Here is a 288,358-nt window from a genome sequence, read left to right as displayed (position 1 = left end):
TTCCTCCAAAATCTAGTGGAGCAATTCAGAATCTGGTATGAGCTCCATCGAGATTTAATAGATGTTTTTTTTGGAATCTAGTGAGCAATCTCTCAGAAGTCAATAGGTGTTCTTCAGGAATCAGAGGTGTTCCTTCGGAATGTAGTAGCGTCTTTGGGAATCCAGTAGACGTTCTTCGGGGATCTATACAATCCTTGGAATCAGGTGGCGTTCTTTCAGGGAATCTAGTAGGGTTCCCTCGGAATCCAGTAGGTTACTCTGGAATCTAGTGAGCGTCTTTCAGAATCAAGTGGGCGTTCCTCCGGAAGTCCAGTAAGTTAATAATTTATTGGTGTTTCTTCGAATGGTAGACGTTCTTCAGGAATCGGTAGGCGTTCTTCTTCCGAATCTTGATCAACCTCCATGAGTCAGATTTTGAAGAGACCATCGACTTGGAATATCGGATATGGAATAGCAAATAGAATAGATCAGAATAAATATTTTTTAACATGGCTAATTTCCTTCCGATGTCGACTAATGCAGTAACATCATGTAAGCGTTCACATTTGGGTGTTTTTTCCTGATCTTTAAAGTGTCTTCGGAATCTAGTGGGTTCCTCCAGACTCCAGTGATATTCCCTGAGAATTCAGTGGCGTTTACTGGAATCTATATAAAATCTTTGAGATTCAGTAGGCGTTCCATCCTGATCAGTTGGTTCCTTCCGGGAATCCACTCCAAATTCTCAAATCAATCCTCAAGAATCTTAAAAAATTCGCAATCCCAAGAGAATCTCTATTCCTCAAGAATCTCCATTCAAAAAATCCTTAAAGAGATACACGCATATTTCTTTTAAGAAACCCCAGAGAATTCTCCCTGGATTCTTCTCAAGGAACTTCCTCTCAGTGTACTTCTTTTGATGTTCTCTACAATCCTCCCAAAATTTCTCTCAAATCCTTCCAGGATTCCTCATGCGAATCTTCTCAAGACTTCATCGCAACATCTCCAGGATCCTCAAAGATCCTCTCAGATTCTTCAAGAAATTCTCTGCAGGTTCTCCAAGGAATCCTCCAGGATTCTCTGGAATCCACAGGATGCCCCTAACGGAAAATCCATTAATTACGTAACGCTAAAATGGCCATTTCAACCCCCTCCCCTATGTCACACTTTTGTATGAAGTTGACAATTTATATGTTGTCACACTTCAGGATAACCCTCCCCTCTAAGCGTACGTAATTTATTGATTTGTGATTTCTGGATCTCTTCAAGGATCCTGTCAAGATGCCCTAAGAACGCCTACTGGGATTCCCATGGAATCTCCTGGATTCTTCCAAGAATCCTCTTAGAACTTATCATAAGACGAGTTCACTTAACTCGTTTAATTCCACCACTTGAGTTGTAACTCCGAGCAGATATCGTCTTGCGACCCTCAACAGTAGTGCCAAATGCATGTCATCTTCAAGTCTCGTACTTCTATCTGACTTAGTCGAAAAAACAATTTTAATATTGCTAGCATTCATACAAATCCACCCAGGAGTTGCAATTTCCTAAAAAGTCATCTCAGGACTCCCCTGAGGAATCTTTTCAGATACTCAAGAATCCTTTCGGATGCCCCAGAATTCTTCAGGTTCCGATAAGAATCCTCCAGGGTTGCAGAGGACCCAACCAGGATTCTGAAACCTCCAGGATTGGTCAAGGAACGTCAAGGAATTTCTTGTTCACCAAGGAACTTCCTCAGGATCTCCTAGAAATCTTCTCCGAATTCCTCAAGGAAACTTCTCAGGGTTCCAAAAGGAATCTTGTCAGTATTCTCGAGTAATCCTCTCAGGCCGCTGATTCCTCCCTCGTATCTAAGAAGTCCTTTCGAAATTTCTTCTGATACTTTCGGAATTTAAAAAATCATCCTTCAGTTTGACCTATTCCTTAGGACTCTCGGACAACTCATAAAAAATTTCGAAAAAAATCCTTCCAAAATTAATAAAACATTTTTGAGAATTCAAACAAGAAATACAAGAAATTATTCCCTGGGAATCTTGAGTAGGCAGGTTCCTGAAACCGATGAACAAGAGGCTATGCACGGGTCTAGTTACCATATCTACCAGGATAAAGTGGGCGCAATCAATAATATTTTTGAAACCTGTTCCTGGACACGGCTATTCAACTGCTAAGATTCGTTTTGTTGAATCAATTATCTTGATATCATTTAGGTGCAGAAATCTCAGCTATGACCTGGGAAAAGGATAGCGAATCAGCGAAATTCAGCGTACGTTTAAGCCGTATCAGTGTAACCGTGGCGAAAAAAATCCACCGTCACGCAAAGATGGAATAAAACGTCCAAAACTCAACGGAAAAATCTGGAAACGCGCCCACGATCGTGGCATGCTACGCACAAGAACGGCTTCAAATGTATCCATCCAATTCTACTCCACATTATGTGACAAGCCAATACTTTCGTGGATAACGGCGACTCTGAGTCAGGACCACTAGGAGTTGGCCACCATGTTTTTCCTATCTGTCTCGATATTGGCAATAACTATTGATAAATACGTACGTAACATAACGAGTCAATGCTTTGGCATTGTGCTTTTGACTCCAGCAGAAAGCTATTTGAATATCTGATGAAGTGATGTCGTCGAACAGATAGGTAGTGTAGAGGTGTAAACATCAAGGAGATGTTTAGCGCACTTTTGGAACACACGGTCGGACGATCCACTAAATGTAACAGTTGAAAGAGCCTTCTACAGGATGTGGGAAAACTGGAAGCAATCCTGACATCGACTTGCATAGCACAGGTGCAGTTGCTCGTAAAGTACCTTACCTCGGGCCAAGATCTAACAACGATGGGACAAGGTTATGACCAATTACAAGATTCGTGGTTGAACATCAAAATGCAGGTGAGATAGATTTGATTTTTACTATATATTGATGCAAATGGAAATCAATACAGGATAATGTCTTATACCTGCTAAGCTTCTTCCCTTTCCCTCATTCAGGTTAGTAAATATGAGAATCTGTTTCAAGAATGTGTAGATGATACGAAGGCACGACCATCCGGCGGAACGAGTCAACACAGGTGAAGATCCTGGCAAAGGAAATTTATCATGGGCTACTATAACAGTGTATTACCCACACAAATACCGAAAAAGGTCGCGCGTCGTCATTTGCGTTTTGATTGTCTACTATTTGATTTGGAATCTTTTCAGATTTCATTTGAAAAACTTGGATTCTCATTGGGAATCCGGGAATGAAATCACGGAAGGTTCTGGATAAAATACCTATATGATTCAAACAATAGAATTCCAATTATTCTTATTTTAATGCTGGATCGATTTAAAATGTAATAATGTAATTATTCTGAATGGATTGAAGGATTCCAACTACAATGAATTTCGAATGGAATACTCAAATAATTTCGATTTCAATTCGTAAAGTATTACATGATAATCTGCAAGGATTCGAATCCAATTCTAAGGATTAAGTATGTAATCCCGCAAGAGATTCGAATAAATTACTAAAGAATACCCAATGGAATACGAAAGATTCGGAATGGAATTCGAATGAATTCCACAGGTAATTAGCCGAAAAAGTTTATTAGTGAATTACGAAAGATTCATATAATTTCAGAGTTAAATGTGAGATCTATTTCATATTCCATTCCAGATCTTTTAGTGATTTCATTGGTCTTTAGAATTCTAATCGTAATCCTTTTTAGAATATTCATTCGATATTATTTGAGATTTCATTCGAATGATTTAGGGGATTTTCGTTTGAAACCTTTTTGGAACTCAATTTGCATCTCTACTTATTCTATCGGAATCACCGAAATTCCATTGAGAATCCTTCCGGGATTTCATCTGAAATTCGCAAGATTTCATTCGAATACTTTTGGAAATTCCAAAAGTGTACTTGCTCTTAGTGTCGGAATCCTGCAATCCGCCAAGAAATGCCGTAAAGTTTGGAACAATCAGAGATGATTCTAAAGAAATCTGCAGTGAGATTCCTGAACGGAACGCGGTTTAAAATGGAACCCGAGAAGAACTTTCGGTATATGCTTGTGATCCCATTCGCTATCCTCTAGAAATGAATTGAGAGAATTAATTCAATTCGGTACCCTTTCGAGATTGCACAAAAGACTTGAACTGACTTTATATTCTCTTCCAGAGTTCCTTTCAATATTCTTTTGATGAATCCATATAATCCTATTGGGATTTCATTCTGAATAATTTCTGAGTTCCATTCGGAACCTTGAAAATTCTATTTAGCCTTAACTCATGCCAGGGCGAAGGGTCCTTGTATAATTAATTTTAAAGGCTTTCTAATTTCTCGAATATAACATAATGATAACCATTTTGTTAATAATGCAATAAACCTATGCAAACATATCAATAAAATATTTAAAATGATTATATAATTTTATTGTAAACAAACCGAAACATAAGAAACAAGAGAGAAGAATCGAAGGTACCCATATCTAAATCATATCTAATAAAAAATCGTAGAGCTGTGTGACTAATGTTGTAGAGATACTCTCGTTATCTAAGAGAACCGTTACTGTCAAATCTTTTTCCGGTTCAAACGTCTACTAATCTAAAATTTGAGTGTAACACATTGGTTTAAATGGTTATTGCATTTAGAGGCGGTTTGAGGTCTGACGGGTTCCTAGACGTCGGAAAAATATCAGGAGATCATCTTTTTCTCAGAGATATCGGAAGAATCAGAAGATCTTTCCGATGCGGAACGTTTTAAACCAAGGTTACTTCAGAATTTAGACGAGTAGACCGAGTTTGACAGGTGTTCCTAGATATTACCTCGATACTCTAGACACGATTACCATGGGTCTCTAGATTTCTCCCTGACGAGTGCCACATTGGCTTCTTTTCCTTTCTTTTGTTATTCTCTACAAATCAATGAAACGCACCCGTGTTTTACCAGGAAAAGCAGAAAAAATTTTAATTTGTTCTTTATTAGCTTAATTAGGAAACAAGTAATATTTTGGAATATCCAACCAGCTGGTACATAAAAAGAAGTTAATCGGCTTGGGAAAAAGCTGGACATATGCATCGTTCCATGGAATGTTCCTTGATTTGCCATGCACTGCAGTCAGTTCATAGGTTCCGTTCGTTATTTTCTTTTCCCAACGGCGGGTGTTTCCAGCTGGTATCCGCCTGATGTCAGAGAGAGAGGTAGTGCCTCGCATTGACCAGAATGGTATGAGGATGCGGGTTGCTGATCTTCATCGATGGGGTTGGCTGGAGGTATCTTCCCATCCTGATGTTTTGAAACTGATGTGATTATCTCATTTGCATGATCGCTTGGGTCACGATCGAGTGTTCGCATCGTTTTGATAGACTGCATGGTATTTTCTCCGGAGTTCACCATAATATGCTGACGTAGTGTGTCCCAAAGGAAATTTCTAGTATTGCCCCCGGTCTTCACTACCCTGCAGTGAACTGGAGGATGGGGCGATTATCTTCAGCGATAATCTGCTGGAGTTTCTTGTCTGCGAGTTAAGAGAAATAAAGAAGATTATGAGAGAGGTTCACCATTGACGATAGATAATTTTAGCAGTGGAACTGGCGGGTCCATTTTAAAGCTTTCTAAATGCGTACCTTAAAGTATCGTCCCAAGGGTTTGTTTTGCCGCCTTTAATCCATGGCAGAAGACTCAACATCTGAGATGAAGAAGAAAATTATTTAATTCGAGGTTCAGTACGAGACCTTGACTTTACTGTTGAGCGAATATACGTATCTGTCAAACAAAAACAAAATTGACTTCCAAAATGTTCGAAGATTGTACGGTGCGCGTGCGAACGAATGATAAAAGTGAAAAACATGGCGCGTGGCATGAACCGCTTGACGGAGTGACCAGTAGATACACACAATGTAACTAGCCAGATGAACCAATTATACGGGCCTGAGTTAAATGAATCTTGACTAAGGAATGGTTTGCGCTCTTCGAGGTAGACCCTGTTCGCTTTTGACATCCTTCCATCGGGTGGTATTGGATGGGGCGAAATATTGGCGATTATAGAGCGCCAATTTTCTATGATTTTATGTGACGATTTCAATGTGAATATTTTGAATACTGGTGAAATTATCTCGAATAGGACAAAATGGGCACAAAGCCATATTGATCTGACCTTTTTTTCAAATTACTATCATTAGATTCTATATGAAGGTGAAACTCAAATCCCAGGTATTACCACATGTGTACAACTGTATCAGCAATTTTTTATATAAACATAATGAAACAAATAATTAATATGTAACAAATAACAATTAAAATAATGCCGTTCCTCCAGGTGCCCTGGAAGAGACGGCTGGTGGTGCTCTTAGGGAAATGTCGAGGTTTCATTGGATTTTCGGTCCGTCAGTCGAATCTCACATATATTTTTATTGCGTATTGCGCTTTTTGTTACGCAATTAGTTTGCTGATTCATAGCTAGGTGATTATTATTATTTGGCACCCTCGAATCAATTAATGCCATTTAATAAACGATTGATGTTTGTATCTGGAATCAAATTTAGGACAAATCCACAACTAAATATTTTATTGCCTACTTCATTTTCTCTTCAGTCCAGACACTGAACCAATAAATGTATACAATACAAATAGCACAATGATTACACTGATCGAATATTTACGTATTCGACAACATAAAACTCAACCGACAGCGACTTATTCAACAAACTAAATTTTTCTGAATCGGAGAGCCGATTCATGAAAAATTCTTAAATCAGACATGGACGAAAATCTTACTAGAGGGACTAACAACTGGAAACTAACCGAAGCCACCAACTTAAAAAACTTCAAATCTATTCTATACAGTCCATCGTACCATAGAATGTCTATTCAAACCTGAAACCAGCTGTCTGATCAATTCTTTCGATTGATTGACGTGCTATATCAAGGCCATGGGAAAATTAGTTGAGAAAGTGATTCTTTTCTGAGAGTCGATCATGGGTCGAAGAAAACATTTGCTCTCAACATACTCAGTCTTGATTTCGAAATGGAAAGGAACAAACGATTGTCTCTTCATTGCCTCTTCAGATTTATAGCTGACTTATGCGACTTAAGGAGCAACTGGTTCAGTTTTCCTGGATATTAGGGGCTTTGATTCAGTTTCCATAGTTGATTCTATTGAGTAATTGGAGCAATGGCCAAAGGCTACGTCTTTACTTTTGAAGTGTAATTCAGGAATATTTTGTTTCTACAAATCATAATAAAAGTGATTAACAGTGTAACAGGTTTGCCTACTATGATCAATGAGTGCTTTGTACTTCAACACTCCTCTCAACCATGATCCGCCAGAGGATCCCAGTTCGAGACAGACAACACGGCGGACGTGTTTTTGTCTCCTTTATTTTTTTCGAAGTGTTTTCGTTCTTTCGCTGTTTCGACGTATTTCGCCTGTCGCGTTGGCGTTATTTTCTCCGGACCGCTGTCGGGAGACTCGGTGGCCGATTCGGTCGCTGGAAAAGTGCCTAAGCACTGCTCTTGGAGGCGCGGGTAACCCTCCAAGCAGCTTTTGCACCGGAAAGCGTTCTCGCCGTTGCCGCTTGATGACGCCAGCAATCCGCCGAAAAGAGGAAGAAGCAGCAATCAGCCTGCCGCAGGTGACAACCAGCGGAAGGGAAGTGCCCGCCCTTGTTTGTGAAGGCGATCCGCCGATTTACGCCCAAAATTCGCCAGCTGATCGCTCAAGGGCTGAAATGTACTTTTCGGCTCTGCAGCGAGGGCGTGAAAGTGATGCCGGCAACAGGACCATCATCAATCCGTCGTGAGTTCCTCGAGGTCCACAAGTATGAGTACTACACTCGACACTGGCACGAAGCCGCTCAAGGCTTTGCTGCGGACTTCACGACATGAAGGAGGAAGAGCTCCAAGCAGAGCTTGAAGTTGCGGACGAAGCCAGTAGCGTCCACAAGATCGCTCGTCACGACAAGGCGAGGAATATCGCGACCAGCTTTACCTGATCCATCTGGAGCACGGACTCCACTACCGGACCAAGTGTTGGTGATATTCGGCCAGCACCGCGATGTCACGCAATGCACCAACTGCTTCAATTTCGGGCACGGCACCAGGAACTGCCGCAGAAGCCGCGCTGCAACAAGTGTGGCGAACCCCATCCGACGGACGAGGTGACAAAATGGAGGTGGCGATCCCAAGTGCGCAACTGTGGCGACAAACATCGGCTACCACAAAGGCTGCCCAAAGCGAGCCGAGTTCCTGAAATCCGAAGAAGGCTTCACCAGGACCATCTGAAGAAGAACCGTGTTCCTGTAATCAACGAGGTGAACTTTCCAGCCATCCCGCTCCCCGTCGGATTCCAATACTCCCCACGCACAGCCGCACAAGCGACTGGCAGCGGCAGCTGCATCGGTCCAAGCTCCAGCATCGTCGGCACCATCCACCAGCGAATGGCCCCGCTTCCTCCTCCTGGGTTCCGTCGGCAGTCGGAGAACGCAAGCGTCCCACCGGAAGAATCCGTGCCCTGTACACTCCGGAGCAATGATGCCGATCTTCGCAGCTCGCACCGACTGCGCGGCTGCAAAACCGATCTGACCAGGTCTTCACACTTGGCCATCATCATTGGAAATGGCTGCTAGGGTGGGCCTGGTCAACTGGAACGCTTGCTCGCTAAAGAGCAAATCATAATCGAGCCTGAAGGATTTCTGAGGAGAAGGAAATAGACGTGGCGTTCATCACCGAAACGCACCTAAAACCGAGGTTAACGTCAACATCCCGGACTTCGCATCGTGCACCTCGACCGGCGACCAGGGAGATGGTACCATCGCTCTTCGCTACAACATCAACTGTCGCGTCGCTTCCAAGCTTCCAGCTCAGTGTCATCGAGGCCATCGGTCGAAATCATCACTTCGGTCGGACAATCGCGCTCATCGCGGCGTATCCAACGCAGGCCAAAGCCGGCGATGGATCATCGGCTGCCCTTCGGAGGGACATCGTCAAGTGACGCGGAGGCAAGGAGTATATCTGCCGGCGACTTGAATGCCAAACATCAAACCTGGGGCAACAGTCGCGGCAATCGAAACGGCACCATCTGGAGCAACGATGAGGAAGGCACTACACGATCCTGAGCCGATTCCCCTACTGGCTGAGTCGGTCCGGTGCCCACGCAACGCTCGACCTCTACGTAACAAACCATGACCACGTCTCGCAGCCGGTCCGTCCACCAGGAGCTCAGTTCGGATCACTATCCGGTGGTGGCGGAACTGGCCTCGGTCAATCGGCACCAGCAGTTACGGCGGAACTACCACCGAGTGAACTGGCAGCGTTCCAGCAGTGCGTCGATAACACCTGTCGACTACGAGGTGCGTCCGGAGACGCGGAAAGATCGACCGCCATGTGCGCTATCGAGGAGGCGATCACGGCGGCCTGAGCAACACGTACCGACGTCCGGCAGGTAAGCAACCTCAAACATCGATACACTCACTAAAGATTTGATTCGATTGCGGAATGTCACTCGCAGGCAGTTTCAGCGTACTGACCGCCTGAGCTTAAGCACGCTGCAATCGAATCACAAAATTATCAAGGCCAGAATGGGGACCTCAGAAATAACGACTTTCGAATAAGATCCGCACTCTCCCAGATTATGCTGCCGTTCTGAAAATGACCAAAATTCTAAAACCAAGCTCGGCATTCCACCTTTGATCCCACTAGACAATAATGGCTCTAAGGATCGCTTGAAACTCCTGCAGAGAAGGTCGCTGAAATAGGTCGTCACTTCGTCAGCTCACATAATCTTGGGCAGAACATCGTCAGTCCACACGAAGCAGCCGTCAACGAGCATGCATAACATCCATTTGATTCCCAACGACTTCGGAGGAGTTGAGATCCAGCTGACGAATGACGGCCTATATCAAATCGTCAAGAACATGAAGGCCCCAGGTTACAGCATCCTGAATCTGAGCTCAAACACATGAGGCTGCCGTTCTTTGAGCACCTCTCGCTGATCTTTAATCAGTGTCTCCGGTAGCTTACCCCATCGTCCTGAAGTCAGCGAAAGTCATCCCCATCGGAAGCCTGGGAAGGATCCTTCTCCCCAAAGTTATCGACCCATCAGCCTCTCAGGTTATCCGCTATTGAAAAGCTATCATCATCGGTTACTTGAGTCTGCCGAAAATCTCAACATCTTGCTCGAGGAACAGTTTGGTTTCCGACGCGGTCGGTCAACTGTACACCAACGACCTGAGTTACAACGTCCTCAGACGGAACAAGTTTGTCTCTGAAAACATCCGCCATGGCCTTACTCATCGTCGAGAAGGCATTTGACAATGTATGGCATGATGGCCTGGTGTACAAACTACAACGCCACAATCTTCCCAGCCACCTGGTGAAAATCATCACATCACCTGTCGGGCGACATTCCGGTCTCAATCAGCGGAGCGAGTTCCAATGCGCACAACATCGTCGCAGGCGTCCCCAGGGCAGTATCCTCGGCCCCTGCTTTTCAATCTGTTCACCCGACATGCCAGAACCTCCAGAAGGCGGCATTCTGTCTCTGTTCGATGATGACATCCATCGTCTACAACGGTAGAGGATCAGAGCGCTAGTGGCAACTCCAACGAGGCCTGGATGCCCTGACAGAGTACCTCACCAGCTGGAAGATCTGTATCAACGCGGCGAGACCCAGGTCATTTTCCCCACTCCAAACTCTAAACTTGTTCCGCCATGGACGTAAAATCATCCTCAATGGCACGACTGTGGAATGGGCCTGATTGACCTCGACAGCAAGCTTATTTTCAGGCAACAGGTTGACAAAACGGTGACAAAGTGTAACGTCTGTTGAAACTACTGTACCTTTGATCAACCGCCGGTCGTCATTGTCCCTGAAAAATAAGTCTGGTTCATACAAGCAAATCCATCCTCCCTGTGACTGAATATGGCATGCCGGTCTGGAGAGCTGCGCTAAAACCCACCACCTCAAACTTCAACGGGTCCAAAACAAATTCCTGAGGATGATCTCAACACCCTCCCAGGACAAGAACATCCGAGGTCCATCGTCTGGCGGAATAAAAACCTTCATGAACGCTTGGTGAGGTAAAGAAAAGTTTAGGGTCCGTTGCTTGCATTCGATCAGGCTCCAATTAGGGCGCTAGTTCCAATCTAGCTCAAATTTTATTGTAAATATTAGTGTACAGTAGTAAGGTTATCAAATTTTAAAACACACCAGCGCCTCCTAAAGGCCGTCGTATATCATATTAACACTAAATAACAATATAAACATGAAAATTTAAAATTGAAGTTGAGGCCAAGCCAGCTGAGCACTGTACACATGAAAAATAATTTAGAACAGAAATGATGAAATAAAGAAGAATTTTATACTTTTACTACTACTACGCATGATCTCGACTCAGACATAGTTCTCAGTTTTTCCAAAACAAACTGCTCCAAGAGGTTTCCAAGAGAAGATTCTTCAATCATTTCTTCGGTACAGCATAGATAAAACTGACTTCTGTTTCATTTTCATATCCCTTGCGTAATGATACCGGTATCAAATGTGTTTTTCCTGTTACTGAAATTTTTCATTTTCAAGCATTTTCAGGGCACTTTGATTATCTTCATAAATCACAGGGATAGCTGGATGTTCGCAAGATCGTGCAGTAACTGTTTCAACCACATTGTTTCTTGAACAGATTCTGATAGCGCTACGAACTCTGCTTCAGCCGTTGAGACGACACACACGTTTGCTTGCGTCATGCCCAAGTAATTGTTCCTCCGTTATATTTCATCAGGAAACCGCTATTGGATTTTCTATCATCTCGGCATTCGGCCCAATCAGCATCGCAATATCCCAGCAACTCTTCATTCTTCTTCATTGCCTAGTCGTAGCCCATATGTTTGGTTGTCATCAGGCAACGATCAACCCTAAGTTCTACCCATCATCTTTATTCGACAACGATTTTTCTGTTAAAATGGCACAGCTGCAGAGCATATCTGGTCTGGTATTAACTGATACATACAGTAATCGGCCCATAAGTTTTGATATTCTTGTTATCTGGAAGACAATCATTTGATTCATGCTTGTAGTATCCTGGCGTCTAAGGGTATTTTTGATGGTTTAGCTCTATTAATCCGGATGAGTTTGCAATCTGCTCGATGTAGCGTTCTTGGCATATGAAGAATCTCCATCCTTATTTTGCTTGACTTCATTCCCAAATACCATGGTGATTGCTCCCAGTGATGTAAGCGCAAATCTGTTTTGTAAAGCTTTTTCGGCGTACAGACATCCCTCTTTGCGCATCCAATAAAGTACGAAAAGTTGTTTGACGTCAACCGGACAAATATTTCGTCATAATCAACGCCATATTGTTGGCTAAATCCTTTGCTACCAGTCTTGCTTAAATCTGAAATCTCTCCATTAGAATTTTTTTATTTTGTAGACCCATTGACGCCAATCGCTTTTCTTTTTACACGTGTAGATCAACTAACTTCCATGTGTTTTCTTTCAATTGAATTAATTTCTTCCATCATTGCCATTCTCCATTCCTCTTTATGGTTACTTGACAAGCTTCTGCAAAACTCAATGGCTCCTCCTGACATTCTGTAATGATCAAATTCGCTCGAACCACTTAGGGGGACTCCTTTGTTCACCTCAAGATCGTCTAGAAATTCATGATCATTTGATTCTTCTTTCAGATTTACTTGGTGTGCGCTCGTCCACATCTGATTCGATCGTGGTATAACCCCTGCAAGTTCCGGCTCGTTCTGTTCAGGCTCATCATTTGTCACTTGAGGCACAGAAGTTCCATTATCCAGGCTTATTATTATGTCATCGTTATTCTGCTCTTCCATTTCAAATTGATACAAATTTTCATCAAATTTGATCCCTACTGATAGTGATGTACAATCCATTCGTTCATGAAACAACATGCCTTTGCTTCCATCTGCGTAACCAACAGTTAACTCTTTCTGCTTTTGTCAAGCTCTTCACGCTTCTGTTTTGGAATATGCACGAACGCCGTTGATCCAAATATTCGCATATGTGTATATGACAACCCCCACAAGATGACAGAAAGCCTTAGTTTCGCGTACCACTAGGAAAATAGAGATGGCGCCACAACATAAACAACGGGCCATCCTGCATCGCCACACGGTTTTGTAATGGAATATTTTTCGTCTTTTGTTGATGCCAAACCACGGGCAAGAGTTGCAGTACAAAAGGCGTAGAGATAATTGGAACTATTAATTGAACTAAATTTAAAAACATAATTTGATTTCATAAATTTTTCTTGTATTGAGTTTTCAAGCGCAGAGTATAATCTATTCTATATTAAAAATGAAATGGTCTGTGTTCGTATCCGCATAACTCGAAAGCGGCTGGTTGGATTTTCTTCATTCCGTGTAGCAAAATGTTCGTTATCGTTGACGGTTTATATGATGTTTTCTTATGAAAAATCACGAGTAAAGCAAACGCAATAGACCAGTGCATGATGACGTAGGTTGACAGTTCAAGAGCTTTTTCACTGGGACTTAGCCTCTGGCGAGCTTCCGATAAAATTTTCGTCATTTTATTCGCATGTAGATGTCCTTTAGATTGATTTCATGCTGAATGCAAAGAATATCATTGAAATATTCGGATCGCAGCAATTTTAAAACTAAAAATATGAATTTTAATTTTCTCCTCATCGATTTTTCTTCTACAACTTGGAAAACAAGCTCTGTAACTGTCAAATAAGTGAGGTTAGATCAAGATTCGTTATTATATGGATCAGAGATGAAAACGGAAAATTTGAAAATATATGGGCTAACTGTCAATTCTTCCGTTTCTCTCGCCGTTCCGTTGTATTGCGTTTGGGCTTAAAGGTTGAGTAAATCAAAAAAACTCAAAATTAGGATTCGTATAGAAATTTCAGGGATTTTAGCCTACTACGCAGGACACCGGTCGACTAGTCTTCTTCTATATAATAAAATGAAAAGGTCTGTGTTCGTATCCGCATAACTCGAAAACGGCTGGATGGATTATATTCATTCCTTCAGCAGTTATATTCGTTACAGTTTCCACGGTTTATATGATATTTACTTAGTCAAAAATCATTAGTTAAGTTGAGTAGATTACGAAAAACTAAAATAAAGATTCGTATGGAATTCTGATGAGCAGTCTAACGCGCATTTTCGCTCACTATGGTGACACGTCTGCCGGTCGACTAGTATAAAATAAAAGTGGTGGTAATCAGTTCCGAAAAAATACTACTCGACTACGATAGAAAATAAAAACGATGCCGATGTCGGTTGTTGAAAGCTTAGTCCGCCACTGTGTTTGATGACTTTCGCTTCAATCATTGATTTATCTAGCAATCCACGTTCAAACAGTTATTGAAAATAAAGGAGCATTGTAAACATGAGCTTGTTCAGACTTCATAACATATTGAGGCCAACAAAGATGATCTTTAATTTGTAAAATCTCGGAGGCGGAGTTAAAATACTTATTGACGATTAACCGAAACCCGAACTTCAACGTCGGGAAACATTATGGCAGCTTGGATATCGCATCGTTATGAACATCTACACACCCACCAACATTTTTTTAACAAGTTTACTGAACACATTTTAGCCCTTCATCCTCCTCGACCTCACGTGATAGCTATTCTAGATGGTCATCCTGCGGCCGTATATTCATTGATGGGAAACAGTGATTCTATGTCAAATGAATTGATATATACTGAAACATCTGATACTGAGATGACTCAAAGTGAATGGCAGATATTGTCTGAAAAATCACATTAATTGCTCTAAACCACATTAGTTGAAATTACAATTTTAACAAGATTTTTTGAAAGTTCAGTCTTGCCTTCCAGAGAATCCACATATAGTCGATCGTTTGAATAGTGTCCCCATCAACATGTTCTCGTAGAACAGTATAGCTTTAAATATTTCTGAAGCAAGAGAAAGAATTCTGTACACAAATGTTCATGCGAACACCTGCAAAGTTGAAAAGTAGTAGGGGGAATGATCTTGCAGGTTTTGTTCTATTATTGGCAGGGTTTTTTATGTCTGACTATGCTCAAATTCGCCTAAACATTCTTTGCATATCAAAGAACATGTGGCCAAATTTCAAAATTTGGTCGACAAAACCCTTGCCCCTATATAATATTCGGAAAGAAATATTTGATTGAAATATCTTAGATTAAAATATGAAAACGTTTTCAAACCTACGATTTCAGCAACATATTGAAGCTTCATGTTTATCAACGAAAATGTATAAAGCACAGACTACTGAGATCCTCATAACGAAACATTTATAAAGTTATATTGTGAGATCCATCTGTTCAAGAATTTATAGTGACACAGGATAGTCAAAGGGTGATTCAAGATTTATGCACCATCGCGTAAAAAGCTGGATATGCCCTATGATAGGATGTGACAATTGAATTTGACGCCTTGTTGTTTTAAGTCGATTGCTTGAAGAGGTGCGTCAGCTCCGAATATTTTTTATGCAAAATCGCGAAAAATATATGGTAAAATTATGTTTTCTCGTTCATTTTTTTCTATAATTCGTAGAAAGATGTTACGTACTATCAGCAAAAGATTTTACATGGAATTAGATGAGTTTTTTCATGAAATGGGTAAACAGTTGGTTAATAATGCTCAAATCGAGTGTTTCAAAGAGCATAACCCTTGAGAATCATGCATACATAATTTACAGCCTAGCATGAACTCATTTTGCCCAAAAAATCGAAAAAGAAAACTTTGAATTTTGTAATAAATTACAATTTAATTACTAGCAACACGGCCAAGGTAACAACAAGCTGCCTTTAAAATGTGATACACGCGATCGAAGTAATCGATTGTCATTTTCACCAATCAGCAACCGTAGATTTGACAGAAAATCGGTACGATTTTTAATAACTAACTGGCACATTCATCCCAGGATATGCCTAAAATTTCAAGGCATAAAAAATTCATCCGTAATAAAACTCATAAAACTGATTCTTTTCCGCGCCGAATAAAGCCCCAAACACAATGTTAGGAACGGCAATGGAAAGGGCAAATTGACAGAAAATATATGGGCTAACTGTTGTCACACGTTGTCCCATTTTAATAAAATAAATGACTTAAATGAGAAAAATATAACCATTTCACTAGTGTCAACATTTGCATTTAAAGTAAAGAACTGAATTCATTTCGAAATTCACAAAAATAAAATAAAATTTGCTATTGCTTTTATCACACCCATCTGAAATCAAACGAACAAAACTATCTCAACAACAACACAGTAACCATCGAACTGTCAAATTGTAACTTAAAGGTTAGAAGAATCGGTGGAATGGTTCTACAGCCTAAGTAATTCTATAATTGTCATTATTCCAGCGCTAAACCAGTTGCTGATTATCTCATATAATTCATCACCCAGCCAGGAACTAACAACGGGACCCGACACTCGGAATTTTTCGGTGTTGGCTTAATTCTAAATCGGTGTAGAGTCTAGGTATAAACGAAAAGACACAAAGACGCTGTCAGTTATCGTTTTCCCATATGTTTTTTCTCACCGTGCATTATTTACTGACAGCATGATGTTTTTGTTTTCGCTTGTCATTCTCGTTTTCATAATAATATCATCTGCTGCATACCGATCAGTCGAGGCGGAAAGTGTCGTTGAGGAACTGACGAGTTACAGCTGGACCGCGAACAGCCCAATTCGTCGAAGCCAATGAAATTTCGCTGAAACCTGAGTACATCAAAATATGGCTGCCCCCGAAGAACACGCAGGTCCCACGGTCGCGTCGACGTCGTTGTAGGGATTGAGATCGGAGGAGACGGCCTGAATACGATCAGTCGTCATCCCGAGTCGGAAACGGACGATGAAAACCCACAGCGGAACGAAATATTGATCAAGAAATTTGTCGCGGTGAGATCAGCTATGGAATATCGCCCGTATGCAGCAGGGCGAGAAATGGACTTGAAGAAGAAAACAAGACACGGCAAGTTGGCCAAGAAGTCTTCCTGATCTGAAAAGATTTTAAAGCGGATTGATGCGTTGAGGGAAATTTGCAAGGTGAAGGCTTGACGGCAAACTCCGATGAAACGACACTGAAGGTTTTACACCGGCTTTGTAAGGATCGATGGGATGCTTTACTTGTTACCCTGTGACACGCTGAGGTGGTAAAAGTTATGTTTGAGATGTGACAAATGCCGTTAGTGCACGAGCCGTTCGTCACGTTAGCTTAATATATGAAACGAAAGATCCGAAAAATTTCCGTCTGTTGAATTGCTGTTGAATTGCGTCTGTTGAAGCAGATACTTTACGGGTTGAGGCTGTGGCGCAGCTGATACTTTTACGCCAAGATGTCTTTTCTCGCTAGGGATGTCCGCTTTGCCGCCTGGAAGGTGATGCCTTTTGAGCGATGGATACTTTTCTGCAGGTGGTGGAGACGGGGTTCGATTACGTAGCTGACTTTTGCCCCTTTGGTTAGTGTTGGTCAGACACCACCCGAACTCACACTGATGATTAACACCTCTCTTGCTCGCCGACTTACATTCCATCAGTTTTGAACTCCATGCATCTTCAAATTCGCATCCGTAACACCAACAACAAAACAAGCGCATAGACATCATTTATGAAAATATGATGAGGAGATTATACAAGAAAAAAAATTGAAATTTTCTAAAATTGTCTCATAAAATTTGAAATTATTTCAGTCGATTTCCAAAAAAATACCTTCAGGATTCTTGAGAAAATCCTCCAGATCTCACACAGCAAAAATAGTTGTTGAATATTACATCGAAATCGCTTCAACCCGTAGAATCCATTATGTTGAATATTACACTGCGCGATGTAATAGAGTGCTTGCTGTGTAATGAAAGGAGGATGTAATTTCGATCGATAAAAAATAAAACTACGTAATCGAAGCGATAAATCAATACGATGTAAAAGCGTCCGATATAGGTTTCAATACTGGTATTTTCGGCTTATTAATCACTTATTACTTTATTATTATTGTTATTGACACAATATTTATTTGGATCATTTTTTTCTCTGTTATATTGAAAGTATATAGAATATTTATTGTATGCCCACAGATCGGGTTATTACCACACAGGTGTTGTAATAGTGCCATTCGGCAGATTCTTAGAATAAATTTCACTCACTGATGGTTGGCAGTTACAGACTGGTGGCATTGTTCGTCAACTGGAAGGCTAGCAGGGTTTATAGGGAGTAGCCACAGTCGGTCCTGTAGGATTCATTGCCCATTTATCTTTTCTGGAACAACCAGCTGTAATGACGGGGACGAAGTTAACGTGAACACGAACTCCTGTTCGGTGAAAGGCATGTCGAAAGGTGAGCAGCTTCTACTATTAGAACACCAGATTAATTTAGATGAGTTGCCACCGTAGAAACAACTTACTAAGTGGAGGTCGGTGGTCTATTAGATTCTGAAATACAAAAAAAGTCTAGTTGAGCTGGTAAGAAAGATTTTTAAGATGATTCATTGAAATACGTATTGTTCCAAGATGATCCAAGAGAATATCTAGAACAAAAGAGGATTTCCCATAATCCACAAGATTTAGGAGATGCCATGAACTCTTAAAAGATTTTGCGGAGAAAGAAGAATTTCTTAAGGATTTTTTTTCAAGAAATTCTTTCAAAATACTGGAATACAAACACTTTACAAAACAGTATAATAATGGTCACCTAGAAGGATTCCATTCGAGATTCCGAAAAGAATGCTTCTATAAAATATTTTCTGATTATTTAAATGCACTAAGGAAGATATTGAAGGAAATCTATGATATTTAGGGAAATCTACTTGACTCTGAAAGAGTTTCTATAAAATTCCGAATGGTATCCAATGAATTCTGAAGGATTCGCTCTGATAATTGAAAATCTTCTAGGTTTCTAATGTGAATTTCTCAGAATTCTGATAGAAATTTTCCTGAGTTTAGGTTGAATCTTGGGATTCCAGCTGTAAGAATTTCGTTAAGAATACAAAAGAAATCACTTTAAGGCTTTCAAATTTTTTTTCTGGAATTTAGGAACGCACATTGTTAAGATCCTGAAAGTAAAGCTTGAGATTCCAAAAGCCATCTTTCTGAAAAAAAGGAATTTCCCATGGATTCTGACGCGTAGGAGTCATTCTAAAATTCGAGAACCGTTTTCGTCTGGAATTCTCAAAAACTTCTTGGATCTTAAATGAAACTGAGTTTCAATGCATTTTACTTACGGGTATCTCGCAGAACATCGTTCGTCGATTGAAGGAAATTCTAGGGATTTCAGAGAATCTTTTAGGCGTTCCGAAGGAATCTTTTGTGGTCTCTTAAGAACCCCGGCACTTTGAAGAAATTGTTCTGAATTTCACATGGAGTCCAAGAGGTCCTAAGGAAATTTTTAAATTATGGAATCATTCTAGGATACATGGAGATGCTATGAGATCCACTGAAAGATCCTTCAACGATTCTCTCAAGGTAGCCTCACACCTCGGGATTTTTTTCCGCTCATTTGGCCCCAAATGTAAAAATGTTTAGTAAAATGTCCCAAATGTAAGGAAATTTAAGAGGAATTCAAAGGAACATTCTGAGAGTTAGTTATAGGTAAGGCATCAAGAATTTCCAGGAAATCTAGGATGTCAAAGGAACCGTCTAGGGTTTGATGCCGTTTGGGATTAAGAGTGGTTAGAGTAATTCCAAGGCGTTTGTTTGATATGAGAGAAAACCTTGGAAACGCTAGGGATCCAAGAGAAATCCTTTTGGGATCCAAAGATAACCACGAGTTCCGAGAGGAGATTTTTCCGATTTTCGAAGGAAAATCTTTACACCTCCGACGGAATACTTGGATTCCAACGAGAATTCTTCCGAATTCGACGAAAATGCTTTTGCGAATACAATAGAGAAAGCTTTTGGGACTTCTATGGAATCTCCTCGAAATCCTCCGATATTCCGAAAGGGATTTCGAAGATTTCACAAAGTCGTTTAAAAATCTCAGGAAACTCTTCCGGAAAAATTAAATCAACGTTAAAGGTGAACGACGTAACATGTGTTGAGGATACGTCTGTTCTCTGTTCTAGTCCAGGATATCGGAAGTTTCTTCCGAGAGGTCGAGAGAATTTTAAGAGACCGAAGAGAATTCTTTCGGAAGATTGAACAGAACTTTCGGGAAATCGAGGAAATCTTCCAGGACTTTAGCGGAGCTGATGGGAATACTTTCGAGACTCCGATGGAAACTCTCCAAGATTCGCAATGCAAATCCTTCCAGGATTCCCGCGAAATTCTTCCGAGATTCGACAAGAACTTTCAGGATTCATAATAAAATCATTCTGGGTTCCATAGAAATTTACGTGATTTCGAAGAAATCCTTCGAGAACTTGAAAAGTCCGAGTTACTAGAGGAATCCTACAGGATTTTCAGAATCCAGCCAAGATTCAGAAAGAAATCCTGTGCAGTTTCTAAAGAGAACTCAAAGGAATCCTGCTGAGATTTGAAGGTAATCCTGTGTGATACTGTGATTCCAAATATAATACTCCCGTGAATCCCTAAACAGTAAACACTTCCCGTTGAATCCCCAAACGATTCCCGTTGGCATCCCTAAAGGATTCCGATGGTACTAAAGGATTCTTGTTGGTATCACTAAAGTATTCCCATTGAATCCTAAAGGATTCCCTTTGAACTTCTTAACATTCTCGTTGAAATCCTTAACGATTCCCGTTGAACTCCTAAAGGATCCCTGTTGAATCCCAAGAATTTCCTTGAAATCACTAAACGATTCCTGTGAGTCCCTAGAGTATACCTGTATAAATATCTGAAAGAACTTCGTTGCAATCCTCAAGGATCCGTTGAACTCAAACGATTCCCGTTGAACTTTACAGAATTCCTGTTGAAATCACTAAACGAATCCGTTGAACTAAAGCATACCCTAGGATACCTGTTACAATCCCTGAAGGAACCTGCTGCAATCCCTAAAGGGATGCAATTCAACGGGATGTTGAACTCAAACGATTCCTCTGCTGAAATCTTAAACTATTCCTGTGGAATCTTAAGGATCACCTGTTGAGTCCTTAACGGATTCCCGTTGGTTTTACTAAAGTATTCCTGTTGAAAACCCTAAAGGATTCCTGTTCCAATCCCCACAGAATTCCGTTGAATCCTTTTATACCTGTTGAATCTAAAGGATTCCCGTTGTAATACTAAAGGATTTCCGTTGGGAACCCTAAACGATTCCCGTTGAACTCCTAAAGGATTTGCTGGTTTTACTAAAACCCACAGAATTCGTACTAAAGGTTGACCGTTGAACCCCTAAACGATTCACATTGGAACCTCTTAAACAATTTCAGTTGAATCCCAAACGATTCCCTTTGAATCCCTAAAAGATTTCCTGTAATCCCCAAAGAATTCCTATTGAATCCTAAAGGATCCCGTTGGAACCCTAAAATTCCCGTTCAATCCCTTTAAAGCAAAAACATCAACCGAGGATTCTTGATATTTGGAGAAATTGAGACTCATCTTCGGGTAGCTCGGTAATTTCCATTACCGCAGATGTTCGTCCGTTTGGTTCCGCTCTTATCCACAACTCGGTGGGCCCAAATCGGCACGAGCCTTATACCAGATTTTATTTAATTATGAGCTGATATGGTATGCATTTGATTCGATTGTTTTTTATTTTCACTCCAAACGTTAAGAATCTCAAAGTCGCATTTAAATTTTCCAACTATTCGAAATATCCAATCAGAACTATAGTTACGGAAAACAACTTCCAAAACTCGGTTTCTGGACTTCTACCAGAATTTGAGATATATTTAGTGACATTGATGCATTACAACAGCAATGGTAACCGTTCACCAAAATATCCGCATCACTTTCCCAAATCCGCGCAAGGATTACAACTCGTTCAGCAAACCATTCCAACCGACGACGCCACCTAACTATTCCACCCATTCGTTTACATTGCGATCGGTCAACACAAAATAAAAACAAAAATCAGAAAGTTATCCGACGCCCAAAAAGTTGCTTGACCGCCCAAAATGAAACCCTTTCGTTGAAGCAGCAAAAAGTGATTGTAAACATGCTCAAAGGTATCGATTGTTTTCGGTTTTGATCTGATTTGGCAAAATCAATTACCCACAAAGCTTAACCTTGATGACGCGAAGGCTAAGGTTCAGTCCGGCTCTCAATAAAAACAAAATGAAAAACTGCTGCACTCCGCGGATCGCGTTGGTTGTTTGGGTTTGACGTCAGCCTGCGAATGGCGCGTCGTTTCAAATTTCCAACGGCAATTGAATAAAAAGGAATGGATACTTACGATCGAGGTCACCGATGTACTTCATGGTGATTTCGCAGTGCCCCAGACGGCGGACACGATCGGGTAGAGCTTGTACCTTGAGCCCCCGGAATGCCACCATATGACCGTCGACGATGAAACTGAGCGTTCCTCGTCCATGTCTAACGCTACCAGGAATTTGTCCGGCACCAGGAAGGTCGTCGTCTGGCTTATGCATCGCGGGTACGTGACACCGGGGCAGGTTTCGAATTGTGGTACAGCATATTGCGTTCCAAGTCTTCAACTCTGGTCGTTCGAACCGACCAGACTTTGATAACCTACGGAGTCCCTCGGAGGGGTAACACCGATCACAGCAATTTTGCTGCGCGTCGACCAGAACACTTCCACACGTGCAGATCCTGGTGAAGCCCACCTTGCCCCTGTATGCAGTCTGTGTTTGTGCCACCGGGTGCCGGTGGAATGTCATCTTGTCGTCCTCCTTCACACACATTGAGCGAGCGGTCCTCCGAGTTCCAGGAATATTTGATCTGCGTTTCGCGAGCGGCCGTGGCATATCGAGCAGAGATCAAGTCGGGCCGACGCTGGAAGGCGCCGCCAGTTCCACGGGATCTTTGGGATAAAGGGCGATGGTTGGTCGCGCTGCTGACCGCTTTGACACTCCACTGATCTTTTGGCCAATGTTCATGCCAGGGTGAGCCCCGCATTAGTACGACCGCTGCGGGTGCTTCGATGGCAACCTTGTACGAAACTCGAATGCGCTCAAACTCACGGGGATCGATGCGGTTCAGACCACGCGGGCAGTAACGTTGAGGTGGGACAAATACTCTGTGGACGGCGGCGATCGTACCTACCACTGGACCCCGGCTACTTTTGTATCTGCAAGGAGAACAAAACGGAAATGCTGTTAGTGATTTTGTTAGCGTGAAAGTAATAAATAATGACAAAAACTTTAAGGAATTTTAGCGATCTAATTTAAATATTGCCATCCTATCGCAGATCGTCGACAAATTAACACACAGGTTAAGAAAGGTTGATATATCGCTTGAGATGGCCGTATGGATTGCAGTTTTACTTTGGACAGAAAACGCAGAAAACGTAAATAAAACGTGACGTGAGAATCTGTCAAACCTCGCAAAACACTTTCAAATAAATTTACCATAATGTGAGTAAATACACTAGCGCTCTGGCGGTGCTGGTCTCGTCAGCTCATCTGGGTTGTATGAATTTTAATCGGTTCTTCGGGACCTGATGTCCCGGTTATTAGTTCCTGACCCAGCTCCGTAGAGCTATGTATATACGAGCCTATAAGAAAATAACTAATGAGCAATGTAATTGTGTAAATGATTAAAAAATATATATAATTAAAATTTGGGTTTATTTTAACTTTACGCCATATTCAGGAAATGCTCACGAAATAATTGAGTTTGACAGAACCACCTGAACCAATTTTTCGGGTACATGACAGTGTACTGGAGCTGCATGTTGCTCACGGGTTGGTATATGATGGCTTCTTCCGTAGTACACCTCATAGGGGTTTTGTTTGACGATGATATTGGTAAACGGTTTTGAATTTAATTTGCGGTTGCTAGGGCTTCTCCCCAGAACCTTTCTTCCAGTTTTGATTCTGCTAACATACATCTCATCATTTCGACCAGGTATCGATTCTTTCTTTCTGCTACACCATTTCGCTGAGGGCTATAGGGAGCGGTTTGCTGCATCCGGATTCCATAATTACTAAAATTGTTTCAATTTCACGTTGGTGAATTCTCCTCCACCGTCTGCCCGCATGATTCTTGTTTCTTCCAAATTGATTTTCCATTAAATCAAATACTCTTGGATCTTGATAAAAGTTTCAGATTTGCATCTCATCAAGTATACTTCAGTATAACGGGAGAAATCATCAATGATCACCAGACAAAATCGGTTTCGCTCGGTGTACACTCTTCGAATGGTCACACAAGCTCATATGAATCAAGTCACCCACGGCAACCGTTCTGCTTTCCGATTTATCGGGAATGAAATACGGCTTTGTTTTCCTTCACAGCACGTGCCACAGATGGTTTGAACTACAGTTATGCATCATCAAACGGTTCCATTTCGTCGCGCACAATTCGCATAATCGCATCCGCGTTCCGGTGTCCTAACCGGCGATGCCACAAATGAATACATTGTTGGAATGGTCGGCCACAGTAACCAATACTCTTCGGTCCAGCCTTCAAATGATATAAACCGCCTCGGCGCTCTCCTATCAGGTAAACCACATCATTCTTCACTATCTTGTACATTGTTTGTGAATATAACTCGAATCCTTCATCGGTTATTTTGCTAACACTTAATAAACTTCCAGCACGCATGATATACATCAGATAGTTGAACCTTAACTGCCGCCTTCATCATTAACGCCTCGAATACCTGTACCAACGCCAGTTCCTTGAACTTTATTTCTCCGCGAAGCATCCAATCTATCCAGCAAACGTACATCATTCGTCATATGAGAAATGCGCCAGAGTCCAATAACCACATGCGTCACCAGTGTGCTCACCAGCCGCCAAACACATTTCGATTTCATCATTCATCATAGCTTTACCTTTTGATCTCTGGGCTTCTGCTGCTTTCTTGTCATTAGAACTTTCTACAATCCGACGAAAATGACCTTCTACCACAATAATGGCAGGTTACCTTCGTTTCATGGATAGTTTGTTTGTCTCATCTCCACCAGTTCGTAACACCTTTCCATCGATTGGTTTTCTTCACGTAGCTTCCATTCATCAAGGTGTACCTTTCACATACCCAAGGTTAGATCCGCTTCTGGTCGACTCTCCAACGCCGTAATGAGATTCCATATGATTCCGGTAAGCTTGATAAATCATGGCCACTATCCAGTGCTCCTTCAGCTCTTTCCCAGCAATCAGCCGGTTGGTTAGGCAGGTTATCTCGTTCAAATGTTCAGACATGCTTCCTCCTTCCAACAGCCTCCATAGGAACATGACCGTTCGCGGTAAGTTCGTAATGCGTCCCACACTTACTCGACGATGCTCGAATAACATGCGAAAGTTGCCCATCTTCAACTGAGAGCCCAATGAGTGCACGTGCCTTCGCATCTTTCGTGATCCAATCTGCCGGCGGATTTTGAGGCTTCTGTTCATTGACGACGCTCAACAGGTCCTCTTGAATCAGTACAAGCTCCATTCGAAACCATACCGCATAGTTGGAATCACCAAGCTTCTTGAAAGACGTCTTGAGAACACTCATCCTACTCGAATCTCGGAATAGCTGGTAACGATTTCACAGTTTGGATTGAGTTATCCTCTTCAATGAGTTCTTCTCATAACCTATTGGTAATTGAGCAGACAAATGACCAAACACGTCTTTACTGTTTGAAGTGTAATTCAGGAATGATTTATTTTCTCAAATTATACGAATGTCAATGAACAGTGTAACAGGTTGCCTACTATGATCAATGAGTTGCTTTGTACTTCAACAGATTCAACAGTATAGAGTAAAATCAGCAGTGATTCAAATCGTTCGGGGTTGTCAGTTTGAATATGAATCTGAAACATTGAATTTCCCAGCAGCTGTTCTAGATTCAGTTTTTATACCAGTGAACTGTCAAAAAATAAAACTGGTATAACGCTCCGTTCTATTTTCTGCAGATTTGAACCACGATTGAATCACGAGATTCAAATATTTTTCAATTGTTTTGTGTGGATGCGTCATTTTATCTACGGATCAATCCACTTTGCAATTCCGGCGCCTTACTTGGCAGTAACATAATGATTTCAATTAATTGAAAATTTGAAAACATGAATAGAACACTGCTGGGGAAACCAGCGAGTTTGTTCTATTTTGCTCCAGATGCAAACTAGAATAGTGGTCGAAAATTTAGAATCAAACTGAATCACTCCTGATTTCACCCTAAGATTGCTAATGTCGTTCCTGTTCGCGTGACATCTTGGTTACTTCGACCTGGCAGCCAAAGTACCGGTACTACAAGTGTCAAATCGATGTTGGTGATCGAACCAAACATGCATTACAACATGATGCATAAATTATGGCTTGCTGAAGCATAACTTGGCAAAATAATGTAAATGAACAGGCCACTAGCGTTCTTAGTACTTATGCTTCTACTGTTTCATAGAAGTACCATAGATATATATACTGTCAGATAATCTGCACAGTAGTGGATTACCCGTTATTTAGATTAATTTCTTGTACAATTTGCAGCCAGAAAACAAAATGAATTTCACACTGGCACTCTGACAACTTCCAGAAATAGTTACATGGGTCTTCCCAAGGTTCTGACTTGAGCCAGATATTTGGGATCGAGTTTTCACCGCAAAAAACTCAGTTGGTTGTAGCTAAGAAGCGGCATACCACACATTTGTTTCGACCGCGGTCACTGCACTGGTTCTATTGTTCTATACTTTTAGCCGAACCACCGCACAAAAGTAGAGCGCAAAACCAACCACACTGGAAGACGGTCGAAAGAGACTCTTAGAAGCTGATGGAGCGCTTATTCAACTAAAATAGTCTTCCAGCTAAAATAATAGATTATTCAGCTTGAATTGTTTGTTGGGACACTTGTTCTAGATAACGCGATCAATACTTGAACTGACTTGTCGTTCAAGATTTCTGAGAGTTTATCTCAACTATGTACATATCATCAGATCTTTGTCTTCCGTGTTATAACCTACCCATTCCCTTCACCAATGACAGTTCCTCAATTGAATACGATCTGTCCAGAAACATGCTATTCATGGATGCTATATCCCTCGCTTTTTTCTGAAAATATGAACATGTCAATTGCAACAACAGATATTTCTCTGATGGTTTCAACATTGATTCACTGGCGTCGGTGTTTTCAATGTAACTTCAACCACCTTCCGAAACTTCAGGAACCGTGTTCGGTTTATGTTGCTGAGCTGGCAATTAACTTCACTTTGGGGACAATTTCAAATCAGCCCGTAGACCATTATTTCATCTTCTCGGATAGTCTTAGTTTTAGTTCTATAGTTCTACTGAGGCACCTGGTCGATGAAACCTGTTAAGCACGCATCCTACTTTCTTTCAAACATAAGAGAGCAGATGCGTGTTTTGGTCGAAAGATTACCTTTGTTTGGGTCCTTCTCACTGCTTAATCTACGGCAATGAGATGGCGGACTCGGCAAAGGTGGGCGCACAGGAAGGTGAGGTTTATGATAGACAATTCTCGAGCAACGAGTTTTTCGATTAGTCCGCCAGATTACTCTTTCAAGTTGGCAAACGAATTGCACGCAACGAACTTGGTGGCTATTTTCCATAATTCCTAAAATTTCTGAGCGAGCGTGGTTCAGAGGTGGGGACTTCAGTCGAGGTCGAGTGATGTCGAGGCTATATAGTCCTATTCAATAAACGCACATCATCGTACAGAATAAACCTTGTCGATAGTAACTAATGTAGGTGAGGAGTGGTTACGATGACATCGATCACGTAGTTTGTGGGCCGATGGACCGGTTCATTTCACCGAAGAAAATTGTGATGTTCAGGAGAAAAAGTTTATATTATAACTAATCCGGCTGCTGCTCCGAGCAGCTGGAATAACCTAAACCCATATTCCTACCCCCCGTCCTGAATTAAGCTAATTTTAACCTTGAGTACCACGAGTATTACGGTCTACGTCCCTTTTCCCTACTAACTGTTAATGATAAGATGATACTGATTGTAAAAATATCATACTTAAGAATAGCGGTCCTCAAAGTGTCACACACGACTGAGCCTACCAAATAAATGAAATGATAAAAAAATCCAATCCGGCTGATGTCATTATTTTTGGCTTGGGCCAAGGATTTGAAACTGCGCCTGTTTTCATTTATGTTGGTTTAAAATCAATACCGAAGTATCGGTATTTTAAAGGATCAAGTGCTTCCTCGAAGGCCAAATTTTCGATGATCATAACGTTGTCCACGGCATGATGGAGCGCCATGTCACACGTCCAATCGAACCAACAATGGCAGAAGAACAAAATGAAATTTTGTGGATAGATTTGTGCCCCTAGTAGCCCGTATCTTAATCCGTTGGGTAATACGATTGGGGCATATGTAGAAGCGAGCCTGCAAATCATCGACCTTGTGGAAGACCCTAACGTCAACCCTAACATGCACATGGCAACTGATGTCGGAGGACTAGGTTCGAAAGATGTGTTTTAGCTCCGGTGTCGCTTGAAGATATTTTTAATAAAAATTGAGCACACATTCAGTAAATTTGTTTGCAAGGCCTTATAATGATAACTGCAACCGAAAATGTTGATATTTTTGCTTGGAGCAGTTCAAATGGGATTTGAAAGAAATGGAACCAATTTCGCATTATTTTCTGCCGCACCCTGTACATATCAAAAGAACCGTGGCTCCGTACAGTGTTATACATGCCTGAGCTTCAATAAACGAACTTGAAAAAAAGCATCTTATCTAAGTCTGTTAGAAATACTGGAAAGCTCGAAAGTTAGAATTTAGGAATATATTTTTTCAACAAAAAAATCACAGACGACATCGCCAATCTTCCTCTATAGTTTATTACCTCTATTGTTCAGACTAGCTTCGAGCCATTGACGTCGCGATGAGAGGCCCCAACTATCCCCAATCCATAATCGTTTCGTTGCATGATGTGAAAAGTGTGCGTTATTATCGCTGCTTTTATTAATCACACCTTCATTGATATTTGGTTGAATTTCTTCTACTAGTAACTTTGGACGAAGACTCAAACAGCAAGGCTGGTATACGTGTCCAAAAGATATTTTAGATACTAGATAAAGATTGTCGCGTCGTCGCTGTCCGGAACATCTTTTGCTGGCGAGGATAGGGAGCTAAATGTCAAAGAAGGAAAATCCATACGATTTGACAGGTAGTAATTACATGTTTCGGACAGCAGAACAAAGGGAACCGAAGCGACAATATTTATCTAGTAACTAAATTATCTTTACGTGTCCTTAGGGGCCATCCAGAAACCACGTGGTCATATTTTGAAGATTTTCAACCCCCTCCCCATGTGGCTTATCGTGGTCATTTGGCAGACCCCTCCCCTATGACCACGTGGTTTTTTTCAAGTACAAAATTAAAAAAACCTTGTGTATTTTGAAGATGGACAATTTCAATTGATTCAAAATTAAACTAAACCAGCATGGAAATTATAAATTTTCGAAGTCGAAAATTTGATTATGTTATCATGTTGTAATGTGTATCAGGTAATAGGAATCTAGAACTCACACACCTTCAATGCTTCAGGAGGATACAAAAAATGTGGGCTCGCGAATATCTTATAAAAATTTCGAGAAAAGTGTTTTTTAAAAACTATAAAGTTCATCACTGAATATCCCTATAGATTCCTTAGAGTATTTGGGACCTTCCATAGCTCTGGAGCTACTGAAAATTCTTAAGATATTAACCTCAGGAAGCATCTGAACTGGTCTATACAATGAAAGGTTTATCAGAGAATCACAAAGTTAATATGTAATATTAGAGATGCAAATGAAACCTCCTACTGTTGTTTCTTTTTGAGTAGAATTCCTGTAGAAATTTCATTATTGTTTTCAGAATCATCAATGTCAGAAATAAATATTAATAAATTTTTTTTTTGTGATATTGCTAATATTGATTTATTCATGAAAATTTTGTATTTCCATTGAACATTTTCATTTATTTATGGAAAGTTCTTATTTTAAAATTGCAGTTTTGCTTTTACAAGTGCTAATTTATTATTGATGTGTATTATTGTTCTTTATTGCCAATTTCCTATTTTATTATGGAAAATTTCTATTTTTTCTCTACTAAAGAGATTTTAAATCCAGAGTGGTCTCTCAAAATTTCTAATTCTTCATTGAAATTTTATTTTGATATCGACTCGTGGAATCAAATGATGCCATACCAAAAATATTTTCTCGGTCACTCTGATGGTTCTTTGAATAATTTTCAAGGAACTTCTATTCCACATCTCGAATATGCTTCAGTCAATGGTCCTTTCATAAGCGACTCATAGAGAAATGGAATTATAGACAATTATTATTTTGGAGTTCGGATATCTTGATTTATCCAATTAACCAACTTATGAATGATGTATGATATAAATCCCAGTAGGTCCATTTGGTTAATAGACTTCATATTATTTATACAAGCTACTACAGACTTTTAGTTTATACAAAACGTCCTGGAACATTGATCATTCAAGTCCGTGAACCCAGTGCTTCTAAGGCCTACAAAACAGTTTGCGAACCTCATAGTCATTGCGCAACTTGCTGTTGACTCAAGATAATTTTGAGTACCTTGTCTCTTGGATCTCATGTTAATGTAAATTAGGTCATAGTTTATTTCATCGGTATATACCCATACCGATGATGATAACATTGCAAATGTCTTAATTGATCTGGTAGATTCGTGGGTGAACTTGAGAGAATTTTGAAGACCTTGAGCATCTCGTGTTCCTGAATATTAATCACTGGCTTAACCTTCAGAATGACCCATCTTATCTGACCACCCATCTGTTTAGAATGATTCAAACATTTAAACTTTATTTACACGCTTAGAATCGAAATCTTCCCAAGGTTTTGGATATCTGAGTTTTCATGGTCAGTCAAATTTGAGCTCCCATATTTTTCTGTAAAGCCAATATCTAGATGAACAATTTTACTGAAGAAAATGGTGGCCTAGCTTTTGTGATTTTATAGACACCAAAATGCATATATGACCCTTCATTCCTGAAAGGGTTGAGATTTGTTTAGAATTCAATTTCAATCGTTATTTTAAACTATTTTTAGCTTAGATTATTTTAGGAATTGAGAGTTTTTTCTGGAACACTGCCACTTTTTTCATATCGCAGGAATCTCCTTAGATTTTAAAAGCGTTTTATTTAGAATTTCATGTTGATTTTTTAAATGCAAGCTTCTCTATGTCATAAACTTTTCATGCACTACTTGAATTTCGTGCATTTAGAACATTTAGGTGCATTATTAATTTTTCGATCAATTATGATAATTATTTAATATCATAAAAGCTAGGCTCTTAATAAGAAAATTATTTGAGCTTTTAGTGAATGTTTTTCTTCAATAGAGAGTTTATAATCCATTGAATTCCATTACTTAATTAGTCTGAGATACGGTTTTGACTCAGAAGCTGCCCTTCAGTGGAGTCGAGTCAAGTACGAGACACTGAAGACGCTTTAATTGTTGAGGTTGAAATGCGTATCTGTAAAGATACAATTAGATGGAATCTAATGGATTGTATAAACTCGTCTATGACAGGTAGGCTTTCCTAAATTATTGTCTACTTTATTGCTTGGATTAATTTTAAATTCCAAGATCTTCTTAATTTTCAAGAATAATTATTCTGAGTTGCAAGGAAAACCCTTCGGAATATTGATAAGAAATTTTTCGAGTCTCCTGGAAAATCTTTTGAATTTCAAAAACATTTTTCCGAAATTCTGTGGAAGAGTTCGAAATGGTCGGTAGAAATTTTTAGAACTAAAAGAATCCGTAGAAGGATCCGAAATGCATATTTACGATGAAAATTCCAATACACCAAATTCCGAAGAATTTCAAGTATAAAATACAGCTTACTTTTTTTTCAAAATCTCTAAAGATTTTTTTTCCAAAATCCTGGGCAACTTTAATGAATCTTCAAGGAAATTCTCCTAAATTTCCAATGGATTTTTTTCGTTTCCAAAAGAAATTCTTAGAAATTTTCAGTAGTTTTTTAATTTCCAAAAGAAATTTGATGTATATTCCTAAGATTTTCCAGTAGAAAATCGAAAAAGTTCATCTGAATCATAAATAATGAATTTCCTGAGGAAATTCCGATGTTTTACAAGTGGAAATAACGAAAAAATGTACTTTGTAGTACTTTGAAGGTTGTACTTTTGAAGCATTTCCAGTAGAAATTCCTTAAAAAATTAAATCAAAATTTTAAAGAATTTCTGATGAAACTCTAAACTTTCTAAATCATTTCATGCATCTTGCATGGTAAAGATTTAAAGCAATGTTTAGCTGAACCTACAAAGAAATCAAAATGACATCCGAAGAAGAATGAATTCTGATGAAATTTTTAAATGATTTCTGTTCAAATTCAAAACCATGAACCTTGAGAATTTAAGATTTATTGTTTGAAAATCAAAGAATTTTTAAAGGTAATCCATAGACTCTTCCGTGGAAATTCTAAAAATGTCTCGAATAAAAAATACGGAAAATTTAAAAAATGTGATAGAACTCACAAAGAGCGTAAAATGGTTCCGAAAATTTTCATTTCAAAATTCCAAAATAGAAAAAAAATCAACGGAAATATCAAAGTGTTTCATGTGATATTGGCTCCATATTCCAACTGGAAGTTGGTCTGTTTTCAACTTAGTATATTCTATTAGCATTTCCTCAGTTATAAATTGAAAGCTATAAACCAGCCATTGCACGATTATATATCTTGTGTAGCAAGTACGATGGATACACTATACCTAGGGTGTCGAGAATGTTTCCAGCCGAAAACATCCTAGACAGGAACGAGAATCGAACTCGTCATCTCCGGGTTGGCAATCCTACACCTTTGCTATAAGGCTAATCGGAGACTGAACATTTTGAAGTGCACTCTTTAAAATGTTCAAAAAACTTTTGTAAATGAAGAAGAATTTGCAAGACTAAGAACTTGTCGAAGAAATTCATTAGAATGTTTTCCACCGAAAATTATATAGGAAAGACGGCTTTGGCAGTTTTGTTCTATTATTGGCAGGGGGTTTTGTCGACCAATTTTATGAAATTTGGCCACAATATTCTTTGATGTGCAAAGAATGTTCAGGCCAAATTTGAGCCAGTCATATAAAACCCCTGCCATAATAGAACAAAACCTGCCAAAGCCGTTATTCCTATTTCCTACAGGATTGTTTTTAATTTTCAGACAGAATTACATGGAATTTTTTCGGAGTTTCAGAATTTTTTCGGAATTAACACTGGAGATGTTTTATTTTTGTTTCATTACTAATTTGTAGCAAAATTTCCAAGCAAAATTTTCAGAAAGAATTGTTCAAAAAATTCTGAATGCCAGAACTTTATCAGGATTGTATGAAGTAATGCCAAAGTTTTTACAGGAAATTTCTTTACTTGATTTTTCCTGAAAATCCCAAAAAATTTTTTGAATTTTCTTCTTAAGATTTTTTCTGGATTATTGTAAAAACATAACATTTTTCAAAATTGTAGCTGCAGTCCGCTGATGAAAAGTGTCGGCGGCGTGATGCCAAAAACCATCTGCGCGGAATTTTTTAAAAATATTTTTCCATTTTTCCCATCCAATTTTTTTTGTAAATTGAGACTGAATCGCAACCTGTTTTTCGTTTATTTATGCATGGATATAGGACTTAGGTTAGATGGTCAAATAATACAGATATGCATCGGCGTTTGACCGACGCTGCGTTATCGATTTTTCACGATGCGCACCTACGTCTTTTAAGGCTGAGTTGAAAGAGACTCGGGCATCAGCCCTTAGATGCACTTTGCGTTTAATATTTAATCATTATAATTGATTTGTATTTTTACACCGCTATTGTATTCACCAAAAGTTTTCGTGTAAAAAACCACGTGGTTCGAGACAACACCCCCTCACCCCATGTGGCTTATCGTGGTCACAAACCCCTCCCCATATATGACCACGTGGTTTCTGGACGGCCCCTATAGTAACTCGCTTTTTATTCATGCTAAGCGAATCTTCCACGCAAAGTGGTGCCTCGTGCAAACAACGCAAAGCAGCAGGTGGCAGTGATGCTGGAACAAAAAGTGTAATGAGCCTTGCGTTCATACAGCAATGTTTTATCTAAATAACATTTTCACGAGCGTCGGATAATTTTCCTATGATGTAGTAGGATCGATTTATCGTTAGAGAATAATGGGACACTTTATTCGGGATTTTTTCTTTGTAAAGGTAAATTGCCCCAAAGTAAACTTATGCAAAATTAAAATTGTCAGCGCTAAATTATAGTTCCATGATTGAATAGGACCCAACCGATCAATAATGCATAACAATAATTTGTTATAAATTTTGCTGTTTAGTTGTTAAAATAACAAAAAATATATCGAAAATAATCTAGCCGTAACACAATTAAAACAGAGGTTGATACCTTCATATCAACATTATAACAAACGTTGATATATTTTTCTGTACAAAATCTACTTTAGGTAATTGCCTACATCACGGATAGAAATCTGGTACGTACCACGACGAATTCCATCCATAATGTAGGCAATTAACTTTTATTCCAACTTTGGTTCCAGCTATGTATTAATATAGAGCGGGTTCAAGTTATACTGAAGGTGATTACCTTTAATTTTTTCCAATGTCTACAAAAAATGGCAATTATTTTGTGAAAATATACAAAACTAATGTTGTTATAATTTTGATATGAAATAAAACTAGCCGAAGACACATTTTTATCGAATTAACAAATTATAACACATTGTTTTAAGTAACAACAATTGATAGAATTGAGTTATAATTTTGTTATGCATTCCTGATCAGGAAGACTCCCAGGAGGCTTGCAAAAGCCATGCTGAAAGTGAAAATATCTGTCCCACTCTTGTCTCCCATACAAATAAAACACACATTTCTGCATAACTCGAGAACCAATCAAGCAAATGCCCAATTGGCATGTGGAAAGGAAAGAAGTTTCGTTTGCCCTGCCAGCTGAAATCGAATTGAATACTGAAAAAATTTGAACGAGTCGAAATTGATGAAAACTTTCTAACCCGCGAGATTTTTAAAATATTTTTGAATCTTAGTACCTACATATGTATTATGAATGGCCTGCGGCCATTACAATTTCAATCACTCACGGTATACATGTCACTGCTGATCTGCTGATGAAGTATGTAGATGTAGAAGCATAAGTAGTTTCTTCCAACTGCTGATAATACGTAGTAGGCTGATCAAACGGACCAGCATCAAAATGAGCCTTTCATCTTGTTCCGTCAAATCGTCAAATTTGAATACCTACATACCATTCAGAAAACACTTCGGTTGAATTTCACTCCCTTGTAGGTACCCACCACGTCACATATCACTTCTCTTCCGATAGGACCATGTTTTAATTCTGCTGAGGGAGATTTTGTATTTCTCTTCTACTGGTTCAACTTGCTTCCTCCGCGGTTCCAAATAGGTGAGATATGTTGGTCTATGATTGTGATAAAGAGACCGCCGCCGTCTACATTGTCAGGAGAACATGTGCGACCGCTTGTGTATACGCTATTCCTGCATTCGTTTCCATCTATATTTGGGTAGATAGCAGGAGAGCCGACGAATTCATTTCATCCACAGCTCTTGAGAGAAGAAGTTTCGCCCAAGCTCCGATTATTCTGACGCATGATTATTTGATACACAGTGCAGTGAAGTTGGTGTGAAATTTGTGTAGTGGAACTGAAAATCTATCAAATTAAGGATTAAATTGTGCTGATTGGTTCCAATTCAACCACTTCAGGATGTGGCTGAAAACGTTGAGTGCTACTGCGTGCGACTTGAGGCTCAAAAGCACAGCTCGTTGCAGAAATGTAAGTTTTATCTAATTCAGGTCATACAGACATCGGGCAAATATGGATCATTAGTATTACGTTCGTGTACTCCACAGTATGCAGAACATTCTCGACCCAGCTGAGTGAACCAAGTGGACCATCTGTCAAAACTGCCATCCCTGGGCCGAAATCGAAGGATCTGTTGAAGCAACTGAATTCCCTGCAGGTATGAGAAATAATTTTATGCCAGTTCAGAAAACCATCATTACATCGTTCACTTACCGAATGACAAATGGCCAAATACAAAAATCAAATCATTCAGTTTGTAGAATGTATGTAGATTTTACTCTTATTATAATCAATTTGCCAAACGCTTTATACATCCAGCTCATCAGGATTTTTACTGTTTGAGATTTTTCAAATTATTTCTTCCATATTTTAACACAAATGTGGTCTGTGGCAAATATTTCTTGGTGTTATTATTATTAGTTTATTATCGTTTAGTCATCCTTATTTTAGTTTAACTTAAAGGTTCGATACATTCTACCATATTTATGGAAGAGCATTTTTCGTTTGTCGTCCTCAGAAAAGTGAAATTTTTGAAGTCTCCATCAGTTCAAAGCACTGTGAATTCAGTCGCGTATCGTTACGAAAAGTCGTGTGCGAGCATAAATGAGTTCTGATTGTTTGTTACGTGGTATCAATTTACAACAATTGGTTTAAATTGATTGCAATGGTTTGTAGCGAACACCCTGCTGTCGTCAGCAGAAGAGGCCGTCCATCGCGCGCAGCTACGCCATAGAATTAGGAGAATTTTATTTCGCATCTTGATTTTTCTACAAAGCTAAACAATTTATTAAATTAGACATCGTATGAATTAGAAATGGTAGTTCTTTAAAAAATAGTCAATACAAAAGTTTATTGAAAAGCAGAATAGCAGAATTTATGAAATAATTTTCATAAGTAAAGAGTGAAATGAATGTTTTGCGACTTATGGCACAAGCAATAGTTCTTCGAAAGACGCTAAACTTCTGTAAATATTTAACTTTCAATTCTATGACTAATTTATAGAATTAAAATAAAATAAATAGGTATCTGTTCTATTTATTTATTATCGAACTAAGGCCGGAGTGGCCGCGTACATAAAAACTTCTCCATTCAGCTCGGTCCATGGCTGCACTTCGCCAACCACGCAGTCCGCGGAGGGTCCGCAAATCGTCCTCCACCTGATCGATCCACCTTGCCCGCTGTGCACCTCGCCTTCTTGTTCCCGTCGGATCATTGTCGAGAACCATTTCCACCGGATTACTGTCCGACATTCTTGCTACGTGCCCGGCCCACCGCAGTTTTCCGATTTTCGCGGTGTGAACGATGGATGGTTCTCCCAACAGCTGATGCAACTCGTGGTTCATTCGCCTCCTCCACGTACCGTCCGCCATCTGCACCCCACCATAGATGGTACGGAACACTTTCCTTTCGAAAACTCCCAGTGCGCGTTGGTCCTCCACGAGCATCGTCCAGGTCTCGTGTCCGTAGAGAACTACCGGTCTTATAAGCGTTTTGTAGATAGTCAGTTTGGTACGGCGGCGAACTCTATTCGATCGGAGCGTCTTACGGAGTCCAAAGTACGTTCGATTTCCAGCCACTATGCGCCTCCGAATTTCTCTGCTGGTATCGTTATCGGCGGTCATCAGTGAGCCCAAGTACACGAATTCTTCAACCACCTCGATTTCGTCACCACCGATACAAACTCGTGGTGGGTGGCTTACATTGACCTCTCTTGAGCCTCTTCCTACCATGTACTTCGACGTGTTGATGACTAGTCCAATCCGTTTTGCTTCGCTTTTCAGTCTGATGTAGGTTTCCTCCATCCTCTCAAAGTTACGTGCCAATGTGCCATGATATCAATGTCGTCGGCGAAACCAAATAACTGGACGGACTTCGCAAAAATCATACCACTCGTGTCAATCCCTGCCCTTCCTTTTGGAGGACGTCAAGGTGCTGGACAAGCTCGTTGCAATTTCGACAGCAAAATCCGGTCAGGTACTTCGGGCAACGAAGAGTGGTAAAATGAAATTAAAATCGGTCATTGGATTAAATAAAATGACACCGATTACGGAAAAGCGATGTTTTTGAAAAATTTAAAGAATATAAAGTCTTGGTAGAAGGACACTTCAGTCGAATTATCTCCAAGATCAGGTGTGACAATGGCGGTGAATACATTGGAAATGAATTCCAAGGTTTTTGTAGAGCTAACGGAATTCAAATGTTATTTACAATACCTTACACTCCTCAACAAAACGGAGTAAGCGAGAGATTAAACCGGACTTTGATGGAAAAAGTTCGTGCGATGATACACGAAAGCGGAATGCTAAAGGAAATGTGGGGGGAAGCTCTACATTGTGCTGTTTATGTCACAAACAGATGTCCAACGAATGGACTTGTGGAAAACAAGACTCCATATGAAATGTTTTTCAATAAGCGACCAGATGCGAGCAATCTGAGAGTTTTTGGGAGCACAGCTTATGCCCAAATTCCTAAGGAAAAACGGCTGAAATTAGATTCCAAGACTAAATGTCTTACTTTTGTGGGTTACGCAAATAATGGATACAGGCTTTGGAATAATAAATCTCGAATAATTGAATCATCACGAAGTGTAATATTTGATGAAGAGAAACTATTTAAAAATCATTCAGGCCATCTTGAAGATGAGAATGATGAAAGTTCCCCTGAAGAAACTATCACAATCGAGTATATTCCTATTTCACATGCAGAAGAAATTAAACAACCTGAGGCAAATAGAGAAAGAGAAGAAAACATCTCTTGACAGACGAGTGCTAGTGATGAAACTACACTAACAGAAATATCACTAGAAAGTGACTATGAAAGTACTTCCGAAGATCAGTATTCAGAAGATGAATCTGATACGCAAGGAGTACGAAGAAGTAATCGAGAAAGAAAATTACCGGTTAGGTACACTGATTATAAAATGGCCAAAATTGCAACTTCGCTTTCGGAGGTTAATCCGATTCTTCAAAACATTGAAGAATTGAAAAAACGAGACGATTGGGAACAGTGGAAAGCTGCAATCGACAGTGAAATGCAATATTTGGAAGTTAATCAAACTTGGAGAATGGCAGAGACAAACATCACCAAGAAGCCAATTCAGTCGAAATGGGTTTTTAATATTAAGGAGGACGGGCGATATAAGGCACGGCTAGTGGCCAAAGGCTGTTCGCAACGTCCCGGGTTCGATTATGGCGAAACATTTTCTCCAGTCGCAAAGATGGAGAGTGTTCGAACAATTTTATCCATAGCTAATGAGATGAAATTGCAAATCCATCAAATGGGTGTTAAGACGGCGTTTCTTAACGGAAACTTGGAAGAGGTTAACTACATGCAGTTAAGTGCACAACACGAAGGACGATGTCGGTGAAAATCAAACTGTTCTTTTGCAGAAAAGTCTGTATGGATTAAAACAGGCTAGCAGAAGTTGGAACCAACGGTTTGATACAGCAATCAAAAATCTGGGATTTGAACAATTAAAAAGTGATTCTTGTGTCTATAAAAATCAACAAAAAAAGGATTGATCCTTATTTTGTATGTAGATGATCTTTTAATTGTGGGAGCAAATCTTGACAGAATAAATTGGATTAAATCTGAGCTTGGAAAGTTATTCCACATGAAGGATTTATCCGAAGTAAAACATTTCCTGGGAATGGAAATAATAAGAGATTGAAATAATCAAACATTAAAAATCTCTCAAACTGGCTACACTGAAAAGGTCTTGAAGCGATTTAGGATGTTTGATTGTAAACCAGTAGGAACACCACTAGATGCGAATGTCAAATGGACAAAGAGTGATGGAAATGAGACGCGACACTCATACAAGGAACTATTGGGTTGTTTACAATATTTAGCAATAACAACCAGGCCTGATATTTGTGCTGCGGTAAGCGCATTGAGTAAATATCAGAGCCATCCGTCAGATACCCACTGGACCGGACTAAAACGAATACTACGGTATTTGCGTGGAACAATGGACACATGCATAGTGTATCAACAACATAGGGTCCAAAGTGTGTTGATAGGATATGCAGATTTTGCAAACGATGAGGATAATCGCAAATCTGTATCCGGATATGCTTTCCAGGTTTATGGAAATCTCGTAGCATGGGCTACGAAGAAGCAACAAACAGTCAGTTTGTCTTCTGCAGAATTAATTGCATTATCATATGCTGTTAAAGAAGGTTTGTGGTTAACAATTGGAAGAATTGGATGTGGCCAACATTCCATTAATTATCATGGAAGATAACATCCCTTGCATCAAGTATGCGGAGCAACCCAGGAGCCACCAAAGGATGAAACACTTGGACGTCAAGTATATGTTCATCCGCGATTTGATCAAGAAAGGTCAGTTAAAACTAAAGTTCCTTCATTCTGAAGAACAACCTGCAGATGCCTTCACTAAAGGACTACCCAGGACACAACACAGATATTTATTTGAACGGCTGAACGTTCGAATTGAGGGGAAGTGTTGAAATACCAATCGAGTAGAAGAACACTTCATAAACAATAACAACTCTCGCGAGGCCATCACGATTGTTTTGTAAACAATTCTCTTTTCACCCGTTCCCTTAAGGAACATACATGTAATAGTCAACTGTGGTAGGATGTGTTCACATGACATTTGTAGAGTTTCAATTTCAAATTATCCAAATGGCTGCACGGGCAGTGCAGCCAGTTTATCTGAAAAACAACTTGTTTAATAAATAATATTTTATGTTTCACAACCATAACATGTAAGATATTAGTCAGTACGGACGATGAAATTCAATATAGTTATCAGTTCTCAAAACCTATTCCGTGTGTTTAAATCACAACGAAGGGAAACTTCAACAGAAACTTGGATTCCGTCAGGAGTGACCTTAAAGAGATTTATAATTCCCAATATTAAAGTAACCGAAAAGCTCTAATAACCGGACACTGCCCGAGGTGATATCACTTGAAAAATATTGGCCAGATTCAGAATGATATCTGTCGTTTCTGTAACATGGAACGTGAAACCTCGGAACATCTCCTTTGCAGTTGTGATGCATTGTACAAGGGTAGATCTAAATTTCTAAATAGTGGCTTTATGCAACCAGGAGATATTTGGACTGCAAATCCTGGAAAGGTAGTGGGTTTTATTAACTTAATTATACCGGACCGGACGGGGAAAATACGCGTCTTAGGTTGTTTACTTGACAAATGGTGATCAACCTACAAGATGCGAATACATAGTTACATAGTTAAAAGTAATCAGGGATATAACAAAAGTTCAACTCAATGGACAAAAACAAGATTAACCGAAAAATTAAGGAATTCCAACCGCCTAAATAAAACCCTGGGTGTGTATATCACCATATTGAATCAAAAACAAGATGACAAAAACAGGCAACAATTTTACGTTGAATCTTTTTTTTTTCTCGGACACAACCCATGTAAAATTAAACGTTTCCACACAATCGAAAAAAAACGCGTCATCTGCGCAGCTTCCACCCACTGTACATCGTTCAGGAAGAATTATAAATTTCCTCAAATCTTTTTCAAGGTTAGCCGCGAATGTGAACAGCTTACAGCTGAACAGCTGATAAATGGTTACATTCACAACTGAACACAAAATAATCATCTTCCATAAATAGTTTTGTCAGTTAATCGTATACCAATTTGTATTTTATTTTTTAATTCGCTACTCTTTATCGTTTCTCAAAATAATCAAACCAGTAGGTATTACAACATCGAAATAATACATTTGGAGGTAAAATGTGGACAATTATAAAAAGCTGAAATTATTTTTTGCCTCCTCATGTCGCTCCCTCATCCATTGTGCAAAGGAACCACGTGAACTGTCTGTGGTGCCATGGCATCAACCGGAGACGCAATATAAATTGGATTATTTATAACTTTGAACCCAGAATATGCGAGTTCAAATGAACGCGTTTGGCGGGTTGTTTTCGGGTATGGTTTTTGGTATTTGCATCCACCTACACTTGTAAGAGGATTGTCGTAGACAATGTTTTAAAGTGATTTGAATGTTTTTACTACGTTTAGGTCAATGCACATGTAGTAATGACTTTACTGCACTTTCCGAAGTTTTTTGTATTGAAAAGTTGATTCAGCGTTCAAAATCGATTATTATAATAGTAGAAGAAAATGTCACGAGTCGATTGCTGAACATATGAATACGGTCGGGGTTCTGTGAAATCGGTAAAATCGCCTCAAATACCTTGTTATATTTTGTTCGTAGAAAAAAAAGCAAAGGGACATTATTTTGAATCAGTTAATGCGTACAATGTACGCCGTACTTCCTCATGTGTGAACCATATTATCACGCTCCTTATCATTCTGGAGCAGGTCAACGAATTTCAGTCCCTTTACTTGGAATCATTGACTACGAAAATGCTTTCGACCGTCTCAATCACGAGAACATGTGGGGCGCCCTGAGACGCAAGGGGTCCCTGAGAAAATGATCGGTCTCATCTAGGCACAGTACGAAGCCTTCTCGTGCAGAGTGCTGCTATCCGGGTCGTACCTGGTGAGAGGCAAGGATGTATTCTATCACCACTACTGTTCCTCATCGTAATCGTAGAGATTCTGGTAGGTGCGATTGACCGTGAACTAAGCCACGGACTGCTATGGCAGCCTATAACCATGGAGCACCTACAAGACTTTGAATTGGTTGATGGCGTTGCACTCCTCACTCAACAGCGCTCTGAAATGCAGAGTAAGTTCAACGCCCTTGTCGAGTGCTCCTCTTCGGGAGGTCATCAACGTAAACAAAATCAAATCGTTTCATGTAAACACGGCGACTTCTTCCAGTTTCACAGCGAGCAAGCAAAGGATTGCCAATCGGAGGCGTATGATTGCCAATCCGGTGATGGCGAGTTCGATTCTCGGTCCGGTCTAGGATGTTTTCGTGTTGGAAACTTTCTCGGCACCCTGGGCATAGTGTATCCATTGTACTTGCCACATAAGATACATACTCATGCAATGGCGGGTTTAGAAAAAAGCTTTCAGTTAATAACTGAAGAAATGCTAATAAATTACTAAGTTGAAAAGCCGGCCAAGTTCCAGTTGTAATATCTTGTGGTTGCGTCTATTCTTTTTATGCAAGTTTTGAGTTTGTTATAAGAATATCCAAATCTTTATGGGTATACAATTTTTATGTCATTCGACCTTGCATTAGACGATGTAAAAAAATAACAAAGAGTCAACCATTACTAAGTGTTGACTATGAAGGTTGATAAGATAAAAAATATATGATAGCTCGAAAGCTTTTCATTTTCTTAAGCCTCCTGATTTTGTTTGACCGAGCGTAGATACTAGCTCTATTGTTGCCCGATATGTCCTAAATAGCACACTGATTATGCTTTCTTGGGGAGATCCATAGAATACGTTACGCAAAAATTGGCCATTTCCCACCCCCATTCGTCAAACTTTTTGTAATAAACCTCTAGATTTTTTTGTTTATAAGTAGTCATCACGCTGCTCTCAATCCTTCTCCATCTTAAAGCGTGACGTATCCCTCTGTCATTTTTTTGTTCTCGCCTGTTTTTTGGTTATTTTGAATTCTTACTAAATTGTTGTTTTTCAAATTTCCAGTGGAAATTCTTTAGGGATACCTCTTTTTCCATGCGTATTTTTTGTACAGTTTGTATCTGCTTCAGCGGATTTAAATTTCAGGTAAATAGCTGTCGTGAATGAAAACTGGAAGTTTCGATGCATTTTTGTTGGTTTCCGCAGAAACCTAATAAAATGTAGTTCGTGTTCTAATTATTGGTGTATAATGCGATAACTAAGACAATACAAAAAATTCAAAACGACTTAGGGAAAGAAGGGACAATATACCCTACCTAAGCAAAGACAACCTCATAGAACAGTTAAACAATATAGCTAGCCGATGTAATACTCAAATTTAGGAAAATCCTAATCAAATTAATCATATTCATAAAAAGTGGTAATATTTCGCTGCCGGAGTGAAACTCACGAGGCAAAACGCCTCTTAGCTGACAGCTCTTCTACTCGAATCTACATTCTGGTACGTACCGTGCGTGGAGACGCGTGGTACATTGTAGTTTAGTCCCTCTAGGGTGTTTTGCCTCTCTGAATTGTTAGATGTTTCATCAAAATGTGGACAATTTCGATTTTTCCTACCACTACCACTTTTGACACTTTTTTCCCCTAACCTACATAATTCATGTCTAATTTTGTTACGGGCATCTCAAACACGGAAAATATGAGGAAATACCCAAAAGACGTTTTGCTTCGACTGGAGGTGTTTTTGGGGCTTCTCTAAATATTCAAAAGTCAATTTAACATATCTGATAGCACTCCCACGCAAACCGACAATGAAATACGAACTGCAAAAGAGATATTACTCTGATATGTGAAATCTTTCACTGGAATGTAAAATCTTTGAGACAATCATGCTAAGAATAGTACATACCCCCCGTTAATTATCTGTGAGCAAATGTTATCAAATTTACCCACGTTCGTGCGCAATGACGACGACCTTGGCAGTGAAATTTGATGATTTTGTTTTGACTCCTACCTACTCGTTATCGTCGTCGTTGCATTTGAATGAACGTCTGTGCTTTTCTTTTTCTTTTCATATTTTCTTCGCACGATTGGCGATGCTGACGTGTCGCCCAACAGCAAGGCGGGTCGGTTCAGCTGTTTGCCGATTACGAGCGATCCGTTGGTAACTACTTGCAGGATGTCGACGGCAACGTGCTGTTGGATATTTATACGCAGATCTCGTCCGTCCCGCTGGGTTACAACCATCCGGAGCTGCTGAATGTGTTCAAAAATGATCACAATCTGAAAAGTAAGTGTGTACATGCGGATGCATGGCGTTGTTTCTTTTTTTATAGGCAAAATGTTTATTTTTAATACTTATACATCTAAAAATGTAATGCATTTTTCACGTACGTCTTCAGATATAAACAAATTCCGAAATATAATTAATGATTATTTTTGTATCAGGTTGCCATTCAGGAATTAATTCTAACAAAACAACAGTTTAGTGTCTTGGGGTCTCTGATTTTCAAAACATTTTAGAAAACTTCGATTCCGCTATAATTATGATGATTTCTGTATCAGTTGTAAACAATCAGAATATTATGTGGTCTAAGGGCCAATTTCTTCGCATCCGCTTAATTTCTAAGCGGTGCGTAACCATACGTTTAAAAATGGTTTAAGGCCTAAGCGGAGGTAAAGAAATTGACCCTATAAGACAAAAGCATGTAGCGGGTAATCCTCATCGATATTGTTCTACCGCTAGACCTTAATGATTCTCCAGCAGCTAAGGCAAATGTGGGACCTGGAGGACGTGAGTATAACTTAGGTAGTCGTCTCAGCAACCAGAATCGTCCAAAAATCTGTTGATCCTTATCTGAGATCCTTAGGAGAGCTGGAACTTTCTCATAATTTCCATAGCATCCAAAAGACAATGGTTATTGGAAATTGCAGCATTTTAAGAAGGTTCCTGAACCACCATAATTGACACATCCGATGCAAACGCTATTATAGGATTTTAAATCAACCGGCGAATGAGAATCACAAAGCCTTATCCCCTTTGGCATTCAGATTTTCCGATTGCCTTTCTAAAGGAATTTTCGAACGTACTTTGAAGTACGTGAAGATTTCCAAAGAAATCTCTGAAGGATTTTCTGAAGAAATTTTCGATGGAAATTCTGCAGGAGCTACCTACCTATTTCAAACGAAATTTTCGGAGCAATTCCTTAAGAAGTTTTCTAAAGTTTTCCCAAAGAAGAAATTTCCGATGGAAGGAATTTTCAGAAGAAATTCCGAAGAATTTGAAAATAATTTCAGAACAAGTTCCGAAGAAGTCCTCAAAGAAATTTCAGAAGACATTCTTGAAACAGCTTACAAAGGGATTTCTAAAATCATTTTCCAAGAATTTCGTAAAGTAATTTCTGAAGGAATTTACGGACCAATTCATTAAGTGGTTTCCTATAGTTTTCGAAGGAATTCTTCAATAAACCTACAAAGAAATTCCTAAAGGAACTTTCGAAGAAATGTCGAAAAAAAAAATTATAGGAATTTAGTAGGATTTTTCGAAGGCACTTTCAAAGGAATTTCTAAAGAAATTTTCGAGAAAATTCTTGAAGGAATGTTGAAAAAAGTAATTTCTAGAGGAATTTATATAAGAATTCGCTATGGGGCTGTCCACAAACCACGTAGACCGAAATTTCACTTTTCCAAACCCCCCCGTCCCCCCTAGTAGACTTTCGTAGACTTTTCCAAATTTTACAAAACCTCATATGTGATTGGGAAAATATGGAAATCAACCACGTTTCAATCAATTTAGCTATTCAATTCTATTTCCATGTAAACATTACAACAAAGTTCATATTTCAAACATAATAAAACCAAACTGAACAAAATCCAACAAAACGAAAATCAAATTGAAACGAAATCAAATTTAATCCTCTGTCCATAACTTCTGAAATCAAATCTCAAAGCCAATTAATTTAATTACTGTTGAATTCAATTCCTCCTAGAGGTGTGCGCCACCACCGACATTTTTGCATCGGTGCGCCACTGATGAATCTGTCACACATCTGACCTATCATTCTCAACGCCGGTTCAAAATTAGGAAAACCGAAGAATTTTCAGAATTTGGAAAAATTTCTAGTCGAAATTCCGACAATGTCAATTCTACATTCCAATAAGTTTTGCGTGGAAATTTCGTAAAATTCCCCAATTGATAACCTTGAAATACTCCAAAGAACTCTCCGTGATAATTCCGATGCTTTACTTGAAAAATTCATTGAATATCCCCCTGAATAATCATCTGTTGAAATCCCAAGATTTTTCTTCTAAATTCCAAAAGATTCTCCGTTAAAAAAACCCCTAGTAATTTTTCGTGAAAATTAAGAATTATTTCCCGAGGTAATTTTAAGTTTAAACGAACATTCCGAAATATTTCCCGTGGAAATTTAGAATTGTTTCCTACGATATTTTTTAATTTCTCTTGCAAATTTGGAGCAATTTCTTTAGGAAATTTAAATAAATCTTATGGGCATTCCAAAGAATTTTCTGAATAATTTTCGGCGGAAATTCTGGAGAATTTTCAGTTGAAATTTTTGTGAACTTCTCGTAAAAAATTCGAAGAAATTTTCATGAAAACTAGAAAGGCTTTTTTACAAAAACTGCAAATTTTTTTTTGTGGAAACTCAAATTGTTTTTGGTGGGAAATTAAAATAATTTCTCGTGAAAGTTTTCAAAAATTTATTTAGAAATTTCTAAAATTTTCCATCGATAATTCCAAAGAATTTGCATTATAACTGCCGAAGAAATTTACGAAGAATTTTCTTGGGCATTCATGGGCATTTCGAAGAATTTTACTTATATGTCCAAAGAATTCCTCGCGAAAATTCCGAAAAATTCCGAAATTAAGAAAAAAAAATCTAGGACTTCCCAGAAAATCTCCAGTGAATATTCTGAAGGGTTACTAGCGGAAATTTCGGAGAATTCCCTTTACAAGCTCCAAAGAATATCTTTTGGGCATTCTAAAGACTTTTTCTGGGATATTCTAAAATGCTTCCTTTGTAAATTCAAAAGAAATCCGTGGGTGTACGACATAATTTCCACAGTATGCAAAGAAGTTTCGAAAATCAAAAGAAATTCTAGCAGAATCTGCTTTGAGGTGAACCAGTCTAGGACCGAAAACCTCATTAATAAAGACAATAAAAATAGTAGAATCTGCAGTAAAATCCAAGTGAGGATGTCGAAAAAATTTCGAAAATTTTTATAGAATACTTAGGAGCTTTTTTCTGTAAAATTCTTGATAGTTTTAAGCCGTAATTCAGACTTTTACTTTAGTGAAATTCATATTATTTTAATGGAGAAACGCGAGAGATTATTTCGGTCAAGTCATGCAAAAAAACGGAAAATCCTAAAAAAAATCAAACTTGTGAACTCCGCTCAAAGCTGCTGTATATCGTTTTCGAAAAAAATAAATAAACAAGGTCTTCGTAGACTTTTGGTATACCCCCCCGTCCCCCTTCGTAGACTATCGTAGACTTTTTCGAAACCCCTCCCTCCCCCTCAAGAGTCTACGTGGTTTATGGACAGCCCCTATGCAATTTCATGCAGGAGTTTTCGTAGGAACTTCTGAAGGAATTTCCTAAGAATTTAACAAAGAAGTTTTTCAAATAATTTTTTAAACAGTCATCTATCCAGTATTTTGCGCTCGATAATGGCGGCCTAGTGAGTTCTTTTTTGACATTCAAAAGGCAATAAATATTTACAAATTTTGATCAATGTAGGCCTCGATTTATTGAAAAACATTGGCACTCATTCGGCTATTCTAAACAAACGTCAAACTTTTTCCAAAGTGGCTATTTTTCGCGTTTAGAATCATAAGGGATTTACTGCATTGATCGATCGCTTCTAATCGATCTTATATTTATTTCTTTATAGTGCTAGATTCAATCATCCTTTATCACATAAAACTATTAAATCCATCCAAACCAAACCATTAATTAAACTACCGAAATTCGCTACATTGATCAAAATAAAACATCAACGAAGAGAAATCGATCAATACAGTTACGCCCCTTCGATTCTAAACGCGAAATTTTATAGTTTTCTTTAATACATTTTTTAAAGCGTATTGCATGACGAAATGTAATGAAATGGATATATTAGTATCTGTTAATCGAGACCACAAAAGATATTTCTTGCACTAAGAATCATAGGGCCGTAACTGCGTTGATTGATGTCTCTTCGTCGATGTTTTCTTTTTATTATTGTGGCGAATTGGGGCAGTTTTCCGAAGATTTTATTGTTTTGTGTGATAAAAGTTGATTTCATCTTGCATCAGAATCAACAGTCACGGTTGTAGCTTTTGAAACATTTGAGTTATTAACAAAATATAAAATCGATTAAGAGAAATCGATCAATACAGCTACGCCCCTTATGATTCTAAGCGTGAGATATTCATCGCAACTGAAGCCGGAAAAAACGTTAAAAAATACTTCTTTGTACTAAGTCAGTCAATTTTATTAGAAATAAATAAGAACGTTATAATGCGTCGCGTGTGTCTAGCCCGTTTCACACTTGACTAGTGCGTACCAGGTCCTACCACCACGTTGCACAGAAATGTTCTTATTAATTATTAACAATTTGCTGAGATCAATCAAATATACTCTATTACCAATAGGTATAGTCCACTCTGGCTGATTTCGAAAGACAACACAGTAGCGCCGCGGTGTCACAAAAGGCAAGCAATGTAGTGAGAAGACATAACGAGGGGTGTTCAATCGTATGATGCAATATGCAGTATGATATTACTATATATAATAGCCCTGTTTGTCTGTCCGGTGACCAGTGTTGTCCTACACTCAGTGCGAAAAATTCTGCTCTTTGATTTTACTCCATCTAAACGATTTTATAATCTTAGCTAAGTAAGTGTAACTAATAGAGGGATATTTGAATTTTCTAAACGTCATGTCAAACTGTCAAAACAATGCACGTCAGAGCCACAGGAGCGCGCGCGCTGAAAATACACTTCAGTGAAAACACTCCAGTGCATTTTCAGCGCGCGCGCTCCTGTGGCACTGGTGTGCATTTTTTCAATAGTTTGACATGACATTTAGAAAATTCAAATATCCCTCTATTAGTTACACTTATTTAGCTAAGATTATAAAATCGTTTAGATGGAGTAAAATCAAAGAGCAGAATTTTTTGCACAGAGTGTACACGGACAGATAAATCAACCCAAACTTTGAGTTCAATATACGCACTGATGAGAATATCGCAGAAAAAATTTACCCAAAATTGGGTAGTTTTCCCTTTCTTTCCCATGATTGCTATCAAAACTAGAGCAAGATGCAAACACCTCACCGAGGTTGCTCAGCCCAATAACCCAAATTTGAGTAAATTCAATATTCTCTATTTTGGGTTGATTAAGGTCCGCTTTGGATGAATTAAACTCAGCTTTGGGTAAATTATTTACATGGGATTAAAGGCAAACTACCTAGTGCCAGAAAAGTCATTTTACTCAAATTTGGGTTATTGGCCCAAACCACGGTTTTGAGTGCAAACAACCCACTTTTGGGTAGTTTTGGTTTTCAGTGTAGGACAACACTGCCGGTGACTAGCCAACCAGATGCAGCACTCGGGGAAATTCTCACAAAAAATTAAATATTTGACACTTCGATTCTTTTTTCTATCAGATGCAGAAAACAAAACCAGTGACCAACCTTAGACAACCAGACACAACATTTGATGAAAAAAATCACAGACAACAGACGTTGAAAATTTTGATTTTTTTTAATGCATGAATTAATGAACCGTTTATATATAAAAAAAAAACACTTGCCACGGGCGCTACAGCGTCCACAAATAAACTAGTTCTAAATAATGTGTTAAGATGGTGTGATTGTGCTGTACGTTGCCTAAAGTATGGGAATTCTCGAAGTGGACTATATTGTTAATCTACTATATTTGGATCAATGTGTTTCAAAATGTCAATGCACTAAGTATCCTGTCACTACAAAATTCCTGAATTGTCGAACTGTATTTTGGGAGATTAATTTGTCATGTTACATTTCCCTCCAAATAGTTTTGTTTATACATAATGGATTTGGATTTTGAGACGCGTATTTAATTTTGTGCACTCGGATCCCTCGTGTAAAAAAGGCCTCAAATTTAAAAAAAAAGTTCTTTTTTCGCGGTTTCACGATTTTTTTGAGATGTAGACATCTTTCTATATGACACACTGGCGCTCGTATCCCTCAGTGAAAACCTATTCCAGGGTAATACTGAACACAGCATTTTTGACTAGAAGTCAATGTGGTCCTCTTCGAAAAACGTTGATCGCGTTCATTTCGCTTTCATAACGGACTGGCTGTTGATGTTCGCATTCCTATAACATCAAATTGTGAAATAATAAAAAAACCTGAAGCTGAATTATTCTTAAGAAAATATTTGACTATGAGTGTTTTTGTTTTTCAATGAGTCGAGGTCTACGTTGATTAAAACATGAAAATATGTTTTACCTCTTCAATGTCATAAGGGAACTCACAAGGCCGCCATTATCGAGCGACGGATATTGGATAGTTTTCGTGGAGCAATTTCCGAATGAATTCCTGAAAAAAATCTAAAGGAATTAGAAGATATTTTTAAATAAATTTGCAAAGAAATTCCTCAAAGGATTTTCAAAGTAATTTCAGAAACGTTTCTGAAGGAATTGCTGAAAGAATCTCTAAAGGAATTTCCAATGGAACTCCTAAAGAGACTCCTAAAGAGTTTCTAATATTTCTTCCGAGAGAATTAGAAACATAGTTTTTAAGGAATTTCCAGAGGAGTCCCTTAAGGATTTTCGTAATGAGTTTTCGGAAAAATTTCAAATGATTTTCTGAAGAAAATCCTAAAAGAATTTCCAAAGGACTTTTCAAAGGTATTTCCGAAGGAATTGTTTTGTGAGTTTACAAAATATTTCATAAAGGAATTTCCAAAGAAATTTTAAAAAGTATTTCTGAAGAAATTACTAAAAGAGTTTCCAAAGGAATTTCTTAAGAAATTTCCAGAACAATTCTTCAAAGAGTATTCTAAAGTTATAAGAAATTCCTGAGGGAAATCCCAAAATAATTCTAAAAATTCCTTCTTTGAAGGAGTTTCTGGATGCATTTGCGAAATAATTTCCAGAGGATTTTTTGGAGTATTGTTCGAAATTCCATCAGATATTCAAAAATTTCATGTTTGAAGGAATGTAGCTTCCGATGAAACTACTGAAGGAATTTTGGAAGTAATTTCGAAGAAATTTAGAGAAAAGAGAAAAGAGACGTCTGAGCCTCTTGAAAGGAGGCATCCGAGCCGCTTGAACCAAGGCTTCCGAACCTCTTGAACAAAGACTTCCAAGTCTATTGAGAAGCAGTCTTCTGAGCCTCTTGAAAGCGAGGCTTTCGAGCCTCTTGAAAGTGAGGCTTCCGAGCTTCTTGAAAGCGAGGTTTCCGAGTGTCTTCAACAAAGGCCTCTTGAAAAAAGGCTTCCGAGCCGCTTGAAAGGAGGTCTCCGAGTATATTGACAAGAGACTTCCGAGCCTGTGGATAGGACAATTCTGAGCCTTTTGAATGGAGACCTCCAAGCTTCTTGAACGGAGGCTTCCGACCCTCTTGTAGGGAGGCTTCCGAGCCGCTTGAAAGGAGGCTTCAGAACTTCTTGAAAGGAGGCTTACGACCTGCTTAGAAGGAGGCTCTTGTAAAGAAGCTACTGAGCTTTTCAGAAATAGTCCTTCATGACTCTTGAATGGATTCTTTCGAACCTTTAGATTCTAGAAACATATTCATAACATATTATCGCTGGATATATTATCGTTTGTCTCAATCAGGTATGAATGGATTACATTACATTGAAGATTTTTAAAATTTGTCTATTCGACGTTTTGTTCTTTTGATCTTTTGTCCCACAACCCTTCATACACTGTGCTGGTTGGGGTAAACAGGGCACAAAAGTCTTTAATTTACTTATCGCCATGCATATTATGCACAATGCACAGTTTTAGAATCAAAATATATTAGAACTTTATCAATAAGTTTTTATTGAAATTGTTAACATCCGCTGGACTTTCGTGCCTGTTGGTCAACATTGCGCTAGAAGGTGTCATGCGGAGAGCCGGGTGTAACAGCCGGGGTACGATTTTCAATAGATCCAGTCAATTTATTTGCTTCGCGGATGACATGGACATTGTCGGCCGAACATTTGCAAAGGTGGCAAAACTGTACACCCACCTGAAACGTGAAGCAACAAAAGTTGGACTGGTGGTGAATGCGTCAAAGACAAAGTACATGCTTGTGGGCGGAATCGAGCGCGACAGGGCCCGCCTGGGAAGCAGTGTTACGATAGACGGGGATACCTTCGAAGTGGTCGAGGAATTCGTCTACCTCGGATCCTTGCTAACGGCTGACAACAACGTTAGTCGAGAAATACGAAGGCGCATCATCTGTGGAAGTCGGGCCTACTACGGGCTCCAGAAGAAACTGCGGTCGAAAAAGATTCGCCACCGCACCAAATGTGTCATGTACAAGACGCTTATAAGACCGGTTGTCCTCTACGGACATGAAACATGGACAATGCTCGAGGAGGACTTGCAAGCACTCGGAGTATTCGAGAGGCGGGTGCTTAGGACCATCTTTGGCGATGTGCAAGAAGACGGTGTGTGGCGGCGAAGAATGAACCACGAGCTCGCCCAACTCTACGGCGAACCCAGTATCCAGAAGGTAGCTAAGGCCGGAAGGGTACGATGGGCAGGACATGTTGTAAGAATGCCGGACAGCAACCCTGCAAAGATGGTGTTCGCTTCCGATCCGGCAGGTACGAGACGGCGTGGAGCGCAGCGAGCGAGATGGGCAGACCAGGTGCAAAACGACTTGGCGAGCGTGGGGCGTATCCGAGGATGGAGAGATGCGGCCTCGAACCGTGCATTGTGGCGTCAAATTGTTGATTCAGTGTTATCTGTTTAGATGTTAACTAAATAAATGAAATGAATAACATCCGCATTTTTTGTCGAGGTTTTTATCCCGAAATACACCGAAGTCCCTGCGAAGCTACCCCCAGGGGTAGAGTAAAGTGGGGCAAGTGTATGCACTTAGTTTCCAATCGATCATGTGGCCCTTATGAAGCAAGCTTCTGCATATCAAATCAATGTCAACAATTCGTATACTCTTCCTATTGTTATCCAGCGAAAAAAATATTGGAATTCGTTTTAGTAGAACCTTTATTGCAAGACACGTGAAAACCCCACTCTTACCCCACCGGTGGGGTAAGAGTGCGCAGTTTTCCAATCATGTGTTTTAAATATTAACACAAATAAGAATTAATAACATTTCATTGGTGTTTATTAAAAGTATATTATGGTATGTTTAAAGATTACGTAACTCTGAAAGGTAGAGGGGGTCCTAGAAATGTGAACTTTCATAGAAAAAACAGTTTTTTTATATATATATATATAAAACTACAGAGGTAAAAATATACCACACAGATAGAAAAAGTTGTTGAAATTTACACGAAAGTAATGCACATAAAGGGAATGCCAAAAAGAGCGTTAATTCAAACGATATTACCACCTGAATGTATGCAATTTGTATTTCATTATGTCACTTTTCATACGAATAAGTGTCATAATGCTATGTAAATTGCATACATTTAGGGCAAACTTGTTGAAAAAAATCCATGTACGCTTAGAATAGTGTAATTTTCCACGTCTTTATTATTTACGCGCTGATCACTTCTCATTATTTTTTTCTGTGCATGTTTCGCGTGGCTTAAACAAAGGAATTTTTTTGGCAATTTCATCACCTCTCCCTCTAACTTAATTTTTTGTATGAATCCTCTAAAAAATGTATGGATCGTCATACATCTCGCAACATCTCCTAGCTAAAGGTAGCCTCACACCTCGGGAATTTGAACCGCGGATTTTTTCCCCATGCATTTTTGCGTATGCGACGTTTTCGGGATTTGGACACGGAAAATCAAAATCCCGGCCCCCTTTGAAATACACGGGGACCAAATTCCGGCGGAAAATTTTTCCCGAGGTGTAAGGCAGCCTTAAGCGTTGTGTAATTTATGAATGTTTTTTTTTTATTAAATTAAATTATCATTTAGATCAAATTGTGTTTGCTTCAGTGTTTTGTTCGCTAAGTACTTTCTATCACCAAATTACTTCAGCTCATCCTTTTGACATCAGAGCTTGAAGGTTTACATACGTACACTTGCCCCACTCGCTCCTGCGTACTTTTACCCCACAGTTCCAAAATTTATTAAGTTAACAACCGTTATCTCTCCACCAGAAGTTTTATGCTTTAGAAGTGAATTCTAGTTAGATGAGATTTGGATCAGAATCAACGAATCACGACTGTAAAGGATGATAGACCTCATTGGCCACTCTCAAAATTTAAAAAGGTGCCCAAGGGGAACCTTTGGGAGGGAACATAACCGTTTTAGACCAAAGGATGACATGTGACAGCTCTTTCTTTATGGTTTCTCACCAATAATATTATGTCTGAGACTTGCTATGGCACGGAGGACATCCGTTGTCCTCCGCAGCTTAACGAATACTGATTAAACCAGATTCCCAGCACCAGGCATCTGGCACATATCCGAATTTTCGCAATCTATTTAACTAACTCTCTCTCCCATGTATTGTTTGTTCAATGCCAACCAAGTAGGATGAGTATTTAGTATTGTCTGGTTCCTACACAGTTGCTACATCAGCGCTCGATGAAGTACCTAGGGTTGTGTGAGGTTACGTCAGTTGGTCATCAAATCTCAACTCGACCATATAAGCGAAGAGAGATCGCCACTCGAGTTCACAGTTACCCGAAATATAGGCAATTAACTTTGAAATAACTGAACTCAAGTGACGATCTCTTTTCGCTTATGTGGTCGGATTGGGATCTGACGTCCAGCTTGGCTACTCATTGGCCACTGCCATACCCAAATAGAGTGCCCAGGAGAAATCTATTGTATATGACATTTCCGTTTTTCGTCTAAAAAGTATCATGCTATAGCTCCTTTTTCATGGTTTCGCATGAACAAATTTAGTATGAGTCGTTCCAATGCAATGGGCCTTAGCTGACACACCCGGAACCTTACGGGATGGCCTGTAGAATCTGAATGAGGGTACATTTGCGTTTTTCGACAAAAGCGTATCATGCGACAATTTTTTTCCGTCTTTCTGATGAGTTTATAAAGGACGCTAGCTCTCATTGGCCACTCTAGAAATCTTACAGGGATTTTTATTTGTGGACCAAAATTTGTGGTTTCTCGTAAATAGTTTTCTGATGAGCCTGTAAAGGACGACAGTCCTCAATGACCACTCCCGAAGCCCCACGGGATGCTCCTGAAATTTTGCAAGAATGCACATTACCGTTTAGAACCAAAGATGTTTGCAACTCTTTCTATAATTTTTCACAAATAAACGTATATTTATTAGATCTACCGTTTCGTTCTGAGTGATTGAATCTTTAATATTTGGAACAAATCAAAATCCATATTTTACTACTATTCCAGGTCTCATCAACCGTCCTGCGTTGGGTGTTTTTCCGGGTGAGGATTGGCCGGGCAAACTTCAAAATGTCCTAATGTCTGTCGCTCCAAAGGGTCTTGATTACTTGACAACGATGATGTGTGGCTCATGCTCAAATGAAAATGCATTCAAGAATATTTTTATTTGGTAAATTGTTCTAATGCATGTATCATGGTATGAAACTATTGAACTTTTTTTTGTAGGTACCAGAGCGTACAGCGCGGCGAAAATGTTCAATTCACCCAGGAAGAAATCAACTCATGTATGGTCAACCAGACTCCGGGTGCACCGAAGTTGAGTATCTTGAGCTTCCATGGAGCATTCCACGGTCGCACAATGGGAACCCTTTCTACCACTCACTCCAAATACATCCATAAGATCGATATACCGTCGTTCGATTGGCCTATTGCGCCGTTCCCGAAGTACAAGTACCCGCTCGAAGAACATGTTCGTGAGAATGCCCAAGAAGACGCTCGATGTCTAGCGGAAGTGCAAGACCTGTTCGAGAAGTATGCCAAGAAGGGTATTCCAGTTGCGGGGGTCATCATCGAACCGATTCAGAGCGAGGGTGGCGATAACGAGGCGTCTCCTGAGTTCTTCCAACAGCTGCAGAGAATAACCAAGAAGAACGGAGCTGCCCTGCTGATCGATGAAGTACAAACGGGAGGAGGGCCAACAGGAAAGATCTGGTGCCACGAGCACTTCAATTTGGACAGTCCTCCGGATGTAGTTACCTTTAGTAAGAAAATGCAACTGGGAGGATACTTCCACAGCTTGAACCTAACTCCACAGCTGCCCTACCGAGTGTTCAACACATGGATGGGTGATCCAGGAAAAGTCCTACTATTGGAATCGATCTTGAACGTTATCAAGTCGGAAGCATTGCTGCAGAACGTGGAGAAAACAGGTGCTAAACTGAAGCAGGGATTACTCCAGGCACAGAAGGACTTCCCACATTTGCTCAACTCTGTTAGAGGTCGCGGAACATTTTTGGCAGTTAACTGCGCCAATGCAAAGATGCGTGATGATGCCGTTTCAGCCTTGAAGCAGAAGGGTTAGTATTTTTTTTTGTTGACGCTGAAACTGATAATCACTTTTGTCCTATATCCTGTTGTAGGTGTGCTATCGGGTGGCTGCGGAGATTTGAGCATTCGCTTCCGACCGGCACTAATATTCCAGGAAAAGCACGTTGATATTTTCTTGGATAAATTCAACCAGGTTCTCAAGGAGATCAAATAAACTAAACTGAATTGATTAGCCGAGTAGTTCGTTGGGTACAATGATAGGAAAGGCTTCTAATCTCTTTGTCAGAGAATTGCATTTACGTTACCGTTCGAATATAGGTATATCTGCACAAAATGACTAACCTAGCATTGCGCCAAGGATGCATTAAGATTTGCCATTGGAGACACAAATAATAGATATATTGATAACATGTTGAGACAAAGAATAGTATTAAAGCAGAAACACATACAACTAATATTCCAAACATTGCCATTGCATCGAAAGTGCGAACATTTGTCTTCCAGAGAATTGTGATTTCCAAGAAAATCGATGTATGTAATATGTGTGGAAATATAGATAAATGTTGTCGCAAATCAGTTTTGTTTAATTAATGTTCGAAATATCAGTCCTTGAATATCTACCATAGTCCAGCAGGGTAAATTGGCACAACTTGCCAATGAGGCACGCCGCATGAAGCTTGAGATCCTGGGATTGAGTGAAGTCCGTTGGTTAAACTTTGGAGAACACAGAACGCCGTCGAGACAAGTTCTGCCATACTCTGGTTTACGAGGTGAACACGCTCCCCGGCATCGCGGAGTTGGTTTCCTACTAAGCGCTCAGGCACACTCTGCGCTTATGAAGTGGGAACCTATAAGTGAAAGGATAATCGTTGCCAGATTTAGAACACGGGTCCGAAACCTTACTATAATCCAATGTTATGCGCCAACCGATGCTGCCGATCTGCAAGACAAAGAGAACTTCTACAGTCAACAAATACTATCATCAATAAGAAATCTATAAATGCCCTACATTTGCTTGAGTTAATAAGGGCTTGATAGTTAGAAACAAAGCAATTCTAATTATATATTATTATATATTTTTTAACTAATAATTATTTCCAGAAGTTTTGAATAAACAAATTGCTAATTGCTAATAAACACAGCATGGAAGTTGTCGTTTTCCAATACCACTACTTATAATCGTACTCCGTTGATCCAAAAGCAAGAAGTTAAATGTAAATACGTTTCGTTTATACAAGTCCTACGTTTGAAAACATTACCCATTGCTCGTTTTTCAAATAATTAAGTGCGCGATCGGACGTGTTTGTTTAAAACATCGGATCACGGATTTTTTTGTTCTACTTGGTAAGTAATTGAACTAATAAGCGCGCGATAGTCAAACTACATGTTATACATAGCATGCCGTTTACCAAAACGAACTCCGCTACATGCCCTACCCCAAATATCCAATATCCCAGTGATTTCTCGTGGAAGTGCAGATGTCTCGTCGGCTTCCATCAAAGCGAGTATCACGTCAACATTTTCCTACCCATTAATTGACCTGCATTCGGACACGGCCGGCGATGGTATTGCTTCATATTGAGTCACCAGTTTTTGCCTTTCTCGTATACTAAGTATACGGTAAAGGCTATATGATCGCTCCAAATCAAACTTTTTATAGAAGGCCCGGAGACCCATAGTGTTATATACCAATCGACTCAGTTCGACGAATTGAGGTGATGTCTGTGCGTGTGTGTATGTGTGTGTATGTGCGCAAAACTACTCAAAAAATGTCACTAATTTTTCGGGCACTTATCCTCAACCGATTTGCTCGCAACAAGTTGCATTCGACGCAGAATCCTTTTCCATTGTTTTCTATTTGAAATTGGCCAGATCGGACTATGGGATCGAAAGTTATGGCCAAAATACAAATTCATACGAAAAAATCGCGTAAAAAATGTCACTCATTTTCGGGCACTTATCCTCAACCGATTTGCTCGCAACAAGTTGCATTCGACGTAGAATCCTGTCCCATTGTTTCCTATTTGAAATTGGCCAGATCGGACTATGGGATCGAAAATTATACCATTTTTTATGGGAAAATCGCTTTTCAGGCACTTTTCCTCAACCGATTTGCTCGCATTAAATTGCATTCGACGCAGAATGTCTCATTGTTTCTTATTGAAAATTGGCCAGATCGGACTATGGGCTTAGAAGTTATGGTAAAATTACTATTTATTGTGAAAAAGAGTTCAAAAAAGTCTAGCTCACTTTTTAGCACTTAGACTTCATCTATTCCCCAAGCAACACAAGTTGAACAAATCTGGTTGCAGTAACCATATTGTGACTGAATCTGGTCATATATAAGTTACTGTGATAGATGTGTAATATGTGTGCTTCTCATGTCGCTCGCAACAGATTGCAGTCGACGCAGAATCTTGTCCCATTGTTTCCTATAGAAATTTGGCAGGATCGTACGAAATGGCGAAAATACTAATTTTAAAACTACAAAATAAAATGCCATTTTTTGCTCTTATGCTCATCCGATTTGTTTGCAACAAATTGCGTTTGGCGAGAATTTTTTTTATGCATATAAACAAATATGGAAAATGGGGTCTGGGTCATTTGGCATAAAGGCCATTTGGCATAATGGTCATTTGGCATAACGGACATTTGGCATAATTTTAAACTGCAAGAAAAGAGTGGGTCATTTGGCATAACGGACATTTGGCATAATTTCGAGCTGTGGAAGCGAAAGGGATATTTCATGTAATTCTTAGCGTAGATAAAGTAGGTCGAGGCTAAGGTGTTTTCTGATAAATCTAGACTGATGGTAGACATTTTCCGGAAGAACGAAATAACAAAACGGTAGAATTACTTCCGAGAGAGGGATCACATCCACCATTGACTTATTTCGGCCACATGCCTACTTTTAAAGTAGGGATTACATCCACCATTGCTTCAATCCGGGTATGCGCCTTAAGACCGGATTAAATCCACCATTGCCTTAATCCGGGCAAGCGCCTAACTTTAAAAACTCAAGCAACACACTTGTCGTAGACGAGTTACTAAAACCAATCAAGTCACATATGAGTTATTGCAACCAAATCAATCTGAACTGTGCTTTTCGGGGAAGAGATCACATCTACCATTGATTTATTCCCGACAAGCGCCTACTTATAAAGAAGGAGTCACATCTACCATTGCCATAATCCGGGCAGGGCCTACTTTTAAAGAAGGGATCACATCCATGCTGAGGGTGTCTGGGTTCGATTCCCAGTGCCGGTCTAGGTAATTTTCGAATAGGAAATTGTCTCGACTTCCCTGGGCATAAAGTATCATCGCGTTAGCCTCATGATATACGAATGCAAAAATGGTAATTTGGCTTAGAAACCTCGCAGTTAATAACTGTGGAAGTGCAAAATGAACACTAAGCTGCGAGGCGGCTCTGTCCCAGTGTGGGGATGTAATGCCAGTAAGAAGAAGAAGAAGAATCTACTTTTAAAGAAGGGATTACATTCACCATTGCTTCAATCCAGACAAGCGCCTACTTTCAAAGAACAAATCAAATCCTTATTGCCATAATCCGTGAAAGCGCCTTTTTCTAATGAAGGGATCACATCCACCATTGCCTCCATCCGGGCAGCGCCTTCTTTTAAAGATGAAATCACTTCCACAATTGCCTCAATCCGGGCAAGCGCCTCCTTTTAAAGAAGGAATCACATCCTCCATTGCCATAATCCGGGCAAGCACCTACTTTTAAAAAAAGGATCACATCCTTCATTGCCCTAATACGGCCACACGCCTACTTTTAAAGAGGGGATTACATCCACCACTGCTCTAATCCGGGCATGCACCTACTTTTGCATTGCATTGCAAATGCATTCTTTCCACGAGAGGATAATGTCTTTTTAATATTGTTATCGACGGGTGTTATATTTACTATTCCGGGATGTTTCCCGCACCACTTAGTCACCATTTAGCGAACGCAAAGAAAAATTATGCCAAATGTCCGTTATGCCAAAAGACCCTCACTTTTGACGTTGGTTACAATTATGCCAAATGGCCTTTATGCCAAATGGCGTTATGCCAAATGGCCCGCTCCCTGAAAAATGAGACCAATCCACATATTAGTGTTATTTTAGATTTTTCCAAACCTTTTGAACGAACGAGAAAGGCACCATCACCGCTAGGTGGATTAATCTGGGGTTTTACACATTGAGGATGAGGTTAGTCCCAAACATCATCTGTTGGTTCTCTGTGTAATTACAGCTGACTTGGTAATAACGGAGTAGCAACCGTGGGCGGTCAATCATGCTCATGCTCACTAAATGATATTTACCGAGGCTTTCATAAAACTAAATGATAATTCGAGAAGATTCACAGTAATTATAATCGATGGGATATAAAACAATTTTCGGATTGGAAATTTTCTCGACTTCCCTGGGCATAAAAGTATCATCGTGCTAGCCTCATGATATACGAATGCAAAAATGGTAACCTGGCTTAGAAACCTCGCAGTTAATAACTGTGGAAGTGCTTAATGAACACTAAGCTGAGCGATTCCAAGCAACAGCATCAAAATTTAAGAAAATTTTTAATTCATGATTTTCTATTGAGTTGAAACTTTGCACAGTTTTTCAATTTCATCTAAATCGTCATTTTTCGATATCAAATCTTCATATTGAGTCACGACTAACTTTTCAAAAGGGTGTATGTGAAAATGGTTCAAAAATATTTAAAAAGCTGCACAGCAAAAACGGAATGTTCGATTGTTATGATTTTTTCAGCAAAGTTAGACAACTAAATGGTGATTCTTAAGAAAATGTGCACAGTAAAAAAAAATTTTTTTTGCCTTTAAAAATATCATTTTTGTCACAAAAACTCAAATATCTCAAAACCCTATCTTTTTTCGAACGTAATTTTTTTAGGTCCATTATATTAGCTATCTACCATAAAAATTTGGTGATGGTAAACTAATAAACAAAAAAGTTATGACATTTCAAACATTTCACAATTTTCACATATAGTAAACAAAAAAAAATTTCCGTGTATTTTTTTTTTCAAGAATCGCAGTTTGATGCTGATTTTATTGTTAAGGGCCTTGCGTGAGTTAAACAAGTTGTTTGTATGATATTCCATATTTATGTATTCATCGATATTATGTATATTATATGTATAAATATTATATGTATAAATAAATAAAAAGAATTAAAATTATCCTAAGTATTAAATTAAATGTGGCAGTTACACAATGTTGTTATAGAAACTCTAAGAGTTTTGGGTTTGAATTTTGGTATGGGTTATGATATCATGAAAACAGTTTATTAAATCTTATTTTTTATTTATTTTTATTCAAATTTTTTAAAATATCGAACACTTTTGAATTATTATCAGCACAGTTTGAGTATAGTTTTGCTTTAATTTTATTTTCCGACAATGGAATGAAACAGTGAAATTTTTGGGTTCCTTGGATCGTTTTCGCGTTATTAAATTGCTCGCTGAGCTCTGAAGCCTTTATTTCGTACTCTTCAGTAGTAGTAAAACAAAATGATAATTTGGTTAAATCTTTTCTTTTCTACGATTTGCCCAATCAAAAGTTCTTTCGCAGTTTTAATTGGATGCTCACGTTCTTTGGCTAAACTTGCTCTTGTGGCCATGCGCTTTATTGTTCCTCAATAGCATCACAAGGACCTTTGCCATGTGATGTAGCAAAAATGCCATTCTGCATCAATTCCGTACATTGATTTAAATTGACATAGGCTCGAAAAATTCTTACGATTTTTGTACTGCGACGCTGCTCCATCAGACATGAAATATATCTTTTGACTTCTTTATGCTTATCAACGCGTAAAAAGTTAATCATTTTTTCAATGAACAAGTTTACGGATACTGAATCGTGTCTTAAATCTTCGGAAATTATAATAAAACTTAAGTGTTCAATTTGCGTACTTCCATTAAAATAAATAACGAATGGATGAATTGTAGCTTGTTGTACGTTCCAGTGATGGGACTGCACTTCATCTTGCAATACAAAGCTGTAATTTTCAGAAAAATCACAAATGACTAAAAATTCACCATTTTGTAATGTATTTTTCGTATTTTTTAAAAAGCTGGATTGTTCTGTTTTAATGAAATCGTGAGGATTAAACTTTCTAATTTCAAGCAAAAATATGACACAAACTCATCTACAGGTTTTACAATAGTTTCTATGTCACACCTATCCGTGGTCACCCATTGCTCAAATGATAACTGATCAATATATTTTTCTTCAAACTCAGCGAATAAAGTATTTTCCAATGATGAAGAATCTGGACAATCCGAACAAGATCGTAGATAGCAGTTTGATGTTGTATTTTCACACAAAAGACTACCAGTTAACATTTTAATATCCTTTGTTAAATTGATTCTTTTCAAACTATGTAAAATAAGATTAATATTCTCATGGGTTGTGCACACACACATTATGTGTTCCTGAATTGGAAAGAAGCTTACATTGCCTTGGCCGAAGGCTTGCAAATGAGGAAAAACCTATTTTAATATTATCGTGAATTTCCTTGAAGCGTGTGTACGCTTCTTTCAAAGTCGTCATCATTAATCGTTTTTGGATTGCTTGACGCTTTCCATCTTTTTACTGATACATAATCTTTTGACCAGGCATAGCTCGACTTACTTCATCATCTTCAAAATATTGAACTACTATTTCTTTTGTCTCATCTGTTAATGCAGTACTAGACCTAGTATTTTTGGTTGAAAGACAGTTATTCTTCAATTGTTTTGCCTCTTTTACTGTATTTCTATTGGTTTTGAACTCATCAATGGCATCCTGAATAGACCACGAACTTGGCAGCATCGACAAAATCAATAATTTTTCTTTCCTTGTCGTGGCTGCATTCGAGAACCTTTCCTTCATATTTATAATTACCTCATCGTAGTCTGTATTTTCCACATCATCAGGTCCCTAATTTGAAGAGGTTTCTTCGTACAGCTTCGTTTATTTCACGGTATTTTTCTCCGGGTAATAAACGTAGTCCATCTTACTCCATTTAATCGGAGTCACTTTTATCCCAGCTATGCCCTCGTTAAAGCGTTCGATGTTGACCTTTTGGATACACTCATCTTCCGATTGATTTGTTGAAACAGATTTCGCTGATGGTACGGTGGCAAGGCTCTCAGCACTTAATACTTCTGGTAATTCCTCAGTTGTTGTCGATACATCTGGCAATTCCTCAGTTGCTGTCGTTTTCGAACTTCCTGCGCTCTGCTCAACCGATGATATACAGATTGCTCTTTTGTCAACGTTTAGACGGCAGGACGTGCAAATGCGTAAATTTGTATTCAATGTGGACATTGGAGCATAACCAGTCGCTTTCAGTTTATCTATGGTGCTTTCGGTGAGATTTCGTAACTCTTTTGAACACTTTTTCCATCAAACGGCCTACAACAGTTGAGAAAGCGGCTACTCATGTTGTTCGTAATATTTCAATAAACAAAATCACTTTTAAGTTTTTACTGACTAGTTTGGTGTCATTTGCTTGACTGAAGAAAAAAATTACTATAAGATCTTTAACAGCCTTAGTAGTAGTAATTTTTTGCTTTTTCGTGAGCATTGTCATGGTATGTACCTATCATGCATTTGTTGTTGTTGAAGATACCCGTTTCCTCCCGATCATAAAGTCTATTCTCTAAGAGGTATATTTTTTGCAGGTAAACTATAGACGTACACGTGTATATAAATCTTTGATTTTGCAGCTTTTGTCTTAAAAATAACATTTCTGATATGTTTCTATCAACGTTATTATCAACAGGTTTCAACACTATTAAAAGAATTTTTCGCCAGTCACGTGCAATGAAAATTATGACACTACCAATACTTTTGATCACAACACTGGATCGTGTCTAAGTTTCTTATAGATGCTATGAATAATTAAATCAAAATATCATGAAAACAACTTAACAATAAAATCTGCATCAAACTGCAATTCTCGAAATAATTTACACAGAAAAAAATTTTTTTTTACTAAATGTGAAAATTGTGAAATGTTTGAAATGTCATAACTTTTTTGTTTATTAGTTTACCATCACCAAATTGGTATGGTAGATAGCTAATATATTGTACCGTTTGCCCTTAAAAAATTACGTTCAAAAAAGATAGGGTTTTGAGATATTTGAGTTTTTGTGACAAAAATGATATTTTTAAAGGCAAAAAAAAATGTTTTTTTACTGTGCACATTTTCTTAAGAATCACCATTTAGTTGTCTAACTTTGCTGAAAAAATCATAACAATCGAACATTCCGTTTTTGCTGTGCAGCTTTTTAAATATTTTTGAACCATTTTCACATACACCCTTTTGAAAAGTTAGTCGTGACTCAATATGAAGATTTGATATCGAAAAATGACGATTTAGATGAAATTGAAAAACTGTGCAGAGTTTCAAATATTTTCGAAATGGTCGCTCAGGATCGACTGACATGCCCCCGTGGAATGCCTCAGCTGCGAGGCGGCTCTGTCCCAGTGTGAGGATGTAATGCCAATAAGAAGAAGAAGAATCTTTATGCAAATTCAGATATTGTAGTAAAGCATCAGGCCAAAAATCAACATGGAATACGACATTTTTAAGTAAACATAATTTGTACACAATCCCGAGGTGCAAGAAATGTGTAACCCTTTCGTGTGTGTGTGTCATCCTTTATCCCTCACCCAGCTGGGGGTGTTGATCAATTTTTCTGATGGACCGCCTTCTTATTCGGTTCTATTTGATGCCCTGATGCTCTGGACAAAGTTTGGGCGGTGCTAAACTCGTTGGATGTTTATATGGAAAAATGTATGCAGAAACATCCAAAAACAGTGATTTGCAGTTGGACGGCACAATTTACGATCAAGAACCATGATACTCATTCAGTTGTTGTAGAAATAAATACAGAATGTTATGCTGAAAATTGCGAGAAGATTGTAGTTTATTAGGCAGAGATATAGCATTTTACTGGAGTGTTGTAGGGGTGAGTTTATTTCTTTTCAAAGGTAAAAGAAACGAAATTTGCTCAAACCCCACTTCAGACAAATGCTAATAACTTAGCCGAGCAAACTCTAATCTTCTCGCGGTTTTCTGCATAACATTCTGTATTAAATTCATCAAGATCTGAATGAGTATCATAGTTCTTCATCGTAAGTTGTGCCGTCCAAATGCAATTAACTGCTTTTGGATGTTTTCGCATACATTTTTGCATATAAACTTCCAACGAGTTTAGGACCGCCCAAACGTTGACCGATTGGCTGAAATTTTGTCCAGAGCATCAGGGCATCAAATAGAATCGAATAAGAAGGCGGCCTATCAGAAAAAATTGGAAAAAGTTTTTCTCATACTAATTTGAGCCACCCTAATGTACTCTTATCGTCGAAATCTCATTAGCCATTGCGCAAACGTCTGTAGTGAAAGTCGGCTTGAGTATGAGGTACCGTACCCATTCAGTAAAAGATTTTTGAGGAAAGATGATCAATTGAGAACCAAAGATTAGATCAAGGATACGACAGTTGAAAGGCACAGTTAAAAAAGATAACAACAGAGAATTTGAAATAATATTGGGTTGATCTCACCAAATGCAAATCGAGTTCCGATTATTTTATACATCCTTCGGGAAAAATTACTGATCAACTAAATCCATAGCTCCAGCAACCCTGCTGGAAACCGAGTTAATATTGCTGAAGAAGATGCGCCATCGTTTGGTTCAAAGGCAGCAGTTTTGATGAGTACGATTCAATTTCTTTAGCACTTCATTAGATTCGTGCTGAATTGGGATGGCAGCACCTTTCTTAATGTCCGGTTTCGATAGTAGAGATCCGACAGTAGGCAGACGGCAAACAAATACGTACACGCTGGCCTTTTGGATGCGGTGAGCTTGAGGGCCACATCTTCGCGATGTATTGAATTGTGACGTTATATTCTGCAGTTTTATTTCATGATTTCACATTTCTCAAACACGAAAAACATTTAAATTTAAATTTAGGTAATTAGTCAGAAATTTCTTTTAAAAAATGACGGATATACACTGTAGACTGGCCCAGGAAACAAAAGGTTGTTGAATGCTACGGTGCACCCCCCAGGATTGGGCCTTTGGGTAAGAAAATCAATCTCTGAAAATTTCAGCTCAATCGCTTGTTGCATAAGCTGGCGCATTTCATTTGAAGTTTGTATGGTGGTTTCAGCCAAAATGCATAGGAAAATACACCTCCGTCACTCTTTCGTTCAGGAAATTGGTTCGGTATGCCCGATTGAGCTCAGAATTGCAACAAAGGCAGTTGATATGTTAAAGATCAATTCCACAGAACATTATACGATAATTAAATGAACTTTTCTATAGTTTTTGGCTGATCTATTGGGGGTTAGGTTGTACACTTTGGAATTCATTGATTGTCATGAAAAACATACGTATGCCATCAAAGATGCCTGAAATGTGAGGTTTCGCCCACGCTCAAACATATGCAGAGGAACGCGCGCCACAGCACATATCTCAGCCACCTTTGATAACATGCGCACGTTTTTCATGACAATCACTGAATTCCAAAGTGCAAAGCCCAACTCTTAAAAAATCATCCGAAACTTTATAAAAAGTAATTTAATCATCGTATAATGTTCTGTGGAACTGACTGCCTTTGTTGCAATTCTGAGCTCAATCGGGCATACCGAACAAATTTCCTGAATGAAAGAGTGACGGAGGTATATTTTTCTATGCAATTTGGCTAAAACACCCATACAAACTTCAAATGAAATGCGCCAGCTTATGCAACAAGCGATTGAGCTGAAATTTTCAGAGATTGATTTTCTTACCCGAAGGCATAATCCTGGGGGTGCCCCGTAAAATTCGACAACTTTTTTTTCTCCCCATACAAGGCTGGGCCACACTAATATACAGGCATACCTCGATAGTACGTACACCTCCGTAATTTTAGTGTACGTACTATTGAAGCGTACGTACTATCGAAGCAAAAAAAATACCGAAAAAATTTTTTTTTTTGCTTTTCTATTTATTTGGGAGTGGTGTAATGTTTTAAAAACTGATCGGAAGCCAAAATTTCGATAGAAGGCTCTGTATTCTAAGCAAATTTATATTTGATATAGTAAACAACGGACCAGCATGACTCAGATTATTCTTGAAATGGTAAGAACATTATTTTGAGCTTTTTAGTGGAATGTCTTCACTTGTCATAAGACGAGTTAATACAATCCCATTGAATTCCATTCTGTTTCTGTTGAGGTCGAAATACGTATCTGTCAAGATACAATTAAGTGGTGGAATTCAATGGGATTGTATTAACTCGTCTTATGACAAGCTTGAAATGGTGCCTACATATAGCATTGCGCAAACTTATCATCCTTGTAAATGTGAGGCTATTGTGTTTATGAAATCAAGACAAAATTTTCAAAACGACTTATCTGCTTTTGTAAACAAAGATTCAAAGGACGATTAGACGAATCTGATAGCTCTCCCACGCAAACCAACACCATTAACAGGTAGCGGAAACCTTCACCTACCTATTGATGGTGTTGGTTTGCGTGGGAGAGCTATCAGATTCGTCAAATCGTCGTTTGAATCTTTGTTTACAAAAGCAGATAAGTCGTTTTGAAAATTTTGTCTTGAAATATTGTATGTTAATGCTTCGGAACATCCATAAATTACGTGATATTCGTGAAGTTTTAAATATATGTTACACATCATGCATAATTATGCATGTTACTACAAAAAGTAGTTGATCACAACATTTTTACTTGACGTATCTTATGGATTCCACCTATAGATTTTATGTAAATGAAAAGCTTTAAGGTTGTCCTGCGCTGTCACTGTCACTGTTGCGATTTTATTGGCTCTATTGACGCTTCCTTACCAAAGCGACTAACTGTCAGCTATAGCAACAAACGCATCGCGTTGATTTGAAGGAACCTTCATTATGATTCGAAATTATATACATAAGTACTAGGGTGGTTCAAAAAATCGATTTTGCTCCAGAGTGCTCATCTAATTCTTTACCATGTTCTGGGTGTCCTCTGAAAATTTGAGCTCATTTGGATTAAAACTGATTTAGCACAAGCCGTTTCAAGTTTGCATGCAAATTAGTATGGGGAAATTTATTTTTTCATTATACTGTTAAAGACGTTCCCCCATTACGCGCAGGTTAAAAGAAAACCTACATATAGACTTTTTTGAGGGCATCACTGAAATGTGCAGTAAAACATAGTAGCCTGAATTTGTGTGTGCTATCTTTCGCGCCACGAGCAGCAATGTTGCCTGTTGATGAGTTATGCAATTAGCTCCAGAAAACTACGGTATAGATTAAATTCGATTACAAATTATTGGGGCGATTAATCAACATGCGATTTTCGTTGGGTGAAAGCTGTTGAGTATTCCTTTTAGCTGTGTAGGTTTTCTTTTAACCTGCGCTTAATGGGGGAACGTCATTAACAGTATAATGAAAAAATAAATTTATCCATACTAATTTGCATGTAAATTAAAACGGCTTGTGTTAAATCAGTTTTAATCCAAATAAGCTCAAATTTTCAGAGGACACTCAGAACATGGCAAAGAATCAGATGAGTACTGTGGAGCAAAATCGATTTTTTGAACCACCCTAATAAGTACATTACACTAAGATGAGTATACAGATAACAACAAAAAGTGCGACGTGGGATAATTTTTGGCAACATGGCCACTATTCAATACATTTTCGGGCAAACATAAAGATACTTTTTTCTGAAAATGTGTGTTTGTTCTTCAGGAAACTAAGGAATCTCTGAAATTCTACTAATTTTTTTTTTCGTTTTTTAGTTAGAAATTATTTCAAAACCTTATTTGAAATTTGTTTTGACATTCATACATATTATCCTCTGAAAATTCCTTAGGAAATTCATTCAAAAACTTCTTATTTTCAAATTTCTCCTAGATTTGTTTCTGATATTCTTCTAGGTTTTTTTTCGAGAATATTCTGAAAAAGGAACTTCCCGGAGCAGTTATTGAAGGAATTTTCTGCAGAATAATTTGAGAAAATTCTGTGGTAATTCCGAAACGAATTCCCGGATAATTTTTGAAGAACTTTTCGGGGGAACTTTAAAATAGATTTCTGAAGAAGTTCTTGAAGTAATTTCCGGGGAAATTATTGGCGGATTTTTTGGGCGAATGCATTGAGGAATTTCTGGTATAAAAAGTGGGAGAGTTTCTCGAAGAATTTTTGGGGTTATTGTTTTAAGATATTGCTGCAAATTTCTGGAAAAAAATCTCGGAAAATACTGAAGGACATTTTGGATGATTTTTTAATAGAAATTTTAAGCGAAGTACCGTAGAAATTTCGAGAATGACTGCAGGATCTTCCGGGAGAATCCCTTAAATAATTTCCAGAATTTTTGTAGGTACAACAACAACAAAAAACTGTTTTTGAACAAATTGGCACCAACTCTTTCGATTTCTTCGATACAGAACAATAGTTTTTGGCAAAACTCAACACTGTGGGACACTTCCAGTGCGAAAACTATAAGCAGTACTCCATTTGTTTTGCCAACATCGGAACATAATTCTCATGGATGTTCGAGCAAGAACACATTTGTTCATTGTTAATGTGTTAATGTTAAGTGAAATTTATCCATTTTGTTTGAAGTAACCACAAATACTCGCGATCGTGATTTTTACTAGCGAAAAAATACTGCCCTGCTTTTTGTTTTTGCTCTGCCCGTACTCGCGAACAAAGCAAGCAATGCAGGAAGGAATTCCTGTAGGAACTTTCAGAGAAATATCGGGAAAAACTCCCGTAGAAATTCCCGGATAAACTTCCGGAGGAATTCCTGGAGGAACATCCAGATAAATTCCGGAAAACTTGTAATACACGAAATTGATTCACACTGACTCAAGCCGCCGCCAATCACCACCACGCCACTGGCACTGGCTGAAAATGATCTATCACGCCTCGCGGTCGATAAAATTTCAATCGGCGCACAGGTCTAGGTAGAATATCAAGTTAAATCATGTATGGAATTTTCAGCCAAACTACCAAGGTATCCCAGGGAGAACCCTAGGGAGAAACTACTGTTCCATTATAAACTTCTTCGGAATTCTAAGTAAGACGTCTTAGAGGAAATTTTCCACCAACAATTTTCCTCATTTTAGTAACGCTGCTAATTTGTTTCTCAAGAAAATAAAAATTGTTACCGACAAGTGGAACTAAACTTAATGTAAACTTAAGGACATAGTTGGAAGAGTACCACGATGGCAGTCAAGATGGCACCGGACCTTCCACGGGTCAACCCCACACCTCCCGCACCCCTCTCCCACCAGCATTCGAATGCTTCGAACGGCAGCGAACAAAAGTTTAATATTCGAATTACTAACCTGTTCACAGCATATTTATTCACTTCCCGTGATAATGAACATGTTTATCCAAAGAGTCCTATGTATTTCGGCTCGAAAAATATCATATATCAGCAGTTTCGTGCCAATTTATTAGCCTTTCGCGATTTGGTGGATTTATCACTGCACTTCACTTCTTCTCAAAGGGCACTGAAAATATCAAGTTTTTACTCACTTCTCCGCACATGAACACCCCGAAATGTTGATGGAATGTAAATTAAACATCAATTTTCGGAATCAGTCACTTGTTTAAACCGAAAATTGAATATAAACTGCTATTTTTGCCCGCAAAAAACGATTAAAAACTGATCGCGGAGCGAATGTAAACAACGGCACCGGCAGCAGCAAACTAATAAACAGGGTGGTTCAAAAAATAATTTTGCTCCGCCACGCTCAGTCGATTATGATTAATAATTTGGGTGTTATCCGATGGTTTGGGCTGGTTTGATTAGAGGCTTACCGTGCACAGGTCGTTTCAGGTTTGTATGACAGTTGATATGGCGAGGTTGAATTTAACATTATTCTGATTCTCGCACTCCGTCATTGGGCGATGGCGAGGGGGGAGACCATATGACTGGATAAAATATTCAAGAGCTTCAACTCCATAGACAATGCATATTGAATGGTCGTTCCAATAGTTGGGAGTCGATTTTAAGCGAGGTTGCGAATCTTTAGCATGATCATTAGGCTTCTCAGACGGCATCGGTGAAACGTGCAATTCTACAAAATACCCAGAATTTGTCTGTGATATCTATCGCACCAGGGCAGATACTTCTAGTCTAGTCTAGTCTACACAATCGCACAAGGGGCAAATGCTTCATACAAAAAGTGTGACGTGGGGGTGAGTGGGGTATAAAATGCTATTTTTGCGTTACGTAATCAATTGATCTTTCCTGCGGTGCGGTTTTCGTTCAGTGAAGTTTCAGGAATGTTGCTTTCAGCCAGTGGCGTAGCCACGGGGGTGGTTTTGGGTATAAAACCCCCCCCAAAGACAAAAATTTTGGAAGAAAATTTTTTTTTCGAAAAAAAAATTGTTCAGAAAACCCCCCCCAAACCAATTTTTTGGCTACGCCACTGTTTCAGCTATGTGGGTTCTGTTTTCGCCAGCGTTTGGAGGGGAGGCACTGTAGCCAGTGTAAAAAAAGGTTTAGGGTTCCATACTAGTTTTCAAACAAACTTGAACCGGCTTGCGCTCAAACAGTTTTAGTTCAAACCAGTTTTTGGAGGACACTCGGAGCATGGGACGGAATCGAGTGAGCGTGGAAAAGATATTTTAGTTACTAGATAAAGATTGTCGCTGTCGTCGCTGTCCGGAACATCTTTTGCTGGCGAGGATAGGGGAGCTAAATGTCAAAGAAGGAAAATCCATACGATTTGACAGGTATGTGCCACACATGTTTCGGACAGCAGAACAAAGGGAACCGAAGCGACAATCTTTATCTAGTAACTAAAATATCTTTTGAGCGTGGTGGTGCTGGGTCATTTTGAACCACCTACTAATATTCTTTGTTTTTTATAAATACGACACCAATACTACTACAGTATATGACAGTTTTATTGTACCAATACTTTTAAAGCCTTGTTTTGGTACTCAACCCACCTTCACCTTAATGAAACAGTAAAATATCTTGCCGAAAATTCTATTTTATAAATCACCATTCCATGATGAAATTAATTTACTCTTCGGGGAAATATTTTCTGGTCTATCAGGTGAACTAATGCATGGGGAAGGGTTCTAGAACTGAAACTAATTTCCTTGATAGATAAAATAATTCATAAACATAATAATTGTTCAATTAAGTGGATAACTAATCTGCTTTCTAAGACAATCATACCCATAAAATTTCATTTATTGCTGCTAACACTCTTATGCTGATGACATACTTACACGAGTGCGTGTGCGAACGCGTCCAAGACAAAAGAATTCCTCTTGCTGATATTCTGCTTTATGAGGGCTTGGACGCGTTCCGAATCGCTCAACTGTTTCAGATGTTTCTTCAATTGTTTAAAATGATAGTATGATATGTGTTACGTAAGACTGGCAAACATTTATGACACGCTGCTTTTTTAAAGTTTTGCTACTAAATTCCTTACAAGCTTACGATGGTGTTTAAATCAGTTGTGAAATTATTACATAACATATGAAGGACCCCGGCATGTGCTATGATCAAAGCATATTCAAATTTTTACTAAAATCGTAATCGAGGTAAAATGTACGTACAATCGAGGGTACGCACTATCGAGGGTACGTACTATCGAGGTATGCCTGTATTTTTTTTTGCATCCTTTCCACTCTACACCTATTTAGATCTCATCCTGCAAGAAATGTGTAACCCTTTCCTAAATAAATTCAGAACATTTTTGATATAATTTTTGGTCTTTGCTCGTTTGCCCCAAGTAAATATAGGCATCATAAAACACCTTTTTAAAACAAAGCAGTTTAAAATATATTGAAACTTTATGATTCAGTGTTAATGATACGTCAAAGACAAGGCATCATGAAGGTGTTTCATGGATCACCATAATTCGAAAGTGTTTCACTGTTTTACAATGTTTCCCCGAAACAACAGGATATGTACCTACAATTTTGTAGGATTGAGATGAAAATATCAAACTTTGAAAAGGTGAATCTGAATACTCAATTGATAAGGTGTTGTAGAGTTTTAGAAAGAGGTTTTAAAATAAGCAGGGTCTGCTATTAGCCTTGTGAATATATTTAGATTTTCAATCCCCTGTGCCCATCCTGCTTGCATCACTATATACACAATTGCATCACTGTGACACTAAACCCCTTCAATTAATCGCTGTTAAAAATCTAATAACAACACCGAGATTCAGAGTGAATTTGAAGTCACTAAGAATTTGCGAACAGCTTTCGGGCCAAAAATTACTAAGTGGACATATTTTTCTAAATCCGTCATTTTATGTCCGTCATGAATAAAGCCTCTTCCGATGGATAAAGCTTCAAATTTTTTCATTCCGCGACCATGCTCTGATAACGAAACCTAGTCAATAGTTTCAAAATAGTTGAAAATAGTGACTTCTTCCGAGAAAAAGTGAATTTAGTGACTTGAAGTCGAATAAAGAGACTTTTTAGTGACTGACCCGAAAAAAGTGACCAAGTCACTTAAAAGTGACCCGCTACCAGGCCTGGACCTCCTACTTATAAGGCGACGAACTTCGTTTCGCTTAAAATTGATTTATTTTCTGATTAGTTCTTAATTTATGCAGAAGTTTATGTTTCATTTGTATGGGGCCACCACAGGGGGGTTTCGAACCACCTTTCTTTCCATAACCTCCACATGCCAGATTTGATTCAACTCGCTTGATTAATTATCGGCCCTAAAATCCTCTGAATACAAATTTTTACGCCGATCGGTTCGGTAATTCCAAGTCTATAAGGGTCAGACAGACAGATATTTATTTTAATTTTTACGACAACCATTCCCCTACTTTACATTGATCAAATGGGTCTGGAAGTGTGCACATTACATTCTTTCCGTTCATTAATTTGATTCAAGGCTAGGTCAAACAAACATGTAGTTGAATAATTCATGGTTTATTGCCCTATAGCGTTGTTTGATTCTAAAAAAGCGGCCGCTTGAAACTTTGCAAATATGCGTATGCAGCCATTAAGCTTCCTTACTTTCGATCCTTGTAAAGCGGTAGTCCTTCACCGTTTCCGTATTACATGTGAGCACCATCGTCTGTTCCGCCATCATGACACTGTGGTGAGGTAAAAAGCATCCTTCCGCACATTTTTCATTGTCGAAAACAGGAAATCACTTTTTCTGCTACGACTTTGGCGTGGTGGGACCCTCCTTGACTTGGTCGTAGTTCTTCCCGGTCGGTGGAGCAGTTGTAGGCGCCATCATCTACATGCAGGCGTTTAATGTATGCAAAGCGACGAGCCGTATGTTCACTGTTCTGTTCACCATTGCGGCAGTGAGTTGCAAGTGTAGGAATGCGATACCCGCCTCTCTATTGGTATGTGAAAGCGTGGAAACGGACATATTTGCGGTCTACCTTGATGCGGGTATCATGCTGGAAACAAACCGCGGCACCAGCCTTCGCAATTTGCACTTAACACAAGAACGGACATGGAAACGAACCAACCTCGGGTGTCAGAAGATAATTGCCGTAGAGGACTTCCAACACATGGAGCACAAAAAAGAGGCCGAATTTATTCGGCTTTACTTCCCATTCCTGTCCACACTACCCCCAGCTCCAACATTCCTCCATTCGCGTAAGCGTCCATCTCAATAAAGCTGTTAACTGTCCGGGACACCGATGTTTTACGGTAGAGACCCGTTGCTGAAACGGATGTACTCTACGCTGCATACAAATGTGGGTCTCACCGCAGTTCCCATCATGTCGTACGCGATGAAAAAAAATAAACGTAAACTGTACACTCATATGGGCCGACTCTATCTCGGGGAAAGATTTATGGACCAATAGCACAGAACCATCGCCAACGGATAGGCAGGTAGGACACTGTATACCTAACCTGCAGCCCCTCTATTGAAAAAGAGGAGACGACTTGTAATGTCGTCGTTCTTCTCCTGTATTGTGCGGAAATACCAATGGCAATCACGTGTAGCCGGCGGGTATACAACATCCACAATGGTAAGCAAAGGTGCGGAAAAGTATTTCAATTTAAAGTTTTAATTAATTTAGGAAAATTGTAAATGGGGTTTTGTCTCTGATGGGAGATGGTTTCGAGAAGAGTGGGGAGAAAATTATCATTACAGCAAGGGATAATAGGTTAAACGGATCGCCGTCGCTAGAGGAATTTTAATAATTACAGGAATTCAATTTGAACACTAGGCGAAAAAGGGTCCTTCGCTTATGGTTATGATTGATATTTGTAATTATAGCTTCTCGAAAGCGGTTCGTAAGTCGAGACCTAATAAAATATATTCTGTTAGTACAGTCACAGATAACAGATATTTAAGCTAGAACAAATTTTATTGAAAATCATGTGTAAACTTTTGAAATGATATACGTTGACTCGCTACTGCCATCTACTCAACTGATTGCGGAAGTACATATGGACGCAACTGTTAAGTAACCGTCGATCCCAGCCGAAAAAGGGTTGAGAACCGCTGGTTTAGATAGTAGATAGGTTATCACATTTTACAAACAAATCGATGCCTTCTTAAGGTTAAAATGTAGAAATAGAAGTTAAATTTGATTATAAAAACAACATTAAAAAAAACCAAAAGAAATACTTATAACCTAAGATGAAGTGCCAGGACGTATTAAACTTGAAATGTAAAAATACTGTGTAAAACAAAAATTTAAAATAAATGAATTTAAGGTGACTCGGGGAAGCACTACACACCGTGTTATTTTTCCTATCTTTTGTTTCTTTCCAGCATTCTCACCTCGTAACTTTAGAGCGGCGTATTTCAGTTTTCAGCTGTTTGATGTAGGGGTGACGGCTCAAACCTTGGCTCATTATGCTACGGTTGAGCACATATAGGGTTTCTTACCCCATTCCCGGCCTAACATGCGTACGACTGCATTATTCAATTGATATTTATGACAGGAAGCAACTTTTCCTGAATTTTGTGGGCTGTATAATACTGCATTGGGGTTCACTTCTGCTTAAAAAATAGCTATTCGTGCTAAATATCGTTCAAGAAAGCTTTTATTTGATTTAAATTAACGAGGTGCAGCACTCATTTCAGTCATAGCGATTTCCATTCGGCATATCACAAAAACCAGTTCCCGGCCTAAGCAAAATTTCACTCAATCTCTCAACATTTCTCTCATTCTCTCTCAGGACGGTAGAAAATGCGACGTAAACAAAAATATGCACGTTCCACGACAACAAGATGCCAGATGGTATCATTCATAATCATTTTTATTTGGTTGAGAAGATATATTTACTCATCCAATTTTTTCCAAATACTTAAAAACAATATTTTTCACCTTTTGAAATCGAGAAAATTATAAATAACATGATAGCGTCAATATATTAAACAGTTTTCCTATCAACGATGAAGGATCATTTTCATTCTCCTGGCCTTTTGGCAGCACGGTGCGGCTAGAAGTTTTGGGCCGAGGTGATTTTTGTTCGATTTGAGAATACATTTTTAAATGTATTCTAATTATGTTTAAATAAGTTCTAGTGATTAGATTGAAGTGCGTGTGTGGAGCATTATGGTGTGGTGATTGAAAGCTTAAAGCAATGATTGTAACGAGCACTAGGACGATTTTCAGGTAGGTGTTTATTTGATGATACCGTTTTGTAAAAGTGGAAAGAATCACTCCGGCTCAGTGGTGTGGCATCGGAGAGTGAGATTTTGAAATCAACATTTTTATTTTCAACAATTGGATCAATTAGGAGTTAAACAAGTGATTGAAAGATATTGAATATTGTGAAAAATAAATGGGAGACTTTTTAAAAATTATCAATCATAAACCTACGGCTTCCAAACAGTATAAATCATTAGTTTTCTGTGTAGTGAGCCGGGAACCGGGTCCATAGGCCCAAGTAGTGATTTACCCTATCGTTATAAATCTTCATATGTTGCATTTCCAACCAGAATTATTCCACCATGCTTACATTTGGTTTTGACGCCAAATAGCAATAAACGACGATGAATGTCCGCAATATCTCATAAAAACCAGCGAAAGTCTCGAGAAGATGGACAAAATGTCGGCATCCTTGTCCCTATCAGGTGGATAATTTTTTAGCCCACTTGGGACGAGTGATTGTCGATTTCGAACATACGAAAGATAAAGATGGGTTGCTGTTTATAGTATCAGTCATTTTGCTTGCGTTGAATAAAGACAGCATGCAAACAAATAGAGAAAATCAAATTAGGCTAGGTGTACCAGTTGTCGCACTAGTGCTTTATATGCCAAATGACCAATCAAATCACCGCAAACCAAGTTCATATCGATAAAGCATATTCATATGACACGATAACACCTTTGATTTCCTCCAAACCAAGCAAAGCATAATTTTAAAAATTGAGTTGTGGCACTAGTGGCTAATTTGGCCAGTCCCATAAGAAAACAATGGGATTTGCCAAATAAGGAACCAAAATTAAGAATAGTGCCACAACTGGTGCATGCGTTCCTATTATGCAACGTACACACCAGTCAAGCAGTTCGACGAACATTGACTCCTCCCCCAAGAAAACGCTTCGGTTGCTGCTTTGTTTGAACGTGTGTGAAGTTGTTCGAACAACAATTTGACAGTTGGCGGCTCGGTTGGAAAAATTAAAACGGTTTGATTTTGGTTTGAGTTGTCGGGGGTGGAGTCAAGGTTCGCCGAACATGTTTGAGCATTTGTAGTGAAGTTGCACAAACCGCCATATATTTTTGATGGTTGGTGCTCAAGTTGGCGCTTCGGTCGTTCGTGTGTGATATTGTTGGTCGAATAAATTGATTGTTCGTGTCGCTGTTGATAAAACTTGATGGATGTTTGAATAAACGAGAGGTGGAGTCAATGTTGGTCAAACTGCTTGACCGTGTGTACGTTCCATTATGGATTAATCAATTTTGAAGATAATAACAAATTTTATTGTGGTTTTAACAGCTGTTCTAAGGAACAGGAAGTAAAACCTTTCGTTTGATATATAAAGTCCACCCACATGCCTTTTACTTATTATTTAAAAAATAGTTGTTCTTATGTATGGCGACAATTGGTACACCGACCCTATCTTTTTGAGCGTGAATTCTAATTGGTTGCATGTAAAATACTACCACACTGATTGTGATATTGCGTTTTAGATTTCCCCAATAGCACGCTTACCAAGGACATGCTATCGAAAATTCTATTATATGAATCATTTGTTTCCCAAATATTTACCATATTTGCAAATGAAGAAATTTAGAAAATGAAATCTGTATTAAAAACTCCAATTGCAAAAAGGCTACATGTTCTAGCCCTCATGTTGTGCCTTCAAACAAATTGCATACGTCAATTATTGGCTGCCGCATAATTTTGAGATTTACTGCTAGTTGAAACCATGGCAGTTGTGTTGCTCTCGCTCGCGATACTCTCAAAGAAACTTTTTGACGTAGAAGTCTCAAAGAAACTTTTTGACGTAGAACTACGTCTGTCTTTTCTATATTGGGGTACACTTTACGATTGCAAAAAATCGAAAAACGTGATAATATGATAAATATGATAGACTTTGATCGTTAATATCTCAGCCGTTTCTCGATGGATTTTCAATTTTCTTGGACCATCCGATCAAGGAAGAGTCAACGCTTCATTCCCGATGTACACTGTCGTTTTTTACGCGTTTTGTTTTTACACGAATCGCTTTTTATGCAATTTTTTTTCACTAAAATTTCGGGATTATCATGATTCATTTAGATATATTTTGGAATTTATGCGGTTTTTTACATTGTTTTAATTTACGCGGCCCATATCCTCCGCGTAAAAGCTGACTCCAGTGTGTTACAATATTTATGAATGATTATTCACTACTGTACACTTGCTAACAGTTTAGCAATCGGTTTTGGTGAATCAGTCAAACTAGTAAGTGCATCGCAAGCTTCTTCTACCATAGCACTACATTCCAACTGGAACTTGGCCTACTTTTCAACTTAGTAATCTATTAGAATAAGGAAAATAAGTTCAAAGTAGCATTTATCAATGCTTCGAATCGAGATACAATTATCGAACGACTTTTACTTTAATGCTCACTCAATCTCAACAGACAATCACAAAACCTACCAGTACGGCCACGTAGTTCAACGTCACCTTTGCGTACAACCCGATTGGCTGCACCTTTGAGTTTTTTCAAAACGTACACAATGCTTTAGGTGGGGATGATACATAACGCACTACTGAAGAAAGCCAATTGTAAAACTTATTCTAGGAAATTCCTTGCTTTGTACTATGCATAAACTGTTCCAACTACCTGATATTATTACAGAATTATTCATAAATACAATTATTGGATGCTTGTTTTTAACTCTGCCTGCATTGAAGTTTCATGATTGGTACGTGCGTTTGATTCCACTCCTCTCTATATCGATCAGCTGTTGCGAATCCTCTCAAAACTCTCACGTGTTTCAACTTCCCGAGTTAAAAGAATACTTTTTCGGTATCATTTTACAGATCAAAATACTTTTTGCAATCAATAATAGATCTAAATTATGATGAAGGTATTTGTCAAGTAATTTGACTTGAAATTACCTATTCACATGAAATGACGTTGAAAGTTTATCTAATGAAACATACGATCCATTTATCTTTCGAATATTAAATGAGAATGTTTATAGGATTCGAGCGAAATATGATAAAACTGAATCATTTTATTTGCAAAATTATGAAGAAAATGGTGTATCGAACCACGAAATGTTGATGCTTGAATCGTGTTTGGGGGCCGTAAGGTAGGCAATTATTTTTGGTATGTTCTGCAAATGAAAGCGATTAGGGGTGATCGGGGCAATATGGGCCACCTAAGGAAATCGTTCCAAAAAGCGCTGAAAAGCTAAAAAAAACCGCCATTCAAATGTAGTTGACCTCTGCTAGGGAGTGTTACCTTTCATATTACGTCGATGAATGATGAAAAATGCGTTTGGAAATTGTTGGAATACAATTTTGAAAATGTATTGATTTCAATATGTGTTCCCCACTATACGGGGCTATATGAGCCACCATGTGGGCAGTATGGGCCACCCATCCAAAACGTTTTTTTTTTGGAGAGAAAAGTGTCGTAATATGGAAGAATATGATATGCCTACAACAGTTTAGAGTATTCCATACCAAATAAAATTAATAAACCGCACAACAGCGGACCGAACCGATTAGCCACTCTTCACCGTTTGCAAAGACACATTTCAATTGGTCAATAGTTTTTTTTTCTGTTCTTATCGCAGTAATGCAGTGTTGTAATTTATCCATAATGAATTTAACATAGATGATAATATTCTTGTATTCGGCAACTGAAATTTGAACTTATTCGCATATTAAGGCCTAATATCTTGCTTTGTTCAGGTATGCCCATATTGCCCCATAGATAGTGGTTTTGGGAAACAAAAGTTTTATAATAAATTCATATTTGTATCAAAACAAACATGTGTGTACAATATTCAATTATAATATATATTTTGATTGTGCTGCATTTTTGACCTATATTTTAATTAGCTTTGTGGCAAAACCTTATTTATAAACTTCAAATCTTATAATAATTTTGCCTTTGCAGCCAAAATTTACATTTTCAAGTGTATTTTCATGTTCGAATTGAATTTTAATGCGGTTTTCACGTTGAGGCATATGTGGAGCATTCTCTTAAAGATCATATAACTTTTACATGATAAAACTTGTCAATAAGCTCAAAATGAGTGTTGCGTCGAGCGATAGACCCTTTGTATTATTAAGGCAGCTCACGTGTCATATCAAGCTGACATACGGGAGATGTCAAAAAGGAGTAGATTGGCAAACGTTTTCATGAGTGGTGATTAGTGCGAATTATTAGGAATTTATTGGAAGAAGTTAACAATTGAATTATACTGTTTCTCTTTATACTTATGTTTTTCTATTTGAACTGGTAAACCTAATATTTGCTTAATGAATTTACTTATAAATAAGACTTAACTATTATCTAAACAGGAACATACAAGAGAGCATAGACATAACGTTGGACAAACTATATGTGACTAAAATACATATTCATATTGAACGTAGAGCTGTAAGTTAGGACCAGACACACCTTAAAAGAAGTTGAAATAATCTTAAAATTAATTACAGTTATCCTACAACAAGCTATAAAATCTATCTAAGTGCGCTGCTATCGAGTCAATTGAAGACCAATTTGTAAGGTTATGTTTACTTAAATGTTATTATTTGATTTCATGGATAAATATATTTCAGTCGAGTTGCTTGGTAAATCCCAACTACGAGAAGTTTTTAACAAACTCGAAAATTGTGGCGCATAAGATGAGCGGGAAAGATACCAAGACATCCGTATCGGGATCCCCACAGGGCTGTAAAGGATGCGATCGTCCCATTCATGTGGATAATATGGTGGCATGCGATCAGTGTAACAACTGGTGGCACTTCAACTGTGCTGGTGTGAAAGCCTCAATAAGTGAGAGATCATGGATCTGCCTTAACTGCACCGAATGCCGGAAATCACTGAGGTCATTCAAATCGACAAGCTCTAACGCTCGTCTTCGTCTACGGCAGCTTGCCGAAGCAAAAGCACTTGAGGATCATATCCAAATAAAAAATGCAGAAAGAGAACGCGCTTACCTTATCCAAAAGCATCAGCTCGAGATTGAAATCGAGGAGAAACAGCTGATACAGTCAGCAGTAAATATTCGGACGTCTCCGACAGCCGTCGCAAATCATTGCATGAATGGGTAGCAGATCAAAACCAGTCGTTAGAGGAAGCCGTAGGCGGCCTATCGTTAACTGAAACATTGTCCAAACCAGTAATCACCCCGCGAACTGGAGCTATTCCTAAAACAGTTCCGCATACTCTTCAATCCACTCCAATATTCACGTCGACCGCAGAACTACCTATATTTCACCGGAGATCCGAGGGACTCGCCACACAAGATAATGGACTTGACGATCGCGCGCGCGAAAAGCAACTACCACAGGATTCTGTACGAAGGTCGATACACGAGCACTCGGTAAATAGACAACATACATCATCGAATCATTCTATCCGAAATATGCAGTATCGGTTTCCAACACATTCGTCCGTTAGTCAAACATTCCCGTTGGTACTACCGACAACGATCGGCATACTAGAACCCGCGGCATCTAACGACCAACATATGCACATGGAACCACATACTAATGCGTCTCGGAGGTTATCTGAATCGAGTCGATCTATTCGTATGGAACGTCAACAAGAACCGGTGTCACCCGTAATAACACCACGTCACTGCTACGAACAAGGCGAGATGCAGAACCATCGTAGTATTCCCCAACCTGCGCCCAGACGACAACGTGCTACTAATTGTGAGCATTATTCCCCACAACGAAATGCAAACTCTCTTCCAGTACATACACATTTTACGTCGAGAGAGTGCAATGGACATATGAGTGACCACCGATCACTTGCACCATCACGACATTCAAATCATACCAATCATCAAGACATATGTTGTGGTCAACGATTTGCCGACCATACTAATGGAGAGGTGAACCAATACCAGCAGGAAAGGGATCGGTCGAGTTTGTTACAACGAATGGAATCACAACATGTTGGTCAACAAAATCCGTCAGTACAAATAGCTTCACCATTGGAAACGGTAGCTACAATCAGTCCTCAGCAGCTTGCTGCTTTTCTGGTGACCCCTTGGAATGGCCAATGTTTCTGCAAGCTTTCGAGACGACAACTCAATTATGCGGCATACAGCCTGATGAGAATTTGGCTAGGCTTCAGAAAGCCCTCATTAGAAGCGCTCGAGAAAAAGTACAAAGCATCCTTACGTTGCCGGCTGCCGTACCAAATATAATTGGGACCTTAAGAGACGAATGCGGCCGGCCAGATCAGCTGGTACACCGTTTATTGACGAAAGTAAGAAGTGCGCCCCATCCCAACATCAATAAACTGGACACACTCATCACCTTCGGACGCGAGGTCAGTAATCTTGTTACATACATCGAAGCGGCTGGCTTACAGGCACATCTATCAAACCCGATGTTGCTTTCGGAGTTAGTATACAAACTTCCACCTAATTTGAGACTGGATTGGGGATTGCATTCTCGATCAAGTGGAGATATTTCGCTAAAGGCATTTAGCAACTTTGTATCTACGATGAGATCAGCCGCGTGTCAAGTATCGCTGCCGACGGAAATGCACCAGGTAGAAGAAATGCAGCCAAGGAGAAAAGACAGGCCAAGTTTCATCAACGCTCATAATTCGGAAGAACCTTCAGTATTGGATACAACGCATCCTCCAAGTGTAGACGCCAAACCATGTGCAATGTGCGATCGGATGGGGCACAAGCTACGTGATTGTCATCGGTTCAAGTGTTCATCAGTCTCAGAAAGATGTGCTCTTGTGGATGAACGAAAACTGTGTAGACGGTGTTTGGTCGGTCATGGGAAATGGCCTTGCCGAACAAAGCAGCCTTGCGGATTGGACGGATGTACTGAGATGCATCATAGGATGTTACATGCAGACAACATAAAATGTGCAACGGAACCGTCAGCTCTGGTTTCCACTCATCATTCATCTCTTGGATCAACGTTGTTTAAAATACTCCCAGCAACACTGTATGGGGCTGGGAAAACGATTAAAACCTACGTATTTTTAGATGACGGATCGAGCCATACGTTGTTGGAAGAAGATTTGGCTGACGAACTAGGCCTCGTTGGTGATAATATTCCTTTATGTCTACAATGGACCGGGAATGTGACCAGGAAAGAAGCTTCTTCGCAGCGGGTCAGCTTGAGTATTTCGAGTATGACAGGAGGACCTCAGTACAATATGTTCGACGTACGCACCGTGAAAAAATTGGACCTTCCTCGTCAGAGTGTGGATTTCAAGCAACTGTCCAGCCAATTCCCATATCTACAAGGCTTACCAATCCGAAGTTACCGCGATGCCGTTCCACGAATTCTCATTGGGGCGAATAACGCCAATTTGATTCTGACGCTGGCCCGTCGAGAGAGGCGAACAGGAGAACCTGTGGCCACCAAGACGCGACTCGGGTGGACCATATTTGGCGGTGCTCAAAGCATCAATAAACCCGTCAATCTCATGATTCATTCATGTGGCTGCTCGCAAGACGATAATCTACACGAACTAGTTAAAAGATACTTCACGATGGACAATCTAGGGGTGAATGGACCAGTATTAGAGTCAGCGGAGGATACGCGTGCCAGACGAATTTTGCAGGAGACAACCCGACGCACACCATCAGGCAAATTTGAAACTGGCTTACTTTGGAGCAGTGACGACATCGAAATGCCGGACAACTATCATATGGCCAAAAAGCGTCTGCTATGCCTAGAAAGGAAGCTGCAGAAGGAACCAGAGTTGAAGAAGCAAGTTGATGATCTAATTGCTGAATATTTGTAGCTAGGTTATGCGCATATAGCGACGGAAAGGGAGCTTGAGAAGACACATTCAAAGCGTACCTGGTACTTACCATTAGGCGTAGTTCGAAATCCTCGTAAACCTAACAAAATTCGCGTGGTATGGGATGCGGCCGCTGCAGTGAACGGAATTTCCTTGAATTCGCTCCTGTTACCCGGGCCTGATTTACTGACACCTCTTTTAGCCGTTCTATGTCAGTTCCGTCAACGGCAGTATGCTGTGTCCGCCGATATTCGTCAGATGTTCCATCAGCTCATCATCAAGCAAGACGATCGACAAGTTCAACGGTTTTTGTATCGCCAAAATCCTCTTCAACCAGCGACAGTATATGTACTAGATGTAGCAACATTTGGGGCGTGCTGTTCACCATGTTCGGCACAATATGTGAAAAATTTAAACGCATCTGAGCACAGAAACAGCTGTCCTGAAGCAGCGGATGCTATAGTTAATAATACGTATGTTGATGACTTCTTAAACAGCCGTGATACTATCGACGAGGCCGTTCAATTGTCACTGAATGTTCGGGCGATGAACCTTAAAGCTGGATTTGAACTCAGGAATTGGCAGTCAAATTCCCTGGAAATTTTGCAGCGAATTGGGGAGAAAACACATCCGCAAATGGTCAGAAATTTTTCTGCAGAGAAATCCACACCTATGGAACGGGTTCTGGGAATGTCTTGGACGACCGAAAGTGACACATTTGTGTTTTCAGCTCAGTTCCGAGAAGACCTTATTCCTCTTCTATCCGGTCAAATCGTACCCACCAAACGACAGGTCCTAAGGGTAGTTATGAGCTTTTTTGACCCACTCGGAATTATTTCAAACTACACTGTCCATGGGCGAGTGCTCCTTCAAGATATTTGGCGTTCAAATGTGAAATGGGATGAGCCTATCACCAATAAGGATTATTTGAACTGGCAACGATGGGTTTCATTAACACCACAACTAAAAAACGTAACAATTCCTCGTTGTTATTTTCCAAATTATATTCCATCCAGCTATGATTCGTTGCAACTTCATGTATTTGTGGACGCAGGTGATCAGGCATATGGAGCTGTTGCCTATTTCCGCATCGTTGATCAAGGAATCCCGAGATGCGCTATAGTAGCAGCGAAGACAAAAGTAACACCCTTAAAACCACTGTCTGTACCACGATGTGAATTAAATGCTGGTGTGGTCGGTGTTCGACTCATGAAGACAATTGAACAAAACCACTCGCTGCAAATCACGAAACGCTTCCTTTGGACCGATTCAACGACCGTTTTATCTTGGCTACGGGCCGATCCGCGGAAGTATCGGCAATATGTGGCGCTGCGGGTCTCTGAAATACTCACAGAAAGCGAATTAAATGAATGGTACTGGATTGCTACAAAAAGGAATATTGCCGACAAGACAACAAAATGGAGCAATGGACCTGACTTCGATTCGGACAGTGAGTGGTACTGTGGACCCGAATTTCTTCTGCAACCAGAAACCGAATGGGCCATCAAACAACCAAGCATGATAGATCCACCTGAGGAGCTTAAGGCAGTCAACATGCATCATGAGATACCCCTGGATGTAATACTGGATTTTTCAGCGTTCTCTCAATTGAAAGTGTTGCAGAAGAGATTAGCATATCTTCATCATTTTCGGCGATGTTGTGCACTCAAATCAAGAACACCAACAACTGAAGGCAAGGTATTATTGACTCAAGATGACTATCAAGCGGCTGAAAACAGTATGTGGAAAATGGTTCAGGCGCAAGAATTTTCGGATGAGATTGCCACTTTGAAGAGGAATGCAACTTTATCAGTGAATAAGCGAGTTCATTTAGGAAAATCCAGCTCTTTATCTAAACTGTCCCTTTTCATCGACAACGATGGAATACTCCGAATGAGCAGCCGTATCGATCCTGAAGCGGCATACTATGCTTTCAACTTTCGGAATCCTATTGTTTTGCCAAAGCAGAGCCACGTAACAGATTTGCTAGTGTTGCACTATCACCAACGATTCGGACATGCCAATGTAGAGATCGTAGTAAACGAGTTACGGCAGAGATATTATATACCAAAGCTGCGAGCTGTCGTCAGGAAGGTGGTTAAACGATGCATATGGTGTCGTGTGTACCATGCGGCCCCACGTAATCCGAAAATGGCAGCGTTGCCTCAACCACGAGTGCAACCTTATGTACGCCCGTTTTCTTTCGTCGGATTGGACTACTTTGGGCCAATGATTGTCAAGAGGGGACACACAAACGTCAAAAGGTGGATGGCACTTTTCACGTGCCTCACGATAAGGGCAGTTCATCTGGAGGTGGTGCATTCCTTGTCGACAGAGTCCTGTAAGATGGCTATTCGGCGCTTCATAGCGCGACGAGGCTCACCGCGAGAAATCTTTAGCGACAACGGCACAAATTTCAGAGGCGCTGCAAGAGAATTGGCGGAAGAGATTAAAACTATCAACAGAGCGGTTAGTTCCACATTCACAAATGCCGATACAAAGTGAAATTTTACCCCTCCTTCAGCTCCCCACATGGGGGGAGTGTGGGAGCGAAAGGTTCGCTCCGTAAAAGAGGCTTTCAAATCGTTATGTCATCAAGATAAATTCGACGACGAAGAATTTACTACCTTTCTCATGGAAGCGGAAATGATTGTGAATTCACACCCATTGACATTTGTTCCACTTGATGATCCTAACCAGGAAGTGTTGACACCAAACAGTTTCTTATTAATGGACTCAAGCGGAGCCAATAATGCTCCCCAAATACCTACAGAGAATCCCGTTTCGGTGAAGTTGAATTGGAAACTCCTTAACAATCTCTTGGATCAGTTTTGGAAGACGTGGATTAAAGCGTACCTGCCGACCATCGCTCGAAGAACGAAATGGTTTACTCAGGTGCGTCCTCTAAAAGTTGGCGACTTGGTCATCATTGTGGACGAAAATGTTCGAAATGCATGGCTACGTGGACGAGTTGTAAAAGCATATGCTGCGACTGACGGTCAAGTTAGGAAAGTAGATGTTAAGACAGATACAGGTGTGCTTCAAAGGGCTTCAACAAAAGTAGCATTACTCGACATACAAGAGGAAAGTAACACTAATTGAATATTAGGTATTACGGGGTGGGGTGTTGCGTCGAGCCATAGACCCTTTGTATTATTAAGGCAGCTCAAGTGTCATATCAAGCTGACATACAGGAGATGTCAAAAAGGAGTAGATTGGCAAACGTTTTCATGAGTGGTGATTAGTGCGAATTATTAGGAATTTATTGGAAGAAGTTAACAATTGAATTATACTGTTTCTCTTATACTTATGTTTTTCTATTTGAACTGGTAAACCTAATATTTGCTTAATGAATTTACTTATAAATAAGACTTAACTATTATCTAAACAGGAACATACAAGAGAGCATAGACATAACGTTGGACAAACTATATGTGACTAAAATACATATTCATATTGAACGTAGAGCTGTAAGTTAGGACCAGACACACCTTAAAAGAAGTTGAAATAATCTTAAAATTAATTACAGTTATCCTACAACAAGCTATAAAATCTATCTAAGTGCGCTGCTATCGAGTCAATTGAAGACCAATTTGTAAGGTTATGTTTACTTAAATGTTATTATTTGATTTCATGGATAATGGCTCATATTGCCCCTACTGCCCCTATATCGTGATTCGAGAATAGCATCATGAGGGCCCGTTCACGAACTACATGACGTTTTAGGTTGTGAGAGGGTACTTGTCTGAGCGTTAAGGACTTTATAAATTTCAGAACCCTACCATACATGAAGCATTACTAGAGGCCTGGTGTGGGTTGAGTTTACTTACTTGATACTTGATGGGCTACAGCTCTTCGATAAACCTACGCCGAATGGAGTATCCTTCTCCACTGGACTCGATCCTGGGCCAATCGCTTCCAGTCGCCCTGAACATTGAGCGCCCTCAGGTCCTCTTCAACTGCAAAAAGCCATCGTGTACGCGGCCTTCCACGAAGCCTGTGGCCTCTTCCGGGTTCTCTACTAAATATTATCTTCGCTTGTCGTTCTTCCGGCATACGAACAACGTGACCAGCCCACCGTAGTCTGCCGTGTTGTATAAGCTTAATAATATCCAGCCCTTTATACACCTGGTACAATTCGTGATTCATGCGACGCCGCCAGATACCGTTCTCCTGTTTACCGCCGAGTATTCTCGCAGCACCTTACGCTCAAACACCTCGAGAGCTCTCCGATCAGGCTCCTTTAACGTCCATGTCTCATGGCCGTATAAAGCCACCGGAAGAATCAGGGTAGTATACAGCGCGAGTTTTGATTTCGTTTGCGACTACGGGACTTCAGCTGGCTACGAAGTCCGTAATAATCCCTATTTGCAGCTGCAATACGCCTTCTCACCTCGCGGGTAACATCATTATCGCACGTCACTAATGATCCAAGATACACAAATTCTTCTACCACTTCAAATTTTCACCATCCAGCACTATTTCGCTACCACCACCACTAATGAACCCCCGTTGATTGCCAGCGACCAGGTACTTCGTTTTGCTGGTATTGATCGTGAGTCCACTCCTCGCTGTCTCCCTCTTAAAAGGCGCAAAAGCCTCTTCCACGGCACGGCAATCAATTCCGATAATATCGATATCGTCCGCAAATCCCAGGAGCATATGCGATTTTGTGATAATGGTACCGCTTCTTTGCACACCAGCTCTCCTAATCGCTCCCTCGAGCGCTATATTGAACAGTAGGTTCGAGAGTGCATCACCCTGCTTTAATCCATCTAAGGTAACAAATGACGTCGATATTTCATCCGCAACCCTCACACTTGATTTCGATCCGTCCAACGTTATACGAATCAGCCGTATCAGTTTCGCCGGAAAACCATGTTCAAGCATAATTTGCCATAATTCATTCCGTTTCACTGAATCGTACGCCGCCTTGAAATCAATAAACAGATGATGTGTCTGCAAGTTGTACTCCCGGAATTTATCAAGGATTTGTCTCAGGGTAAACATTTGATCCGTCGTTGATCGGCCCTCACGAAAACCTGCTTGGTATTCGCCGACGAAGGACTCTTCAAGCGGTCTCAATCTGTTGAACAGAATACGGGACATAATTTTGTACGCCGCATTAAGGAGGGTTATTCCTCGGTAATTGGCGCACTCCAGTCTGTGCCCTTTCTTAAAGAGAGGGCAAATGAGGCCGTCCAACCAGCTAGCAGGCATTTCCTCGTCTTCCCATATTTTCGACATAATATGGTGCAGAACTTCATAAAGCTGCTCACTGCCATGTTTGAGAAGTTCAGCCGGGAGCTGATCCTTCCCCGCAGCCTTATTGTTTTTCAGCTCTTTGACATTAACCTCATCTAGTGTAGGTGACTCCACAGCTTGTCCATCGTCGCTAATATTTATTCTGTTCACCGATGCACCGTCACTTCCTCCATTCAACAAAGTCTCGAAGTGTTGCTTCCACCTGGCAGCCACTTCAGTTTTATCTGTCAGCAAATTCCCTTGTTGGTCGTTGCACATGACGGGAGATGGCGCTGTCTTTCTCCGCACGCCATTGACAGACTCATAAAACCTCCGCATATCGTTCTGCTCCATTTTTCCTGCGCCTCACTAATCACTTGTTCTTCGTACTCTTTTTTCTTCCTGCGGTGGGTTCGTTTTTCGGCTGCTCTTGCTTCCATGTACCGATCTCTATTCGATCGGGTACCTGACACCAACATCCGGCTTCTGGCAACGTTCTTCTCGTCTGTCACTCTCTGGCACTCCACATCGAACCATTGTTGAGTTTAGCGTTATGTAATTTGTGAATGAAACTTAACCGCTGAGTGGATTAACCTGTTTTTACAAAAATTCTCAGCAACCTAATCGCAAGCGGATATTCTATCTGCAGCTTTCGGTTATTTTCTCCAGTACGGGTTATTGGTGAGAATGTTTTGATTTTAGAGTTTCACCTATTCTAACGTAGTGCTACAAATCGAAAGCGCATGCCACCATTTGGCTACGGGTGCCCCCAGTATTGTCCAAAAAAGTTTTGGTTAATTATGTCGCTATACTAATGGAAATTGTGAAATAAAAATGATAGCTGACATAGTGTGGTTGTTATCCATTCATCTGATGTGCGAAAGCAGGTATGTTCATTCAGAAAACTCTTTTATTGGGCAAATAAAAAACTCTAGCACAGCCAGCCTGCATAAGTCAACGAAACATGGCTGCTAAAAACCGAGTCAAAATGATTTTCACGCAAGATAATTGCTTTTAATAGTTTAAGAAGTGTATGAATTTAGAGTTATGAAGCAGATATGTGTTTGATACACTTTTCTGAAGAAGCAGTGGTTAATATCTCCCTACAAATCGACGTATTATCGCTGAAATATTGATTAATTTGCGTGATGAGCCAATGTTACATCCAGGGCCAACATTACCGCCGGTTACCCTAAATGTAAATGAATCAGCATGACGATTGCGAGTAAGCACGCTCCGCTGATACTTTTTCAAAACCATATTTATTGTAGAAAAAAAATAAGGATTCAATGATGAAAATGATTTGTTCGTGCTTCCCGTATCCCCTTAAAGTTAAAAAAATGAAGACGGGGCCAATGGGCTTACTTTGTTGGATACATAAAAGCTGTTTTCCTGCGCCTGCAAGCGCCATTTTGTTTGACATTCTGCAGTGAGCGGTCGTATCGGCATTATAATCTCTCTATATAGAGAACGGCTGAGAACTCATTCCGAAGTATGGCCGTTGTCAGCAGCAAGTGAACCTTTCTCGTAGGGGAGAACGGTCCAAAATGCACCCCTGGGGCAAAATGGCCTCACTCATAAAATCAATCATATAATCTGTTGTAGTACATTATCGAACGAATATTACCATTACAATTCATAATTAGTTATCCATCATTGAGCTCCAATGGAAAAAATAACAAAATCTCTTCATATTCACTCAAATTTAACGATTTGCTATTCTTCCACCACATCCGTACACACTTAACTCATTTCACCGTAATCGGTAAATTTTACCGAAATCTCAACAGCAGAACTGTTAGGTAATTTATTTTACAGATTTTTTTGTAATCTTTTCCATTGCTCAACTGTCAAAATCACCGAAAATCAGTTAAATTATTTACCGAACAGTACTGCTGTTGAGATTTCGGTAAAATTTTGCCGAATTCGGCTACTTATTTTAAGTGTGTAAGATTGTAGTTCAATCCATTAAGAAAAAACAAACAACCATGCGTTCACCATCATTTTACATGCAATTGAGTCATTTTAGACCACTATTCGGGCGTTTTGCCCCAGGCTAATTTTTAAAATATTTTCAAAATGCATTAGAAAGTCATGAAAATCTTATTGTTTTGAATGGGAGATCATTGTGAAATGTAGCTGGGTTTGTAAATTTTGTACCTATACGTTGAAATGGTTGGAAAAACATCGAAAAAGCTTAAGGGGTGCATTTTGGACCGTTCTCCCCTACCATGATTTGGCTACTGATAGGAGTTGTCTTGTAAATGCACATTTAAAGTAAATCGGTTCAGGACATCCATTTTAAACCGAAGAGTGTGTGAATAATTTTCTTCAAAATGACAGAAAATGTAAACGCTATGATGGCGTCAGTAGAGGTGTAGGTTGCTGCTGAAAATGGGTTCCCCGCGGTAGCTTCTAAGGTGCATCAGAGATATAAAGCTAAATTAGTGCTGTCGAATGAGCAGCTCGTAGTAGCTCGAAGTTGTTCCCGTTCTGCTCGTTCTTTTTTGTCAACAAATGGGCATGAGCAGGACAGGGAAAAACTCCGAGCTACTTCGAGCTGCTCATTCGACAGCACTATTGTCTCGCAAGATTCTGATCTTTTATTGTTGCTATTGTTGAATGGAAATGTTCATATTTGGGTTCTTTTCAGAGACACAATTCAAACAAGATACATTTTGGCGTTGGCGTTATTTTCTCCCGGACCCGGCAGACTCGGATGGGAGACTCGGTGGCCGATGCGGTCGCTGGAAAAGTGCCTAAGCGCACTGCTATTGGAGGCGCGGGTAACCCCTCCAAGCAGCTTTTGCAGAGCAACGTGTTCTCGCCGTTGCCGCTTGATGACGCCGGAAATCCGCCGAAGAAAAGGAAGAAGCAACAATCGCAGCTGCCGCAGGTGCAACCAAGAGCGGAAGGAGAAGTGCCCACCGGTGTTTGTGAAGGGCGATCCGCCGGATTTGCGCTCGAAAATTCGCCAACTGATCGTTAAGGAGCTGGAATGTACTTTTTGGCTCTGCCGCAGCGAGGACGTGAAAGTGATGCCGGCAGACAAGGACCGTCGAATTTCTCGAGGTCCACAAGTATGAGTACCCCATTCATGACCAAACCGGCACGAAACCGATCAAGGGTTTGCTGTGAGGACTCCACGACATGAAGAAGGAAGAGCTCCAAGCAGAGCTTGAAAGTTGCGGACTGAAGCCAGTAGCCGTGCACAAGATCGCTCGTCACGACAAGGCGAGGAGATATCGCGACCAGCTTTACCTGATCCATCTGGAGCACGGCTCCACTACCTGGAAGGACCTAAAGCTGGTTGGCGTTATAAATTACACCGTCGTTGACTGGGAGCGATATCGGCCAGTGCACCGCGATGTCACGCAATGCACCAACTGCTTCAATTTCGGGAACGTAACCAGGAACTGCCGCATGAACCCGCGCTTGAACAAGTGTGGTGAACCCCATCCGACTGACGAGTGCGACAAAATGGAAGTGGCCGATCCCAAGTGCGCCAACTGTGGCGACAAACATCGGGCCACCACAAAAGGCTGCCCAAAACGAGCCGAGTTCCTGGAAATCCGGAAAAAGGCTTCTACCAGGACCATTCCGAAGAAGAACCGTGTTCCTGTAATCAACGAGGTGAACTTTCCAGCCATCCCAGCTCCCAGCACAAGCGACTGGCAGTGGCAGCTGCATCGGTCCAAGCTACAGCATCGTCCGCACCATCCACAAGCGAATGGCCCCCGCTCCCTCCTCCTGGGTGTCGTCGGCAGTCGGAGAACGTAGCCGTCCCACCGGAAGAATCTGCCCCGCTGTACACTCCGGAGCAACTGATGCCGATCTTCGCGCAGCTCGCCACTCGGCTGCGCGGCTGCAAAACCCGCTTCGACCAGGTCTTCACTCTTGGCATGTTCATCATTGAAAATGGCTGCTAGGGTGGGCCTGGTCAACTGGAACGCTTGCTCGCTAAAGAGCAAAATAATTGAGCTGAAGGATTTCCTTGAGGAGAAGGAAATAGACGTGGCGTTCATCACCGAAACGCACTTAAAACCGGAGGTGAACGTCAACATCCCGGACTTCCGCATCGTGCGACTCGACCGGCCGACCAGGGGAGGCGGTGTGGCCATCGCTCTTCGCTACAACATCAACTGTCGTCTGCTTCCAAGCTTCCAGCTCAGTGTCATCGAGGCCATCGGTGTCGAAATCACCACTTCGGTCGGCACAATTGAGCTCATCGCGGCGTATTGTCCAACGCAAGCCAAAGCCGGCGATGGATCATCGGCTGCCCTTCGGAGGGACATCGTCAAGCTGACGCGGAGGCAAGGCCAGTATATCATTGCCGGCGACTTGAAGGCCAAACATCAAGGCTGGGGCAACAGTCGCGGCAATTGAAACGGCACCATCTGGAGCAACGATATGGAGGAAGGCCACTACACGATCTTGAGCCCGGATTCCCCCACTCAGCTGAGTCGGTCCGGTATCCACGCAACCCTCGACCTATACATAACGAACATGAATGATCACGTCTCGCAGCTGGTCGTCCACCAGGAGCTCAGCTCGGATCGCTATCCGGTGGTGGCGGCAGTGGGCCCCTCGGTCACTCAGCACCAGCTGCTACGGCGAAACTACTATCGAGTGAACTGGCAGCGGTTCCAGCAGTGCGTCAACAACTCCGTCGATTTCGAGGTGCGTCCGGAGACGCCGGAAAGCATCGACCGCCAGCTGTGCGCCATCGAAGAGGCAATCTCGGTAGCCAGAGAGCAGCATGTCCCGACGGCTCGGCAGGTAAGCAACTCCTTAAACATCGATACACTCACCAAAGATTTGATTCGATTGCGGAATGTCACTCGCAGGCAGTTTCAGCGTACTGGACTGCCTGAGATTAGGCACGCTGCAATCGAATCACAAAAATTATCAAGGCCAGAATGGTGCACCTCAAAAATAATGACTTCTCGAATAAGATCCGCACTCTCCCAGATTATGCTAAGCCGTTCTTGAAAATGACCAAAATACTAAAATCCAAGCCTCGGCCCATTCCACCTTTGATCCCACTAGACAATAATGGCTCTAAGGATCGCTTGATAACTCCTGCAGAGAAGGTCGCTGGAATAGGTCGTCACTTCGTCAGCTCACACAATCTTGGGCAGAGCATCGTCAGTCCACACGAGGCAGCCGTCAACGAGCATGTTAACAACGTCCATTTGATTCCCAACGACTTCTAGGAGGAGTTGGAGATCTCAGCTGGCGAATTGACGGCCTATATCAAATCATCGAAGAACATGAAGGCCCCAGGCTTCGACAACATCCTGAATCTCGAGCTCAAACACATGACTGCTCCGTTATTTAAGCACCTCTCGCTGATCTTTAATCAGTATCTCCGGCTCAGCTACTTCCCATCGTTCTGGAAGTCAGCGAAAGTCATCCCCATCCAGAAGCCTGGGAAGGATCCTTTCTCCCCCAACAGTTATCGTCCCATCAGCCTTCTCTCAGGATTATCCAACCTATTCGAAAAAGCTATTCATCACCAGTTACTTGAGTCTGCCGAAAATCTCAACATCTTGCTCGAGGAACAGTTTGGTTTCCGACGCGGTCGGTCAACTGTACACCAACTGACTCGAGTTACCAACGTCCTCAGACGGAACAAGTTTGTCGCAAAAACATCCGCCATGGCCTTACTCGATGTCGAGAAGGCATTTGACAATGTATGGCATGATGGCCTGGTGTACAAACTACAACGCTACAATCTTTCCAGCTACCTGGTGAAAATAATCAACAATTACCTGTCGGCAAGGGCATTCCGGGTCTCAATCAGCGGAGCGAGTTCCAATGCGCAAGACATCGTTACAGACGTCCCCCAGGGCAGTATCCTCGGCCCCTGCTTTTCAATATGTTCACCTCCAACATGCCAGAACCAGAAGGGGGCATTTTGTCTCTGTTCGCAGATGACACCTCCATCGTCTACAACGGTAGAGTGATCGGAGCGCTAGTGGCAAAACTCCAACGAGGCCTTGATGTCCTGACAGAGTACCTCACCAGCAGGAAGATTAGTATCAACGCGGCGAAGACTCAGGTCATCATTTTCTTCCACTCTAAATCCCATAAACATGTTCCACCTGAGGACTGTAAAATCATCCTCAATGGCAGGACTGTGGAATGGGCCAATGAGGCCGACTACCTTGGCTTGATTCTCGACAGCAAGCCGGCAACAGGTTGACAAGACAGTGACGAAGGGTAGTAACGTTTTGTTGAAACTACTGTACCCTTTGATCAACCGACGGTCGTCATTGTCCTTAGAAAAAGCTTGCTGTCTTCAAGCAAATCATTCTCCCTGTGATCGAATACGGCATACCGGTTTGGGAGAGCAGCGCTAAAACCATCACCCCAAACTCCAACGGGTCCAAAACAAATTCCTGAGGATGATCCTTAACATGAAAACGGGACTAATGGGTTTACTTTGTTGGATACATATACATTTTATTCGACATTCTGCAGAGAGCGGTGTCAGTATCGGCGTCGGTGGAGGTGGTCGGCGTACTGAGAACTCATTACGAAGGATGGCCGTTGTCAGCAGCAAGTGAACCTTTCTCGTACCATGGTTTGGCTGCTGATAGGAGATGTCTTGCAAGAGCGCATTTATAGAGTAAATCGGTTCTCTTTCAGGACCTCAATTTTAAACAAGTGGGCTTGGTAGTTATATGGCTACTGCTTCTGCCTCATACGCAGGAGGTCGTGGGTTCAATCCCAGGTCCGTTCCATTCTCCTACTTTGTATCTTCCTCTATATTTCTCATGTTCTAGCAATCGCTAGAATTGGAAATGGACTTACATACCGTTTCCATCATCCAATTAGAAATTCCATCAGTTGCTTTCTCCTATCTATCACATTTGGCAGCTCGTTAACCAAGACGGACCTCTGCCTCTCGAACCTAATCCAAAAATTCCAACAAATTCCGCATGAACTCGTGGCAAGTGCAGAGGTATATTCGGCTTGCAGTGGGCGAGTGATTGCATCATCATTTCCTCCACCTTCCATACATTGACTTGCATTCTGGCGTGGCAGGCGCCAGTATGACCTAACAAATGAGATCATCAGTACTTGTACATTGAAGATGTGAGATAGTCCCAAGCAAACATCTGTTGGTTCCCTGTGCAAGAAAAGCTGATCTGGTCATAATGGATTAGCAACTACGAGCAGTCAATCAAGCGCTCAAGCTCTCTTTCAGGACCTCTATTTTAAACGTAAGAGTGTGTATTAGTGAATAATTTTCTTCAAAATGACAGAAAATGTAAAGGCTATGATGGCATCAGTAGCGGTGTGGGTTGCTGCTGAAAATGTGTTCCCCGCGGTAGCTTCTAAGGCGAATTAGAGATATAAACCTAAATTTAGTGCTGTCGAATGAGCAGCTCGAAGTAGCTCGAAGTTGTTCCCGTCCTGCTCGTTCTTTTTTGTCAACAAATGGGCATGAGCAGGACAGGGAGAATCTTCGAGCTACTTTAAGCTCTCAATTGACAGCAATATTATCTCGCAAGATTCTGATCTTTTATTGTTGCTATTATTGAATGGAAATGCGCATTTTTGGGTTCTTTTCAGAGACACAATTTCATACAAGATACATTTTTTTTTTCAATGTAAAAAACGTAATCGCTTGGCGACGGCAGAAAGTTGAGGAATCACAAGCGTCTGGCATTTAATTTATTCGCTTCTTCTTCTTATTGGCATTACATCCCCCACTGGGACAGAGCCGCCTCGCAGCTTAGTGTTCACTTCCACCAAAAGCACTTCCACAGTTATTAACTGCGAGGTTTCTTAGCCAGGCGACCATTTTTGCATTCATATATCATGAGGCTAATTCGATGATACTTTTATGCCCAGGGAAGTCGAGACAATTTCCAAACCGAAAATTGTCTAGACCGGCACCGGGAATCGAACCCAGCCACCCTCAGCATGGTCTTGTTTGCAGTTTTTTTTTATCAATTATCGATAATAAATAGATGAAAAATAGTATTTTTAGAAGATTACAAAGAAGCGTTAACTTTTCCTTAATCGAATGGTAAATATATATATGGAAATCCATCGAGAAACGGCTGAGATATTACCGTTCAAAGTCAAAATAAATCAAGGGGTGCCCACAACCGAACCTTTTCCCCTAACAAATATATAACTTTGATCAAATTTATCACCACCTACATGGCGCGAATCTTTTGGTAGTCCTACTTACGACAAGTACGATATCACCAACATTAGGTCGGTGGTTCTTCCCTTCAATACAGGACAGACAGTGCAAAACTTTGCCCTATACATAATTGAATCATATATCCGCCACCAGGAGCATATTAATATTGTATGTTTGTGCACTTTCGCCACCAACATTAATTACTAAAATAAACAAAAACAAACTGCATTTAAAAACTCTCATCAGCAATGCGGTTTGGTCGCACAACGAACACACCCTCTTCTGTGCCTATCTGGGAAAATGGGGAAAACTGAGTGATCTCTAATACTAACGATGAGATTGGTGATAAATAAGAAAAGAAATACCTCTGTATGGAATATCCACTGTGTATACTTTTAGTAAAGTTTGATTCTAGAGAATGACCTCAAAAATGTCCGGACACAACCAATTAAATTGACCTTTCCTGTCAAAATTTTTTATATGCTTAATCGATTCTTAATTTTATTTAAGGCCGACTTTCCCAAAGAACCCATATTTTTTAACGCCTCTAAGTATTTTTAAAATTTAAAACATAAAATCGAAAAAGTACTGTTTTTCAAGATTGGCCTAAGATTTGCCAGCTTTTGAACAAAATGATCGCCCGATGCCAGAAATTTTGTAATCGTTATTTCATATGGAACCGCTCATTTACAAATCAAGTTTTTAGCCATATTGAATGAATTAAATTTATGTAGAACAAATTGATAACAATTCTTTTGTACATTGCGATTCGGAAAACCCCGATGTTCGCTTTACTTTTGCCGCAAAGCCCTGGTAGACGAGTCCATCGTTTGGAGGGTTGAAAATTATATCGTGGAACATCTACGGGCTGCAATATGCTACTGGACCGCGGATTATGTGTCGCCTTTCATGAAGTGACTTGGCTTCAGATGAAAAAAAAAAGTTCCACTATTAGTAATTCAGTAGTGGAGGATTGAGACGACAGTTTCGACGACGACTACGACTATGATGTCAAATGCAAACACTTTAAACGGACTTATCCTCCCTATGCGCGCTTTGTCTGTCGTGACTTGACTACGGGTAGGGTTTAATCCGAAAAATTAAAAAAATTCCCTTAGGTATTTTCATCTTGTTGATTAGCAAAGTTCACCTGTTTAAATTTGAAAAAATGAGCAAAGTACGTTTACGTTTATCGACATCAGGAGAATCAAGCAAAATTTTGCTACAATGACAAATGAAGAATCCAATACCCATTTTTGATCAGAATCTCTAATCTAGATGGGTATTGGATGTCACGAGTTTGAACATTTTCTGTGCCCTCTTTGACAATAACCTAATTTAACGGGTGACAAGCGTGATAGCGAGTATGAAGTACACGGCCAGTGCACACCGACAACATACGTGAAAACTATAAAGTTGTAAAATGCCGAGCACGTTCTGTCTTCGTCATCATCATCATCGCACGGAGGAGGACCAGTCCATAAAAGTTTCCTTCGAGGGGATGCTCTCTGGTAGTGGGATGGCAAATAACAAGAGGTCGTTCCGTTTCTGCTAGCATACGACGGTTAGCACTTGGGGTGCGATTCCAAACTCTGACTAACGATAGCAGTTACTGTGTTTTATATAGCTAGCCGTTACGAAACCATAACACCAGGAATGACTACCGCATGAGAAGAAACGATCAACATTAAAAAGTTTTTCTTTCGACTCATACAATCGTTTTCACAACGGAGATCGATATCATCGTCGAATCTGTGGCTAACAGCATTTTAAACATTGGAATGGTATTTAGAAGATTAGTTTGTACTTTTGCGTGCCAGGGAATTGTTCACATGAGCATCGACACAAAATGCCTTTAAGCATGAACTTACTATTTTATGTTCGGATTAGAAGTTGTAAAAATATAAGAAAAAGAAAAGTCATCAAAACATGCTTATAAACGGTAGCGTGTTTATTATATCACTCATAACCCGGAATGTAAATATAGTTGGTATATTTGCCCACAGGGTAACCATATAAAAATATAAAAGAGAACATGCAGTCTTTTCTTAATAAAAATTGAATGCCTTCCTGAGAATACATTTAAAAATGATTGCACTTCCGACACGAGAATTAACGATGTTGGAGGAGCCTTCACTGCGAAAGACAAACAACTACAGTGGACCGGGCACATAGCCAGAGAATGTCGAACGAAATCCGGTGATAATGTTCCTTGATTGTGATCCTCTGGAGACCAGGCGGAGAGGAATGAAGTGAGCAAAAGAAGGTGAGTAAACATGTGCAGACTCTCTGTAGGCTTAAAGTGAAGTATTGCTATTGGCCAAGCGAAATGAACTGCTACGTTCTTCATAGGGTTTTCATTTTTCCCAGGAATCAACTTCCCGGGTAACGGAAAATGAAATATTAACTATAGTAATATTAACGCTAGGAGCTAAAATGAACATTTTCCCACATTAATTTACATATAAAATTCAAACGTGTTGCGGAAATCGAGGACGCAACCAATCGACCCCATTTTCTGCACAGTTTATTGGGGTCCCAAAGCGATTCAGAAACACCTTGATTTTACTTGATTGGATCAAGTTTGCGTTTTTTCATACAACTGCACCCTACTTTAGTATATATACATACACGCGACTTTTGGGATGCATGCTACTTTGTGCTCAAATGAATAAAGAGTTGCTGAAAAGCCAGATCGCCATGTTATAAGTATCAGCAGCGCCTTCGGCTTAATAGTAAGATCTACAATGTCCTGATGAGCTCCCGCTACTTTTGCATAACATCCGCTTTTCAGATCTTTATTAAGGTTTGTCCATATATTCGGCTTTGAGAGGGTCTCTTCTATTATTACCGAAAGGTTCATATCAACAACTATTCTTAAACTCAGCGACATTGTTTAACCCTTTCAGGCCCACGGGGTCATATATGATTCCAACAGAAAAATGGATGTATAAAATCGCACGATGGATAAAAGTAAACACTATTTTTAGCAAAATGGCTTGAAATTAACTCTCCTATCATGGTCCCTGTGCCCTGTGGAAAAAATCGGCGGATCAAATACCCGAGGTGTGAAGCTACCTTAAAGGACTTTATGCATACGTATATAAAGAAATCAAGTCATTATTTGAATTTTATGAAAAAGAAAGTACATACCGCGTTATTTTTCTTATTATTTCACACATAAACGAAACGAATATTTAGATACATGTGATAGACGTGTACAACAAAATATGAGATAAAGTAGGAAATCAAATATAGTATTTCTTTTTATAAGTCACAATTTTTTTTTTAACAAGTGTTGATGAGTTCATTCGGGCATATAGTCTATTCGGGCGAATGATCCATTCGGGCGAATGGTCTTTTCGGGCGAATGGTCTTTTCGGGCGTCTGGTCTATTTGGGCGTTTGTCATTCGGGCGAATGTCATTCGGGCGTTTGTGATAGAACCCTTATTGAGCTTGTTCAATTAGTTACTGGAGTGCAACATTGTTCCGGATGATTGGAGGGAAGTGAGGGTGATTTAGCATTGTTACGGTGTATTTCGTAGATTGGACACTAGTGATACTCATGTTTTACTTTTGAGATCCTTATCTAGAATGCTATCAGAAATCAAGAAGGGGAGTGGTCCTTGATTCCAGTCTTAAACAAAAATAACAAAAACATGAGGATTACTACTCCTGGCCACGCCCATCTTCACCGTAACTAGGGAACAAAGGAAGTGTTGATGTGGTACTTACTTAACGAGAGGCCATCGACTTAGCGACACCCTCATAAATACCACAGAGTTGGATAATAAGGAAGGTATTCGTTGGGTCTGGCTTTGCCTGTAGCTGGCAATATAACCGTTAGACCTCTTCATGTTTTCAAAAAGTATCAAAAATTCAACCGGTCAGCCAAGAATCACAATTCTTATGCTAAAATAAGCCTCCTGTCAAATTTTTAGCTAATTCGGATAAAATTTCGAGGTGGCTCATGCCGATTTAGTGTTTTTGGGCTATTTTCAATTTTTAAAAAAATCTAACAAGAGATATAAACGCCGGAAACAATAACAACAACCTCTATACGGAAGATTTTGGTGTGCTCTACAAGTCTTGTAAACATTGAGATTCGTTCCGTTCACGTTTTGAATGCACTGCATTTAAAGTGCATAAAAACACTGTTTTCCCTAAAAGTCGTTGTTCTACAAATTTCTTGAATTTATGACAAACCATTGCTAATTTTTTATATTATTATTCCTCTGTTTTCCCTGGACATTTAAGTAATATAATTGCCAATGTGCGATTTAACGTTAAATTCTTAAAAATCAGAAGCTGAACATTGAATTAGTTTTTTATATCACTTCAGATTTTTTTTTCAAAATTGAAAATAGCCCAAAAATACTAAATCGACTTGAGCCACCTCAAAATTTTATCCGAATTAGCTGAAAATTTGACAGGAGGCTTATTCTAGCATAAGAATTGTGATTCTTGGCAGACTGGATGAATTTAGGATACTTTTTGAAAACATGAAGAGGTCTAATAACCGTGATAGATCTTACCCCGTAACACGACTGTCTTGCTTTGCTTTCTTCAGAAATTCAATTAACATTTGCTAAAAAAGAGCAAATGGACTCAGAGTTTGTCCAAAAAAAAGGGAGCTTTTGATTCGATTTGCGTCGATGTCTTATCTGACAAACTCCACTCGTGTTAGCTACATTCACAGACGGGTCAAAAATGGATCACTCCACTGGTTTCGGTGTTTTCAACGTTTTTCATAGTGCCTACTTTAAGCTCAAAGAGCCTAGTTCCGTGTATACTGTTGAGCTAGCAGCTATACACTAGAGTTTCCATCCCGGGACATCCCGGGATTTAGGAAAATTCGGGATTTCCCGATTCCCGGGATATTATTTTTTGAAATCCCGAAAATCTTTTTTTTACTTCAGGCTTACTAATAGTGTGTATGCTCTCAATTATTATTTGCATTTGCTTTAACCTATGGAGGTCTACTGACTGATACTTCTGCCAGAAACTCCAGCTCTCTTATATTTAAACAGCAAGTATCTACAATATATAGCTAACAATATTCCTTGATATTACAAAAGAGCAGATACATCTAACTGGTGTATAGTTCCTGCATATCTTCCGTCTACAACGATGAGTCGCACACTATATACATATTTCAGCATTTCTCTACACAGCCTGGAACATTTTGTAAATTTGCATTCATTTTGATGCACATTATGTGAAGCATAAAAAAGGACGCAAAAAAAGTTTTAATTTTAAATCTAAATTGATTTAATTTATTGATTGTTGTGAAAATAGTTTTCATAAATCAAATAAAGTTTATAAAGACTTTTATATTTTATTTTATTTTGCGATTCTTTTTTACGCGTAATTATCATTTGTGCACGCCTCGTTAATCTTCGCGGTCCTCTTAACACCGAGCTAGCTCTTCGTCCCCTATGTTTATGTGTTTTCTTTGTGACTCGTGAGCTTATGGTCCCTGTACGATTCCGCGCGTCTTCCGTCTACAGCGAGGTGTCTGACACTACCTAGTATTGCCACAGAAAATACGCTGCTTGAATGAAAACTTAGAAATGGTCTGAATCCAATATATAATACAAACAGGGTTCGTAATGCTCACTCAATCTCAGGAGCACATGAATTTCCCTCACGAAAGTTTTCGGGGAGAAATCGCTTTTCGGGAAAGAAAAACAGCTTGGAGAGTGAAAACAATTTTTCGCTCACTTCGATTGCCGCCAAACGTTGGTTTGCTCTTTTTCTTTCATATTCGAGTCTTTTCGTGGCATCATCAATGCAAATGGTAGTAGCTTATGTGGAACAAATAACTTAACGCTTTCATACAGATAGCGTGGTTGTGTGACTAAAGTAAGCGCATCCCCACAGCTATTATTGCTACTATTCTGGGTTCGAATCCCGGCACGGCCATACAATTTTGTAATTGTTCTGCGATAATTCTCGCGAAAAGTGAGTGAGAGGTAAAAGTAATGAAACGAAAAAGGATTTTCATCTAAAAGGCAAGATTTTCGTTTATCTTCCAATGCTAATATTAGAGAAAAGATTGATGGGTGAAAGATGATCCTCAACATAAACAACGAAACAAGATTTTCCTTTGGCCAGAAAAACGCTTGCTTTGGTCTCATTGAAATGAAAAGTCGAAACCCTGAATACAAACAATCAAACCTACTTCGACGGACAGCGAACGCATCTATTCGAACTCGGCGAACATTATTTGTTCCAGAAACCCTACTTTCCGATACAAATGCAAATACTATTTGCAAGGATGTTAACGATCATTCAGTAATTTGCGTTCGATCATTTAGTAGTTTGTCAATAACACATTCCAGAAGCTAAATTTCAAAATATGTTGTATGGTGGACTTCTAGTGCGAAAGTTTTTCTACAACTCTGCCTAATGGTTCGTTGTTTGAACTCCACTAGTAACGGAGTTATAGCTATAGTTTCAATAACTTAGACTAAAAGATAACAAAATTCCAATCATTTAGTTTAAGTTACTGCAACTAGCGCTCTAACTCCGTTTTAGTTGAATTCTAATAACGAACCATTGGGCAAAGTTGTAGAAAAACCTTCGCACCAGAAGTCCACCATACAACATATTTTGAAATTCAGCTTCTGGAATGTGTTATTGACAAACTACTAAATGATCGAACGCAAATTATTGAATGATCGTTACAATCCTTGACTATTTGCCCTACTTTCTGATACAAACGCAAGTTTTTAAAAACATCAAAAATTCCTGAGATCCCGGGATTTCCCGGGATATACAAGAATTTTCATCCCGAATCCCGGGACAGCAAAAATGGCCGGGAAATGGAAACTTTACTATACACTATTCACTCGAGAAAATCGCATCCCTACCTCCTGGGTCACTTTTTCATCTTCACCGACATTCTAAGTTCCTTGGAGGCTATTCGCCAATGAAACCGGTTAAGCACTCAGCGTATCTTCTGAATGGGATACAGAAAGCTTTGAGTGCCTTATCACAACGGTCTTATACAATCACCATGGCTTGGGTCCCTGCTCATTGCTCGATCCCGGGAAATGAGAAAGCGGACTCTTTGGCTAAGGTGGGCGCTATGGAAGGTGATATTTACGATCGGAAAATCACCTTCGATGAATTTTTCGCACTAGTTCGCCAGGAAACCTTGAACAGCTGGCAACAAAAATAAATTCGCTCGCAGGTGTCGAAGCGTCCATGGTTAAAAAATTTCATGATTTCATGGGCAGTACACATTAAATGCACATCTTTTCAGAGTGTGGCTTTCAGAAGAGAATCTCTGTGTTTGCGGCGAGGATTACCAGGACATTGATCATGTCGTGTGGGCGTGCGAGGAGCATCGTGGCCCCAGATCTGCGCTAACTGAACATCTCCGGGTCCGAGGAAACCAACCAAAGCCTATTAGGGAAGTGTTGTCGGGCCTTGATCTCGAGTACATGTCCCTGGTCTACCAATTTTTGTAAGTTGCTGATGTAAGACTGTAATCATTGTCTGCCCATTTCCTTGTCTGTCGTACCCCATTAAGAATGTCTTCCTCTTGTTGTACATTTCAGTGTCTGTCATTAATCGTTAATTTATGCTCTGTTTCTACAACGTCAACTCGACATTTTCGTCAAATGGTGCAAGATCAATTGCATGGTCCTCAACGCCAATAAATGCTCTGTAATTTCATTTTCCCGCAAGCGCTCTACTATTGACTTTTGTTACAAAATCGGATCTACAGCTATTAGACGAGAATCTGTTGTTAAGGATCTAGGCGTTTTATTAGACTCTAAGCTGACTTTCAAAGACCACATCGCCTTTATCACATCGAAAGCGTCGAAAACACTTGGATTTATTTTCGGCATTGCGAAGCACTTCGATAACATTCAATGTCTAAAATCGCTCTACTACGCGTTAGTGAGGTCATTACTAGAATACTCATTAGTTGTATGGGCTCCTTTCTACCAAAACAGCACAATACGAATCGAAGCAATTCAGCGAAAATTCGTTCGTTTTGCTCTACGCCGTCTTCCTTGGAATGATCCAAATAACTTACCAAGTTATGAAGCACGCTGCCAACTTATTGGTTTAGATCTGTTAAGTGAGCGTCGTGACGTTTCCAAGGCGCTTTTCATTGCAGATCTCCTGCAATCTAGAATTGATTGCCCGGCCTTGCTCTCTCAATTGAACTTTAACATCCCCTTTCGTCCACTTCGGTCAACACCTTTCATCTTCTTGAGAGGTGCTCGCACAAACTATGCGCAAAATGAGCCATTCACTAGTATGTGTCGCATCTTCAATCGCTGCTCCACCGCATTTGATTTTCACCTTTCACGGGGTGTTCTTCGGAAACGGGTTTCTACACTCCTCTCAGCTTCCAACAGTATCACACATTAGCATAGGCCATTAGGATATATTATATAATATTAAGTAATTTAAGTCAAACATTGTATCATTTGGGATTATTGTATTTCTGTTGATATGAAAAGATGAGGAGGTTTTGCGCCCATTTGAGAAAGATTCCATGGTTCTACTCAAATGGGCTTTTCCCTGCTCCCTGCTAAACAAATAAACAAATCCCTTCCGTATCCCAAGTAACAATTTCCATGCTTGTTGGATTTATTTAATTCTTATAACGGATTTATGACAGCACAGTTTTATTTGGTAGTCTTATTACTATTAGTAAACCTCTGATAAATCTGCTGAAAAAGCCTCAAACGTCAAATTCCAATTGATTTTATGAGCTGCTCTACGGTTGTGATGAAGAGCGCAATAAGCCATATTTTCAAAGCTCGATAAAAGCCAAAAATTTTGGTCGTAATGTAGTCAAATGAATAACCGCAATAAGAATATTTGCATTGCAAAGAGTTTATAAGGGTGTGAAATAAGAGCAACATTTTTCTGATCGGAATTGATGATGGCCATATTGGAAAAGAAGAAGCATTTTCAAATCAGTCAAATTTATCGCTGAAATCCATAATTAGATAATATTTTCGTCGCGTAGAACACTTCTCCTGGTAAATAATTAGAATTGGAAACATATCAGGGTGGAAATCTACAGATTAAGTGGATATTTGCGATGTTGATATTTTAATTGATTTCAATTTATTGCGCTGAACTACATTATTTTGCCGGCGCGTAGTATAGAATCTTATTATTTACCTCGCTTTCACCATAAAATCGAAAGCGCAACTTATTTCAATGATAGAATGTTTCAAAACAAACCTGAATAAATATTATTGTGTTGACATCCTTATCATAATTTTCATCATCAGTCCATTTTGTTATTATTTCTCCGTAATTTTGTTTCCCTTTTTTTCAAACCAACATTTTTGACAGCTGCCGCAGCCAAATTCCCTTTTTTGTGGGTGGTTTAACCCTTAAATGCGCAATGTTGTTTTAAAACAACAAACCGAAAATACGTTTAATGTTAATGATTTCAATGGTTATTTACGTTAAAAATAATTTCGACTATTTCTAAAAAAATCGTCTTGCGCCTTTAAGGGTTAAAAAGGGTTTTCAAATACGCTTATAATTGGTTTATAGTGGTCATCTAGAGAGGGCCACTTAGCCATATCTTACTCTTATAGTGGTCATCAGATGGTTGTCGTATAAAAATGAGTTTTATTGTGAGTTTTTATAATTTGATCGTGAAAACCATTCCAAGAGTGGAATAAAACTTGAAATGTTACTTGGGTATGTCTTCCTCTCGTCGTTGTCTCCCAAAAAAGTTTGCTTGTCCCGTTACAGATGTGAAACATCGCGAGGAATGTAAACTTTGTAAACATCAGCATCGTTATTACTTAAGTACCCTAAAATCCTTTCCATCCCTACTGTATTATTGTATTCCCTAACCTCGACCAAACCGCGAGTCTTCAGGTTCCCCAAAACTAACACTATCTATAAGAATCAAGAAATATATTATTAAAGTTGATTTCGGCTCCGTAACGCCTCACGGCAAATGAGCCTTCCAAATAAACGAAAGATTTAAAAAAATCAGTTCAAAACTTTCATATATCAAAACTTTCTATAGATCGGGCAAGATTAACATCTATCCATTTCAACATGGCTTACTTTGTAAATTTTGAAGACCATGGTAATACATGATAATATGATATTGATGTTTTTACATGCTTACATCAAGCTATCTTATCTAAATACTCACCTCAGAGAAGATCATTTGAATGTTCACTTTTGACAGTTTTTAGTGAAGGTTCCATGTATGTCAATGTTAATTTATTAGATACCAAAAATAACAAATCTGTGGGTGATTATTTATATAAACTAGGATTATCACTATGGGTATTTATAGGCAATTAAAACGAAAAGAACTTTTGTTCGTGTTATGTTTGCTCAAAATAGGAGAGATGTTCTGGGAGTGTAGTTAGTTTACTTGAATAATATCATTTCATTTTATGTTTCGGAATAACCGTCCCCCTCAATCCAGCTTCCAGCCATACGGAGCAGGAGTACCAGCAGCAGTCTGACGGCGGTATTGTGTCTCCGAAGAGCTTCCTCTATAGGTTGGTTGGGCATTGGCCGAATAGGCCGAAGTGCGCTGATCGACTGTTACCGGGTAAGGCCCTGTAGCGGAGCTGCCCGTTCCGGACGATTGACCTGACGAACCAGATGGCTTCCGCTCGCTAAATAGGCCACCAAAGTTCTTCGAATCGATAAACCGATTTGCGTCGAAAAGTCCGCCAGCACCTCCAGTTGCCGGTCCGATTCCCAGCCGCTGATTGATATAGGTTCCAACCTGTTGCTTTACCGCATTGGACACAGCGTTCTGGATACCGCCCAGGATACCACTAAAGAATCCTCCGGATGGAGCCGGTTTCTGCGTTGGGACGACAATGTTACCACCGGCGCCGTCGAACTGTCCGGGACGACGGTTTCCGCCGTTACCACCAGAACCACCACCGTAGTAATTGTTGCCACCTGATGGAGAAGCGGGAGCCGGTGCCGGAGGGTGATAGGGTGCAGGAGCAGGTGCCGGTGGACGATAGGGTGCGGGTGCAGGATTGACCGGCAGAGCCGGGTAGGGATTGGCATAGGGATCTTGATTTGGACGGGAAGCTGGGCGATTGCGGTTGTCTGGTGCGTCGGGGTTCAGTCCCAAGCTGGTGAGAACATCGTCGCTGTCACCACTTGACGGGGCGGATGCTTTCGGGGGTGTCGGATTGTTACTGTACAGATCTTGAGCGTTGTCTAGTAGTGCACGTGGAGTAAAGTGGGACGGGGGAATGTCGGGTAAGAAAGGGAGAAAACAACAGAAAAGGGGAAGCAGTCAAATTAGTAACACAAAAACCAATGAATTTAGGTAATTAATAAAATCTGCCTAAAGATGTTCAAAATTCATCTAAAAAAGGATTAAATGAAGTTTGAACATCACTAGAACAATTGAAACTCAACTGAAGGACGGAAAACTAAAGCCCTAATGATTGCCGTGGCGTTCTTTGAACGATAACGTTTTCCTAAAAATTACAATGCCATCACCAAACGTAACTTTACATTATTCTATATTACAAGTTGTTAATCGCGGGAGGCTGCGATCGATTGAATGACAGTCCCCTCTTAAGGTGGCCATGGTGATCGGAGGCCACTTGTCTGATGTAGTGGGGAGAATGTCAATCAAAGCGATCGAGCGATCCCACCAAAAAGGGAAGGACCATAACGAGCCAGTACAAAAGTTAGTTTACTAGAAGTATGTTAGTGTCTGTATGTTGTTCTTCTCCTCGTGATTTTTATCATCATAATCTTCTTTTATGTTTGCGTACGAGCGTATATCGACTAAAATGTCACCTAATAACTTTATTTACATGATCGTTGTTGTTGCTTGATTTCGCGCCACTAATGGAAGCCTTCCTGATGTGCCGCCCAAGTCCAGAAGGGTTGCTTTCACTTCCTTTGTTGTCTTTAGTCTATTCGTTACCTTTTTCTTTACGTTTCTGCTAAACTCATTGCTGCTTGTTGATTAGCCACTAGCGAGTGGCGATTAAATTGGAAATTTTATACAACTGTTTCGGGCGCTGCAATATGTGACGTTTACTGCGGTCTTTGTTTCAGGGGGTATAAGGACAAGTCTCCAGGCATCCAAAGCTAAATTCACTCGTGTTTTCAGTACGAAAGCAACGCACAACTATCATTTTTATTATTTCACACATGCTGCGACGCAGCAAAGCTAAAATAAAAGGATGACAGCTTTGCGTTGCTTCCGTATTGAGTGGCGTGCCCTTGAAAACGCGAGTAGATTGAAACGCAAACCAAGTAAACATTTACTGCAGGAAATGTCACATTTGTTTGGCCGTTAGCATTGGAATATAGATGATTTTTTTTTGGTGTAAGATCTAAGGATTTTAACTGTGGGTGTAAAACCTGTAATATCGATCTGCTTTCTCAATAATTCTCTCCTGTTTTCGCTCATTTAAAAGGATTTAAAATGGCTATTTTCTTCCGACAGTTTTCGTTTGTTTTGCTAATCAGGTATAAGGCTGTTGCGTTTTAATTTAATATATTTCTGTATGTGTAGTTATTCCTGTTTTCGTCCATTGTTTTGTGTTCCTTTTTTAATGGGTTTAGTTTGTATCACTAACACAACTACTGTGATTTCCGTTAATGCTGATGGCCCCATCCCATTGCAAGAGATAAGACAGAGCAGACAATGCTTATTTTTGGTTTGACCCTACTTCGTCTGATGTTGTAATAGTTGAATATGTTCCATATTTGAACTCATTATTTCGAAAGATTTTCATGCCTACATTATCCGAAGTATTTTTTTTATTTCGCTTGAGGAAAGTATTTTCACAAGTGATTTTTTGTCTTCTACGATCATTCCACCCCAATCTGATTGAGTTTCATGAGTTTGGCGTTTAACTGATTGGAAGATAATGAATTGTGTCAATTTGAACCTAACTCACACTGCACATGTTTGCGTATCGATGATTCTCTAGTGGCAGTAGATGTATTCGGAGGCCATTTGATGTCAATTAGGGTTATTTAAACTGGAATTTGGATAACTTATCGATTCGAAAGTGGAAAATATTGCTGTATGGCTTTGATGTTGAAATGCTATTCAAATGTTTTAATTGATCATAGGAAATTGAAAACAGCGGTTCTCAAACTGGGGTACATGTACCCCAGGGGGTACCTTCGCTGGCCCCAGGGTTACCTCGTTACAAGAATGTGTAATGGCGGATGTATTACAATTTCGATCAAAACTTATGATCAACTTTTGATGATTGTGTATTTTTTTTATTTCAAAACTTTGTTTTTTTTTTTTATTTCAAAACTTTGCTTTTTTTATTTCAAAACTTTGTACATAATATGCATGGCGATTGAAACCAGCACAATTTATGAAGGTTCTAACACGATGAATGAACAAATTAAAAAAATCTTCAATGCAATCTACCTATTCGAAACAAAATATTGAATAATATATTTACAACATGCTTCTGAGCTAAAATCTAAAGGCTGAAGATACGGAAGCTTCCATATGAGAGGCTTTTTTCCGGAAAGCTCAGTTGCTTCGTTGCAAGAGAATTGGAAGCAACCTTCTACGCTTCTCGGAGGCCTCCATCTAAACAGCTCGAAGCATTCTTTATTGTGGTTCGGAAGCCTCTTTTCAAGAGGTTCGGAAGCATCCTTTGTAGAGGTTCGGAACCTTTCTTCAAGATGCTCGAAAAACTCCATTCAAGAGTTTCGAAAGCCTCATTTTAAGAGGGTTGTAAGCTTCCTTTAAAGAGGCTGAGAAGCCTCCTTTTAAGTGACTTGGAAGCTTCCCTTCGAGTAGCTCGGGAGTCTCGACGCGCCTACGTTTAAGAGGCTCAGAAGCCTTCTTGCAAGAGGTTAAGAGGCTCAGAAGCCTCTTTTTGAGTGGCTCGAAAGCCGCATTCCACGAGGCTCGGAAGCCTCCTTCAAGTGGCTTGGATGCCTTTTCAAAAGCCGCGGTAGCCTACTTTCTAGAGACTCGGAGTTCTTCTTTCAGGAGGCTTAGAAGCTTTCGAAGGTTTGTAAGTGGCTCGAGAGCTGCCTTTCAAAAGGTTCTGCAGTCTCCCTACAAAATGCTCGGAAGGCTTCCTTCGAGAGGCTCGAAAGCTGCTATTCAAGAGACGTGGAAGCCAAATTTCCCGAAGCTTCGAAGGCTTTTCAAAACGCGTGGATGCCTACGTTCAAGAGGCTCGGAAGCTTCCCTTCAAGATCGCTGAATTCTTCTTTCAAAAGGCTTGGAAGCATACTTTCAAGAGGCTCAGAAGTCTCTTTTTAAGTTAATCGAAAGCCGCCTTTCAGAAGGGTCTGAAGCCTCCCTTCGAGATGCTCGGAAGCCTCAATTCGAGAGGGTCTTCCTTCGAGAGGCTTGGAAAAATCCCTTGGTAAGGCACGAAAGCCTCCTGTCAAAAGCCTCGAAAACCTCCTGTCAAAAAGCTCGATAGTCTTCTTTCAAGAGGCTTGGAAGCTTGTTTTCGAAAAGCACGAAATTCTTCTTCTGAAAGCGTACTTCCAAGATACCCAGAAGTCCCCTTTTGAGTAGCACGAAAGCCGCTTTGAAGAGGCTCTGAAGCCTCCCTTCAAAATGCTCGGAAGCCTTTCTTCAAGAGGCTTCCGAGCCTCTATCAAGAGGCTTCCGAGCCTCTATCAAGAGGCTCTGAAGCCCTCTTTCAATGGCAGGGTTGCTGATTCTCAAAACATATTTGTTGTTGAAAAAATACAAACAAATTTCTAGAGGATTTCTTAGATGAATCATCGAAGGTAAGGGCTCGAAATCCACCTTTCAAGAGCGACGGAAGTCTCTTTTCAAGAGACCAACCAAATACTTCTTCCAAGAGGCTTGGAAGCGTACTTTTAAGGTGCTCAGAAGCCTTTATTTAATAGGTTCGAAAGCCGCTTTCAAGGGGCTTTGAAGCCTCCATTCAAGAAGCTTCCCTTCAAGAGGATTGGAATCTTCCTATCAAGAGGCTCTGGAGCCCCCTTTCATGGTCTCGAAAACGTCCTTTCAAGAGGCCCGGAAACCTACCTTGAAGAGGCTCGGAAGGCACTATAGGGTAAAACTATAAAGCCTTTCAAAAATGTCCTTTTTTGGAAGACGAAAACTGACACGACACGACACGACAGTGAAACATCCCATTAATACTACTGATGATAAATATATCCATATTGTCTTCGGGAGGAGTTTTCAATCCAAATTAGGAAGATGTTATGCTCATTTGGGTGGTGCCGAAAATACTCAACAACTCTGGGAATCGAAATATCGCATTGTTGCTGATTATCGATTAAGACACGTGCGGATCCATATTCTATCCCTGAACATTGGCCATTGCAAGTACGAATTTGTATGTATGCCTTTCGGGCTGAAATTTGCCCCATCGACGTTTCAACATCTCATGGATTCAATGTAGAGAAAGCACTAAGAAATTAGATGTCTCGTCCACATAGAAGGTATCATTAAATATAGTATCAATTAGCTAACTTATTATAAGGGCGTAAAAAAAGGTTCTCCAAACTTTGAGAGATGCGAATCTCACAGTGCAATGTGACAAATCGGAATTTACTCGAAAGGAAGTTGAATTCCTTGGGCATGTTGTCACAACCGAAAGGGTAAACCCAATGAAAATAAGATCGCGGCTATTCAATCTTGGCCTGTTTCAAAAACCCTAAAATAGTTTAAATTATTTCTGGGAACTATAGGAACATAGCGAAACGATAGTCAATCCGTAAATCGAAAATAATAGATATCGATCATAAATACGAGAAAGTTTTGCAGTACTAAGCAAATCATGACCATTGAAACTCTTTTGATAATACTCTGATTTCGATGAGCTATTCACATTGACAATGGATGCTCGAAATTTGCAAGTGGAGCAGTCTTAACCCTGTTACAGGATAGAAGGGAACATTCCTCTTCCAGATACTGAACAATGCCGAGAAAAAAGAATTCAATCACCGTTAAAGAGCTGCTGCTGCAATCTGTTTTACAGCGAAAACTTTCCAACCAGGTCTCTTCATAGGATCATTAGATCTCCCCAGCGCTTACGTTGTGTCTTTGAGAAAATTAGTTGCCTCTATCCCCAGGATCAAGGACATAGAATACAATTTGTAATTTTTTGTTTATAGAGGAGTTGTTGAAAAAGTTTCAAAATGAGTAACGAGAATGTTAAAATGTTGAAAAACGTCATCCAAATTCGATTCACTAGGGAAATTTCTAAACAACATCCAAACTCAAAAGCATTTTGGTATGTCATCTGAGAAAGATGACTAAGGATGTTCCGAAGAAACTATTGTAAAATGTTGCAAACATCTTTTAAGAACCCTTCACAGAAGATCTAGATGATTTTGTTATGAGAAATCACTATTGTGGGGTTTGAGTAAGTTACAATCAGCGTGTGAGTATATATTAACACCTCAGCGTGTCAATGGGTGAGCAGCAAGCCATGACTTGGCCGCTCGCGCTCCTATAGTAAGATCTCCAGGGTACATCACGCACCCACGGAGAGCTGCTGTCATCGCATTTGGCTTGGTCATTTGGGGTCACACATTTTGGCGATCCTGCCAGGTTATTTTTTTGGATCCATGCGCTGATTTCAAAAGGTGCGTTGAATTCAAGTGGTTAATGTGCAAAAAATAAAATGTTTGATGGTTTAAAAAATTCACAAGTCAAGGTGTTTTGATTGCTACAAAACGCGTCTAAAATAGATTGTGATTTGGAAAATCACAAAGCTCGTCTGGACGACCATTGGAAAATGTATTGTGATTTGGAAAATTGAAGTTTATTTTGGAATTCGCTGACTTAGAAGTCATAGCGGAATTACCCGTTGAATCACAATATCCAAAACGTTGCTATTTTCACGAAGCTGCTAGTTTGGATTTAGTGGCTAAAAGTACTAGTTAACATAAGCCTAAAATTTAGGTATGATATCTCATTAAAGTAAGATATTTCTGCGTAATTTTAGATACAAACTATCGGCTCATTATTTCCATTGACATGTCAAAGGAACAATCAAGTGATGGAATTCAATGGAATTGTACGAACTCGTCTTCTGACAAGTAAAGACATTCCACCAAAAGCTCAAAATAATTTGCTTATTTCCATATCGTTGTTCTGCTACTGAAAACCACGATGTTAAGACAAGTTTATTTCGGAGTTCAGTTTGCAAAGCAGTTCATCGGTTTCTCAAATGCAACATGTTCAATGTTCATCTTCGTCTCGCGCAAATAACTTAAGGATAAAAATCATTGCGTCCAATGCTAGAAGATTTTTTGCCTTTTTATGAGAGATGGTTTTTGATTTTGATTTTGGTTTGAGTAAGTTACCATCAGCGTCCAAAACCTGTCCACGTCAAATTTTGGACACCTATCTTCCAATGCGATTTTTTAACATTTCCACAAAGCACGGAGGCGATCAAATTACATGACAGCTGAATCTCTCCGCTTTATGTGCTGCTTTCAGCATGTTTTCATTCTCGTCCAAATTGATAAAATGGCTACAAATAAATTGGACATTATTTCAGCGTCCGAAATTTAACGTGGACAGGCCTCATTAACACATCAGTGTGTCAATCAAATCTCCATGGCGTGTACACGCACCCACGGAGAGTTGCTGTCATCGTATTTCGCTTCGGCCATTTCGGGTCACACATCTATCGAAACACTATAAACGTGTAATCAAGTAGAATTCAATAATCATTTCAATGGTATTTTTCCGCCAAATGGTGTTCCGCGATATGATTTTCGGTGAAATGGTGCATTCCGCAAAATATCTTTCGTACAAACGATACATTTCGCTGGATGTCATACCAGGAAAATTAATTCCTCTATTTTGTCCGATGAAATGGTATACAACTCCAGTGATCTATTTCAGACTGTCTGATATTTCACGGCCAGTCCGAGACCACTTTTGCTTACAATAAACCCAGCCTGTTCATGTTAATATTATCAATTGGGCAGACAATGGATCCATAAACAAATTTTCGCATTCCAACATCCAGTAAGTATTTAGTTGATGAAATTGAATAATGGTACAAATAAATTAGAACCAATTCACTAAATTGATCGATTGACGCAAATTTTCCTGATACAATTACGTACTCTGTTATTAATTGATCTCAGTCTCTGGGTTGATCAAAACGGCTATATTTTAAATTGCCCGACGTTTCGACAGGATGTATTCTGCCTTTTCCAAGGGTAAATTATAAGTCAACCGTTTTTCATTTTGCCAAAAATGTCTTTTTCACGGTTTTTGGGCTTTTTGTATACAACACAATTTTGAACATTGAAAACTTTATATTTAGGTGACGACACGGAAAAACACTGCACACTATACAATTATTGTATAGTGTGCAGTGTTTTTCCGTTTCATTACCTAAATGAATAGTTTTCAAGTTTTCAAATTTTAGGAAAAAAACAAAAAATTAACATCAATGTCTAAAATAATCTTAAATCGGATTAATCATGCTTAGATAGATAATAGATAAAATTCTATTATTATTATTATAATCTTTATTAAAGAGGTTTTTAGCCCAAGGTTAGTTCACCTCCGATAAATTTCTAGATAAAAATCTAGTTAAATAGAAATTAAAAACTTGTTACTCTAAAACATATTTTATAACCTTCACCGGACTCGTTGATCTAACACGGCCAACATTTTTGGTCTTCATTTAGGTCATTTAGTCAGCGTGGAAGGAAGTTTCTTTCTATTTATTTCAAGCTACGCGTGTGTCACTATTCACCCTTATTTCAGCCAGATTGTATCCATTCTTGGGCAATTAGCTTATTTCAACAAACCATTAAACTATCAAAATTAATGGCCTTAATGACAAATTTAACCATTCCCTGTTTGAAAAGGTCATAATCACTGATTTCTAGCTTTGAAACGGTCATCGCCCTTGTTTTAGCTATCATAAAATTCTAAATCGCATTTCTCTCTCCACCATCGCAGCTTAATTTTCCACCGCCGAACGAAAAGTGCTAACATGGGAAGCTTTGCTTACGGCAATTGGACAAACTACCACCCTCCGCTCTATTCAGTGTTTCCAGTTGTACTATGTACCTATTTCTCCTCTCTTTCTCCCTTCTACATAAAAGCAAGCTTCCGCACTCTCTATTGTGCTTAGCCTGCCATTGTTTGTGCCTTTTTTTCTTCTTCCCTTTCTTGTTCTACCGTCTCCGTTTAGGGTGGTATTATTTTTAATTAAGTCTCTAATTGGAGTTTCAAGTTCATCATCATTTCCTGTTTGTTTGTATTTTCTCCGTCTCCTGTGCCGCTACAATTCTGTTAATTAACTCTAGATACAGCGACCGGTCGCACTCGTTCACACAAAAATATACATATCCCTTCTACGATGGGCGCGCTTTTGTTTTCCTCGTGAGCTTTTCTCTTTCTGCCATAGTCGGACCGTTTCGACCTCTCGATTATACGGGGAGGATGCCATTAGAGTAAACTGTGCTGCTGATAGTTTGTGTGGGGTAGGGTTGCCTAAATTCAGGCGAAGATTACACATCGTGAAGAATGGCCGTTTCTGTACAAATGTTTTTAGATGCATTACCATTAGCAGGGTTGCCAGTTTTCATGATATGATATCTTCGTTTTTTTGGGGATGTCCTTCCACCGACCAATTTCGACTCGGTGGGCGGCCGTTATCATGAGAAACATAAAATGGGAAACCAATATGATTAACACCGAATGGAAGTTTAATGGTGCTGATGGTGAAGTAATTGGGGGTGTGGTGTGAGTAAACTGATTGTGCCAACGTGGTCTTATAGCCAGATGGTGGAGGAGGAGAGGAAGGATGGTGTCATTCGCCTCAAGATTCCGATCACCAGTGGGCAAGCAGTGAGCATTAGGATCAAGTGGTGGCTGGATGCGGTTAGTCGAGGGGCAGCATTTCGCGGTCGTTTGTCTGGTTGTTTGTTGTAGAGGAACTGGTTCCAGAGGCTGGGCTCTGTGGAAGTGGCAGGGTTCTGGGGTCTTGGGTAGTAGGGATTCTGTGGGGAAGCGCCGAAGGCAATGGGAAGTTGTGCCCCTGGTGGAGGTTGGTTCAGGGGAGGATACATGGGCTGGAAGACGGCAGGGCTTCCGGCTCCCGGCTGAGGATAGTTGCTGAAGTACGGGGATTTGGTAGTTTGAACACTGCCGAAGATGTAGTTGGGATCGATCGGCATGTTCGGGTAGACTCCGTCTTTGGTTTTAGTGTTTTCCGGTGCCGGGTTAAGACTCAGGACACCTGCAATTATGATATGAACAACGACCAAAACGGTTAGAGGTGGCTATTGTGGTGAAACAGACGTAACGCGAAATATTGCATGCAGAGCACAATGCACAAACAGAACAAAACGAACGGTGCAGTGTGTGTATGTGGCGGCCCACTGGTGGGTTGAGTAGTTTCCGACGTGAGTTGAGTTATGTTCTTCTTTGTATACACATCTATGGGGCAGAAAAATGGCTTCCTGGTACTAGTAAAAATAATCATAATAAGCCCTGCTAGAAAACTATAAAACGGAAATGAACTATCCTTAGATTTCCTCTACTAGACGAGGTACAGACAATTTACAAATAGTGCGGTTTTCAAATGGTTTCAATGTTTTAAAGTTCAGCATCATGGGATTCAACCGATTCAACAGGAAAAACAGCAGAAAGAAAATTATGAAAGAAAGAAAACATCACACACGCATGTACACCTACAAGAAAAGCCTATAGAATAATAATTGAGGAAATGCTAATTGAATACTAAATTGAAAAGCCGGCCAAGTTACAGTAGGAATGTAGAGCCATAGAAGAAGAAGAAAAAGATGTACACCTATAAAGTACGTAGCCAAATGCGACAATGATTGAAAAAAATGGTACTTAGGTCCTTTTGAAAAGTTAAGCGAGATTTGATATATGATTTTTTTTCACGAACTCATTTGGATGGGATTTGGGTTGGATTTCGAATTGGATTTGGATTGGATTCGGATTGAATTTGAATTGGATTTCGATTAAATTTGGATTTGGTTTGAATTGAATTTTTTTTAATTGGATTTGTATTGGATTTGGATTGAATTTGGATTGGATTTGAAATGGATTTGGATTGAATTTGGAATGGATTTGCATTGGATTTGGAAAAACTTTGGACTAGACTTTGATTTGGATTGAATTTGATTTAGATTAGAATTGATTTGAATAGGTTTTTTAATGAGATTGGAGGTTTTGAATAAGATTTGGATTATTTGGATTTAATGTGAATTAAATGTGGATTGGATTTAGAATGGATGTAGATTGGAATTGGATTTGGATTGGATTTGGATTGGATTTTGATTGGATTTGGATTGGATTAGGATTGGATTTGAATTGAATTTGGATTGGATTTGGATTGGATTTAGATTTGAATTGGATTTGGATTGGATTTGATTTGGATTGGATATGGATTGGATTTGGATTGGATTTAGATTTGGATTGGATTTGATTTGGATTGGATTTGGATTGGATTTGGATTGGATTTGGATTGGATTTGGATTGGATTTGGATTTGGATTTGGATTGGATTTGGATTGGATTTGGATTAGATTTGGATTGGATTTGGATTGGATTGGATTTGGATTGGATTTGGATTAGATTTGGATTGCATTTGGATTGGATTTGGATTGGATTTGGATTGGATTGGATTGGTTTGGATTGGTTGGATTGGTTGATTGGTTGGTTTGGATTGGTTTGGTTTGGATTTGGTTGGTTTGGATTGGGTGGTTTGGTTTGGATTGGTTTGGATTGGTTTGGATTGGGATGTGATTGGTTTGGATTGGTTTGGATTGGTTTGGATTGGTTTGGATTGGTTTGGATTGGTTTGGATTGGTTTGGTTTGGATTGGTTTGGATTGGTTTGGTTGGTTTGATTGGTTGGTTTGATTGGATTGGTTTGGATTGGTTTGGATTGGTTTAGATTGGTTTGGATTGGTTTGGATTGGTTTGGATTGGATTTGGTTGGTTTGGATTGGTTTGGTTGGATTGGATTTGGGTTGGATTGGATTGGATTGGTTTGGATTGGTTTGGATTGGTTTGGTTGGTTTGGTTGGATGTGGATTGGTTTGGATTGGTTTGGGTTAGTGGATTGGTTTGGGAATGGATGTGGTTGGAATTGGTTTGTGTTTGGATTGGTTTGGATTGGATTTTGATTGGTTTGGATTGGATTGGGATTGGTTGAATTGGTTTGGATTGGTTTGGATTGGTTTAGATTTGGTTGGTTTGGATTGGATTTGGTTTGGATTGGATATGGATTGATTTGGTTTGAATTGGTTTGGATTGGTTTGGATTGGTTTGGATTGGTTGGATTAGATTTGGATTGGTTTGGATTGGATTGGTTTGGTTGGATTTGGATTAGGTTTGGATTGCATTTGGTTGGTTTGGATTGGTTTGGTTGGTTTGGATTGGATTTGGATTGGTTTGGATTGGTTTGATTGATTTGGTTGGTTTGGATTGGTTTGGATTGGATTTGGTTGGTTTGGATTGGATTTGGATTGGTTTGGTTGGTTTGGATTGGTTGGATATGGTTGGGTTTGGATTGGTTTGGATTGGTTTGGATTGGTTTGGATTGGTTTGGATTGGATTTGGATTGGTTTGGTTTGGATTGGTTTGGATTGGTTTGATTGGTTTGGTTGGTTTTGATTGGATTGGTTTGGGTTGGTTTGGATTGGTTTGGATTGGTTTGGATTGGTTTGGATTGGATTTGGATTGGATGTGGATTGGTTTGGATTGGATGTGGATTGGTTTGGATTTGGTTGGATTTGGATTGGTTTGGATTGGTTTGATTTGGTTGGATGTGGATTGGTTTGGATTGGTTGGTTTGGATTGGTTTGGATTTGGTTTGGATTGGTTTGGATTGGATTTGGTTGGATTGGTTTGGATTGGATTTGGATTGGATTTGGATTGGTTTGGATTGGTTTGGTTGGGATTTGGTTTGGTTGGTTTGGATTGGTTTGGATTGGATTTGGATTGGTTGGATTGGATTTGGATTGGTTTGGATTGGATTTGGTTGGTTTGGATTGGTTGGATTGGTTTGGATTGGTTTGGATTGGATTTGGATTGGTTGGATTGGTTTGGATTGGTTTGGATTGGTTTGGTTGGTTTGGATTGGTTTGGATTGGTTGGTTTGGTTGGTTTGGATTGGATTTGATTGGATTTGGATTGGTTTGGATTGGTTTGGATTGGTTTGGATTGGTTTGGATTGGTTTGGATTGGTTTGGATTGGTTTGGATTGGATTTGGATTGGTTTGGATTGGTTTGGATTGGTTTGGATTGGTTTGGATTGGTTTGGATTGGTTGGTTGGATTGGTTTGGATTGGTTTGGATTGGTTTGGATTGGTTTGATTGGTTTGGATTGGATTTGGATTGGTTTGGATTGGTTTGGATTGGTTTGGATTGGTTTGGATTGGTTTGGATTGGTTTGGATTGGTTTGGTTGGTTTGGATTGGATTTGGATTGGTTTGATTGGTTTGGATTTGGATTGGTTTGGATTGGTTTGGTTGGTTTGGTTGGTTTGGTTGGATTGGTTTGGATTGGTTTGGATTGGTTTGGATTGGTTTGGATTGGTTTGGATTGGTTTGGATTGGTTTGGATTGGTTTGGATTGGTTTGGATTGGTTTGGATTGGTTTGGATTGGTTTGGATTGGTTTGGTTGGTTTGGTTGGTTTGGATTGGTTGGATTGGTTTGGATTGGATTGGTTGGTTTGGATTGGTTTGGATTGGTTTGGATTGGTTTGGATTGGATGTGGTTTGGATTGGTTGGTTTGGATTGGATTGGTTTGGTTTGGATTGGATTGGATTGGTTTGGATTGGTTTGGATTGGATGTGGATTGGTTTGGATTGGTTTGGATTGGTTGGATTGGTTTGGATTGGATTGGATTGGTTTGGATTGGTTTGGATTGGTTTGGTTGGTTTGGATTGGTTTGATTGGTTTGGATTGGTTTGGATTGGTTGGATTTGGTTGGTTTGGATTGGATTTGATTGGTTTGGATTGGTTTGGATTGGGTTTGGATTGGTTTGGATTGGTTTGGATTGGTTGGTTTGGATTGGTTTGGATTGGATTTGGATTGGTTTGGTTGGTTTGGTTTGATTGGATTGGTTTGGATTGGATTGGTTGGTTTGGATTGGTTTGGATTGGTTTTGATTGGTTTGGTTGGATTGGATTGGTTGGATTTGGATTGGTTTGGTTGGATGTGGATTGGTTTGGATTGGTTTGGATTAAATGTGGATTGGTTTAGGATTGGATATGGACTGGATTGGTGTTGTATTTGGATTGGATTTGGATTGGTTTTGGATTGGTTTGGATTGGTTGGATTGGTTTGGGTTGGTTTGGTTGGTTTGGTTTGGTTGGTTTGGTTGGTTTGATTGGTTTGGATTGGATTGGGTTTGGTTGGTTGGATTTGGATTGGATTTGGTTTGGATTGGTTTGGTTTGGTTTGGTTTGGTTTGGTTTGGATTGGATTTGGATTGGTTTGATTGGTTTGGATTGGTTTGGATTGGATTTGGATTTGGATTGGTTTGGATTGGATTTGGTTGGATTTGGATTGGTTTGGATTGGTTTGGTTGGATTGGATTGGTTTGATTGGATTTGATTTGGATTGGTTTGGATTGGTTTGGTTTGGATTTGGGTGGTTTGGATTGGTTTGGATTTGGATTGGTTTGGATGGGATTTGATTGGTTTGATTTTGGATTGGTTTGGATTGGTTTGGATTGGATTTGGATTGGTTTGGTTGGTTTGGATTGGTTTGGATTGGTTTGATTGGTTTGGATTTGGATTTGATTGGTTTGGATTGGTTTGGATTGGTTTGGTTGGTTGGATTGGTTTGGATTGGTTTGGATTGGTTTGGATTGGTTGGATTGGATGTGGATTGGTTGGATTGATTGGATTTGGATTGGTTTGGATTGGTTTGGATTTGGTTTGGTTTGGATTGGTTTGGTTGGATTTGGATTGGATTTGGATTGGTTTGGATTGGATTTGGATTGGTTTGGATTGGTTTGGTTTGGTTGGATTTGGTTGGTTTGGATTGGTTTGGATTGGTTGATTGGTTGGATTGGTTGGTGGATTTGGTTTGGATTGGATTGGTTTGGTTGGATTGGTTTGGATTGGTTTGGATTGGTTTGGATTGGTTGGTTTGGTTGGATTTGGTTGGTTTGGATTGGTTTGGATTGGTTTGGATTGGTTTGGTTGGTTGGATTGGATTTGGATTGGTTTGGATTGGTTTGGATTGGTTTGGATTGGTTTGGATTGGTTTGGATTGGATTTGGATTGGTTTGGATTGGATTTGGATTGGTTTGGATTGGTTTGGTTGGTTTGGATTGGATTTGGATTGGTTTGGATTGGTTTGGATTGGTTTGGATTGGTTTGGTTGGTTTGGATTGGATTGGTTTGGATTGGTTTGGATTGGTTTGGATTGGTTTGGTTGGTTTGGATTGGTTTGGATTGGTTTGGATTGGATTTGGTTGGTTTGGATTGGTTTGGATTGGTTTGGATTGGTTTGGATTGGTTTGGATTGGTTTGGATTGGTTTGGATTGGTTTGGATTGGTTTGGATTGGTTTGGATTGGTTTGGTTGGTTTGGATTGGTTTGGATTGGTTTGGATTGGTTTGGATTGGTTTGGTTGGTTTGGATTGGTTTGGATTGGTTTGGATTGGTTTGGATTGGTTTGGTTGGTTTGGATTGGTTTGGATTGGTTTGGATTGGTTTGGATTGGTTTGGTTGGTTTGGATTGGTTTGGATTGGTTTGGATTGGTTTGGATTGGATTGGGATTGGATTGGTTTGGATTGGTTTGGATTGGTTTGGATTGGTTTGGATTGGTTTGGATTGGTTTGGATTGGTTTGGATTGGATTTGGATTGGATTGGTTTGGATTGGTTTGGATTGGTTTGGATTGGTTTGGATTGGTTTGGATTGGTTTGGATTGGTTTGGATTGGATGTGGATTGGATGTGGATTGGTTTGGATTGGATTGGATTGGTTTGGATGGGATTGGATTGGTTTGGATTGGTTTGGATTGGATGTGGATTGGTTTGGATTGGATGTGGATTGGATTGGATTGGTTTGGATGGGATTGGATTGGTTTGGATTGGATTTGGATTGGTTTGGATTGGTTTGGATTGGATTTGGATTGGTTTGGATTGGTTTGGATTGGTTTGGATTGGTTTGGATTGGTTTGGATTGGTTTGGTTGGTTTGGATTGGTTTGGATTGGTTTGATTGGTTTGGATTGGGTTGGTTGGATTTGGTTGGTTTGGATTGGATTTGGATTGGATGTGGATTGGTTTGGATTGGTTTGGTTGTGTTTGGTTGGTTTGGATTGAACGTGGATTGAACGTGGATTGTGTTTGGATTGGTTTGGATTGGATGTGGATTGGTTTGGATTGGTTTGGATTGGTTTGGATTGGATTGGATTGGTTTGGATTGGTTTGGATTGGTTTGGATTGGTTTGGATTGGATTTGGATTGGTTTGGATTGGTTTGGATTGTTGGATTTGGTTGGATTTGGATTGGGTTGGTTGGATTTGGATTGGTTTGGATTGGTTTGGATTGGTTTGGATTGGTTTGGTTGGTTTGGATTGGATTTGGATTGGATTTGGATTGGATTTGGATTGGATTTGGATTGGATTTGGATTGGATTTGGATTGGATTTGGATTGGATTTGGATTGGTTTTGGATTGGATGTGGATTGGATTTGGATTGGATTTGGATTGGATATGAATTGGATTTAGATTTAATTTGGAATAAATTTGCATTGGATTTAGATTTAATTTGGAATAGATTTGCATTGGATTGAGAAAGGGTGTGGATTTAATTGCATAAGATTTGGATTGAAATTGATTTAGATTGCAAAAGTTTGAAATGAGATTGAATTTAAATTGGATGGATTTGAATTAGATTTGGATTAAATTTGGATTGGAATTGATTTTTATAAGATTTGTATTGGATTAAGATTAAATTCGGATTGGATTTTGATAGCATCTGGATTGATTTTGAATTAGATTTGGAATATTTGAATTGGATGTGGATTAAATTTGGATAAGTTTGGATTAGATTTGGATTGGATTTTGATTGGATAGGAATTGGTTTTGGGTTTGATTGGATAAATAACAGTTTTCACTTAGAGTTATTTAAGTTGACACAAATTTGTATGTTGCTAATCTAACAGGATTTTTTGTTTGTTGGCCGTTTTTATTCTCTCCGCATGTTTCTGTATGTACAACGTCTCTGGGTACATTAAATTTATTCGTATGATGAAGAAATTCGTTTCTATTTTCCAATCCGGAACTATTTGGTGGAAATCCTTTAGGATTAAATTTTGTCGTGATCTCTATGTTATTTTGTGGAACATCTATTCAAGATAACCGCACTATTGGGGAAATTTCTGTACCAGTCATAGTTGGGTGTATTTTCCTGCCGTGTCTGGTCTGTCTGATGTATGTACGTTGACCATAATAGGTAGGGACGCGTGTAATATGTTGTGGTGCTACGCTACAATAATTACCACTAGGACCTGCGGCTAGTCCGGCGTCGGTCTTCTTCTTGCAGGTGGGATAGCGTCCACATTCGTTTCCTTCACGTTGGCCCAGGGAACAGGAGTCGTACGACATTACGCACACCTGGCTTGAGAGGCACCCGATGTCACTGCACTGGCGGCCATACTCTGGGAAGAAAATATGGGAAAATATGAGGTTAGTGAACTCAACGACCGGGCTGCATATGCTAATGGAGATTAAATATGGTTGTAACGAGGCTAATAATGTATATCATTATCCAAAGTTCAAGTAGTAATAATGACATGAACAATTGCATGTCTAGTAGATGGATGGTAATTCGACGAAATAAGTGACTAAAATCTGGCTCTTCAACGGTCATCAGCAGGGAGAAATGCCTTTTTGGTATTCTCTTTATTCGTCGTACTTCCCGTAAATGTAACAATACCTAAATTAACGGGCGAAATTAAGTTAAAAAAAACAGTCAAGCAAATCTGTGATTTTTAGCATTTGGATACAATTTTTAACGGATTATTGAGGCAAAATGCATCTGCAACACTAATTGAACGTAAGGAGCGGTACTGCTAAAAAATTGCAGATGAAAAGTGTTTTGCCTTCATGATTATACGGCTTTGTTTTAATGTGAATGTTATCAATATGAGCTCGCTATATCTATAGGTTTTCATCACCATTCAACAGTAAATCACATCCGGTACTAAATATAGTTTAATGTGGCATCAATTGTGCTAAGGTCAAATGAATACAAAATGCATCCAGTTTGTGCAGAGAAGGACAGAGCTGTCAGCCACTACACTCTCATGCATTATTCGTCGTCACACGCCTGATGAACATGACCCGATTATCACACGTCCATCATTACTTATCCCGTTCCGAAAAGCAGTGTTCCTCGAATTTTTCAACGTCGTCGTCACTCGTCGCACTACGGTCGTTTTGGCACAAGACTTACGGAAACATTGTCCGGTCTTATCTCGGTCAGTAGTGCTATGGATCGGTTTAACCCACTGAGCGCCACACGTATGCATGCACGTGGCCCAAACGAAACCCCCTAACCTGTAAAATGCAAATATAGGCACCCATTGTCCTTCGTCACATGCCGTAGCCTCAGTGCTGGGTCTGCTGCTTTACAACATTGCACCGCATAAATAGTCCACCGACTGAACGGGTAGGCCTCTTGCCTTTGTTTGCCTTGGTGACCGCAAAAATTAACAACTTTAACATTTTTTTTCTGTGTCCTGTTCAATTTTCTGCTTGGCCGTGCTACGTGGGAATCCTTATCTCAGGATTACATAAATGAACGATGTTCTGTGTTAGGGCCGCAGCCGTTCTGTTGGTTGAATCACTTTTTCACGTACTTTTGCTGCACTACCCCTGCCGCAATCTGATGGTGTCCTTCCCACAGATCCCCTAAAAACCCTCCCGGAGCAGAACCCAGGCACGTCCGGCGGAGAGTTATTCCGTTCTGTAGGCGCAGGCAGCCGAATTGCCTTTGTATGTACCACCACGACCGTTCCGTGTTCGACCGGGGACCAGGACCAACAACAACGTATCGTTCATTGTCGGTTCTTTGTTCTTGGATCAGGCCAGTCCACAATTGTGGCAGCACTAGCAGTTCGTCGACGTAAAAAGCAACATAAGGAACACAGTGTATGCTGGTTTTGTTGTGCACCAGGCCCGAGCAGCCAGGCAGGCCAGGAACCGGCAGCGCACCAATCACAAATCCTTTCTTTCCTACATAAAGCATACAATTTTGCAGATTCCTGCTTTTTATGGTGCTTATAAACTCTGCGCTATGCACGGAATGCTTTCTGTTTGAATTCAAATGATCATCGGTACGTGTTTCGAGTAACTAATCATCAAACACAGTGCTCCCGATAAAATTCGATCGGAAGCGGAATCCAGCGAACGGGTTGTCAGGAGGGCTGACGCGGAGATGTATTGGGCTGATTGTTTGGTTCGACTCGTCTCGTACCACAAATTTATGGAATTTTTGGGTAGTGTTTCTCAATCCTTGCGAACAAGTCGATTGATTGAATTCTGTAGTAGATGTCTGCGTATCTCAAAGGGATCTGAAGTAGACTGATTTTGCTTTGCTAATAAACCACTTGAAAATGTTTTAAAATATCGTTGTTTTAATAGTTTTTGCCAAATTGTGTTAAGCCCTCAGTACACTGTTTGTCATAATGACAAATATTTGTCAAGTCAGCCTGAAATCCATGTCGATTTCTAATCAGTCTGATAGATGTCCGGAAAAACTTGACAAATATTTGTCAATATAACAAACAGTGGACTGCGGGCTTTAGATGTATCGACGTAATTTCATAAATATTTGACCCAACATCTTATGATTCTACTGTATTTCCACGTAATATTTTTATATTGACTTCACAAAAATATCTTCTGATTTGGGAAAGTTATCCTGAATTTTCCTGAGAATTTTATATCAACTCTACAATTACTCGTGAACTTTATGACGATTTTGCCGCGGAAAGTCAGGAAAGATTTTCACATTTTTTGACGTTTTGACGTTGAACAACGTCTTACCCGAAGGTACAAATCAGAATCTAAAATTGGGGACCATCACGAAATTATTTTAGATTTTGAACGTTGATAGCGCCTTTATCTATCGATGGAGCAACGACAGCAAGTCCAGAAGATCAAGAACATCGTTAAGCCCGACAACAGCCGAAATAGAAACCACAGACCAGTGCTGTCAAAAGTCATCGTCGCAGCCCGAAATACCACACTAGTGACGGGTTGTAGTATCGTCACTAGGGTAAAAGCACCTTTTGTGTTGTTATATTTACGGTAGTGTAGTTTTTAGAGCAAGCGAAGACAGCTTGGGAATATCGTTGAAAACGTAAATTATCCTCAAATAGCTTGTTTGTTTTTGGCCTTTGCACCAATAGTTGTGAGTCACGAGAGAAAATAAAAAGATTCGCAACTATAGGAAAACGAATTAAAAAATTCCGCAACTACCGCAAGAACCTACTGCTATTCCGCAAGAACCGAAATCCGTACAGCACCGAAATTCATCCACTTAATTATATATCAATAAATTAAAGGAGATTTAAGGTTATCAATTTATTAATAATTTTGCTGATGGAATCCATATACTTGAGAGAAGACTTTTAGGCCCTAGAGAAGAAAAGTAGGCTTTGAAAATAAGGACAATCCTCACGGAATCCAAATTTTAAAGTACTCGTGTTCTGAAGGGTACAAGGGTACAGCAACGCACAATTTTAATTTTTTATTGCTGCGACGCAGCAAAGCTGAAATATTAAAAAAAGACAGATGTGCGTTACTTCCGTATTGAGTGGGGTGCCCTTGAAAAAGCTAGTACTTTCAAATTTGGATTCCGTGAGGATTGTCCTTAAAACAACACAAATCAAAAACAAATCGCCACTCACCAAACGTGGAGTTTCTAGCGCGTGTAGAGCATAATTGCACCAAAAGTAACTGTGTTTTAATTGCGATTATTAAAATAAGATGGGATCGCTTCTCAAGGTGCGCATTGAACTATTTACAGTGCTAGTTTAGTCTATCAGTCTGCTTCAATTTAAATATTTAGTTAAAAAAATACATGTACGGATTTTCATTCGAACGGTGAACGGGTTTCGATTCAGGAGGTATTGATTTAATTGCTTATTTTATCATGTTTTTTGTAGTTTTTAATGTGTTAATGCAGAACACTTCAAAAGTAGAGGATTTCGTGCTTTTGTATCAACGGCAAACGTTTCGTTTGCATGTGATTCCTTTTTACTAGAGACTTTTTCATATACCTAGGTGCTTAAGTGTACGGATTTCGATGTCCCAGGTATCGGAACATTGTACCAATAATTGCAGGGATGATTTTAGGTAACAATGACAGCAGTTGCAACACGTTTCGCATATAATAGTGTTTATGGGCTTTTGAACACACCCTCAAGGGGGCAGCAGGGACTTTGTCCAAGGGCTTGACGACCCCTCCCCATAGCCACTGCGAGTTAGACCGGGACCATCGTCCCTAACCCCTAATCCCAAGGCGTCAAGCGACCCGTGCCGAGGGGATGCATGGCCAGGGGGGTGAAATAATAAGCTAGGGCTTTAACGGAGCCTGTGGGGTACCTGGGCACCCTCCACAGTAATTGTCCCTTACCGCGTCATGCTGGGCTCTGGCGTGGTGGACCTCTTTTCCCGAGCAACTCGTGGGACCAAAATGGAAAACCAAGTCAATTCTTCAATTAGTGGTAGTAGTGTAGGCGACAACCCCTTCGCAAGAGGTGGGTTGTTCAGGTTTCCGCCTAGGAGGCCAGAGGCAATAGTCGGCAGCTTAGTGCGCAGCGCCAGCGTGGGTCACTCAACCTTCCTCTCGGCTAGAAAAACGCCGGTAGGGGTTATTAACAGCCCATGGCTTGTGGAGGCGATGAACCGCAAACGCGATGGGCTTTCGGCCTTCGAGGTGGCGACGGAACAGCTGGACGCCATCATCGACTTTGCGTCATCGAAGCATAATATCAGCAAGGACCTCAAGAGGAGCTTGCAGAAACTTCGAAAGTCGATGCTGGACGCCGAGCTGGAGAGGGCGGTCGGGACGGCCAAGTGTAAACCCGTGAAATCGGTGGAGTCGAGGTCTACCCAGACTGAGGCCCAAGGATTCGCGGACTCGGGCAAGGTCGAATCGACCGAAGGCGTGCCAGCGAAGACGGTAGTGCCAAAGTCTACCCAGACTGAGGCTCAAGTATTTGCGGGTACGTCGGGGGTGACTGTTCCAACGGAGCAGACACAAAAACGGGGGAGACAGTCTCCAGGGGATGAGCTCCCTTGGGGTTGCTCCAAGCTGCGGAAGGTTACTACCCCGAACAAGGGTAGTGGGGCTGGGAAGCTGAACCCCGGCCAGGTACCTCCAAAACCGGGGGAGGAAGGACCTGGAAAGGTCCGTCCACCCAGGAAAGACGGTGGCAAGGGGTTACGGCAGGCTGAAAGTTCTCAGCCGCACCAGACCAGGGAAATAGAGGGGGATGACGCCTCCTGGACCCTGGTCAAGAACAAGAGGAAACCGAAGACGTAGGGTAGGGTAGGCGCCAATCACTCCAGGGGCGATGCCCTAGTCATCACGGCGGACGAGGCTAAGTACTCGGACGTCTTGAAGGCGATGAGGAGTGACGTCAAGCTCGGTGAACTCGGCGCCGACGTACGTCGAATAAGACGTACCCGGATGGGCGAGATGATCCTCGAGCTGAAGCGGGGCGTCTCGCAAAAGAGCGCCACCTACAAGAAGTTGGCGGAGGAAGTCCTAGGCGAGACGGTCAAGGTGAGGGCACTCACGACGGAGGTGGATCTAAGGGTTAAAGACCTGGACGAGATCACCGAAGTCGAAGAGCTCGTCACGGCTCTGCGGCGACAGTGTGAAGTGGAGACGCCCATCGCAGCCGTTCGGCTACGGAAAGGTCCGGCAGGGACGCAGGTAGCATTGGTTCGGCTATCTGCAGCGGACGCCTCCAAGGTAGTCAAGTTAGGGAGCGTCAAAGTGGGATGGTCGGTATGCCCTGTGCGCATATACGAGCAACCCGAAGTTTGCTTCAAGTGCCTGGAACCGTGGCACAAGCAATGGGACTGCAACTGACAGAAGCAATCTCTGCCGACGCTGCGGATTAGAGGGACATAAGGCACAATGCTGCACGAACCCTCCCAATTGTTTGATTTGTTCCAGCAAAGCTGTGAACAGCAAGCACCCCATGGGGGGTTCGATGTGCCCGGCGTTTAAGCGTGCTGCAAAATCAAAATGCAGGTAACGCAGCTGGCTTGCTCGGCCTCGCCCGAGTGTTTGGTGTGCGCAGGTTTAGAGGAAACGGCGGAACACGTGTTGTTCGTGTGCTCACGTTTTCGCGCAATGCGTGACCACATGCTTGTCACATGTGGTCTGGACACTACCCCGGACAACCTAGTTCGGAGGATGTGTAAAGATGAAGTTGGCTGTAACGCCGTTTTATCGGCTATCGCCCAAATCGTCTCGGAGCTACATAGAAGGTGGCGCGTGGACTTAAGGATGGCTAGTTCAGGCGCAAATAAGAGGTGGTCCAAGGGATCGGAGTCGGCTTCATGGGTCATACCGGTGGTCATGCTCTATGCTCCGAACAAGTGGCCGCGCGAAGAACAACATGGTATCGTCGCTTTCGCGGCGTCGGTCAACCGGGCGGGTTCCGAGCCCGAGGACGGAAAGGGGTCCTCGTCAAGGCTGGGGCAGGCGTAGGCACCGCGTCGGCAAGTCCCTCTGTGTGCTGGCGAATAGGCCCTATCGCAGAAAGGTCAATTTGGGGTGCACGCGGCATCATCATTCTTGATACTAGTCGTGCAGAGGGAAGCAGGCGCGAAGTCGACCCACCTTCCGAGGACATAGGGCGTGGTAAGGCCACCTGGAAAGCCGGCAACGCGCTGGCACGATACCATGGTGTTCTTCTAAAAAAGCGAGTTACGATGTTCGGTGCTGCAAGGACACGCAGCTAACCTCGAGGGTGCGTTGTGCACTGGCCCCCCTTTGAAGCACTACTTTCTGGTTGTACCGAAGGGACTATGGGCTTGGCGGCAATGAAAACGGCTTAGCGGGTCGGGAATGTAGTCCTGCCTCCTTCGGTGATCCCTAACCCCGCACTTCCTCGTCAACCCAGGATGTCTGTTGAGCAAATTCCCCCTCCATTGTTTAGGAAGAAAAAAAAACACACCCTCAAGGTTAGTTAACTCTCAAAGACCTTGGACGAATGGATCTTTTTTCAAATGGCTCACATTCAGCACCTGATCGTCGGAATTCCTCGCGGTTTCGTTTGAGCTCAATGGGAATAGCTATATTTTTGCTTGATACATATTTAGACCGAAATTACTGTTCCGATCCGAGTTATCGCAAAAAATAAGTATGCGCGGGGGTCGATTTTCCTGTAATTGGAAAATCAACATCAACAATGTTCTGAACGTGTTCACGCCCGAAATTTATCAAATCAAACATCAAACCATGTCAAAAATATATTTGTAAAGATTACACGCCGATAATTTTTCACTATTTGAAACTTTTTGATTGACTGGATTCAGAATGGTTACAATGCTGTGGTATGGGCTACAAAATCAATTACAATGAAATATGCATCCGGCTGAACAAACTTTACAAATAAAGAGGTTTTAAAATTTCAATTTCAATGGAGAGGTGGGGAGAGAAAAAATTGAAATTCTTACCAGGGGTCAGGGGTGGAGAGAGCAGTGCCATTACACCAATTACAATGAAACTGGGCATGTGGTTGAAAACACATTGATGTATATAACATCACAATATTGTCTTTCCGTGTAACCTACAGAATGATCAGCAGGCGCAGTGCAATCATTGCACTGTGACGTCATCACCTTTCCTATCTCCTTCCCACCAGAAGGAAATTAGGAAACAACAGGACCAGCTCCTGTCAAATTTGACAGGTAGTGGTCCTGTTGTTTTCTAATTTTCTTCAGGTGAGAAGGAGATAGATAAAATCCGTGCAATGCCCTATAGAGGTAATAAACTATAGAGGAAGATTGTCGCTGTCGTCACAGGCGAAACATCTTTTGCTGACGAGGATAGGGCACTAAATGTCGACGAAGGAAAAATCAGTAGGTACGTTTTGACAGATAGGTACCCAACATGTTTGGGGACGATAACAAAGGGAATCGCAGCGACAATCGTCCTCTATAGTTTATTACCTCTATTCGCAGCGCGCAACACTGCTGTGCGTTATTCTTAATTTTAGGGTCTGTCTCATTTGGAGAATTAAACTGAAATTAAACTTAATAGTGACAGATTACTTTATACAGATATCAAATCAATTTTCAACGATGTCCTATTGGAATTGCTGGGTAGCACCAGCCGGGTTATTTTTTAATTTTCGGACTGTCCCTTTTAAGTTTGATTCTCTAAATGATTATTATTATTTATTCAGACTAAGGTCGAAGAGTGCGGTATATAAGAGTCTTCTCCATTCGGCTCGGTCCATGGCTACACGTCGCCAACCACGCAGTCTATGAAGGGTCCGTAAGTTATCTTCCACCTGATCGGTCCACCTTGCCTGCGGCGCACCTCGCCTTCTTGTGCCCGTCGGATCGTTGTCAAGAACCATTTTCACCGGGTTATTGTCCGACATTCTGGCTACGTGCCCGACCCACCGCAGTCGTCCGATTTTCGCGGTGTGAACGATGGATGGTTCTCCCTGCAGCTCATGCAACTCGTGGTTCATTCGCCTCATCCACGTACCATCCGCCATCTGCACCCCACCATAGATGGTATGCAGCACTTTCCTTTCGAAAACTCCAAGTGCGCGTTGGTCCTCCACGAGCATCGTTCAGGTTTCGTGTCCGTAGAGAACTACCGGTCTAATGAGCGTTTTGTAGATAGTTAGTTTGGTACGGTGGCGAACTCTATTCGATCGGAGCGTCTTGCGGAGTGCAAAGTAAGTACGATTTCCATCCACTATGCGTCTTCGAATTTCTCTGCTGGTATCATTTTCGGCAGTCACCAGTGAGCCTAAGTAGGGGAAGTGGGGGTAGCACGCCCATAGGGGTTAAAACGCGCCACCCCTGAATAAGGTTAAATATCCCCATTTTGATTATTTTCAATAGTCTATACGATAAAGCAATGAAAAATATTGCCATTGGATACATATATTTCATGATTTTTCTCTAGTTATACATGAAAAACTCGAAAAAACGATTTTTGCGTGTTTTGATGCAATTCTAGCTCGGTGGAATTTAGTCTTTCTGTCGCTGTTATACATTGATAAATTAATAATTGAGCCATGAGCCATGCTGCTTACTCGTGTTCTTTATGTTCCACACGAAATCGTCGTCAAAAATGGTTTTAAAACGATTTTATGGGCCTTCAAACTTCTGAGGTCGGTGTGGGGCATTACGCCCATGCTCATTTCGTATGACCGAAACAGCTGAAACATTCGAGTCAAGTACAAGACATTGAAGACGACCACACAGTTGTGGTCGAAATACGTATCTGCAAAGATAACGAAAATTAACTGGTGGAATTAAATGGACAGTACTTAATTCGTCTTAGACGGTTTGAAACATTCGGTTAATTGCCTTAATGTAGGCAATTAAAATGAAAATCAGTACGATAAGCACATGCGCGTTTTAACCCATCCACTGGCGCATCTCACCCCGCATGGTTTCAAAATCATTTTTTTTCGGGTGCTTTTTAAAAATCAAATTTCTGTGCAATAAAATGGACAATTAGATATCTGTTATCGGTAGTCAGTCGCAGATATGCTGTTCTTCAGTATGCGCTGATGAAAACTGGCTGAAATGGTGGTTTTCATTGATAAAAATGGCATTTTCCTTAACGTGGGCGTCCTACCCCCAGTTCCCCTACACAAATTCTTTTTTTATTCCTTTCTTTATTTGTTAGGTACCGTCTACGGGGGTGTCATTGGGCCAAAATGTGGTATGCTTCAAGTAAATGTTACAAAGCTCTAGAAGTTAATATTGGAATCAAGTTGTAATTAGTTAGGTACAAGCTTGAACAATAAATTTACCACTGTGTGGGGAAAAAATAATAAATGAGAGAAATTCTTCAAAGTTATATGTTGTTTAAAATTGTCCCATTCTCACCCCTCACAGGGGGTGACATTGGGCCACATACAATAAAGTTTAGCGGTGACGATCCAACGATTCAATCGTTCGTTAAAAATAATTGCCTACATTACGGCTTTTACCAACTATGTATGGCAAATCAACCAAAGGCTTGGCCCAATCTCACCCCTTTTTAGCATGCATTGCTCGTTGCTACGAAAAAACAAGACCGCTAAATAAATATTCATAAAATTCGATAAAACAACAAACAGATTATCGTAACATGATCACCAGGTATCCATCGATCTAAAATTTAGTTATGTAATAGATTTGTGGAGCATTACTGACACTATTTTAATACGGGTTCATTCGATCAATAGTTTTACATTCAAATTCCAAGCATTATGGTACGAGCACAATTAATCCTTGGAATTTGTTTTGTGATTTCCTAGACGTGAATTTTAATATAATTTCGAACCGTTTGAAGTTTTCATCAAAATTCGTAACAGTTTCGGAGATATTAGAAGTTGAAACATTTTTCGTTTTTGGCCCAATCTTACCCCCTAGGCCAGCGGTTCTCAACCTTCTTTCTGAGAGGTACCCCTTCGAACTTTTGCATTCTTTGATGTACCCCCTCTTAATAAGTTTAACTTATAAGATATAAGAAAAACGGACCTGAAACTTTCCAATTCTAATTAAGTTTATACATCAAGTTTCCTACAATAAAGAGGAAATTTCGGAGGCTTCCGAGCCTCTTGAAAGGAGGCTTCCGAGCCTCTTGAAAGGAGGCTTCCAAGCCTCTTGAAAGAAGGCTTCCGAGCCTCTTGAAAGGAGGCTTCCGAGCCTCTTGAAAGGAGGCTTCCGAGCCTCTTGAAAGGAGGCTTCCGAGCCTCTTGAAAGGAGGCTTCCGAGCCTCTTGAAAGGAGGCTTCCGAGGCCTCTTGAAAGGAGGCTTCTGAGCCTCTTGAAAGGAGGCTTGAGGCCTCTTGAAAGGAGGCTTCTGAGCCTCTTGAAAGGAGGCTTCTGAGCCTCTTGAAAGGAGGCCTGAGCCTCTTGAAAGGAGGCTTCTGAGCCTCTTGAAAGGAGGCCTGGAGCCTCTTGAAGGAGGCTTCTGAGCATCTTGAAAGGAGGCTTCTGAGGCTTCTTGAAAGGAGGCTTCCAGGCCTCTTGAAAGGAGGCTCTGAGGCCTCTCGAAAGGAGGCTCTGGGCCTCTCGAAGGAGGCTTCTGAGCCTCTCGAAAGGAGGCTTCTGAGGCCTCTTGAAAGGAGGCTTCTGAGCCTCTTGAAGGAGGCTTCCAAGCCTCTTGAAAGGAGGCCTGAGCCTCTTGAAGGAGGCTTGAGCCTCTTGAAGGAGGCCTGAGCCTCTTGAAGGAGGCTTCTGAGCCTCTTGAAAGGAGGCTTCCTGAGCCTCTTGAAAGGAGGCTGAGGCCTCTTGAAAGGATGCTTCTGAGGCCTCTTGAAAGGAGGCTTCTGAGGCCTCTTGAAGAGGCTGAGCCTCTTGAAAGGAGGCTTCTGAGCCTCTTGAAGGAGGCTTCTGAGCCTCTTGAAAGGAGGCTTCTGGCCTCTTGAAAGGAGGCTTCCAAGCCTCTTGAAAGGAGGCTGAGCCTCTTGAAAGGAGGCTCTGAGGCCTCTTGAAAGGAGGCTCCCGAACATCTTCAAAGGAGGCTTTGAACCCTCTTGAAAGAAGGCTTCTGAGCCTCTTGAAGGAGGCTTGAGGCCTCTTGAAAGGAGGCTTCTGGGCCTCTTGAAGGAGGCTTGAGCCTCTTGAAGGAGGCTGGAGCCTCTTGAAGGAGGCCTGAGGCCTCTTGAAGGAGGCTTCTGGCCTCTTGAAGGAGGCTTCTGAGTCTCTCAAAAGGAGGCTTCCAGGCCTCTCAAAGGAGGCTTCAGGCCTCTCAAAGGGAGGATTCCGAGACTCTCGAAAGAAGGCTTCAGAGCCTCTCGAAAGGAGGCCTGAGCCTCTCGAAGGAGGCTTCTGAGCCTCTCGAAAGGAGGCTTGAGCCTCTCGAAAGGAGGCTTGAGCCTCTCGAAAGGAGGCTCTGAGCCTCTCAGATGGAGGTTTCCGAGCCTCTCGGAAGGAGGTTTCCGAGCATCTTGAAAGGAGGCTTCCGAGCCTCTCGAAAGGAGGCTTCCGAGCCTCTCGAAAGGAGGCTTCCGAGCCTCTCGAAAGAAGGCTTCCGAGCATCTTGGAAGAACAACGAAGCTACTGAGCTTTCCGTTGCTTTCATGTCTCCAAAATATAGACTTCCGAACCTCAAAATTCAAAATTTCAGTACAGAAGCATATTCTTACCGTATTATTCATCATTTTTTCCCGATCAGGTAGATTACATTGAAAATTATCAATTGATTCGACGTCTTGCCCTTTTGATCTTTTGTCCCATACAATGTGCCATCCCTTCATACACTTTGCTTATAAAAACTGTATCAATAAGTTTTTATTGAAACTGTGATACATCCGCCATTACGCCTTTGTGTCCGAGGTACCCCCTGGGACCATCGAAGGTACCCCCAGGGGTACATGTACCCCAGGTTGAGAACAGCTGCCCTAGGCCCAATGCCACCCCGAACGATGGTACTCTGTGTTACTTAACCGCTACTGTGCCGAGATCTACTGTGGTATTTTGCTGTACAGAATCCAGACAGAATCTATTTTTAGATTTCCATAACCATTATCGTTGTCGTTGCCAGTCCATCTCATCGCGAGTCCATTGTGTCCGTTTGTCCATGTCGTGCGCATTCAATGATCGTTGCATTGTTCGGTTGGCATTTATCCGGGTACGTTGGAGGAATGCCTTCGAGAGGAACAAGTTCAGTCATCATCAGGCAACCGTGACGATAAGGCGCGTCTTCCAATATGCTACCGTATGGGCTGCGCATCCGACGACTGACGAGGGTTTGGTGGAGGGGCTGGGAATCGAATTCATGACCATTCGCTTGCAAGGCGAACGTGTAGCCACACACAAATTCTTCTACTACCTCGATTTGGTCACCACCGTTGCAAACTCGTGGTGGGTGGCTCACATTGTCTTCTCTTGAACCTCTTCCTATCATGTACTTTGTCTTCGACGTGTTGATGACTAGTCCGATCCGCTTAGCTTCCCTCTTCAGTCTGATGTAGGCCTCCTCCATCTGCTCAAAGTTACGTGCCATAATATCTAATGTCGTCGGCGAAGCCAAATAGTTGAACGGACTTATTGAAAATTATCCCTGCTCTTCGTATTACCCCTTCCAAAGCGATGTTGAATAGCAGTTATTTTCTTACACTAGAACACCGGAAGTGTGATTTTTTTTGGAACCATTCAGGCACGTCAAACAAAGTAGATCAACATACAGGAACATAGGTTTCTACGAAATAAGAAAAGTCCATATTGATCCGAAAAATGTTAAGGTTAAAAAGCTTGCGGTCGTTTAAAACCGCAAGGTGTATTGAGCTGGGACGGATTTCGGAAATCTTAATTTCAATATTCAGAGGTGAGTTTCGATAAGCCACTGGAAAAAGGACTGCGATTTTTTAAACCGCAAAGTGAGTTTAAAATGGCCATAGGCTACTAACAGACTACGAAAAATAGGATTGTGGTAAAAAATTACAAAGTGCGATTTGAAAAACCAATAATAAAAGTGAAAAGGTGAAACGTTGGGGTCAACTTTACGCGTTTAGATTTCATCAATTGCTCAATTGTATCTCGATACCCATAACTTTACTTTAACTTTTCTTAAATTCCACTTGAATCGCAGTACAATAGTTGCCAAGACGCTTCATTTCGACGCTATATACTTCGAATGGAAGCATTAGCGAAGCAGAATCCGGGATCGTCCTGGTCGTACATTCGTAGCCGTAAGTGTAATGAGCGAATTCCAGCTGAAATCACGTACAAAGAACTCAAGGCCGACTCCCCTAGCGACTTGGAGAATCTATTCGCCGACTGTTTCGAGAATGTGCACAGTACTAGCTCACCAATATTTTCAACGGGTAACATGCAGTCATCTCCTACACACGACTTGAATTTTCTCTTTCTAGCTGTAAGATGTGCTGAACGCCTTGAGGAATCTAGATACCTCAAAAGGGCCCAGTGTTGACAACATCCCTCCACTTTTCTTGAAAGAGTGCAGTATCAATGCAAACTCCATTGACGCTAATTTTTATCGGTCCCTGAATGAGAGCACATTCCCCGCAGCATGGAAGATAGCTTCAACCACGTCAATTTTCAAGGCTGTTAACAATCAAGCAGTAGAAAAATTACAGATTTTGATTTTATACAACCTGGCTAAAATTTTCGAGGAATTAGTACAGAAGTCTCTATATGCAGCGAATGTAAAGAGTTCAACGGTTTTGCCTTTCTTGTACAACTAAGTTGTACCGAAAGGCTATCATTTCACTCCAAAATCGAACTTTTGATAGAAGTCCCGGAGACCCATAGTGTTATATACCATTCGACTAAGCTCGATGAGCTGAACAAATGTCTGTCTGTCCGTGTGTGCGTGTGTGTGTGTGTATGTGTGTGCGTGTGTGTGTGCACAAAATGCCATAAAAAACATTAGCCAAATTTTCACATAGAAACTCTTAATCGATTTTCTTGCAACAAGTTGCATCCGACATAAACTAAAACGCTGTTGAGCACTATTGAATTTCATAATAATTGCAAATTGCTAAAAATAGATAATATTAAAATAGTGATGAGACATAGTCACATAGAACAATAATGTGTTATGAAAAATGCCTTGCATCTATGAATATTTTATCCGTGGCTTCCCATTAAGAGTTTCATCGTACTATAAAGATGCTCCTGTTGCACGCATTTAGGCGTAAGTATGCTCTTCGTTCAGTTTCATAGTACTATGTACATAGTACTAAATTGTCCGAAAGTCAAAATTCGATCATAGGAAATTCGAGAAACTTTTGGCAGCGCCATCTGTCGTCTACTAGTGTAAATTTTCTATCATAACATTAGACGGTGTAACTGTTTTGCCTTGTACATCGTCGAGGTGTAAGCGTAAAGGCTACATTTATTACCTTTTTACGCGAGAAAGGCGCCATCACCGCTAGGTGGATTAATCTGGGTTTTTTTTCTCAGATAAGCTTCACGACAACTCCCATGGAATGACTCTCTGAAGCTTCATGACTACGCCAGTCGATACAGGCTCATAGACCTTGAAACATTAGAGCTCAGACGGGTAAAACTGCAAAGAATGTTCATTTTTGATCTTATTAATAGTTACATAGATTCTTCACTTCTTCACTTCTCCAAAACATAAATTTGTATGCAACTACACTCCAGCTTCGCGACCGACCTATTCGTTCGTTAGACGCCACAGAACCTCCTTTGAACACACTGATCCGTTTGATAGTTGTGTAAGATTGTTTAATGATGTCGGTGCTGTTTTTGATTTTAATATGTCCCTGTCAATGTTTAAAAAATAGATTGGAAACTTAGCATAAGAATCACTCTGTGGATTTTTCTTTTAACATACGAGACGAAGACCGGCAGCCGAATCTTTTATGGCAATATCTCATAAAAAACACCTTAAAATGTCAAACTTAACTATGTGTATACAAGTTAAACATCTTTTCAAAAAAAAAGTTAAAATCTGACTTCCCTCACAAGTCATCAATCAAGAAATAATTAAACAAAATGAAAAATTTTGGCCGATATATTCGTGATTCGTTTCAATAAGGCGAATGAACTACGAATTGCATCAGCTGTTGGGAGAACCATCCATCGTTCACACTGCGAAAATCGTAAGACTGCGGTGGGCCGGGCACGTAGCCAGAATGTCGGACAGTAATCCGGTGAAAATGGTTCTCTACAACGATCCGACGGGAACAAGAAGGCGAGATGCACAGCGAGCAAGCTGGATCGATCAGGTGGAGGACGAAGAACAGACTGCGTGGTTGGCGAAGTGCAGCCATGGACCGAGCTGAATGGAGAAGACTTTTATGTATTGCACAGGCCACTCCGGCCTTAGTCTGGTAATAAAAAATTGTTTTAATAAATCAAAAATTAACCAAAAACAAACCACGTAAAAAGCGACCACTCCAGTTGTTACAATAGTGCTGTCCAATGAGCAGCTCGAAGTAGCTCGAAGTTGTTCCTGTCGGACTATCGACGGTATTTGCGGAAACAGCTACGACGATAAGCAGAGCAAACAAAGCACAACGAACAGCGGTCAAACACCAGCGCGTCGGAAGGGAATCGAAATTCAGGTTAAAGAAACGTAAATCGCGAGGAAAACTCACTTTCAATGGAACTTTATTTACAACGAATAAAAGTCGCGTCCACGCGGATACAAAAACAATTTTGGTATGAAAAAATAAACATTGTTGCCAGTTCGGCTTACTTGTCCTGAAGCGAGGGGTGATCGGTGATCACGACAAACAAACGAAAAAGGCGTAAGCATTGCTTTCCGTCACTCCTCCTCAATGTGCAGCCATTTTACGCTGAAACCCCGAGCATATCCCGGAAACGCTCGAGCTTCGTAGGCCCAAGAGGCTTTGTTAAGACGTCCGCTGCCATAACGTCGGTCGAACAATACTCCAGGGTCAACTGTCCACTGCTACATAGCTCCTCTACGTATCGCTCCTTCGTGTCGATATGTTTCGACCTTCGACTTGATCGACCAGTCTTCGCAAATGATATGCAACTCTGATTGTTTTCTCGAATAATTGTCGGTCTGATCTGCTCCTCTTCCAGGTCAATTAGCAGTTTCCTAAGCCAGATTGCGTCCTGGCTGGCCTCACAAAGCGCGACATATTCGGCTTCCATGGAGCTGAGAGTCACGCACGTTTGACGTCTGCTTGCCCATACGACCGCTCCGTCACCAAACTTGATGACAAACCCCGATGTTGAACGGCGTGTTTCTGCGTCATCTGCCCAGTCCGAATCGCTGTACCCCGAAAGAACACTGTCTCTACCGGCTCTCAGATGTAGGTAGTACTCTTTTGTACCCTGTAAATAGCGCAGTACACGTTTAGCAGCCGTCCAATCACGTTCCGTTGGTTTCGCAAACTTTCGTCCAAGGATTGCCGCACTAGCGGCGATATCCGGTCGGGCACACACCGATAGGTAGAGCAGACCGCCTACCAAGCTTCTGTATTGGGTAACGTTCTCGAAATCACTACTAGTATCTACGGTCTTTACGTACCCAGGATCCATTGGGCATTTCGCGGATTTGGCTTGACTCATCCCGAACTTGTCAATCAGCTGTTGGATATACGCCAGCAAACGTAATTTGAATGCTCCTCCTTCACGTTTCACCTCCATACCAAGGAAATGGCTTACATCCCCCAAGCAAGTCAGTTGAAATTCATCATTGAGGGCCTCAATAACTCGCTGAATCTCACTTTCGTCGACCGATGCGACAAGAATGTCGTCCACATAGACCAATAGAAAAACAGTTGTAACTCGTACCTTTTTTATGAACAAACATTGATCAGCGGTAGACTGTTGGAAACCAAGCCGACCCAGAACTTCCTGAAGCTTCTTGTTCCAACACCTCGCCGACTGCCGCAGCCCGTATATGCTGCGTTTGAGCCGACAAACCAGCTCCTCCTGGCCGGATACAGCGTAACCCGGCGGTTGCTTCATATACACGTCCTCTTGAAGCTCCGCGTTCAAATACCCGTCTTTATATCAAGATGTTTAACTGCAAGCCCTTTCTTAGCGGCCACAGCAAGGAATGTGCGGAATGTAGCTTGTTGCGTTACCGGAGCATACACTTGGTCGAAATCTACACCATACTTCTGCGCATAGCCTTGCGCCACAATGCGGGCTTTACACTTCACTACCTGTCCCAACTCGTTTTTCTTCGCCTTAAACACCCATTTTGAACCGATGAGCTTGCGTCCTTTCGGAATCGCTACAAGCTCCCAGGTTCCGTTTCTTCGATGTGACTCTAGTTCTTCGATCATTGCATCCCGCCACACTTGCTTCTGTTTAGCTTCTTCGACACTGTTCGGTTCTTCTTGAAAACATTCCGCACTTCCTGCTGCAATATCCAGCACAAAATCGTTCAAATAATGGGGCTTAACACCACGGGTCTTCCTTGCCGATCTCTGTTCTTCATGATTCGGCGGCTGCTCATTATCGCTCAACGAGTCGTATACACTTTCACTATCACTCAGTTCATCGACTGGTTGTCGGATACTAAGAGGGTCTTCACGTACACTTTGTGGTGATTTCACACCCACTGATTCTTCACCGTTTTTCTTGAATGGCAGGATTTTCACTTTTTCCACAGCAGCTCGTTGCTCCTTCTCAGGAACAACCGAGAACTCCAACGACGACGAACCATTTCCGAGTTCAATAAACCGTGCATCACGGCTCACAGTGATTTGATTGGTCTCTCGATCGACAAACCGGTACCCTTTATTCTCCATGGAATACCCAACCAGGGTAAGTTTGCGGGCTTTGCTGTCCATTTTAGCTCTTTTCACCGACGGTATGTGCACATAGGCTTCACTTCCGAACACTCTTATGTGACTGAGGTCCGGCCTTCTTCCCCACCACAGCTCGTAGGGAGTACGCTGGACAGATCTTGACGGCAGCCGATTCTGGAGGTAGGTGGCCGTCAGCACGGCTTCGCCCCAAAACCGCTTCTCCAACCCGGAATCCAACAACATACAAGTTGCCATCTCTGTTATTGAGCGATTTTTCCGCTCCGCGACTCCGTTAGACTGCGGCGAATACGGCGTAGTATATTGCGGTACGATTCCCTCCTTTTTATAAAAGCTTCGCAGCTCAGAGCTTGCGAACTCTCCGCCGCCGTCCGAGCGGATCACACGAGGTTTACGCCCAAATGCATTCTCTACCCATCGAACGAAATCTTTAATATTTCCCGCCGCTTCAGATTTACTCTTGAGCAAATATGTCACAGTGAAACGGCTGTGATCATCTATAAGATGCATCACATATCTGTTGCCACTTGGAGTCGTTTGTTTCATAGGGCCACATAAGTCGGTATGGATGATATCCAGTATTTGACTAGACTGGATGATATCCAGTATTTGACTAGACTTCCTTTCCTCAACCGGCGGAAACGAAGCGCGAGCCGACTTTCCGTCAGCACAGCATTCGCAAACGATTTTCAAATCACATTTGCTTACCGTCACTCCAGTAGTCATGTCATCCTTCACCAGACGCTCTACCGCAGTCCGGTGGTCTAGCCGCTGATGCCACAGATGTTGGCAACGTTCTGTGTGTTGACCAACAGAGGCACTCAACGACGTCACTCATTGCCGACGTCACTCAGGTGATATAGTCCGATATTGCGCATTCCGGTTACCACTACACTTCCGCTTTGATCGCAAATGTTGCAAACATCCTTCCAAAAGTTAACACTCAATCCTTTTCGGCTCAACTGGGTCACGGAAATCAAACTTGATGCAAGCCCGGGTACGTACTGCACATTATCCATTTCGATTTTCACTGTATTGTCCTCGCCGTCGACACCAAACAACACGCCACTTCCGTGACCAAGAATCTGTGTACGTTTACCATCAGCGAGGGTAACCCACCCCAGGTTTGGCTGATTGGCCATCTCGCTCCCGACGACGCTGATATTCGTCGATGAGACGAGCTTTCACAGTATCCATCGAAATCTCGTCATCCGCTTTACTGTCCAGCACGGAAACAATCCCATCGAATGACGGTGGCAGGCTACGCAAGAGCATGCATATTTTTGTATCGGAATCCAACTTCGTACCAGCAGCATCTAAACGATCGAAAAGCTCGTCTATTTCACTTAGGTGCTGCTCCAGATCACCATTTTCCCGAAGATTAATCGCACATAATCGTTTCAACAGGGAAACACGAACCGAGCGACTGGTTTTCTGATGAAAACTTTTCAGTGCCATAAACACATCACGCGCGAACTTTTTGTTTTTAACTAGTGGGAGCTGGCCATCTTCCAGCAGCAAAACAATCGTTGCTTTTGCTTTGCGGTCATCACTGCACCAATCTTCGTCACGGTCTTCTTCGTCTTCGGGAACTGGATCTTTAACCACATACCAAAGATTCTCCCGGCTTAACAACATTTCCAGACGGATTTGCCACGTCTGCCAATTCTGCCCATTCAATTTGGGAAACGCAAATCTCGCATCGACCATCGTTTTGTTTTCGCGCACTGACACTCTCGCAATTTCTTCCTCGCACAGAGGGAAAAGCACTTAACCTCCAATTCTTCACACAACCACACTGCCGCTTCTTCCTGGTCCCATAACCTGTCGGACTATCGACGGTATTTGCGGAAACAGCTACGACGATAAGCAGAGCAAACAAAGCACAACGAACAGCGGTCAAACACCAGCGCGTCGGAAGGGAATCGGAATTCAGGTTAAAGAAACGTAAATCGCGAGGAAAACTCACTTTCAATGGAACTTTATTTACAACGAATAAAAGTCGCGTCCACGCGGATACAAAAACAATTTTGGTATGAAAAATAAACATTGTTGCCAGTTCGGCTTACTTGTCCTGAAGCGAGGGGTGATCGGTGATCACGACAAACAAACGAAAAAGGCGTAAGCATTGCTTTCCGTCAGTTCCCGTCCTGCTCGTTCTTTTTGCCTTTCTCGTACAACTAAGTTGTACCGAAAGGCTATCATTTCACTCCGAAAACGAACTTTTTATAGAAGTCTCTGAGACCCATAGTATTATATACCAATCGACTCAGCTCGACGAGCTGAGCACATGTCTGTCTGTCCATGTGTATGTATGTGTGTATGTGTGTGTTGTGTATGTGTGTGCACAAAAGCTATAAAAAACATTAGACAACTTTTCGTATAGTAATCCTTGACCGATTTTCTCGCAACAAGTTTCATTCGACAAGCCTTGTTGATCACTATTGAATTTTATAACGATCGGTCATTGCGTTTCAAAGTTATGAAGAAAATGGTACATCGGACCATATAAACTCCATATAAGGTTGGTGTCTTAACTAAATGCGAGCAAGGCACCACCAACGCTAGGTGGATTAATCTGGGTTTTTGTCAACAAATGGATATGAGGGGGATGGGAATAATTTCGAGCTACTTCGAGCTGCTCATTGGATAGCATTAATGTTTACAATACAATACATTCAATACAATTGCAAACGAATGTATTGAAAATGATGATTGTGATGACAAGCTATGAATAAAGAAAGAATCCCGAGCAGGAGCGACTACCTCAATACCATACTCTGTTATGAACTAGGCTTGAACTTGTATTTCAATACCAAACGAATAATTGCGATGCGTTTGGTATTGTAATCAGAGCCGTAGCGTGACCTCCCGGCGCCCTTAGCAAAACTTTATTGGGCGCCCCTTAATATCTTGCAGATGTTCTAAACATGGATCGCGTTAAAATCAGGATGATTAAAAATCAATTAATTGCGTGGTGTAAAGTTTCTTTATGAATTCCTCAAACTCCTATAACCTTTATATATTCCATTTTAGAGGTAGGAAGAAAGAATTTTTTGGATTCCATAAGCCTACGCAAATAAAAATAACTTAAACCGGTAGTGCGCAGATTTTCGACAAAAAAAATCTGAACTACCTTGTTTTGAATTCATGCACTATTGATTAATAAAACGTGTGCTTGTCGGCAGCCCTGCCGTCCTTCTTAGTCACACTTGGTCGACAACTAAGAAGCTTTGCCCAAATCCAAAAATTTCTATTAGTCTCTTTAGGCTATATGTGTGCATGTGAGCGTGTATGTGTGTACAAAAAATAGTATGCCGTACGGCCGAACACCTTTACAGTCTCTTTAAAATGCTCCTACAGGTGCGGATTCGCACTGCTACCGCCCACATGGGTCTCAATGATGCACTGTTGGTTACTATCAACCCCCCCAAAGCCAACATTTTGCGCTCTCGCAGGTGCGGTTTCGCACTGCTACCGCCCACATGGGTCTCAATGATGCACTGTTGGTTACTATCAACCCCCCCAAAGCCAACATTTTGCGCTCTCGCAGGTGCGGTTTCGCACTGCTACCGCCCACATGGGTCTCAATGATGCACTGTTGGTTACTATCAACCCCCCCAAAGCCATCATTTTACGCTCCCGCAGGTGCGGATTCGCACTGCTACCGCCCACATGGGTCTCAATGATGCACTGTTGGTTACTATCAACCCCCCAAAGCCAACATTTTGCGCTCTCGCAGGTGCGATTTCGCACTGCTACCGCCCACATGGGTCTCAATGATGCACTGTTGGTTACTATCAACTCCCCACAAAGCCAACATTCTGCGCTCCCGCTGGTGCGGATTCGCTATACCAGCACCCAGACTGGTCCCAGTTTCGTATTGGAAGTATTGATTTGTTCCCTAAAATCCCATTTTCAAACCGCATGAAAAAATAGTTTATTTTGGGATACTTGGGTCATACAGCCCTGCCGTCCTTCTTAGTCACACTTGGTCGACAACTAAGAAGCTTTGCCCAAATCCAAAAATTTCTATTAGTCTCTTTAGGCTATATGTGTGCATGTGAGCGTGTATGTGTGTACAAAAATAGTATGCCGTACGGCCGAACACCTTTACAGTCTCTTTAAAATGCTCCTACAGGTGCGGATTCGCACTGCTACCGCCCACATGGGTCTCAATGATGCACTGTTGGTTACTATCAACTCCCCAAAGCCAACATTTTGCGCTCTCGCAGGTGCGGTTTCGCACTGCTACCGCCCACATGGGTCTCAATGATGCACTGTTGGTTACTACATTTTGCGCTCTTGCAGGTGCGGTTTCGCACTGCTACCGCCCACATGGGTCTCAATGATGCACTGTTGGTTACTATCAACCCCCCCAAAGCCAACATTTTACGCTCCCGCAGGTGCGGATTCGCACTGCTACCGCCCACATGGGTCTCAATGATGCACTGTTGGTTACTATCAACCCCCCAATGCCAACATTTTACGCTCTCGCAGGTGCGGTTTCGCACTGCTACCGCCCACATGGGTCTCAATGATGCACTGTTGGTTACTATCAACTCCCCACAAAGCCAACATTCTGCGCTCCCGCTGGTGCGGATTCGCTATACCAGCACCCAGACTGGTCCCAGTTTCGTATTGGAAGTATTGATTTGTTCCCCTAAAATCCCATTTTCAAACCGCATGAAAAAATAGTTTATTTTGGGATACTTGGGTCATACAGCCCTGCCGTCCTTCTTAGTCACACTTGGTCGACAACCGTACGGCCGAACACCTTTACAGTCTCTTTAAAATGCCCCACCCCCTTCCCCCTCCCATGGCTGTCACCAGGATTCGAACCTAGAGCATGAACAAAACCGTCAGAGAGATGCGGTGACGCTATACACTCCTCTATGGTTACTGTATGAAATGTGTTTGTTATTGAATTAAGCCTCTCCTGACTGAAACCACACGAAAGGAATATGAGAGTGTGTTTTTTGTAGCCTTTCGCTTTTTTGTTCGTGATATGTGTGGATGTGTCAAGTAGTTTAATTGTCGCTGAAAAATGCAAAAAAATAAACAAGCAACAAAAGAGAATAGCGATAACTCTTTGTTTTCATATGCAGAGAATACAGACAATCTTGTGTTCCATTTTATCTGCAGCTAATATGGTGGTAGTGTTGCGATAGATTGTATGTTTCGGAAGTAAAACACAATCCCTCGAGTAGCACATATGTTCCAAGTCAGGTGTCGAAACTTATACACTGAGCATACTGGTCGTAAGTATTTCATACGACCAAACTTATGAGAATGTTTCATAAGAATTGAACTATGAAAATATTAAGATCATATTTCGGTCAAATTAATCTTTTTTATTGTATATCCAACAAGACGTTTCCCTGAAGCGTCGGTGGGTGTGTGGTGTGATCTCACGCCTCCTAATCACGACGTCCACGGTTCGAAACCAGGTTACACTTTTTTTTAAACGAACATAATTTTTTTCATAAGATTGTCGTATAAAATGCATTCCATTAGTGAATCGTATGAAAATCATTTTCTTGTGGCGAAATTTCAAAAGAGAATCGTATGATCGTCTTACGACCAGTATGTCCCTATATGTCTGAATTTGGTCACAATCACCAGATTTGATAGAAATGTGTTACTTGAGTCAATTCAACAGATTTTAAGCTCGCTCCAATTTAATTGCAATATTATACTTTTATATATCAGTATCCTCAGAGTTGAACAAGAAATCTCTGGAGTAAGGTCTCAGCTTTACAAGAAATCTGTGGAGAAAGATCTCGGGTCTACACGCGTAACCAAAGTTCTATCAACTAGAATCGAAGTTTCAAAAGAGGTACACGCTATTTGTGGATTTTAGTATAAAATGGGATCACTACATATATCCTGCACTATTCTAGAAATATATGGAGTGAGGTTTAAAGTCAACATGCATAATCAAAGTTCTATCGACTTGTTTCAAAAGTGGTACAATCTGTTCATGGTCCTTGTAATAGAATATGACTACAGCATATGTTCTGCGAGATCCAAGAAATTCAGGGAGTGAGATCTTAAGGCGTACACCCGTAAGCAAAGGTCTTTTGAAAAGCTTCAAATATAATACATGTTTTTTGTGGATCTTAAAATACTATGTGGCCTTGTCCCATTCATTTCCTTGGGAAATCTATCACACATAGGAATATGTACCATATTTGAAACAGTCTGGTAGATCTTCATTTACGATTGAAATCTTAAAGGATTACTTCAGAGATTTCTTGCATAGTTTTGAACACATGATAAAAATACATTCTATTAAAAATACAAGAATAGCTTGTTCAAAATTTAAAACGGGCTAATAGACCTCTGGTTACGCATGTAGACCGTGTAAACAAACGCAACACTGATGGTATTCCCATCGTCCATGCTCTAAACGGTTGTATTAACTCTTAAATGTGCTATTTAGTTTTAAAACAACAAATCAAGACAAATTTTTCAAAACGACTTATCTGCTTTTGTAAACAAAGATTTAAACGACGATTTGACGAATCTGATAGCTCTCCCATGCAAACCAACACCATCCATAGGTAGGTGAAGGTTTCCGCTACCTGTTGATGGTGTTGGTTTGCGTGGGCGAGCTATCAGATTCGTCAAATCGTCGTTTGAATCTTTGTTTACAAAAGCAGATAAGTCGTTTTGAAATTTTTTTTCTTGAAATATTAAATGATCAAGGAAATGATCCATTTAAGTAAAGCATTCCAATAAAACGGCGATAATCTTGCACTATATCGGTTGTGTCTAGACATTCGTGTATATTAGACCTCTTCATGTTTTCAAAAAGTATCAAAAATTCAACTGGTCAGCCCAGAATCACAATTCTTATGATAAAATAAGTCTCCTGTCAAATTTTCAGCTAATTCGGATAAAAATTCGAGGTGGCTCAAGTCGATTTAGTGTTTTTGGGCTATTTTCAATTTTGGAAAAAATCTAACATGAGATATAAACGTCAAAAACTATCGCAACAACCTCTATACGGAAGCTATTGGTGTCCTCTACAAGTCTTGTGAACATTGCGATTCGTTACGTTTACGTTTTGTCCATGTTAAAGCGATTTTTATGCTTTTAGGTGCATAAAAATACTGTTTCCCCCAAAAGTCGTTGCTCTACAAAATTCTTGAGTTTATAACAAATGATTGTTAATTTATTATATTATTATTCCTCTTTTTTCCCTGGAAATTTGAGTCATAGAATTGCCCATTTGCGATTTACCGTTAAATTCTTAAAAATCAGTAGCTGAACATTTGTCATAAATTTGCACGCTGAGATTTCTTCAAACAAGTTGTTCAAACAAAGAAGCTTCGATTTCACTTGTTACTACGATGCACTCAATGTTAAAAGCATGCAGACATATGGTGAAATTAACAAAATTTGGAAGTCGTTTGTTGTAAGCATCAAATATCATATGATTTGATTTATGTTTTGTTCGAACAACTTGCTTGAAGAAATCCTAACGTGCAAATTCATGACAAATGTTCAGCTTCTGATTTTTAAGAATTTAACGGTAAATCGCACATGGGTAATTATATCACTCAAATTTCCAGGGAAAAAAAGAGGAATAACCCGAGCAGCACACATGTTGCACAAAAGTTTCTGTGACCCATATACAACCGAATTTAGTTGCATTTGAGTTGCTGTAACCAAATCGGTCTGAATTGTGCTGCTTGGGAATAATATAATAACATAATAACAATCATTTGTTATAAACTCAAGAATATTGTAGAACAACAACTTTTGGGGGAAACAGTATTTTTATGCACTTAAAAGCTTAAAAATCACTTTAACATGGACAAAACGTAAACGGAACGAATCGCAATGTTCACAAGACTTGTAGAGCACACCAATAGCTTCCGTATAGAGGTTGTTGCTATAGTTTTTGACGTTTATATCTCATGTTAGATTTTTTCCAAAATTAAAAATAGCCCAAAACACTAAATCGACTTGAGCCTCCTCGAATTTTTATCCGAATTAGCTGAAAATAATGACAGGAGACTTATTTTAGCATAAGAATTGTGATTATGGGCTGACCGGTTGAATGTTTGATACTTTTTGAAAACATGAAGAGGTCCAGTGTATATATTGGTAAATGATTCATTGCGCTCAATGTTTTACTTGCCAGGAAACGCAATGAATCATTGTATTTGGGGATGCGGGACGCAAAGTCTGTCAGAATAAAAACTGAATAGAGTTTATTACCAGTAACACAGATGAAACATTGAAATCGTTACATCAAATGCAATTCAGAAACCAAAAAACCCCACCACTGATTCTGGCAACTTGTATTGTTATAACGGCGCCGGTCAAGTCCTTATAGTCAGTTGGGAAAAGAGAGGAATGCTAGTATGTAGTAGTAGTAGTGTTTACTATTTTTGTGATTTTTTTCAGCAGTGAGCACGCATGTTGACAAAAAGAAGCGACGAATTTGGTGCCGTATCACTTTGTTTAGCGATGAGATGGATATATGTACAGTGAGATGGATATCGGAACATTTCCCCTAATTGTTGCGAACCTAAAACAAAAAGTTGTGACATTCTTTGTATTAAGCGTTTTGTATGAAATCTCGCATGCAAACCACTCAGAGAATGTTATATTTGTTATGCCAGCTCATTGCATAAGTGCGGTTTATTTGGTTTCGATTAATACATCTAAACGATTTTCCTTACTCCTTCATATGATAATTATCAGATTCATATAACATAAAACGAAGATAATGGTAGTCTTTTATCACTACTCATCTCTCATCTGGTATACAGTCCAGATGGCAAGCGCGTCAGTCGAATAGCGCAAGGGCTTGGTGGAGAGTTCAATTATCTTTTTAGGCCGATTTTTTCACATGGTATGAAAACTAAGAAATAGTGTATTCACACCATAATGAGTTCGATACCATATGTTTGTATTGTCAGAACTCATAACTTGTTACTTTGAGCGACATTTGTTTCAAAAAGTGGAAACAGTTGAGTGTTGACGGAAAGGTCTTACAATTTGCAGACCTAAGTACGATTCTCAGGTTGTTTTTTTTTAAATTAAAATTTAATAAAGTACAACATGTAAACTCAAAACCATGTTTTGAGATTACGAATGAAATAAAAATGAAATGTTTTTAAAAACTTGCTTTCAATAATGCCATTTATTATTGATAAAGGTTAATCAATAATAAAAAACTGAAGAATTTTTCTCAAGGACTTTTTTCTGAAATTCTCATTGGAATTCCTCCAAGTACTTTTCATGAATTACTTCGAGAATTTCCACAAAACTCCTTTTGAATATCACATAGAATTTCCACGCCCGGAAATTTCTCCAGATTTTTTTCTGAGAATGCTTACGGAAATTCAATTGCGAATTTCTCCAGAAAATACCTCCACGTAGTTTCCGAAACATTCGTCCAAGAATCCACCTGGAAAATCGTTTTCAAATTTGTCAGTAATACCTTCGGAAATTTCCCTTAACACTCCTTAAAAAAATCTTCTGGAATCCACATGAAAACTCCTCTGTAAATTATAAGGCATTTTATGAGACAGATTGAAACAGCTGTTTCTCTCATGCTTATGTACTTTGGCAAATAGTGGGAGCCCGTTTGTTTGGTTAATTCACGTTGAACATTCCAATGGGTCGGATCATCACTCATCACTTCTACCTAGTTTTTTTTGGTTTCTAGAGCTTAAGAACAAAGCTTTTCATACCATTTCCAATACGTGTTGCTAGATTATTCATACTATTGCATTCTTAGCATAAAATGCTGAAGAAAACATTATTAAAACAAATTAAAAGTTAGAAAAAATATTTTGTGTTTGGACATAACTAGATGTTCACGCAGAATTATACCAAAACAAAACATTAAATTACATGTAATCGGGCCGCCGCGAAACGTCTCATAAAATACCTTATATCCAGCTGGGAATTTTTGACGAAATTTCTGATTAATTTCCCATTGGACATCATGGAAAAGTTACCGAAAAAAATCTGAAAGAATTGAAGTATTTCTAAAAGAAATTCGAAAAGAATTTCCTGTTTCGAATTAGATTTTTTTTAAATAAATTCTTGAAATAACTTCGGGCGGATTTCTCGGTAGGCTTCTATATTCTCGACGGAATTACTAAAAGAAGTATTTTGAAATGGAGTTCCTTAAAAAAAAGAATCTTATCGAGTTTCCAAATTAAATTACTTGTCATAAGACAACACCAATGAAAAAGAAGAATATGAAATTGACTGAAAATATGTATTTCCTATAGGATGAACCAGTAGAAATGTTCAGTACGAAACTCGTTAACTTACTGGTTTAATACTCGTTCAATAGCCATCGGCGTGGCGAAAAATATTCATGCGGCGGCTCGCCGATTAATTTTCGACGGCGGCGGCGACGTGAGAAAATCACCGGCTGCGGCGGCGGCATGACGCAGTGGCGCACAGGTCTTCATCATGCAGTAATCCATGTGGTACCATACGGTACAATCACACCATACTGCTACACCACACCACACCACAATTAGCCTTATTAATCTTCTTTCACTTTCACTTTATGAAATCCTGATTCAGGATTTAAATAACACTTTCTTCTCATTTCTTCTTTCCGCAGCAAAACGAAGTGCACATATAAATTCAATAAACCCCAATTCACTGAAAAAAAGCCCACCACACGACCGCAACTACCGTCACTTGCGCGATAAATTCAATTGAACACTACTAAAGAAGAAAAAACAGTCTATATTCAGCTGATGTAACTGTTATTTCTGTTTTTTCTTCAAAACTATCACGAAATAGTTACAAACAACGCGAACCGCACGCCCGACCGACGACCGTGTTGACAAGACTTGAACTGTTCCATTCGATTTACCCGCCGTGGAAGGCAACACGAACCGCACGAAGACTCTGAGCGGGTGGTTCGTTCGCACGCTTAAGTTAATCAACATAGGATAAACCAATAGTGGAGGAACTAAGCACGTTCCACCACTGTTTCTTCGCTTACACCACATCTATATTTCATGTCGCTTACCTTAAGTACTTATTCAACAGCTCATCAATAATATTTTTAACGAAAAGTATTCCAAACGCTACAGAAACCATTAGTGTTACCTAAAAAGATACCTCCAATTATTGGTGCAGTGTTCCATTAGTTGCGGTATTTTTTAATTTGTGTTCCTATAGTTACGAATCCCATTGTTTTCTTATGGGACTCGCAACTATTGGAACACTACCGCAGCTATTGGTGCAAAGCCGAGAAAAAGATATGGTAATTTAGTGATACTTTACCGATTTGGAGGGATTTTCTTATCTGTTTCATTTATTTCGACTAATGACAGGTCAACGAATTGATAGGCAATATGGGTTGCTGCGTTAAATACGTAGATTTTGTTAAAATAACACTACCGCAACTATAGGAACACCCACGACTATCGGATCTTTTGCCCTAGTTTTGTATACACATAACGGGCATTTCATGAGATAAAATTATTATGTGAATGGTAAATTAACCAACAATGGATCTCCTAGCACCTGCATTTCACTATTGCTACTATTGTGGTGTCAAATTGTTGATTCATTGTTATTATTGTTTCAGTTGAAATTAGAATGGACCGCAAAACCGCCGCTATGAAATGAACAGATCGTGCCACCGTAGACATGTTCTGTCAAAAGCACATGAATAGAAATACATATGCGTATACAGTGCCGCCGTTGTTTTGATGCGGAGAGTGCTAAATGAGATACCTTGATTGATCCATTTCGATCTCGCGAAAACTGATTTTATTCGCGTTCAACTTATAGCGCATCATTACGCATGTAGTACATATTGTTTGCAACCAGATGCGCTATGCAGCGCACCAGATGCGCAGTAATAAAACTTGCGACTAATAGGAGAAACATTGATTTTCGCGAGTAAAAGATACCAGCAAAATACAGCAGTTACCCTTCCTGGCAATCTGAAATGAAACCTTGGGCCTGAAGGTTACACAAAAAAAGCTAAAAACTCGACAGCGCAGATACCACAATTGGCAGGATTATTTGCTTCGTCGCATGAATCAAATCTCTTAGGCTAGAGCTAGACCCCTTTTGTTTTATTTTATTATGAGTAATCGAACTGATTGCTCAATTCAATATGAGGAGAATTATTGAGAGGAAATGGAGAATTCAAAGATTCTACCATCCTTTTTTGTTAATGCTCAAGGTATAGCAACGTGGAAACGAGACCTTCTGAAGGTTTTTTTTTCCAGAACGGTGTCCTTGCAGGCAGAGTGTATGTAATTAAGAGTGGCGACGATACTGTCAGAATTGGAACAAAATTCATCTGTCATTCCCATATAAAATTGTGTTCCAAACGAGCAGGAGACCTGTCAAATGCGGCACACTCTGCTTGCAGGATCACCACCGCTTGGCGGAATTTTTCTTTTGCAAATGGCTCCAACGTAAAACGGAGGCACATGTAACGGGATCAATAGGTACAAAAAGCTCTGAGAAGTGCTGTTGAAATTAAAATAGCATTGGGTAGCATTAAAAACTTCCTGCAACATTGTACATATTGCACAGAGAGAAGGGGTAACGATGGTAAAGTGAACAGGTGGGGTAAAGTGGGTAACGGGAACGGCTTGTTTATTTATTTTTTTATTTATTTATTTATAGAACAACTAGGATTTAGCTAGTCGCGCTGCAGCAAGGTACCCGGCAGAAAGTGTAACAGCAGACCCGTCTTTTTTAGGAGAAGAAACGCCGCCTGTTAGAGGCGGAGTGCGAGGAGATGAAATAGCTGTGCCGTTCTCAAGAAACACGCAAGTTCTGAAAGGGATAAGGATGGGAGCATCTTGACGGACGAACGTGTGGTGATCGAAAGGTTGAAGCAGCACTACGAGAAACATTTGAGTGAAGTGAAAGTCAAGGCAGCGGAGGAGATGACTACGTCAGTTCAGCGGACAATGGAAGCCAACCAGCCCCCTTGAGGGAAGTTAAGGATGCCATCCAACAGCTAAAGACCAATAAAGCAGCTGGTAAGGATGGTATCGGAGCTGAGCTCATCAAGATCGGCCCGGAAAAGCTAGCCACTCGCCTGCACAAATTGATAGTCAGAATCTGGGAAACTGAACAGCTACCGGAGGAGTGGAAGGAAGGGGTTATATGCCCCATCTACAAGAAAGGCGGCAAGCTGGAGTGTGAGAACTTTCGACCGATCACCATCCTTAATGCCGCCTACAAAGTGTTATCCCAGATCTTTTCCGTCGTCTGTCACCATTAGTGAATGAGTTCGTGGGAAGTTATCAAGCCGGCTTAGTTGACGGCTGCTCGACAACGGACCAGATCTTTACTGTACGGCAAATCCTATAAAAATGTCGTGAATACCAGGTCCCAACGCACCATCTGTTCGTTGATTTAAAGGCGGCATATGACAGTATAGACCGCGTAAAGCTATGGAAAATTATGGACGAGCACAGCTTCCCTGGGAAGCTTACCAGACCAAAGCAACGGTGGATGGTGTGCAAAACTGTGTGAAGATTTCGGGCGAACACTCCAGTTCGTTCAAATCACGCTGGGGACTAAGACAAGGTGATGGACTTTATTGCCTGTTGTTCAACTTTGGTGTCATGCGGAGAGCCGGGTTTTCAACAGATGCAGTTAGAAAATTATATTAAGCTTTTTTAGTGGAATGTATTAAACCGTCTAAGACGAATTAAGTACTGTCCATTTAATTCCACCAGTTAATTTTCGTTATCTTTGCAGATACGTATTTCGACCACAACTGTGTGGTCGTCTTCAGTGTCTTGTACTTGACTCGACTTGGTCGAGTCAAGTACAAGACACTGAAGACGACCACACAGTTGTGGTCGAAATACGTATCTGCAAAGATAACGAAAATTAACTGGTGGAATTAAATGGACAGTACTTAATTCGTCTTAGACGGTTTAGATGCAGTTAATTTATTTGTTTCGCGGATGACATGGACATTGTCGGCCGAACATTTGCAAAGGTGGCAGAACTGTACACATGCAGACAAAGTACATGCTTGTGGGCGGAACCGAGCGCGACAGGGCCCGCCTGGGAAGCAGTGTTACTAAAGACGGGGATACCTTCGAGGTGGTCGAGGAATTCGTCTACCTCGGATCCTTGATAACGGCTGATAACAATGTTAGTCGTGAAATACGAAAGCGCATCATTTGTGGAAGTCGTGCCTACTGCGGGGTTCAGAAGAAACTGCGATCAAAAAAGATTCGCCACCGCACCAAATGTGTCATGTACAAGACGTTAATAAGACCTGTTGTCCTCTACGGACATAAAACATGGACAATGCTCGAGGAGGACTTGCAAGCACTCGGAATATTCGAGAGACGGGTGCTTAGGACCATCTTTGGCGGTGTGCAAGAAGACGGTGTGTGGCGGCGAAGAATGAACCACGAGCTCGCCCAGCTCTACGGCGAACCCAGTATTCAGAAGGTAGCTAAAGCCGGAAGGGTACGATGGGCAGGACATGTTGCAAGAATGGCGGACAGCAACCCTGCAAAGATGGTGTTCGCTTCCGATCCGGCATGTAAGAGACGGCGTGGAGCGCAGCGCACGAGATGGGCAGACCAGGTGCAAAACGACTTGGCGAGCGTGGGGCGTATTCGAGGATGGAGAGTTGCGGCCTCGAACCGTGTATTGTGGCGTCAAATTGTTGATACAGTGTTATCTGTTTAGATGTAGACCAAATAAATGAATATACTGAAAATAAATTCTTTCCCTAGTCGCTATTATCAAGCAGGTATCTCAAGCATACCACATCGTTATATAGTTGCATGATTGAGTGTTTGGTTTTAATAAGATATCGAAAAAAAATTATGCCTAAAAAAGGTGGTAGAAAAGATATTTTAGTTACAAGATAAAGATTGTCGCTGTCGTCGCTGTTCGGAACATCTTTTGCTGGCGAAGATAGGGTGCTAAATGTCAATGAAGGAAAAATACATACGATTTGACAGATTGGTACCACACATGTTTGGGACAGCAGAACAAATGGAATTGAAGCGACAATCTTTATCTTGTAACTAAAATATCTTTTGGTAGTAGTTAATTAACACTGTTGTTTACATTTAGAACCAAATCCAGATGTCACACATATCAGGGTATGGTTTTACTGTTCCGCCTTCTTCCCCTGCCGGAGTGGCCTGTGTAGTACACAAAAGTCTACTCCATTCAGCTCGGTCCATGGCTGTACGTCGCGCAACCACGCAGTCTGCGGAGGGTCGGCAAATCTTTCCCACCTGATCTATCCACCTTGCCCGCTGTGCACCTCGCCTTCTTGTTCCCGTCGGATCACCACAGTCTTCCGATTTTCACGGTGTGAATGATGGATGGTTCTATCAACAGCTAATGCAATTCGTGATTCATTCGCCTCCTCCACGTACCGTCCACCATCTGAACCCCGCCATAGATGGTACGCAGCTCTTTCCTTTCGAAAACTCCCAGTGCGCGTTGCTCCTCTTCGAGCATTGTCCTGGTCTTGTGTTCGTAGAGAACTACCGGTCTAATAAGCGTTTTGTAGATAGTCATTTTTATACGGCGGCGAACTTTATTCGATCTTAGCGTTTTGCGGAGTCCAAAGTACGTACGATTTCCTGCCATGATGCGTCTCCGAATTTCTCTGCTTGTATCGTTAACGGGGGCCACTAGTAAGCCTAAGTACACGAAATCTTCAACCACCTCGATTTCATCACCGATAGACCGATAGAAACTCGTGATGGGTGGTTTACATTGACCTCTCTGGAGCCTCTTCCTATCATGTACTTCGTCTTCGACGTGTTGATGACTAGTCCAATTCGTTTAGCTTCGCTTTTCAGTCTGATGTAGGCTTCCTCCATCCTCTCAGAGTTACGTGCCATGATATCTATGTCGTCGGCGAAACCAAATAACTGGACGAACTTCGTGAAAATCGTACCACTCGTGTCAATCCCTGCCATTCGTATTACTCCCTCCAAAGCGATGTTGAATAGCAGACACGAAAGACCATCACCTTGCCGTAACCCTCTGCGCGTTTCGAAGGGACGAAAGACGTTCAAAAAAGACTTCTCAAGGGCCCTACGAATCGCCACGGTTTGCCTTTTTGACAAAGTTATACTGATCTGATACATATCTGATTACATTTACACTCTATTTAAACATTGAGTCGGATAACTTTTGTAAAAAAAATAGGACAGAATAGTTAAAGATACTTTTCGTTTTCTGTTAGATATTTCTAACAAGCCACTGAAGACGTAGGAAAAAAACGGCTTTGGCAGGTTTTATTCTATTATTGTCAGGGGGTTTTTGTCGACCAAATTTTATGAAATTTGGCCACATTATTTTTTGATATGCAAAGAATGTTTAAGCCAAATTTGAGCATAATCAGTCATAAAAAACCCCCGTCATTCCCCCTATTATAAAAGAAAAATAAGTACGCATTTGTCGACATTATATAGTAAGCGTTAACAGAAAAATGTGTATAACGAGTATAACGAATTGAAAATAGCTTTATGATTTTATTCAGCGGCCCGGCCAAAAATTTTGAGTTTACTCTTGCACTCAGAGTTATATTTTTTTAGGGGCATAATTATGCCAAAAACACTAAATCGATTTGAAGCGCATCTAAATTTCAACCAATTGAACTGAAATTTTCACCAGAAGTCTATCTTAGCATAAGAATTGTGAATACCAGTAGACCGGTCGATTTTAGGAAACTTTTTGAAACAGATCTAGTGGGCAGGTTGTATTCTTGGCATTTCTGCAATACCTGACGTACGGCGAATACCTGATCTGTGGTAGAGCGTTCACCCATAAATCCCGCCTGGTACTGCCCCCACGATTTTTTTTGCAATTGGTTTTAGTCGGCGGCATAAAATTTGGGAGAGTACCTTGTAGGAGACGTTCAGCAATGTGATTGCGCGGTAGTTGCTACAATCCAGCTTATCGCCCTTTTGTAGATGGGAGACACGACACCTTCCTTCCACTCCTGCGACAGAGCCTCATCCTCCCAAACCTTGGAAATTACCCACTGCAGCGCTGTAGCCAGTGCCTCACCACCGTGTTTAAGCAGCTCCTGGTAGCTGGTCAACTACAGGGCTTTGTTGTTTTTCAGCCGGCCGATCTCCTCCTGGATTTCCTGAAGATTTGGAGCCAAAGTCGTATGTCCTGCGCGCGTGCCCAGGTTGATTACTATACCGCCACCGATGCTTGCCTCATCGCCATTCAGGTGCTCTTCGTAGTGCTGCCGCCACCTTTGGATCACCTCACGCTCGTTCGTAAGAAGGTTCACGTTCATGTTCTTACACATATCGGTCTGTGGCACGAGGCCCTTACGTGAACGGTTTTACTTTTCATAGAACTTTCGTGCGTTATTAGCGCGGTACAGTTGCTCCGTCTCTTGACGGTCTCGATCTTCCTGCTGGCGCTTTTTCTTCCGAAAAATCGAGGTGTTGCAGCAATCTCACTCATGCTGCATTCTTCTACTCAACTAACTGCTCACATTCGCTGAAACATAACATAACAGTCGTTCTCTGGTCCGGGGACACCGTGCCTAGTGCAGCGGTTGCGGTGCTTCCAATGGTGAATCGAATATCTTTCCAGCCATCTTCAAGAGACGCTGCGCTTAGCTGCTCTTCCGTTGGGAGTGCCACTTCCAGCTGCTGCGCGTAATCTTGGGCCAGTCTACGGTATTGTAGCCGCCCAGTCGTTGGATTCAATATTCGCACTGCAGTAAGTGCGGACGCTCGTGATATCAGAGAAGAATTTGCTGTCGATTTGGTTTTCCGTTTCTTGATTAGATGATCTCCATGTGGCCTTGTGGATATTCTTGCGGGGAAGAAAGTGCTTATACCATCCCGCGGGAGGCTACAAAGTGTATACATCGTTGACTGTTGTCTGTACATGTAAAAGGGTATGAACCACAAATTGTATCAGCTGTTGGGAGAACCATTCATTGTTCACACCGCGCACATTGGACGACGGTGGTGGACGGTATATTTAACTTCACTCAAGGTGCGGGTTGGTTAGTTTCCATCGTCCGCTGAACTGACGTAGTCATCTCTTCTGCTGCCTACAGCCTCACTGCCTTGACTTGCCTCTCACTGCTTATGTTCTCAGCGCCATTAAATTTTCCACCTTTCGATCGCCATATGTTCATATGCAAGGAGGCTCTCATCCTTATCCCTGCACAGTGGACACTGGCGTTTTTAACGGTACTGTTCCATCTCCTCGCACTTTACTTCTCCCAGGCAGCTTTGCTTCTCATGGAAGGGTGGGTCTGCTGTCTCCGTTTCCGTCTATTGCGTTCTACCTTCCTCCGGGTTCTTTGCTGCAGCGCGACTGTCCACACTGCGCCCTTCTTCTTCCGAATCTGTATGCACTCTTCGCCGAACCAACTAGGTATGATTACTAAGGTATGATTACCTGTAAACGTTCACACCATTATTGATCCCTTCTAACACTCCTCCTGCAACGCTACGATGCCGAATCTGCTGTCTTTCAGCACTTCGACGAGGATCCGTGTGCTCCCAATGAGGTTGGAAGATTTGCAATTCAACGAACCGAACTTTCAGTTCAAAGTTTCACTGAAATTCGTAGTTTTAAATATGCGCCCTCATAACCACCTTGTTGTACTAGCGCCCCCTTTAAAAATAGGCGACTAAGTAGCTCATATTTTACGACGACAGGGCTGCTTGTCGGTGCTTGGAGCTCTATCGGTCCTAGACGAATGAAAAACCCTACTTTGGAGCGGATTGGATGACGTTCAGAAACTCCATACTGATTATGAAAATTCAACTCTAGAGTGGCTTGGTCGGTGGTTTCAAGGAACTACAGGACTTTCAATAAAATTAAACTCTGTAGTGGTAGATGGTCGGGTTGATAAATGGCCAGAAATGCAATCGGATCTGGTAGTAGTTTGGTGCCGCTGGTGGAATTGCTTGGACGAATTCAATTCAATTTTGAGGTAGGTCAATCGCCATTATTATTGAAATCCCTTGATTCAGATTCTTGTGTTCAGTATGCTGTCAGATAAGTGATGTCATTCTAAATACTCATCCTTGTTTAAAGCTTAACGAGTTCATATACATAGAACCAACAGGAAAAATCAAACTCACATTATCAATGCTCATTGAATATTCAAAATCTTCGCTTTGTCTTTTCACCATTGAGCTCTTATAATTTTTTGGTTTAATGGAATCAGAAATATCACTGGATCAAATGTGATCGTTTTCAGACCTCAAATAGTTTGTCTGCGTAAAATGATTAAATTTATCTCAAATCCCACAAACTCCTTATTACTTCTTCCGTGTTTACGTTTTATACGCAGTCTACTCTGTGTTTCGCCATTAGCGTATTGAAAAGTCTCCTTCTAGGTCTCCCTCCCTAGAAACCTGTTATTTGCTCCTTGTCATTTGCATTTCCTGTTCTTATCATTTTGTTCTTATTTGCACTATTGAAGGATCGACTGTTTATTGTTATTTCAGCATAAACTGTCTTTCAAGTCTTTAAAGATTGAAACAAGATTTGTTTTGTCCAAAGAAGGAGTCTTGTATGGCTGCCATTATGTTTTGTACTATTGAGTTTATTGGCAGCCATACAAGACTCTGTTTGATACCCTGTTTCAATATTTAAAGACTGCGTAGGCAATGATTTAGTTGTTCTTACTTCCTTATCTGTCAAATAAATGATGAAAAAGACCCACTGACAATTCTATTTTGTAAACAAACCACTACCTATTCCGAATTGATTTTTTTCAAGTTATTTTTGAATTATTTTTCGAGAACTTGTACGAAAGTATGGATCGAGGTGTATTTCTACAAAAATATTGATATCATTAATAAATTTTCATATTTCGATCGGCACCAAGCGCTCTACTTCGCCAAAATATCATGATATTTAAAACATATTTCCAAAAGCAGATTTTCGACAACTATGATTACGCCTTCGAATAAATTAATCGATGATTTTGATGCTGGCGTCAGAACATGGCCGCTTCGCAGACCCCTGACAAACCCTCTAAATTTGGGGAAACGTGCCCCATGAACTGACGTTATGAATCCCAGTATTATTTATTAACAGAAACGGGCTCTTTGGATACTAGTCGAACGGTTAATTATGGAATCGTTAATTCGGTATACAATATGAGTATGTTGAGAAACACTGCTTTGGAAGGAACATATCGCATACTGCACAAATTTTAGCCTACGAATTTAGCTTCCTTCGAACGTCCACCGAACGTTATATGGAACGACAGTTTTTTTTTGAATGATAGGTCTCTGCGCCGCCGGTCTGTGTCGGGAGAATTTCCGGGACTCTAGTTTGATTTGGCTTCGGTACAATGCTAATCGATTGTGATGCAATTCCTCCCTAGTTCCGAGAGCCTTCCGCCGTTGCACCGCCTCCGATAACATCCAGTTGATTGTCGGTTGAAATTTAGGTTTTTCGGTTTAGTCAACACGTCATGTCGGGGCTCCTAATTTTATTCTAGAGCTGTGTGTGCGGACTGCAGTGTGCCCATGCTGAAACGCGGTATGTTGATGTCCGTGAATTATGAATATTTATTTCGTCACATGTCGTTCGGCGACATCGGTGCTAGCTGTTTGGATGATTGGATGCTGGTAGAATTTTTCCGATGCGATTGGATCGTACGTACATATATTCAATTTGGGTCTTATATTTGGCATTTCGAGCACAGTTGTGCAGTGAATACAAATTACGTCAATCAGATAGACAACGAGTGCCAAAGCGATGCGATGTGCTGGCCAGATTGGCCAAGGTCGACTGACCTGAATTTTTTAACAGGATTTCTAAAACTGTTCCGTTGTGGCTGTGAGCCATTGCAGGGATGTGGTTTGGCTGATGATTTGACGTAGAGATTCAGATATACACATAGCCGGGGTAGTTGATGGATCTAGTTTAGATGTATCCGTTGGGAACAATATGATTACTGGCTGAAATGACGTACAGGGGCAGTTTCAAGGTTTTAGAAGTGGGTAGAAAATAGCCATGATTGTGATTAACTGCAGCTGTTTTGAAGACTTTTTTCAATTGACCAATCAATTAAAAACTCGTGGAAAAATCATAAACTGTTTTGGTCAAATGAATTGTAATAATGAAAGCTTTATATATGTGTCAAATTCTAAGAGAAGAAAATATAAGTATAATAGATATTATCGAATGAAATTATTAACCGATCTGAATCTTCGGACAAACAGCATATTTCTTAATTTTACCGTAGAAAGTGATTCTACAACTAAAGCGTACACTTATGGCCCGAGGAAGGCAAGAAAACTTATACATATGTCGTAAAAACAGTTCATTGTGTCTCTGTTCTGAACAATTATCTGTTCTGCACTTCAAAAAAGTTCTCTCTTCTACGAATACAGTTTCTGTTGTCAATCAGGTGACACTTCATCTTAACAGGATCTGTAGATAATGCCGGCAATCAATCAGCCCATTACCTCGCCATTATCACTTGAATGGTATCCGACATTGCACTTATTTCGGGTGGTATCTATTACCACCTGACTCGCATCAATCAACGACAGTGGCATCAATTTCCGCAACGGGCGCCACTCTGACCCGACGTAGGATAAGTTCCTGGAAGCTTTTAAGCTTTCGACCCCTTTTGCATTTCATCTCCTCGCCCAATCCAGTCATCCATCTTTCTGACACCGAATGGCAAATGGAGCGATAAATTGGAATAACATTCATTAGATTAAATTCTATCAACGACCACGTTCGACATCAACCAACGCGCCGTAGTATAGCATGCACGAGCGCACGGCCTTGTGTATAGGTAGAGAGTGTTCCGGTGCAACGCATCCTGCATCGGGAACAGGAAGCACTCCCTTAAAAGCACACATGTGGGACGTGTCCTGTCGTCCCGGGCGGAGGTACATTAAAAATTGTGCTTACGGCGAGTTTTCCACTTTTCCGTTAGTTTCTGCCGTGGGTTGCATACGTCGCATACCTTCAGACTGAACCACACGTGTATGCTCCATTCGTCAGGGTCGTTCTTTAAACTGCACCGCACTGACTAGTAGCTTTATCGCTCTTTAATGATTCAACACATGCCCCATCATCATCGTCGTCGTCGTCGTTGAACGTTGAACGAGGGCAAGAAGATGATAGTTTAAAGGCCCACAGCAACCACCGCTGCTCTGGGGTTACACTTCCGACGAGGTTCCTGCGGAACCCCCAACCCCTTCGCGGCATGATTTACCCACCGTGTGCGTCTCACGAGAAGAGATGGCACTTTGGCGAATCGAGTGAGAGACAGATTATGATTGCCTGCCTTATTATTATTGGCTCGCATTAGCATATCAATTTATAGGTCGTCGCATGCCTAAAGATGCTGTTCCGTTCCGATGGCCAACGGGGAGGATCGTAGTTGCTATGCTCTGTGGTTGGGATTTTGGCCTATCGTGCATAAACACAAACCACCAGTACAGGCGAAAACGTGAATGGAAATGGCATTATTGCTGTTGCTGCCAATATAATGCTTAAGGCGGTGATCAAAATTGTACGGAATGAGCTTAGCTCGTTCTGTTCTGGTAACAGATTTCCGGAGCATGGGCACAGCTAGGCGATGGAAGAAAGTTCCTGAGTTGCAAGAATAATTCTCAATTTACACAAGCTAAGGGAGCGTTCTATTCATTACATCGAAATCAAACTCAAAGTCAACAACGTTCTTGACACATAAAAGAAGTACCTAACATCATAAAATAAAATCAAATTCAAGCCCCTGTCCTGTCCTAATTCAGGCTCGGTTCTTTGCGTGCGCCAATTGAATTGCTGCTAAAGCTCGCCAGGATTTGTGGCTCAATCGATAAGATTGCTTCTCGCTACACACTACTGCCACATATATACGTGGTCATTCCAAATGCCGTTCCGAGAGATCATTCGATACCAAACTAACGGTAGTAGAGACTTATTGTGGCAACTACTAGGCCAATTCCTCCCGGAACCACCTCGCATCGCTCGACCGGAACAACGGCGAATGAAAATTGAAATAAAGCCATGATTGCTGATTGCCATCGTTCTATTTCATGCTACTGCCATAACGCCACCGTCATCATCGTCGGTCGAACTTCCGATGAGCTATAAGATTTCTATTGAATTTTGAACTGTTTGTTGTGTGAAGATTAGTAATGAATTTTATAGGGATATTGACCAGTCTTCGTCCTGATTCAATTTTCGATAAATGAAATGGTAAACAATTGTTTTGTCTGTCGAAACTAATGTATTGGCTTTTTTTCGGTGATATCACCAAAAAAAATACCAATAAATTAATTTCGATGAAGTCACGCAGTAATCAAAATGATCCTAAATAAAGTGTGTTTTGTGTTGATCATCTATCCGATGGTAAATACTAATCTATGTATATTCTCCATCAAATTTCCACACCATGTGCCCTGGTTTTTGACGTATTTTTGCCTTTTGATGACCCAAGTAGCAAAATTATTTTATGGTGCACTTGAAGCACACTTCTAGACTAGTGCCTTTAATGACACATATGAGACCAATTATTATACAACCCTGCTCCAAGACAGCCATAAAACCGTCATAAGCGGGAAGTGGCCCACTCCAAAGAACGTTTTCATGACAATTTCCTAAGGTTCGCCTAAAAATTGTTAGTTTTATGCAAGTGAGCTTATGATGCCACGCAAGATCAGCATACAACTCTATTAGGATTACCAAGGATTTTGACAGCTTGTGTTTTTATTCGTCTAGATTCGAGCTGATTTTGATCAACTGTCTAAGACGAGTTTAGTACTCTCCATGCAACTCCACCAGGTTTCGTTATCTTTACAGATACGTATTTCGTATTTCAACTGTGAGCCCGTCTATCGAGTCGAGTCTAGAGGTGTGCGCCGGTACGTATTTTTCTTGAAAATCTGATGAACTTCTCGAAAAAGCGGGCTTGGTAGTCATATGGCTACTGCTTCTGCCTCATACGCAGGAGGTCGTGGGTTCAATCCCAGGTCCGTTCCATTCTCCTACTTTGTATCTTTCTCTTTATTTCTCATGTTCTAGCAATCGCTAGAACTGGAAATGGTCTTCTATACCGTTTCCATTACTATTCCTATACCTTCAACTTGAGTAATCTGCTAGAATTGGAAATGAACTATAGAGCTCGTGTCCTACATCCAATTGGAAATTCCATCAGTTACCACCTTCTCCTATCTATCACATTGGCAGCTCGTTAACCAAGACGGACCTCTGCCTCTCCAACCTAACCCATAAATTCCAACAAATTCCGCATGAACTCGTGGCAAGTGCAGAGGTATATTCGGCTTGCAGTGGGCGAGTGATTGCATCATCATTTCCTCCCCCTTCTCTACATTGACTTGCATTCTGACGTGGCAGGCGCCAGTATGACCTAACAAATGTGAGATCACCAGTACTTGTACATTGAAGATGTGTGCTAGTCCCAAGCAAACATCTGTTGGTTCCCTGTGCAAGAACAGCTGATCTGGTCATAATGGAGTAGCAACTACGAGCAGTCAATCAAGCTCAAGCTCAAGCTCAAAATCTGATGAACTTCTCAAAAAAAATTCTTCAAGTTTTCCAAATGCAAGTAATTCCAAACTGCAAGTAATTTAACTGCAACTCGATAATACTTCTATTGCATCTGACGTCAACTGACAACCGTTTGACATATATAATACGTTGTAGTTATCGAACAGTATTCGCTAACTGAAACGTAAACGACTAGATCAGGGCTGCCCAACGTACGGCTCGCGGGCCGGATGCGGCCCGTGGCTCCATTTTTTGCGGCCCGCGGCGTGTGAGATAAAATACTTCATAACCAGCCCGAAAGCTTTTCTATCTGACATGAGAAGCTCCTTCTTATTATTTATTAATAAATACTGTAAGTTATTACTGATTAAAAGATAAAATCTGTGCAAGAACGGAGTCGAACAATGCAGCACAGGCTAGTATTGCTGTTAATACAATTTTGGCATTACGGATGAAACCTTTCCAGGACGGAGAGCTTGTTAGGAAATCGGCTGTCGGTTTCAGTAGCATTAGTTTGTCGTAAAGCAGATGAAGAGTTACAGTTCTCACAGAAGATTTGAAAACTACGCTGCGTGAAAGCCACCTGCTTCTGATTGTACCTGCTCGCAATCGATGAAAATACTTAATGTAAAAAAACAAGGTACATATAGCTTAATAAGGGGAATTTATGATCATCTTCATATTTATCACAAAGGAATAAACAGACCTGTATGAAAGAGCTTGAATTCATCTTTGGAAACTAAAGTACTAACAACTGATGGAGCTCCGGCAATGATAGGAAAGAACACTGGCGTTGTGACACTTGGAAATTAAAGCAATTTGTTTATTGTTTTTTTTTTATCAATTGTTAATCATTTTTGCATTTTCATCAAAAAGGATCTATGTACAAAAACGATAAATAATCGTGATGTAGCGTCGCTTGTTATTCAGAAAATCAACTTTACCTACGCGAAGAAACTCAACCACCACTAATTCAGAATTATGTGGACGGAAATGGAAGCAGAATACGGAGATTCGTTGTTTTAGTTCGTTGGTTAAACCATGATGATACCTTGCTTAAGAGCGAAGAAAATCACATTATTTTTACGAGACACAGCTAAACCAATGCCCAAGCTCCATGATCCTGAATGACTTGGCCTTTATAGTACATGTCACTAAACATCTCAATGACTTGTACATTAAGCTGCAAGTTAGGGATCAATAGGTACAAACTATTAAAATAAAATGAAACAATTTGGCACAATTGATTGTCGAAAACTAATATAATCTACCCTAATCCGTTAGATAACAGTTTCTGCAAATCTGTTGAACATGCTGGTAAACTCGAAGCCTTTCGACATTACTTTCAAGCCTCTTCGCTTATGTTTGAGAACACCGTTTCTCAATACCTTTTCCTGATGCAAATGCACCTGGAATGTTTCAAATTCAGATAATTGACCTCGAATGCAACAACGAGCTCAAATTTAAATTTCAAAAGTAAGTTATTTTCTCTCTCCAGAAGTACATATCTGTGTGAACAGCTCTTATCAAGAATAAAAGCAGTAAAAAGTAGTTGCTGATCTTCATTATCTGTTGCCAAATTCGATCACCGATTGTGAAATCAATATGCGTCGAGTATTGGAAAGAAGTCAACAATTCCATGTCCTGTTACTTAAAAAGAAAAAGAAAATAAGCACACACAAAAAAGATTGCTTAAACGCAATTATATTGTGTTTAGTTTTTCCTTTAAAAAATTAGCCATTCTGTAAAACTCAATCCCATTCTGAAAAAAAATGTATTTTACTTTGGTTATTTTTAAAATGTTTAAAAAATATGTTCGGAATATTTCCTGGCCCGCAAGCAAGTGGCCAATTTGAAAATTGGCTCGTGACTTGAAAAGGTTGGCCAGGCCTGGACTAGAGTACACCCGATTCTTTTTTTTACACGGGAGATGCGTTCCGTGTAAAAAAGGTTTTCAGTTCAAAATTCAAGAATCCGTGTAAAAAAAGTATTATGATTTCTCCAAAATGGATAACTTTGCAAAAATTTTGTATGGGATTTTTTTTTACATGGCCGTGTAAAAAAAATCCGTTTTAAAAACAGAATCGGGTGTATTGTTCATAAGAAATTCTTGGGAAATTCCATTGGCTAAAATATGACCGAACTTGTAATTTGGCCGAAAAAGTCGTTTTCGCTATCAGGTCGTTTGGTCGAATATGTCATCAGCCCGAAGATATCGTTTGGCTGAAATGGAGTTTTGACAGAATGGTCTATTTGGCCGAAAATGTCGTTTGGCCAGTTATGACCATATGATCCGTTCAGTAATTGACATTTGGCCGAATGCCAAATGAGATTTTCGGCCAAACGGCATTTTTGATCTAATGACTTCTTCGGCTAAATGATCGATTCGACCAGACGACTTGTTAGGTCAAACGTCTTTGACAACTACCAGCTCGGCCGTCTGTTGCTTTCGTGCAATGGAATTTCCAAAGAATTTCTGATGGACAATACAAAGAGTTTCTTGTAAAAATGAAAAAAAAATCTTAAAAGTCCAAGCATTTTGCCGTTAAAAAGCAAAGATTTTTTTTATTGAAATCTACATTTTCAACAACCTTCCGTTGAAACTTTGAAGAATTTTTCGTCGTGAAAATGCCAAAGAGTCTCCCGTGGATTTCTGTTTTAACGTCGGCTCTAGTCTAGTCGTCTTGATTAATCTAGATTGAGAAAGTCAACGAGGAAGCATCCCTTCTACCAGTTACAAACTCCTAAAATTATGAAGAATTTTCTGTGCAAATTTCAAAGAATATCGAAGAGCTGTAGCCCATCAAGTATCAAGTAAGTATCTTCCTGTAGAAATTTCGAACAACTTTCCGTGAAAATTTTGAAGAGACTCTCATGTAAAATCCGATGAATCCAAATCCAAAGAGATCCTCTTGGTAATTTCAAAGAATCCGTGGAAAATGTGAAAATAATCGTCAAATGAATATTCTGAAAAAAATATAGAATCTTCTGGGGAAGTTGATCCGGTTTTTCTGGCGAAATTCAAAATATTCTTCCGTTAATGTCTTGAAAATAATCAAAATGGATTGCAGCCGAACGACACTTTTGACCGAATATCATTTCGGCCTAATGGCAAATTTGGTCAATTGAGTATTCGCCAACCGATTTTTTCAGCCAAATGGACTGTTCGACCGAATAACAAATGCCAAATAACTTTATGCTAGATAGTCTTTTACCAAATGGTCTTGGCGTATACAAGCGACAAATTCGACCAAACAACTATCAGCCATGTGGTCGTCGACCAAATGGCTTTTTGCAGAACGATCTTTACCCGTACCGTCAACTGGGGGGAAGATGATCATTTTTAAGACAAAACATGCAATAACAATGTGTGTTTACATTTTAAATCGAAACAAATATTTTCAAAACATGTACTGCTATATGTTGCAACAATCAACAACTTTAGTTTTCTGAAATGCATTCGCATTTATTAAAATAAATTAAATTAACACACATTTTTTGAGTAATCTGGTTTGGGGTGAAGTTGATCAAGACAGCTCTACTAAAATAATTATGACCTAGTAGTCAAAATACACTAGGTTATTTGCATGAATGTTGAATTTACTACGTAAAGAAGTCTACGAAGTCAATATTTGAAACGAAAATAGCGTCATTTATGACTATCTCTCTCTTTCTTTCACAAAATACATTTTCATGATTATAATCGAAAATCTCGGATTTCTACCTAGCGGTAACATTACTTGAGCGGAGAATATTGTTGACTACCGTTTCATAAAAAAATTTGGCACTTTTGACTGACACATCAAATGATCATCTTCACCTCAATGATCATCTTCCCCCCAGTTGACGGTACTCAAATTCAACAATATATTTTTTTAATTTCAACGGGAAATCCTTCGCAATTTCCGCACGAGTTTTTTCTTAGTTTTTACGGAGAGGTTTTTAAAATTTCAACAAGAAATTGCACGGAATTTTTAAGAAAATCTTTGGTATCTTCACGAAAAATTCTCTGGAGCTTCAACGTGATATTATGGAGATCAATCAGAAAATTCTACGGAAATTCTACTGAATCTTCTTCAAATTTGAATCGGCGTGGAAAACTATAGATCAGCAGCGTGACAAATTTTAAACGGCGGCGCGTCGATGCAAAAATTTCGGCGGCAACGGCGTGCCAAAAACTGACGGCGGTGGCGTACACCTCTAGTCGAGTGAAGTACGAGATACTAAAGATGGTCTCACAGTTGAGGTCGAAATATGTATCTGTAGAGATAACAAAACGTAGTGGAATAAAATGGAAACTTCTAAACTCGTCTTAGGCAGTTGAAGACATTCCACTAAAAGAAGTGAATTTTTTTTCCGATTTTGATACTTGTTGATGTTTAGTTTGTATTAACTCAATAGAACAGTTTTTTTTATAGCAATGATAATTATGATGTATACTGTGTGGCCGCCCAATGAGCTATCTGTTGGTCCGGTCCCTTGTGTGCTGTCTTACTTATGAAGCGTACAACCCCGTTGGTTTCCCAACGAGTAAAGAGGCAAAGTCATGGCCTGCTTTTCACTAATCAATGGTGACAATCAAACCGTTAAATGGATGATATTTGCATATCTGTCATCGATGCACACTGGAAATGGATTTCCAAAATTATAATAAATGTCACCCTCACATTCCCCTTCTTCTTTAACAAAATGGAGAAAAAAACATTTTTATGAATAACCATTCACAATGCATTATCCGTACACAATTTACACATTTTAAAATAATCTTTATACAAATTAAAATTCAAATATTTAAATCATACATTTTTCAATCCGATAACCAAATCCAATGTACTAGCTTAAAATGTAAATCCAATATTCCTATTTAGCTTTAATCCTAATCCAACTTTGGAAGGTTTGCATAATGAAATACCAAAATAAAACATCCAAATAAAATATGAAATATAGTATATCTAAATTAGACCTTTTCATGTTTTTAAAAAGTATCGAACATTCAACTGGTCAGCTCAGAATTACAATTCTTATGCTGAACTAAGCCTCCTGTTAAATTTTCAGCTAATTGTCATTTGATTTCACTTGTTACTAACATATGGTGCAATGAACCAAATTTGGAGGTCGTTTTTTGTAAGCATCAAATATCATATGATTTGATTTATGTTTTGTTCGAACAACTTGTTTGAAGAAACTCTAACGTGCAAATTTATGACAAATGATCAGCTTCTGGTTTTAAGAATATAGCGATAAATCGTACATTGGCAATTATATTAAATACTCAAATCTCTAGTGTTTTTATGAACTTAAAAGCTCGAAAACGTAAAAGCTTTTTCAAAACGTGAACGGAGCGAATCGCAATATTTACAAGACTTGTAGAGCACACCAATCTTTTTAGATTTTTTTAAAAGTTGAAAATAGTCCAAAAACTCCCATAGAAATAAAACACTAATTTCTGCATAACACGAGAACTAATCAAGCAAATGGAATCCAATATGGCATGTGAAAAAAAAAATGAAGTCTAGATGTTTGCTCTGCCTAATGAAATAGAATCGCGGAATAAACATTTAAACATAAATTGTGAATATAAAATGAATGTTTCTTCTAATTAATTTTGTGTGAGACGAAGTTCGACGGGTCTGCTAGTTAACAATATAGTTCACTTAGTGAATCTCCATATGTTAGGCATTAATCAACACAATCACACCATCTTGCGTCACAAGGGCAAAATGGCAAAAATTAGACTAATTTAACAAAATGATTTGAATTTTCAAGAATTTCATTTACACATGGCAGTGTACTGGAGTGTGGGACTCTCACCCACTAAACCCTCCTTGGGCTTCAACCCTAATTTCCCCCCGGAACAGCTTTCCAGCATTTTTTCTGGAGGATAGGCTGTACTTAATGTACACATTCACATAGGCACTCACACCATTTGAGGCTTACTTTGATGCTCATTCTAACACTTCACTGCCATGGCTCGAGGAGTCTGGCGGTAATTGCCTGGGCCTACAGATACTACGCTAAGACATAGCATGTGTAGTCTATACACAAACTTCCGCCATGCCTCGGGGTGACCATAGCGGTTACCCGCTACGACACTCCTTCCTCAGCACAGGCCGATCACTCGCTCTTCTGCCGAAGCAGACCACGCGCTACCCTACCGAAGTAGGGGCACTCCCCGTGCACCACTTGTGCCTCACTGTGGGTGTGTGGATTCAACCCGCTACCACCCTGCCACCGAAGCAGCTTCTCCAAATGTCACTAGCCCCATGTGAGTCTTATTTGGGTGCTCACCCTAACACTCCACTGGCATGCCTTGATGTGTCAATAGCGGTATGTAGGGATCAGTCAACGATACAACGCTACGACACTCTTTCGGCATGTGCAGTTCACACTCAAACTTCTGTCGTGCTTCGGAGGTGACAATAGTGGTGACGCACTATGACACTCCTGCCTTAACACAAGCAGATCACTCGCTCTCTGCTGAAGCAGAACACGTACTTCCCTACCGAAGTAAGGACACTCCTCATGCCAATTGGCACTCTTTGGGCTCCTGTGCGCTTTGAGCTGCACACGGTCGCTTTGATAGGACCTGCTTGGGGACACATGTAGCTTTTTGTAGAGGTTTAACAGAGCCCACCACGTCCTAGGCAGGCCCCCTAACTTGCAGAGGCTGTGGGTAGGGGTTGTAAAGCCCTTGGACATAGTCTCTGTTGCCCTGCACCATGGAAGCCTTGGTTGATTCGGTAGACCATTTGATGCAAACTCCAGGACAATTTGGAGATGTTACAACTTCATACATGCAAGAATTGAAGACGCAAGTGCAAGACAAATAATCAGAGGACAAAATTGGGTTGACACCGAGGCTGGGAGCATCATGGAAGCCTTTGTTGATTCGGTAGACAATTTGATGCAAACTCCAGGACAATTTGGAGATCTTACAACACCTCTTATGCCTAGATTTGGAGAGATCTTACAATACCTCATGTAAGACGCAAGTGAATCTATTTTAAAGTATCCAACGATTAATAAATTAAGTGAAATGCTAGAAATTTTAGCAACATTTCTTTATGTCACATTCGGTTTACGTCCCCCCAATAAGTGACGTAAAAAGAGAGTTGAGTATATAAAAGAAGAATTTTCCATAAAAATTCAAAATGTTCCAAATGATTTTTTCGTGGAAAGTTTATATTTTTTTGTTAAAAAAATGTTTCTTGGAAATTTTGTAATTGTTTATTGCTAATATTGAATTATTTATGGAAATTTTGTATATCTTCCGTGAAACATTTTGATTTCTTTTTGATTTTTTTTCTTTTATACCTAATAACAATTTTTGCTTTTAAAAGTGCTAATTTATGATGTGATTTCTCTTGTGTCAGACAGCAGAACGATCGCGCGATCTGTCAAAATATTGTGTTTTGCATTGCCCGGTTGGTAATAAAGTTAATCAGTTCAGTGCGTGTTTTTTCGGAGTAGCTATCGTGCAAGCATTGTGCAGTGCGTGTTTTAGTCATCGCGAAGTAGTTAAGATATCGAATCATTCTTCGGGAAAATACGTAAGACACGCGTTTATTTTCCGTTTTTGTATCATCATAAATATGGCGTTGTTCAAATGAAATAATTAGTCGCTTACCAAGACGTTTTCCAAAATATATCCTTCCCAACTAACATACTATTCCTTTCCAGTGCCCTCATGGAAATGCAGAGGATTCCTCGGTATCTTGTAGCAATGAGTGTCGAACTAATTTTTCTCCCCTTATCCTAATTGACTGTGAGGACGTGGCCGGCATCTTTATTGATCTTGAATTAAAGAAACTCCAAAGCATGTATATTGAGAATAGCTTTCTAGTTCCCGAGAAAACTATTCAATTGGTGAGCTATGCATTATTTGTTGTTTCTCGGCCAATCATGACTAGGAACTACGATAGGTACACTGATTTCTTTATTGGCAATTTACTATTTTTTTTCATGGAAAATTTTTATTTTTTTAAAAAGAGTTTTTATTTTAGTCTCTGGATTTTCTGTGACAAACATTTTTTTTTATAAAATTCATTTTCGGAAAAACTTACTGGAATATCTTTGATATTACGATCTGAAATTGATGCAAGAGTCCACTTGAAATTTGTTAAGAAAATCAAAAATATTTTCTTTTGCAAATACCATCAAGACTTAATCCCAAAATTTCCTCATGGATTCAAACCAATAATTTAAAGAATTTACTCAACAATTCTTTTTTGAGGATTTGTTAAGGAAATCTTCCAGGAATCGCTTCGGAAAATATCGCAAGATCTGCTACAAAAATGTATTTCTTCGGAAATTATTCTTCAAACAGAGATTTTCCAGAGAGGAACTGCTCTTTTTTAATAATGTATAGAGGATTTTTTGGGATATTTCTGGGAGGAATTTCTGGAAGATAAAGGGAGAGAGTTGAATTTCTGGGGTATTTGTTATTGCGGTGGAATTTATGAAGTAATTCTTTGAAAAAAAAAAACCTGGCTTTATCCAAAACAATATCCGAATTTTGGGTGAGTACCTGCACAGTTTTCCGGGAGAATTTCTTAAATAATTTTTAAAGGAAATTCTTAGAGACATTCTTTTTATTTTTTACGGAAGAAATTTACGGAAGAATTCCTGGACCAATAACTAGTGCATATGTAGATGAATTTTGTTAGAGGTTTCAGGAACAACTTTAAAAACAGCGGAGACGAGCCAGCCTCGGGCTGAAAGTCTCTTTAATAAAGACACAAAAAAAAAAAAAAAAACTTTAAAAACATCTTTAAAAAAATCAGAAATGGTATTGGTGGAGTTTTGGGGGCATACCTGTATAAATTTCCGGATTAGTTTATGGAAGAATTTATATTAGAATTTCTTAATGAATGAATGCGTGTAATTTTTTCTGGAGAAATTCTATGTTGAATTTCCATAGCCGTTTATGGAAGCTTTCTCGGAGGAATTTCCGGAAGAATATCCGGGGCGGTGGTGGAAGGTGGGTTTAGAGGAATTCCATGTGAATTCCGAAAGGATTACATACGGAATTTCTGGAGAGTTCCAGGCCTAATTTATGAGGAGTTTTTGCGGGGATTTCTGGAGGAATTACTGGTAGAAATTTAGGTACAAGTAACTGTGAAAATTTCGTAAGGAGTTTCTAGGTGAATTTCTGAAGCAATTTCAGAGACAATTTCTTGATGTTAGGAATAAATTGTAATGTTCTTTTGGAGAAACTTAAAAAAAAAACGAGTGAATGCAGTGGAATTTCTGGATTTAAGATAAATTTCTATAGAAAATTTGGAAGATTTTTCAAAGATACTTTCGGAACAGGAATTTCTAGAGGAATTCCCGGAGGAACATCCGGAGCAGTACTGGTCGTTTTCGTGATCGTTATGTGAAAGCGAAAACAGTTGCATTTTCATGTTCAAGAAACCAAATGAAAATGTAGCGGGCTCCCGGTCACCTGTCACATTACAAGCAGTCATGATGGGAATGTTGCTTTGTTTTGACATCTAAATTTCTGAATAGTTATGATAAATCTGTGCAAATAACGATGACTAGTCGATAAAATGATTATATTTCTCCTGATTTTCGAGTTAGAAGTAACATTATTGAAGGAGAAACAGCTTGTTTACAATAGTTTGATGCGCTTTCATGAAATAAAAATCCGTGAAAATTTGGCGAAATTCCTTTCATTGTTTTTTGTGGAAGAATTCCCAAAGGAATTCCCGGAGGAATTCTCAAAGGAACTTGCGGAGGAATTCCCGAAGGGACATCCGGAGGAATTGTCGAAGGAACTTGCGGAGAAAATCTCGTGCAATTTTTGTTAAATATGACACTTGATCCCCCCTGTTTCTTGAGAACTAGTAATTTTTTTTACAAACGACATGTATAAACAGATCCGTTAGGACAGACGATTGAGTTTGAGTAATATTTGCTATTAGTTACGTTATATATGTGGTTTTATAGATGTATAATTTTTTTTAGCGTTCTCAATTCTTACTTTTTTCGAAGAAAAAAAGTTTAACGAATTTTTTTTTTAAATCTTTATTAAAGTGATTTTTTATGATTTTATAAGTTCATCACTGAATGACTTCGAATGTTTCAAACCAAAAAGTGTCCAATTTTTACTGAATATAGTCTTATTATAATAGAATTGAATGTATGTACTCATTGATTTGATCATTGCTTATTTTAGTTTGTATGAAACAACAAATTAAGATAACTCTACATGAAATATTATTTGCATGAATGGAATGACTGTACTTAACATGATGAAAATTAGCTCAAACCCCAAAGGCGTGATTGAATCCCAAAATAAACGTCGAATCATCCGAAGCTTAATTGGTATTTGCTCGTCATTACTGTGGAACTGTTATTATTATTATATCGATTGGCAAAGATAGAGGAGAACGGAAACAGGCTTGACGACTGAAACTTCAATAAATTCTTCGTCGGCATCAGACGTTACGGCGACGGCATCGCACAGTGACCGGAAGTTTTGTGAAACTAGTATTTGCGCTGTTAATGGATTTTGCTATTTATGCCTAGGACTGGACTTTGCCGGAAGGCGGCCCAGGGGCCGATAGTTTTCGGGAGCCCCTAAATGTACGGAAAAGGTTGATTTTGGTACATACGATTTTGTGGCGGCCCGGGGCCAAGCACCTACACCCTCCCCCCTGGACCACCCAGGTCAGGCCCTGCTCATAGCAGTTATTATTTGACGCTGATAGTGTGAAACAAATCAATCTTTCAGTTTAATAAACTAGAAGAGAATTTCTTTTTCTATGGTAATACTGGGCTCAATTATTAGATTCGAACTGTTACCTATTTCTCTGAAAAATAATTATTCTCATTATAGCCACTACATATGTAAATAGAATATTTTGCAGAATTGATGTAGAATCTATAGGTATAAGAAATCAAAATGGAGAAACCACTAGTCAAGGATGAAGCAAAAAGGACATGGTATTGTTAAGAAAACTTGGATATTCGAGTTTCTGTTAAAATACCACAAAAAGGTTTTAACTTGAATTTGGTAATAGTAATATCCACGCGGCATCATTCAGTCGTTTATGCGCATTTGCATGCTGTGGAGTGTGGAATCGATTCCTGAAAGCTTTTCGTAAAATGAAAAGCTGAAAATTCTATGCAAACTGCCCGATTGGCTTTTGCGTTCCGGAGTTTTTAATAGTCCGGGTTTCTTCCTTATTACTGTGTACAGTTCTACTATTGTTCGGTTATTCTGAAAAATCCCGCCACTATGCGACCGACTGGGCGAATAAATTATGTGATGACTGTTGATTAAGAAATAACTTTGCGTTCAACAATTGAACAAAAGTTGGCCTCTGGTATCCGACAAACAGTTTGCTCGAGAAACTTTGTCCACCCGTTTTGCGGCGTATGGCCTGAACGAAAAGCGGAAGAATCCAATCAATATGGCTGCGGTATTTATTCCAAACAAATTGAATGGCGTCGATTGATGGCGATAGATTAATCGTTGCTCTAATTGAGAGGAAAGTTCGACTTTTGTGCGATATTTCATTGGGTCCAGAACGGAACGTGCTCTTTGTGATAGCTTTGACCAGTCGATTTGCTGGCAAGGAATGCTTATAATGGTCACAGAAGTCACTGGTCACTGCGATTTTTGCCCTCACATGAACATTTTAATTTGAACGACAAGCAACCAACAATTATTTTCCACTTGTCTGAAACTACGATAATTATGCCGCAGTATGAAATAGCTTCAAAACTTGACTGACAATCGTTGGGGATCCGTACGTCTTAAAATTGCGCCAGAGGGCTCTGGCAAACAAATTAGATGTCTTGATGGAAAGTTACCACCGGGGCTCCAACAGCCAGCCTAATGGAACGAGCGTTGCGAAAACCTTTTTTTAATAATCCCCGATTAAAAACAAACTTTCTACGGAAGACAGCGAAAACACCAGCAGCAGCGTCATTGGGTTGAGTTTCTTTCCGGTTTGGCAGGGCGGGGGACATTAGGAAAAGTATTTAATGTGAAAACTTACTTCCACTTCGGAACGCCTGTTATTGGTGCCGACGGTGGAGTATTTGAGCCGTTCCGTGATGGAAGTATAAAATCTATGAAGTATGAAAGTTGCCTCACAGTGCAGTGTGCGTTCCGACGTTGTATGTTCAACAGAGAATTAACAGGCACCATGCGCCTCCTTTCCTGGAGTCCACTGCTTTAGGATTGAAGTTTAATTGTTCTATGAAGATTTTGTCTATCATACATAACATAGGGGAACGGTTCGCCACTTCATCTCATAGCTCCTATTTCCATCCCATCAAAAACAAAGCAATGGAAAGGAATTTGGTTTGTTTATTATTTTTGTGATTTTTTCCAGCAGTGAGCACGCATGTTGACAAAAAGAAGCGAGGAATTTGGTGCCGTATTTCTTTGTTTAGCGATGAGATGGATATATGTACAGTGAGATGAAGTTCGGAACATTTCCCCTATCATTGTAAATATTTAGTGTACATAGTAGTTAGGTCAGAGCCGTAGCATCTACTCCCAGCGCCCTTGGCAAAATTGTTATTGGGCTTCTATTGGGCTCCGTTATTCATCTAATGAAAAAAATAATGTTTTTTCAGCAGTAAGCATGCATGCTAGAAAAAAGAAGAAATGATATCAATCCCGTATTTATTTGTTTCACGATGAGATGAGTATATGTTCAGTGAGATGGAAAACGGAACAGTTCTTCTACATATTCACATCTGAGTTTTCAAATTGTAAATTAATGTCCAAGTCCCTCTACTTGGAAGTGTTGGCTTGACAAATGGATTGTAAGTGATTCGACTATGGGCCCAATTTGGGAATTTCGAGCTAATTCAGTAGCCGCTACGTTGCTACGTTGTCGTAGCTTAATTGGTTAAAGCACCAGTCTAGCGTACTGAGGGTCGTGGATTTGAATCCCACCGAATCAAAAAAAAAATCTTCCACATTGTATACTCAGAACAGAACATTTTAAATATCATTGGGGCATTAACAAGCCTGTTGATGTATACTATAATAAATTGTATATTAAAGAAAAAAAAAACAGAATAATTTACATAGCGTGGGTTGTGCCTTTCTCTTATATTTAAAAGAAAAATTAGAGAAAAAACACGTTAGAGATGTCAAAATATCACTTGCTCAATGGCTACTGATTCTTTGGGGGTCTGTCTAGGATGTAGAGGGGGTTGACAGTGGGCCCTGTTAAACCTCTACTAAAAGCTGCATGTGTTCGCAAGAAGGCCCTATCAAAACGACCGTGTGTCGTTTAAAGAGCACAAGCCCATCAGCAGGAATGCCAATCAGTGTATCAGGATTAATGTCAGTAAGATCCTGATTATGGTATATTGGTCACGCAAACAACATATCGGAGGAATCTTGGATTATGGATTAGGATTAGGCGTCTATGGGCCGACAGTCGAGCTATTCTGTTACTCGAGTGAAAAGGGTGACATCTTTTTGAAATGGTAGGCAGGTTAATGGTTTAACTACCTCCGTCTCGATACATAAATTGGCAAGCCTCTGGTAACGATCAAAACCTGACACCTATACCGATGGGTAGTAGGGCCAGATGTATTATTCCTGATTTACGACGATCCGACTACCCACACGGTGCTATAAGGCACCGGAATCAAACCTTGTATGGACTTCACTGTTTACCCATCCTTGGGTAACAGGATTTATAATAGGTAAAGATAACGCAGGGGTATCTCTTAGCCTCTTCATGCCCAAATTTTTCTAAGCGGTAATACGCAGTAAATCTGATAAGTTCCATTTTTTTCGTGATTTTTTTTTATTTATTGAACGGCTACAGTATCTAAAGTATCCATGCGAGCTTTTTTCGTCACTCTAAGCTTTTATAAAATATTATATACTACACTAGGTAGCCCTACGATTTTGATAATACTATATCCATAACATATTCCTAAATATCATGAGACATAGTCAGATAGTATTGGGATATCCTGGGCCATCCAAATTGTCCTTGAGTTCAGAACTTACGTTCTACCACTACCACTCTACTCTAACTTTTTTCGTCGATCCAAGCTTTGATATGTATTCAACCTTATCTATAACATATTCATGAAGACCAGGAGACATGGTAAGATGGTTTTGGGATATGCTGGGTCATCAAAACCGTCTTTGAGTTCAGAATCTGCGATCTATATCTCAGCAGTAAATTTTCCAGGTAACCGTAAGCATGTAAAAAATCCGTACGAGCGAATATAACGCTGTCACAGTGCAAACATGTTTTATACTGGCTTATATAGCTTTATATTGGCGAAAAAGCAAAACAAAGTGCTAATGGTTACTCCGTCATTCAAGGCTCCAATATATCGACATCAACATTTCAATTTTTTTTAAAGTTGCTATATGTATGTGATTAATAAAGTTGAATATATCGGCAAGTTAAACATATCAGGGTCTCCAGTAGCCTTGCGAGCAAAGGCGTAGGAATGCCAATCCGGAGATGGCGAGTTCGATTCTCGGTCCGGTCTAGGATGTTTTCGGGTTGGAAACATTCTCGACACCCTGAGCATATTGTATCCATTGCCATACTTGCCACACAAGATACGTACTCATGCAATGGCAGGTATAGAAAAGCTTTCAATTAATAACTAAGGAAATGCTAGAAGAATACTAAGTTGAAAAGCTAGGCCAAGTTCCAGTTGGAATGTAGAGCCATGGAGGAGAAGAAGAAGAAGAAGAAGAATAAGAAGAAGAAGAAGAAGAAGAAGATATCGGCACCAACATTACAAAAGGGCGAAACCACTTTTGTAAACAAGAGCTGCTCCCGTCGCTGGTGGACTACTTTGAGCCACGCAATCCAACACCACTAATGGAAGCAACGACCCCTCTTCTTTCATTAAATTGCGCTGGATTGCGTGGGAGGGCACAAAGCAGCACACCAGAGACGTGGACGCTCTTGTTAAAAGCAGTTTCGCAGCAGATGTGATGAACAAGTTTGACCATATTTCGAGACATTGAGAGACAAGAAACGCTACTTTGAAAGCTTAAGATCGTAGATTCTATGCTAAAAGACAGTTTGAATGACCTAGAATATTCCAAAACTGTGTCTGTTAACCTTCCAGGAAATGTTATACTCATGGTTGAATACATACAAAAAATATATGTGACGAAAAAGGCTTTTTAGTTGCAGTTGATCTGAAGTCTCGAACTCAAGGACAGTTTTGGTGACATACAGTATATCCAAACAATCAGCCGATATATACAAGGATAATAACTTCGAAGAGATGTAATGAAAATGGTTTAACACGTATCGAAACTATGAGTAGCGGAAACCGCTACAATTACAACTGTTGATTGCTAGTCCCGAACTCAACAAAAGTTTGGACAATACGAAATAAAGTTTTGTTTAGGAAGGTATGATTTTTTTTCATTTATTTGATAAACTACACACGTGCACGCGCTTTGACGAGCAATTATGGAGTGCTGCTAACAGTTTTTGCACTGGAAGTGTCCCAGGATGGATATAATGGAATTAACATTGAAACTTTGAGTACCGAAATGAACTTCTAAGCAGCAGTAGATCTGAAGTCTCAAACTCAAGGACAGTTTGGATTGCCTAGAATATCTCAAGGAGGTGTAATGGATGTAATTTGAAGCATATTGAGTTTTTCAGTTCTGAAAAACGATTTTCTTGCAGCTGTTGATTTCAAGTCCTGAACTCAAGGAATGTTTGAATGGCGTACGACGTCCAAGGAAGTTAAAAAATAGTTTATTGTACATCACAGTAACTCTACGGATACGTTTGAATAAAAATCTTATCTTGAAACAATATTATACGCTGCCAATACACTTAAAATGTTCTCTTTCGTAACGCCACCGTGTGAATGACGTTTGCTCAACCAAAACCTGGTAGCTGCGCTTTCCAAGAAAGCCTTCAGCTTGAAGTAATAAGAAAAGTCAATTAGCTCTACGAGTTCATTAAAGTCAGAAACAACTGGCAACTGCCCAGCCAACACAAAGTCGCATATGCTAGCGAATAAGTATACATGGTGGAGGCGATATAGGCGCATGCCTCCATTTGACTGCATGCAAAATGTACATATATGGCATCCACTTTGTACACTTATTCGCTATGATATACGATCTTGTGTTTGCTGGGTGGTATCATGTATCAGAATGTCGGCTCAGGAGGCACGTTCCCCTCAATTTGGGAGATTTGTGCTACCTCCTTCACTGGTCTTTCTCATCAATTCGCTCATCTCACCTGACGAAAAAGGAAGAAGTAAAAAAGGAAAGGAAGAGAAAATAAAGTTGTAAAGGATAATAGAATAAGTTTTTGAGGAAGGAGCCCTAGAAATCCAAATACCCCCCCAAAAAACAACGCGTAAATAAAGCAAATCCATGTAGGATAGGAAATTTCTGTATAAAACTAGAAATCCATACCGTCTAGTTTCACACACTAAAGGTTTCAGTGTGGTATCAATTGAAGAACGTCGAAAGCGAAGTTCAGAATGCAGATTGCTTAAGTGTCTCCTTAGAGGTAATCATTCGATTAAAGGCAAATGGAGCTCATTGTCATACAGCGATCCTTATTTGGCCTCAGTATGAGACTAAAGAAAGGAATTAATTCTCGATGGATTAAAAAACGCCTCAGGCAAAAACAACAAGTTTATTGGAAAAATCGGAACAGTCGAATGCATATTTGTTTAAATGTTTCAAGAACGCGCTGAAAAGTCCATCTCACTGAACATATATTCATCTCATCGCAAAACAAAGAAATACGGCACGAAATTCATCCCTTCTTTTTGTAACCATGCGTGCTTACTGCTGAAAAAAATCATATTGTTGATGATGAGATGAACATCGGAACTATGAGATGAAATCCAGGAGCAGTTTCCCTATTGGTTGCCATTTAAAACTACAAAATCCAAAATGGTATCAATTGAAAAATCCATATAGGTCAGCCGTTCTTAACTTTGTTGATAAGGAGGTACCCTCTCAGACTCTGGCGTTGCTTGTGGTACCTCCTAAGATTTTTTTTTGCAAGATATCTAAACTCTAACTGAAATTGTAACATAACTCTTTAGATATGTACTTGAAAATGCACAAATAATATACCGCCCATGATCGCATATTTGTAACACTCGCATTTTTGTTAAATTTGTAAAAAGCCTATAAATCGTTCGGAAAGTTCAATTTACTCCATCTAATCCCGCAACTGAAAAATAGGCTTTACTATCTTGCTTATCTGTGGTAAGCTGGAAATGATTGAGTTTGTGGGGATGATTGACAAACGATTAACAAAATTAACCAAAAAGCAAATGTTACAATGCGATCATGGGCAGTATAGTTATCCGCTGTTTTTCATTTCGAAGCTGTTTGTTACTCAAAGGTTTTCTCAACTCAGTTTTAAAAAAAATTGAAAATTTATTCTTGGACTTTCGATAAAACTTCAAGGGGTTCTGTTTTTCGGAAGAGCTTTTGATATTTGGATCTCAATTTCCCGTCATTTTTTTTTGGCTATTTGAACAGGAATTCGGATAACTTTTCGGCTATTAGTCTTACGATTTTTTTGGGACACTAACACTCGAGATTCTGAAGAAATTTTATAACCTAGGTAACCAGTAAGCATTAAATAAAGCATTTAATTGGTATCATGCGCCTTTACGGCAAAACATAAAATGCCAATAAGTCCTATAGTCGCCTTTAATGCTATTTTAATGCAGGTTTTGACCCAATATATGGCTTCTTAAGTGCTTTATCCTACTTTATGGATACAATAGAACTTTTGCTGAGTAGCATTTATTCAGAATTCAAAATGCTGAATAAATGCTTAATTTTAAAAACAGAAAAAAAGGTTTCAATGGCATTTTTTTCTAATTCTATTTGTTACATAGATTTTTTTTATATTATATCGTGATTGTATTTTCATATTCAAATGATACACAATATGTTACTCTTTTCGAGTGGGATTCCAACTCGCGCTCTTGCCACCTGACACTCTAGTTGTCATTGCCCTTACCAGCTGGCGCATAAGAGGGAGATGGTAGTGGGAATAATTTTGCCCAACATAAACATTACGCCCCTTCAGGAACATTTAAACTTGATCAAACTTATCTCAGAATGCAATCATCACAAACGTCATACCCAGGTGCAATGAAACAGCTACAGTAGTGCCGCTTCAAAGCATCCATCGAACATAAAATGTAGATGAACTATGTAATTAGTGATAGGGTTAGGTTAACGACAAGTACTCCTGTCAGTCATCGGAATGGAAAAAAAAGTAGCGCACGTTCCTATTTCTATTCAGAACTGTACACGGAAGAAAAAAAGTACCCAGCGTTGAGTTTTTTTTAAACTTATTTTTGAGTTATTTCTTCTCTTCTCTTTCATCCACTCTTTCTTATGTTGTCAAAAACAAAAGAGCCAGACAATCCAACGACGCCAGTTCAATACGGGAAGCCAATTTTGAGTTTTATTACCTGAGGTCGAAATTGAGTGAATTAAACTTGCATTTGGGTGAATAAATTTTCCGTTGGGTACTTTTTTAACATGGGAGTTAAGGCAAACTACTTCGACCCTACTTACTCAATTTTGGCATCCCGTACGAATGTTCGAGGTTGGGTGAATTAAACTCACTATTGGGTAGTTTATTTCTTCCGTATAAGTTTATTGGACAAATAGTCGAAAACGTTTGACGTGTGCACACCACAGGTTTTAAAGTGGCATTAATGTAGCGATTTCATTGCAAATTACGAAAAACAACAGTGTGCATTAAAAATGCTATCATAAGACTATGCTTCTCATGATTGCTTTGAGAATGCTTATTTAAATCAGCCAAGTTTTCGAAATGCTTATATAGAGCATGGAGCATATGCAATGCAAGTATAATGCTGCTATAGTGTTTACCTTAATGCTTATTGCACAGAGAAACAGACGTCTTACTCAAAGCATGTTCCATAGTCCGCCTTTTTAACGGTTTATTTAACTTTTTGTAGCTGGTCAATCGACCACCGATGGCGCTTCTATCGATTTTGCTTGTGTTTGACGTTTGCACACTACCGCCATCTGGTTTCCGCTTGGCCACACACCGGGATTTTAGCATTGAGCAACAATGTTTTCGTGACGATGATTTTAATTGCATTTTGTTCTAAGTGAGACGTCTGTTTCTCTGTGCTTATTGGTTACCTGGGAAGTCATGTGATTTTTTTTAGAATATAATTAAATTTAATAGCTTATATTGCATTTATTATTTATCAACTTAATTATTAATCCAATCCGTTTCTAAGAAAGTTTAATTTTTTTCCCAATCGTGCGTTGTTTAAGGGCATGGAGGATAATCTGTTAAAATCGCTAATTGATGTAAATAATTTATCTTGTCGATTTCATACAGTTGACAGAATGCTTTTTGACTGACGAACGTCGTTTGTGGTGGCTACGACAAGAATAACAATCTCTTGATTAAAAATCCGTCCATGGTGCTTGCATTTGGATTCAGTTAGTGTTGAATTTTGTCAATAATGACAAATATTTTTTTTTGCTTTGGATTTATACTTTTTAGACACTACTATATATGAAGTGGTTAGGTGTATGAGTTTATGTGTTTCATGGTAGAAGTTGTATGTTTTTATGCAGACATAGAAATTTTAAAAATGGAGGCAAAACAGGGGTGAGGGCGTTTTATGTCTTATCCTAAAACTTTGAAAAAGTAATGAATTCAATTGTTCGTTCTCAATTTCTGTTATAAAATAAATCAGTGGTATAGTTCCCAGTCAACACAAGATCGTATATGAAGCCACATAAGATGCTAAAGTGGAGGCGATATAGGTACTTTCCCATGCAACATGTACGTATATCGCCTCCACCTTAGCATCTTATGTTGCATCATATACGATTTTGTGTTGACTGGGTTATTAGTTATTTGCTCCTATTGATTTTCCCGATTATGCATTTTGTCGAATGAAGAGGATTGGATAGTACCTTGGATAATATTTCTGGAATCATGATTTCATGAACTTGTCAGCTCATGACTTTCATGATTTTTAATTCATGAATATGGGTATACATTTTTTTCCGTGTTGTAAAACTGGAATTTAAACTGTGCAACGAAGACAACGTTAGCACATTAAGAACCGGCGGTTGGGAATCTATCATCCATATAACATTCTGCAACTTATAGCTGATGAGGGAGATATGAACTGGAGAGTTAGCGAGGAATATACTGACAACGATAATCAGACCATCCAGTACAGCGTTGGTCAAAGAAACCTTACATCGATGCATAGGATAAGATCTTGCGTGAGAATGTGGATCACGAAGCACTTTGACAAAGGTCGGCTAGTCGAATCACTTCGTGCGGCAAGTAGTAATCTAAGCCTGAATTCAAATCAGTTAAGTAATTATTGTAATTAGTGTACGAGTCCTTACGGATCTTCCCCGGTGTGCCCCTGCGTATTTATGCAGGATTTTGAAGAACTACTTTGAGAACCGTATCTTGACTTAAAAAACAAACATCGGGTCAAGATCGGGCAGGGTAACGGCAGAAGTGTCACAAGATTCTAAACTTGGACCAACTCTTTGGAATGCGATATACAACGGAGTATTATCGTTGAAGCTGCCCAAAGGAGTCATGATCGTTGGATTTGCTGATGACGTAGTCCTGTTGAGCAAAGCGTTTTAAAGGATTAACATTATAATCGAAGGAAACGAAATAAGGTCTCATCGTTCACTAAATACCTGGGGGTGATGATAGACGATCGACTAAATTTGAATAGCCACGTCGATTACACCTGCGCGAAGGCAGCGAAGGCGATCACCGTGGTAGGCCGAACCATGCCAAGTGTTGGTGACTGAGGAGTAGTTGAAGCCGGCGAACGTATCATCATGAATCCTGAGGTATGGTGTCTCCGCATACACACATACAGACATCAGCTTATTTCGTGGAGCTGAGTTGATTGGTATATAACACTGTGAGTCTCCATGCCTTCAATCAAAAGTTCGATTTTGAAGTGGTCTTATAGCCTTTTCTTATATGTAGTATACTGCCCGCATATTTGTTCCATATGAATAGGAAATCCAGCAAACATGTGACTGATATGCGATCATAGGCAGTATACAAAAAAGGCAAAAAACTGACATAAAACTAAGCTTAAATACTGAGTTTTATCTATGCAAATAATTATATATAGAGCTTGTTCAGCGAAATGTCTTAAATTGTCATACAATGCGTAAGAATCTTGAATAACCAACCATTTCAAACAACTTCTTTATGCAAAGGAAAGAATTATTAGAAATCTTTTTATTAGAAGTGCGTATTTGCTAGCCAGATTTATTTAGGAGAATTCGATCGCATTCGCAAGGTCCTTCTTTCCTTCGTTTTTGAAGTTTTGTTCTCTCTCGTTCAAATATGGTGTTCAAAAATCCGAGTTCAGCATGTATTTTAAAAGACATTTTGATACGAAATTATCTAATAAAACGGATATTTGACGACAAATTTCCCATTACTGTTATCATTGGCACTGCCATTATAGGAGGAAATTCTGAGCGGAATTTCCAGCTTGATATTTTTTCAATTTTGCTTAGATATGAATTAGAATAGAGAAAGAAAAGTACAATAAAGTACCAGCATACTTAAGATTCGGCACACTCATGGTATGCGTTTATCAACGAAAACAAAACAACAATTCCAGTCCAGGGTTCTTAAATCAAGGTTCACTCACTTCGACAGTAGATGGGAGAGACTAGCGCGGGGGTGAAAAATTCATTTTCAGTGCAAAACATAAACAAACTCGGTGGCTGCCCCATATATAAATCCAAGATGGCTGAATCATGCAATTGGCATACTGCTACACCTGTTTGTATTCACCTTGTTCCAGTCCACGCTTTGATATTTTTTCGTCGCTATGACAATACGAAAATAAGCACTTCTGCATGTTCGGACCATCATTCAATCCCCAAATTGTTGAGCTAAATCTTTAGTTCACACTATCGTGCTATCATTTTTTAGCTTTATTACAAAAATTAACCCCATGATAATCCATAAAAATGGGGGGGGGGATCCCGTAGCGTAGTTGGCTACACGTTCGCCTTATAAGCGAATGGTCATGGGTTCGATTCCCAGCCCCTCCACCAAACCCTTGTCAATCACCGACACGGCTGCCTGTTGACGACTGACAAAACTGTTCTTCTCGGAGGCATTCCTTCAACGTACCTTGATAAATGGCAACCGAACAAAGCAACGATCATTGGATACTTCATACGGACAAATGGACACAATGGACTCAGGATGAGATGAACACTGGCAAACGACAATAATAACGAATTGGGGATATCTAAAAATAGATTCTGTGTGGATTCTGTACAGTAGAATGCGGTTAAGAACACAGAGTGCCTTCCAAATAAACATACGAATAAAAAAATAACCAATAAGTAATGGAACGTATAATTAAACATGATAGATTGATGGGTATAACGAAACGTACACTGATGGACAACAGTATTCATCATGTTTTCATAGAAATTACTATGAAAACATGACGAATACTTATGTCCATCAGTGTAGCTGTAGGTACATATATCTAATAAAAATAAATTGTTTTTCAATCTTCAGAATATTCCAGTATTGATTGATTAATGCATTAATTAATAATCGATTTTGTAGAGTTTTCTTTACATACTTTGCAATACAACAACACATTGTGTAATCCTATCTTATTTATAAAAAAATCCTATCGTCAATTTCGAAATCTACTTCATACAGCTTTGATCCTGTCCTGACACGCCGTATCACACTGACACGCTACGCTAGAGTTCTCTCCGATAAAATTTCCACCATCAAGCATCATTTCTCTTTACGATTACGACTGTGACGTAAAATGGTAGTCAATGGAGGACGACGAAGGGAAATGTTTCTGGTAAAAGTTGCTGACAAGACTTTGCTCGCTGCCTGGTGCTTCCTCCAGTGAGAGATTCTCAGTGGAGTTCGTCTGCTTTCGGCCTCTTCTGTCAGCTTATTGCAATCAAAAAATGCCCTCAAGCGGGCTTTCTTCGCTGTTTAAACATCAGCGGACCCACCAACGCAACCTACGGAATTGCACCACATGGCTGAGGCTGAGATGGAGCTGCCGATGACGACTACGACGACGACGATGATGCTATGGCGTAGTGTTGATGATGATGGTCCGAGATGAGTTCTCTACTGAGGACGCGGCATATTTTTCTACACGATACAACCCCCATTTTCTCATTATATTCAACTAGTTTATTTGCCGTACGGCAACGGGGATAGTTGACCTTCTTTTGTTCTCTTTATTGCTGACATTCATAGCTGCTGGCGATCTCCGTTCAGCTGGAAAGTGTTCGTATGTACAAGGTTCTATATGTTGGAACTTTCTGTACTTCCTTATTTGACCGGAACATGGACTACTGGGTGATGTGATAGACAAAGTTGCTTTCAGATGACCGCTCCCGGCTATTTATCAGTGAGTTCATTGCTTAGCAATACGGTTCCCACTGGAGCATCTAATGAACATGATGAGATGATGCTGGATAATCCAGTGGGTTTCCAAGATGTGAATATGCAGAGGAAGAAAACTTTGAAAACTGATAACCAGAGATATTTCAGTACCTGATATTGCGAATCTATCCTACCGCAACACTTGATATTCTACATTTTTGGTAATGGTTATGAAAACTTACAAAAAACAAAAATATTGAAATGTTTCTTAGTAATTGGGATGGTTTTAGATAGAAGAATGTGCTTGTCCGAAAAATGTCGGCGCAACGTTTGCTGTAAGTATTTGCTGTGAGTATTTATGATGTCGCAAAGACGGACAGAAACAAATGTTATAACTTGTAAAAACCAGAGATGAAACATTTAAATTGCTTTATAGAACGCAATTCAAACCCTCATACCAATTTTTTGGCTACCCCAAATTAAGAATTCATTTATTAATTGCAAGTATGTACTTACTCTTACAATTGGATCATAATTGCATAAATTGATATTATCTTACCTGAAATAGACAAAACAGAACTTTAGTTAATGGGGTAGGGTATATTGGAATATCCAACAAAAATAAATATAAATAGAAGTACATTTAGCCCAAAAATTTGAACGCTGCTGGTGGATTTTGAAACGATAAATAGCTTTTCGAGAAATAACTTTTCAAAAAAGGATATTTTTCTAAAATGTAAGATAAAACATTCATTAGACTCATCAACGAACTAATTTTCCTCACTTCATCACAATTCATCACTGCATAACGTATGTGAGAGAAAAACCTTCTGCTCCAGAGATGTAACTACCGTCTAATTTGCAACGGGCGATGATGAGCTTTTCCTTCAACGTAGCTAACTATCACAAACACTAATGCAACCAGCGCAGTTCGCGTCTGGGTGGTGTCTGCACTTGCCCTGAGGTTTGGGGCTTCCTGGTGACCTGCTTTTGTTCTCCGGTTGGGTGGCTACCAGAGGAGGTCAGTGTGCTGTAGCGTCGCTTGAGGTAGCTACGGGAATGATTAAGGATATACAACACTAAGCTCGGTACCGTTTCTCGTCTGCTTTTTTGTCCGGTCAGCAGTGGTTGATTGTTCCGTGTTTTAGTTCGTCGGGCGGTAGTGCAGCAAAACCGCTTCCTTCCTCCTCCCTCTGGTAGCACTGCTTCCTTCCTGGATTGGGTCTTCCCTGGTCCGGAAAGATCCTTGTCGCTCGGTTTACCATTGCGTGATAATACACAATAGGTATTAAATCCCGTTTAGTGTAGGTACCGGGAAAATGGAACTAGCGTTGGACATGACTTTCTTTTCTTTTCTGCACATGTTCTTTCTCTAGATCTGGGCGCGACATGGTGCGGTAAACAATCGACATTTTGCAAAAAAAAGCTTGGGTGCGAAAAGAAAGATTTGGATGGCCTGTACTGAGGTTTATAATGCTGGATTTGCTTGAGGTGTGGAATGTCAGAAAAGAATAAAACCCTTTTTTAATTGAAAACCTTTACCAACGTTAGATGTTCGATGCTTGGATATAGCTGTATCAATTGTGGATTATTTAATCAAAAGGAACCCGGTGATTCTATTTCTATAGAAGAAAAGTGGTTGCCTCCAATACATTTTTCGAATTAAGTCTACCACATGATATCCATGAATGAACCATGAGCTCGCCCAACTCTACGGTGAACCCAGTATCCAGAAGGTAGCTAAAGCCGGAAGGGTACGATGGGCAGGACATGTTGCAAGAATGCCGGACAGCAACCCTGCAAAGATGGTGTTCGCTTCCGATCCGGCAGGTACGAGACGGCATGGAGCGCAGCGAGCGAGATGGGTAGACCAGGTGCAAAACGACTTGGCGAGCGTGGGGCGTATCCGAGGATGGAGAGATGCGGCCTCGAACCGTGTATTGTGGCGTCAAATTGTTGATTCAGTGTTATCTGTTTAGATGTTAACTAAATAAATGAATGAACATGATATCCAGGGAAATGTTCATTTTTTTTAGAATCGACCTTAATCATATTTTGCACAGTGCTTTATTTTACACATAAATTATTACCTACAACATTTTCTTGGGCTGAAAATGTTTCTAAGAAGACAAAAAAAAACATTGCCGAAGTTACCAAACCAATTGATCAAACCGTTTTTATAATTGTTTAAAGCGTTTATACATTCCTTTCGGAATTCATGGAGCAATTCTGTTCAAATTATTTGCGTAATGTTTTTCGAAACTCCTCATGTGCTATAAAGACTTCCGAAGTGAAAAGGGATATGAATCAAAAAGGTAATTACTCGAGGAATTTCGTCCAATTCCTTGGTACAACTTTCTCGAAACTTCTGGAAGAAATCCCTACTGGATTTCCGATGGAATCTCTACTGGAATATCGAAGGAATCCCTACTGGACTCCCGAAGGAATCCCTACTGGATTCTCAAAAGAATTTCTAATGGATTCCCGAAGACATTCCCAATGAATTTCTAAAGAAATCTCTAAGGGATTTCCGATGGAATTTCTCTTTTGGCTGAACTGGTCGTTTTTACCGAAAAAGACGATCAGTAGGAAATTATTTTCTGCCAAAATGGTGGTTTGACAGAAAGGGCAATTTTGCCGAACGCGTCTTGTTACCAACAACTAGTAAACAATGTGATCTTAGAGACCATGATAACTAAAATTATTTTTATAAGAAAATTATTTTGAGCTTTTGATGGAATATTTTCTCTTGTCCTAAGACGAGTTCGTACTATCCCATTTAAGGCTGTATGCAATGTAATGTTGATTCAAGTACGAGACACTGAAGACGGCCTTACTGTTGAGGTCGAAATATGTATATGTTAAAGTTACACTCAAGTGGTGGAATTAAATGGGATTGTACGGCTCTCCAGAAGCCTTGCAAGCAAAGGCGTAGGATTGTCAATCCGGGTCCGGTCTAGGATGTTTTCGGGTGGGCATAGTTAGTATACCCATTGTATTTGCCACACAAAATACATACTCATGCAACGGCGGGCATAGAAAAGCTTTCAATTAATATATAACTGAGGAAATGCTAATAGAATACTAATTTGAAAAGCAGGCCTAGTTCCAGTTGGAAAGTAGAGCCATTGAAGAAGATGAAGAAGATAAAGTACGAACTCGTCTTATGGCAACTAAAGTTATGGTTAACTTAATAACGTCAATTTAAATTATAGATTCTAAAATATCTGGGCAAAAATAAAACCGATTAAGAAAATCTGATAAATTAAAACGGTTGACATCCCATCCACTGCTATGCCTTCCGCGATAATTCTTCAATGTTGCCTGTCTGGATGCAATGAGGAAGAGTAGAGAGAAAACTGACGGTACGATGGGAATAGCGGTGAAGGGGAGGAGAAAGGAGGAAGAGAGGAGTCGGTAGAGAGGTGATCGGGAAAAAGGTGGAAAAGCACATCGAGCTGCGAAAAGGCAAGAATGCGTGCCAGATGTATGTAGATTGTTGGGACCGAGAAAACCATCGACATAGGAAAAGATATCGAGATATAGAACATCGAGATGCAGAGAGTGAACTGTATCTGGAAGACCATCATTTGACCGTAAGTGAGATCAAAGGAACATTTTTTGAAGTTCCCCACTTCTGTACAACATAAAATGTGTTATCTATTTGAACGTTCAATGGAGAATGTCCTCAGTAAGTGTATTTGTCAAAATCTTCTAAAGTCAAGGCACATGTGGTCTAGGCCTACACCCAAAAAACAAATCTGACAATTATTGTATAAATTCTGGGCATATACAATTCTGTAAGCTTTTTATACAAATATTGTATTAAAATAATACAAATCTGTATTATTTCAATACAACAATTGTATTAAAATCTTCCGAAATTGTATATGCCCAATGCCCTGTATTAAAGTCTGCCATCCGCTGGTTGGGTGATACTTAAGATGGATAATAACCTAGCAAAAACATATGTATACTTCTATCTTATTACACCCGATTCTTTTTGACACGGGGGATGCGTTCCGTGTAAAAAAAGTTTTCAGTTCAAAATTAGAAAATCCGTGTAAAAAAAGTTTTATGATTTCTCGACGAATCATGCAAAATGGAGCAACTTTGCAAAAATGTAAACGACCGTGTAAAAAAAATTCCGTGTAAAAACAGCATCGGGTGTATATCGACCATAGCATTTTTCTAATAATCGTTTCGGTGAAATGGAGTTCGGCTTAAGGCTTCATGACATGTCATTCAGAATGGCTGCCTTGCGGCTTACCAATACAGTCAAACAATAAAACACCCCACCCACCCCAGTATGCACAGATACATTTAATTCACATATATACAATATACCTGACCATATCTTCTCACTAAAAAAGTAAACCTGGACTTAGTTCGAAGTTCAATCTACGCGGCGGTATGATGATAGGTATTGTAACGATTTCTTTGAGCACACGGCGTACAGCAACTTAAGCGCCACTCTCTAAGATTGAGAGGTTGCTGACGCTGATAAAGTCCGGCCAAAGACTCCTCACTAGGGCAGGTTTGAAAGTGGCTCTATCACTCGAACACCCTGACTTCCTCAAAACGTGGCACAACAGGGAAAGCGAACTCGATGCGAAACGGAAAAAAAAGGAACTAAAGGTCCAAAACCGAACTGCTAAATGTTTCACTGGACGATGTTATTAGATACAACTAGTCGAAGGTCAATTGCAACTTCAGATCATAATTTATTACATAGCTAGATTTTATCGAGATTTTATATTGTACAAATTATCCATCTCATGGGATGTGCTAAGCAAATGTTGCACTTAAAACTAATTTTAAGCTCAATGTATCCTTATATCCTTAACTAAATACTTGCGGTAACGTTGGGCGTCATTGAGGATCGTTGGCTGGTTCCTGCAAGGCGTGCAGATCTCAGTTCGTGGTACCACGTTCGATTCCGGTAGACAGCCCGAGGACCAGCAGTCGTCAGCACGAGCTTCTGACGCCGGCGGGGATAACCTTCCCCGGTCGATGATGCGAATAGCGTAAGCCCTCGAAATGGTAGCGATGGGGCACCGTGGCCTTCGGTTGACCACTCCGGTAGCGAACGACGAAACAGTCCTCAACGCAGATTGCGGAGGCTCGTTCCCCGGCAGCGAGATTGGAAATTATTGCGGGCTCCGAAGCGGGCGAGACGGTGGGAGAAGCGCGGCTTGTTTCCACCAGCGAGACGGGAGAAAATAACGGGCCGTCCTCGCGGATACTCAAGGGCAGTGATGATACGACTTCGATGGCTTCGGCCGCTCACGCCCGATGTGTCGACGAGGTCTTCTTCGTTGTTTCCGTCGCTGACGGAGCGGGTCAGGGCCTGCAGATTTGCTGGTACGAACGTTTTGTCTTGCCGAACACGCGGCAGGAATCGTCACTGATGTTGTTCGGGTGCACAGACCCTCAACGCGGGTTTTGGAGGCGGACAGCGACGAGGCCAGGAAGTCTTGGACCGTCCCGGAGGCCTGAGGGCGTCACCAGGGCTGTTTAGGCTTGATGAGCTTACACGTGGGCTTGGATGAATTGGCGACTATAGCGATCACGTGGCCGTTGAGGTACTCGTGATATTTGATCACTCCGGACAAAAACCCCACGTTAACAGGGGTTTCTGGGACCTGTTAACATGCCTAAGTTAGCGTGATTCCGAAATATAAATCACATTCTTACCGTGAATTCCAATGACGAACCACGTGGAGTTGAGCCTCACAAGATCTCTAAATGCGTACAATGGCGTTTCAATAAATTTATAATCTATTAGCCTCACTACCATAATACGATCGAATCTCCCAAGCTCACCTTATTTCACCGTATTAACCAACGCACGTTTGCCTTTTTTATAATTAATTAGAATCACTTCTCTGTACTTTCCGATTAGCAATTTGCACTATTCTTCTTGGCAATCCAACATCGACTAATCCCACTACACATCTCACAGTTCGGTCGGCCTTGGCCTTCATCAGATTCGCTCGTTCACACCATACAATGGGACAAAGAGTTTACTCTCCCAGTCCACGAGCGTAGGTAGCACATCGTCGTCCCATTTGCGTGGACCATACCACTTGGTGCGACTTTGCATCTAACCCATACTCTAAGGCAGAGGAGAAGAGTGTCCATAAGTGGGCCCAAAATTTAGTACCTAGTTAATGAGTACCCAGAACCGAATTTCATGCTGTCAGCATTTTTTTCTCTACTCTCAGGCAGATGACGTTACCGTTTGGCTGCCGTTTATGTAATAAGGTAAAAGGACTAAAGTGGACCCTTACCTGTGTTACAGTATTATCACATAGCGCTAATGCAGGGAAGATATATAAGGAAGTGATCAAAGTGAAAAAATTCCACCCAGTAATGCACCATGCTAACGACGTCGCCGGTTTCAACACTCTGCACGTCGTGGGTAGCGTCGTATGCAGGCAATCATTGATCAGCAGCAGACAGTGATGTCGATATAAACTATTGAGAAATCATAGCAAAAACATGTAAAATATCGATAAAATTAATCAATCTTTTCCTAACGCATTATGTATTGATGGAATAATAATATCTTATTGATTCTGTTTTGGGGTGCATTGTAAAAATTGAAAAATCGGAGCAAAAATGATCTTGTTATTGGTGCGCTTGAGCAGCTGGCAACAACGGTTTAAGATGTAAATATAAACAGCCAGCGTCGTGAAAACAAAATCCATTATTATTCACCTAAACTAAAGAAAAACTGATGCTCTTCTGACAAATTCCATCAGTTAAGCCCATACTTAGACTGTATTGATTGATATTGCGTCTAAATTGGGCTGAACTTTTCTGAATGCGTACAATGTTTACTACCCAAGTAGCACACGCAACATCTTCCTAAAAGCTCCTTGTTCCTATACAGTTTCATTAAAGGCGTAGAAAAACATCAAATCACGAAAAAGTTGCATCAAGATGTCAAAAACGTTCGAATTGTGATCAAGGTTTCATTAAAATTGCAATGCAGTACGTGTTTGACATTGGGAAACAAACAAACAAAGAATACTGCACTTCATGTTGCAAACACGAAACAAAATCATTAAGTTGCATATTTTTCACCATGTAACTTCAACCCAAGCAGCACAAATTGTTTCACTTTTGAAAATTTCACTGTGTTGCAACCTGGGAGGGAGAAACAGATACGAAAAATGTGTGTGTCAAGCCGAGCCGAAATCTAGCTGTCAGTGTCAGCCGAAAACGAAACTCTCGGCAAGCAAATTTTTGAAGGCAATTTAAAAACAATAACACGCAAAAACGAATTTAGTCTTTTCAGGTGGCGCCTACGTTGATTGTTCTTTCTTGTCGAAAATTTACTTGTTGCATGACGACAGTATATAATTAATTTGATGTGTAGTATCGAGAGCTCCCTCCCAGGTTGCAACTATTCGGAAAGAAACAATCTTTGCGTATGTGCCATCAAATATAACTATCTTGCAAGCTAAAAAGCGCAAGAGGTGGAGCCTACGGAAACATCCTTCGATTACAGTAAAATTGCAATAATGTTGCAAAATACAACAGCGGAAAAAAATAAAATAAAACTATAAAACTGGATTCGATTTATGGATCTTGTGATTGATATTCGTTCACTCTACCGCAGGACCGTTCAACATCTCGAAGGGACTGCATGTTGACTCTCCATAAAAAACTATACGATTATGAAGTTTTGTACTGGGGTTTCCTGTTACTTGATTGCACCATCACAGGAAAAAATGTGAGTTGTCAAAACGTTGAACGATGCTAAATTAAACATGAAGACACATTCAACTTAACTGCAACTTAATTTAAACAAACAATTAAATTTTGAAAGACGCATTGAAGTTACATGGTGAAAAATATGCAACTTAATGATTTTGTTTCGTGTTTGCAACATGAAGTGCAGTATTCTTTGTTTATTTGTTTCCAAATGTCAAACACGTACTGCATTGCAATTTTAATGAAACCTTGATCACAATTCGAACGTTTTTGACATCTTGATGCAACTTTTTCGTGATTTGATGTTTTTTCAACGCCTTTAATGAAACTGTATAGGAACAAGGAGCTTTTAGGAAGATGTTGCGTGTGCTACTTGGGATTGTAGCATGTTAACAACAAATGAATGCCACGTGTATGCTTACTGAATTGGTATTGGAAGTTTCCACCACTACAAATCCATGGTTAATGATTTTTATGACACAATTACTTATAAATTTGAGTGTCACAACGCTTCACCTTAATGCGTTATTCAGCCAATTGTCGTACGAATAATAGCCCTCGGACGAATGAATTTCTACCGAATAATGGGAAGGCCCGTTTGGCTGAAAGTCTGCGGACAAAACCATTTGGCTAAAGGCCGCAAGTTAGTCGGCCGAGTATGTCATTTGACCGAAACAAACCATTAGTTCTAAAACCATCTGGCCGAAGATGTCATTTGATCGAATAGGTTATTTGCCGTTTGATCGAAATGGTCTTTTAGCTTACAGGGACAATTAGCTGAAAATATCATTTGGCTGAAATGGACACACGGCCGAACTAGTGCTATGGCTGAAATGGTCGTTTGACAGAAAGGGCCATTTGAACGAACGAATCGACAGTTTTGACCATATTACCAACAAACGATGTAAAGATTGTCATCGGCGATGCAAATGCGCAGATAGGAAGATAAAGTTTCTATCTCCCTGTAGTTGATACGGAAAGTCTTCACTCCGTTACCAACGATAATGGTCTGCGACTTGTAACCTTTGCTGCTGCTAGAGAAATGGCAATCAGCAGTACCTACTTCGCACATAAGAATATCCGCAAACATACCTGGTAAGATCCGAATGGAAACACTTACTCACAGATAGACCACGTGCTGATCGCCGGACGACATTTCTTGGATGTTATAGATGTAAGGTCCTTCAGAGGTCCGAACATTGACTCGGATCACTACATTGTAGTTGCAAAAATTCGGGCGCGACTTTCCAGCGTCGCGAAATCACGAAACAACAGAATGATGCGTTTCAATATCCAACGCTTGTCAGTTGAATGAGTTGCTGAACAGCACCATTAAAAGCTGGACGAGCGGATAGGAGATGCCACTGGATCTGGCGACGTCAACAGATTGTGGGAAAATATCCACGAAGCTGTGACTACAACAGCGCAGGAAGTGTTAGGCACTGCACAGCGACGCCAACGAAATGGTTGGTTTGATGAGGAGTGTCAGCGAGTGACGGACGATAAAAATGTTGCTGGTAGTCGAATGCTAGTGGCTCGTACCTGTTCCAACAGAAAGCGGTACAGTGTCCTATATCGTATTACAAATAGTAAACAAAGTCGCGTTTGCGTTCATCAAAAATCTAAATCGCATTGGTTGTTGTGTAGTGTAGAAACGATTACCGTTGTGAAAATTAATCGTAATTATGTGAATAAAAACTCGTAATGACTTATAATATCCGATCAACCTCTTGGTACGATGACCGATCACACACAACTATTCATTTCCAACATAGCGAATGACGTATCAGAAGAAGAGATAAAGTATATGGTTTGTAATTAAATTGAAGCTGAGAATGTTATAGCTGTGACACGTTTGGTACCACCCTGGAGAAATGTTTCCTCGCTTGATTATGTTTCCTTCAAAGTTGTCGTGGATGCACAGTATCGGAAAAACGCATTGATTACTTCAAACTGGCCAACTGGTGTGAGATGCCGAGAATTTAGAAACCACGCTAATCCTGTTTGGAGGCCTCTTAGTAGAACAATTTTCGGAATATTTTTTTTCGAAAAAAAAAAAATTCTTCTGAAATTTTTTTTTTCTGGGGGGGTTTTATGTCCAAAAGCTGTAAAGATATAAATTGTGTAGTTTATGTTGGATAAAAATCCAATTCACTTCAAGATGTGCAGTATGGGTGCGGTGGTAGAGTATCCGCCTGCAAACCTAAAGTTCGCATGTTCGAGGTGCTGGTAAGATTTATTTTTATTTTTTATATTTTAATGTTGATTCGTTATTCTCAGAGCCGTAGCGTGGACTCCCAGCGCCCCTGGCGAAACCGTTGTTGGGCGCCCCTTACTTTCGTGCATGTTCAATAAGTATGATAAGAGGTAGGAATATATTTTTAAAATCACTTTTTTTTGTTTGGTGGATTTAATAAATGTTTGCTTTATGAATTCCTTAAGCCTCTATATCCTGCATATGTTCCAATAGGTAGGAAGTAAGGATTATTAAAAAGGCCAAAACATTTCCTAAAAATCCTTTCTAGAAATTTAATGATTTTCTAAAAGATCAAATAAACCAACGCAAGCAAAAAACAATTAGTGGATTAAGCTAGGCCAATAAAATCCATCCCTCAAGTGTGCTGGTCAGGCAGTGGTTGGATCAGTATCGGACGTAGTTGCATCAAGTAGAACCCTGCTTAGGAGTGGATCGAATGACCTTCAGAATCGCCTTGGTCGTTATTTTGAAAAAACTACTGGACTTCAAATGAAGTAATACTTTGGAGAAGATTGGTAGAAGGTAGAAATGTCGATTGGACCAAGTCGTATTAAAAAAGAAACAACTCCGGACCTATTCGGATCAAGATATATCAATTCCTGGAGTGGGTCTATCGGTAGCTTGGTAGCATTGGTTGCATTGGTTAGGCCAATAACTTTCAAGTGGATCAGTTGCCATCATTACTGAAATCCCTCGAAGTAGATTCTCGAATTCAGCATGTCTTTATATAAATGCCTTGTTTAATGCTTAACCAGATTGTATAGAACCAGAAAAAAAAATCAAATTCCAAATATCATCGAATATTCAACAGCTTTGCTTGTTTTTTCACCATCATGCAAGTGTCTGGTTTAAAGGAATTGGAAATATCACTGAATCATATGCGATAGTTAACGATAGAATGCGATAGAGCCTCAAATAGTTTGTCAAACTCCCTATCACTACTTCCGAGTATCTATTACAGTCACTATTACAGTCTGTAATTTACAGTCTGTAATTTACAGATCATCGAGATGAGGAGAGATCGAGAAATGGGAGGAAAATTGAAATAGGTACTAGATCGAAAAAAGCTCGTTGCTATGAAAAACGACAACAATACAAATGTCATCTCTTTTTTATGTGTTTGTTATTCTCTCAAGATGGTCCTAGCTTAGAAATACAAATACTTTACCGCTCATAAAAAAAATCTACTCTTCCGCTTATTTTTGTACACGCCAGATAGTCGCCTAAGAAAAACATACCTCCAGAAAAAAGCTACTTCGATATTTTTCAAAATTTTTCCGCCACGTGGTGCATTCCGGCGGTGAATGCTTGGATAGTACGTGCTATTTGTACTGCGGAAAAAAATTTCACATCTTTGAGAGCCTTGGAAAATGATCACAAAAGTTGTCATTTTGTTGCAAGGCACAATATATCGACATAGAGAGAGAAAATCCTGAACAAAATATGACCAGAACACATCGAGATAGAGAGATATCGAGGGAGGCTATCGATATGTATAAAGTTCAAATCTATGTAGATTGAAGGGACCAAGAAAACCATCGCCAGAGGGAGAGATATCGAAATATTAAACATCGAGATGTAGAGAATCGAATGTATTTGAAACCCGCTTAGATTTCTTAATCACGAACAAAAATTATACGCGTATTTTACAGTCTACTCTGTGTTTCGCCTTTGGCTTATTGAAGTCCTCATCTAGGGCTTCTTCCCCAGAAACTTGTTCCATTCTTTTTTTTCAATTGTATTTCTTGTTCCTTTTCATTTTTACTTCGTTTTTCATTAGATAAATGATAAGAAAAAAGTTAGTGAAGATGCTCCCAGAGCCGACGTTCTGGTACCTGTATCAGTTATTGACGGAAAATGGCATTTCGGAAATAAAACGATTGATTGCGGATATAGTCCCGAGAGAATCGTCTGGTAAAAGCTCTGGTGAATCTGAAACACTTTGAATCAGTGAATTTGAGAATACATCAAGGTTTATTACATGGTTTGATTTTAAACGATTGAGACCTTCAGCATCAATAAAACAATGAGTAAACCCCACCAAAAAATTCACAAAAAAAAACAAAGAAAATTCAAGTGGTATCCAACCGCGTAAAAAAAACCTTGATGGGATTTACCATCATTTCCCAAAGTTCAATTCTGGATTTCGGCGCCCCCCAAAGGCCTGGCGCCCTTGGCGAGGGCCAACCTGGCCAACCACACGCTACGGCGCTGGTTATACTGTTCTTATGATGTCGGGAAAAATTGTGAAATAAAACTTGTGTGTACCTATGTCGCCTCCACTTTGGCACATAAAACCAATCTGTGCATTATATACGATTCAGTTGGTTCTTATATATTAACCTATATCAAGAGTTATAGGTACCAAAATGTCGACTGGGGCAGCAAGCCCGAGCAAAGTCTGAAAACATAAAGAGAGCATATAGAAAACATATTTTGATATAGATATCAAATTGAAATCATAATTTGTTTTCAAATATGAATCATCATGACTGATTACATATTTTGATCTCATTTTGCTGTTGATTTCTAAATTGTATGATCTGAAATCAAACTGTGTACTTATTTTGTTATCGGAACCAATATCAAAATTAGTTTTCGATTTGCTCTCATCGATAGCAGGAATAGTTTTCGATTTGATGTCACAGTAAGATTTTTCTGCTGTAGATTTTGATCTTTTAACCGTTTAAACGACCAAAAGGATATCATCCTGAGTTATCAAAATTAGACGATTTCACAACAACAAAATTAGTTATCGATTTGCTCTCAAGCTTTGCTCGGGAGGGCAGTAGAGAAACGAATCCACAGCACAAAAAAAAGGCAACACGAAGAGAGTGTGATAGCTGTAGCGCAGAAGAACATGGATACGATATGGGGAAGTTATACGCAACTGTCAATGGCGCGCAGCATAAGATCAACAATAAGACTGCGCCAGTGCCCGGCATGTGCAATGACCGAAAGGGGAATTTACTGACAGACAAGACTATGATGGCAGTTAGATGGAAGGAGCACTTTGAAGATTTGTTGAACGGTGAAAATGATGGTGTATTAAGGAGCAGCTGTGGAACCATCAACGCTGGATGAGGTAAAGAAGGCTCTGAACGAGCTGAAATACAGTGATGCTGCTGGGAAGGACGAGACCCCGGTCAAGCTTCTCAAATACGGAAGTGAGCAGCTGCATCAATCAATCCACCACATTATCCAGAAAATATGAGAGGATGAAGAACTGTCTGCCGGCTGGTTTGATGGCCTCATACGGCAATCTATAAGAAAAGGCACAGACTAGAGTGTGCCAATTACAGAGGGATCACCCTTCTGAACTCGGCGTACAAAATCCTGTCGTGTATCCTGTTTAACAGACTGAGACCGCTTGAGGCGAATTCCAGGCAGGTTTTCGTGAGGGCCGATCAACGCCGGTTCAGATGTTTAGCCTGCGGATAATCCTTCATAAATGCAACTACTTGCAGACTCACCATCTGTTCATTGACTTCAAAGCAGCGTACGATTCAATGAAAATAAATGAGCTGTAGCGGATAATGTCCGAACATGATTTTCCGGCGAAACTGATTAGACAGATACGTGCAACGCTGGATGGCTCGAAATCAAGTATTCGAATTTCAGACGAAGTGTCAACATCGTTTGTGACCTTAGACGGATTGAAGCAGGGTGATGCACTTTCGAATTTATTGTTCAACATTGCACTCGAGGGCGCTATTAGGAGATCTGGCGTGCAAAGGAACGGCACTATCATCACACGGTCGCATATGCTCCTGGGATTTGCGGACGACATCGACCTCATTGGAATCGATCGCAGAGCAGTAGTGAAGGCTTTTGTCCCACTGAAGAGGGAGACGGCGAGGATAAGCTTAACCATTAACTCTACCAAGACAAAGTACATGGTGGCAGGTAGAGATAGAGGAAGACATAGTGGTGTTGGTGCAGATGTAGTACTATATGGGGATGTGTTTGAAGCTGTTGATTTGTTTACCTTGGAATGCTTGTGACATGTGACAATGACGTTTCCCGTGAAGTGAAAAGACGTATTGCTGCTGCGAACAGGGCCTTTTACGGATTACGTAACCATGCAGACGGAAACGAAATTTGCTCTTTACAAAACTCTGATTCTACCAGTGGCTCTTCATGGACATGAAGCATGGACGTTAAAAGAGGCGGACTGGAGAGCTTTTGGGTTTTTTATGCGAAATGTGCTGCGTACAATACTTGGATGGGAAACTAGAAAATGGTGTGTGGCGCAGACGCAGGAATCATGAGCTGTATCAAGAATTCAAAGAAGAAAATATTGTGAATCGCATAAAATACGGCAGACTACAGTGGGCTGGTCACTTAGTGCAAATGTCTGAAGAAAGATTAGCGAAAACAATATTGAACAGGGAACCAGATAGGGGCTGGCGACTTCATGGAAGGCCACAAACACGCTGGCTACACGCGGTGGAATCGGATCTGGGGACCCTGAACGCTCGGGGAAACCCGACCCGACGATTATGGCGCTCTACAATAGGCCAGACATAGGTGTATCGATGTTGTAGCCAACCAGGTACCAGGTACCAGGTACCTCCTCTGTACGCACCCTCACGATCGCTTTGACCTATAGGGTTAGAAAATGGTACCTTATTTTAAGGGCGAATTTTTCGGCATCCAATGTTGGTCTACCTCGCGTTTTCAAGGGCGCCACTCCTGCTGTCAAACAGCTGTCATTATTCTACGCTTGCTGCGACGCCTATAACATCATAGACCCATTTCAGAAAGGACATTGCTTCGATAATAACATTTGCCCCAAAATAACATTTCCCCGAAAAGAATATTTTTTCGAAAGTAATATACCAAGGCTTAACGTACTTATACCTAAGGGGATGCACCCTGTGTATACTAAAATGGATCGCGCTCCTTCCGAACGAATCATCCAGCACTCATTTGTTATTTCCATGAGTTAGACTAAGTTTGAAATGGCGAGCCAATGTTGCTAATTTTTATTTTTTTTTTCATAAAATTCTATTTTCAGTCCCAATATTCAGAATAATGTAATAGCATTCGTGTTATATGTGGGCAGGAGCGACTCACCAACAATGAAAAGTAAATGTGAGCTAAAATGTACTGGACTTATCGGGTCTAATGACGCGAATTTTCATGAAATACTCAAAAGCACGAAACTCTCCAGCGGATTTCGCTAAAGAGTTTTCTCGCGTATTAAAGCTCTATGTTTTGTAATTTGAGCATTATTTTGACAACATTGCTCACTGTAGAAATTCTAAATTCTGTGCATGTTTCAAGAACACTAAACTGTACCAAGTAAAATTTTGATTGCCACAACGCTATTGGCATTTGTTTCTTTCTGGAACTCAACTTCTTTCGGAACAATATCATGTGGCGATGTGATGCTTTTGATTTAGAACCGTACGTCACGGTTCTTGCGCAGAGGCCATTTGCTGTACGGTAAGTAAACGAGAAAAAAAAAACACAACAGACGGTAGAGAAATGATTGTTGAATCTGTTTCTCCGCCCCCACAATAATAATCCTTTCTTGGCCGGTACTCGGCTGCTTCTGCCACCCGACCCAACGTGTGAGACTATACTGTGTGAAATTGGTTGCCTTATAATGTTTTATTAATTACATCCAATTTTAATTGTTGCTTTGAGTTATAAATTAAATCTAAATAAATCTCGAATATAGAGATGAATAATAAAATGTTAAAATTAAGATGATGAAAAATTAAAGTACACAAAACTTTTTAAGGATTGATTACCTTGAATCAATGCTCATGAAGAAATGATGTTTCATCTTTACATATTTTGTTTTCAGTTGCAACATGGGAATTTCCGAATGTTAGACGAGGTATCACCTTTTCGGACAATATTTTATAATTCTGCACTGCTGGTTACAGTACGCTGATTGTGTGCCGAACGAGGATATCAACGATTGTGCCACTGCTGTGCCACTGTCGTTGCCTGCTGGTTGCAGAGGCGGAAGTTCTAATCTAAATTGAAAATCTACGAATGTAATTTGAATATATGCAGAACTAGGGAACCTCCTGGTGCGGTCCATGACGCCGCCAACGTCCTTTTCTTTTAATCTAGGAACTATCTCGCTCCGGTGTATACATTCTTTTTTGCTCCGATAAGGGTTATGGGTGATGTAGTTCGGAAACCCAGTTTGGTTTTATTTTTTCCCTCGTTTTGAGATATCACGCTGACGGCGCTGCTGGTGATGCGGTTTCCCAGAAATTGTCAAGATGGCAGATAGACGTGTGTCCTTGAGTTTCGACCGACCAACCTGAATCACCTACATCAGGATGGTGTGAATCGGTGTGTGAGTTCCAGTGGGGGTTAGGTGGAAAAGTTTAGAGCAAAAAAGCAGACTCAAATGGTTGGAAAATTGTGCTAGATAAGGCGAACTTTATTAACTGGCCGGTAATCGGTTTCATGCTTGATGGTCCTGCATAGAATAACGAAGGACAAAGAATGGTGTGCATGTGTGGTTGTGTGTGTAAAATAGGGAGCTAAAACTTGTTTTATGAGTCTATTTTTGTAGCTCAAGGAACGACCGAAGCTTCCAGTCTGAAGAAACTTGTGCATTGCCCGTCCTTGGACAACGTTTATTTCCCTTAGTCTTCCGTAGAATATCCTTCGTTAAATTGGCAATAAAACTTAACGAACCACCGCCGAAAGGGTGATTTAGCTTTACTCCTAGCTTGTTGGAAACTAGTATGGGGTCTATAGCTGTAAAAGGGGCATTGTTACGGTCAAAATAGTCAAACATGAAAATTAAGCTTGAGGGTTAGATGTTCTCAATATTCTTGGTTTAGAACATTTGACTAGAAGAAGACTGCCAGCTATTTGGGGCTATTTTTGGTATTTTGTATTCACATTCAAAATACAGAAAGCTTATTGCTTATATATGAGCATTCTTCTTCTTCTTATTGGCATTACATCCCCACACTGGGACAGAGCCGCCTCACAGCTTAGTGTTCATTAAGCACTTCCACAGTTATTAACTGCGAGGTTTCTAAGCCAAGTTACCATTTTTGCATTCGTATATATCTTGAGGCTAACACGATGATACTTTTATGCCCAGGGAAGTCGAGACAATTTCCAATCCGAAAATTGCCTAGACCGGCACCGGGAATCGAACCCAGCCACCCTCAGCATGGTCTTGCTTTGTAGCCGCGCGTCTTACCGCACGGCTAAGGAGGGCCCCATGAGCATTAGAGTGATTCAAATTTTTTTTGCCCCCCCCGATGCTTAAACGATTGCATTTGCCATTTGAATAATTCTCCTAAATTTTTAGCTAATTTGGATCTAATTTGAGTGAGCACGCGCACGCGAAAATTACTATGAAAACAATAAATTTTATGCAAAACCGTTCCCCAACGCCTTCCACCAAGCTTTAAAAACATATAAGTACATCGAAAACATAGAAAATTTGACAAGGAAAGAGGTCGCCTTTGTTGCGAAACGATTTGTTGCTGGCGAGAAAAGTTATTAAGAAAATACTGAATCGTGAGAAATTCAATTTAACACGTAAAAGAATAACATCAATATCAATAATGAGCATTTTTGTTTTTTTTCATAACTTTGCTTCCAAATGACAAATCGCTTCGCAACAACAACTCCCTTCCAGCTTAAGAAGCATTCTATGTTGTCAATGCGTTGATTATATATATATATATATATATATATATATATATATATATATATATATATATATATATATATATATATATATATATATATATATATATATATATATATATATATATATATATATATATTAGGGTGGCTCAAATTAGTATGGGAAAAACTTCCTTCAATTTTTTTGATGGGCCGCTTTCTTATCCGGTTCTATTTGATGCCCTGACGTTCTGGACAAAATTTCAGCCAAATCGATCAACGTTTGGGCGGTGCTAAACTCGTTGGAAGTTTATATGGAAAAATGTATGCAGAAACATCCAAAAACAATAAATTGCAACTGTACTACACAACTTACCATGAAGAACTATGATACTCATTCAGATCTTGGAGAATTTTATACAGAATGTTATGCAGAAAACCGCGAGTAGATTCGAGTTTGCCCGGCTAAGTTATTAGCATTTCTCTGCAGTGGGATTTGAGCAAATTTCGTTTCTTTTACCTTTGAAAAGAAATAAATTCACCCCTACAACACTCCAGTAAAATGCTAATATCTTTGCGTAATAAACTCTAATCTTCTCGCGGTTTTCAGCATAACATTCTGTATTTTATTTTACAAGAACTGCAAATTACTGTTTTTGGATGTTTCTGCATACATTTCCCATATAAACTTCCAACGAGTTTAGCACTGCCCAAACGTTGACCGATTTGGCTGAAATTTTGTCCAGAGCATCAGGGCATCAAATAGAACCGAATAAGAGGACGGCCCATCAAAAAATTTGAAAAAGTGTTTTTTGAGCCACCATAATATATATATATATATATATATATATCTATCTTCTTCTTCTATATATATAAAAACCAATCTATGTATGTATGTTCGCAAACTACTTCTGAACCACTTGGCCGATTTCAACCAAATTTAGTACACATATTCTCTATCCTCCGGGGAAGTTAACAAAGGGGGTGGGAGGGTCATTTGGAAAAGGGGGAGGGTGGTGGGTGGGTTTTTTTTTTAGAAAACGAGCAATTCTATGTAACTTTCAACTCTTAGGACCGATTTCAACCACATTTTGTACACATATTCACTATGAGGAGCCGATCATATGGGTGGGTAATTCATGAAAGGGGGAGGGGTCTGGAGGGAGGAGTATTGTTCAGAAAACGGGCAATTCAGTGTAACTTCTGAACCCCTGTACCGATTTCAACCGAATTTGGAACACTTATTCTTTATCTTATGGAGACCGTGATAGAGGGGATAGGGATGCTTTTTCTAAAAGGGTGAGGGTGTGGGGGGAGGTGTATTGTTTAGTTATCGATCAACTTAGTGTAACTTCGGATTTCAACCAAATTTGGAGCACACATTCTTTATCTTAAGGAGACGACGAAAGGGGGTAGGGGATGCTCTTCGAAAAATGGGGAGGGGGAGGGGGAAGGGGTATTGTTTAGTTATCGATCAACTCAGTGTAACTTCTGAACCCCTTGGCCGATTTCAACCAAATTTGGAACACACATTCTTTATATTAAGGAGACGACGATAGTGGGTTAAGGATGGAAAGGGGGAGGGCGTGGGGGAGAGGTATTGTTTAGTTATCGATCAACTCAACCCTTCATCGAAATCACGGTTCGCCCAGTGAAAAGCAATGAATAATGTGTTTCCATCGGATGGTGAATGTGATCCCTTCTTTAAAAATAGACGTTTTCCCGGAATAAGGCTTCGGTGGATGTTTTTCCTTCTTTAGATATAGACGTTTGCCCGGAATAAGGCTATTTTGGGTTTGATCCCTTCTTCAAAATCAGTCAATGTTTTCAAATGAAATCTGCCTGACACAATTATTCTGTTGACCAATTGGTTTATTATTTATTTCCCGATTGTGAAAAACTGCGAATCAAACTGGCAATTCCGAGCAAGGCCGGGTACATACAGCTAGTATATATATATATATATATATATATATATATATATATATATATATATATATATAAATAGTTCATGGGCCACGGAGCGATATTTCACATAAGGGTTGGTTTTTACAGTAATTTCCATACAAACTTTAAATAACGTGTGCACAATCAAATTACATCCAAATCGGTTAAAAAATTAGGAGGATTATTAAAATGGCAAATGCAATCGTTTAAACATCGGGGGACAAAAAAGTCAAAATTTGAATCATTCTAATGAGCATTGTTCGCAAGGGAGCTAATAGTTTAATTCATATATTTTGACACTTGAATGCTTGGTCTAACATAAAAATGAATTTGTCATAAGACGAGTTTGTACAATATCCATATGCCTCATTGAAAGCTGCCTAGGAAAAACTAAACTTTACAACCACAAAAACCAGATTCAATTTGAACAGTTTCGAAAAGCACTTCTGAAGCCCTTCTTTGCATGAAGCACACTTATATTTCAATATCACATTAAAACTTTTGCATATACATAATCAGTTTTGAAACGCTGCTTTCTGTCTAGTGCAAAAAGTTTCTGAACTACTTGCAGGGCCGAAACGTGCTTTGCCAAAACTAAGACGCGTTTCCTCCTGCCGACAAAAAAGGTTATGTCAAATCCAAATTTACGAGCGCAAAGCATATTTTTTTTCGGGGAGCCCAAGGGCCGACTATTGAGATCGTGTCTTTTCTCGAATATTATCACATTTTTATTCCTACCCTTCCCTTCACGCTGCTCATCTGCATTCGATCCGGCAATGTACAGAAACATGCCCATGCGAAAATGTCGTCGAAACGTACGTGTTTCATTTGTGGTTTTTTGAGCAAAAGTTGCACCATGTTTTCGTCGCCGTTGCCGAGAACTAGGTCTGATCTGCTGGGCACGTTTTGTTCCCGTTTTTTTTCTTCTTCATTTCTGTAGGCTGGCAGAAAACTGTTCTCGGCTCTCGGCGGAAATTGGTAGAATCAAAAGGACATTCTCCAAAATTACCAGCTCGCAGCGTTTCAAGCAGAGTGGACCTTGCGGCGGCCGCTTGCTGGTGGTGGTGTTTTCGGATTGGAAATGCTCTGGTCGAAGGGACATGCCTGGATGACACGTCCCAGGCGATGACGAATAAATTTTGCTTCTCGATGCGCGGCATACAAGATATGACTCATTTTTCTGAATGTAGGGGATAACGTTTCTGTATTCATAATAACATATGCCTTCTTTTGGCGTTATGTGACTTGCTCTCAACGACTTTTCCTGAGTATTTATTAAAGTTGAACAATAAATATGCATATACAGGTTTGAAGGTGTTCTTGCATCTTATGGGACTTGTCATAAATAATAATATTTTGACATAATACGCGAGTCGTGTCAGGTGTATTTTCAGAAGTTCCCTCACTTCATAAAGGATGTATCTCGTGATCATTTTTTCTTCTTCAATGGATTTGTTGAACTGGGAGGAATTTGACGAGGAAGTCCCTTCCTATATTAAACAAGAAGTCCTGGAAGAATTCCAAAGAATTTCTTGAGAAAACTCTAAAAAAATCGAGGAAAATACAATTAAATTTCCTAAAAAAATTCAAGGAAGTTCTGAACAATTTTTCGAAGTAATCTCAATATGATTTGAGAGATAATTTCTAAGAATTTTCCGAGGAAGTTCTGAAAAAAAATTGAAGAATGTCCCGATGAAATTCTAAAAAAAAATCTCGAAGAAATCTTAAGAATCTGAAAAATTATTCTAGGAAATTCTAAAGAGTTTTTTCGTGCAAATTTGTAGAATTACCCAAGCAAGTTCCGAATGATTTCCTGATAAACCTCTGAAGAAATTTCCGAGGAAATTTCTGAGATTATCCGGGGATGTCCGAATATTTTTTTGAAGAAAATTTCGAGAGGAAATTCCGAAGAAGTTTGCGAAGAAATACCGAAAACGAATACCGGGATTCCGTAAAGTTTTTCGAGGAGATTTCCGAAGAGAATTTCACAAAAAGCATTCGAATAATTTGCAGTTTTGAAGAATGTCTCCAAGAAATTCTGAAATATTTTCCCAAGAAGTCCTAAAATAAATTGCCGTAATTTGAATAGTAACGCGTGAAAATTCCAAATATATTATATATTATTCCATTTTTTGCGGCATTTACTCCTCTGAACTCACCCTGAATAAATGTCACAGTCACAGGTCACAGTCGCAGATTTCGATTTCGCAGTGCGTCAAGGTTACTGCACATGAAAGTTAACTAACTTTTCCATACAATTTTTCAATTTTTATTTTGAAATACCTAATTTTGGTTGGCCTTGTAATCTGACAGTCAGAAATTTCTTTTGTTTTCATCATCGTCTCAAAGCATTTGACAGTGCGAAGTTCGAAAACGGGGTGAGAAAGATTATCACAGAATATGATACATAAGTGCGAAACTGATACGGCTGATTCGTATAACGTTGGACGGATCGAAATCAAGTGTAAGGGTGGCGGATGAAATATCGACGTCATTTGTTACCTTAGATGGATTAAAGCAGGGTGATGCACTCTCGAACCTACTGTTCAATATAGCGCTCGAGGGAGCGATTAGGAGAGCTGGTGTGCATGAAGCGGTACCATTATCACAAAATCGCATATGCTCCTGGGATTTGCGGACGATATCGATATTATCGGAATTGATCGCCGTGCCGTGGAAGAGGCTTTTAAGAGGGAGACAGCGAGGATTGGACTCACGATCAATACCAGCAAAACGAAGTACATGGTCGCTGGCAATCAACGTGGGTTCATTAGTGGTGGTGGTAGCGAAATAGTGCTGGATGGTGAAAAATTTGAAGTGGTAGAAGAATTTGTGTATCTTGGAACATTAGTGACGTGCGATAATGATGTTACCCGCGAGGTGAAAAGGCGTATTGCAGCTGCAAATAGGGCTTATTACGGACTTCGTAACCAGCTTAAGTCCCGTAGTCTGCAAACGAAAACTAAACTCGCGCTGTATACTACTCTGATTCTTCCGGTGGCTTTATACGGCCATGAAACATGGACGTTAAAGGAGGCTGATCGGAGAGCTCTCGGAGTGTTTGAGCGTAAGGTGCTGCGGACAATACTCGGCGGTAAACAGGAGAACGGTATCTGGCGGCGTCGCATGAATCACGAATTGTACCAGGTGTATAAAGGGCTGGATATTATTATTCAACACGGCAGACTACGGTGGGCTGGTCACGTTGTTCGTATGCCGGAAGAACGTCAAGCGAAGATAATATTTAGTAGAGAACCTGGAAGAGGCCGCAGGCTTCGTGGAAGGCCGCGTACACGATGGCTTTTTGCAGTTGAAGAGGACCTGAGGGCGCTCAATGTTCAGGGCGACTGGAAGCGATTGGCTCAGGATCGAGTCCAGTGGAGAAGGATACTCCATTCGGCGTAGGTTCATCGAAGAGCTGTAGCCCATCAAGTATCAAGTATAAGTATGATACATAAGTGCAATAATTTCAGAAAAAAAATTCAGCAGAAATCATGAAAAATTTCTTGAGAATCAAATTTAATGAAAATATAGCCACAGGCAGCTAAAATCGATTTGGAGAACCTTGAAATGGTTATGAATATTGATAATACTCACATTTAAAAAAAGTTGTGATGTTCTGTTGGGGAAAACTCATAGGGAAAAAAACTCTTTAGGTGGGAGCTCGTAAGGTATAAAACAGCAAACGTCGGCAATTTGTTCTGTGGATGCATGTGGAAACGCGAGGTACGTCGTTAGTAAGTACCGGTAGGGTACTTTGTTAGAGTTAGGGACAAAAGATCGAAAGATGGTCGAAAAGGACAAAAGGTTGAAAGGGACTTCCTTTCTGTTTTCTTCTTTCCCTTTCTGCCTTCCTGCTCCTGTCCTCATATTTCATTCTCCTTTCTTTCGTTTTCTTTTGTTATCCTTCATCTTTCGTTTCCTTCGTGGGCTTCGTGGCCGTGCGGCTAGCGACGTCAATCGTCTAGACGCATGTGCTAAGGAGTGTGGGTTCGATTCCCGCCCCGGTAAGGAGGAAACTTTTCGTGATCGAAAAATTCTCCACTGGTCCACTGGGTGTAATGTGTCCGTTGTCTCATGCTAGGTGTTTAAGTGTTCAGTCTGTACGACCTATGGTCGAAGACGGTGTTCCTGTCTTTTTTTTCTTCCTTTTTCCATTTTTCCACTTCCTTCTTCTTTTTCCTTTCTTTCTTGTCTTCTTCCTTCTAAATTCTCTTTGCTTTTTTCTTTTTTTCCTCCTTACTTCCGTTGTCCTACTTCCTTCTTTCTTCTTTCATCCTTCTCCTTCTTTTTCTTCCTTATCTCTTCTTCTTTTTTACTTGCTAAAATGACTGAAAACCCATGTAATATTCCAAGCAACCAAAAGTTCAGATTTTACTTAAATTTGTTCCTAACCGAACCAGATAGTTCACTCACATTGAGTTCCAAGCCCCTTAACGGAACTTTAAAGTTCACTTCTGCGCTACCACCATACAAAATATTACTTAAAATGCGAGCTGATTAAGCCAAAACATCCCATCTTATCCGTACTTTTGGTTGCTTGGGATGGGCATCGCCGTAATGGGCTCGATATGTGAAAGCCGGAAATTTTGAAATACAAGATGGCCGACCTCCGGTTTGCTAAAATGACTGAACACCTATGCAATGTACTTCCGAATCCCCGAGTAGCACACATGTTGCAAGTTAGTTGCCGCAACTTATATGTGGCCAGATCCAGCCACATTTAAGTTGCTGCAGCCAAATCTGTGCGAAATGTGTTACTAGGATAAACCTCCTGTGTAGCTTTCGGAAAAAACATCCTGCAATTTCCGAATTATTTCTTGGAAGAATTACTTAAGAAATGGAGAAATTCCTAGAGGAGGAATTCCTGCAAGAACTATCGTAATATTAACTTTAAGGAACGTCCGAAGGAATTCTTTCGAGGAACTTCTTTGAGGAACGCCCGGATGAAATTCTGGATGAACTCCCGGAAGAATTTGTGAAAGAACTTCCGGAGGATTTCCTAGAAAAAACTTGCGGGAGATTTCCTGGCGGAGCTTCCGAAGGAGTTCCTGGAGAAACTTCCGAAGGAGTTCCTGGACGAACTTCCGGAGGAAATCTTGGAGGATCTTCCGGAGGAATTCGTTTGAGGAACTTCCGAGGGGAATGCTTTGATGAACTTCCGGAGAAATTCCTATGATGCACTTCTGCAGGATTTTCTCTGAGGAACTTCCGGAAGTATTCTTTCCAGGAACTTCCGGAGGAATTTCTTTGATGAACTTTCGGAGAAATTGCTTTTAGGAACTTCTGGAGGCATTTCTTTGAGGAACACTCGGAGGAACTTCTGGAGCTTTGAAGAATTGCCCAACAAACAAATTAATGTTAGTTTTTTAGCTGAAGAAGACTATTTTTGGTTTAATAAGCACTCTATCAGCTTCTAATGTTCGTTGGGTTCCTTCGAAGAACTGTCGGAGGAATTCCTTTATTTAACTTCCGGGGGAATACCTTTCAGAAACTACCGGAGTAATTCCTTTTAGGAACTTATGGAGGAATTCATTGGAGGAACTTCTGGAGGAATTCTTGGAGGAACTTCCGAAGTCATTCCTTTGAGTAATTTCCGGGGGAAATCCTTTAATGAACTTCCGGAGAAATTCCTATGACGAGCTTCTGGAGGATTTTCTCTGAGGAACTTCCGCAAAAAATCCTTTGAGGAACTTCCGGAAGTCCTTTGATAAACTTCCGGAAGAATTCCTGGAGGAACTTCCGGAGGAAACCCTGGAGGAACTTCCGAAGGAATTCCTGGAAGAACATACAGAGGAATTTCTGGAGCCAGCTCCGGAGGAATCTGAAGGCACTTTTGATGAAACTCCTGGAGACAATTCCGGAGGAATTCCTGGAGGAAATTCCGGAGTAATTCCTTTGAGGAACTTCCGGGAGAAATCCTTTGATGAACTTCTGGAGAAATTTCTATGATGAACTTCTGTAGGTTTTTCTCTGAGGAACTTCCGGAAAAAATCCTTTGAGAAATTTCCGGATTCCATTGAGGAACTTCTGGAGGAAGTGCTATGAGAAACAACCGGAAGAATTTCTTCGAGGAACTTTCGGAAGAATTCTTTTGAGGAAGTTCCGGAGGAATTCCTTTGAAGAACTTTCGGAGAAATTGCTTTTAGGAACTTCCGGAGGACTTACTTTGAGGAATTGTCCAACAAACAAATTAATGTTAGTTTTTTAGCTGAAGAAGACTATTTTTGGTTTAACAAGCACTCTAAAAGCTTCCAATTTTTGTTGGGTTCCTTCGAAGAACTGTCGGAGGAATTCCTTTGGATAACTTTTAGGAACTTATGGAGGAATTTCTTTGAGGAACACTCGGAGGAACTTGCGGAGTAATACCTTTGAAGAACTTCCGGGGAAAATCCTTTGAGTAACTTCTGGAGAAATTCCTATGACGAACTTCTGGAGGATTTTCTCTGAGGAACTTTTCTTTTCAAGAAGTTTTGGAATTGTTTTTATTTAACGCATTTTTGAGATGTGTAACAGCACTCCAACATCAAAGAAATATCTCTATCAATCATAGTGATTGTAGAGTTGGACATTAAATAGGTAGAACAGATGAATTGAGCGTGTTGATCATTTACCGTGTACTACTCATTACCGTGTACTACAATTCCATTCTACGAATTCCAAAATGACGCCAAGCATCGATTTCCGGCTTCTACTCATCGAGTCCATTCCGGCACTACTCATATTGTATGGAGTTTGGCACTCTGTAAAACAATCGTTCCCACATACATACATTTATTCTAAGTGTTTTCCATTAAAAAAAAAACTCAGAAAATTTTCAGCTGGGTACCGCGTTAATTCGAAAAACCACACAAAAAACGTGTAAACAAACCAGGGTGTAATCGTTTGTTCATTTCTTAAATATCCAATTTTGGTGATTTTATTCTGCAAAAAGCAGATTTAACGTTCTTCAGTATCAGAGGCGTCGCGTGGTCAATTCTTCAACCTGTGCACCGAGCGGCGTATTTCGGTTTTCAGTTGTTTAATGTAGCTATAGGGTAACCGTACCCTTAGTGGAGGTAGCACCAATAGTGGAGGTAGTGGGGTTTTAATGAGATTTATCATATGTATATAGTTTACGATGGGTTCAGTTGATGCGTCGTGCTTTAAATATCCTGTTGAATGCAACTTATCTTAAGATTTCGCTAGAAAAACTATTGAAAACAATGATTTTTCTTAACAAAATTGACTCCCTTGCACCTATAGTGGTGCAACTGTACCAATAGTGGCGAGTTGCATAAGAAACCAATGAATAGCACCACTATAGGAACCAAAATTAATTTTTACCGCCACTAAAGGAACAGTGTACCCATAGTGGTGCAAGCAATATTTGGTAATTGTTGATGTTAAATGGAGTCTATCTCATTTTTGTTAGCAAATTTATTAGTTTATCTATTTACTAAGATAATTAAGCAGTAAATTTCCCATAATTATCAATTTTTAAAAAATATTTTCTTTTGTGGATCTACTAATACCTCCACTATTGGTACCGTTACCCTAAATGTATCAGAATTAAAATTACAAGTAAGCACGCGCCGGATATACTCTTTCAAAATTATATTTGTTGTAGAAAAAAGTTAAGAATTCAATGATGAAAATTATGACGAGTTGATGATTGTTCGTGCTTCTCGTATCAAAGTAAAAACGATCCCATATGTTTCGTCTATCTGCTTCTAAGCTACATCCCATTTATCGAATTAAATTCAAACTAAACTTGAAGTGACAGTGCGTTAAATTGAAAAAGAAACTAATCTGGGGAATCATAATGCTTTTCAATATGACATATAAGACATCTATTCAATGAAACTGTATCTTTTGATTTTAATTCAAGTTATTTCGTAGAATGAGACAAGTCTTAATAGTATGCGTTCATAAAATTGGATTATAATAAGAATGATTAGATGGCTAATACACATTTGTAATTAGCATGTCATACATATCAGAAAAATGGGGTCTGTACAATGAAGTTTATAATCTAAACGTCCCTCAACTATTAATTATTCTATTTTAGTTAATTCCTTTGATGTTTTTTTTTTCCGAAGGGCTGTTTTCATACCACGTGGACAGATGTTGAACAGTTTTAGATGTGCTCTTCCCTCCATCAGCGTACACATCTGATCATGCAATTTTTCATAAATTTGTGTGAACCATGGACATTCTTCCTACCCCTCTACCCCCTAAGTTGTCCACATGGTATACGAATAGCTTCTAAATATTTTTGTTATTGGATTTGACGAAAAATTCATCATAGGCCAAAATCCCAATCAATATGAAATATTAAAACGCTTTCGATCCGATGTGCGTATTCAAAACCGGACTTTCACCATGGAACGCTTTGAGAGAGCAGAAAATTTATTTCACCACCTGTTTTATTTTTCTATTTTGTTCCAATTGTGCGCTCTTCAGCGAAACGCGCATGCGCTGTTTGAAGCGGTACTCGGTTCGGTAGGCACCAAACCGATGTGCTTTTTTGCATCGGCACCATCGGCACCAAACCGTGCACTGCCAAACGATGAACGCTTTGGTTACATATACATCGCCGATTGCGGTTAAAGCGGGTGACCTACACTTCTCTTCTTCTTCTTCTTCTTCTTCTTCTTCTATATACATAAAAATGAATTTCTGTCTGTCTGAACCTTATAGACTCGGAAACTACTGAACCAATCAGCGTGAAAATTTGTATGCAGAGGTTTTTGGGGCCGGGGAAGGTTCTTAAGATGGTTCGAGGCCCCTCCCTCCTTTGGAAAGGGGGGCTCCCATACAAATGATACACCAATTTCTTCATAACTCGAGAATTACTCAAGCAAATAGAACCAAATCTGGCATGTGGAGGTTTTGGAAGGGAATATATGTTTCTTTGGTGGTTCAAAACCCCTCCTCCTTCTGGAAAAGGGAGCTCCCATACAAATGAAACTGAAATTTCGACACAACTCGATAACTAATCAGAGCATAAATCGATTTCAGGCGAAACGAAGTTTGTCGGGTCTGCTGGTACAAAATAATGCGTGTATGATGATGCATGGCAAACCGTTCTCTGCTGAAAGTGTACGGTTGGACAACATGTAGCGGTACGTCGTTTCTGTATCGTGGAGTAAAATATAACGCGCCCCCATCGCGGAATTTCGGTTGCCTCATATCACATGTCGCCTGTAAAAAATCCGTGCATATTTTAGGATTATGGATTTATACCTAATCGTTAATTTTTTTCAAAAAATATGACAAATGCACATAATCCAAGTATATATTTGTATAAGAATGACAAGAAATCTATCGTGAGTTTAAATGTTAGGGACAAAATTGCTACCTGTGCAGTGCACAGGTTGCACATGCGGACGCGACGCCTCTGTTCAGTATGCTGAATTTAGGTAGTAGAAGCGTTAATTTTTAGGTTGCAAGAATGTGTTGATTTTTATAAAATCTTAAAGAGTGCTTCTTACACCTTTGTTCAGCAATCAAACAGCAATAATCCAGCAAATGTGGATCATTTATGATTCTATAGTTGTTAATGTTGCATAATGAATCTGTTGCATAATGAATCTACAAGTATGAATTTACAAGACTAATATTACAAGTAAACCGCATTAATAATATTAGTGGAACTTACAAGTAACTGTTGAATAAAGAAAATACAAGTACAAATTATTAGCGTTGGCTTGTAGTTTCTTTAACAAGTATGAATGGTGCTGTAATTTAATTTACAAGTAGCTTTTATTTTTTTATTTTAGCCGTGCAAAGTAATTATGCTTCGTTTTATTGTTTTTAACGACTTAACAGAGAAAGAAACTATTATTCTAGTTGCTTCAAATTATCATATAATGAAATACTGTGCAATAAGAATAAATTTCTCGTTCCGATATAACACTGAGAATTATGGAACACAACTACTCAAAAGTGGATTGTTTTAGCTCAAATCCGTACTTTGGACCAATAATCCAATTTTAAGTGAAATGAGTTTCCTTACACTTAGTAGTTTAACTTAATCCACTCAAAACATATTAACCAAAGCTGAGTTTAGATTTACCAAAGTTGACTTTATTCATTTCAAAATTGAGAATATATTAATTTACTGAAATTTATATTATTGTTTTATTGTAGTATTATTGTATTATAATACTAAACAATCTCATTTAAGACCATGCATATTGCTTAATGTTTAACAACAATCATGGGAAACAAAAGAAAAACGGAAAAACTACCTTATTACGATATTTTCATCAGTTAGTAGTTTGAACTAAAAAAGAAATCGTCCAAATTTCATAGTCGAATTAGAAGCAAAATTTAAACCCGGATAAGTCTCTGAATTATTGGCAGTGGCTGATTTTCTACCCGCCGCTACCACATTTAGGCGCTATAGTATATGCGTAAAATAGCCAGCATGAGTAAACCACCAGAAATTTGTATGGTGAAAGACATCTAACGCCGGTTTTCTCAAAATTGGGATCTTTTCATGAAAAACTATTTGGTACCGGTTATGTAGGAAGGTGCCCGCTACTACGCCTACCAAATATTTTTTCGATGAAGGTGCTTAATTTTTAAAAATCGAGCCTTAGATGCCTTTCGCCATACTGATTTCAGAAAGTTAACTCCTAGTGTGCCGCTGTAAGCACGCTCAAAGCAGGCGATTCATTAAACCCTTTTTCAAAAACCCCCAACAAACAAGTCTAGCGGGATTCGATTTGTCATGGAGGATACGTTCGCGTAACTTACAAATCGCTATAATTAAAACTTAAGTCAAACCCAAGAACCATGTAAAAACGACTCCAGTGTGTATTACATTGGCTTGGTTAAAAATGCCAATACCACGAAGGCGGCCTAAACTGCGGAATCAATAAATTTACAGAGAGTGTTCCGTGCATACCTATCGCAGTCAAAATATATATTCTATCCACAAATTTGCAAACAAACGTAAACAAATCGTTTACCTCCGCATTGACAGTGAACTGTCGAATGAATTTTGACAGGTAAATGAACCTGACGGACTTGTAATTTAAACCTTACTAATAATACAAGTACTAATATTATTAGTTGGCAAAACATTATTATGCGACGCAAATTACAGGTACTTGTAATTTGTTGACTTGTAACTTGTAACTTGTAGCTAATATTATTAGTCTGATTATGCTACAGGGCCCTGGAGTTAACAAGTTAAAACTATGTGCATTCTGTCATGTCTGAATAAGGGTTGAACGGTTTTGAACAAAGGTTGTATTGTAACTGAATAAGCGATGCGAGTGCTTTGTAAGAACACATGTATTAGCTATCAAAAGCATCAGTGTTGTTTACAGTTCAGTGCTCAACCAGATGTTGAACATTCTAAATCTCCGGAGAAGTTCAATAAAATGAAGAAAAATACAAATAAAATTCCTCCAAGGTGTGGAAGAAACATATGCTTTATTTATTTATAGATACCTTCGACAGTTTCGCTGTCGTCGAAACGAACGGAAAAAAACTTATCCTAAACCTATCGTCACTTTCGGTATGTTTTGAAGTGGCCAAACATAAACGCCGCTACACTCATCAAAGACCGTTTATTAGGGTGGCCTAAAAACACTTTTTCAAATTTTTGTGATGGGCCGCCCTCTCATTCGGTTGTATTTGATGCTCTGATGCTCTGGACAAAATTTCAGCCAAATCGGTCAACGTTTGGGCGGTGCTAAACTCGTTGGAAGTTTATATAGAAAAATGTATGCAGAAACATCAAAAAACAGTGATATGCAGTTGGACGGCACTATTTACGATCAAGAACCATGATACTCATTCAGTTCTTGTAGAATTAAATACAGAATGTTATGCAAAAAGTTCTTTATTAGGCAAAAATTTTAACATTTTACTGGAGTGTTGTAGGGGTGAATTTATTTCTTTTCAAAGGTAAAAGAAACGATATTCGCTCAAACCCCACTTCAGACAAATGTTTATAACTTAGCCAGTCAAACTCTAATCTCCTCGCGGTTTTCTGCATAACATTCTGTATTAAATTCTTCAAGATCTGAATGACTATCATATTTCTTCATCGTAAGTTGTGCCGTCCAACTGCAATTCACTGTTTTTGGATGTTTCTGCATACATTTTTGCATATAAAATACCAACGAGTTTAGCACCGCCCAAACGTTGACCGATTTTGCTGAAATTTTGTCCAGAGCATCAAGGCATCAAATAGAACCGAACAAGAGGGCGGCCCATCAAAAAAAATTAAAAAAGTTTTCCCCATACTAATTTGAGCCACCCTACCGTTTATCCATGTTGACGTTGAGCTCAATCGAAGTGTCCTCCGAAATGTACTTGAAATGATTTTTCAGACGAACCTCCAAGCCTTGATGCCAGTATCGTCAACCAGGTACGTCCTTAATGAAATCACTAGTATTTTGAGGAGTTGCCAGTAATAATGTTCGTAAATCAGAAGGCAGATCATTATTTCGATATTGGTGTTTTTTAACTCGCAAGAGTCCTTTTAAGTTGGCAAATATTATCTTCAATTACCCATTTTCGCAATGCTTCTCTTGGCCCTTCACTGTAGAAGCTTGATTCAGGCTCGAATGCTTTTGAAATACGATCTATTTCCTCTTCCGCCAACTCATAAGTTAGTGAATCATTAATATCAGCCCCTTCACTGCCACGATCGTCATCATTCTCCGTGCTGGGACCTGCCGATGAAGTTTTCCCCGGTATTATTTCGTCATCAGGAATATTGTTGTTGCCGTTTGATTAATCAAATTAAAATGGTCGAGTGATATTTTATCATTCACAAAACCTTCAACAGATTACATTTCGATAATGTATTTCTTTAGTATACTTATTTTGAATCCATCTTTAAATGATCGAGGAGCACAAAATCCCTTTCATTATTTTCGGAAAACATGCTCTTCAAAATTTTCTCACATTACCCAGCTCTTTTTTTCAGATTCAGAAAAAGGACCCTTTTGATTTTTTTTTAGATTTGTGATCAATGTTAGAGATTTATTACGATCCGTACAAACTTAGTGACTTAGTGATTAACTTGTTATTATATTTAATGGATGATTAAAAGATTCCTTGTGCTCATCATTGAATACTACAGATAGGCTGGACAAAAAGTGGTGAAGAAGATGCATAACTTCTATTGGGTATCATATCCAGCATGCGATGATAAACTGAACAAGAGAAATTCTATATACTCTATAAGCTACTGTTCGACTTGATGATCAGCTATAATTCTAATAAGCTATTGAAACCATTAACCAACCATTGCTCAGCTATTGCTTTCACGTTTCAGGAATTATAGTTACTTGAGATGCTTCCTATCGGGCACAGAACTTTCGCGATATTTGGTTATGTTGAGTACGCGATTAATCGTGTTTGGATCAGCACACAGAAGGTTCGCCCGATCTCGCAAGTTCTAGTCAATTACGGAATAGCAACTGCGAAGTGTGCGGTCATAATATTCATACTCATGTTTATTTCTTTCTTCTTCCTTCTTCTTTCATCCTTATTTCTTCTTTCTTTTTCCTCCTTTCTTCATTTTTTCATTTTCCTTCTCTCCTTTTCTTTTTCTTTCCTTCGTATTTCTTCCTCCTTCTTTCCTGGGTTGCTGCTTATATTATAGACAATTTTGCTTGCTTTGAATAAAGGCAGCATACAAACAAATGTAAAGTGTAATAATGCACTATCTGTGAGAGTGCGATCTAGATTACATGATTCGAATATTTTCAAATATTCAGCGAGTAAAAAAGTTTAGAAAATGAAAACTGTCTTCGAAATTGCAAAAAAAAGCTATATGTTCTAGCCTTCACTTTATCTCTTTAAACACATTGCAAATGTTAATTATTGGCTGCCGCATAATTTTGAAATTTACTGCTAATCAAAACCATGGCAGTTCAGTTGCTCTCGCAGTGCGATACTCTCAAAGATTTTTTTTCTAAAATAAAAACAATGCTTTAGGTGGGAATGGTGCATAACGCACTACTGAAGAAAGCTAATTATAAAACTTGTGCACACACATACATACATACACACATACAGACATCACCTCAATTCGTCGAGCTGAGTCGATTATATAACATTATGGATTTTCGAGCCTTCTCTCCTACAGCCTTTCCGTATACTTAGTATACAAGAAAGGAAAAAATGGACTCTGCTTCATACAAAGCGTCGTGGATACCCCAAAATGTCATTTCCCAGAGTTGTCGTAGAATATTACTTTTGCTACACCCTAAGCTATCATTTGAAGGTTGAACCTCCAACTTTCTTGACTTTATGCAACTTTGGGACACCCAGAAGTACATCTACCACTTTTACTGGCAACGGTTTTCGGTTTTGTTTTATTTTATTCCCATTAATAGTGGTACATGTGCATTTTGTTCCAATGAACTTGAAATTGGTCAAAAAACTTTGCATATTTTTCAATACCACATTTAGGTACATCAGTCATAACATGTTGGTACAGTTAAGTTACAGAAAATTGCAAATTTGAATTTGGTATTCGAAGTTTTTGAAAAAATGCGTCTCCTGTAAAGTTTACTCAATGTACCACTTTTGCTGACACCGGTTAAATTATTCCTGGGTATGATGCAGTAATTGTTGTGTGCTGAGTGCTGTTGTTGGGGTATTGCATGTATTTCTTAATGATGGAAGGTGATATCAAAACAAAAGCATCTTATCACTATCGTAATAATAGCAACAAAGGAAAAATATATCAATTATGTGAATGGTACAGTGGTACACCCAACTAGGGGATGGCAGATTTTAATACAGTTCTGCATAAGAACCTTACAGAAACTGTATAATATGTAATTGTAAAATATGTAATTGGGCATATACAATTCTGTAAGCTTTTTATACAATATTGTATTAAAATAATACAGATTTGTATTATTTTAATACAACATTTGTAACATTTAATACAACATTTGCTTACAGAATTGTATATGCCCAGATTTTATACAATAATTGTCAGATTTGTTTTTTGGGTGTAGGTAGTCGGAAGAAAAGTGTTTCTGTGGTTAATTTGAAAAGGTTTAACAGATGCACAATGTTGTTAACCATTTTTACACTACCGCAACAATAGAGCATACAACAACGATAGGATGGGGGAACATCTGCCTCAACCCTGATTTCGTATCTATCAAGAAAAGCTTGCTTTTTCGACTCTCGCTGTTTTGTTATTACCTCCTGAATCAAACCATCATTGCGCAAAGTGAAACTTAACAATCGTGCATTCTGCCTTCTAGTGCTAAATTTTGAATCTCCGTTCATCCTAAGTAGTATACCTAACATTGGATTCAATTGGTAGCTATATCTGCCTTATGGTACTGATCCGGTGTTCAACCTACTTGTCCACGATTACTGCGCCATATTTTCCACGTGAAAATGTGCACATGGACCCCAAAAGGCAAGCAAACCGCGCGCTGCTGCAGGCTGTCAGCAACCGTCACCGAAAATAACACAATACTCGTTCGTTAGCAACCGAGAGGAATTGAAAACCGTGGTCTATTTCCCCCGCGCTGCTGGCTGGAGGCAGGACCGGGGCCGCTGTATTCCAGACAGACAAACTTACACTCGTACCCGGGCACAGAACAGTCAACAATTGTGCTAATCAAATTCCATACTGGTTAAGCGGAAACACAAATGACGGCTTACAGGCAAATGCTCTCCGGAACTGACATTTGCATGTAAATCCTACTTTGCCCCCAACTAGGAGTCGAACGGGCGCGGGGTGGGTTGGTCGTTGGTCGCGAGGGCCGGAGAGCGCAAAATTTGTCGAAAAACGTTCCGAAAATGGGCAAAATTTGTGCACGAAATGTGGGTTTCAGTCAGTCAACCAACGAACAACGGTCGGGTTGGCTGAGGGGTTCCCCCAATATGTAGCAGCGCCATTTTAATGCCTGTTGAGAATGGCTTGACTTGGCTCAGTTCCCCGCCGGGTTGCATTCATATTTGAGCAACAGGAGAACGAGAAAAGCATTTATCATGACAACCGTAAGAGATCGGCCAGGCGAACGAATATGAGAAGGGAAAGCTTTTATCTATTCAACAGAATCCTAGGAAGCCCGTATAATATGTCGACAATTTAGTGAGCGGACCCGGATGCCAGTCACAGAGTGGTAACATTTTTGTGATGTATGATAAAATTGTTATTTTGGGGATTTTACGCATGAGATTCATATTCAGATGCTCGTCTAAAACATAATTTTGGCGGCAGAGGACCATTCAACATTTTATATTCCGCAATGACAAATTTGGAATGCTTTCGAAGCTCGTGTTTTCATTCTAGTCTTTTGGTTGAACACAAATCGGGTTCAATCAAACTTGCTTTCCTATTTCCGGGTATATGACCCCTGTTTGAAAACTCGATTTTTGCATATGTACAACATCTTATCCAACATTTCGTTAAAATTAATCCAAAAGGGAAAATGGTATAGACCTTTTGTTATAGATTTTTGTTCCCAGATTTTCCTATCGGGAATAAAGCACGTATTCATAAAAGTTCAATATTAAGATGTCCGGGTATTCTAGAATACTTTTCAAAGTGAAAAAGTACTCGTAAAACAAAATCATTCGGAAAACTTTTTGAGGGATACCAATACTTTCACACAAAAAGGTGCTGATTGCATCTGACAATTCGTGACAGCGCTAGCTGGTTGCAGATGAAGTTACATTTTTTCCTTTTTGCAAGTCCCGTCCCAGGTTGAAACCATTGCGTTTTCTTTAAAGATTTCCCCCCGTAAAAGATACACGCACAATGTATTGTGCCTTTCCACAAAATGACAACTTTTGTAATCATTTTTCAAGGCTGTCATAGGTGTGAAAAATTTCTCCGCAGTACAAAAAGCACGTGCTATCGAAGCAATCATTTTCAAAAATATCAAAGTAGCTTTTTTTTCTGCAGGTATGTTTTTCTTAGGCGACTATCTGGCGCTTATTTTTCGTTGCGTTTAAAAATAAGGGAGGAGTAGATTTTTTATGCGCGGTACAATATTAGATTGAAATGTTAAAAAACGCACTAGCATTAGCATTAGCATTGAGCAATTCGCACAAATTCGTAGGTGGTACAGGCCAAGACTATTGTATGAGAGTAGCATCACTTTCATCCGTTACCACAGATATTGATGTGGGACTAATCACTATCTCTTAGATGGAAGAAATGCACCCTCCAATAGTCGAGATTTGTCCTGGCCACGTCCTTGCGAATGCTGAGGAAGGGGAAGGATGGTTAGTTGGACACCTACTTGAGAAAGATGCAGAGAACTCTACGACCTCTCATACGTGCCACGGGAGGTTTTGGGATTGTGTGGAAGGTTATAACAGTAGGAATCGTTTTGGTAGAACGTGAAACACAGAAAGAACTAAGATAGAAATACAAAGTAGGAAAGGGACGAGCCTGGAATTGAACTCACGACCTCCTGCTTATAAGGCAGAAGCGGTAGCCACTAGAACCACCGATCTCATGTAGATTGAAATGTTGAAAAACGCACTAAATGAAAAAAAAAACAGTTTTGTAGGTGAGGGGAATTTTTACGTAGCTAACGTAATGATTGAGGCGTAACAAAGCTTGCCGAGTAAAAGTTAGTTTTACGAAACAGCTGAAAATCTACCTACTATTTACCGTTTTGACTTAAATCCCGAACATGACTCATTTACTGCAAGTGTTCAAAACGTACAAAAAGTTCAGAAGGAATCGAATTGATGTTTATTCATCAACCAAATATATTTGCAATATTGGCATTCCAAGTGTAGAACATCTCAAGAGTAGAGGAGGGGAAGAATGTAGTGAATAAGATTGGATTAAGGAGTTATGAAAAAATTATTAATGAAAAATATCATTATCAGCATTTCCTTGTAATCTACATTTCACATATGTTCTAATGACATGCACTTATATATTGAGTAACTCAATTTAGCGTGTATAGAGATAACGCAAAAATGTTTACAGTTTTTCGAGTCGGTGTTAGACAAATCGACGACGGAGTGCAGTTTGCTGAGTATTTATTGATGCGACGAACGGTCGAGCTTAGAAACCTCGTCCGGGTTACGACACTGTTATCAGTTTAAGTCCCTTGGGCGGTCGAGTTTAGGTGATATCATACGACTTATCGTTCGTCTTGAGGAGCCCGGGGTGCCTAGAATGCTAGATATGTGAAGACTTATATCTACTGGCACGATAGGGTACATATGTCAACATATGTCAATATTTTCCCAGAAATTTGAATATACACGCCAATTTTGATAAATCCTTGAGAAGCACCCAAAAGAATTTCTGAAGGAATTTCAGAAAGAATTTGTGGAGGAATTTTCGAAGGCAGACCATATTTTGAACACTATAAACGTTAAATGGTCCATAAGGTTTTCCGCCATAGTTATTTGTTTTTTTTTTCTTACTTAATGGTCATTAAGTTTGCTCGGATTCCTATGTACCTGGGACAGTTATGCGTAGAACGGCAGTTCAGCTCTTCGATGAACCTACGCCGAATGGTGTATCCTTCTCCACTGAACTCGATCCTGGGCCAATCGCTTCCAGTCGCCCTGAACATTGAGCGCCCTCAGATCCTCTTCAACAGCAAAAAGCCATCGTGTACGCGGCCTTCCACGAAGCCTGCGGCCTCTTCCGGGTTTTCTAATAAATATTATCGTCACTTCATTTATCACTTCTTCCGGCATACGAACAACGTGTCCAGCCCACCGTAGTTTGCCGTGTTTTTATTATTTATTCAGACTAAGACCGACCTGATCGATCACCTTGCCCGCTGCGTACCTCGCCTTCTTGTGCCCGTCGGATCGTTGTCGAGAACCATTTTCACCGGGTTACTGTCCGACATTCTGGCTACGTGCCCGGCCCACCGCAGTCTTCCGACGCACATCACCCGATCCATCGTCGTTTTGATCAACCGTGTCAGTTTATCCGGAAATCCGTGTTCGTGCACTAGCTGCCATAGCTGGTCCCGATCGATTGTATCATATGCGGCTTTGAATTCGATGAATAGATGATGTGTGCGCACGTTGTATACGCAGCATTTCTGCAGTAATTGACGAATGGCGAACACCTGGTCCGTGGTGAAGCGTTCGCCCATAAAGCCCACCTGGTGCTGCCCCACGAACTCCTTTGCAATTGGTGCTAGTCGACGGCATAAAATTTGGGAGAGTACCTTGTAGGCGGCGTTCAGCTATGTGATTGCGCGGTAGTTGCTACAATCCAGCTTATCGCTCTTTTAGTAGATGAGACACACGACACCTTCCATCCACTCCTGCGGCAAAACTTCCTCATCCCAAATCTTGGTAATGACCCAGTGCAGCGCTCTAGCCAGTGCCTCACCACCGTGTTTTAATTACTCTACTGGTAGTTGGTCAACCCCAGGGGCTTTGTTGTTCTTCAGCCGGCCAATCTCCTCCTGGATTTCTTGGAGATCCGGAGCCGGTAAAATTGTGTCCTGCGCGCGTTCTCCCAGGTCCATCACCATACCGCCATCTTCGTCTGCCACATAGCCATTTAGGTGCTCTTCGTAGTGCTGCCGCCATATTTGGATCACCTCACGCTCGTTCGTAAGAAGGTTCCGTTTATGACCTTACACATATCAGGCTGTGGCACGTGGCCCTTACGTGAACGGTTCAACTTCTCATAGAACTTTCGTGTGTTATTAGCGCGGTACAGTTGCTCCGTCTCTTAACGGTCTCGATCTTCCTGCTGACGCTTTTTCCTCCGGAAAATCGAGTTTTGTCTGTTCCGCGCCTGTTTATATTGTGCCTCGTTCGCCCTCGTGCGGTGTTGCAGCAATCTCGCCCATGCTGCATTCTTCTCTTCCACTAACTGTTCACATTCGCCGTCATACCGCCGTCATACCGGAAGAAAGAAGGAAAATAGGAGGAAAAAAGGAGGAAGAAGGAAGGTGGAAAGAAGGAATAAAGACGGAAGAAAGAAAGAAAAAAAAAGAAAGAAGAACGAAGAAAGACAGTAGGAAGAAAGAAGAAAGGAAGGAAGAAAAAAGAAAGAAGGAAAAAAGAAAGATGGAAAAAAGTAGGAAAAAAGTAAGAAGAAAAACGGAAGTAAGGAAGAAGAAAGGAAGAAGAAAAGAGGAAAGAATGATGAAAGAAGGAGAAAAAAAGAAAAAAAGGAAGAGAAAGAAAAAAAGAAAGAAAGCGTAAAGAAGAAAAAATGGAAGAAAGTAAAAAGAGAGAAGGAAGAATAGCAGGAAGCAAAAGGAAGAAAAAAAGGGGGAGAGAGAAAGAAGAAAAAGAGAAGAAATAAGGAGTAAAGAAGAAAGGAGGAAAAAGAAGAAAGCATGTAGGAAGAAAGAATGAAAAAAGATGGAAAAAATAAGAAAGAAACAAGGTGGAAAAAGGAAGAAAGATGAAGGAAAGAAGGAAGAAAAAAAGGAAAAAAGAAAGAAGTTAGAAATAAAGAAGGTGAAATATGGAAGGAAGAAGAAAGTAATTAAAAATAAAAGAGGGAAATGGATTGAAGGAATGAAACGGATGAAGGAAGAGGGATAAAGGAAGAAGGAAGAAAAAAGAAAGACCTTTTGGTCCTTCCGACTTTTGGTCCTTCCGACTTTTGGTCCTTCGACCTTTTGACGCAGTTTTTTTGTTTCGACCTTATGTCCCTTCGACCTTTCGACCCTGACCTTTTGTCCATTCGACCTTTTGACCTTCGACCTTTTGTCCTTCGACGTTTTGACCTTCGACATTTTGACATTCGACCTTTTGTCCTACAACCCATGCAACGCTGATCCGTATCCATGCAACGGGAACCTATCCATATCCTTGTCTTGCTTTTTGAATATCACCAGTAAAACCCGGGATTTTCTACCTGTCTATATTTCAAGCTGGATAATTTGTTCAGTGACAAGATTTTGTTTTATGAAGAGCTAGTACGTATTTAAATACTTAACTTGTTTTTTAGAAGTCAGTTTAGCCTGGGACGAAATCGATGTCATTGTTCAGTAATTGCTTGACCGACTTTTAGGTCAAGAAAATTTTGACGCCGGGTTTTCTCAAAACAATGAACTTTTCATGAAAAACTATTTGGAATCGGTTATGTAGTAAGGTGTCCGCTACTACGCCTACCAAATATTTTTTTCGATGAAAGTGCTTAATTTTGAGAAATTGAACCTTAGATGCCTTTTGCCATACTGATTCCAGAAAGTTAACTCCTAGAGTGCCGCTGTTAAATAACATTTTTATTTTTGACTTACCTGATTACCACCAGGGTGTCAAAAATCTTTGTTTACAGATGACACGAGCCTCTCACCCAAAGAGCGAAGCCTTCGTGTCATTTGTAGTAGATTGCAAAAAAGTTTGGATATTTTCTCAAAATGAATAATGTCCCCGAATGCTTCCAAAACTTAGCTTATAATTTTCCCACATAAGCCTAGACCTTCTTATTTGAAACCTTCTAGCAGACATATTGTCACAGAACACAATATTTCGGCAGATCGCGCGATCGTTCTGTTGTCCGAAACAAAAGAAAACACGCACTAATACAAGCGCATTTTCCGAAGCAATGTACCAGCAAACAAAATTTTCAACCGAAACAGTTGTTAGACCAAACAATACGAAAAAACGACAGTATTTTCCCCCTGATGAGGACACAATCCCCGTGTCGAAACGTTGGGTAAATAACATACTCCTTTTACTAAATTGAGACAGAGAGTCGTTAAAACAGATGTTTATAATAAATGTCAAAATTCACAGAAAATTAGTATTTTTTCTATCTTCCATACAATTGGTATGAAACGAAAAAAATATTGATATTATTGCACCCATTTTTCTCCAAACTAAGTTTTTGTCACTAACACCCCTTTGTGTTTGACCATATGTTTTTCAAAAAAAAAAAAACATTTGAATTGCATTTGGCTGGCAGTGCAGCCTAATTTTGGGTAACCAGTGTTTACACATTGAAGATAATGTTGGCCCTTTGTGTAATAGCAGCTGACCTGGAAATAACTAAGTAGTAACTGTGAGAGGTCATTCATGCTAATGCTCATGTTCATATTTAATTTTTGCTTAATAAAATTTAACATAAATCAACCAGACGGAGTTTAGTGCTAGATGGGTATAGATTCCGCACGGTAAACCTTTTTGAACGAGAATGATAGATCATCCGGCATCGGCGGCTTTTGCGTGCTACACATACATATAACATATCTATATTATAAAGAATTGATACAGAAGCTCTTCAGCCAGAAGCCAGAGGAAATCGTTCGGAAATATATGTCTATTCCAGTTTTCCACTCTGCTCCCCGTACACCTAAAGGGCGATGTAGCCATTCGCTCCAGATTGGGTATCCGCAACACGGAAATATGACCCAGAGAGCGCAGTGATAATTTATGGTTATGGCATCTGACATGACATCTGTTTATCCAATATGAAGGAGCAAGATTATCTATGGCTTGCTGAACTTCGGGTTCCATCTCCGTTGGAGCAACACTCCGTTCAAGAATCGGACTCCGTACGTCAATGGATCCAGAAGGCGGCTGGCCAACCACCCTCATTCACATGTATGCAGGCAGACACCACTTCATCGACCGTAGCCAAAGAACCACACACAAACAGCACAGGCTATCAGCTTAGTCAGTGGTTGGATGAGAAGGTAGTGGCGCTGTGTACCAACCAAACCAAGCAAACACCCCCAGTCCGATGATCCTGCAGGCGACGGCCCACGAGAGCGGATGTCATCCGAAGCCAAACGCTCCTGTGTGTGCTGCTTTAGATTCAAATTATAATGCCACAAATCTACATAGATTTTGATAAAGTGGGCAAGCCACCGAATACGGCTGCATATTTCGGGAGTTTAGGGAGAGAACAAACATACGCATTCCGCCGTTGGATAGAGGGTCAGTGTGGGTGGAGGTCACCCGGTACCTATCCATGTCGGTACGTGTCACGGAGCTTTGCGGTTACACTAATGTAGGGAGTGTGTTGGAATAGAAAGCCAATTCGGAAAACTGGTTGCCTATGACAAGTGTAAATTTTCCAGCTGAAAAATGATGATTCACTCCTTTCAGTATGCAAATGACAGGAATAGAAACGGAAGAGATCGTTTTGGTAGTTTATGTCAGAGTAGTTTGTGGAAATGAAGAAGTCTGAAACGTTAGTTCATTATATTCAGCTTTGTAGTCACAGAATTTCATTTATGATTCTATGGCTTCTACGAGACAGCATTTGCATAACAAGGCAAGCAGGAATCCGCTTCTATACGATGGTGAAAGCCAGGATCATAACTCAAACTAATATAAATGGATGTCACACAAGATTGACTTCTGTTTCGGTTTAAAAGTAAACACATGAATGATTCTCACAGTTCAAGGAAGCTTTTCAATTTCCTATGGCTATGTGCCTTCCTTTGATACATAATAATCCAGAAATAATGCTAAACGATACTTGGTCGTAGAATAGAAGATCATTTCCACAATACCTCGTATCGATAACTGTCATCAGATAATTAATTCCCGCCAGTATAAATTATTCCAACTTCTCTTCATCAGCGAACTAATGTTCACCAATTAAAATTCTACCCCGGAAACAATTCCACCGTTGCGTTATACGCTCTGGCTGCTGGCTCGATTATCGCAGTTCTTACGAGCTACGACGAAATGGCGATGATGAATGTTAGCGAATAAATTTTGCAAACACATCATGCTGCTGGTGTTGAGTGGGCCATAATACCTCTAACGCTAGTCGGAAGAAATACTCACTGTTGTAGGGCAGCGGAACAGCAATCGTGAACAACAGCTGGAGTATCAATCCGGCGAAAAAAAATTTTATCCTCGAAAGCTCCATTCTGCTTCCTGCCACGGCGGCCACGATGACAACGTTTCAGCTATTTATCCTTATGATTGATGCCCACCCCGCTCCGAGGGTTTGTAACTTGACGACGGAGAAAGACGCACTTTTCGCGTGCTTCGGATGATTCACTGCTGTCTTAGCTGCCTGCGGGATAGGAGAGGAAAGAAGAAATTTTATTAATTAAATTATGCTTCTCTGAATTAATTCGCTTGTTTGACAAGCGCCCTCGTTTCGAGGGCGTTTTATTTTGGAGTTTCTCGACACGTTTCGTGAATGGATGGGTGAAGGTGTTGGAAAGTGCTGATGGTGTGAGCATGTTATACGATCTCTCAACAAGTTCGTGCTTGTCGTGATTTAGAACAATATTTAACACCGGTGTACATACATAAATGATTAAACTTCGTGGTGTAGAATTCGTAATTCTTGTGAATTGGATAAGGCAAAGAGCATTTAGGAATACCAGAACATGCTACTGAAATCAGACACTATTGTTCGAAATTTCTGCTGTAGACTCTCTGTCGCGGTTCTTCTCACAGCTCCTATATTCATGTTATCAGAAACAGTGGAATGAACATCAGATTGACATGTTTTTGCCTTTCTCGTACAACTAAGTTGTACCGAAAACGCTATCATTTCATTCTAGAAACGAACTTTTTATAGAAGGCTCAGCTCGACGAACTGAGCAAATGTCTGTCTATCCGTGTGAATGTATGTATGACATTGTTTGTGTGTACATAGTTGCCATAAAAAACATTAGCCAATTTTTCACACAGTAATTCTCAACCGATTCGGCAGGAGATAAAGCGCAGTTGATCACTATTGAATTTTATAACGATTGCGCAATCCAAAAAATCTAAATATTGCAACATAATGACTGAGTGATAACCCTTGTAACCCATGCAAGCTCTTCTACTCGATTAAGGCCTCTTACGGTGTCATTCAGAATGGCTACCTTGCGGCTCACCAACACAATCTTACAATTACCCACCTTCTCACTCCGATTAGCACTAAGCAGCTTATTTCCGTTACACCTGATTATCCTTTCACTAGAAAAAGTATCAGAACTAAGTTTGAATCTTAATCTACATGTTGGTAAATTATCGAATCATTCAGCGCTTATTTAGCGTCGATTCAATAAAAATAAAACTAAGTGAAAAAAAATTCCTCCTCCCACCGCGCATGCGTTGTTGTCGTCGGTTGCACGTCGCCGGCAGCGTCGTATGCAAGCAATCATTGATCATTCCCTATCGCAGCAGACAGTGCTGTCAACATAAAATACTGTGAAATCATAGTGAAAACATGTAAAATATCGAAAAAATAATAAATCTCCTTCCAACCTGTTATCTACTAATGTCGTAATTATATCATTATTATTCTACTTTGGAACGTCTTGAAAAATGAAAGAGAAAACGCAGTAAATTTCAATTATGCTATTTGTGTGTTTGAAGAGCTGGCAACAATGTCGCAAGATGTGAACATAAACAGCTAGCATAATGAAAACATAACACATAAATATCAACGTAAATCAAAGCAAATTTGTTGATTTTCGGACACATTTCGATAGTTTATGACATAGTTAAACCGCAGAGTTAAACCGTATTGCGTAATTCTTGTGCAACTCAGACTGAAATCGATCACATTAATGCAATGTTTACGGTGATCGGATGTTAACAAAAAAGGGTTTATTTTTGTCTGCCTCAAGTTTGTCTGTGTCAAGTTTCTCACGACTACTAATATTGAGTTGATGATTTTTATGGTACAACTACAGAAAGATTGGAGTGCCACCGCAAGTCACCTTAAATATTTAACTTTAGTAATGGAGCGCAACCTTTGGTAGCATGCAATCTACGGCGCATAACGCCATAACGCTTCTACAGCTTAATCGAATAATCAAAACAGCTCGAATAAAGCGCGCATGCTAATAACGCTTTACTTAGTATGTTATACTAGGGTGGTTCAAAAAATCGATTTTGCTCCACAGTGCTCATCTGATTCTTTGCCATGTTCTGAGTGTCCTCTGAAAATTTGAGCTCATTTGGATTAAAACTGATTTAGCACAAGCCGTTGCAAGTTTGCATGCAAATTAGTATGAGGTAATTTATTTTTTTATTATACTGTTAATGACGCTTCCCCATCAAGCGCCTGTTAAAAGAAAACCTACATAGCTAAAAGGGATACTCAACAGCTTTCACTCAGTGAAAACCGCGTCTTAATTAATCGTTCCAATAATTAGTAATCGAATTTAATCTATACCGTGGTTTTCTGGAGCTAATTGCATAACTCATCAACAGGCAACATTGCTGCTCGTGGCGCGAAAGATAGCACACACAAATTCAGGCTACTATGTTGCACTGCACATTTCAGTGATGCCCTCAAAGAAGTTTAACGATCATGACTAAAGATTCGCAACCTGTCTTAAAATCGATTACTAATTATTGGGACGATTAATCAACATGCGGTTTTCGTTGGGTGAAAGCTGTTGAGTATCCCTTCTAGCTATGTAGGTTTTCTTTTAACCTGCGCTTAATGGGGAAACGTCATTAACAGTATAATGAAAAAATAAATTTCCCCATACTAATTTGCATGCAAACTTGAAACGGCTTGTGCTAAATCAGTTTTAATCCAAATGAGCTCAAATTTTCAGAGGACACTCAGAACATAGTAAAGAATCAGATGAGCACTGTGGAGCAAAATCGATTTTTTGAACCACCCTAATGTTATACCATTTTGTAAATACACAACTAATTCAGCATTTCAACTAATTTTCCGATAATGTATTTGATTGATAAATTGTGTTGTTTATAATGCACGAGAAGGTCATAATCACTGCTACTATGCTACGTCTAATAGCAATAACTACATACTGCATAGGATATGTATTTAGATTCCGTTTAAATGAAGAAAAACTTCTTCCGCACCTTTAATGTCTAAGTAAATCGTTCCAAACTTTTATAGCTAGTAGGCGGAAGGAGTCTTGTTTGTGAAATATTCAGGAAGGATAAGTATTGAACCTTGAGGAGAACGAGTATCTTAAAAATGGATACAGGTTCTAATCTTTAAATGACTCATAAAATCAGACTTGAACTTTTATATAATTAGATGAATGATCAAACTTTTATCAGATTAAATGCACAGCGTTGAATACTTGGTTTAGTTTTTTTTAAATGTGTCCTAGTAACAAGGCCAAACAAAATATCAGCATAATCAAACAGTGGAACTAAAACAGACCTGACCAGTTGAGACCGGATATGTTGGGGAGTACACTCATACAAGCGAGTGTAAGGCATTATTCTATTCATTATTCTTGTACACTAAGTACGAGTAAAGGCTATATGTTCGCTCTAAAAACCAAACTTTTTATAGCAGGCTCCGAGGCCCATAGTTTTATAACCAATCGACTCAGTTCAATGAATTAAGATGATGTCTGTGAGTATGTGTGTGCGTGGGTCTTTGTGCAAAAAAAGTCTAGCTCACTTTTTGGGCACTTATCCTTAACCGATTTGCTCACAACAAGTTGCATTAGACTGGAGATCATTTGTTATTAAAAATCGGACCGGACCGGATCGGACCGAATCGGACTATGGGCTTGGAAGTTAAGGGCAAAATACCATTTTTTTAAACCAAAAACGCGTAAAAAAGTTTAGTTCACTGTTTGCTCACTTCTCGTTTACCAATTTGCTCACAACAACTTGCATTCGACTGGGAGTTCTGCCTCATTGTTTCCTAATGGAAATTGGCCGGATTCTTTCGCTGAAAACGCTTAAAAAAGTTTCGCTCGTTTTAAAGGTGCTTACCCTTAACCAATTTTCTCACAATATGTCTCATTCGGTGAAGAACCTTGTTTTATTGTTTCCTATTGAAAATTGTCTGGATCGGACTATGGGATTAGAAGTTATGGCTAATTTTTTTTTACGCCAAAAACGCGAGAAAAGACACGTCCATTTTCGAGGCACTTACCCTTAACCGATTTACTCGCATCAAATTGCATTCAACGCAACGCAACAAACTATCAAAAATTATGACCAAAGTACTAAGTAATTTCAAATGTGCATTATAAAAATAGTTTTTTCTTTTGGCACTTACCTACTCATCAGATTTGTTTACAACAACTTACGATAGAAAATGATTTTTGAATTAAGTTTAATTGGATATGCATACTGAGCCTATTTACCTATCAGTCCTATTCCAGACTTTTCTCATATACATTTTACCTTCTACTTCGTTTGAGAAAGGCACTAACATTGTCAGGTGGATTAGTCAGGGTTTTCAAAATGCTTACGAAATACATGCTTACAATGCTTACAAATATGTCTTGAAGAAATTCGCCGTTTGGTTTTATGATCATTTGACAAAAAAGCCATAAGTCAACCATCTTGTAAATCAGTTTAGTATTTTAGATCGAACAAGCTTCAAGTGCGGACGTCTTCCACTTTGGTAAGGGAACGGTACCAATAGTGGAGGTATTAGTAGATCAACAAAAGGGAATACTTTTTTTAAATCGATAATTATGGGTAATTTACAGCTTTAATATCTTAGCCAATTAATAAACTAATAAATTTCTAACACAAATGAGATTGGTGTAATTTAACATAACAAATACTTAATACTGCTTGCACCACTACCTGGGCAGAAGACATGAAAAGAATTAACAAAACATGATATGATCTTGATTGATATAAGCGATAAAAGAACAGACAACAATATCAATAATTTGCACCAAAATATCATTTAAATATCAAGATATGCTATGTAGATAAAAACGAACTAATGGCCATGATATTGATCACTTCTTACAAATAGCATAACTTTATCTCCTCATGATATTTTGAGTCCGCAACGTTAGGGGCCCCATACACGCTCCGACATGTTGTACAACGTTGACTCTGCCCCCAGGAAATTTGGTTCGGTCGGAGTAAAGTCGGATCGTCTCCCGAGTATGCCTAACATACTCATGCCCATCTTCCTTATAACTATCGGGGTATACCCCCATGTTATGCATATGCGGAGGCCATCATTGATGGCGTAATGTTGAAAGAAGCCCTTCCCCCGCGAGAAGAGTACGAGTTTCTATCCCAGTTGATCCTTGACAGTGCTCTTCATGCACAAAGCCGTGGGATGTCGAGTGTACACAACTTTATCGCAAGAAATCCGCCTCGTTCAAAGAATTTCGGAAACACGGTTCGATCGTTCTTCACAAACGGTACATCGCGCTCGAGATCCAGTTCAAGAAAGTGGTCAATGTGAAGAAACGCGGATATTGACGCACTTTTGTTGAAGGTTTATCGCGCGTAACTTCAATGAAAGTCTGTGGCCCGTCGGGAGAAGAATGCGCAACGCGTCGTCCGTAAACGAAGATCGTGAAAGCTCGTCGCGGTGGATACTTGACTTCGGATTCGGTGCCGGTGGAACAAGAGCTACGTGATGCTTTTGTTGACAGGGATGATATGGATCGCCCCTTTTCGATGATTGAATTCTTGTTTGCTCTCCTTTCATGTAACAATTCCGCTCCAGGGATGGATAGCATCCCCGAGCAAAGGCAGATAACTGAAATGATATCAAACTGATAACAGGATTAGTTATCCTTATTATCAACTTGATATTTAGTTATCAATCATGTGATTAACTGATAACTGAATAATAACAAAATGTATTATCAATACAAATTAGGCATTTTCTTCTAAATTTCACGTCGTTCAGATATCGGGCCAAGCATTCTATTCTTTCAAATATATTGTACAGCGCATAAAGAAATCTACTCATCCGCTTATTTTTCGACGCAACCAAAAATAAGCGCCAGATAGGCGCCTAAGAAAAACATACCTGTAGCAAAAAAGCTACTTTGATAATTTCGAAAATTTGACCGCCACGCGGTGGTTTGTACCGATAAATGCCAGATCTGTAGAAGCCTTGAAAAAATGATTATGAAAGATGTCAACAAGGCACAATACTTCTGCTAAATGTACCCGGCCAATGCTATGAATAATGTGACAAGAGCTGTTTCCAAACACTGAACTGAAATTTTCGTCTAAGCAGACTGTAATTTTCCTCGTTACTAACGATATTTACTGTTTTGTTTATTTCTCTGTCAACATAGGAATTTCCACAAAAGTTGAAATTTTCCTATCTGTTTTATACTTTGCTTATTAACTTTACCTTCATTTCAGGTGTTGTTGAATAATGAAATATGTATCTGGGAACCAAGCGTTGTAGTTTGATAAGTATTTAAAATGGCCTTGCAGCTCCCGGAACATATGATCCAAGGGCATGTGCTCATTCAGGAACGGTGAATAGTATTGACTAACCGCAATATAATTCGTTTTGGGATCTACAGTGCTTATGTATATGGGGAAGCGGAAAATTTAACTGGAAGTGTCGGATAATCAAGAAATTTCAACGTTCTGGTGTGTTGTAGAGAAAACAATTATGCTCGCACTTTAGTCGATTTATTAATGTGCTCAACCAAAGAGTAATTGCTCAACTGACAGTTTAAACCTAACGAGCAAGATCATCTGCAGTCAAACCTCCAATAGTCGATGTTGAAAGGACGGTCGACTCATAGGAATATCGAAATGTGAAATAGAAAATCCTTTGGAAGGTGTTTGAATGGACCATCACAGTAGCCCAAAAAATATGTTTAATTAGTCGACCCGGCTGACATTGTAAGCAAAAATGCGCGTTGTGGACTAGGTAGCCATACGAAATGGCCACATAACCTTATGTACCAAAATCAACCTTTTTCGTACATTTCGGGCCCCCCGAAAACTGTCCGGTCCTGGATCATCCACCGAATAGCAACATTTTTTCACGGAATAATTCTTCCTGGGATCAGCAGTGTTTATGTTTATATATGCATATGAAAACATGAAACATTTCACTGTGAAATGCAAGGCTGTGGTTTAGTTTGAATAAAACCTATAACCGAAATCGATTTACAGCATGGTACTGCTAGCAACCTAATGATTGATAATATAAGAGAGAAAAACTAACCTAAGCCTATTATTTAATTGGTCACAACTGAAAACAAAATGTATTCAATAAAAGGACGATGAACCGTATTTATCCTAATTGATTGCCGATTCGCTATTTTGAATGAAATTCATTGCGGTTATAATTTTTGCTATGTTGACTTGTAATTCAACCAGAATGATAACAATTCTAGTTATCAATATAACTGGATAATTAAGTTTGTTATTAATAAGTTATTCTGCTTTGCACTCTGTCCAGCCGACTGTTATTTACATAAGTGGTTATAAGTGGTATCCTGATTTGATTATAAATAGTCTTCAGTAAATGCAAGATCGTAGAAAGCGTAGTGCTCTTCTCTCCTGCTCCTCAAGAAAGCGTAATTGGGTGAGTGCCTAGAGACGACGCCGTACAATCATTCGATTCGAGTTCGAATCCCAGTGAATGCCAACATTTTTTTCAATGCGTAACGAAGTCGGCAAAGAAGATTTAAGTATTTTGGTCGATAAAACAGTGATGGCTGATAACTAAATAATAACTAAATTAGTTATTTGAGTGAATAACATGTATAACAAAATGTGTTATCAATTTGGTATCAGTGATAACTTAATTTGTTTTCATTTAGTTATTTCAGGAGCAAAATTCTGGTATCATTTTTGTTATGTTGGCTGTTAATTCAGCCAAAATGATAACAAATTCAGTTATCAAAATGTCTGATAACCGGATAATAGAATTTGTTATTAATAAGTTATTAATTTTTGCTCGGTTCAGGTTCAATTTGCATAAAAACCTCCCAGACGTCGCCCGCACTTCACAGACCAACAAGCATGCAAATTCAGTCGAAGCAACTTCCACCCTACGTCGAGCCGGAAGTGCCCCGAGTACCTCAAGGAGGTTGCAGTTTAACGCGTCAAGTCGACCGAGGTGTCTCATACCTCCATGCCCGACGGGAGATTGAAGCACGCTCTGGGTCCGGTCAAACTGGATCATTCGTAAAAGGTTACAGTTTCGAGCAAGGACCACATAATCGAGGAGCTCAAGAAGTGAATCGGCGATCTTCAAGCGGCAAACAGGACCAAGCAAGCAGGAGTCAGAAACCGAATGGAGGCTGTCCAGAGGAGCGTTACAATCGAGGACCTGGTAAGCAAAGTGTCGACCCTAACAGAGAAGGTAACCAAACGAGAAGCTATGAACAATAGCGAAACTAGCATTGGTATCAGTTACTCCAACTACACTCTTCTCCAACCAACCACCCACTCACATCTTACACAATTCGGTTCCACGCAATCACCAGATGGGTGTCCGAGTACCCACGGCCCTGTCAGTGTGGATGCTGCACCCCAGCCAGTACTGGCGAACAACCCCTTGGACGAAAACATCCCTCACAAGGACTGGAGCTAATCTCAGCGGAACTACGATGGCACTCCCATGGAACGTCAATGGCTACCTGTACAACTTATGCGACTTTGAGCTGCTTGTATTTAGTTACGAACCTGCTGCGATCGCTCTTCAAGAGGTACACCAGACAACACCGGCCACCATGGACTGGATATTCGGTGGCCGATACAAGTAATTCGCCGAAGTGAACCAAAACGTGTACCAGCAGCAGTTGACATCCTGGAAGAAGTTTCTGCCTCCAAAATCCTCATTCATTTCATATATTTACTTAACATCTCTTCATTCTCGTTTTCTCCCCACGTCCCTCGCCACACTCCTAGTCGTTCTGTAGCTAGTCAGATCACCTCGTTCGCTATGCTCCTTTCGGGTCCGACGCGTACACAATCTTTGTTTACGCGGATAACATTCTGCTAGTGCTCGTAGGTAAGCAAGGCAAGGCTATCAGATTGAAGGCCCAAGCGGCCATGAACAAAGTTGCAAAGTGGGCCCATTCAGCCGGCTACCAAATGGCGATGGACAAGCGCGTGAAATCGAGCCTAGGTAATTTGGCATAAGGGCCTTTTGGCATACTATCATTTGGCATAACTGTCATTTGGCATAACGGACAATTGGCATAATTTTGAACTGCAACAAACACATCCGTAATTGACTTATTCCATGAAAACGTCTACATTCAAATAAAAGATTCTTGATTCCGGACAAATACCTACTTTTGAAGAATGGATTAAATCCAAGATCGTCTCAATTCAGGCAAACGCCTACTTTCCGAAAAGGAATCATATTCACCATTGCCTTACCCAGGTCAACGCCCGGGATTAAATTCACCCCCTTATTCCAGGAAAACTCCTACATCCAAAGGATGAACCACATCGTATTCTGAACAAACTCATATTTACGTAAAGATAATCTCCTCTACTTTTGAAAAGGGATCAAATCTATCATTGTCTTATTGTGGAAAAACATCTACTTTTAAAGAAGGTATCACATCCACTATTGCCTTAATCCGGGCAAGTGTCTAATTTTACTGAAGGAACCACAACCACCATTGCCTTAATCCGGACAAGCGCCTACTTTTAAATAAGTGATCACATCCACCATTGTCTTCATCCGGGTGAGCGCCCACTTTTAAAGACGGGGTCATATCCATCATCGCCGTAACCCGGGAAAACGCCTTTTTTGAAGAAAAGATCACATCTATCACTACCTTGATCCGAGCAAGCACCTACTTAAAAAAAGAGATTCCATCCACCATTTTCTTAATACGGGCAAGCGCTTATTTTTAATGAAGGGATCACATCCACATTTGCCTTAATCTAAGGAAGCAACTACTATTAAAGAAGGGATTACATCCACCATTGCCTACTTTTAAAGAAGGGATCACATCCACATTTGCCTCAACCCGAGTAAACGCATCACGTTTAATGCTTTATTTCCAATGGAAAGATAACATTTATCCTTGCTTTATTCTCGCCTAATGCATACTTTCTTCGAAAGGGTTACGTCTTTTTATATATTTTTATCGAGCTGTGTTATATTCACCATTCCGGGTCTATTTTCAGCACTACTTAATCTAGTAACTAATTTTATGAATACAATAAAACATATGTCCGTTATGCCAAATGACCCTTACTTTTGTCGCTGTTCTCAATTATGTCCGTTATGCCAAATGACCAGCTCCCAGTGAAATCCAGCCACCGGCCTCCCAGCCGACCCATCACCCTGAATGGAAACACCATACCAACAAGGAACTGCGTGAAACTTCTTGGTGTCACCGTCGACCGCCACCTAACCTTCAAGAAATACTTTGAAGTCACTCGCAGTGCATGTATGTCCAGAATAAACATGGTGAAGTAGATTTCCAAGAAACGAACTAGAACCGTCGCGGACGTCGTCAATACCAGCCGGCTTATCTATTTCCCGGAACTCATCCGTTCACAATGTAAGAACATTAGTACGTCTGATATGGACTTCAAAAATTGAGAGTCGGAAACGAGTGGTGAATTTGAAATTCAGCACTGGATTAAATGTTTAAGGTGATTATACAATCAAGCCATGTGGTGAATTTCAAATTCACCACACGGTTTTCTACTCCTATTATCAAAAGTTCAAATCTAACGTAATAATTTTCGTACAATGCTGAAATAAAGGTCGATTGTTTAGCATAAGTAATTCGTGCAATTCGTGCTCTAGAAAAATCACTAGAAAAAGCACGTGGTTTCCAAGATGGGCATTTGTGGCTTTGTTATATAACCACCTTAACCACCAAAAGGTAAATATTCAATTAACTCCAAATTCTCCACATGTTTGTCTATTCCCATTTCTTAAATTCCAAATGTGAGATAATCTTTTTCGTACAGTGCTGAAATTTGAAGACAATCAAGACAGAGTTCCAAAATGGCTACCGCAATAGCCGTGCTAGATCTCACCTCGCGTTTTTGGCGATACAAATAATAATTTATAAATGCACAGAACATCTGAAAAGGATTCTTTTGTGCATGCTGCAACTGAGCAAAGATAAAAACTGACTGTGTAGTGAGGCTTGTTTTCGAGTTATTTGCTCTTGAAAGAATGGTTTAGTTTAATGAACGCGTTCCTATAACTTATTTATTCAGCCTGAGGCCGAAGTGGCCTATGTGTACTGCAGAGTCGTCTCAATTTCCCTTAAGTTATTTATTCAGCATAAGTAAGCAAAATTATCATCTACTTTTCTTTTTATCCCATGATTCTTTCACCTTGTGCTCTTCAAAAAAATATTTAAAAAAGCACGTGGCTTTCAAGATAGCCTGGTTGTAGTTTTGTTGAATAAAATCACCCTAATACCCTATTCAGATAACGCCATTTATCATAATACTTCTAATTAATAAAGATGAAAAAATAAATATCATTTTAAAGTAGCGTCAAGTTGTTCTTTATCATGATATTTATTATCATAAATAGCGAAATCTGAATGGGCTATAAAGCACCACAAATAGCAAAGGAGGTGATGGAGTAGCATGGTCTCTTTGGTTGCTCCTGTAGACCAAAATCAAAAACAATGTCAAGGATCATATTCCAGCTCCAAATAATATACAATAATTGCCCGAGAAATCTTTGAAAAGTACTACGTGCCCGAGGGTCGTAATTTGGAATTACTCCCAATTTTCACTTCAAAATTAAACTTTTCCAATTTCGCCCACCAGTGTAGCTCGGTGACGAGATCTAACAAGAAAAGCCATAGCAGCTATCTCCTTGGAAAGAAAGGCGACGATGGATGGCGTCATCCAAATCTGGGAAGCCCGCCGTTGCTGTTGTCGGAAAATCATATGTCAAGCACGTAATGAACGGAATCGTATGCGGCATCTCTCGCCTGACGGCCTAACTCCCTATGAAAATCCCTCCCGTTGTACACATCATTGAAAAAAACGTTGGCTTTTGGCGTGTGGCTTTTTAACGCTTATAAAGGAGCGCACCCGAGATAACAATAAATTGGTTTATATCTTTATTTTTTTTCCTATCGATTATTTTTTATGCGGCACTTATTGTATTCAGAACAAGTTGCTCGTACATGGTGGACGTCTTAAAATGGTCACGAAGACGAAGCGTCAAAAGCTTCATCTCCGTCACGTTGTCAACGACGATGATGACAATGTTCGAGAGGTTTAGAAGGAGGGGGGGGGGGGGTTCTTTTATGAGTCACAAATGTGCGTTCTAGCGCCAAAAAAGACGAACCACTTGTCAAGAGGGGATTTATGCGTTCATTAGGCAATTTATTGGCGGGATGGAAATTTATTTTCCTCGATCGTCAGCCAGGGTTTTTTGATGAAGATTGAATTGTAAGAAATATTTTAGTGGGAGAAAGGTGCGGATATTGATTACTCCGGTTTCATTTTGTAACATGTTATGTAGAGTGGATGCATGAGAATATAGTCTTTAGCTAGAGAGACGGGGAATATCGTCTAGTATAACTGATTCCTGTTGAATTTGGATATGATTTACTGCTGTTCAATGTTTGGGACTTATCTGATCCTAAAAAGTGTAATATTTGCAAGTTTACTTTTACTTACTTTTACCAACATTTAAATAAATAAGCTTCATCTATCAGATTTGCAAAAATCGTGGTCTGTATCTGAAGACCTGTCTAATAATAACAAACGAAGAAGAAATATGCATAAAGTTATATTTTGAAGATCAATCCTATTTCAACAGCTTGTTTGCTGTAACATAGGCAATTCTCTTTCCATCATCCTATAAAACCTTTGTCATTTGGACCATTCACGAAATGCTTTTATCCTTTTGACTTCCTGTCCATCAGCTTTTCATTGTACGACCTTCTTTACAACCTGTATGTTTTTGGGACAGGGGTTATTTCCCATTGTATCAATTCGTCATTTTAACTGCGAATCATATTTTATACAGGTTATGATCGACCGTTTTGTGAATGTAATAAAATACGGAAGACTCAAATTCACTAGGGCAATAACTAAAATGGTAAGTTTAAAATTTACGCTATACAACTTCATTCAATCCGAACAATTGAACGTATACGCCAGCCAACATCATCTCTTCACCGTTACCAGATTTATTTATTGGAAAAAAATCATTGCTGTTCGTCGGATTGAACAAATAATAAATATAAAATAAACATTTCGTCAAGTCTGGCATCATTATGCATCAGCTGGCATTTTTCGTACCAATTGCAAACACTTGTACAAACAAGCGATACAGTCATTAATTTTCAAAACGGCGTGATGGAGTCTTGAGCCTTAAAGAAATCAAAATGTTCCATTGAGAAAAATACAAAATTTCCTTAAATAAATAAATATTTGCAATAACAATTACAAAATTTTCCACCAAATATTTTTTTTTTCACAAAAATTAAGAACTTTCCTAAAAAAGAGCAATAAAAAAATAGAAAAACGAAGTCGGGAATTCAGGAATTTAATGAATTCAGTAATCTATAAAATGAGGAATTTTTGAATTTAGAAATTTTGAAAATTCGGAATTACGTATTTTATGAGTTTTGTGATTATAGATGTTGATAGTTCAGAAAACTTAGTAAATTATAAATTTTTAATTACTATGCATATGTACAACATGTGATAGATTTAGTTCGGAAAAGGTATTGGAGGGTAACCGCCCCTTCGGTGGGGTTTGATCCCACGACCCCAGTCCCCCAGTCCACTCCGGGTGGCTTAATACCCGGCATATAGGTAATTGACTTTGAATGTACTATAAATTTTTAAATAGAGAAGTTTTGGAATTTTGGAGTTTTGAAATTTTGGAATTGAGGAATTTAGGAGTTTATGAGTTTAAAAATAAAGGAAGTTGGAAGTTCATACAATTTAGTACCGTCATCGGGGGTGACAATGGGTACGGGGTGAGAATGGGTCATCACTCTTACCGGCAGTCTTGAGGTTGAAGAGCAAAATCGTTCAAAAGGATCTCTCATATTTCAGTCTTCTTGCCCTCAGATGCATTGAATCTATTCTACAAGCATTCTAAGTAGTTGAAACAGTGACCTATTCTCACCCCCATTTAACCCATTGTCACCTCGAAGACGGTAATTGAGAAATGTAAAAATTTAGGAAATGAGGAGTTTTGGAATTTTGAAATATTGGAATTTAGAACCTTTTGGTTTTTTGGAATTCAGGAATTGGAGAACTTTGAAATTAAAAAAATGTAGGAACCAGGATTCTGTAGAATTCGGGAACTTATGAATGTAAAGTTTGGAAACTTGTTAGTTTAGGAATTAAGGAATTTGAGAAATTTAGAAATTAAAAAAAAAATGAGAAATTTTGAAATTTCAGAATTTTACGATTTTGGAATTCTAGAATTATAGAATTTTTGAAGTTTGGGACTAAGAAATATATCAGTATAGGAGTTTTGGAATTTTGGAATTCAGGAATATAGAAAGTTGAGTATTTGGAAATTAAAGAATGTAGAAATTTAGGAATTCAAGAATTTAGGGATCCAAGATTTTGTGGAATTCGTGAATGTAAAGTTTGGGAATTTGTAAGTTGAGAAATTGAGGAAGTTGAGAGTTCAGGTATTTAGTCATTGAGAAATCTAAGAATTTAGTAATTCAGAAATTTTTCTATTTTTGGAAATTTGTAATGTTGGAATTCCAATTTGGAATTTAAGATCTTAGGAACTTGATAGTTTGGATATAAAGAAAGTTGGAAATTCAGGTATTTAGAATTTGAGAAATTTAAGAATCTGGAAAATTTTAAATATTGGTATTTTGGAATATTTGAATTTTTATTTTGGGAATGGGATTTGTGGGTTTGGGAATTATGAAATTTTGAAATTTTGGAATTTTGGAATTCAGAAGTTAATTAGTTTGGGAGTTTTGTTAATTTAAGACTGTAGGAATTTAGGAATTTAAAAGTTCAGTAGAATTCTGAAACTTATGAATGCTAAGTTTGGAAATTTGTAAGCTTAGAAATTAAGGAATTGGGGAATTCAAGTATTTAGTCATTGAGAAATTCACGAATTTAGAATTTGAGAAATTTTAGAATCTTAGAAATTTGAAATTTTGGATTTTTGGAGTAATTTTTGAATTTTATGATTTTGAAATTTTGGAATTATGGAATTATTAAATTTAGAAATTTTGGAATTAAGAAATTTATTAGTTTGGGAGTTTAGGAATTTTGGAATCCAGGAATTTGAGAACTTGGTAATTTAAGCATGTAGGAATTTAGAAATTTAAAAATTTAGGGGTCCAGGATTCTGTAGAATTCAGGAATTTATGAATGTAAAGTTTGGAAACTTGTAAGTTTAGGAATTAAGGAAGTTCTGGAGTTTTTTAATTGAGAAATTTAGAAATTAAAAAAAATCAGAAATTTTGGAATTTTAGAATTTTACGATTTTGGAATTTTAGAATTATAGAATTTTCGAATTTTGGAATTTTTGAAGTTAGGTATTAAGAAATATATCAGTATGGGAGTTTAGGAATTTCGGAATTCAGGAATACAGGAAGTTGAGTATTTGGAAATTAAAGAATGTAGAAATTTAGGAATTCAAGAATTTAGGGATCCAAGATTTTGTGGAATTCAGGAATTCGTGAATGTAAAGTTTGGGAATTTGTAAGTTGAGAAATTAAGGAAGTTGGGAATTCAGGTATTTAGACATTGAGAAATTTAAGAATTTAGTAATTCAGAAATTTTCCTATTTGGGAATTTTGGAAATCTGTAATTTTGGAATTCCAATTTGGGATTTAAGATCTTAGGAATTTGTTAGCTTAGATATTATGAAATTTGGAAATTCAGGAATTTAGAATTTGAGCAATTTTAGAATCTGGAAAATTTGAAATATTGGATTTTCTAAATATTTGAATTTTTATTTTATAATTTTGGAATCATGTAATTTTAAAAATTTAAAGTTTTTAAATTTTAGAATTGTGAAATTTTGAAATTTTGGAATTTTGTAATTCAGAAGTTTATTAGTTTGGGAGTTTAGGAATTTTGAAATTCAGGAATTTGAGAATTTGTTAATTTAAGACTGTAGGAATTAAGGAATTTAAAAATTCAGTAGAATTCTGAAACTTATGAATGTATAGTTTGGAAATTTGCCAGCTTAGAAATTAAGAAATTGGGGTATTCAAGCATTTAGTCATTGAGAAATTCACAAATTTAGATTTCGATAAATTTTAGAATCTTAGAAATTTGAAGTTTTGGATTTTGGAGCAATTTTTGAATTTTATGATTTTGATATTTTGAAATTTTGAAATTTTGGATTTTTGGAATCTTGGAATTAAGAAATTTATTAGTTTGAGAGTTTAGGAGTTTTGGAATTTAGGAATTTGAGAACTTGGTAATTTAAAAATGTAGGAATTTAGAAATTTAAAAATTTATGGGTCCAGGATTCTGTAGAATTCAGGAACTTATGAATGTAAAGTTTGGAAACTTGTAAGTTTGGGAGTTAAGGAATTCAGCTATTTAGCCATTGAGAAATTTAGGAATTTTAAAATAGAGAAATTTTCGGAATTTGGAGATTTTGGAATTCTGGAACTTCTGAATTCTTATTTTGGAATTTAAGAATTTGGGAATTTAAGATCTTACTGATTTGTGTGTTTAAGAGTTAGGAAAGTTGAAAATTCATGAATTAATAATTGGGAAAATGCGGAATTTCAAAATTGAGGAGTTTTGTAAGTTGTAAATTTTGAAATTTGGGAATTTAGGAATTTGTTAGTTAAGGAATAACGGAAGTTGGAAAATTATAAATTTAGTAATTGAGAAATGAAGGAGTTTTGTAATATGCGAATTTCTTGATTTTGAAATTTAAGAATTTAGAAATTCATCTATTTGGGATCTTGTGATTTTGTATTTTTAAAATTCAAGAATGTAGCAATTTTGGAATTTGGGAATTTAAGAATAGGATTCTATGGTAGGAATTTGGGTATAAGGTAAATAAAGAATTAGGGATTTAGGATTTTAAGGAATTCAGGAATTGAATGAATCAAAAAATTTGGAAGTTAAGGAACAATTGAAAAATAGTTGAATTTTGGATTTCATGAATTCAGAATTCAGGAATGCAGGAATTTAGGAATTTGTGAGTTTAATTCAGTTAGTGTGCGTTAGAAATTCAGGAATTGGGGAATTGGGGAATTTAGGAATTTAGAAATTGATGCATTCACGAATTAACCAATTTAGGATTTTAGGTATTCACTAATTCAGGAATTCGGCACCAACTTTTCAAAATGGCAAAGCTTCTTTTGTAAACAAAAACTGCTCACATCGCTGGTGGGCTAATTTGAGCCTACCTACGCAATCCAACACCACTTGATGGGAGCAGCGAATCCTTTTTTTTATTAAATGGCGCCGGATTGCGTGGGTGGGCATAAATAAGCTTACCAGCGACGTGAGAAGATTTTGTTTACAACAGCAGTTTCACCCTTTTGAAATGTTGGTGCCGAATTCAGGAATTTGAGAATTTAAGAATATGTGAGTTTAGGAATTAAGGAAGTGAATTCCTTCAGGAATCAGGGGACTTCGAAATTTAGGAATTCATGAATTCTGGAATTTATCAATTAAGGAATCTGGGAATATAGAAATTTGTGCATTCAAGAATTAAGGAAGTTAGGAATTATGTAATTTGGGATTTAAGGGAGTTCAGGAATCAGGAATCTAGGAATATCGAAGTTGAGGAGTTTTGAAATTTTGGAATTTAGGAATTTAAAACATTGGAAATTAGGAATTCAGAAATTCAGTTATTTTGAAATTTGGGAATTAAGGAATATGGAAAATTAGAAATTTTAGAATTTGGGTATTAAGAAATATAGGAATTTTAAAATTTGAGAATAACGACATTTGGAAAATTGGGAATTTAGGAACAAAGGTGTTTAACAATTAGTTTAGCAATCTAGGAATTGAGGAATTGAGAATTTGGAAATTTAGGAATTCATGATCAAAGATATTAAGACTTTGAATTAAGGATTTTGAAATAAAAAAAGGAATTTAGAAATCTATCAATTTTGAAAATCAAGTATTCGGGACTTGAAAATTTAAAATTTCGAAAGTTGGATATTTAGTTAATTAGAAACTTATAAATTTTAAAATATTCGAGTTCGGAAAATCAGGAATTAAATATTTTAGTAAAATGCGAATTGAGGTACTCTGGAATTAATGATCTGACGGATTTAAGAAAATAGGATTTGGGGGGTTTTGCTGTGATCTGGTTGCCCGAAGTTTCAGTTCCACATTTTTCTTTGACCTTGATACTTTACTTTACACATCATACGTTGGAATCAACAGACTAGCACTTGTGGAAAGAGGCCCAACAGCCAAAATATAAACATTCTATACCTTGTCCTATGTATCGTCGACTGTCCGATATTGCGAGGATGATTTTCTGACGTTATTAAGAAACACGTAAAGTCGTATATTCCTTAAGTATAACCCATAAAAGGAACAATCAGGTTCAATGTTTCGCTGGAACAAGCATGAATGCATATTATTCAAAAGCGTGAAAACTATAAAAGCTAGAAATAAAAACTAGAGTTCTAAAGAATGTTGCCTTTGCAGTCATTTTTACTCTTTTACTGTCTTGCCTATGGAATCACTCGAAAGGCTAACAAACAACCCAGACAAAATACGGTGAATGGCAAAAGGACTTTAACAGAGTCTTTCGACGGAAGAAAGCTCGAAGGAAGCAGTAGAGCCAAAGGGAAGGGGATGATGTGTGCGGGTTGAAAGGACAAACAGAAAAGAACGTGAAAGATCGGCAGTGCAAACATCTACAGCAGCAGCACCCAACTTGTGTGATGAAAGAATGATGAAGATTAAAATCCTTTTAACGCCGCGCCATGAAAAGAGGTGCGGCGCGCACATCTATCTCTCTCTCGGCAAACATGCTGGACTTTGGGGTGCGCCAACTGCGGGGAACTGATGGGGCTCGGAGCTTGGGCAAAACGGTTTTGATTTATGGTTTGTGAGCACTGCCATGTTGCAGAACTTGGTGAATTGTGTTATGTACCCACCCTGCTTGCTGGTTCCAAAGTACAACCTTGACAGAAGGGTCGCTTTGCATTGCGATGCGAAGCGATTGTGAAGCTCGGACGAGGTTTAAATTAAGAACTTGCAGTTTACTTCCTGAAGGGTGGTGAAGTACAACTCCAGCAGAAGATGGAATGCTTTGCAGTAGATTTCATTAATTTAGAGCCCTTGCTGGGAAAATAATGCAAGTAGTTGCCGTGAGGAAGCAAGCAACGAACTAAATTAGAAACAGTGCAGAAAAGGCATTTATTGGTAATGGGAAGTGACTTTGATTCACTTGGCTTATTTTTTCTTTTTTTTCTTCTTTATTAAAGAGGCTTTCAGCTCTTGACTGGTTCACCTCTGACTTGTCTTATTGCTAGAAATTCTCACGTTACTTAAAAATCAAATAACTGTGTAATATCCAGCTCAAATGGATAGTGTCTAGAGTTCAATGTTCAACAAACAATTAACTATATTTTACATCTGTTTTTGATTTTAATATGTCCAATGTCCAGTGTTGATTGTCTAACTGGCAACATAGAATGACAAAAACAATTGTTTTGAGTCCTATGTTCAAATATTTAATGCTCAATTTCCAATATTCCCTTAGAATTATTTGTACAATCATTCCTTATATTGAAACAGTTACTATCTTTTGCAATCATCTTCCACAATACCTGGCAGCACACTTGCGTATATTCCATTTCCAATTGATTTTCCCTGGCAATGATCCTCACAAGAGAAGCTTTTTCTGCTGGTCATCAAGGATGGGGTGGCGCACATGAAATTGCATTACTTTAATATTATCGCATATGAAATAATTAACCATAAGGGCATGCGATTGTAGCGATTTGGATAGTGGGATTGTCAATTTTTTACTGTTCCACATTTCATGGATAGAGGGCGGGCTCTTCTCCCTTACTATTGAGTAAATCTGGGATGAAGACTTGACTATATTATTGTTTGTACGAACTTTCTCTGTTCATCCCGTGGATTTCGCATCAATATCTCTGCTTACGGAACCACCCCACCCCTTTCATACAGGATTTTGATGAAATACAAACAATAATATAAACAGAACCAAATCGTTTATCAGATATGACCAGAGCTATAACTAGGTTGGTGTCTTGCTACACCACATCATCATCACTAAAATACCCATGTTTGCTTCTGAAGTAAAATTTCCCTTACTGTTATAAGAGGCACAGACGCAAAATCGCACTTAACTCAATTGCACGAATCACATATCCCTCGCCTATCGATACGTTCCGATCGTTGTGAGTTTTCATCCCACTTCAGGACGTCAAAAGCGATCCAATCCATCATGCCGTCATCCCCTGAAATCGATTTGCATTCCATTTTGTCAAAGACAATGACAATCCTCCGAAACCACCACACCGTCACTGGCATTATTGCACCCAGCGACATCTGAAAACAGCAGCGTGACAATCATGATCCAACTGTGAAATTGATTTCACTTCGTCTCATCCCAAGTACCAGGCGGTTTCATTTTCCAGTGTCATCCGTACCGTTAGTTGCTCCGTAAACTTTCCTCGCAGAGTAACGGAGGCCCACATCAGGCAGATGCAGAATTGTTGTATCCGATTTCATGTCAAACCGCCACATCCGATTCCATATCAAGTCGGGCCCCATCAGGTGCGCCGGATGCTGTGATTCACTCCTGGAAACTTTCCGATGCACCGTTTGGAATTAATTGGAAATTGAAAATTGGATTTCAATGAAGAATAAATTGAAATGAAAATGAATTATCCGAAAAACTTGGAACTCAGTTTTAATCACATTAGCTAAGCAGAAATTTTGCACTCTCTGCAAAATAGAATTCTATGCGAAATATGACGAATCGTAATACAATTACACGATGGTACCTACCGCTGCAGAAAAACCGGCGGCTTCCATTACCGTTATAAGCGGAAACGCTCTTTCAGGATATTCCGCTGAATCTAGTGAAGGTACGATGGGACACAAGTGCAAGCGAAATTAAATTTGTTCCCCGAGTATACGTAAATGGCGAGAACGTTCATTTCCATTAACGTGGAAAGTTTTCACCGTGATTGTGTAGATTTCAGCTCAAGCTTTGTTTCTCTGTTACTGTGCAGTACATTCAGAGAGAAAGGTGCCAGGGTATTTAGGATATTACAACATTGTAGTAGAATTGTAATTAGGTAATTTATGGATCCGTTTTTTGAATAAGCAGGGGAAAATTTTGCAAATTAGAACGTTGAAATCTTAGCGAGAACTAAAAGGACGCTCTAACGCAAATAAGGGTAGTCAATGTAGATTGATTCCAAGGAATAGAAAGCAAATTATGTTGAGAACGTTGTGCTGTTACCCGGAAGGTTGAAGCCTCATTATAGGCCTATGTTTGAAAAGATCTTGTGCTTGATGTAATTTTATCTTTATTAAGTTATTTATTTATCATCAGACTAAGGCCGGAGTGGCCTGTGCTGCACATAAAGACTTTTCCATTCAGCTCGGTTCATGGCTGCACTTCGCCAACCACGCAGTCTGCGGAGGGTCCTGCAAGTCGTCCTCCACCTGATCGATCCACCTTGCCCGCTGTGCACCTCGCCTTCTTGTTCCCGTCGGATCCTTGTCGAGAACCATTTCAACCGGATTACTGTCCGACATTCTGGCTACGTGCCCGGCCACCGCAGTCTTCCGATTTTCGCGGTGTGAACGATGGATGGTTCTCCCAACAGCTGATTCAACTCGTGGTTCATTCGCCTCCTCCACGTACCGTCCGCCATCTGCAACCCACCATAGATGGTACGCAACACTTTCCTTTCGAAGACTCCCAGTGCGCGTTGGTCCTCCACGAGCATCGTCCAGTCTCGTGTCCGTAGAGAACTACCGGTCTTATAAGCGTTTTGTAGATAGTCAGTTTGGTACGGCGGCGAACTCTATTCGATCGAAGCGTCTTGCGGAGTCAAAGTACGTACGATTTCCAGCCACTATGCGTCTCGAATTTCTCTGCTGGTATCGTTATCGGAGGTCACCAGTGAGCCCAAGTACACGAATTTTTCAACTACCTCGATTTCGTCACCACCGATAGAAACTCGTGGTGGGTGGCTCCTCTCTTGAGTCCTCTATTGAGTCTCTTCCTATCATGTACTTCGTCTTCAACGTGTTGATGACTAGTCCAATCCGTTTAGCTTCGCTTTTCAGTCTGATGTAGACTTCCTCCATCCTCAAAGTTACGTGCCATGATATCAATGTCGTCGGCGAAACCAAATAACTGGACGGACTTCGTGAAAATCGTACCACTCGTGTCAATCCCTGCCCTTCGTATTACTCCCTCTAAAGCGATGTTGAATAGCAGACACGAAAGACCATCACCTTGCCGTAACCCTCTACCTCGAGAATGCCCCTGAAACTCGAACTACGCACATCACCCTATCCATCGTCGCCTTGATCAACCGTATCAGTTTATCCGGAAATCCGTTTTCTTTATTAAGGTAGCTTTCAATTTACAAGGGTGGTGAACTGGTACCACATCGCTCAGCGTTTCTTCCTCTTTGTTTTTTTTTTAATATTGTGTTATAAATATTTGATTTGAACAGTAACAAAGATTATATAACATAACAAAATGAATCCAGATCTTTGATACTATTATCTCATCCCTTTTTGCACATCAAAATCCAACTCTCGTAATGTTCGTGGAGATGCAGAAGTATACTCGATTTCTAATAAAAACGGTTGTCACAAATGTCTTTCTTACCTTCCCTGATGGCCAAGTGGTCTGACGGCGTTATGAACTTTTAGGGCTGATATCCACATAGCGTTTTTTTAAGCTGCGTACACACCTCGTCCACGCAAGGTCTCCAGCATCGAATGCAGTCGGGCACACGTGTTTAGGGGTCGTTCAAAAATGATGTCACATGTTTCAGGGGGGAGGGGTCTAAGATTTTGTGACAGTACATATACTAGATATACAAAAGAACGTGCCACAGGTGGGAGGGGGTCAAGAAATCTAAAAAAGTAGTGGACGTCTCATTTGAATGGCCCCTTACTTAATTTTACTTATAGGTCCTATACACCTCCAGTGGTGCAAAGGGCCGACTTGAAATATTTGCATCCTGAGGGATGTCTAGCTATCGCTTTAACCTGTTGTCAGGTTAGATATCGGTTGACTTCTTTTATTTTTTTATTGAGGCTTCGCATCCATGATCCTTTTGATCTGCCTCTGCTACGATGTCTCGCCGGGTTCCAGTCTAATGTTTGTTTACAGATTTGGTTTCCGCTCTGACGTAAGGTGCGGCTGACCTCACTTGCGATCCTGAATCTCTGTTGCTATCGGCCTCTGGTAATAACGACGATGGAGCTCGTTGTTTGAGATCCAGTTATGAGGCCACTAGGCCCGAATTATATACCACAGGCATCTGTTGATGAACATCTGCAGCCGTTAGTGTTCTTCACTGACACACACCATGTTCCGCTAGCGTATAAAGCTCAGATTTCACGTTAGAAGTAAAAATTCGAATTTTGGTGCGATCACTTCTTTTTCTTCATTGGCATTACATCACCCCACTGGGATATTGCCCCCTTGAGCACAATATTGTGTCCACATTTATTAACTGCGATGTTTCTAAGGGAACGTCTACAAATTACGTAACGCTTAGAGGGGGGGGGGGTTGTTAGTGAAGGGCTGAAAAAGTCCAATTTTTGCGTTACGTAATTGATGGATCTTCCCTAAGTCAAGTTACCATTTCTGCATTCGTATATCATGAGGCTAACGCGATGATACCTTTACTGCCGCTAACGGCAATTCGAGCACATCTGTATATGGGATCCATATACATATGTGCTCTACTTGCGGTTAGCGGCAGTTTATGTCCAGGGAAGTCAAAACAAATTCCTAACTGAAAATTGCTCCGACCGACATGTAACTGCCGGTATCTCAGTGGGGAGCCTTCCTGAGACTCCCTGATTACAATACACCTCAGGGTCGGCATGCATAAAGGGATATTTCGAGACGCAAGGAATGACCGCACTGAAGTACAGAAAAACTCACATTCATGGTATTGTATTCGGACTTCTGCGACACTTTCCACACTGTGCCACTTTTTTAACCTACGCTAACCTTACTTTCCGGTAATCGCTTCTTATCCGCCAATCAGCGGCTAGTTCTTTTCCACGCCACGGAATGGTTTCGGTGATGTCATGGCGACCTATGCAAGGGGGGGAGGGCGGTTGACACTTCTTCCCGTAACGACTTAGTGGTGGGATGCAATGGCGTCCTCTGCAGACTCTTACGCCATCTTGGAGCCTCCCCGAGTGTGTTGACGGACTCGGCCGTGGGCCTGTATCTATGGAACTGTCCCCAATGGAAAGAGTGGGGGGGGGGGGGGGGTCGTCAACTTGGTTTTGTACTCCCGAACGGCGGCGCACTCTACAGTTCCGGACTTCACTCAATCCTCTTGGTAGATATCAAAAACGATCCTCTACCTCTCGTCGTCACCGTGTTACTCCTCGTTTTTTCCTATTTTTTCATCTTTCAAGGCTCGATAATCATGGCGTCCTCTTTGCTACCAAGTTGAAGCCGGGAGCGAACTCTGGTGGTGGGGTTTTGAAACCCTTCAGGTAGCGTTGGCTGCGTACTGCACAGTGGGGAAGGACAAAACACCAAACGGAGAAAACTGAACTACATATGCGGACACTACTTGTTCTGTTTAAACATTTAGTTTAGTATTAGTATTTTAGTATTGAGCAATTCGCACAAATTCGTAGGTGGTACAAGCCTGGACTATTGTATGAGAGTAGCATCACTTTCATCCGTTACCACAGATATTGATTTGGGACTAATCACTATCTCTTAGATGGAGGCAATGCACTCTCCAATAGTCCAGATCTGTCCTGGCCACGTCCTTGCGAATGCTGGGGAAGGGGAAGGATGGTTAGTTGGTTAGGATGGTTTAAACATTTCACGACGAAAAATCCAAAAGGTATCAAAAACACTCAACACGGAAATATGAACACTTACAGACACCGGGAATCGAACCCAGCGAGAATGGTCTTGCTTTGTAGCTACGCATCTTACCGCACGGCTAAGGATTGCCCCACTTATCTGCCTGTTTTTCCAGATATTTCTTAAACTCGCAAAGGCAGACCTTGCTACCTTGATCCGTGCGCCTCTATCGATCTTGGTACCGCCGTTTGACGCCATTTGGCTACCAAGATTTTGGAAGCTTTCAACATTCTCCACTGATTGCCCGGCTACTGTGAAACTAAGAAGGAGTCGCAGTGTCCAACGATTTGGTTTTGTTGACGTTGATGACTAAACCTGCCGAAGAGTAGCGCTCGGGAAGGTCGTTGAGCTTACCCTACATATAAGATCGCCGTTGAGCGAGGAGTGCAATGTCATCAGCCAATTCGAAGTCGTAACAGTCCTCGGATTGGATTGGTTCACGGTCAATCGCATCTACCAGAATCTCGTCGATTGAGATGAGGAACAGTAACAGATAGAATACATCCTTTCTTTACAACAGCTTCGACCCGGATAGGGTCGGACAAGACCCCACTGTACAGCAATCTACACGAGAAGGCCTCGTACTGTGCCTCGATGAGGCCGATGATTTTCTCAGGAACCTTCTTGCGTCTCAGGGCGCCCCACATATTCTCGTGCTTGAGACGGTCGAAAGCTTTTTTGTAGTCAATGAATACCAAGTATGATACGGAGCGTGACAAAATGGTCCACACAGGATCTTCCGGCCTGCTGCCGCCGGAGAGTCGCATCTATCATCTCCTGAATCCGGGCTAGGATAACTTTGCACAGAACTTTGAGAACGATACACAGCAACATAATGCCTCACTAGTTATCGCATACAGTCTGGTCACCCTTTTGGGACACCTTCACTAAGATACCTTGCATCCAGTGGACCGGGAAAGCTGCGGTGTTCCAGATAGTACAAAATATACGATGCAGTAGATAAGCGGATGTCAAGGGGCCAGCTTTGAGCATCACGGCTGATATGCGATCCCTGAGGCGTTGTTCAATTTCATGCTTTGGACAGCTGTTTGAATCTCTAGCACTGGCACATACGTCGGGTCCTAGGCAGATCAGGCGGATCCTAGGTGGTGGTAGCATGGCTGGCACTTTAAAAAGTTGTTCGAAGCGTCGGCCAAGCGTTTCAACTGGTTAGTTGGGTCGGTCAATAACTGACCATTCGCGTCTTTCATAGGCATCGTTGCATTCATTTTCACCCCGCTTAAGTGTCGTGAGATATAGTAGAGGAGGCGAACGTTCCCGTTTGCTGAGGCTCTCTCTCCTTCGTCGGCTCTCTTCGCTCCTCTATCTTCCTCCAGGTCTCATCGGAGATCCATTGTTTTCTCTGAGTGCGCAGTTCACCCAGATTGTTCTCGTTGGTGGCGCTGCCACCTTCCGAAATATCTGCAGCACGCATCTCCAGTTCTTCAACGAAGGACCGTTTCACCGTGGCATCTTCCAGTCGGCGTGTGTTGAACCATCACCCAACTCTCTTCTCCGGCCGACGAATCCGCGCAATGCGCAGGCGTATTTCGTCGATGAGTACATCAAGAAGGCTTCGTTTCCAGTTTCGATCTTCGCATTGAAGATCTTCGCCCATACAGATATTGATATTCCTCTTCGGAATTCTATCTACAACGCCAATGAGTTGGCGCATCACATTGGATCATAGTAAGGTTTCGGACCCGTGTTCTAAATCTGGTAACGATTATCCTGTCACTTATAGGTTCCCACTTCATAAGTGCAGAGTGTGCCTGGGTGCTTAGTAAAAAGCCAACTGCGCGATGCCGGGGAGCGTCTTCACCTCGTAAGCCTCGTAAACCTCATAAAAGTTTACGTGTGCTTTACTCCATTTGATGCTGGGTACCTTGCGTGGACGCGGCGTGCACGCAGCTTAAAAATCTACTACCGCTAATCGACCTTAAAATATTAGAACTGTTGTGCAATAAAAAGAAAACCAACCACTGCACAATGCAGATTATGATTAAGATTTATAATACTTTTTTGCCAAAGCCGAGCCTAAATGATATGTATATTAAAAAAATATACTTTGCATTTTGCATTGCAATTGCATCTCAAAGGGTATGCTTTTCCTTAACTTATGAGCTTTACAAGCTTTTCAGAATGAGATCATTCATGGTGAAATTATTGAAAAATCGCCCTACATTCTAATTCCAAGTGAAACAACACTTAAAACTGAATCTGCGTGACATTCTGGATAATTTCCGTATCGAATTCATCATATCCATCCACCACAAGAAACATGTGGATCCACCATCCACCACTAGTAATGTGGAATCGCTCGTTTGTGAAATGGATTGTTAGTGCTTCGAATATGCGTCCGATTGGGGAATCCTGGGCTCATTCAGTAGCCGCTAGATTACGAAGGCCGACGGAGGCCCCTCGTAGCTTTTTTTTTTTTTTTTTTTTAACGAAGGTAATGGAAATCTGCAAACAGACACCTGGGGAGGCGAACCAGGTAGTGTGGGGATGGGATCACCACTCCCGACCCACTAAAACCAACTCCTTCCTCTCAGTCATTCCCCGGCCCGCAATTAAGCAATACTTCAGGGGATGACTATTGGGCATTGCGCCCCCTCCATGACGTACACAGAAGTGCACGTATGCGCCTCAACTCTTCGACACTCCCCATGCAACACATTTGCACAAGACATACTGGCACCACATGTGCCCCAACACTCACCTGCCTATGCCAGCTTGAATGACTGCAAGGGAAGATCAGGCACCCTGCAGGGGTACCCCAATGCCGCCATCTCACAACATAGACAGTCCTCATTCAGTATGCTGCTCACCCTGTCCTGCAACAGAATGGCACAACTTGTCTACCAAGCCGGAGGCGACCCTAGGTTAGTGGCTCCTATGCCGCTCCTATCTCAGCTACGAGGCAGACCCTTTCATGTCTCCTATTTCTGAGGTGCCGCAGAGGCATCAACCCCCCGATACTCCTGCCAGTCATAGCGAGACTTTCGTGTCCCCTACTTCTGAGGTGCCGCAGAGGTATCTGCCCTTCTGACACTCCTGCCAGGCCTAGTGAGACTTTACTCATTCCGTCCCTGACAGCCGGATCACACTACTGCCTAAGCAGCCACTCTGACCATACGTACCATGCGAGAGTCTAACTTGTGTGCTCACTCATACATTCAGTCCCAATCGCTTGCACCACTTGCGCACCACTCTCTTTGACATTCAGTCACTCACTCAGTGGGGTTGTAATACCCCCCATCTCCCATTTTATCCACTCTGTGCACCTCCTGTGCATCGTTTGGGCGTGGAACACCCGGCACGTCAAGCGTGCCTAACACTCACCTACCCGGGCTTTGATACTGTCAATAGGACTCCGTAAGGTACTATGCCGGTAGCACCCACCCATTGACGTTTCGAAGCCCAGGTAGTCCTCAGCCAATGTGGTGGTCTCCCCATCCTGGGACAGGGTCACACCACTACCTTACATGTCTCCGATTTCTGAGGTGCCGCAGAAGCATCAACCCCCCGGACACTCCTGCCAGACGCAGCAGAGACTTTCGTGTCCCCTACTTCTGAGGTGCCGCAGAGGTATCTGCCCCCGACACTCCTGCCAGGCCTCACCAGACTTCAGTCATTCTAACACTACCGACCATGCGTACCATGCAGAGACTTACTTGTGTGCTCACCCATACACTCGGTCCCTCATTCTGTGGGGTATTACGAGTAATACCCCCAACTCCCATTCTCTTGCACCACATGTGTGTGCACCACTTGGGGGTGTGCGGGTACCACCACTGCCACCCGCTTGCCGCCGAAGCAGCCCTCACTCTGTGGAACCTCCACAGGCTCCGTTAACGACCTGGCTAATTGTTTCACCCCCCAGGCCATTCATCCCTTCGGCACGGGTCGCCTGACACCTTGGGATTCGGGGTTAGGGGCTTGTATGCTTTAAGCGGCACACGGTCGCTTGATAAGGTTTGCTTGCGGATATGTGGTTTTTGGGAGGGAATTAACAGCGCCCCCTGTTAACCCCACCACCTCCTAGGCAGAACCCCCTGACTCACAGACGGCTGGGGAGGGGTCGTCAAGCCCTTGGACATGGTCCCTGCTGCCCGCAGGGCCCTTCGTAGCTGAGTTGGTTAAAAGCACCAGTCTACCGTACTAAGGGTCATGGGTTCGAGTTCCATCGAAGGAAAGTGGTTACCTCCAATACATTTTTCACATCAAAATCTTCCACATAATGTACATATTCACATCGGAGTTTTTCAGAACATTGTGTAGTTGTATAGTTAGGCATTAAGCAAAACTTAGTGGAACATTACGAAGGTCTATCTATTGAAGGTAATGAAATATGAGCGTTATCTGAGGATGACACCTTAAAAAAAGTTTTTTTTTATAATGCTCATGCACTTCTTCTAAAACTCCGGCCCCTAGATTGGGCTAGTTCGCCGACTGGCTTGCTGAGATCCACTGCTACATAATCTTGATCCCTCGGCGGTCGTGCAACAAACTTCCTGACTCGAATCCTCCTGACTCCCGAATCCTAGAGTTATGCAGATTGGAATCATCCCTGCAATAACGCAAACTGCCTCCGACGAAATGGTTCGGTATGCACTCGCAACTCGAATGGCCATTAGACGAAACACGCTATTCAGCTTCCTCCGGTTACGTTTCGTCTTGAGCGCAGCTCCCCAGGCTGGAATTCCGTACCTTAGTATCGAGGATGATACTGTCGCCAGAAGACGTCTACTGCTGCTTTTCGAACCACCTACGTTTGATGACGATCCTTGCAAACGCACTGACCACATTATCCGCCTTTTCGCAGGAATAGTCGACATGGGTGTTGAAATTCTACTGGTCGACGATCATCACTCCTAGATGCCTCAAAGCCCGCACGGAGGGTATATATGTCGTGCTCTCCTACGGTAATCTGCATCCGTTGAGTTACTTTGCAGTTGCTGACCAGCATCACTTCCGTTTTGTGGTGAGTCAGCTACAGTTTGACTCCATTCATCCAGTTTTCTAGTGCGTAGGTCGAAGCCACCACCAGCATTTCCACCTTCTCCAGCGACTCTTCTTCTTCTTCTTATTGGCATTACAACCCTACACTGGGACAGAGCCGCCTTGCAGCTTAGTGTTCATTAAGCACATCCACAGTTATTAACTGCGAGGTTTCGAAGCCAGGGTATCATTTTGCTTTTGTATATCATGAGGCTAACATGATGATACTTTTATGCCCAGGGAAGTCGAGACAATTTCCTATCCGAAAATTTCCTAGATCGGTACCGAAAATCGAACCCAGCCACCCTCAGCATGGTCTTGCTTTGTAGCCGCACGTTTTACCGCACGGCTAAGGAGGGCCCCTCTCCAGCGACTCACAGGTTATCATTCGGACGACATCATCCACGAATCCGTAAATATTTACACCTTTGGGCAACTTCAGCGTCAGCACCCCGTTGTATATCACATTCCATAACGTTGCGCTTAGTATGGATCCTTGTGGAACGCTCACCGTAACCACGATCAACTTCTGCCCCGAATTCATATCGTTAACCAGAATCCGGTTCTGGAAGTAGCTCCTAAGGATCTTACACAGGTGGTCGGGGATCCGCATTCCATGCAGCGCTGCGCTGCGGCGATGGCCTCCCAGCTGGCACGTCAATCGTCACTACCGCGCAGAACCTATTGCCGCTCCTCTTGTTTTTGGACGCCCTGTCTGCATCTCCAATGACTGTCCTGATTGCATCCACAGTTGATCTGCCTTTATGGAATCCGAACTGCTTTTCCGATAAGCCAGTCTCGCCCTCCGTGAACTGCGTAAGCCTATTAAGGATAACGTTTTCCAGAAGCTTCCCCAGTGCATCCAGCAGTCCTCATTTTGGCAGCAGCACCAGTTTCTGGATCTTCCACGTGTCCGGAAAGTTACCATCTACTAAACACTTCTGGAGCACCATCCTGAGCAAGTCCGGAAACGCAAAAATCGCGGATTTTAGAGCCACGTTCGGAATTCCTTCCTAAGCCGGGGATTTCTTTATCTTCAAACCTTTCGCCACTGATGCTAGCTCGTCATTGGAGACTAGCATACCTGCAGCGGTCAGGCCACGTCGTAGAACCATGCTGCGGGCGAAGACAGTCCACGATGATTTTCAGCTTGTCCGGACACATTTCGGCTGGGGTCTCGGCACAACTCCTTGAAGCAGTTGGACTTGCTGACTTTGATCGCCTGTTTGAAAGCCGCTCCAGCTTCACGGAAATCTATATTTCGCTTCTCTCTGACCATTTCAGACATTGCTCTCTGAAAATGTCTCCTGGCTCTGAGACGCGCAGCGCAAAAGTTGGCAAGAGTTTCGTTCCACCAGTAATTCGATCGCTAGCTGTTCGTTGGCTCTAATTTCCTCGGCATCGTCGCATCGCAAGCCCTCGCTTGCGTTTCCGTCAGCTGGTCTGCAACTAGACCTTATCTCCCGTCGTACCGTCGGCGTTCGTGTTCCAACACTATATCGGATCGCCCAGTGATCGCTATGGGTACAGTCTTCACAAACTCTACAGTTCATGTTCCTCGCCGTCGACCGACTGCAGAACGTGACATCGATGATGGACTCCCTGCCATCTCTGCGAAATGTACTTTTTATAGAGGTTCAACAGAGCCCACTGTCAAACCCCACCACATCCTAGACAGACCCTCTAACTCGCAGTGGCGTGACGTGAAAAACGTTGTTTTCGGGAATCCCCTCATCCCCTCATAGCAATTTGTAACACTTTTCAGAAGTACCTCCACCCCTATGCGTAACGCGTAACAAATGCTGTTTTTTGAGAAAAATCTTGATTTTGGTACAATTTGTAGCATGATACAATAATTTATTTTTTATTATATAGTTCATAGTATTTTAAAGATAAATATTTTTCAAAAAAATTGTAAGTGTTGTGTAATTGTTAATTGTGTGTATAGAAGAGATTTTGTATTTTAATATTCGTAAATATGTATGACAGGATGTTTCTGTGTGAGTTTAAAGGTTTTTCCCCAGCAGAGTACACTTGGCATATAAATAGATAGCTATTAGGAGCAACCACCTTAACTGCTACCAACCACCCTCCAAGCTTCTTCAACCCACCACCAGGAGCCGCAGGATACGGTGTTGGCAGCGGCCATGATGGGTTGCACAATGAATCGTCTGCTTTGAGCGTACTTACAGCGGCACACTAGGAGTTAACTTTCTGAAATCACTATGGCGAAAGGCATCTAAGGTTCGATTTCTCAAAATTAAGCACTTTCATCAAAAAAATATTTGGTAGGCATGGTAGCGGACACCTTCCTACATAATCGGTAGGGTAACCGTACCCTTAGTGGAGGTAGCACCAATAGTGGAGGTAGTGGGGTTTTAATGAGATTTATCATATTTATATAATTTACGATGGTTTCAGTTGATGCGTCGTGCTTTAAATATCATGTTAAATAAAACTTATCTTATGATTTCGCTTGAAAAACTATTGAAAACAATGATTTTCCTTAACAAAATTGACTCCTTTGCACCTTTAGTGGTGCAACTGTACCAATAGTGGCGAGTCTCATAAGAAACCAATGAATAGCACCACTATGGGAACCAAAATTATTTTTTACCGCCACTAAAGGAACAGTGTACCCATAGTGGTGCAAGCAATATTTGGTAATTGTTGATGTTAAATAACATCTATCTCATTTTTGTTAGCAAATTTATTAGTTTATCTATTGACTAAGATATTAAAGCAGTAAATTTCCTATAATTATCAATTTTTAAACAATATTTTCTTTTGTGGATCTACTAATACCTCCACTATTGGTACCGTTACCCTACCAAATAGTTTTTCATGAAAAGTTTCTTATTTTGAGAAAACCTGCGTTAGATGACTTTCGCCATACAAATTTCTGGCGGTTGACTCTTGCTGGCTATTTTGCGCATATACTATAGCGCCTGGATGTGACAGCGGCGGGTAGAAAATCAGCCACTGCCAATAATTCATTGGGTGGCACGAAAAAGGGATGGAGACTGTGAAAAGTCGATGACCGGAGATGGGGTCATGAACCTTGGGGCTGATTGATCTGGGATAAGTCGTTCACTTACCCGGCAGTCGTGAACAAGACAAGATGTGCAAAGCGCTAATTAGAACTTTAAAAACAAGCAGTTTTAAGTTACCAGATTGTGAGCAGAAAGAGGAAAATCAGGTAACCGCGCAACCCCATCTCCTGGCAACTTGCGGAATGCCTGTATTGTGATCGTTTTTGTGATACGTGATTTCCGTTTCAATCAAATTAGGACCCCGTTGTTTCACCGTGGTGTCGCTATTCCGACCGCTGTATCTACGATACGGCCCCAGTTCCCGGGGAGTCTTTGTGTCGTCCTAGAACCCCTTCGCCGGGTAGATTCCGGCACCGTTAATCGCCGAAGACCGATCCGTCAACATATCGGTAGTCTAGGACGCGCAGCTGGATCGTCAACTATCCGCCGACGAACCCTTGGGGACCATCCAGAAACCACGAGATCATATTTTTGAAGATTTTCAACCCCCCCTCCCCCCCATGTGGTTTATCGTGGTCATTTGGCAGACCCCACCTCCCCCCCGTTGACCACGTGGTTTTTTTCAAGTACAAAAAAAAAACTTATTTAACTAAAACATATGGTTAATCCGATCAATTTTGAAGATGGACAATTTTAACTGATTCAAAATCAAACTAAACCCAGCATGGAAATTATAAATTTTCATGAATTCGAACATTTTGATGATGTTATCATGTTCTAATGTGTATCAGGTATTAGGATATCTATAACTCGTACACCTTCGATGCATCAGGAGGATACAAAAAAATGTGTACTCGCGAACATGTAAAAATTTCGAGAAAAATTTGCAATGGTTTAGAAGTATTCCAAAATATCCAAAATATATATATTTTTTTTATTTCTTTATTGGTGATTTTTTTAAAATAATTATAAAGGTCATCACTGAATATCCCTATAGATTCCTAAGAGTATTTGGGACATTCCGTAGCTCTGGAGGTCCTGGAAATTCTTAAGATATATTAACCTCAGCGAAGCATCTGAACTGAACTGAAGGTTTTTCTAAGGGCATACAAGTTTTATTCAGAATCTGAAAACTCTCTTCATTATGCCAAGATTCTATGATTCTAATCAGAACCGTAACACAATGTCCTTTATATTCCTTTGCCTGAATTATACAGATTTAGCTTAAAATGCAAGTTTTCATTTTAAATCTACAGTCTTTAATATCTGTGGGTTCCTTTTGGTATTCCAGAATTTATTGTTATATTTTGGTATTTAACCCTTTCAGGACGATTTTTTTCCATGAATTTAACGTACATATTTAGGGTTTTCCACTCGATCTTGCCAAAACTAGTATATAAAGAACTGAAAAGTCGTACTTTTTTCAGATGTCATAGGCCAAACTGCTCTGAAGTACATATCCTCGAAAGTATCAAAAATCATGTCAAGAAACAAAATGTCCTAAGACATGATATTACGGAGTTTTGAAACGACCTGAAAGATGTATCCGTGCATCGCTAAGCATCCAAGCAGGTCCATTGAGCCGATGCGATTTCATTTATTACTTTCACAAGCTACAATAGACCTTCCATGAGTCGATGTTCTAAGATACGATATCGACTGAAATAAAAACTTAGCCTAAAAAATTTTAAAAATTTTCCATAACAATTAGGAAATTTCCAATAAAGAAATCATGGTATGAGCAATAAAAAAATATTAAATTTTCTCTAAATAATGCAAAATTTCCATAAACAATTAAGAATTTTCCACAAAACAAAAATAAATTAACACTTTAAACACTTTAAAACCAAAAATTGCAAACATAAAAGAAGAATTTTCCATAAAGAAATCAAAATGTTCCACGGAAAAAATACAAACATTCCATAAATAAATCAATATTAGAAATAAATAATTACAAATTTTTCAACAAAATAAATATTTTTTAACCAAAAATTAAAACCTTTCCTCGTAAAAATCAATAAAGAGCATTAAAAAAAAAGGAAATTTTCCATTAAAGAATATAAAAAATCAATAAAATTATGCATTTTTCCATAGATTACCCCTTCTTTAAAAGCGTTTGAAGTTCATGGAAAATTTTATCAATTTAATTGCTTTTCTCTCTTATTTTCTTATTTTTTTATTGCTCTTTATTGATGTTAAAGAAACCCAGCATTGCCCAGGTGTTGCAGATGTCACAATGAACTATTTGCAGCACCGCACTCTAGATCAATTTCCGTGCGTTTGTTTTGTTTTCCTCAACAGCTGACCCAAAATTGTATTTTAATGACTTTTTACATTTCCCCGTTAAATTCACCAACTTTTTGTATATTTGGATTATTATGGATTAAACATGAACATTTTTCAAAATTGTAGCTGCAGTCCTAAATGCAAAAGTGTCGGCGGCGTGATGCCAAAAAACATCTGCGGCGGAGGCGTGGCGCGGCGGATTTTTTTTTTCTATATTTTCCCATTTTTCCTTTCCATTTTTTCCTTTAGAAGGCAATCGGAAAATCTGAATGCCAAAGCGGATTAGGCTTTGTGGATCTCATTCGTTGATTTAAAATCCTACAATAAGCGTTTGCATCGGATGTGTCAATTATGGTGGTTCAGGAACCTTCTTAAAATGCTGCAATTTCTAAAACCATTGTCTTTTGGATGCTATGGAAATTGAGAAAGATCCAGCTCTCCTGAGATCTCAGATGAGATCAACAGATTTTGGACGATTCTGGTTGCTGAGACGACTACCGGGTTTCCACGTCCTCCAGGTCCCACATTTGCCTCAGCTGCTGGAGAATCTTAAGGTCTGGTAGAACAATATCGATAGGATTACCGCTACGACCTTGTCTTATAGGGTCCCTATGGGTCGATTTCTTCTTCGCTTGGCCTTAAACCATTTTAAGCGTATGGTTATACCGCTTAGGAATTAAGCGGAGGTGAAGAAAATTGGCCCTTCGACCACATATATATTGATTGTTTACAACTGATACAGAAATTATCATATATAGCGGAATCGAAGTTTTCTAAAATGTATTGAAAATCGGAGACCAAGGCCTAAACTGTTGTTTTGTTAGAATTAGTTCCTGAATGCAACCTGATACAAAATGATCGTTAATAATATTTCGGAATTCGTTTATATCTGAAGACGTACGTGAAAATGCATTGCATTTTAGATAAATCGATATAAAATAAACTATGCATAAAAAGAACAACGCCATGCTCCGCATGCACACTTACTTTTCAGATTGTGATCATTTTTGAACACCTTAGCAGCTCCGGATGGTTGTAACCCAGCGGACGGACGAGATCTGCGTATAAATATCCAACAGCACGTTGCCGTCGACATCCTGCAAGTAGTTACCAACGGATCGCTCGTAATCGGCAAACAGCTGACACCACCTGCTTGCTGTTGGGCGACGTCAGCATCGCCAATCGTGCGAAGAAAATATGAAAAGAAAGAAAAGCACAGACGTTCATTCAAATGCAACGACGACGATAACGAGTAGGTGGAGTCAAAACAAAATCATCAAATTTCACTGCCAAGGTCGTCGTCGTCATTGCGCACGAACGTGGGTAAATTCGATAACATTTGCTCACAAATAATTAATGGGGTATAGCTATTCTTAGCATGATTGTCTCAAAGATTTTACATTCCAGGTACTATCTCTTTTGCAGTTCGTATTTCATTGGCGGTTTGCATGGTGCTAACAGATTTGATTAAATTTACTTTTGAATATTTATTTACAAACGCAGATGGAGGACCCAAAACGACCTGATCGAAGCAAAACGTCTTTTGGTATTCCCTCATATTTTCCGTGTTTGAGGTGGTCGTATCAAAACTAGACATGATTATGTAGGTTAGGGAAAAGTGTCAAAATTATAGATAGGAAGTGGGAAAAATCGAAATTGTCCACATTTTGATGAAACATCTAACAATTCAGAGAGCAAAACACCGAGCAAAATGAATAACTAATTAATAACAAATTCTATTATCCGGTTATCGACATTTTGATAACTAGACATTATTACGAGAAAAAGAAAAATTTGGATAGCTTCATGAAATAACGCGCAGAGAATCCCGCATAGAACAAATCTCACATATTGTGCTTGGAGCTAAAACATCAAGATAAATCAGATGTCATGAAATCAATGATTTAAATTGCGTGTACCTACACAGGCATGAAGAGATTATCGTTCAGGCTGGGTGACAATTAACCGAACTACAAGACTTTTCATTTGATGTACCAATGTATGCAGTCGGTTTTACGCGGGGATACGCATTTGTTACAAGCTTTTTACCACAAATATGATTCTAATGATCGACAAGCTGTATACAAATTTAATCTCTCTTATGTGTTCGTAAGGGGTTGGTTTTATCAGCAGCACATTGGCCTACCTCCTCTCGCCGGTGGCCATCGAGTCAGGTCTGTTGTGTCAGGTCACACCCATCATCATGACTGGGGCTAGAGTGCTTCAAGCAGCACTTGGTAGCTTTGGTAGAGTCTACTTCCGAATACATGTGAGATTTTAGAAGCTGTTTTTCAGACAACCCCATCCTAAACAATCTCCTCAAATTGCAGTGACCAGATGATGGTTATTCAAGCCCTTGGACATAGTCCCTCTGCCCATAAAACTTGCACACTTCAAATATAACTGAGTTTGTCTTCTCTATTCATTCATCTTTCTGCGCTGTAAAACATTCTCATTTTAGAATTGTTCATTCCACTGAATGATTCAGAACGATTTAAATATAGAAATGTCATAAATATAAATATAAACAACAAAATTTCGCAATACTGCCTTTGATCATTTGAGAAATATACATTTGAGGCGCTTTGAATTATCCTGGAATCCAAATTTTCTTGCAATGCTAATATCATTTGGCTGAATTAACAGCCAACATAACAAAATGATACCAGGCTTTTGTTCCTTGAATAACTGAATGAAAATATTAAGTTATCTGATAACAAGTTGATAACACATTTTGTTATACATGTTATTTACTCAAATAACTAATTTTATTATCATTTAGTTATCAGGCATCACTGTTTATCGACCTAGTAAAATCTTCTTTGCCGACTCGTTACGCATTGAAAAAATGTTGGCATTCACTGGGTTCGAACTTGAATCAGTGATTGTACGGCGTCGTCTCTTGGCACTCATCCATCGCTCTTTAGGAGCAGAGAAAGGCACTACGTTTCTACAATCTTGCATTTACTGAGACTATTTATAATCAAATCGATCACATGACCATTTATGTAAATAACAGTCGTTGGACAGTGCACATCAGAATAACTTATTGATAACAAACTTTTTATCCATTATATTGATAACTAGAATTGTTATCATTTGATTAAATTACCAGTCAACATAACAAAATGATAACCGAATTTAATTCAAAATAGCGAATCGACCAATCAATTAGGATAAATACATTCATCGTCTTTTTATTTAATACTTTTTGTGACCAATTGAATAAATATATAAATACTGACAATCCTTCCCGACTTTGCTCAGTTAGTTTTCTCTCTAATTGTCAATCATAGATTGCCACAGCGTCACATGTAAATTGATTTCGGTGATAGGATTGTTTCAAACCAAACCACAACCTTGTATTTGCAGTGAAACACTGCTGATCCCAGAAAGAATAATTCCATGACAAAAATGTTGCTGTTTGAGAGAATCGAATCCACAAAAATTGTTTTAGAGAGACATCTCAGATCGATATTCATGAGTCGACCGTTCTTCTATCGACTCAGGAGGTGACTATAGATAACAATCTTTCTCAGGTTTGTATTTTGCATTTCAAACCTATGTTCAAACTTCAGTCAATGTTGAGCATATCGCAGCGCCGCACTCTAGATCGTTGATGATTGCGGCATGATTTTCTCCTCACAACGTTCCAATTCCTATATCTCTCATTCATGATTAAATTTTCCGCTCCCAATATATATGTGAACGATCCCAAGACGAATTCTATTGCCGTTAGGGAATGTATTGCCTCAAAGCAAATGTAAACTCATTTTTATATAGACGTTGTCCTGCAGGCGGTTAGTCAAGAGTATTCACCATTCCTGAATGAGCACATGACCTTGGATCATATGTTCCGGGAGTTGCAAGGCCATGTTAAGAACTAATTCAACTCCATGTGTTTTATTTTCATTATTCCGACACCTGAAATGAAAGTAAAATTAATAAGCATAGTATAAAACAAATAAGAAAACATGAAATCTAAGCAAATTATTTGTTGACAGAGAAATAAACAAATCAACAGATCGGTGGCAAACGAAGAAAATCATCGTCTGTAGAAGAAAATTTTAGTTCAGTGTTTGGAACTTTCTTGTCACCTCTTTATAGCATCCGCCATTATGGTGAGAATGGAAAACAGGCTGTCAATGCACTGTTGCGTCAGGTCCATCGCACGTCGCGTTAATCCTAATCTGTATTGAATCTGATTAAAGAAAGATTCGCAGTTTTATTTGGAAGATTTACCTCGTGTGGCACATATTGAGTTGACCACCATAAAATATGTCCTTCGGAAGTTGTTCTTATAAGTTAGTTTTTTGAAAGAATAGAATCTTCGATATATGAACGGAAATTTTAAAGAAAATGGCAAATTTGTATTGATAATAAAATTTGTTATTATTCATTATCATTAATCACATGATTGATAATAAATATAAAACGATAATAAGGATAACAGCGTGTTATCAGTTTGTTTATCATTTCAGTTATCTGCCTTTCGGACCTAGGAGGACTAAACTACAATGAACCCGCGTCTCCACTCTCCACGCACGGTACGTACCAGAATGTTGATTCGTTTCCGAAGAGCTGTCAGCTGTCAGCAAAACATCTCTTAGTTTTGCCTCGTGAGTTTCACTCAGGCAAGAAATATTACCACTTTTGTGAATATTATTAATATGATTAGGATTTTCTTAAATTTGAGGATTACATCGGCTAGCTATATTGTTTAACTGTTGCATGAGTGAACATTGTCTCTACTTAGGTGGGCATTGTCCCTCTTCCCAAAGTCGTTTTGAATTTTTTTATTGACTTGGTTATCGCATTATGCCAATAATTGGAACACGAACTACATTTTGTTAGGTTTCTGCGAAACCAACAAAATGCATCGAAACTTCAGTTTTCATTCGACAGCTATTCACGTATTCTATGGATCTCCCCAAGAAAGCATAATCGTGTGCTATTTAGGACATATCGGCAACAATAGAGCTAGTATCTACGCTCGTCAAACAAAATCAGAGCTTAAGAAAATGAAAAGCTTTCGACTTCATATACTTTTTATCTTATCAACCTTATAGTCAACACTAGTAATGGTTGACTCTGTTATTTTTTACATCGTCTAATGCAAGGTCGAATGACATAAATGTATACCCATAAAAGATTTGGATATTCTTATAACAAACTCAAACACATAAAGAACAGACAAACCGACATATAAAATTATAGAAAATGAATCATTTTATAAACGAATCAAATTTCACACAATATATTTCACATAATGAATAAGCTATACCCATTTTAAATGATCTTCTTCTTCAATGGCCTTACATTTCAACTGGAACTTGGTCGGCTTTTCAACTTAGTAATTTATTAGCATTTCTTCGATTATTAATTGAAAGCTTTTTCTATACCCGCCATTGCATGGTATGTATCTTATGTTGCAGAATACAGATTACACTATGCCCAGGGTGTCGAAATTTGATGTTAGCCGAAATTAAACATTTTCGCGGAAAACCGCGAAATCAACCTTTTCCCGTCAAAATTGGTTGGATGGAATTGGTCGAATGTTGGGCTAAAATTAAATTGAAAAACAATTTTGTTTTTATTTCCAAGTTTTAAAATAGTTAGATACGTAAAAATATTGGATTCTTTAGGAAAGTTTATCTTAAATAGGAAAATTAATCGATTGCACCAATAAAATTGTTTGACGGGAAAAGTCAATTTGGCCGAAGCGTCGAATAAGATGAAGATAATACTACTCGACACCAACCTCGCGATTCTACCAGCGGTTTGAAGTTTTTACGATCGGTCCGATTACTGGATTTGAGCTAGCGAAGTTTTTGTCTTTGATGACCTGTTCGATGGAATTTCAGAATGTGCAATCAACAAGTCTATGATACAGGACGAACTCGGCCTACGAACATCCGTTACGGAAATACAGGAAAAGTCCGATCCACTCACGATTTGGTTTTAGACCAGGACCCTTTCCTCAGCTCTTATAGCGGTGAAATATCTGTCTATTGCTGGAAACTCGGTAGATGCTGAACTCAGCCAGTACAATTTATTCAACACTTCCCAGCGCCAAAAGTTGATGAAAAAAAATTTGGCCAACCAATTCTAACAGTGATGCAAAGAAATAATTTAAAAAATAATTTGTAATTAATAAACGTATTTAAATAAATATGGAATCTACATTGTCTTTTTATTTTTGGACCGAAATATATATTTACGAAATTACCGCGAATTTTCAGATTTTCTGAATTGGCTCTCCATGAAATTTTGAAAATTTCCCGCAATTTCCACCACCCTATCATTTGCATTGACCTAAACGTAATAAAAACATTTAAATCACTTTAAAACATTGTCTACACAATCCTCTTATAAGTGTAGGTGGATGCAAATCAAAACCATACCCACATATTGGGATCAAAGTTATAAATAATCAATTTATATTGCGTCTCCGTTGATGCCATGGCATAGCACCACAGACAGTTCACGTGGTTCCTTGCACAATGGATGACGGAGCGACATGAGCACCAAAAATGTATTTCACTTTTATAATTGTCACATTTTACCTCCAAGTGTATTATTTCGATGTTGTAATACCTACTGGTTTGATTATTTTGAGAAACGATAAAGAGTAGCGAATTCAAGAATAAAATACAAATTGGTATACGATTAACTGACAAAACTTTTTATGAAGATAGTTATTTTGTGTTCAGTTGTGGATGTAACCATTTCTCAGCTGTTCAGCTGTGAGCTGTTCACTTTCACGGCTAACCTTGAAAAGATTTGGGAAATTTATAATTCTTCCTGAACGATGTCAGTGGATAGAGCTGCGCAGATGACGCGTTTTTTCGATTGTGTGAAAACGTTTAATTTTACATGGGTTGTTCCGAGAAAAAAGATTCAACGTAAAATTGTTGCCTTGTTTTGTCATTTTGTTTTGATTCAATATGGTGATATGCACTCCAGGTTTATTGAGGTTGGAATTCCTTTTTTGTCCATTGGTTGAACTTTTGTTATACCTGATTACTTTTAACTGTATGTAACTATGTATTCGCATCTTGTAGGTTGATCACCATTTGTCAAAGCAACCTAAGACGCGTATTTTCCCGTCGGTCGGTATAATTAGTTAATAAAACCACTACCTTTCCAGGATTTGCACCCAAAAAATCTACGTTGTTTCCACCTGAAAAGTACGTAGATTTTCACCGAAAATTCCATAACTTTTACCTGATTTTTGATAGAATTTTCATTCTACGTGAAATCAGGTAAGTTCTAAGTTTTGGATAGAATTCACGGACTAAGTTTCACCTGAATTTTCTGAAGCATTTGCAGCTACGTGTGCACGTAAAATTCCTGAAAATTCAGGTGGAAAACAACGTTTAGATTATTTGGAATGCAGTCCAAATATCTCCTGGTTGCATAAAGCCACTATTTAGAAATTAGATCTACCTTGTACAATGCATCACAACTCCAAAGGAGATGTTCGAGGTTTCACGTTCCATTTAAGAAACGAGATATCATTCTGAATCTGGCCAATATTTTTCAAGTGATATATCCTCAGGCAGTGTCCAGTATTAGAGCTTTCGGTTACTTTAATATTGGAAATTATAAATCTCTTTGAACACACACACCAACCAGTTAGTCTAAGCATTTGTGCTTCTCAGGATTTCAATTCCATTTTATGGTACAGTATGATACACCACAGAAGGTTCTGAGCTAATAAACTGTGTGTTTGACCTCGTTTTGCAAGCTCGTCCGACTGTTTTACTCCTCCAATACCACAGTGTCCTGGAACTTCATTCACATAAAAGTTTGAATTTTGGCGGTGTTGGGAAAGAATTGGGTGTTTATATGTAAGATTTCAAGCAGTGTATCCAAGCCTTTCTTAGCTGGCTTCGAGACGCGAGCTTCAATAATAATTTATTTAGACTACAACGGTAATAATCGATACGCCCTTAGTTTTTATATGATGATTGGCAGAAAAAATCCAGAATTTCATTTAATTGGGACGTGGTAAATGCTCGATAGTTTTTCAACTAAAAGTTCCGTTTCAGGAGAGAAAAAGTTGTTCAGGGACCCTCAGTAGATTTTTTTTTCAAATGTCGCGAAATGGAAGCTGAAGAGCTACGTAGTGAAAGTTTTAGGATGCTCATTTTTTTGAATAAAGGTCCCCCATATATGAAGGTCCCCCATGACATAAGGTCATTTCAAAATCTCTTTAATAAAAGATATATTAAAATGTATCTTCAAAATTGAGCTTAGGTCAAATTAAGACTTTCGAATAAATATTCGAAAGGTTTGAAAACTCATATGTGAATATGTACGTTATTGGAAGATATTGATTTGGAAAATATGTTAGGTAATCACTTTCCTTCGATGGGACTCAAACCCATGACCCTATAGTACGCTAGACTGGTGCTTTAACCAACTAAGCTACGAAGGACCTCCGTCGCCTTCGCAACCTAGAGGCTACTGAACAGGCTCGAGATGCCCAAATTGGACGCATAGTCAAATCACTCGCAATCCATTTCTCGACCAATACTTCCACATGTGTACACATACATTAGAGGAGCGTGGTATTTAGAATGTCTGGCGGCTATACACATTCTTCATCAGCAATTAGCTGATCAGTGATCAAGTGAGGTTCAAGCTATTTGCCAGTCGGTCGTCAAGCTCAGACCCGACCGCATTGCGTAGCAAGAGCACGCAACTCAGGTTCAGTTCAATCAAAGTTAAGTCCTATTTCCACCACGGTCGGTTTGCTCTACATGACTTCTATAAAACCAGCATAAAACCAGAATGTTACTGGGATGAATATATTTGGAACAGTTTCGCGACCGCTAATGACACAATATTAGAATGGTAGCTCGCGGTCAAATTGGTATTGCAATATTGTTGTGCATGAACCGCCGCACTATCGATGATTTTCAAGATCGTAACGTAAAATGCCATGAGCTGGTGGCAAGCATACCGGAATGTTAGTCTCAAACGAATCACATGTGATTCATGGTGTGAGTAAATTCAGATTGTCCTCCGAAGGTTGAATTCGTCAAATCTCATTTCTCGTCATTCGTCCTAGCTCAATGTAGTTGTGGAATTATAGCACGGAAAGTATAACAGTAGGAATCGTTTTTGAAGAACGTGAAACGAAAAGAAACAAAATTGAGATACAATGAAGAAGAATTTTGCTTATAAGGCAGAATAGACACTAACCCACCGAGATCGTCTATCTTGCAAAATCATGGGTCTTATACAATTTATATATAAAATCTAGCAATACCCAAAATACCCATTATACCTATCAAGATTTTAACAAACATCGTGCTCGAGATACGATAGTTAATATAGCTCGTATCACTTCAAAAAACTACATGCAGTTGAGAAATACTGTATCTGTTTCTACCGTCGTGATTGCGGTATACCACTCGCAGTCATCTCGGTTAAGTGCAGTTACATTGAAACTATTGAAAAAGTGACGAAAACAAAAAAAATGATAGTGAAATATCAAGTTCAATTGTCAGGTATATGGCTATACTTACACTCTCGTCTCGTGTTAGTTGGATAAAGCATTGTACCCCAGTCGTAGGCTTTTGAGCGTGTACCAAATTTCTAGAAGAGATGCAAACTACTAGAAGATTGGACTGACATTTAATCAACTTTACCATTCGTAAAATGATCGATAGTACCTCAACCACTAAAAATCACGCAATGATCAAATCAGAGTCGAATCATGTACGTTTTCTGGGCCAGGAGTCTGGTGAGTTTGCCTAGCGCTGGATTTGAATTATAAATGATATTTGAATTTGAGTTTTAAGGTCACCTCTGACAGAATCCAAGTTCAAAGCAGACATCTGCACGCGTACAAAAGAGGATGAGATTGAGGCATGCGCACATAAAATTTAGCGCACGCGAGTCTCACGAAACTTATGTACCTCACATTACATTGGTGAGTCGCATTGGGACATCTCAATGCGATCAGCTCATGCGCTTTTGCCATGCAAACCTTTTAACAACAGCGGAGGCGCGTAAAACAGTTGAGCAGGTAAATTTTCATTCAATAATATCGTCGCCTAAGTAACGCCAGCTATGCATTCCTAGCAATGAGATGAGTCTCATGAGGCGTACGATGAAACGCTCACTCAGTAATATTGTGCATGCAAGCTTCTCTCGTCACAGAATCGTGCTACGTGATTTTGTAGCTCATGGCACCTGTCTCATCCGTGTATCACGAGAATGAGACTCTGATTCAAAGTGCTCGCTTTTCGGGTGCACCCCTCGATACAGGCAACGCACAACTGTCATTTTATTTTTCACGCATGCTGCGACGAAGCAAAGCTGAATCAACGGTAATGACGGTTGTCCGCCCTTCCATCGAGTGGTGCATACCGTGCACTGAAACAGACCTGTCGAGGTGACCTTAACAACACTGCTTCTGATGATGACCACGCAAAGAACAATTACACAGGAAAATCTAAAGAAGAACTAAAAATCCCAGAGCTATATGGAACACGAACATGACAATAGAATACACCAGCTCAGCAATAACTCAACGACTATCAGATCCCGCATAAGAACCTCGTTCTGATTCGCCAAGCGCAGACTTACCACCGATCCTGACCTGGATGTTCGAACATCCGATGAGCCTCAGGCGGTCATCGGTGTGATCAACCCTTCTCAGGCAATTATCCGCTACTTTTGCTAACAACTAGTCAACCTACTGTTACAAACCTTCCAACCTAACCAGACAACTACGAACCCCTTCGCTGTGAATCATTCTTATCCAAACCTGTTGAGTGCCTTATGCCACGATACCTAACATCCACTCTTAGTCTGGTAATCAACGATATAGATCTAGTACAACACCTGATTCGCCAAGCGCGAGGCCACCACGCCTACTCTGACCAGGAATGTTGAAGAAATTCAAAGAGCCCCTACGGTAGTCAGCGTGGTCCGCCCACAACACCGACAGTATTCTTTAATAACGTCACTATAAAACAAAAGATATTTTAGTTACTAGATAAGATTGTCCTTCGTTCCTTTTGTTCTGCTGTCCGGAACATGTTGGGTACCAGCTGTCAAATGGATTTTCCTTCTTTGACATTTAGCTCCCTATCCTCGCCAGCAAAGATGTTCCGGACAGCGACGACAGCGACAATCTTTATCTGGTACTAAAATATCTTTCATAAAACGTCCAATTCCATTTATATTCCCCACCACGTAATGTAATCGCTCCTGGTGACATATGTCCGGATCAGCTGATGAGTATGGCAAATTAAACACCATTTGATTCGCCATGCGCCAGGCCTACCAGCCGACCCTGACCAGGGTCGATTCATAGCCCCTGGTTGCAATCGACATGGCTTGCCCGCAACCAAGTACAACAAGACAGCAAGTACAACATTTTCCCAACTGAAGATCTGTTGACAGGATTCTTTCTCTGTAGATCCAGGAGTCATAAAACTATCCAGCTTTTTACGCTAGCCATAAATTAACAAGGGGTGAATCGATTTGACATACTGTGTACACAATTTCCTAATAATATCTTAGTAGCATGAATTAGTTACATTTTTTTTCAATTTTAATGCAGTTCTCGGGATTTACTTAGGAAACCGCCAAATGTTGATCATAATTTTGTCATATTGTTGAACTCCCATAAAAATGCACGTGCGTTCAACAATGGGCAAGAAAGTCCGTTCAACATTGCAATAACCTATTTCATATTTTGAGAAACAGAATCAAATGTATTTAATTTTTGGGACTGATTTCTGTGAATGCAGTGACACCCCGTTTTTGCGATATGGGCAAATTGAGTACGTTTGAGGTTCAATGAATGCTGGGAAGGGTGCCTCAATAGCTGTTCAAGAAGAGTATCCAGCTCATATTTACACTAACGGCGATTCTGAATACTCCAAGTTCAATAGGAAATATTTTAATACTGATGTAAGAGTGATTTATCTCATTTGGATTTGTGATCTTTTATTTCTGAGATGATTAAATGAAATGTATTTAATTTTGCCAAAATACTGTCATGTTCCTTTGATTTTGTTATTAAATTTAATATTTGCAGAAAGTTGTATTTGACTGATGACGTAATGAGATAATGATAAAAAGAAAAGCGGTTATAGATCAATTTTCACTTTATTTCTATGGAATCAGAAATGGAAAGAAGAATGTATGGAGAGCAAAACTTACAGTGTGACAAATGGAAAACAGCGTGGTTGAATCTTGGGTTGAGTTCACTAATTAAAATAAGAGATGCTAATTACCAGTTTGGCTATAGCACCAGTTGTCGATAGTCTTTATAGCAAATGAAATCAAATCACCGTGAACCAAGTTCATATCGATAAACATATTCATATGACAGATAGCACCTTTGATTTCCAAAACAAGCAAAACATAATTAAAATTGATTTTGCTTAATTTTAACGTCCTTTCACCAGTTGTCATAGTGGTCCCAATTCGCCAGTTCCATAAGAAAACAACAGGATTTCAAATAAGGAACCAAATTAAGAATAGTGCCAAACTGGTCATGCGTTCCTATTATGGATTAATCAATTTGAGATAATAAAAAAATTATTTGGTTTTCACAGCTGTTCTAAGAAAGAAAGTAAAACCTTTCGCTTGATATATAAAGTCCACACATCCTTTTACTTATTTTTTTTTAAAAATAGTTGTTCTTATTATGGCAACAATTGGTACACGACCTAGTTTAATAAGAAATCTGATCGTATGCTTAACTATCCATTCTAGAAAATAAATGAGAAACAATTTTGAATTTACTATTGAAATCTAATAGATACAATTTAGACAAACATATTGTTACTTTAGGAATTCTGCCCTGATGTGAAGCTGAACTCATTCAAAATTCAGGAAAAATCTGCTTCAAACGAACTCCGCAAACACCTTGTTATGAGCGGTTTAAATATTCCTGTCCTCCAGAGCTGATGAGTACACCTCGTGTAGAACACACAGTTCTCCGAAGACATCAATTTGTATCTTAAAAACTATTTATTTTTTACAATCCAACGTCTGTCTCGACGTCCGTAATCAATGTTTATAACTGGAAACCGAAAGAATACATCCAAATCCGAGGTTCAGTTCACCAAATGAAAACTGTCGACTACGCAACGAGACGACCACAATCACCAATGTCGGATGACTCTGAATCACGAAACATAAAAGCACTACGTCATTCGCCATCCTATGGAACAAATGCTGGCGTCATTCCTCCTTAGTGAACTACAGCTATGATCTCAAAATATCAACCCATAGTAATATGTCCACAAAACTAACGTTGATCATCGCAAATGGAACTAGTGGCATCGGAAACAACTACCAGCTATTATTGAGTCAATGCTCTACTCAGTAGATAAGGCGCCAGACTGGCAATTAAAATGGTAAACCGTTCAGAGGCTCTGATCCAGACGAATGTCCAAGCTGTAGCAGTCCAGTTGTTCTTTCCAACCAGAATAACAGTCACCTCAGTATACCTCCCCAAAAGAAAAAGAGCCGCCAAACTATTAGGAGATCTTCTAGAGGAGTCCAAAACCATCTGTCATACTAGGTGACCCGTACGCTCACCATTCCGTTCAGGGAAGCGCGTCTACTCAGTCATCATCCGAAGCCGAAAAAGGAGAATCCATTCTAGAATTAACCGTACAACATGATATGATATCCTGCTACTAACGGTTTACTTCACACGCGCATTACCCCGTGAACACCTGGTTCTAGGAGCAGGAAAATTCAATTGGAAAACACTAGTCAACTATTCTGTAGTGACCACTTTCCAATTCTAGTTGATATCCCAAATAGTCAAAACGATCCAAATCGCCGACCTAGATGGTTGTTTGAGAAAACTGGGATCTATATGAAGATCTCACATCTAGATCTCTTCGCCCTGACATCGAGCTCTCGGTAATCGAATTCACTGATAAGATCGTCTCAGCGACAGAATCCAGTTATTCCAAAGACACCTTCATATGATCAAATACAGTAGTGATTGGGAGAGGAAGTAAAGAAACAGCTTCGATCCTTCCTCGTTTAGCGACAGATACGGAAGACTTGAAACAGTTTCAGGAAGCTCGATAATTATGCGAAGCCAAACAGGAAAGCTGGGACGATTTAGAAGCATTAATCCACACACCCAGCCAGGTTTGGAACAGCATTAATAGGCTACAGGAAAAAGGCAACACAATCGATAGCACTCAACTTCAAACTCAAAAATCCAGATGGAGGGACGGCTGAGTCAAACACATCGTCCCCGTTTGCATTTAAAGGAGTACAACACCAATTTCATCATCGAGAAGCTGACGTGGGCACGTGGGCATCCCAATAAACCTGATGGGTACAGACCGATAACGCTTTTAAGTTGTAGGAAAACTTTTTGAAAGAATAATAAATCGGTGGCTAATGGCAGAGCTAGAGGCCTCGGAAGACTCGAGCCGGTGACAAGCGCAGTGTCATCATCATCAATGAACAGCCCTCTGTCATCATTGAAACGCAGTATGAAAAAATATAGCCCAGGGCATCCTGGCTGCGATCTGCGATGGGCTAAACAATAGGATGTCAGTAGCCTGGGAAGACTTGATTCATGCTATTCTTCGCCTTCCGGCACCGGCAAGGGATAGACTCGAGGGATAGATCAAACTGGTCTCTTATTAGCCTTCAAATAGATCACGTAGAAATCATATCTTTTGACATTTCGAAACATATGACACAACATATAGACCCGCAATCTTGCAAACTCTAGTGAACTGGAGAATTTCAGGAAGGATGCTAATAATCTTGTCTAGCTTCATCAGTGATAGATTCTTCCAAGTAGTCGCCAATGGATCTCTCAACGCTGAGAAGGGCAGATAATGGAGTCCCTCAAGGCTCAATCCTCTCCGTGATAATATTTCTAGTCGCCATACAACAAATTTTAAATGTCATATCAACTGGATGAACATATTGACATACACAGATGACGTTATTCTAACAGTGAAGGAAAAATCGTCTCTTATCGTAGGAAACTTAGGGAAGCAGTTTCAGCAGCTGTAGGATGGACCTCCAGTGTCGGCTTGAGTGCTCCTACAAAATCAAACTATTGCACGCTTCACATGAATCACCGGAAACGAAGTAGAGCTATTCGAATTGATCAAACAATACCTCGACAGTGTCTAATTCTTTTATCACTAAACGACCCTAAAGTTTCTGAAACAACTTTAGCTTACCAAGAAAGCTGTCGTAAAAGGTTAAACATCATACGTATCTAGGGTATCACCTCACAAGGAGCAATAGAGACTTTGAGTATAGGATCAGCCATGTTAATGTCGAAGCTCTATTTGGACAAGCATTAACATGGAAGCTATACAACGAACTTTTGGTTAGTGTTGGCTTCATTTTCATAACGTCTGATACAACGTCTGTGTCTCCTAGCTGTCAGACTCACGAAAAGAATGGAGGAGCCTCGGATACCCAGTAGTACAAAAGGCTAATAAATTGCTTCTGGAAACAACGGATGGTTTTAAAAAAAATCCAAAATATGTACACTGCAAAATTCCACATTTTATTGGCAAAAATCCATTAATCTAATTCATGATTCTAATTAGTGACATAACCACTCTCGACGCGAAGTACAAATATAATCTATAATCAAATAAAATGTATGTGTGTATCAGTATGCAGTTATTGAATTTATGTGTACAAATTGCATATATTTGGGTCGCCAAATAGCAAAATGGTGCGACAAATATATTCAATATAAAGAATTTTCTCGTGTAGCGTCCTAAGAAGATTCAGATAGGGCATGTTCAACCCCAATAATAGACAACGGGAAAAAAACAGAGCAGACAAAAGAAATTGTAGTACCAACATTCAAGATGACCAATGAATGGTTCTCTTTAAAATCCAGAAACATCCGTGATGGTCAGCGGATAGTTCCTGATGAATCTGTATCCGTAGAATGAATTCTGTTCATTGGGCGATTTAGTAGTCATGCTCACCACATAATAATTCCCAGAAGATGTGAACATCCATGAATATGGTATTCAAGAAGGCCCAGAACAAATATTATTTATTTATTTTAATTCTATAAATTAGTCATGAATTGAAAGATAACTATTTTACGGAAGTTTCGCGTCTTTCGAAGAACTATTGCTTGTGCCATAAGTCCTAAAACATTTATTTCACTCTTCAGTTACTAATGAAAATTATTTTATATAAATTCTGCTATTCTGCTTTACAATAAACTTTTTGAATTGACTATTTTTTATAAGAAGACCATTTCTAATTCTTACATACGATTGCTAATTTAATAAATTGTTTAGCTTTGTGAAAAAAATTAAGATGCGAAATAAAAATTCCTCCTAATTCTATGGCGTAGCCTGCGCGATGGACCGGCCTCTTCTGCTGACGACAGCAGGGTGTTCACTAAACCATTGCAATCAATTTAAACCATATTTGTAAATTGATACCACGTAACAAACAATCAGAACTCATTTATGCTCCAACGCGTGACTTTTCGTGAACGATACGCGACTGGATTCACAGTGCTTTGAACTGAGAAGACTTTAAAAATCAATTTTCTGGGACGGCATAAACGAAAATTTTTCCACCAATATAATAAAAGTACCAAAACTAACTTTAGTTAAACTAAAACAAAGGATACTAAATCTAATAAACTAATGGTTTAACAACAAAATGTTCAAAAGCCACATTTATGTTAAAATATTGAAAATAATTCAAAAATCTCAACAGTATCCCAATGAGCTGGATGTATAAATCATTTGACGAATTGTCTTTTAATGATCTACACAAACTGAATGACGATTTTTTGTACATCACTATAAATCTACAGAGATAAATCTTGGCCATTTGGTCATTTCGAAGGTAACCGATTCGTGTAATGATGGTTTCTGAACTGGCATAAATTATTTCTACATACCTGCAGGGAATTCAGTTGCTTCAACAGATCCTTCGATTTCGGCCAGGGATGGCATTTGACAGATGGTCCACTTGGTTCACTCAGCTGGGTCAGAATGTTCTGCATCTTGGAGTACACGAACGTAATACATAATATTGATCCATATTTTGATGTCTGTATGACCTGAATTAGATAAAACTTACATTTCTGCAACGAGCTGTGCTTTTGAGCCTCAAGTCACTGCAGTAGCACTCAACGTTTCAATACATCCGTGATTTGAATTGGAACCAATCAGCACAATTTAATCCTTAATTTAGATGATTTTTCAGTTCCACTACACAATTTCACCAACTTCACTGCATGTATCAAATAATCATGCGTCAGAATAATCGGAGCTTGGGCAGCCAAACTTCTTCTCTCAGGCGCTGTGGAGGAAATGAATTTGTCGGCTCTCCTGCTATCTACCCAAATATAGATGAACAATGCAGGAATAAGCGTATACACAGCGGTCCGTATTCTCCCGGTACTAATGTACGACGGCGGTCTCTTCACAATCATGAGACCAACATATCTCACCTATTCGAACCGCGGAGGAAGCAAGTTGAACAGTAGAAGAAAATCAAATCTCCCTCACAGAATTAAAACATGGTCCTATCGGAAGAGAAGTGATATGTACACAAGACAACGTGGGTACCGTACAAGGGAGTGAAATTCAACCGAAGTGTTTCTGAATGGTATGTAGGTATTCAAATTTGACGATTTGACGGAACAAGATGAAAGGCTCATTTGATGCTGGTCGTTTGTCAGCCTACTACGTATTATCAGCAGTTGAAGAGAACTACTTATGCTTCTACATCATACTTCATCACAGATCAGCAGTGACATGTATACCGTGAGATGATTGAAATTGTAATGGCCGCAGGCCATTCATAATACATATGTGGGTAGCTAAGATTCAAAAATATTTTAAAAATCTCGCGGTTAGAAAGTTTTCATCAATTTCGACTCGTTCAAATTTTT

At 39.9% G+C, this 288,358-nt stretch overlaps 2 protein-coding genes, 1 long non-coding RNA gene and 1 pseudogene across 3 annotated transcripts; 1 reads left to right on the top strand and 3 right to left on the bottom strand.

Annotated features, from left to right (window-relative positions):
• LOC134209184 (uncharacterized) overlaps positions 1-25,308 on the bottom strand; it is a 29,291-nt pseudogene extending 3,983 nt beyond the window's left edge.
• A 10,342-nt stretch (positions 25,309-35,650) lies between these two features.
• LOC134209183 (4-aminobutyrate aminotransferase, mitochondrial-like) lies at positions 35,651-57,404 on the top strand (the record flags this gene model as incomplete). Its single annotated transcript, XM_062685166.1, has 6 exons — positions 35,651-35,744; positions 35,822-35,931; positions 44,403-44,574; positions 55,791-55,953; positions 56,010-56,860; positions 56,924-57,404. Coding segments are annotated over 6 exons (1,512 nt in total), but the record flags the coding sequence as incomplete, so codon positions are not given.
• Positions 57,405-108,849: 51,445 nt separating this feature from the next.
• Positions 108,850-235,491, bottom strand: LOC134210723 (leukocyte receptor cluster member 8 homolog). Its single transcript, XM_062686961.1, has 3 exons — positions 235,261-235,491; positions 126,104-126,262; positions 108,850-109,836 (listed from the first exon to the last, which is right to left on the bottom strand). Exons 1-3 carry the CDS (start codon positions 235,343-235,345, stop codon positions 109,067-109,069), a joined length of 1,014 nt encoding a protein of 337 aa, XP_062542945.1. The 5' UTR covers positions 235,346-235,491; the 3' UTR covers positions 108,850-109,066.
• Positions 196,925-198,042, bottom strand: LOC134215013 (uncharacterized). The gene is made up of 3 exons (XR_009979998.1): positions 197,832-198,042; positions 197,703-197,749; positions 196,925-197,650 (listed from the first exon to the last, which is right to left on the bottom strand). It is a non-coding gene; the product is annotated as an uncharacterized LOC134215013 (long non-coding RNA).
• Positions 235,492-288,358: the final 52,867 nt, after the last annotated feature.

The sequence above is a fragment of the Armigeres subalbatus genome, chromosome 2 (genome assembly GCF_024139115.2).
Source record: "Armigeres subalbatus isolate Guangzhou_Male chromosome 2, GZ_Asu_2, whole genome shotgun sequence".
Lineage (NCBI taxonomy): Eukaryota > Metazoa > Arthropoda > Insecta > Diptera > Culicidae > Armigeres > Armigeres subalbatus.
This window is presented reverse-complemented; position numbering and strand designations above follow the sequence as displayed.

Bases quoted from the DNA above. Each gene is read 5' to 3' on its own strand.
- LOC134210723 (XM_062686961.1), bottom strand. From the start codon at position 235,345: ATGGAGCTTTCGAGGATAAAATTTTTTTTCGCCGGATTGATACTCCAG. The intron at 126,263-235,260 runs GTGAGTATTTCT...TTTTCTTCCCAG, and splicing joins TGTTCCGCTGCCCTACAACA to AGTATGGCCGCCAGTGCAGT. The intron at 109,837-126,103 runs GTAATTATTGTA...GTGCACTACTAG, and splicing joins ACTAGCCGCAGGTCCTAGTG to ACAACGCTCAAGATCTGTAC.